The sequence below is a fragment of the Ursus arctos genome, unplaced genomic scaffold (assembly GCF_023065955.2).
Source record: "Ursus arctos isolate Adak ecotype North America unplaced genomic scaffold, UrsArc2.0 scaffold_11, whole genome shotgun sequence".
NCBI classification, from domain to species: domain Eukaryota; kingdom Metazoa; phylum Chordata; class Mammalia; order Carnivora; family Ursidae; genus Ursus; species Ursus arctos.
The window spans coordinates 63,458,914-63,702,706 of record NW_026622775.1 but is presented as its reverse complement, the minus strand read 5'-3'; the positions used below and the strand labels follow the sequence as shown (position 1 = coordinate 63,702,706).

Here is a 243,793-nt window from a genome sequence, read left to right as displayed (position 1 = left end):
AACTAATGAATCATCGAACTTGACATCAAAAACTAGGGATGTACTGTATGGTGACTAACAAAACATAATTAAAAGAAAGAAAGGAAAGAGAAAGAAAAAGAAAGAAAGAAAGAAAAAGAAAGAAGAAAGAAGAAAGAAAGAAAGAAAGGGAAAGAAAGAAAAGGCTCTGCTAACTTTTAAGTTGCCCCCAAACCCTAAGTTGCAAGTGGAGGTGGGCGGGGGATGGGGGAGGGAATACCGAGAACCATCGTCACCTCACGTTCCTCTATTTGGGCCCAAACTGCTTTCTGCTTTGTTCCCGCCCCGCAGTAACCCGTCCACCTCCTCCCCTCCGAGTCCTGCAAACACACCAGCCTGGAGGGAACCGCCTCAACCCCTAGAGCCCCTGGGGCCCCTCCTGCCCATCCCGTGCCCTCTAGAGCCGGCTGTGGGGCTCGTCAGATTGCTGTCTGCACCGTTTGCTGCACGAGGCCCGGCACAGGACAAGGACCCAAGTGTTCACGGAGCGACAGCGAGCGAGTGACTGAACGAACTAAATGGGACGTGTCCACTGGAGCCCATTTTCGGGTCTGAGCAACTGTAACAACCCCACAGCCTCAGGCAGACAAGGAAGATCTCATGAGCTGCGAGAGAATAAGTAGCAACTTGAAAAATGAGGATTTTTCCCAGGAGCCAGATCAATTCTACATTCAGACTCCTGCCTCAGAGCAGGGCTGCTCCTGGCTGCCAAATTTCTGTCATAATTTGGCAGTACTTCTCTCTGAGAACAACTCTTTGGCACTTATGAATATAAACAAGTCCTGCAAAGATGTGCCCTGACTGGTGGCCACTTCCAATCGGCCCTCTCCATCTGCAAGGACATTTAGATCAGATGAGGACCACGTGAGTCGCGGACACGGGCTGCCAGCGAGTCAGTTCCCTGTGAACACAGCACCCTGGGCCGGCCTCGGACCTGTCTGGTGCTGGGCTGTGCTCAGGGACCTCAAGGAGGTCCCCACAGGCCATCTGAGAGGAGACCTGCTCATCTCGGGTCGGAGGGGCGGGGCCCGCCACCCCCAGTGCCGTTGTGAACCGTGCTGGGTGACGGCTGGGAGCCACGTCCTGGGGACGGGGCCAAGCAGGAACCAGCGGAGAACACGGGGTTCTGCAGCCTGCGGGGTGTGACCCAGCCCTGCCGGTGTCCACAGCCATCATCTCCTCCCCAAAATGCCTTGTCACAGAAGCACCTGTGCAGTCTCAGAACACGTGCTCGGCTCCCTGGTTGGGGGTCTGGTGTGGGGCGATCTTGCAGATCAAGGCTGTGCGGCTGTGGCCTGAGAGTTGGGATATCCCGCTCCACAGAAGCGGCCTGACCCCGCCACCCCCAACCCTCTCCGGGCCAGCTGCCTCCCAGTTAGCCCAGAAGCTCCCATTACCCTGGGTCGAAGGCCATCCGAAAGTTTCCACTGGTTCCTGGCTCCTGTGAGAGGTCTCCACTAAGGGGAGTAAGACCGGCCACAGAAGCTGTGGGGCCTCCCTGGGTCTTCAGTCCAAACACAAACAGCACAGGGCCCGCTGCTTCCCTGAACCTCCCTCTTTCGTCTCAATCTTAAAATGCCCAGGACCCAGGCCACCCCTTGCCCTGTGGGACAGTCTAGAATGAGCCCAACATCCCTGTGTCTGGGTGGGGGAGGGAAAAGCAACAAGACCAACCTCAGACAGAGGCAAGAAAATGATTTCTTTTCTGGTTTTATTTAGAGGCTGCTGGTCATATGACAGGCATATATGGTACAAAATTACAGAGGTTTAGTTCATTATATAATACAAATCATTCAGTCTTTACAGTTCATTACAGAGTCTTTGGATTTTTTTTTAAACTCCCATTTCATGTGCAGCAAATCAATATAGTCCCCAATCAAAATCACTTCTTTATACGTGAACCCATCATATTTACAGAACTCCGCACATGGAGATGTTCCGAGACCCCCCACAAAATTAGTGTCAGCAGCCCAGCTGAAGGCACGATGGACTTCTCTGAGAGAAAGAGACGTGTGGAGATCATCGAGCCAGTGTCTTGGGCATTAAAGACAGGCTGCGCTCGCCGTCCCCATGGTAAGGCACGACAGACAGGTGGCTGCCTCCTTGGGCACTCCCTGTCCAAGATGCAGGCCTCCAGGCAGACCTCAGGCAATTGGGGCTCATCTTAGCCAGGAAAATAAATACCCTTGAACTTCTGGCGGGTCTCACATACAGGGAACGTTAAGCCAAGGGGAGAAAAAGGAAGGGAAGTAATGGGGGATGGAAACACCTAAAGCCTTTCAAACTCTTCAAGGGTCCCATTCACAGCTCAACAGAAGCTCAAATCTTGGCAAACACACGAGGCCCTTCATGGCTGGCCCCGGCCACACATGCCTTCTGGTCAGGCTGGGATTCTGGACAGCTGCCCCCCACTGCAGCCCCCGCCTGGCCCCTGCTGCACCTGCGTCCAGGCAGCCCATCCCCCCACGCCAGTGCCTGGGACCTGCGGGAACCACATCCCGAATCCTAGCGCTGACACGTCACTTCACCTCAGGCCTGTTAGTAAAGTGAGAACAGAAGACGGGAGATGGAGAGCCACCCTCCGTCCCCCACCGTCACACTACCCACAAGACAGCACCTCTGGCCCAGTCAATGCTGGCTGTGGGGACTGCCTGGACTACGGCTTTAGTGACCACATCTACCTCCTGTCACTGCTTTCTCAGGAACGAGTTTCCATGAGTCTGCGCCAAGAAGCCAGAGTGAAGGCCGTGGAGCAGGGCAGGGCGGGCCTCCTTCCAACTCGCACCGCTCAGCCCCCGAAGGAGCAGGGCTGCCCCGAGCTGCCCGGGAAGACAGCAGACTGCAATGGAGGGACGCCTGCACCGCGGGTGATCCAGCGACACGTGGGCCTGGAAGGGACGCGCAGGTGGCAGGGCAAGGAGATAGGAGGCTCAGGACCAGAAACTCTGCCCCTTCGAGGATCCAGCACAGCCCTCGGGGCTGCCGGGCTGCCCGTGGGGCCACAGCTGGGGCAGGAGAGCCACACCCGCCTCTCCGGGCACTGCTGACCCCCCAGCCGCAGGGACAGCCCCCCAAGAACACCGATGGGACGGCCCTCTCCTCTCTCACACGCTATGGGTCGGGGCCCAAAGCGCGCTCCACTCACAGAAAAACCCCGGCAAGCAGTAACCATAGCACCTTCCTCCCACGAGGAATGACGACCTTCCCACCCAGGGCGACAACAGGGCTGTCCCGCCCGGCCCTCCGGGCAGGTGCTCAAGGCCCCGAGAAGGCCGGGCTCCAAGCGCACGCTGCCGCGCGGGGAGGGAGAGATGCTGGGAACGGGACGAGTGGTGGGGAATCTCGGGCAGAGGGCGCAGCCAGGCCCGGGGAGAAGGGAGGCGGCGAGCCGGGGAGAAAGAGGAGGTGGTCTCGAAACTTCTTCCCAGGCTGGGGCTGGTCTCAACTCTTCCACTTTGCCTGCAAGCTCCGCTCCCAAAACCCTGCTCGAGCCCCTAATTCCGTTACAGTCTACTCCATCTTAACCAATCCGAGTGACAGGGAGAGAACGACACCCGTCTCCCAAGTGACCTTCCCGAGACCGTTCCATGGAAGGTTGTCGACACCACGGTAAGGCAGTTAGGCTCCAGCAAGCACTTTGCCCCATAAGTAAGGATCACGAACAGCCAAACCACCTTCCCCTGGTTCTCCCCAGTGAGCCTGGTGCAAGATGTCTGCCCACAGGCAGGTCATCTGAGGCTGTGGGAGCAAGAGCTGCTCCCCTCAGGGAAGGGGGTGGTGCCGGGACCTATGTCCACGGACCACATGGGTGCTGGTGTCCATGGAGACAAATCCTAACTGAACACAGGTTGTTAGAGGACTTCCATGCTGGGAAGGACGTTAAGCAGAAAAGCAGAGCCCAGAACCGACAGCACGGGACTCAAGGACACATGCCCAGTAGGTAGACCCCAGATGCCAGCTGAAGATGGAAGGAACACGGGGCCGTGGCTGCCTCCCCTGGCGGGGGGGGTCCTTACACCTGCGGCGCCCAGCGGGAGCCCCTGGCCGGCCCTCCCGGAGGGCAGACCACCAGCCCCGGTGTGCTCGTGGCTGCTACGACCCAAGGAACAGAGACACCGATCTCCCAGGCCAATGGTGCTATGCAGGCGAGGACGGGACGCTGGGCGCTCAGAGCCCCTGCCAGGGCCACCTGGGCCACATGCCGCCGGTGCTGGGGCAGCAGATCCTCGAGAGCGCTCCGGGCTCAAGGACGGCACCCTGGCGGGTTCTCTGGGCTGTGGGGCTGCTGCTCCCTGTGCCCGGGGAAGGGGCCCCAGGCGGTGGGAAGGCAGCCACAGTGCTGTGAGGAGGAACAGCAGAGAGAGCCTGGCTGGGAGTCAGATGCTGGAGCTTCTATAAACTGGAAAGAAGCACTGAACTCTCCTTGGTTTCAGCCTGTTCCCTGTGAGAGGATCCCTTCCAGCTCTGAAACTAGGAACATCTGCTAAAGCTACGCCAGGGGTGTGCTCTTCAGCTCCAGGCCCTGTCTCAGAGTGGGGGCGGGGGCGGGGTGCAGCTCGCGGTGTAGGCCCGGGAGACCAAGGCCCGGGGAAGGCGGTGGGCCCGGCGAGGGGCGCCGTGTGGATCACCCCCTCCCAGGCGGAGGTTAAACCTTGGGCCCGCGGGCCGGGCAGGGGAGGCAGCGCTCCAGCTGCTGCACAGCTGGCTGTTAGGCAGCTGGGCCCAAGCGGCGGGCGAGCACCGCCACGTGTAATTAATAGAAGCTAATTAATCTTGGGCTCCTTCCCGGGGGATCCGGCGTGCAGCGGCTGCACACCTGGGGGTGCCCATGGGGCTCTGTTTCCCCAGCCGGCCACAGGCCCCACACAGTCCCAGCCAGGGGCAGGGAACCTGGCATCACTTCTCGGGAGGGGCTTCAATCCCCAGAGAACAAGATCTTTCAAAAAGGGCTTTCTGGACATCATTTGTAAGAGTCTAAAGATGAGAACTAAAAACGGGCCTGCAAGAGTGCTGCATACAAACCCTGACCCAGGGCTCTGTCCCAGAGCGGCCACCGTGTCCTCTAGGCTCCTGCTCACAGCTTGGGTCCACGAGGCACTCGTGATGACGCGCACGGCATGTGGCTGAGTGCTGGGCACCAGGTCACTGGGCTAGTGCTGTAGGAAGTAGCAGAAGCGCCGGCTCTGCCTCATGGGCCCTGGCGCTCTGCTGCTCACCCAGCACTTCCCCCCACCGGGCCATGCGCCACCACGGCCTGCAAGGCCCCAGCCCTCTGCCCGCGTCCACAGACCCCCTCTCAGTGAGCCCAGCAGGAAAAGGCTCCAGGGCCAGAGATTTCCCGGCAGGAGGCGGGCAATGCTCTTGGGGTCTCGTGCTGTGTGGGCCGTGTCTGTGGCGGCAAGGGCCGGTCACAGGGACAGTGGGGAGCTCTGCTAGGCCACAGCCCCCCAGGCTCAGTCAGGGAGTCAGGGTAGAGAGTTGCCAAGAAGTTAAACTAGCCTAAGGTCCTTCCAAGAAACCGAAATTGCACCAAGTAAGGTTGTGATGCCTCTGACTTCGTCACTGCAGAAGCACAATGTCTCCAAGTTGTCGCTGTCACCTTAGAGTAAGGCCACTTGTGTATCTGCGTCAATAATGACGTGCGGAGGGGTATCATCCTCTGGCCCCTCTGGGAACCTCCACCTGAGGCAGGAGGCTGGCAGCTCCTGAGTGACCTCAGAGGCGGGCGATGTGCGAGACAAGCCCCGGGCACTCGTGCCTGGGCACACGATTGTGGCTCGCGAATGATTTCGATTTTGAAAAAATAAATATAAATAAATATATTCCAAGCACTCTGTTAAGGGAATAAATGGCAAAGAGAAAACACTTTGCAGGTATAAAGACACTAACACGCCCACAAAGAAAGTCCGAAGAAACCCTGTGGAAAGGAAGAGGGAGGGCCAGGCCCCGTGCCCCTTGCTGGGGCGCCCAGGACCCTGTGCCACAAGCCCCAGGAGGCCAGCCAGAGGCACTTATGGGAGCTTGTTCCTTGGTGTAGGGACTCTGGGGGCCAGAGGGATGCAGTGAGCCTGGCAGCAAGCTGGGACCAGGGTGGGTTGGCGGGGGTGCTGGCTCTGGAGGCACAGGGAGGATGCCCCGCCTCTACAGGAAAGAAAGGCACTGGGATGGTTAAGAGGTTAATGGGGTCATCAGAACAGAAAAAAGGAACAGCAACAGCTGCAGTGCGGAGGGAACCCCAGGCATGGGGCCGGCAGGGGCCTCACTCCCACAATCCAGGACTGCTTGGGGCTCCTAGAACCGTGACTCCCTCTACCTTGCTGAGATGCCTCCCCATTCTCTGCACAGAGGAAGAAATGAAGCTTCCAGAGTCCCGGCAGGAGCAGGGAGAGGTCAGCAGCCCTGTGTTGTGCAGAAACGACGCCTCGCCATGCTCCCCACAGAAAGGGGTTTGAGGTGTCCTTGCCCACTCAGTTCCCAACTCCACCCCAGGGCTGTCGCTGGCAAGGCTCAGAAGGGGGCACTGGCCACCCCATCAGCCTTGGCCTGAGAAGCAGAGGGAGGCAGGACCGCAGCCCGGGAGGATGCGACCCAGGGGCGGGGGCGCCTCGGCGTCTGGCACTGGTTTAGCTGGCCCAGGATTTTCGGTTCTCGGGGTTCTTATGGCTCCTGTCAGCCTTCAGCGCCGTGGCGCCCTCTGCCTTGGCCAGAGCCGCCGTCAGGGAGGCCAGGTTGGTGGCGGAGCCAGAGAGGGTGCTGCTCCTGCGGGGTTCGGGGGCGCCCTGCAGCCGGAGCCCTGCGCTGCGCCGCCGGCCCGAGCCCGCTGCTCTGCGCACGCGGCCTGGCCTCACCAGCAGCCCGTAGCCGGGGTTGCACTTGAAGTACTGCTTCCCTCCGATGGAGCCGTCATTCTTACCTGAGGGGAAGAGAGAAGAACACGTGGAGGTGGCTTCCCACGGCCCCTCGCTCCGGGCAGCACATGGTGGTCCCCAAGGACAGCCCCCACCCCCAGGCAGCCTCAGGTCCTGCCATTTCCGATGCCAGGTGCAGGCCAGTCACCAAAGCAGAGCTGGTACCAATCCCACCCACCCTGGGACGCGGACCTGCTTCAACCTGGCTGGTCACCATGTAAACCTAGGATGGATGGCACTGGTAGGACGATTATTTTTCCTGAATCTATTAGATGGAAACTGGCTAATTACCAAATTGTAGCTAGTCAGATGTCATGCTTGATGTATCAAGATGGCGTGAGGAAGTTTCCTTTGTAAAAGCAACAGAAAATGAGTTAAGGTGAAGAATGAGAACCTGGAGCTCAAGTCAGTACAGGGAGAGGATGCCCTAAGAAAGGGGCCCCCATGACCCCTACGTGTCAAAGGGCCATGGGGACGGGTTGGTGGAAAACATGATCTCTGCAACAAAAACAATCATGAATTTTCTACATTTACTGTCTGCATATCCTGACCTGCTCTTCTCCCCCCACCCCTACCTCTGCTCTCCATGAACAACGGTCCCCCTCACTGCACCTCTCAAAGCACCTAAGAGACCATCTCTCTCACGGTCAGGCCACCACTATCACTCAGCTCCCAGGGCACACCACCCCCACCCCCCAGCACCAGCTCCCTGCTTCTGGGCTCCCCACCATCCTGCCTGCTCACCCCATTTCATTTTCTTCACGATACTTATTACTATCAAATTTTAATTATTTGTTTATTTGTCTACTTGGCAATTTTCTCCCTCCTAAAATCAAAGTCCAGTGAAACCAGGGACTTTGTTTTGCTCCCCAAGGTATCCTTGGGATCCAAGATGGTGACAGCAACATGGTAGGTGCTTAATACGTGTTGTTGGATGAACCAATCTATTTGTTAATCCCTCTTTAATTTCTGAGTTCAACTGCAGATATAAACTTCTCTCCCAATTCCCCTGCACACAGTAGCAGACACTCCTTTAAAAAATATTCCAGCCACATGACTCTTCTGGAACTACTTCCAACTTACAGCACTATTCACAACAGCCAAAAAGTGGAAACCACCCACATGTCCACCTACTGACAAATGGATGAACAGAAAGTGGGGCACCCACACAACGGAATAGTATTTGGCCATAAAAAGGAAAGAAGCACTGACCCAGCTTGTGACCGGATCTACCCTGGAAAATCATGCTAAGTGAAAGAAGCTGGTCACAAAAGCCCACGTACTACCTGATCCCCTTATGTGGAAGTCCAGATTGAGGCATTTCATATACAGTTAGAGAGACAAAAGACAGATTACTGGTTCCCTAGGGCTTAGGGAGGAGACTGCCTTACCAATGGACATGTGGCTTTTGGGGGGGGCGGTGATGAACCTATTCTAAAATTAGACTGTGGTAACAGTTGCACAACTCTGTAGATATACTCAGAACCATTAAACTGTACACTTTTCACAGGTACACATTACAGTATGTGAATTGGTATCACAATAAAGCTGTTTAAAAAAAACCATCTGGGGACGCCTGGTGCCTCAGTTGACTTGAGAGTCTGCCTTCTGCTCAAGTCATGATCTCAGGGTCCCAGGATCGAGCTCCCTGTCGGGCTCCCTGCTCAGTGGGGAGTCTGCTTCTCCCTCCGCCTGCCACTCCCCCTGCTCGTGCTCTGTCTCCTGAATAAATAAATAAAAACATCTGAAGGACCAAGTCATTCCTTAAGTTGTGGCCCTGGTTTTTCGGAAAATGGTGATCCAATCGCTTTTAAGATGTGCTGTTCTGTAATGAGACTTAAGAGACTGGTGAGCCCCGAATGCACCTCAGATCACCCCACCTTCTGTTCTCCAGCCCAGGCATCCGAACACCCCCACAGGCATCAGCGTTTGCAACCAGAGCAGACACAGCACACACACAGCTACTGTCAGACTGTTACAGTTCGAGAGCAGATGCCTCTGACTTTAAAAAAAAAAAAAAATGCACTTAAATTCATTACCAAATTGATAGTAGCTTTCAATTAATGTCTTCGGTTTCTGAAAATGTCTGGAGGTTAAACAAAGACAAGGCTTAGGAAACTCTTATTCCTGATTTTGAAAAGCAGTGACCTGGAGGCTCGGGGAGGTCAAATGATATGCCCAGGGGCACACAGCAGGTTCCTGGCAGTGCTGGGCACGGGCCAGCACTACTCCGCCAGCCGCCCTTAGCTAAGTCACCTGCGGGCCGGGAACCAGGCCCCAGGCAGCAGCACTCACCTGAAGGCAAGTCCAGCTCCACTCCGATCCACGTCCCCTCCTGAAAGTCAGTGGGCCCGATGTATCTCACGATGCCCATTTTGTTGGTGCCAACGGTGACATATTCTCCCTCTTTGAGCCACTCTGGGACTTCGCTGGCTTCTTCAGAGTCGGAGGAAACTTCCAGCTTTCCCAGGGCCGGTGTCCCTGCCCCGCCGTCACCCAGCGCCCCCGAGGCCAGCAGGTCCTCGTCGGCTGCCGAGGGGCAGCTTGGGTCTCCGCCCAGCATGCGAGTGAATGACTTCAGCTCAGAGGTCCGCACCTTCTGGATTCTGAACGGAGACGCCGGAGCAGGGGATGGACACAGGAGGTCAGGAGGCGCCTGTGGTTTGGAGACCTCCAGCTCTGAGCCGGCGGCCGGCTTCGCGTGCTCCTCGGGCCTTCGGAGCCGCTTGGTGGCTGGGGAAACCTCGCCCCCACTCTGCCGGCTGCATGACTCCTTCTGGGGGGCGCAAGTGAGGAGAGGAGTTGGGGGTGCGCTCGTATCTTCCTTCTCCGAGGAAACTGCCCTCTTGGCCTCACATGTACCGTTGCCGTCGCCCCACGCATTCTGCTCTGCTGGGACCGGCAGCGACAGAAGGCTGCTCTGGCCATCCATGTGGGCGGAAAGGCCCCCGTCTGCCGCGGGAGCCGTCGCTGGAACTGGGAGCTCCGTCTCTGGGCTGGCCTGGCAGAGGGCAGGAGGGGGCGAGCCGGGCGTCTGCCCACCCGCAGCAGCTGCGCCATCGAGGCCAGGGATGAACGCATCGGACAGCGTGGCAGAGGAAACGCTGTGGGAAAAGTAGCCACTGGAGGCCTCGCTCAGGGGGCTGGGCGGCCCTTCCTGCACCTCCGGGGCCTGGGTGCTGGCGGCGGCGGCCTGCGGGGCAGGCACTTTAGTCGCTCTGTCATACGGCTTCATGGGGGCCGGGTGCACAGTCACCAAGGGGGCCGCACTAATGCCCACGCTCTCTCGGTGAGCCTGGAGCAGGAAAGGGTGCAAGGGTACCTGGTTAACATTCCAAGTTTGCTGCTCACTTCCGAAAGAACTGCAACAGATTTTGTCAGCTGAAACCTGACGGCTTGGAGGGTGGAAAGACGCTGCTGTGCAAGGGGTGGACCCGGGGTCAGCACCTGTGCCACCACTCCATCCGTGTGACCCCAGCTTTCCACGCACCAAATGCCGAGGAGCCACTATGGCCCAGGTGGGCACTGCACCCTGCACCGTGCCCAGAGCAGAGCCAGTGGCCACGGGCTGCCCCTGCTGCCTCCTCGCCTTCTGCATACACTTAGGAGTCTAACCGCTGCCTGTGACAGCGTAACTTAGCCTAAGAAATATATATATTCGGCCTTCATCCTGTTTCTGGCACAGAGCTCCCGAAACCCTTGGAGTTTCCTAAGTGTTAAGAGCAATAAAGGTGTCGATATTCCTAACAAGCCCCCTGCGACCACACTTGAGTTAATGCGGTGACTCTGGGACTGTACCTAAGGATGGGGGCTGGCTGCCAGGGGAACCAACCTTGTGATTACAGCTTTAGCCCCACAGTCTCCACGGCGGAGAGAGGGGCTGCAGGGGACTCAATCACTAAGTGCCAATGATTTAATCAATCGTGCCTATGTCATAAGGCCTCCATAACAACCCAGGACAGGCTTTTGGGAGCTGCCGGGCTGGTGAACACGCGGAGGTGTGGGGACAGCATGGCACCCAGGGAGGCACTGAATGTCCAGGTCTTTTCCCCACACCTTGCCCCATGCCTCTCTTCCCTCTGGCTATTCCCAAGTTGTATCCGTTGGAATAAACTGGTGATCTGTTGAGTAAAATGGTTCTCTTGAGTTCTGTGAAGCATTCTAACAAATTAATCCAACCCAAGTGGGGATCACTGGAACCTCTTATCTATAGCCTGTTGGTCAGAAGCACAGGTCAACCTGGGCTTGCGACTGGTATCCAAAAGTGGGGGCAGTCTTGTGGGCCTGAGGCTTTAGCCCGTGGGTGCTGACACGGTCTCCCAGAATTGAGTTGTGTCGCAGAACACTCAGCTGGTGTGGGACAACGCTTGCTTGATGTGGTTAAGAATGCAAACTGAGGGCTTCAGAGGGGAGGGGGGTGGGGGAACGGGATAGACTGGTGATGGGTAGTAAGGAGGGCACGTATTGCAAGGTGCATTGGGTGTTATACGCAACTAATGAATCATCGAACTTTACATCAGAAACCAGGGATGTACTGTATGGACTAACATAATAAAAAAATATTAAAAAAAAAAAAAAGAATGCATATGCGATGGCCGCATAGGGTCCGTGAGGCCGGACAAGGCAGGAAAAGGCCCTCACCACAGGGCACGGCACCCAGTAGGCGCACACTAAATCGCCAGTCCCTCCTGACCCGCCAAGCACCCCTGGCCTCGCTGCACTCAGGCTCAAAACCCTGTTCCCCTGGAAACAGATCCCCTGCCCACCATGGACTTCACGGGGAACTGAGAGAATCATTAGAGGCCAGAAGAGCACTTTCTCCTGCAAAGTTGGAACGAGGATCTCTTTGGGGGATGCTCAAGGGACTTAGCCTAGCTTCACCAGCACAGCCAGGAATGACGCTCGGGCCTGGTGGCTGACTCGCAGCTCCTGGCAGGGAGTCAGGTGGAAGAAGAGACAGGCTGCCTGTAGGCCGGTCCCGTGTCATGGGTCAGGGGCCCTCTGATCAGGGAGACGCAGGCCGAGCAGCCACCTGCCCCGCCGTGAAGAGGGGCTGAGTGCGGACGGAGCCGCAGAGGCTGGCCTCCCCCTCTGGGATCACTTGTCTGAGTCACACTGGCGGAGACACACACGGCCCCGTCTCCTGGGGGATGACGACAGCCACTGCTCGTCCACATTCTACTGTTTCTGAGGTGCTGCTAGCTAAGGTGGTCGTTCGCTGATAACTGAAGCCATTTGAAGAAGGGAGATTATCTTTCTAGTCCCGATTCACAATGACAGGGGCAAAAGAGAAGGTAGGAATGGGGAATGGAGTTGGTGCACTGGAGGAGGGTGCTGTTCAGAAAAAGAAATATGTTTTCCAATATTTACGGAAAGATTATTTATATTACAGGAATGGCCATTTTCCATTTGAAACACAGGATTTATTTGAACTGGGAAACAGCTGAGATCTATAAGTCTCTTACAGTTACTTGGCTTAACTCAGCAGTTTGATAAATCATGCATTTTCACGTGAACTGTCATTTATATTCCTGTCTCCAGAGGCCCTCCTTTCCCCACAAGGCACACTTTCAGGGTACGAAATTAACGGCACCTCTTGAGATTAACAGCCCATTTTTGTGATGGATCTCTAGGCTGCAAAACTGACTAAACCCAAGAGATCAATAACTGTCACCAGCATAAATACTCTAAAAGATTAGGCAATCTGTCAATCATTTTTCTTTTGCAACTTGTACATGTTTTATTTATTCTTTTCTATTTTATTTTTAATATCACTGACCAGGCAGGGAAGAATATACAAACAAAATTGCAAGAGCCTAGACTCTGAACGGGAACTTCGGTTCTGGAATCGTGCGTGCTCCCTATTCCCCCGGTGGGTGACACCCCATTACTGCCACACGGACAGCTGTCTGCTAAGGGCCAGCTACACCCGGTCCTGAGGCGGTGACAGTCCAGCGACAGTGCCTTAGATTTCCCTGGTTGTTACGCATTCGCTTCCACGTGAGTCCCTTGATGTAGGCCAGAAAGTACTACCATATGCATCCTACAACATGGCCCAGTGAGGTCAGAGGATTTATCCAAAGCCTCCAGTAAGTGACAACCAGGGACCAGAGGTCGGATCCATGGTGACAACAGAGACAAAGGTGGCAGAAGGCGAGCTCTGATTGCACAGTTCTTCCCTGCTGAGCCGAGCGCAGCCTCCGATTCCTTCCGTGCGAGCACGGCGGGAAGCCGCTCCCACTTGACTGGAGTTGATATGTGAGTGGAAACCGATTCCCCGGACCTGGCTTATTCGCTCACCACGGACGCTTCCAGAGGCTGCTGTGAAAGCCTCGCCTTGCACAACCACCACGACCCACAGCAGAGCTGCGTGAGCTGCAGAGGCTGCGGCAGACCCGGCGCCCTCACCAGTAAGACACTCGGTGTCCGTCTGTCCCATCGGCCTCGGGGCCCCAGACCTGCCTCAGCAAGACAATGTACACTCACGGGGGCGTGCGGGGGCCACGTGAACACCAAGGAGGTTCTGCATTGGAAAGGGCCTTTCAGAAAGGACCGGATCCGTGGAGGGCTGAATTCCCTTTCAAATTATTTGCCCTTTTTCTGCTGTTGTTTTAATACATAAAATTTTCCGATGGAGATACAGCATTTCCTAAGAGAATGAACGCACAGTGGGAGAAAATAGATTTGCTATTCATAAGATGAGAAGTGCTGTTCATCTGTGGGAGATCATAAGAGACTATTTTCTCCCCAGCTTAGCATTAGTCTTTTCACGCTGATATCATGAATCAGAATGAAATGTAAAACTGAGAATTAAGCAAACACTTGGAATAAGGAGATTGTTCTGTTTATAGAAATCGCCTTTGCCTAGCAGTGGGCTATTAAAGCCACAGACTACATTAGCAGTCAAGCACCTAAAAGTTTAGCAATCATATGATTAACAAGTTGAAAATAGAAAAGTGGAACAAGGAAAATATAGAGGGAGAAGACAGTGACCTATATTACAGCTAATTATCAAAACGGGAACGCTAAAATGAAAAACCCACGGGTGTGGACCAACAGTTACGGCATCGGGGCCACCCCCCACATGCGGGGCAGCTGCCAGCGAAGGCGCCACCCCCGCCCCCAGCCAGTCCGACTCACCTCCACCGCTCTGGTCGTCCCGGCGTCGGTGAGGGCAGACTGCACCATGATTCGGGGCACGGGCTGAGGAAACAAGCGAACAGGCGGGCGTGAGGGATCGAGAGGCGTGAACAGAGATAACCGGAAAAGGTTTTCATTGAACAGACTGGAGAGCCCGCGAGGAGGACCCAGTCGAAGTGAACTTTTACAACTTTTGGGAATTCTAACAAGTCTCTGCTGAGTGGGCATGCCAAGGGCTAGTGGTGCCACACCACACAGGGAAATGCGAGCAGGGAGGAGCACAGCAAGCCGCTGACCCCCAGCTGGCAACACCAGAAACGTGCTGAGAACAGTAACATACAGGGCGTGCTTACACCCTCACAGGCCCTGTCTGCACTCACAAACGGTGTGTTCGTCAAGGGCTGTTCTGCACATACAAGTGCGCGAGGCACTGCTGCTGGACTGAGAGAAAGGGCTGGAACAGTTAAGATGGGGAAAGGCTTCAGGCAGGAGGTGGAACACAAACCAAGCCCTGATGGCCAGGGAGAACTGGTGCCCGAGCAGGACCGGCGAGTGTGGTCACAGGAAGTGAGCAGTAAGGAAGCCGGTCTGGCTAGAGCCCACTTCTGGGCCCTAACACAGAGCAGGACAGATATATGGAGAGAGGCTTTGGTATCCTAATCAGGTAAGGACGAGGACCACCAGAGATGCCTGAGGGCAGGAGCTTGAGAAGATGGATCTGGAAGTAGAAGGCGGAGTGACTGGGAAAATATTTAAAGGCTAAGGTAGGCAGATCACCAATGAGACTCCAGAAGCAGAGCAGATGAGAGGGGATAAGAGCCTGAATTAACGGCTGTGTAAGCAAAAGCACAGGAAAGGACATCATTACTTATGGACATGTGGTTCGAGGGGCATTAAAAAAAAAGAGTAAAAAAATAATTAGCACCAGGATAAGGAGAAGGGAGGTCAGAAGAAGCAGCTGGTAACTGTAAAGGAGAAGAAATGAGACATTCTTTTAGCAGCTTCTGGGTTTACAATGGCATCAGGATACAGAAACAGACATGATTCTCTCGAAGAAGCCACGAATCCACCACTTCGGCCTTTATTCCATCAACCAACCTCTGGCCCCTTCTCAGGTCTCCCCGTTCCAGCGCCAGAGTCTGGCCCTCGCCTCAGAATGCCCGGCTCCCAGAGGGCTCCATCCTGGCAGCACGGCCTTGCAGGAGGAGTCAAAACTGGGTGTCACAGTTTGTTTCCACAGCAGGAGTGTCTTTTCTCTTGTTGGATCCAAAAGGAAAAGTAGCTGACCACTCATCTCCTACCTAATGTAAACTGCGGAGAGAGGTAGACTTCCTATCTTTCCATTTCCCTTCTTCTGGCCCTAAGCACTGCAGGTCCTCCCAAGCCCCATGAGGGCTTCTATGCCATCAGGATGCGCTGGACAGTCTGTAGGCACTAAGGCTGGACGGCCGAAGTCCGCTTCCTACTGAGCAGCCCAAACTCTTACCTAAAGGGACCAGAGCCCACTTGGGTGCACCCACAAGATGGTGCACTTAGAAGGTTAGCCTGAGCTCACAGCACCAAATAACTGCGTTTCGGCAAACGGTACTGTGTTTTAGCAAAGGGCACCGCTATAACCAATTACGCCTTGCGACTGCCTTTGGGAGAAAAGAGCTAGAAGCAGTGAACTGTGCTGAGTTATGGAAAGGCGGTGGGATTTGAGAAAAGGCAGAGACAACGAAGTAGGAAATGGTGGGAGATAACGGCTAAACAGATGGGAGGACCTAACGATAAACTAAAGGAATGTACATTTTACCCTGCAAACACTGGGGAGTTACTGGGGGCTTCGGGCCAGGGACAGCTAGGAGCAGGGGATGTTTAAGAAAGACAATGTGAGGGGCCAACGAAGAGAGTGAGGGAGGACACCTGGGGTGGGGGTGGGGGGCAAGGCCCCAGCACATGATGAGGGCCTGAACCACAGGCCTTCCAGCCTCTCCCTGGATCCCTGGACCAGGAAAGTCCCTCCCCTCCACTCGCAGGATGCGTCGCTCCTCCCCTCTCGCAGCATTTCCCGCTCTACTGGCAACTCGGTAGACAGTGCCAGTGGAGTTCTTTCCAAGCAAGTCTCCTTCACTGCACCTTCCAGTCCTTGAAAACAGGGGCTGCTGTCTTTCTTTTTATATTTACTTTCTCCCATGGTATCTGAAGTCCCTCACAAATGGAACGGTGTTCACAGCATATCCCTTCGTAAAGGCAGAAAAAACGTCTCTTAAGCTCAAACTCCAAAATACTTACATTCCTCAGTTAGATCAGCAGACAAGATTGGGGTGAAACATCCCCCTTAGAGCATAAACATGTAAAATCCCACCAACGGTGGAACATACCCACCCAGGAAGAAGCCTCTCCTAAAATGATAGGGCTCTTGCCCTCTTGAACAGAGCATGGAGACATAACTTGCACTTTCCTCCAGGACTCAGGGGAATTAGGAAACTCCAGTAAATGCTTACAAAAATACCTGCTGCCATGAGTGAAGGGACGAGCCTGTGACACGGTGCTATCAGCGAACCCACGGGCTTCCTGGTACCCAGGGCCCCACGTCATGGCTCCGGGCCATCACACTGAGACCTCGCGTCTCCCCTCACGGGTTTCCTGCCACCGTCAGTCACTCCCAATGACCACTTCTTCCCCAAGCAGCATACCTGTGTCATAAACAGGCCCACCCCAAGCCCACCATTCAGAGGAAGGGAGAAGCAGGACACTGGATGATGACACGCATCGGAAACGGCTAAACATAGTGTTGAAAATCAGATGGGATCGGGTCTGAGTGGGTCCCGAGTGTACTGGCAAGGACTTGGAGCACACCTACTTCTGTGGTTCACGTGCTAGTAACTTTGTGGGGCTCCCTCCGTGGGAAGCTAGGGGTGGCGACTGCCAGCAATCAACTCTGGCCAAGTGAGCACCGGGTGGATACTTCTGCAGCAGAGAACTCTGAACGGGGCCGGCTAAGAGGGCAGGGTTAGGCATCCAAGACTGGCTCCGAAGCTAGGCGACAAGCACGCAGGGACTCACTGTCGTATTCTCTCTACTTTCACGTGGTTCCAATTCTTCCATAATACTGTCCTACATGAAGAAGGTAACCGGGACTCTGATTCAATGTACAAATTCAGTTCAACAAAGACTTAGGTCTCACAGTGCACAAGGCATCGCAACAGGCACTGGGAAGAACACAAGGATCATAGGGTCACAGGCTTTGCTCTCAGCAGACCGGCAAGGACTTGTATGCAAATAACTGAAACATCAAGGAAAATGACAGATACTAGAATGAAAACTTCAAATGCAGAGAAGATTCAGAGGAGGAAGGGATGATAAATGAAACAGGCCTAGAATACCCTCCCGGGGGCGATCTCACTTTGAGACAGGCCTTCAAGACTGAGCGGCTTTTACCGGGGCAGAGAGACACTTCCAACATGAAGAATGACACGGCAAAGGCACAGTGCTCTCTACTGCCATCTCTGCCCCCAGAAAAGCTACTCAATCTGCCAGGAAGTCTTGGGGAAGAAAGAATGATCTAGAGTGACCTGCACTGGGGGGAGGGAAGCAGGTTAGGGCCGTTCGCAGGAGGCCTTGTGAGCTTATGGTTGATTTTCACTCACAGTGGGGAGCTATCAAAAGTAAATGAATGAGTGGTGATAAGAGCGATGCTTGGAGAAGATTAACCCTTAAACGGAGGAGATACAAAACCTGGAGAGATCAATGAAGAAGTTGCTTCAATGGTTTGGTGGAGAGCTAATGAGAGCCTGAACTTGGATGGCAAGAAGAAAAGAAACTGAAAAGCTAGAGATATGAAGGAGACTACCGAACACTTGGACACAACTGGCTGGGGACACAGAGTCAAAGATGATGCCCAGGAAGAATGGATGACAGGGAGGAGGGTCACAGCGGCGTTAGCAGGACCCGAGTCCGTGTGCGTGTGCCCCTGCACGTGGGCCCACGTGCAAGGGCACGGGGACCCAGCCTTGTGTGCTGGGCAACAGCCTGTGATGAATTCAGGGGCTTCATTAAGGAGACCAAAAATACCTACAAAGTGTACTGAAATCTTAAGTGTGCCATTTGTCCTTCACACCTAAGAGCTCAAATTTCCAAATGTGTATTGTTTGCATTTTAATGCTCTTTTACACATCCCCAGTGCAGGCAGTTGCCTCCTATTTCAGGAGCTCAAAACATTTCAGATCATAAGTTCATTAATCCTTACGACACATCTGGCAACTATTAATAAAAATGACTGCAAAGTCTTTTGCAGCTATAAATATTAAGGAGAAGTCCCATGAGGCAAGCGAATATAAGTCTAATTATCTACATCTCACACTACAGACACCGAGGCTCGGAGACATTCACCTAATGGTCACATGCATCCCGGCTGCCCAGTGAGCCGGTGACAGAGACGGAGAAGGACCGACTTCCAAGCAGCAGCTGAACGTGCCATCGTGCTGTCTGCCGAGCATCACTGAGGCTTAGACGATGAGTGGGTTCCAAGCAAGAGAGCTGCTCAGAAGGATTTCAGGGAAAAGATGAGGGTCACATCTCGTATCACAGCCCATCATTTTTTAGCTCTGGTTTTCACATGCCACATGAATGAAGAAAACAGGGCAGATCAGCTCAGAATTCCAACCAGGCATCCGAGTCACTGGGAGACAGACCCCTCTGCCTCAAAGCATAAAGTTTTAAGACCTTGGCAACACGGGAAGACCCTCACCTCTCTGTGGCGCTGCACCCTCTCCTCGCTTGTGATGCTAACCCCACTCTGAACTGACCGCACTGCTCTGCCGGGGCCTTCCTCAAGCTCTTCCTTTTCCCTCGGGAATCAGGTTCTACCTGGGAGCGCCGACTCACGTCTGTCTCAGCTCGAGCTTGATCTACTCTTCCCGAAACTGCCTTCAGCGCGTCAACCCCAGACATACACATATTACAGCACCCGTAACGTCACCCTAGTTAGCTCTCTGAAGGTGGGGATTATGGCTCATTCATCTCCGTATTCCCGTACAGAAAAGAGTAACTTCATATTTGCTGAATGAATCCATACGTAAATGAACAAATTAATTACATAAATCACATGACGAAGGCCAAACTGTACAGTTACAGAGAATTTGGAAAAGAACAGACATTCTGAAATTTGGGCACTAGGGTAGGTAAAGGGGACAAGAAATATTTTAAAGCAAAAAATAATCACTTCGTTTCAAAACACTGAATTTTCTGATGCATTTTTTTTCTTGTCTGAAAGTGAACCTTTCCTAATAATCACCTCGTACCCTGAATTTGATAAATTCTCAAATGTCATCTTCCAGTTGTTCCTAAGCAAGTATGATCCTCTAGATCTTTTTTTTTTTAAGATTTTATTTTTTTAAGTAATCTCTATACCCAACGTGGGGCTCGAACTTACAACCCCGAGATCAAGGGTCACACATTCTAGTGACTGAGCCAGCCAGGCGTCCCCTTTGTAAAAAAATCCTAAACAAGCATAAGAATATGAGATGTACAATTTACCTTTGCTATAAATAACCAGGAGACAGTCTTTGGTTTTTATGCGGCTGAAGTGAGAAAAATACAATAAACAAAACCAAGCAGGGGGAGTGCATATAAACAAAATACTTCCTAATCTTCGAATACGTTCTGATAAAAATAATAAACGATGGACAAAAACAGACACGTACAATTACCTAAAGATCAAGACTTAGCAATAACTTAATCATACAAACATATTTAAAGGTTGTGCTAATCAGAGGCAGGGCGGCCGGACTGCAAGAAGGGGCACTGCCAAGTCACAGGAGGAAAGCGGGAGGGGCACCCAGCGCTGCTCCAGAGACACACACTTTGCTGCCTGCAGGATCTGGTTCCCGCAGGGGGTCCCCGCTCGTGGAGCAGGCTCGGGATTCACACTCTGGCTTTCCAGGGTGATCTGGCAAAGAGTGCGTTAGCCATGATGATGCCAGCACTTCTGTCCACCTGGCAATTATATTTCTTATTTTAAATGAGTAACTCAGCATTCTACCCGACCCATCAGTCGTTACTTCGTGTAAACCAGAGCACCTCGGGGGCTGCGCATCTGGAAGGCGGTAATCCAGCTCACGTGCGTTCACTAAGCCTTGCCACCCAGAGAGGATGACAGGTGGCCACCAGCTGGTCCCTGCCAGACACACTTTTACCCTACCTGCCACATGCCCCTTTCAATCAGTGACATCAAACTATCAATGCAGGCATGGGAAGGTGACTTAATTTTTCTGCCCAATATTACAATGCCTCATGAGGTTTTTATATACCCTTGAATAGGTTCTTTCCGTTTTATCCTCTTCAAATCTACCCTCCAAATTGCAGTCACAAGAGCTTTCTGAAATACAAATTTGACCATGTCACCCTCCTGCTATAAAGCAGTCAATGATTCTCCACTGCCCACTGATAATTTTTCTTAAAAGATTTTATTTATTTACTTGAGAGAGAGAGAGAGGAGTCAAGCAGAGGGAGAGGCAGAAGAAGAGTGCAGTGCGATGGGAAGCAGACTTCCCGCCAACCATGGAGCCCAACATGAGCCAGGTCGCAGGACCCCAAGATTATGACCCAAGTTGCAGGACCCCAAGATTATGACCCAAGCTGAAGTCAGATGTTCAACTGACTGAGCCACCCAGGTACCCCCATAGATAATTTTTTTAGAAAGGAATGGGCAAGAAAAGACAATACAAATAGGTCCTACTCAGTGAATTTCCAGCTCCTCCTTCAAATACTTTGGATTCATTCATTCTACAAATATAATCACTTGCAGTATTTCTAACCAGATCCAGTGAAATCTCTTCATATCACAATTACGCATTCAACTTCGCTTTCTGAATACAAATCACAGTACGCCATTCACTAGGCTCTGTATCATTAGACGAGGTGCTTTATCTAGCTGAGTCTCATTTTTCCTCAATATCGGAGTCTAGTATCACCCCCTAACTCGGTGCTGTCCAACGTGGCAGCCCCCAGCCCCGCGTAGCTACTGAGCACTTGACATGCAGCTAGTGTGACTGTGGAAGTGATCTTCTACTTTTACTTAATTTTAATGAATAATATGTAAATTTAAAAATTAATGTGCCTTTAAGTGTGTTTGGAACACCTTGGGTACAGGGATCTATTTTTTCAACTTTATGACTCCAAATGCAGATCAAGGATTTCCGACAAAAATTTAGCATCCAAATTGAGATGGGCTAGAAATGTAAACCACACCTGATATCAAGAACTTCACAGGGAAAAAAAGAAAGAAATATTTCAGTAATTTTTTTATTGATTACAGACTGAAATGACAACATTATGACTATACTAAGTGAACTGTACTACTAAAATTAATTTGACTTATTTCTTTTTATTTTTCAAATGTGCCTACCAGAAAATTTCAAATGTCGCGTGGGGCTCGCACACTGGTCTGGTATTGGATAGCGCCGATCTGAGTCAGCACCGCTGCTGAGCTAGTGCGTGTAAATGCCCGGCGCACAGTCAGCACTCCGCACATCTGTAAAATACCATGCTCTTCCTAATCACTGGATTGCCTGGTGTCTCCCAAGATACTTCTAGCTTGGTTTACTTCAGAAGCCCAGTTTTAAACAATCAACAAGTATATCTGATGTAAAGTATAAATCAAAAGATTCTCCCTGTGTTTATCAGCCCCAAAGCTATGCAAGGATTGGATATTAATTCCATTTTCTTTCAAATAAAGAACCTTAGATATTATTAATTTACTCCTTCACAAACATGTATCAGGCACCTGCTATATTCCACAGACTGTACCAGGAACTGGGAACACAGTGTGAGCAAAACCACACATAGAGTTCCTATGCTCCTCAGAAACAGGCACTCGGGGTTTAATAACTGATATTCCTATTTAATTATAAAAAACAACTGAAAGGCCCATTTCTTCTATCAACAAGTAAACTATTTTATCAGTGGGTAAAGATGAGTAAGATCATCAAAACAGACTCATTTCACTATATTATTTATATATGTGTTAATTCAACTTATCTGAGATAGTACAAGTAGAAAATTTCAAATACTAGTTTTCTGGAGTTGTAGAAAAGATATAGTTTCTTATTTTTATAGAATATAGTTTACTTTTTAAACTTCCACGTGATAATTGTTAACACTTACTTAAATATTTATGTGAAAAAAACAATTTATGGGGTGCCTGGGTGGCTCAGTTGGTTAAGTATCTGCCTTCGGCTCAGGTCATGATCCTGGCGTCCTGGGATGGAGCCCTGCATCGGGCTCCCCACTTGGTGAGGAGTCTGCTTCTCTCTCTCCCTCCGCCCCTCCCCCCCATGCTCAGGCTCTCTCTCGCCCTTGCTTGCTCTTTCTCAAGTAGATTAATAAAATCTTTTTTTTAAAAACTTTTTTTATTTTTATGTTATTTTATTTTTAATATTTTATGTATTTATTTGAGAGAGGAGGGAGGGAGAAGCAGCCTCCCCATGGAGCAGGGAGCCTAACTTGGGGCTCAACCTCAGGACCTCGAGATCATCATCTAAGGCAAAGGCAGACGGTTAACGGACTGAGCCACCCAGGTGCCCCAAAAGACTTTTTGTTTTTTAAAGGAAGTAATTTCACTTCATTCAAAATAATGGTTATTAGTTTTTCAAGTGTCTATGGAGGACAAAGGATGTTTGTCCTTTTAAATTACGTAAAAGAATATTTGTTAATCTTAAAAATTTTAGGGGCACCTGAGCAACTTGATCCTTAGGGTCCTGAGATCAAGCCCCAAGTCAGGCTCCGTGCTGGCATGAAGTCTGCTTGGGATTCTCTCTCTCCCTCTCCCTGCCTGCCCCCCACTTCTGCACTCTCTCTTAAAAAAAAAATTTTTTTTTTAAATAGGGTCTGGGGCAGCTGGGTGGCTAAGTCAGTTGGGCGTCTGCCTTTGGCACAGGTCATGATCCTGGGGTCCTAAGATGGAGCCCTGCACTGGGCTCCCTGCTCAGCGGGTAGCTTGCTTCTCCCTCTCCCTGCCGCTCCCCCTGCTTGTGCTCTCTCTCTCTCTCTCTCTGTCAAATAGATGGATAAAATCTTTAAAAATAAATAAAATAAAATGGGGTCTAAATCTAGACTGTCACCTGTTTGGTATACCAGGTAAGCTAAGAAAGGTTTTTATATTTTCAAATTACTAAAATAAAAGAATACTTTGTGACACGAAAAAATTATATGAAATTCAAATTTTGGGGGTTATAAGCAAAATTTTCTTAAAACATATCCAGACTCATTTATTATAAGTATTGTCTATGGCTAGTTTTGGCAGGCCTGCAAAGCCTAAAATAATACTATATGGCTCTTAACAAAAAAAGTTGGCCAATCTCTGGTCTAGAGACTCATATAAAAGTGTACAATGACAATTTCTGAAAAATGACCGGCAGACTAAGGTCTCTTCAACTGTTGTACTGCCTCAGAAACTCTCATTTTCACTATTTTTCAGATCAACTACCATACCTGATTGCGAAGACAACCTTATCAACTCAGTATCTGTCAATACGGTATGTCTATACATTTCTGGAGCAAAGACAGATGGCAAAACATTATGATTTTGGAAAACTAACAGTATTAAAAGTGTCTAACAATTCATTCCTAAAGCAACTGAATGGAAATCATTTGCCTTGAATTAAAAAAAAAAAAAAAAAAAAAAAAAGGCTGTACTCCAGAAAGCCTGTGCAGACTTGCCTTTGTTAACTCAGGAACAAGTGAATGTAGCATAACCTGTCCAAATATATTTATTATGTGTGCTACTTATTAAATTACAGGGAAAAATGCTCATACACATCATTCTTTAAAGAACCCAAACAGCTAAGGAACACTGAAGGCTGGAAGACCAGATGTAAACCCTTTTTTCTTATTTTGGTTAGTTATGGTGACGAACCCTTGGTGATGATGACACAAGGGTAAGCATTTATATGGTTCATTTTATCAAGGGAGTCCAAGCCCAAGCAGCCCTATAACAGCATCTTTGCACACAAGGGAAGAACTAGTAGTTGGTTTGTTTTTTCCCATTTTATATACGAAAGGGTCACTGACACGAAAGATGGAATCACTGAATACACAGGCATCTTTTCAATCAGCATCCGAGACGTGCAGGGTGCTGCTCTCTCCCTCAAGCCTTTGTCCATGCTCCACGGTGGAAGCAGGGTTGAAAATGGAGAAAAATATCCCTGGGGTTGACCAGACAGTCCCAAGCAAAGTGTGGGACACTGAGAAGGGACAGGCCGTACAACAAAGATAGGCCAGAAATGTGACTGTGCTTTTGACGGTGGAAATTAAATCTGAGTATTAACTCTTTAATTCTCCAGATGAACCAGTGACTGTGCTTTTGACGGTGGAAATTAAATCTGAGTATTAACTCTTTAATTCTCCAGATGAACCAAAGACGCCATTTGGAGTCCCAAAGTTTGAAGTACATAAATAGCTTCATCTGAACACAAACTTCTAGATACATGAAAAAAGCTATAATGCCAAATTAATTCAATCTAACTAATTAGAGAGCAGGAAGTTCTTTCAATTATTTTATGTGCTGTCTGAGAAACACACTTGAATATGAGTACAGATTTCATTAATTGCAGTTCATTATTTTCCAGATTAGTTACTAAACTTGCATCAGAAGGTCAAAGACAGCAATTTTGTCAGCTGCCACCTCTTTTAGTGCAATATCTTTGCATTTCTGGAACTCAGAAACTGATTACAAAAAAACCCCCAAATCTCCATAAAAATGAGAAACATAAATCTTTAAGAATATGTTCAAACCAAAACACTTTGTAAAATATAAGAACCTTGTTTTTAAATCTTCAGAATAAACTGCTAACTTCTACCTTACAAGGAAAGATCCATAGAGATCTTTTCAAATATTGAAACAGAATGCCAAAAAATAACAGCAGCTTGATCTGCAAACCTGCTGACTCCAAAGAACAAGTTAATAAACATTAATCTTTTCGTTAGAGTTTCACCATGGTTATGTTTGTATCTCTACATGAGGGAGGGTATCGAACACTCTTGTTTGAAAATGTCAAGGACACACTGATTAAAAGTACTTTTTTGAGAATAATCCTTCCTTCATTACACAACTTCTGCCTCTCTTCCACCTAACCATGAAAACATAGCAATGACTGGTAGGAACAGGACCTATCCCATTCCTCAGTTCTTACCTAGACTATTTTTATATTCTCAAAATCTTATTTTTTTTAAACAGAAGTGAAAGAAATTCCACGGTGTTCTTTTTTTTTTTTTTTTTTTTTTTAAGAGAGCACCCGGCTATCTCTAAATCATCCTACTTACTCACAGCTGCTACCGTTCTCTTTGTTAATTTCACCTCTGTCATTCTACGCGCCGTCCACCCCCTGCCGTAGCGAGCCGCCCTTACACCGCCTTGGTGCTGCCATCCCTTGAATGCTTATACGGTCAGCTCTCTTAGTCATTGTTTGGTCAAGCTATAAATAACTCCTCTAATCCTTCCTCATAAATCATTTCTGACGTTATCCCCTGAAATAAATCCAATTGGTCAATGGATTTCCCGTAGTAACATATCCAGAACCAAGTGCAGGAATCTAAGTGTGGTCTAATAACGCCAAGGGTGGCGTTCAGGTGAGCCCGTGGGGGTTTCTTCATTACTGTGACTATTTCAGAGAAGGACTTTAAGCCTCCAAACTAAACTGGGACTGAAATATAAAAAAGGAAGAAGTTTTAATATCTCTCGGTGGGAAATGGAGAGAAATAGCTTTACAAATGATAAAAAGATTAAGTTGGGGGCGGAGTAGACAGAAAAGAATGTGCTACCACACATGGTCTCTTTGGTTACCACGTACTGTTTCGGTTGATCCTCAAACCTTCTGGGGTTTTTGTTTTTTTGTGCTGTTACACATTATATGTCTTCAGCAAGGTTACTATCTATTTATTATCTCTAAGTCTTACGTAATATTAATATCATATTTATTCTTTCCCATACTGTAGAATTGATCCAGATTCCTTTTAGGCATACGCACTGATTTCTATTTTTTCTGCGTTCTTTGATGTTATTCTATAACACACAGTTTTTTAGTCTGGTATTGATTATTTAATGACCATTTATACAGGCCACTGAAAATGAGTGCACTAACAAAGCACTAGCAGCAAATAAAACACAGAATCAAAACAGAGAGCAAGCTTCACAGTACTTGTGTATTTTTTATGCTACTGGTTAAGTCAGACGATTAGATACCTCACACTGAGCTATGGCAAAGCCGGGCAGTGAACAGGGTGGTCTAGAAATGCTGGTCAGCATGTATGTTTTAGGCTTACAAGACTGGTGACACAAAGAAAGGCCACGGACGGGGTGTCCCTTTATTTCCATAATGTAGCTAACGAAGTCTCCCACGAGCTCTTTGGTAGGAAGAGGAAGAAATGTGGCTGGAGGTGGTGGTTGCTGCGCGCGCAGAGCTGAAACGCTGATCTGCCACCCCGGGACCTGAGCAGTGCTCTTGAGCTGCCTACAACAGGCTCCCCTCTAAGGCCCTCTCATGTGCACTATTTTGTTGGACTCAAGTGCAGACAAACTATGCCCTTAAAAAGTCTGCAGATAGGGGCGCCTGGGTGGCTCAGTCGTTAAGCATCTGCCTTTGGCTCAGGGCCTGATCCCAGGGTTCTGGGATCGAGCCCTGCATCAGGCTCCTCTGCTGGTAGCCTGCTTCTTCCTTTCCCACTCCCCCTGCTTGTGTTCCCTCCTTCGCTGGCTGTCTCTCTCTCTCTCTGTCAAATAAATAAAATCTTAAAAAAAAAAAAGTTTGCAGATAATAGCTAAAGCACATGTATTTTTAAAAATAATTCCTCAAGAAATATCTTGACATTCTAGGAGCATTAAAAGAAAACAAAGATGAAAAATTTTAGAAATCAATCTAAAGTTTCCTATTTCAGTATTTTTATAGACAACGTAATAATAAAAGAGAAGAACTGCATTGCCAAAAGTGCAAACAAATAAACAAGCAAACAAAAAAGGGAATGCTAACTGACCAGAGGCACAACGAGCTAACACTGGCCTTTAAAAAAAAGTACAATCGTATGCTACTTCGGTAGAAGTCCGTTATACGAAGATGATGAAAATACTTGGGGGCTCCCCACTTGAAGCAAGACCTGGACAACTAAAGAATAATGAAGCACTTATTCTCTGAGATACAGTGGGCTAATCTATAGTGTTAAGTCTGGAGAAAAACCTCCTCTTCCCCTCCCTCTAACTCCTGGGTAATAGCAGAGGAAACTCTGAGGCAAACACTGGTTGGAAATAAACTGATCTTTCTCCTGGAGGACTGGCAGGTTCCACAGGAGGTGTAGGGCAGATCCAAAAAAAGTAAGACCCTCAACTTTAGGTATCAAATCTGATTTCCAAGTGAATGGGATGGCATTATAGTAAAGACTATTATTTTAAAAAATTGGGGGTACTAAAAAAAAAATTAACAAATACAGCATTGTTCTTATTGCTATTATTCTGAAATCTCATTGGCATTACAGTGCTCCATTTCCAAGGATGAAACACCATTCAGATGGCAACAACTTCGTACTTAAAGTGGCCCTAGTAAGGGAACCTCTATTTGACAATGTCATTTAAAATTATCATTTATTGCTCTTAGACTAAGCTTTACCAGAGATTGTCAATAAAAATGAGATGAACATAAGCATCTCTGATCAACTAAATCCTAATGATAAGCTTAAGTTTTCCCCTCATTTGGAATAGTTCTTTAGTGAAACTTGCATCAATCCAGGAAAGAAAGTTCATAATTATGTCTTGATATCGCAAGCCCCTACTCAGATCGGATTCTCTCACCTGTAAACTGTAAACCTAGTTCTTTATACCGCCGGATGACACTGATACAGACAAACTACCTAATATTATAATCCGACTATATGTCAATGGTCAACCAATATACATTTCGTATCAACGATGCCCCTGCCTCCAAGGATTATATTCTAGAGAAGAGGTAATCAAGAAACATATAAACATAACAACATTCAATTAAAAAAGTTAAATATGGGAATAGTGTACTGATGCGGTGGAAGCTGTTGTTCAGTGTAATTGGTTGAGGCCACTCTAAATGCAAACTTACTTCCTTAGACTGGCCTATTTTGGCCATTCTAAACAGCAGACCACTCTACTAGAGACCTAGTAGCCATGCAAAGACTTTTGGAAAGAGTGTCCAAGTAGAAGGAAAGGCAAATGCAAAAATTTCTGAGACCAAAATGAACTTCATGTGTTCATGAGATAAGGAAGAAAGAGGGATGCCCAGGTGGCTCAGTCAGTGGAGCATTTGCCTTTGGCTCAGGTCGTGATCCCAAGGTCCTGGGATCGAGTCCCACATTGGGCTCCCTGCTCAGCAGGGAGCCTGCTTCTCCCTCTCCCTCTGCCCCTCCCTGTCCCCTGCTTGTGTGCTCATGTGCTCTCTCGCTCTCTCAAATAAAGAAAGAAAGAAGGAAGGAAGGAAAAGAAAAAAAGGTCAACATGGCTTAGCATGGTGAGCAAAGAGGATATAAAAGGCACAAAGATTAAAGGTCAGGGGACCAGCTCATATAGGACACTATAAGGCACAGTAAGGAATTTAGATTTTATTCAGTAAGAGCAGTGAAAGATTTCAAGCCACGACATAAAGCAAGATTTTGGAAGGTCACTTTGGCTACTTTGTGAATAAAAGACTTTATGAGGCAAAAAGTGTCAGACAGACCTGTATGTAGGCTGCTGCAGTCATCTGGGCAAGAGACCAGGGTGGCACAAATGACTGATGAGAAATGGAGATGACCGGGAGTCACCGGATTGGAAGTGGTACCTATGAAATCTTACTGGTGGACTCTCTGAAGTAAGAGCAACTGGGTGGATATTTGTGCTACACATTGAGATGGGCATGTATTTTTTTTTAAGATTTTATTTATTTATTTGAGAGAGAGAGAGTGAGCAACTGAGACAGCAGAAGCAGGGGGAGGGGCAGAGAGAGAGGCAGAAGCAGATTCCCCACTGAGCAAGGAGCCCGATGTGGGACCAGATCCCAGGACTCTGAGATCATGATCTAAGCTGAAGGCAGACGCCTAACTGACTGAGCCACCCAGGCACCCAAGGGGCATGTATTTTTAAGTATTTTGTGTGTTGGGGGTACATAGACTTATGACCTGAAACCAACAGTAATATTCTGGACTGATAAAATGTGAATGCCTAATTGATTTACAAGTAGAAAAGCTTAATGGGCATATAGTTCCATGAGGCCAGAGCTCAGGGCCAAAGTTTGGACTGGAGATAGAAATATGAACATTGTCAATGCAGAAATAGTTGAAGCTATGGAACTGAATGAAATGACCCATGGAGAGAGGGCCCAGGATGGAGCACTGGGGCACCTGAATGTTAGCAGCCTGATGGAACAAACGGTCCCAGGAAAGGCAACTGAGAAAGACTGAGCGGTCAGTAGGAGAGAAACCAGGCAAATGTTGCCACGCTGAAGCCTAGAGATGAACGTGTTTCACCTGTGATGTCAAGTCAGAGGAGGACACTGGAATGGTGCAGGCAAGATGCAGCTCCCTGGTGACCTTCAGAGAAGGCCCTTCAGTGGAGTGGGGGTTTCACAAACCGGACCATTTAGCTCCACCACTGGGTGTCTTCATTAAGACCAGTTTTGTATTTATATTTTCATTTATTTATGAAATATGAAATATCTGGGGCCCTTTTCTCCAATATCTTTGCTCATATATGCTCAAAAAAAGTAAACTGAATGGGCAAATATTGCACAAGAGATCTTCAAAATACCTCAAGATCGCCTTTCTTTTTTTTTTTTTTAAAGATTTTATTTATTTATTTGACAGAGATAGAGACAGCCAGAGAGAGAGGGAACACAAGCAGGGGGAGTGGGAGAGGAAGAAGCAGGCTCATAGCGGAGGAGCGTGATGTGGGGCTCGATCCCATAATGCTGGGATCACGCCCTGAGCCGAAGGCAGACGCTTAACCGCTGTGCCACCCAGGCGCCCCAAGATCGCCTTTCTTAAACTGGACATTACAAAATGCAGTTATCTGACATCACTACATTTCTTTCTAACATGATTGCTCCTCTTATATCCACAAGAACCAATCATTTACTGGCAAAACAGTAAAACTGATTTATTGTAGCAGGTGATCTGACTTGCCATATCAAAAACTCAAAGTAGTTTCTAAAAACTAACTCTAACTATAGTAATCTGTTCAATAACTTCTAATGCCATGCCAATTTCCTTTAACTTCTAGAACTCTGTCTTCACCAAACAGCGACTGAAAAAGGGTGGTTACCCAACTTTAAGTTTTGATAAAATCACTTTGGGTGCTTATAAATACAGGTTATAAAGGCACCCCCAGATGGGGTCTGGGTTATGAGGTCAGGCTGTTATTGCTGTTTTTAAAGTTACCTTCCTAAAAAGCTACCATGGAAATTCTGACAGAGAGTCCCTGCATCATACATTACAATGCAATAATGTATAAGTTTAGGACAGAATAACATACGCACGGCAAATCCTTGGAAAAATCATTTTTGCCTAACCCCCAACAAGCTATTACACTTGCTATTCCTTCTAGCTCTCGCAGTCATAGATTCTTCGGTAACTGTCAAGCACCCCTTATGAGCTTAGTTAAAATTAGTTCAAACATCCAAAATCATGATGTTTATTTTTTTCATACAATACGTGTACATGTCTGCTTAAGTACATGTTTACAGAATGCTAGATTTAAAATATTATATATCTGTACAGCAGCCTTACAAAACTACCACCACCACCCTTGAATATACATTCATAAGCTCAGAAAAGTCTTCTAAATAGTTAAGGTCTCAGACAAGGACTCACCTGCATTTCTGCAACTTGAATGTTTTAAGTGAATGTGGATAAGCTGATGTCAAAAGACCTATTTCAACAACTGAACTTGCACTGTATGTGTTTTTTAAGGAGTATAAATAAATCCTCATTTATCATTTTCTGCTGAATTCACACCTATATAAGGCTGGAAATTACATTTCCAACAGGCTTCCCATTCACCATTGCATAAGAGCAGTTTCCTGAGTATGTGGAAAACCCTTTAAGATTTTCTCTAAAACTTATTTGAAGGCTGGGTAGAGAGTTTCAAGAAAAGGGGGAAATAAGACAAGTGATTGCTTTTAATATTTTAAATGAAGGAATAGGTAAACCACAGCAGAGGAAAAGAGGTGGAGAGGGAAGGACAGAGATAATATAAAATTGTTTGAAATAAGAAATGAAATCAAGAATTAAAAATAGAATTACATTTTCTGTTTGGCAATACACAAACAACACTAAGTGCTCTTCATAAATTTTACTATTGTTGCTCTAAGTAATATTACCATAAATCACATTAGCAGTGTATTTGGCATTTTTTTAAAAGCAAAAAGGGCTGCGACTGTCAATAAGTTTCAACAGCTCTGTTACCTCTGAAGAGAGCAGAGGAGAAATGATCACAAGCTTTTACTAGTCCTAAAAGCCCAGTTCTAAGGCCCCCATCCCTGTCCCTCTCCCTCCAGCATCAGTGCAACACAGAGCATCATTCCACCAGGAATTAGAAAATGCTCACTGTTGCTTTCCTGATGCTTTTACCTGATGCGCAAGGGGAGAAGGCTGTTTGCCCCTTTTCTCATCGCGGACAGGGAAGAGAGACTTCAAGAGCTTTGGCATCTGTGGCACAAAGGATTTTACTGGATTCAAGTAGGAGGCCGCTAGGCTACCAAGTCCTGTCAACAATATTGAAAGGAAAAGAGATCAAATGTAAACAACAATGTAGACATTTTCTCTCCTATAAATTTGCCAAATTTATTCATTCATTAGTGAATCTAGTAATATACATTCTTAAAAAGTGTCCTTAAAAATATTAGAAAAACATAGTATCATAGCTACTCTCAAACATAATGTTATTTCCTTTTTCCAATTAAATAACAGCAATTAGGGTATTTCTAAAACATTCTAATATCCAATGTCCTATTAGTATCCAAAGGGTAATCCAACCTTGTCGCTAACTGGTTCACATACTAACTTCTGCCCTAGAATAAGATGGGGTTTTTCATTTTTAAATCACACAGCTAATGACACACATGTATAGCTCTCTAACTAGACTTCAAACTCTTTGACGTCAGGGACTGTGTCTTCTACAGCTTTAGTTTTTCATATCTACTTACTGACTAAAGATGATGAATGGACCTTTTAGAAAGCAGGTGGTGTTTGGGTTGTTTTCACAAGAAAGGAATTGATGCTCTGAACCAACCTGCTCTTAATTACCAAAGGCTGGGATGAGACATGCAGTCAATGCCTAGGATATAAGATTTCTTTCTTCTTAGCAAATAAAACTAAATTTCTAGGAAAATGTAATCTAACTCATAAATGATAAAACACTGCATCCACATAACACTTTAAAAAGAACAAGCAAGTCAACCTGAGGAATTTGTGTGTGATACGATCTGAACAGAAACATACAACCACCCGCATACCTCTACCCCACATTGACCCCTAAAATGACTCCAAGTTCATTGGTAACACAGTTGGTACATGGACCCATACCATTCCAAGATTTGCACATTTTACATAAAGTAGTATAATATTAACTCTAAGTAGACTGTGAAAAGGTAAGGGTATTTTATAATCATGAGAGCAATCACTAAAAATATAAAATAGCTATAAATGCCAAGAGGTATGTTAAAACTGAGTTAAAAAAAGTCAATTAAATTATAAGAAGGCAAAAACAGGAAAGATAAAAACAAAACAAAGAAAACAAACAGAAAATAAGTTTGAGATGAATAAAAGCCAGAAGAATATAATTATCTAAATGCAAAAAAAAGGGACAATCTAGAGCTCTACAGACAATAAATTAACATTCTACAATTAAATAAAGATCTAGCCAACAATGTATCAAAGGCTGCATATATCACAAAGAGAGACAATCAGACATGATGTGTCTCCTGAGGTAAATCCACAACACTACCCTTTCATTTAGTCTAACTCCCCCCTCCTCAAACTAGCCTGAATCTGTTCAACACCATAGAGCTAAACACCAGTTCACAGGAAATACGGTAGACGAAGAACCATCTTTTAAAACCCTCATGCGGATGTAACCAGCAAAAGTAAGAACATACAGAGTCTACTGTGCGAAGACAGTCTCTTCAACACACACAATGCATGGGGGGAAAAGAGAGGAACATATACATTAAACTTTAACTCAAGACACAGATCAACTCATCCCAATATATGAACTTTACACTTGGATTTTCATTCAAAATAACTAAAAAATATTTTTGCTCCAACTGGAGAACACTGACTAGATGTTTGATGATATCTAGGACTTACTTTTAAATTTTCTTAAGAGTGAAATGTTGTTGGGGTATTGCTTTAGAGATACATGTACAAACATCTGGGATTTGCTTCAAATTAATTGTGAGAGGGTGCAGAGAAGTGGCAGGAGTAGAGATATATCAGACTGGTGATGAACTGATCATTCTGAAGAGAGGGGGTACTTAAGGGCACATGTTACTCGTTCTACTCTTATATGTTTACCATAAATGCCATAGTAAAAGGATTCTTCAAACTGAGAGCAAAATAAAAACTTAAAATATAAAAGAAAGAGTCTGTCACTGACAAACAACTGCTAAATGCACTGATGATAGATATAATTCACAAAAAAGAAACTAAACTCAGAACAAAGTGTGACGGAAGAAGCAATGATGAGCAAAGCAAAGTGGGAAATATGTAAGTCAGGTAAGCATTAATTACAAATTTTTAAATTATTATTATTATTATTACTGTTATTATTATTTTAAGTAGGCTCCATGCCCAGTGTGGAGCTCAACACGGGACCTGAACTCACAACCCTGAGATCAAGCCCTGAGCTAAGATCAAGAGTCAGATGCTTAACTGATCTTAACTAAAAAAAACTGTTGTTTTTTTTAAAACAACAAATTTGGGGCACCTGGGTGGCTTAGTTGGTTAAGCCTCCAACTCATGATCTTGGCTCAAGTCATGATCTCAGGGTTGTGAGATGGAGCCCCATGTTGGGCTCCACGCCCAGCTTAAGACTCTCTCCCCCTCTGCCCCTTCCCCCCCACTGGCATGCACACGTGTGCTCTCTCTCTCAAAACAAAAACAAAAACAAAAACCTCACAGAACTTTAAAATAAGGTGGTATTCTATGACCCAGTAATTTCACTCCTAGGTATTAACTCAAGAGAAATCTTCACAAAATGACTTGTACAAGAACAAACTTTATTCACAGTAGACAAAAACTAGAAACAAACCAAATGTCCACAAACAAAAGAACTAATTAAAAATTATGATAAATTCAACTGTAAAACTGAAGTTTTTCTCAACAATAAAAAATAAATTACTGAAGGATGCAGTGGTATGGAGATGTAAACAGAAATGATGAATAAAAGAAGCCAAACAAAAAAGAGTATATACTGTATGATTCCATATGTATGAAATTGTAGAGCAGACAAAACTAATCTGAAAGGATAGAAATCAGAACATTGGCTGATTGCAGAGAGTTACTGGAGTCATATAAATCTTGTATATCTTGACTGGGGTATAAGTTACACAGGTAAGTACAATGGTCGAAACTCACTGAATATGACCCATAGTCAAGAAAAAAAGCAGTCAAGAGAAACAGACCATGAGATGGCCCAGATGCTGGATTTAGAAGGTAAAGACTTTAAAGCAGCTTTTATACACAGGACCAAGGAAGTAAAGAAGAATCTGATCTTAACAAATGTACAGGTAGAGAATATCAGCAGAGAAATTAAAACTTTAAAAAAAGAAACAAGTAGAAATTCTAGAACTGAAAACAATAATAACTGAAATAAAATATTCTCTGGATGTGCTGAACAGAAGGTTGGAAATGGCAGGAGAAATTTATGCAACCAGAAGAAACAATAAGATAAAATGACGGAAAATGAAAATTAAAAAAATTAGAGCTTCTGTGACCTGTAGGATAATATTAAGCAATCTAACGTGTGTGATTTGATTCTCAGAAGAGGAGAAAGAGAGAAATGGTCAGGGGGAATAATTTAATGAAATAATAGCTGAACATTTCCTAAATTTGTTGAAACCTTCAATTTACAGATCCAAGAACACTGATGAAATGGAAGCAAGATAAGGTCAAAGAAAACTATACGTAAGTATATATCATAGTCCAACAAAAATAGAGAAAACTATGAAAGCAAACAAACCAACAGAGTAAACAGAGACATATTACAGGTAGGGAAAAGAGACACAAATGATTACTGATTCTCAGCAGAAAAGAATCTAAAAGATAACGTAAGATCTTTGAAGTGCTGCTAGTGGAAAAATCCTTCCAAAAAAAGTGAAATAAAGATAATCCCCAAAGGGGAGGGCATTCTTTTCCAGGACAACTGCACATAAGAAATACTACAGGATATTCTTTAGGCTAAAGAGAAATGATATCAGATAAATATAAGACTTTAGGAAGGACTGGCTAGTGCCAGAAATAATAAATATGAAGAAAAATATAAAAGATTATCTATAGTCTCTTAATTTCCTTAAAAGACAGTGGCTGTTTTAAAGCAAAGAGAGTAACATTGTAAAATGGGTTCATAACGTCTGTAACAGACAGAAAAACAATAATACTAAATAAGGGGGGTTTGGGAACAGGCAAATGGAATTATGCCCTTACAACGTTCTAATATTTGTGCAGTGGGAAGTACACTATAAGAATCCATACTACAGTCCTTGAGCAAAGACTTTAATAAACAGATAGAGAAATACCAAAAAGTCAGAAATGGAAATAAAATTAAATACTAAAAAATATTTTTCAATTAACCCAAAAGAAAGCAAAAAAGAAGTTACATTGGGGGAAAAGAATAGAAAGGCCAAAGAGAAACCAACAGCGTGAGGCAGACATAACAATAATAATATTAGATGTAAAAGAACTAAACATGCCAATTAAAAGACAGAAATTGTCAGCCTAGATAAAAAGAAAAAAGTTAGACCTAACTATATGGTGTCTACGAGACAATCACTTTTAAAGAACAAATACAGGCCAAAATTTAAAAGACTGAGAACAAGATACACCATTCACACAATAAGCAAAAGAGAGTTGATGTGGCTATATTAATATCAGGTAAGACAGATTTCAAAGTAAGAGAATTCCACAGATACAAAGGGACAGTCACAATGATAGAAATATCACTTTATCGGGAAAAAATAACAATCCTAAATATGTATATACCTAACAGTTCCTAAAAGAATGATGTAAAAACAGATATGATAAAGGGGAAAATAGGTAATTTTCATGATCAATTTTGGAGATTTAATGTCCTCTGTCTCAGTGACTGATAGAACAAACAGAAAAAAAAATCAGAACAGAATATTTAAAGAACAGATTTGAACAAGGTTATCAACCACCTTGACCTAATTGATATATACAGAACACTGTGCCCCCAAACAGAATAGTTTCTTTTCAAGCATGCATAGAATGTTTACCAAGATAGAACACAGTCTCAAAAACACTCCAAAAGACTGAAATATTAAAGAGTCTTTCAGACCGTGATGAAATTAAATAACCAATCAATTAATAAAAAGAAGTTCCCTCCCCTGGACATATGAAAATGAGTTAACATGCCACTCCAATAACCCATGGGTCAAAGAATAAATCAGAGGGAAATTAGAAAATATTTTGAATAGAATGAAAATGAAAGCATCACATTCCAAAATTTGTGATATGCAAAAAGAAACAGAAATCAACGAAACAGAAAAAAACAATAAAGAAAGTAAGACCAGATTTGGTTCTGGGAGAAGACTGAGAAAACTAAAACATATCTCAAAAGTAGTCTAGAAAACCAGAAAGAAAACAAAAATTATCAAAAGTAAAAAGAAGGGGTGCCTGGGTGGATCAGTGGGCTAAGCGTCTGCCTTCAGCTCAGGTCATGATCCCAGGGTCCTGGGATTGAGCCCCACGTCAGGCTTCCTGCTCAGCAGGGAGTCTGCTTCTCCCTCTTCCTCTTCCTCTCTCCCTGGCTTGTGTTCTCTCTCTCTCTCAAATAAATAAATAAAATCTTTAAAATATTTTTTCTTAAAAAAATTAAAAAGCAAAAAGAAGGAACATCACAACAGATTCTACGAATGTTAAAAGGGCAATAGGGAACATCATAACATTTATTGAAATAAACGTTAAAATTTAGATGAAACAGAAAATTCCCTGAAAAACATAACTTATGAAAACTGACTCATAAGGAAACATAAAATGTTAAATAACCCTGTATTAAAGAAATTACAGTCATAACTTAAAAGTTTCCCAAAGAGAAAATTCCAGGCCCAGATAGTGTCACTGGTGAATCCTGTCGAACATTTAAGGAAGAAGCAATACTGAATATATAAAATTTTACAGAAAAAAAGATGATAAGGAAATATTTCCCAAGTCATTTCATGAAACCAACATAATCATGATACCAAAACCTAACAAATGCATTATTACGACAAGAGAATAATTATTATTATGAAAAGAGAAGTAGATATTCATCATAGAACATATACACAAAAGTCCTTTATGAAATATTAGCAAATAGAATCAAGCACATATAAAGGATAACGCATCACGATCAGGTGGTATTTCTCAGAGAGAGGCAATATAAATTCAACATTCAAAAATCAATGTAACTCAACATGTTAAGACAAAAGAGGGAAAAAAATCAGATGACATTAACTAGTAGGTCAGTGGTTACGTGGTGGGAAATCCTGATTTAAACTATTTCTGAAAGATGCTCAAATTTCAAGACAGTGATTTACAAATGAAAACAGTACTTACCTGGGTCAGGAGAATGGTTATTTGGGGGACAGTCAGGGAGGGATGGGGCGACTGGAGCTATGCCTCTGGAAACTGCAGTTTGCGATACATCCTGCTGACTCTCCCACCGGCCCTGTTAAGGACAAAAGCAGCAGTTTTTAATCAAATGCATCAGTGAACAGAAAAACCTACAGATATTTAAGAAGAACCTGTCAAACATCACTAAAGCCTTGTTCCCTTTACAAGACATGACAGATTTGACTGTTGAAGTACCTTTCTTCTTATACTTTTCATCTTCTTAGTGTTGATGTCCCAAATACTAATAATACCTCACATTTGGATATTCCCTCCAGTTCACAATTTACAGTCTCCTCAGCTCTGTCCTAACATTCTTTTCTATACATCATGTTGCTTTCCACAAAATACGGATATATGAAGACCTTCCTTTAGAAATCCTTCCTTACGTTCTGCCTCATAGGCTGTTTCTGCTCTTCTGCCTCAAGATACTCTCGCTTCAGATTCTCAACTGAAACTGAGGAACAACCCTAACACTGTGGGCTGTCTCTTCTCCCTTCTCCACCGTGTATCTTTCTAGCCATTCAAACACCATTCATGAAAGTAAAAATTTCTAGAACAGTATATTACCAAGGCTCTTATTTTCCACAGATATGAAAGAGAAGCTCCAGTTAAGCACAAATCAAGTAATCACAAGTTCCCCATAATGGAAGTCTCTGGATTAACAAGTTTTATTGTACTCCCAACTTTGTAAATTCCCATTTAAGAAACTTCACTGCATTACACAAGAACAATGCCAGTTGGGTGATGGCTTAATTAACCAATTCAGAATGGGTGGTGAGCCACAAAAATGGTGATATCATCAAAGCACTCTTAACACCAGTCCCATCTGGTAAAGAAATAAACCCCAACCAAATGTGACAAGTACAAAACCCAGTAATGGAGATGAGATGCAAATCTTCTGAAAGCTTTTGAGTTCCCCTTTGATCCTTTGATAATCACTCTGACTTCTTTTTCATCTTTGTTAAATAGTAGTATTTTATATTAGTTTAAGCTGGTATTCCACAGAGGAGTGACCCTAACGACGTTTGAGTTTTCCTTAGTAATCGCCTGCAAAGCAAGTTCTTCACTGCTCCTGAAGATGGAGGGAGGTGGAAAGCCTCTACGGTTTCAGATATGTATGGAAACCTACCTGCTTTTAGCAGCAACCTAAGTACTGATCATAAAATCAATAAACCTTAAGTGATCTGGATCCTGTTTACCTCCGAGAACGCCACTTTTCCCTAGGAACGCTCTCAGCACTCGATATTAAAAAAAAAAAAAAAAAAAAATGGTGTGATGTCTTAGCATTAGAAGCCAGGAAACAAAACAGACATGACGAGATGATTAGGGAAACCGTGAACTCTGAAATACTTCACTGTAGAAGCATTTGTGTTCCTATGAATCACACACTGATTTACATACTTTAATGTTTCGTTAATGTCTTTTGCATTTAAATTTAATTGTCTGGGAAACCGCAGCTTTGTGTACCCTGGGACATCACAATCAGGGAGCTCAACACTAAGGTCTATACTCTTTGGAGCTTCTCAGAGGAAGAAAAGCCTCCTGCTTTGTTTACAGTGTTAAGCTCATGCAAGGTTGTTTTGAAGACAACTTACTTTGAGAATACATTTATTTTTGTATTTTCGATTTTTCTTTCTTGTTTGGCAGCTGACGCCAGTGGCGCTCTGTTCCTTAGGGAAACTAAGTAGCTGATCTGGAGTCAGCACCACAGCCATTCGGTGTACATGGTCCAGTGACAAATAATGTAGGTGTCATCTCTTCCCCAAGGCACACTCAGGGCTCCACTAGCTTCCCAGGTAATACTTTCCAGCTGGCACTCCCACACACAATGTTACTAACAAACCAGAATGGAAGCAATAACTTTTACTGTCTCATAGATTCAAATCGCTCAAGCAAGAACATTTGAAAGGCCGTACACAGTACACACATCCCGCCTTAGCCCGACCACTAGCCCTGGCAGATGATGAAAAATGGAAACACATTTCACTCCATCCACACTACCTTAACCGTCATCTTAACCTTGAGGAATTTCTCATGCTAACTGTTCCCATGTCTCGCCAACCAAAGACAGGGACACAGAGTGTCTCAAACTGATCTGGGAAAGAACAGACTCTGCTTCAGAGGGAACAACAAATCTGGATGATAAACTGGGTACAACGCTCCCTCCTCTTCCTTCTGACACCCACAGATCTCTGGGGAAACATTTCACTGAAATCATTCACTTATTCTTTTTCTCCTGTAGTGCCTGTCCATTCTCTTGCCAGAAATGAAACCTGTGGTTCAGTGTCTAACTACATACACTGCCCCTCGGGGACAAGGCAATTAGTGTCCTTCCAATAAATTTTACATCCTTGGCTGTTCCAGAGTTATTTTCCCTTTATTGAAATGTTGGAGGGGGGAAAAAAGAAAGCAGCCCAGTTAAGGGTACTTTAGAGGGAGATGAACTCCGGACAATGAATAAAAAGAACCTGGCCAAACACTGGACCTTTCTGCTCTCTTATGAGCACAGTTCTCAAAGTGAAAAGAGTATGCTATAAATACATATATGCGTGGAATCTGAAAAGACAGATCTGTGATTTGTTTCTAACATTCTGCATGTCTACCAAACTTCAGAATCAGCCAAGATGAGGAGACACAAGAGAGGAAACTCTGGCTTTGTTTTAGAGCCTTAAACTAGCTCCATACTTATTAGGGGTTATTTGTGCTAACAGGCTGAATTCCAAGAAATAGAACCCTATTCGAGATGGCAATTATTTGTAGCTGGCATCATACGTAAAGACAAAATGGAACAGGGAAAAGTGGGGAGGCTCTCAGGTGACTTGAGAACATGCTTTGGTCTTCCTTGGGCACCTATATTTCTCCTGTTACTGTTCTTCCCAGACACAAATTCTTTGGGTTTTCCAAATTAAAAAAAAAAAAAAGGAAAAAGAAAGTTAAAACAACAACAACGACAAAAAACAAAACAAAACAAAACAAACCAGGTCTGCTTTTGACCAGGAAAGTGACAAAGAGGTAAAGAAAGAGAAGTGCCAGCAACACGCCAGGTCCAAAGGTGGCTTCTAACGCAACCAAAGAAGAAGTGACTGTATCTGGCTTCAGCCTTTACCTGTGCCACACTAAATAACTGCAGTTTCCACAAAGGTGATGCAGCCAAAACACACAAAAATCAGATATTCATTTAAGCTTTTGGATACTTTTAACTGCATCAAAAACCCCAATCAGGAGATCATAAACACAATATCTTACTAACTTATTAAAAAGCATAATTCCTTCTAAAATGGCTTTAGAAATAACAATATTTTTAAGTTGACAGTGTTCTTTGCATTGCAAAAGGTCTCAATGCACCCCGATTTTTAGATGGATAAGCAAACAATCTGCTGAAATTAGTTCTGTTGCTAAGTCCATCTTGGTAGACTGGTCATAAAATGCTTGCTAAGTTTTCATTATATCTATTAAAAACTTGCCTTATAATAATGATGAAATATCCACTAACAGTAAACAGCAACATCACTGCAATTATGTGTGTGTGTGTGTGTGTGTGTGTGTGTGTGTGTGTATTCTTTGTTTCATTACTCAGGGCTCATCAAGATAAGTATACTCTTAATCCTCTTCATCTATTTCACCCATGTCCCACCCACCTCCCCTTTGGCAACCACCAGTTTATTCTCTGTATTTAAGAGTCTGGGGTTTTTTATCTCTTTTTCTTTGCTTCTTAAATTCCACATATGAGTAAAATCATATGGTATCTGTCTTTCTCTGACTTAGTTCACTTAGCTTTATAACCTCTAGGTCCATCCATGTTGTTGCAATGGCAAGATTTCATTATTTTTTATAGCTGAGTAATATTCCATCATATGCACATGATTGTGTGTATGTGTGTGTTATACACACATCCCACCTCTTCTTTATCCATTCATCTATTGATGCCACTTGGGTTGCTTCCATATCTGACTATTGTAAATAATGCAATAAACACAGGGGTGCATATATATTTTTGAATTAATGTTTTTGTTTTCTTTGGGTAAATACCCAGTAGTGAAATTATTGGATCATTTGGTAATTTTGTTTTTAACTTTCTGAGGAATCTCCATATTGTTTTCCACAGTGGCTACACCAATTTCCATTCCCACAACACTGCATGAGGGTTCCCTTTTCTTCACATCCTCAACAACACTTGTTATTTCTTGTCGTTTTGATTTTAGCCATTCTGACAGGTATAGAGTGATATCTCATTGTGGTTTTAATTTGCATTCCCCTGATGATTAGTGATGTTGAGCATCTTTTCATCTGTCTATCTTCCTTGGGAAAATGTCCATTCAGGTTCTCTCCCTGTTTTTAATCAGATTTTTTTTTTTTTCTTGGTGTTGAGTTGTATAAGTTCTTTATATATTTTGGGTATTCACCCCTTAATGGATATTTGATTTGCAAATATCTTCTCCCACTTGGGGGCACCTGGGTGGTTCAGTTGGTTAAGCATCCAACTCTTGGTTTCAGCTCAGGTCATGATCTCAGGGTCATGAGATCGAGCCCATTCTCAGACTCCGTGCTCAGTGTGGAGTCTGCTTAAGATTCTCTCTCTCCTTTCCCTCTGGCCCTTCCCTTGCGTTCTCTATCTTGGCATTCTCTATCTCTAAAATAAATAAATAAAATCTTAAAAAGAATATCTTCACCCATTTGGTAGGCTTTTTGTTTTTTTTGATGGTTTGCTTCACTGTGCAAACACCTTTTATTTTGGTGTAGTCCCAACAACTTATTAGGGATATATTTTTAATTGAAAAGACTATCAAGAATGACTTTTTTAAATACTGATTTGAAGGGATACATGTACCCCAATGTTTATAGCAGCATTATCAACAATAGCCAAATTATGGAAAGAGCCCAAATGTCCACTGACTGATGAATGGATAAAGAAGATACGCACGTGCGCGCGCGCACACACACACACACACACACACACACACACACACACACAGAGGAATATTACTCGGCCATCAAAAAGAATGAAATCTTGCCAGGTGCAACAACACAGATGGAGCTAGGGAGTATTATGCTAAGCGAAATAAGTCAGAGGAAGACAAGTACCATATGATTTCACTCATATGTGGAATTTAAGAGACAAAACAGATGAACACGGGGGAAAAAAAGAGAGAGGCAAACCGTAAAACAACTATAACTATAGAAAACAAACTGAGGGTTGCTAGAGGGGAGGTGGCAGGGGGATGGGCTAAAAGGGTGATGGGGATTGAGGAGGGCACTGGTTGTGATGAGCACTGGGTGTTGTATGTAAGTGATGAATTACTGTACGGCACACCTGAAACTAATATTACATTGTATGTTAACTAATTTAAATAAAAACTTGAGGGGAAAAAAAGAATGATTTCTTTTAGGCCCTAAGGTGAATTTAAAAGTTGGGAGTAGTTCATCAAATTCAATTTATCTTTTTAAGATTAATTGGTCCATCAATTCAAGCTTGGTGGAGCTCAGTAAAGCAATTCCAATTCTAATATGTAGTGAGCATCAGTAATAAGGGTGTGTAAAGTGTGGCTGGGCAAATTCCAAGTGTCATAAGCCAAACAAGGAGACTGTTTTCAGTAGTTCACCACCTCCTCAAAAGCCCTAATCTTATCAAACTCTCCATCCCTGCCTCCCTCCCACAGCTTTTAGTGTCCCTGTGTCCTAAATGACTAATCTTTGCCATGATATCAATTGAAAATTAGGAGAGAAAGGGAGACGTGAACCTCTTCTGTGGCCTCTCCTGGCTTCTGAACATTGTTTCAACGAACCTGAATGTTCCAATCTTACACAGGGGAAGACAGCACATCATATTCTGTGGGCTATAATTCCGCTTTCATAATCAAGACCAGAGGGATACACACATACATTAATGGACACAGAACCTAGAAATAGACCCACACAAGTTTGCAAGGTAGATGTAACTAATACTCAATAATTTTCAAACACATTTTTCTAGCATTTTAAGCATCATCAACTCCAGGTTAAAATTATATTTCTGACTCTCTTGTGCATTAAATATTTCAGGCAAAGAAACCAAGATGGTGCTGCTGAGAAAAGCTCTGTGATGTTAAAGGAATGCCCAAGGCACTTCTGCCATTTTACTCTTCTTTCTCTGTCCCAAGCTTGAAAAAAGGACATCTTACAAGTTCCCAAATATTTATTTGTATTATCTACTTAATATGAATTAACTCCAACTCCTTACATTCTAGAGCCTTCTAAATTCACTAAGATGCCTTAGTTCCTGGGCTCCTTTGACAGATATTTTTATAGTCTTAGAAAAAGAATCATGTGAAAGGAATCCTATATATTGACCACCAAAGTTATTTTTACAAAAGAGCAAGAGCCAAAAAATTAGTACAGTGCCAAATTTAGTCATCTTATAAAAACTACATTTAAAAATTCATTCTTATTCTCAAGGTAAAAACAAGCATGATACAAGTTTTAGGTAGTAGGATAGTACTTATATCCCACTCATTAGGAAAACCTAATGGATTAATTACCTGTCCCTGGAGCTCTGAAAACTGAAGAATGCAGGAAGTCCCCCAAAGAAAAAGGAAAAAAAAAAAAGAGACTTTGAGATTTTTCAAAACAATTTCCTTTAGGATTTTGTGCACAAATTATTACAGATAGAGCAACTGGAGACCTTCTCAAACAACTCACACAAGGAAACAAAAACTTCTAGCTACTTAAAAGAGTAGGGAATAAAATTTTTCAATCCTAATATATTTTTTTGAAAAGGTGTTGAATTTTGACAAATGATTTTTCCTGCTGCTATTGAGATCTTCATAGATCTATATGTTTTCAATTCTAATTTTTAAAAAATGGGTAATTTGTTCATATGATCCAAAAACCAAATAATATAAGAAGGCAAAGTAAGAAATCCACCTCTACTCCTACCTGTTTAGTTCCCCACATATTTCCACCCTCTGCCCAAGCAGATAAGTAACTGTATTAGCTTCTTATATATCCTTCTAGGGTTTCTTATGTATATGTACGCCACTCCATAAACAGTCGCACACACACGTCTCTCCTGTGCCCCTCCTTTTGTAATATAAATGGCAGCATACTATTCTGTATTTCATTTTTTAAAATTTATTTATTTATTTATTTATTTATTTATTTTTTAAGTAGGCTCCATGCCCAGTGTGGAGCCCAACACAGGGCTTGAACCCATGACCCTGATCAAGACCTGAGCTGAGAACAAGAGTCAGATACTTATTTTTTTTAATAGTTTTTTTCTTTTTTTAAAGATTTTATTTTATTTATTTACTTGACAGAGAGAGAGACAGCCAGCGAGAGAGGGAACACAAGCAGGGGGAGTGGGAGAGGGAGAAGCAGGCTCTCAGCAGAGGAGCCTGATGTTGGGCTCGATCCCAGGACTCTGGGATCACGCCCTGAGCCAAAGGCAGATGCTTAATGCCTGAGCCACCCAGGCACCCCGAGAGTCAGATACTTAATTGACTGAACCCACCCGTGTGCCCCTCTGCACTTCATTTTTTTTTTTTTAAGATTTATTTATTTTTTTTAGAGAGGGGCAGAGGGAGAGAATATTCAAAGAGACTCCCTGCTGAGTGGGGAGCCCAACTCAGGGCTCAGTCCCGTGACCCATGAGATCATGACCTAAGCCAAAACCAAGTGTCAGAAGCTCAACTGACCGAGCCACTTTGCACTTCATTTTTAATCATTAAGTATATCCTAGTAATTTCCCCATATTGGTATCTGGAAGGGTTCCTAATCATTTTTACAGCTGTATAGTATCCCATTTATTTATTTGTGTGTATGGAGGGGGGGAGGGTATGGCATGTCCCCAGATTAAGTATATTTAACCAGACCAAACCAATGGACATTTAGTTTGTTTCCAATCTTCTGCCATTACAATGTTTCAGGGGACACTCTTGTATATATGTCATTTCACATGTATACAGGCAGCACTGCTGTGCAGAGGGGTTTAATAGGATTTTGATAATTTGTAGGTCAATTAGTTTAAACACTACCCAGTCTTGGGGAATTCTTGGTATATAATATTCCTTGGTATATAATGTTAGAACGTCGACAGGCCCCTTTTCTCTGGGGTCTACCCCACAGACCCCTCTCCTTTAGTCACACTGCATGCAGTGTCATCAACAGAGTAAGCTTGTTCATCCCTCCATGCTTTTGCTCACACTGTTACTTTCACTCCTTCCCTGCCTGGGGTGACCTCATCATCTTTCAGCTTTGGGGGGTTAACACCTCTCTGCAGCCTCTCCTGATCTGTGAGTAATGCCTTTAAAAGTGCCCACTCCCTCCTTTGGTCTCTCACTCTATCATACTTCTAGCATAGCATCTATGTTCTTTTGTTCCACTTACTTGGTGTAGACAAAGCACAGTAATTTTCTTTCAAGTGATACTATTATTTTCTCTATTTAAACATAAGGAGATTGGGGGTAGATAGAAACTTTTGGCCACTTCTTTCAAGGAATTTATAATATAATTGAGAATTAGGATTAGATGTAATTCCAAACAAACACAAAAAGTCCTGTTTTTTCCTTATATATTTTCCTTAAAATATTTCATTTATTTACATTTAAAAATAATGACACAATTGGGGCGCCTGGGTGGCACAGCGGTTAAGCGTCTGCCTTCGGCTCAGGGCGTGATCCCGGCGTTATGGGATCGAGCCCCACATCAGGCTCCTCCGCTATGAGCCTGCTTCTTCCTCTCCCACTCCCCCTGCTGTGTTCCCTCTCTCACTGGCTGTTTCTATCTCTGTTAAATAAATAAATAAAATCTTTAAAAAAAAAAAATAATGACACAATCAATTTCCCAAAAACTCAGCTTTGTTCTGGTAATCGCAACCTGTGCTATGTTCATCAAGAACTTTATATTGGAAACCAGGGATGTACTGTATGGTGACTAACATAATATAATAAAAAAATCATTAAAAAAAAAAACTGGTCAAACCTATCCCTGGATCCGTATAAAGGAGTGCTTAGCACACTTTCAGAGACGAGGTAGGTGATCAGTAAATTAATGAGCTGGAGAGCAATTTATGTCTATAGACATTGATATATATACATATGGCTCATTTTTTAAGATCTAGGTTACTAGGAGTTTGCCTGAAATAATGGAATATATATATATATATATATACACACATACATTTTTATGTTATTTCAGGTAAACTCCTAGTAACCTAGATCTTATGAATAAATCTAATTATTCATCAACTAATTACTCTTTTTCCTTAAGTTTTTATAAGGAAAATTTCAAACAAACAAAAACGGAGTGTAGAATAACTAACAATAGTAGAGAGGGTAGTATAACAAATCCCATGCGGCTGTAACCATTACTGCTAAATAGCCAATCTTCTTTTATCTATACTCCCATCCTCCCCTGTGATTATTTTGAAACAAATCCCTGATATCAGGCAATTTTATAAGACACGTTCACTTTTACCCTCCTCAAGAGTTAAGATATCAATACAGAGCATGTTGCCTACAGTTAGCAGTACCAATATCTAACCAGGTCCCTCAAAAAACATCAGGCACAAAACTGTGATATAGGGTATCCAGTTACAACAATTTTGAGTATGATCCTTTCAAGTAAATGATAAAGAATTCTCTGGGCTTAAACCTCTGCTAAATTGGGGAACGCTACATTAACAATAAATCCCAACTAACAAAAGTTCTGTTCCCTTATTTTAATTTCTTCTAGCAAATAATATTTTCAGATAAAATCTTCCTATTCCTCACACATTTGCAATCATTATATCAATATTTTACTACTAAAAATCTGATTTAAATTTCCTTTTTTGACACAAACAGGAAGAATATTTTACATAGAAATTTGAACTCAAGCAACAGAATTGGTTTTTAACCCTTAAAAAGTAGAGTAATAAGGTCTAATAAATCTTAACGGGCAGGTAAAAAAGAAATGAACTGTAAACACTTTGCAATAAAGTTCACATAGCATAGAAGAGTCGGAGAAATTTTGGCATGCAAAACGAGCATGTGATATTTGAGAAGAGGAAAGCTGAATGGGAAATTGGTCTAAGACTGACAGAAAAATAGTTATGAACACTTACCTTATTGCTGCCTAGACTGTAGGATGGGATAAGATCTTGTCGGCTGCCAGACAACTGAAGAAGAAATAAAGAGGGGATTAGTGCTTTTGTGTGAAAGTACAGAAATCTACGGTCTTAGAAATACAAGAATTTGAAAACCAAATCAACAAAATGTTAAAGTCAGATGGTAGCAGAGACGTTGTTGTCAAGACATTTGTAAATTAGGCTAGTGTATACTTTGAGACATTATTAGGCACAATTTTTTTAAACAAGTTCTTTATTTTGAGAGAGAGAGAGAGAGAGAGAGACAGTGGGCCAGTTGGAGGGGCAGAGGGAGAGAAAGAGAATCCTCAAGCAAACCTCCCACTGAGCGCAGAGCACATGCGGGGCTTGATCCCAGGACCCTGAGTTCGTGACCTGAGCCGAAGTCAAGAGTTGGCCACTTAAACAACTGAGCCACCCAGATGTGCCTCACAATTTTTTTTTTAAACTGAACTGAACTTTAAGGTGAGAGGTTTATACAAGATCAGATACCCAGTTTACACTGAGGCAACAACTGGGTTGCGTAAGGGATACTTCACCTGTTTGTACCCTTCTGTTTAAAGAATACCAGGTTACTAATTATTTTACCATGTCCTGATGTTACAACTTCCTTCTCTGGGTATTCGTAGCAGATGTACAGACACAAACTATCTTAAACAACAGGATTCTTTCTTTTTTTAAAAAAAAATATTTTATTTATTTATTTTTGAGAGTGCGAGAGAGCATGCACATGCACGAGCACAAGCAGGGGGAGCAGCAGGTAGAGGGAGAGGGAGAAGCAGGCTCCCCGCTGAGCAAGGAGCCTGATGTGGGACTCGATCCCAGGACCCTGCGATCATGACCTGAGCCGAAGGAAGATGCTTAACCAGCTGAGCCACCTAGCGTTCCTAAACCATAGGATTCTAAATACCAAATCTCTGCAAATACCGCTTCATTTGAATGTATTGTTTTCTGAAGAAATGAGATTTTAAGTTGAAATGACGTGATTTTTCTTGGGACACCTGGGTGGCTCAGTTGGTTAAGCATCTGCCTTCAGCTCAGGGCTCAGGTCATGACCCCAGGGTCCAGAGACTGAGCCCCACATCAGGCTCCCTACTCAAGGACAGCCTGCTTCTCCCTCTCCCTTTGCCACTCCCCCTGCTTGTGCTCTCTCTCTGACAAATAAATAAATAAAATCTTAAAAAAAAAAAAAGAAAGAAAGTGATATTTCTTAATGTCTGAGAATGTTTCCAATCTTTCAGTCTGAGATCATTAGTGATATCATCAGTCACTCAGGGGCCACGTGTGTCCTCCCGTTTGATACTCTCCCTACCTCTCACTATCGTCTCTCAAACACTAAGGCTAAGGGTCAGCTGCTCTTCATTACAATGGTTGTACTGTGGTTTTCTTGGTGTAAAGTTAGACAAAGGCAATATTTCTCATATCCACATCTTTGTCAAAAGTAAGGAAAGGAGAGATAAATCACAGGGCCACAGTCATATTTCTTTGTGAAGAATTATTTGTATGCTTAATATGCACATAAATTATACCTACGTTTTCAAAAACAACAACAAACTTAAGACACTGTTATGAAACACACCTAACTTATTTTACTCATTTATACTATCCTGGATGGCCTTTAAGCAATTGAGTTTGTAAACCGAGTCCAGGCTTCTCAATTTAAAAGTAATTAAGTTAGGCCCAGAAAATTCAAATGGTTTGCCCAAGGCACTCAGTTAGTTTTGCTTTAGTTCAACAAACACTCACTGAACACCCAGTCACTGTGCTAGGCACTGCTCAGACAAAAAATAGCGAGAAACACTAGAGACAAACTTAAATGGACACTTTCCTATCCTACTGGTGAGGACAGGGACAAAGGGGTGCACAGATGCTACAGGGTAGAGAACAGGGGCACCTAACCAGTTTGGAGAAGGAAATGATATCGAGATGAGAGTTAAAGGACAGAGAAGAGTTATCCAAGGAGAGAGAACGCAGGCAGAGCACAGAACGGGGAGTCCGTGTACTCACTCTGTTCACGTTGGGAGAGCTAATGCTCCTCCTACTCAACTTCCCCTTTCCCGTCAACTGTTCCTTCACTGTAACTTCCTGTCAGTCAGAAAACGTACAGAGGAAAAATACAGATAAGAGGCCCACTTCCAGAGCAATTCCATGTATAGCAGTCTTTGAGCTATCATCTGTACATACACATTCCTGGTTCTTTAAATCATGGCTGTTTCTTCACACTGTGGAATGACCTAATTCCAATCACTGTGGAATATTCAAAGCTAATTGTATAGCGAATAGGTTACCTAGATCATTCTTTTCTTTTTCTACTGATGGCCACCTTGAAGCTGGCCAGAAGTTAGTCCCAGGAGAAAGATCGTCAAAATTAGATCATTCGCTTTTATTTTTCATAAGGATCTTTGGTTAAAACAAAAAAATGTCTCAATATTGCTATGTAAAATGAGGTTTAGGGTTCCGCTAAGGATTAGGTTTACTGCTGGCATCTCTATTAGCCCTTCTAGAGATCTACTCTAAGGCTATGGCAGGCATGTCCAGCTAAGCGAAAAAGGGCCCATTCTGCCACATTCCTACTTATTTCTTCAGCAACATTATTGTCCATTATCAAATAATTTTTAAAGTAATTCTTTAGCCAGCAAGAGTTAAATATTTTCTCCAGCTACCTCAAGGCAACTAGATACCATTTAGCATCTTGGTAAAAGTAACTTCCCAAGTGGAGCTTTTATATGTTCACAGACTTAACTGACAAGTTTTATCTAAATTAATACACTCCACTTAAACGGATGCTTCAAAAGTTTAGATGTAACAACACTGCGAATTGCAGAGAGGCGAAGAGAATGAGGCTGGGTCAGCACCACTGCTACCAGCTCTGTTGGCTAACCTGGCGGAGACGATCTAAAGTGAGAAGGTTCTCCACAGCCAGCACACTTCTGAGGTATTTTTCAATATAAGCCTCTGAATCAGCAGAAGCCGTGTTTTCAACATTAGCTGCCATTCTTGCTAATGTTTCTCGTTCCTCTACTCCCTGCGCATCCTGGAGAACAGAAAGTTGTGTATTAAAATTAAGTACTCTGTAGAAGGAAACATAAAAGCTTCTTGATCTATACAAATACACACACGCAGAGTACTGAACTAACAAATGGGGTGTATTCCAAAATTCCATTTGAACGCCAGCTTTTGGAACTCAAAATGCATTTTCCCACAGAAATCATGGTATAAATGGCGGTTAGATCAACTTGCAAGGTTAAACACAGTGCCACTGAAACACAGCACATTCTCAGTAAAACCGTCCCCTGCTGTATTCCTACTGCAAACCAAAATGTTATGGGTTAGAAAGGACTTGGTGGAAATAGCTGGAAAAACAACTGCCACCACAATACTTCAGAAATACATCACCAAGGGGCAAGAGACAGGAATGAGAAGCTGGGGTCCAAACAACACCGGTAGGACGCAGACACAGGAGGGTAGGAAAGAGAGTAGGGCGGCTTTCAACCCTTTCACTCGGCAGCCAACCACGAACTATACATTCGACATGTGGCAGCTTCTAAAATTGCTCTCAATCCTCAATTCCGGAGTGACAGAGGCCAGAGGTGGTGTAGCACCCACCAAGAAGAAAAGTATCTAGGTAAATTCTCGCTCACTGTGCTTTCCCACAGAGCCCATCCCTGCTCCTCTGGTGGGAGGCCCATGCATATAAATGGGATACTCACAAGTCAAGGAGGGCCGTTGTTAGTGCATTTAATCATGTCAAGCTAGCTTGGCTCATGACAAATTACTCTTCTCAGAGAAAATCTGATACTTTATTTACTTGTGAATTTGTTATAATAATGTCAAAAACTACAAAATATATAGCCATATGCCACTGCATCTTAAGATGCCATCAACTTTAAGAAAAAAAAAAACCAACACATTATTTTATATACCACTAAGGAGAAAAAAAAAAACTCTGCCAATTAATTTTAAGATATCGATTATAAGACACAACCTAACATCAAAAGTATTTTTAAAAATTTAAATGAGCTTTAGAACAGATAAAATATGGAAGAATTTGGGAGGTGGCTTAAGTTCACAAAACTTCTACCTCCTACAGTGATTCATTTGGGCTTTTAATAACCCTGAAAAGAAGCAATTATCCTCATTTTATAGATGAGAAAAGAGGAAGGCCACATAATTGGCAAAAAAGGCAAGATTTGAACTTGGAAGGAATACTCTACCAGGAGTCAAGAGACCTAAATTCTAATCTTGCCTTTTTTGCCAATTATGTGGCTTTCCTCTTTCCGCAGCTATAAAATGAGGATGATTGTTTCTTCCTTCTACCTCTCAACACAGAACACTTTTTGGTGTCTGAAAGGAATAGATATTATCCTGATTTTGTAAGAAAGGGAAACTTGAGTTTTATAGAAATGTATACATTTATGTTACCCACACCCCTATCAAAATACAAAAACGTTTCCATTACCTCAGAAAGTTCACTTACAGCCTTCATAGTCAATCCCTACCCTTTCCCAAGCCAGGGTCAGCTCTTTCACCACAGATTAGTTTCACCTGTGTTAGAATTTCACGTAAATGGAATCATACTCTTTCGTGTCTAGCTTCTTTCACACAGCATAATGATTCTGAGATTCATTCAAGAACTTCATTTCTTGGTATAGCTAAGTGATATTCCACACTATGGATATACCACAACTTCCTTATCTATCCACCCACTGATGGATGTTTGGGTTGTTTGCAGTTTTAATTTACTCTGGATTAAGCTTCTATGAGTGTTTGTGTACACATCTCCATGGACACACACAGTCACTTCTCTTGGGTAAGCACCCAGAGGTGGAATGACTGGGTCCTGGGGTAGAAAAAGGGGAAACCATCTCCTGCTCTCTGGCCTATCATCAGTTCTTTCCGACACCAAGCTCTCAGAGCTACTGTAACAGCGAAGACAAAGAACTTTTTAAGGATTTTTCATGATAAACCTCGCTCCTCAAGGAATCTTTTCATTTTGTTTTTAAATAAAAAATAAACTAAGTGCAGTCCTTTCATTGTTGAGTTTTAAGTCTTCAGGGCTTGATAATATGAAAAAAGCCACTTGCCAACTTAGATGTCTAGCTAATTATTAACAGGTAGCCCAATCATGGGAGGCTATATGCTTATCTCTCAGCTGATCCCCTCCCCACATTTCCTCCCTTTGAAAATCATATCACCCAGAGAATAAAAGCACTTTTAAAGAGGAGAAAGAATCTACAATCAGGAAGGGATGAGACAGGAGGGGAAGGAAGATGAGAGAAATGGAAAAATGGGAGTTCACTACAGAGGTCACTGTTTCTCAACTGCATTCAAACCATTTATAGAGTTAAGATATGAAACAGCCAGAAAGGCACATAAAACATTCAGACGCAGAGAATAAATAGTAAGTCTCTAGCTGAGCATCTAAGTAGACAAAGAGTAATCTACTACAGACCCAAGATTTTGCAGCTAGTCTGCAACAGACCTGGTTTTTAAATGTTCAACGGGCTCCAAATTAAATAGTTAAACAGCTAATATTTACTGTGGAAGTCTAACACTTTGAAGATCCAGTACAAGGTTTCTTGCAGTACAAGAAATCTAAAACAAAGCTGAAGTACTGTGTAATCTTTTCAGTCTTCCAAATCTCTGTACTAAAATATATTTTGTCCACCTACTGCTCAAACACTCAACAGAATCAACAACGTCCAGCCCTCAAAAATGAAGAGAATGATGCAGATATGGACGGCGTGGTTAGCAGGGAGTGTTCGCTCCCAGCGCACGTCCCCACTTCTCCGCTCGCAAGGGAAGTACAATCTGCATCTCCTCACTCACTCCTCGATCTGAGAGAGTGAGTGTCACAGAAGGAACTGCTCTTCTCTCTTCTCCAGGGTCTTTTTCTTAGAACCCCTTTCCCCTAGCCGTGTAAGGAAGGCCTCCATTACCAGCTGTGCCGCGGTGCAGGAGAATACAGCTGGGAGTAAATATCAGGAAGCATATACATAACCACAGCATGCAGCAAGCTTCCATTGGGGGTGTATTTTAAACTCCATGTGTTTATGACGGTCTCAGTTCAGAAAGAGAAATAAGGAGAAGAAAATAATAATAGGAACTATAATAATGGCAATCACAACCGACTGCTTAGCGTGTGCACAACGACTTGTATACAGCATCTCATTTAATCCCTAAAAACAACCCTGTACAGAAGCTATCACTAACCCAATTTAATAAATGAAAACATTTAGGCTCCAAGTAACTTACCAACTTCACCTCACAAAGAGGTGACAAAATATCCGTGTGATTCCAAAATGAAAGCCTGAATCTCTATTTTGTGCTCTGTTGCCTCCCTTTGAGGGTGACAATATTGCTACCTTATGGCTACTAGGAGTAAAAAGGAGGGTTGTCTTCTAGGAGTGTTGATTTGCTAAAAGGAACTTCTTCTTTAACAAAATACTAAAACCAGAACCTTTAAAGCCACAAATACATTTTACTATGAGTAACAATAAGATTAGGAAATTTCCTCTACAAATCTATAGCATTTGCCCAAATACACAATTTCATTGACTCTGCATTTCTTAGGTAGGTGACTTTCAGGGAGTTAGCTCTTTTTACATGTTTATTTTTAGTAAACTCAAACTTCATACGATCCTTCACCTCTGGAATATTGGAGACAATTTCAAAAGTCACTCCACAGCCAGGAATAGAACTTCGATGTGACATCTTTTTAAGGAGACTCTGGGCAAAACCCTGGAGAAAAACAAAACAGAAAGATACAGTTTCCTACCTCAAAAACTGAGTTTTCATTAACAAAGAGACAGCACAAAGGGTACTGCATTCATTCTAACCAAAAAGAAACAGCATCTTTCCAGTATGAGCAAGCTGAAATCCACATCACTAAATACAGGCTCTTCAACTTCGCCGCAGCACACAAAACCGATTTATTAGGTTCCTGCGACGTGACAGGTCCTATACTCAACATATGAAGAATATACACCCCAAACTCTGGAAACCTGACACCAGTCATCTGGTTCAGCTCTACCTAAAGGCAACAGAAAGAAGACTGTTGACTTCGACACAATAAAGTGACCTTCTAAGATGTGAGCGAGGACTGGTGACCCTTACACTTTTTTTTCCCTCCAGTACAATGGACATCTTGCAGCATGAATATTGACAAGTTCAGGCATTAAATTCTTGACCAAAGCAGGATCGTTATGAAGAATGATTTCAGAGTGCATGGTCATTGTTTATGCTGACTGTGCTCTTTGCACAGTTAAGAATGGAACTGTTGAATTAATGCATAGATGACTCATTTGAAGATGCTAAGACTGAACACCCTGTAGAGGCTGAAGAGAGCAGGGATGAGCGCAGAATACAATTGGGGAACAAAGATACGAGAGAATTGTAAACCAACATCCAGCCTTTTCCCTCATGCAAAAGGGAAGTAGGAAATCTGTGAAAACCTCCAAAGAAAATAGAAAAATCAAGCCATTTGGTCTCAGAAGTACCTATTTTCACAAACCCACTTAATAATAATTTCTTTCCTATTCAGTGATCTTTACTTTTTTAAAAGACTGTAGCTCTTAGAATGTAAAGAGACCACTGACTGCAGCCCTTCACTCTCTTGTCTTGAGCCTTGCCATGGTGCTGAGCCACTGCCCATTCCACTGGTCTGGGAACAGCTACACCTTTTTTTTAACGGGAGGAGTGGGGAGGTGCGGGTGCTGTTGTTACCTTACCTTTTGTTTTCTTTCTGTATGGAACTATTGAAGCTGATGTGCATATATTAGCATCATAAGGAAGTCCCTGTTCTTGCCATAAAGAAGCAATTTTTAGGACTGAAGTCTCTGAAATTGGGAGGGAAACTGGCATGTCCTAAAATACTATTATATCATTATCAATTTGATAGTATCACGTCATTTCAACCAGGGAAAAAGAGGTGGCAACTTCTTGTTGCTATAATAAAAAATTAAAAAGAAATGGAAACCAAGCCCCTCCCAAAAAACAACAACAAAAAAAACCCATCAGAAGAAGCCTGGTGACTGCACGACGTACCCTTTCTGTTAAGGATTCTGTGGGGCTGGTGGCTGTAACAGGTCAGTCTCAGTGCCTGGCAAGCAGAATCTCTAGCTCAGGAATGGCAAAGAACTCTTCAAAATGCTCCTCAAGAGCAACACGTCTTTTTCAATCCCTTAAAGACTTCCGAGAAAAGAGAGCCAGAGAAAAGAGTGAACGGGAGACACACCACATACGTCTACAGCTAACCTGATGACCTGGATTTTACTGATGCTGGATTGCCAAGCTAAAGAGCTGCAATTTTAACAGCATTACCACCAGTCTTCATTTCAAAGATTGATATCAGTGTGACATTTAGAACTAAAGATTAATTTTTAGGGGTGGAGATTACATCTAGGACTCTGTCAGCCGTGACTGTGCTCTTTTAAATGAAAAGATTTCTTTTCATCTGTCCTGGTTTTAGTCAGTGTATCAAGAAGGCCTCAAAAAAAAGTAAGCATCCCTAGAATGAGCCTCCCAAATCCTATATTTGCCAAGCCAATGACAGAAATAGTTTATGTTCTTCCCTAGAAGTTTCCTACTAAACCCAGTCATACGGCACAAGGTCCCTCATAATCCAGCTGCAACTGTGTGGACAGCCAGGGCCCCGGCCTCTGCGGCACACACTGCCTGTCACACTCTGCCACTCGAGGTCCGAGCCTGCCCTGCCCTGTCCTTCCTCACTACCTCTGCACGGAACATACCATTTCTTCCTCCGTCGCCTGCCAGACTCCCCGTCTGTGAAGGAGCGGCTGGTGTACTTACCCCCTCCCCACTCTGAAACCTTCTCGGACTTGCTCGGTGTGAGTTCTCATTGCTTCGCCTGCAGTCTTCCCACACCTGGGGAGCACCTGCTTTCCAGCACTATCCCAACAGAGGCATCACCAGTTTATTCAGCTACACATGGCCAATGGACACAAGCCGTTTGAAGATGCAGACTAATTCTCACTCATCTTGCTACACAAAAGCTCGACAGAGTACACTCTCCAAATATATGAGCCCACGAATTAGCAGAGATGACGGAGAGGAAAGAAAGAAGTGCAAAGCAGAGGATGGGTCCAAACAACAGCTAATCTGCAAAGAACAGTCACATCTTGTGAGACCCAAATGGTCTTTCCAAATGGAAAGTCAAAAACAAACACTGAGAACTTCGCTTTGACGGGGCTCTGGGGCATCCAAAAGAATGGCTTTCATTTGCGACTACGTAACAAGAAAGACTCATTGCAATAACTGAATACTGTCTAGGAGAAGTCAGGCCGGCAGGTGCCGGGAATGAAGCAGGCACGGTTACACGACAGCAGCAGTCGAGCTGAAGAGAAAAACTCAATGCTTCACAGGGGCTGTGTGAACGGGAGGCCAGAGCAATCATTCGCGGCCCTAAAGTCAGTTCTTCAACTGGGATTAATGACTCACCTGCCGGCCGTGAACATGGACACAAATTCGTTTCCGAAGCACCAACTGCATGTCAGCCGGATGGCTGAGCTGGACAGTCACCCGCACGATCAGATACACGCGCTCATCCGCTGGGGTGCCTTTACTGAGCTGGGGACAGCTGTGCACGGCAGAGTCCCAAGAGGCTTCTGCTCTCACCTGCCGAGACAGAAAGAACATACTTTTCCCTCTCCTCCTGAACACAAAAAAGCTTCACAAGGAAACAGCTTGGCTTGGCTGAGGTTGGACGTCCTGGTCAGCATGGAAGATCTACTAGAACTGGCCTCAGAGACTCCGGGATGGGAGGATGTGGCCTCCATCACTCTAGTCTGGGCAGTAAGAGGATAATGTTCCCGGCTGGCTGGTTTTTAAAATGTTTTAATTTTGAAAAATGCTCAAACATAAAGGAGAGATGTGAATTCAGGACAATCAATTCCTGTGTTATCTTCCATCTAGAATCATTAGCTGTTAATATTTTGCCACTTTTCCATTGTCTTTCTCATAACTCATACAAACGCAGAATTGTTTGCTGAACCACTTTAGAGTAAGTTACAGACCTGTAACTCTACCTGCCTAAATACACTAGCAAGTACCTTCTAAGAGCAAGAACATCCTCTGACTTAACCATAGGACAAGTATATTCAGGAAATTTAACACTGATGTGATACTATTCCATAATACATAGTCCATATTCAAATCTTTCAACTGTTCTGATCCAGGACCACTAACTGCATTTAGGTGCCATGCCCCTTTAGTCTACTTTAATCTGGAATGGTTCTCCAGCCCTTCTTTGTTACTTAAGATACTGACAGGCCCACTGTTGTACAGAATGCATCACAGTTGGGTGTGCTGGCTTTTCCCCTACTAGTGAAGTTTTGTATCTTAGGAATACCACTAAGGGATGATGTGCCCTTCAAAGCATCCCATCAGCTCTCCTTGCTTAAACTACTTTTTCATTTTTCCAATATACTCAAAACTAGGAAGCCCCACTGTACACCCATCACCCAGATTCAAACATTATCAAGATTTTGCCATACTGCCTTCATCTATTCTTTTTTTCTCTTCTTAAAAAGTCTTTACTAAAGAATTTCAAAGCAAACCCCAAACACTGCGTCATTTTCCCTGTATGTACTTCAGTAGCATCTCCCCAGAGAGGGGACCACTGCTGGGCTGAACTATGAATACGAACAGAGATCCTTTACCAGCAGGGGAAGTAAAATGGTCAGTGGACATAATCTGACCATCCACTCCTTCTGGAAGGGGTTCTGCTCTTTCTGGAAGTCATAATGAAAGGCTTTCATTTATATTTCTTGAGGAATGTAAGCATCAAAATGATTACACTGCCGACTGTTTCAAAAGACACATGAAAAGGTTAAAGAAACTACTTTTCATCCGATTTTCCCTAGTTTACCTCTCCATCGTGCTGTTTTACAATCTGTAGTTCAAAGAACTCATCCTCTTCTTCACCGGTGAGGGTAGCATCCCATCCACCAGCTTCTGGGTCATCAAGATTATCCTGGGAGCTGAAATCATCAGCTAAAAGCAAAGAAGTTCCATTAAATCAGAGATCGTTTTAAAGGATAACCCCTACCCGCTAAATTTCAATATGCTTAGTATTAAAATTCTACTGCCTCAAATTTCATTTGCTTTTGGCTCTAAAATCTTACATGACATGGAAGAGGACCATTAAACAGTTCACAGTTCTTAGAGATGGATAGACTCTCAAGAAATTATCTTATCCAATCTCCTACCTTTATGCCTTATTTTACATGGAAGGCAAATGAAGCCAAGATACCCAAGAGGTTACTCAAGGTCAGCCCATAAATGTTAATGATAGGATTATAACCCAAATTCCGCATCTTTTAGTGCATTGAAGAAATGAGAAGCGAGAGTGATTCCAATTATCTGACAGTTAAGTTCAACAAAAGAATCAATTGGCTACATGAGCCAGAAACTTGGAGGGTTGCCCCTTGGCCCTTTAGTTATTTAGTTCTAAGTCTGGCCCTCCCAACCCCCTATCCATCTTAAGCTTGTGAGTAGCCATCAAAAGTATCTTTCTAGTATGTGGGCTTGTGTGGATCAAGAATGGGCATCGGGCTGCACAAGTTCCTGATCGTTTCTTGGGATGTCCGTACAAACGGGTCTTCTATAAGCTTATTCTCTTCCACTCTTACCCTCCTCCACACGTGCACATGCACACACGAGCACCTCACCTGTCTAGGAACCTAACATAAGGATAGGCCTGAGTAAGCCTCAGCCTCCAAGACACCAGAGAACAATAAGATAGGATAGAGAGCTGTGGCAAAACACCGAAACCCTCTCAGGTGGACAGACAGTAAAGTATTATTTGCTAACTCTGTGTCCATATAATAATTTTCCGTATGTCTAAATAAGCTAAGCAGTATAAGATGCTAAATACCTCAGTTATTATAACTCCCTTTCAGCTAGGTGGAAGAAAACCACTGAGGACATCCAAGCTTGCCTATTTAGGACAGTTAAATTGTAATACACCAGTTTTTTTGCAGATGTTTTAGGAATTTAACTGCTGACTTTTACCTTATTTTTAGCTCTTTAATCTACTTTTTCATTTTTATTTTCCCTCCTTGGACAGAGTAAATGTAAAATGTAGCCACATCCAAACTATTTTACATGAAGGAGAAAAAAGTCAGAAAAAAAGGGCAGTTTCTCATAAATAAGCAACGTAGGAAAGAAGGGCCTAAGAACTTACAGAAAAAGTGAGAAATTTATTAGATAGTGCTAAGAAAACACAGATAAAAGAAAGCATGCTACATAAGCGTCACTAGTTATTAGTCCTTTCCAGAGAGAAGTCTCTTCCTAAGAATTAAAGAAGACAATACTCCCAGTGCAGGAAAACACCTGCTACTTCATCCTAACACGATGAGGAGAACAAAGCACGCACACACATACCAGTCACGGACACGCCAGGAGGAAACGTACCTGCTACGCAGCAAACTATTATTCTTACAGAAAATTCATTCCTTGTCAAGTGTCTGCGTCCCTCAGCACACATAAAATAGACCCTAACCTTAGGCTTACAGAATTGCTTCACTGCAAACTTTGTTAGAATCTAAGTGTGACTCGGACACTAATTTGTCAGAGGTTAAGCCTTCAGAAAGCACCTCCTAACTTACCATTTAAATCAAGGAATATAACAGGAATGTGTGTTTCCATCCCAGGAACTGGGGTCCTAAAACATAATGAAAAATAGCATCTCAAATAAAGCAGACTTTCTCAGCAGAATGTACTTTGAGACACAGTGTTAACCCACAGTGAGAAGTATTACAGGTCAAGCCAATAATAACTGTGGGTGTTGTGTTTTTGTCATAATTTCACATCAGAGATGCCCCAAAGACTTACCTGTAACTGCCACTTCTTTTAATTGGTGCTCTCGTTTATAAGTATCATATGTTCTGATACTAGAATTCAGTCTTATAAAATACATCTACCTGTTTATAATTGAAGCTCTGTTTAAAGTTACTTTTTTCTTAAAAAATTATATACTTAAGGGCCCCATATGGCTTAATTTACTATTTTTAATTTCTATAAAGTGGCACAGAACATTTGCTGACAGTACAGTTTAAGCCAGCACCAAAACCAAAAACTCCTGGAGCTGCAATTTTATTATGACCGAATGGTCTTTTAAGGGAATGACCCAAGTAATTAACATATTAACTTTTTTTCTTAATGCTAAGTGCAGTGGTATTAAATATTGATTTAGATTCTCAGAAATCTTAATTATTTGGGCCAATAACAATATTATTTAATAAAACACAGTTTTAGGCCACAGTTATTCCGACTCATGAAAATAATTTAACACTTCCTCTAATTCAAACTTTTTTCCACTATGCTGTGATGAGTCTTCCATTAATTGGAACAGAGGCAGAATTCATACAGAGAGCAGGCGGCTCAGTGAGCATCTGGAACATCCGAAGACACGTGGCAGCATTCATACCATTCTGCCGGGGCCCCTGGAATGCCGCTGCCAGCGGAGGGGACCATGACTGCATTCCGCTCCTCGGTCAGAGTCAGCCTCATCTCTAGAAGTTGAGCTTCACGGTCGGCATCATCCTCTGTTTTATCTAGAATAGCAGGAATGAGGATCAAATACAAATTTCTCGCTTGATTTACACTTTTGTCCTGCAAATCAATAGGATTTGCCTGTATTTCAGGTACTGGTTGGTAAGGGTTCACCGAAAACTTACTACTTCCTTACTTAGTGATAAAAAAAAAATCACAGTAAAAAATGAACTGTAAGCTAAAGATGTTGGTGTACTCTTACAGAAAGGCCATCTTTGGTTCATGGAAGGCCAACATGGACCAGCACATGAACAATTTCTCCCAGAGTTAGAGGATTCAAGTGCTTTCAGAGAAGAAATCAAGAACGTTAGCACCCTCCTTAATTTATTTTTGAAGGGCAGTGTTTACATACTGTATTTTCTCTCTTCGTTGGGGATGGGGGAGACCTATAGAAAGATATCATTATAGTTAAATAAATGTTACTATGAAAGGATATGACACAAATAAGTAACATTCCTATGCTCTTGCCATCCCCATTACTGATGTATTCATCTACTTCTAATCTATATGGCTGCAAATGGAAATGAACTACACACAGATTGGGGGGAAAGGAAATATTCAACTAGCTTTTCCTACCATGTTTACTGACAAGCTTCTGCAGTTGTTGATCTAAGTACTCCTGACGTTTTGTTAATGCATTTAGCCATTTTCTACGCAGTCTCTCTAAATCCCGATCCTGGAAGAAAACAAGGGAAATTATGGCAAATAAAACGTCATGACATTTGAAAACCAATGCTCCATCTACCTTACTCTAAGGCTTCAAAAATATAAAGTATTATACTCAATCTCTTTATTACCACTACTAGTTGACTCCAATCATTATTCAGAACAGAAAGTTCCAGAAATCAAAGCACTGCTGTTCTGGAACAAGACAGCTTCTGAAAGGGCATTCTCTAATATCTAGAACCAGTTTTATTTCTATTGGTTCAAGGGGCAGAACTCCAAGTAACTAATATCTACGATGTCCCTCTGCTAGATAAAAATCATAAATACTTGAGCACCTGACCGGCTGTCAGAAGAGCATGTGACTCCTGCTCCTGGGGTCATGAGTTCGAGCCCCACACTGAATGTACATATTACCAAAACAATAATAATAATAATAATAATAATAATAATAAGTAAACTTTAAAAAATCACAAATACTACTCAATAATCTTCAATTCTATGTCCCTGGGAACTATCATAAGAATTCCTCAAATTTCTTAACTTGTTTCAGCCTTCAACATGTTTCACTAGTCTCCACAAACAACATGTAAATGCTTCTCTCCCTTGTTTCCTATGGAGGGATTTTTGGAGAGGAGAGGGGGCGTTATCAACAGACTAAGAACTCTACCAGTCAACACCTGACTGTATACCAATCTTGCCTCATTTCCTTTCATAATAAAGTTAACAAGACTGGGTAGATGAGTGGAATGCTGAGGATACAGTGTGTATCTGGATTTCACTAAGGCACTTAACCAAATAGCTCATGACATTCTTGTAGACAAGATGGAGAAATGTGTAATGAATCTACTTGAATGAAATCATAAATGACTGAAATATCACATCCAAAGAACAGTGATTAATGGAATAATGTCAGCTTAAAAGAAGTCTCTATTGTTGTGCCATAGGACTCTGTATTTAACCCTATCTGATCCAATATTTTTATCAGGCACTTATAGGAAGGCAGACATTTTTATCAAATTAGAATGATGCAAAACCAGGAGAGTGACTACACTGGATGACATAATCAGGATCCAAAGAGCTCTGACAGTCCTAAACAATGACTAGCAAGACTAACAAGATAGAACTTGACAGACATAAACAAAATCTTGCAGGAGATTAGGAAGAGGGGAGGCAGGCAAAGCCAAACCTGTGTAACTCGTGGAAGTGGGGAAGGGAGACCTGGTTCAGAAGATAGAAAATACCTAAGCAGCGTGGCTTGACTGAGGCTCAGTATGAGACAGCTCTTACAGGGAAAAGGGTGGGTGACCTCTCAAGGAGAGAAAGAGGGCAAGGAAAAGGATCTGGAGAAATGGATCTGTACAGATAACAGTCACAAATGATTTCCTACACCGAAGTCTACGAAACTCTGTTTTAATTTGAGAAAAAGCAGTATTTGATTCAGAATTAATTGTGTAGTTATTAAATAACAGTATGACAAGACTCAGGAATGTGTGATTCACCACTGGAATCAAGCTCATCTGATGAGGCCAACAGGTGCTTCCTTACCTGGTAGCTGTCCATGTCCTCCTCCTCCTCCTAAAAGAAAAGATATATTACTCATACCTAAAACAATTATTTTTCCAAGAATCAGGCTATGCTCAACAACCAGACTCTTTTCCCATACTTTATACTTTCTAATTTAATTGAATATACTATTTCATCTCCCACCTACGCTCACTCTCAGTTTTACAGTTTTCAGGAAGTTGGAGTTAAACCTTAAGCTTCTCATAGGAAAGTGAAGAACACTCATTTGACCTTTTCAGGAACCAGTACAATACTTTCCCTGCTGGGTTTATAGTCCCACTCCCCAGGAGAAATCAAACACCTGCTGGCAAATAGTCTTTACAAGCCAGTAGGGGGTTTCTGCCGAGGGTGTGGGTGATGGAGGAAGTTAATCACTAGTAGGCGACTGAGGAATTTCTAGAGACTGCCACGCCTTAACCCTCAGTTTGCCATGTATCAGGGCAAAACCAACAGTCTGATGCAGGTGCAGTGATTCCTCACTGAAATGCAATACAGTAAAAAAGAAAAAAGAAAAAAGAAGACATCAAAGGAAAAACTGAAAGAATTGTTCATGGAAGGCAGTTTTCTGGCAGGTTCCAAAAGACTCTCTTATCTTGTTGGGTCTTTCAACAAGAACATAACTGGCACAGAAACTTACATGAAAGGTCTCATGAGTCTTGGGGGATCTGAGCGTTCTAACTTTTACACATCCAATGCCAACAGACAATATACATTCTTCCATCAGTGGTAAAGTCCCAGATTCCTGCACAGACTTCACCTCCACTTGGACTCGCCGGGACTGTCCCTGCAGCACAAACAATTTTTCTTAAAATCAGTTTAATTTCTAAAAATTTGGTTCAGAGAGACCCCTACAGGCTGATGTTGAGAAAGCGTTTAACTTTGGAGACAATTGTCTCACCGTATCTTAAAAGTTAAGTAGTAAACTACAAATTGAAAAACTAATCAGGAAAAATAATTTATCTTTTCAGCAAGTAGAAAGACACAGAATATATGTGGCTTGCATATTTCTTCAATAAAAAGAAACATTAAGAGAAAACATTCTAACAAAGGAAATGCAAAAAAGCAAGGGATAATATAAACTGTTCAACTCACTTATAATCAAATAAATACAAATTAAAATAAGCACAATACACCCTTTATTTTCACTTACTAAACTAGCGATTATCTTTTAAGAAGGCAATTTCTGACCGCCGAGAGTTTGTCAGGCAATTACATACATCGTTGGTGAGAATATAAACTGTTGCAAAGCGTCCTGCAAGGCAATCTGCCTTAAAAATGTAAGTATCCCTTGACCCAGCAATTCAACTTTCTAGGAATCTGTTCTCCGTAAATAATCATATATTTTATAAGGAATCTTAAAATAATGTTAAGAATAACAAAAAACTAGACACAAATATATATGTAATATTAACAACTGTTCAAACTGTAGTGTATATAATAAAATATTAGTCATTAAAACATACATGATATATTAAGTTACCACGAATATGGTTGGGGCACCTGGTGGCTCAGTCCGTTAAGCATCCAACTCTCGATCTCATGATCTCTGGGTCATGAGATCGAGTCCTTCATGGGGATCCATACTGCGTGTGGAGTCTGCTTAAGATTCTCACATTCCCTCTCCCTCTGGCCCTCCCCCATTCTCTCTTTCTCAGTCTCTCAAAAAAAAAAAAAAAGTATGGTAAATAATGTTAACCAGACTTTAAAAAAAAAAAAAGATGATCAAACCCAATATATATATATATATATACACACACATACAGGATGATCTACTTTTAAAAATAAGCAGAGTCAGAAATAAGAATGATGACCACTATCCTGGATTCACTGTTCTAATCCCAAATAATTTAAAACCATGCGGCAAAATGAAGAATTGCGCACGTACATTTTCATAATAAATACAATGTGACCCGGTACGTTTACAATGAAGTAGGATTTTAAAAGAAGATTCCCCATATTCCCAAATCACTGACTTCAAAGTCAGTTTGTAAGTTTCAAGGATGTAAAACAGAATTTGAACAATGGAATCTGAACGTACAATTTCAAGTCAGTTACTCTTCCCCTCTTCCATCAGATTTTAATTCCCAAGAGCTCCCTGTTATCAGGGAAATCAATTTAGGCAATGATTAATCAGAAGGCTAGATTTGAAGAGATGGGTTACAGACGTCTTTTGATTTAATATTTTCCAAGGACTATGCATCAGATATCTTGTGGAAAGAGTACCTCAGAAAACATTTTAATTGTCTAAAATAGTTTAGTCCATTTCAGTTAGCTACATTTTGCTTGTTTACTTTGCCTGAAACAGAAAGTGCGCTCACACTGGGAGGGTGAGGCAGAGGCACTGTGGGGGGAGGGTTCAAGGTCGGCACAGGGAAGAAAAGGAGGGAAAGATCCAGAACAGCCTGTTGCCCCACTGAAAAGCTTTAAGCTGTATCCTTGGACTCACAGACTGAACTTCCTGTAACTGCTAATATTTGAGCATTTTTTAACTACAAAACCAACACTTTTATATGGTGAACCTAATCAGTCCTCCTCTGCTGTTTTTCCGTTGAAGAACAGCAGTTCTTGTCTTGAAAGATTTTAATTCAAATGAGCCTACCATCCAAGTCCCTCTATGAACGAGCCACGCACGCTCCTATCAGCTCCTCTATTACTGCTTTCCTGGTCTTCCTACATGTTACGTTCTCCCCAGACTTACCTAATCCCAACCACTGCATCTTTATTCTTGCTGCTTACGTATGAAAAAAAGCCTTTACACTATCGGTTCAGCCTCGAGGTCAAGACCCACACCCTTCAAAAAAAACCTTTCCTGATGAACTCAACTCATCTTTGAACACTTTTAGTAAAGGCTGTCAGAAATAAGACAAATACTTATATATTCTATTTATACTAAGCCACAGAAAATTAACTGGTCTTGCCTTCCAGGCAACGAATTCAGAGGCTTCCAAAGAAGATATATATATAGCTTTAACAGATGTTCAGAAAAAGATGTTTTTCACACCCTTAAGAATCCTATTTTATGTATATATCTGATGCTATAGTTTAATTTCTTTTTCCTTTTAGTTCTTTGCCCATACATGAATGAATTTGCTAAAATTCATTTGCTGGGGTCAGAGAACAAGTGCTTATCACCTTCCCCCTTCTAAAACATTCAGAAACTTAAATATATAAGCAAACTTTCTTTTTCCTTTAACTTTTTCTCATATTCTGCTGTGAATGATTTCAACATTCATTTTCAAAAGCTATTCTAATATTTTACCATTGTTCTAAAGTACAGAAACTATCACGGGATACGATTTTCTACTAAATGTTGAATTAATGTAAAGTATAGCAAAAAAAAAGGGGGGGTATTTCCAAATGTTCTATGTAAATTCTGTTAAGGTATTTTCTCTTTAGCTGGCAGCATAGACACTTTATAGTGACAATCCGCCCAGGGTTAAGTGACAATTCCCACCTATTTCTCTGCTGTATTGATTTCTGGCAGGCGTTCGTATCTACTCAGTTGCATTTATTTAACACCTCCTGCAGTATCATACAAAGATATTTGGTCTTTGTCCTCAGGTCCTGGCAGAGAGCTCCTAAAACTCTCAGAACTTCCTGAGTCATAATGATTATAGGTGCATCTTCTAATGACGCAACTTTAAATCTGGCGATTGTTGGTAGGTCCCCAGATAGCTTGAAGAAGGGGGCTGGTAGCCAGAAAGACCCCCCAAAAAAACAAAAAAAAACAAGCCTTGATTAAAAGTTGGAACTGTCAGCCCTACCCTAAGATCTCTGTACAGAGCAGAGAAGGGATGGAGATGGAGTTAATCACCCACGGCCAAAGCTTTCATCAGTTATCCTACGTAATGAACATCCATTAAGAGCCTACAAACAGTGAGGTGCAGTGAGCTTCCTGGTTGGGGACAAATCAAGGTGGTGGGAAAGTGGCACACCCAGAGAGGACACAGACACTCCTTAGCCCTCCTCCCATACTTGGTCCCATGCATCTCCTCCACTGGGCTATTTCTGAGTCATATTCTTTATTTAAAAAGACTGGAAACAGTAAGTAGAGGGGAGGAGAGCTGGGCAAACCCCTGAATTTGTAGCTAAGTTGGATAGAACTGAGGACCCAATACTCGAAACTGGCATCTGAAATGAAGGCCATCTTGTGCTTAAGTTTGAGCCCTTAAACCTCTGGCGTCTGATACTAACTTCGGGTGGTTAGGGTCAAAACCGAATTGCGTTGTGGGACACCCAGTTGGTGCCTGCAGAGAATCAAGGAATTGGCTGGTGCCAGTAGGAAAAGAACCCTTTCACCTCCCAAGTACCAAGCACTGTGCTTCATATACAGTATCTCTAAACCTCACACCAGCCCTACAAAGTGGGTGTAATCATCACACCTCCACTTTATACCTAAGGAAAAGTTCTGCGAGGTTACTAAACTTGCTCACAGATTTAGGGCTAGGCCATGGGAGACCAGAACTGAACCCTAGCTTGCTTTAGACTGTGAAGTGCTTGTTCTTTCTGCCATGTCACACTGCTTCTCCTTGTCTTTAGAAATATTCAAATGCTGCGTGATATGTTTCTATTGTTTCCTGCAATTCAATTCTAAGTCATTATTTAAAGCTTATCTTTTTGGTTACTTAAACCTAAGAGAAGCTGGTTTTAAAATATTATAATTAACAATATTTTTTTTAAATGAACGAAAACAGACATGAAATAGGAGACAATTTTAATACAAAAAATGGACTTGGCCAGTCTAGATTTCATTATCACTGATCTGACATTTCTGCTAATAGGAATCCAATACTAAGCTTTATGGTGCCAAAGAATTTAATGTTAACATCCAGAATGATAACTTTCACAATTTTGTTACCTGCCGGAGTTGAAAGATTCCTCCTGTTGGCACATCCTTTGCAGAAATTACTTCTACAGGGCAGTATTCGCCATTCTCATTCTGTTCCAAGATTTGGACCCAGAATTCCACTTTTCTGGTAACTTCACTCCATCTAGAAAATAGTTGAAGTTCTTGGAAAATCATACATTTTCTATTTCAATACAGGCAGCTTAGGATCCTTCACATGAAAACTAACAATGATAATGACCTCCAAACAGAATAACTCAGTAGAATGACCTGCAGTTCAGTGAGTAATATACAAATATATACTAGCAAATATAATTAAACCAAAATTAAACAAATTTAACATCAGAACTAGAAATGGTTTCTTCATTTCATTCAAAAAGGTATAATTATGGGGCGCCTGGGTGGCACAGCGGTTAAGCGTCTGCCTTCGGCTCAGGGCGTGATCCCGGCGTTATGGGATCAAGCCCCACATCAGGCTCCTCCGCTATGAGCCTGCTTCTTCCTCTCCCACTCCCCCTGCTTGTGTTCCTTCTCTCGCTGGCTGTCTCTATCTCTGTTGAATAAATAAATAAAATCTTTAAAAAAAAAAAAACAAAAACAAAAACAAAAAAACAACAAAAAAAAACCAAAAAGGTATAATTACAAATCTACTTCAAAATGGTTATTCAAAAATATAAATATGGTAATCAGAGGTCCAGAAGCAAGTACAGTGATTATCTTGACCTAGATAAAGGTAATGATACATATGCTTGATTAAGTAACTTGACAAGACTCTTCGCTCAGATTAATAACAGAATCAAGAAAAAAACTTAATTCTAATTAAGGATTTGCTAAAACATTCTAAAAGTAAAACAAGAAAAAAGAAAATCTGGTTCTCTTCTATAATAAGATGGAAAGCATGAATACATGCTCTTTCAGTCATTCCCTTTTAACTCTTCTTTTTAAAATCCTGGTACAAATAAGCCTGCCTCCTTCCATGACTGATGGCATTTCAAAAGAACTTTGCACTAGAGAAAAAATAAGTAAAACCTGAATTCTAGAGTATATCTTGATCCACTCTCCCTACAGTTGCTTAATTAGAAGTAATTCAGAACGATAAGCAACTATTCTCCAAAAATTCATTCACTCTTTATTCTTAACTAACTACACATTTAACGTCTCTTCCATCACTCTTCAAAGTTCACTCCTGTAAGGAAGTTTAAGTGTGCTATAAATACACTGAAAACAATAGCATCTATCCCTAGAATACTGGTAATGCTCAGGAAAGGGCTACCTTTATAAATGGCAGTATTAATCTCTTGCAATTCTTTAAAATTAAAAATGGAATCAGAAGGATATCTAAAATTCACCTGTCCCGAAGACTACGTGTTTTTGCTTGGATAATCCCCAGATCCCACAGGGCTGGGTTTTTCCGAGGATCGTTCATTTTATGGCCATATACTTCAATTGCCAATGCCCCTTCTGAAAGATGCTCAATGAAGTCTTCGGTAATGTTAACAGAAAACTCCTGAGAGAAAAAAATTACAGAAGAGGAAGTACTTCCTGGTAACCTTATGATTACTTATACCCACCAGTATATACCTACTTCATGGATAAGAGAAATGAAAAAAATATGTTTTAGTTATTGAACAGAACTGTCATCTAACACGCGTAATGAATGCTCAGATGGTCTAAGGTTCTTGACTTTAAACCTAACTATAAATCTCATTTTTTAAAAAATACTTCTCACCTTGAAAATCAATTGTGAAAGACCAGCATTGTATTCTATTTTGTTAACAGTATTTGGGACGCTATTTTTAAAGTATTAATAATTATATTAAGAATTCCAACGATGATCTACAATGTCTTGATATAAAAGTTATTAGATGCAGTAAGGTAGCAGTGTGTTAGAATAACAATTTTTCCTAGCTTTTAGGAAGCTAATTATCTCTAATAACAGGAGAGTAAGGAAATAAATAATGATCATCAGTGCAAAAAAATCACCTAATTTTTAAAAATTCTCCCAATCTGTCCATCTTTACAAATATATATGACAGCATTTTACAGTAATTATTAAACTCTAGAACAGTTTATTGTAAAAAGTCACAGAATCCACACTATCTCTCCATCTTTAAAACACTAAAGGTATTTCTATGTTTTAAAAGAGACCCCTCCCTTGAAAAAAATGAGATGGATTAACTGTGGTACAGTAAAAAAAAAAAAAGAAAGAAAGAAAGAAAGGAAAAAAGAAAGAAACTAGAGTCTGACTATCCTGGCTCTTCTAATTACTAGCCATAGGTAAACTGACCTCTGAAGTGGCTGCTTCTGCTGAAACAAAAAAATACTATCATCAAATACAACTGTGATAACGATCACATGAAAGAATAATATAAAGTGCTTAGCAGAGCACTGGTGTTCAATAAAGTTCATTCTTGTCTCTTTTCTATCTTCACTTTCTCTAAAACACCAGTTTCTTAAACTTTTTAGATGACAATTTCTCCAGTACGTAATATAAAACATGGGTTCCTTTAAGAAGGGTATATATAGTTGACCCTTGAACAATGCAGGGATAACAGGCACCAAACCCCCATGCAGTCAAAAATCCACATATTACTTTTGACTCCCCAAAAACTTAACTACTAATAGCCTACTGTTGACTAGAAAGCCTTCCTGGTAACATAAATAGTTGATTAACACATATTTTGTATGTTACGTATATTATATACTGTATTCTTACAATAAAGTAAGCTAAGGAAAAGAAAATGTTATTAAGAAAACCAAAAGGCGGGGCACCTGGGTGGCTCGGTCGTTAAGCATCTGCCACATCGGGCTCCCTGCTCTGCTGGGAGCCTGCTTCTTCCTCTCCCACTCCCCCTGCTTGAGCTCCCTCTCTCGCTGGCTGTCTCTCTGTCAAATAAATAAATAAAATCTTGGGGTGCCTGGGTGGCACAGCAGTTAAGCGTCTGCCTTTGGCTCAGGGCGTGATCGTGGCGTTATGGGATCGAGCCCCACATCAGGCTCTTCCGCTATGAGCCTGCTTCTTCCTCTCCCACTCCCCCTGCTTGTGTTCCCTCTCTCGCTGGCTGTCTCTATCTCTGTCGAATAAATAAGTAAAATCTTTAAATAAATAAATAAATAAATAAATAAATAAATAAATAAAATCTTAAAAAACAAAACAAAACAAAAACAAAAGGCGGGGGGGGGTGCCTAGGTGGCTCAGTAGATTAAGCATCCAACCCTTGATTTTGGCTCAGGTCATGATCTCAGGGTCATGAGACTGAGCCCACATCAGGCTTCACACTCTGCAAGAAGCCTGCTTGATTCTCTCTCCCTCTCCCTCTGCCCTTCCCCCTCAAAATTAATGAATTAAAAAGTAAGTAAAATATTAAAAGAAAAAAAAGAAGAAAACCAAAAGGAAGAGAAAATACATTTACAACCTGTGTTGTGCAAAGGTCAGCTGTACATATATTCACACAAAAGGAAATTTTGATTGTGGAGGAGGAGTTAAAGGCACTGACACTTCAGAGTCTCCCCCCAGCTTTACTGAGATACAACTGACACATAGCACTGTGCTCATTTTAGGTGTACGGTGTATTGATGACATTTCGGTTTCTGACTCCAACCACACTTGAAGAAACTCTGATTCGAGATATATATTGATACCAAATCATTCAACAAAATAATGCTCATTCTGCAGTTTTGTTTTTACCTAAGTAATCAGATGTTGACCAAGTCTGGAAAACAAACTTACATTGCAGTGATCAAAGACAACCATGCACTGAGGCTCCTTGCTGACCGGAGAAGAGGAGGAGGTATCCACTTCAGGTGCAACAATTACCGGCTCCTGTTGGTCCCAGAAGTTGTATTTGCAGAACACAAAGTGGGACAGATGCTGTGGCAACCCAGTGGCTTGGAGTATTTTAACCTGAAGGAAAAGGAAGGCTCTGATTTTAACTCAGAAAAGGTGCAACAAGTATCTTGAGTCAGATATGGGTCTGAGTCTTGCCTGTGTCACTACTGGGTTTTGTTGACCAAATCCCCTTCACTCTGGGATTTATTTCTTCATCTGTGAAATGGTGACAACAACTGCCATATTTAGTGAGAGGTTGACATGGGGTAACAACGACCTTGACTATAAACTTGGATGTTTTCAAACATTTACGGGCCAATTCTAGCTTCTTATAACATCTTCATCATATCATCATATTATAATAATAATTTAACCAACTCAGAAAAGGAAAAGTTCTCAACCATCAACACCATTCAATGATAATGAATTTGGCTAACTGTGGATATGTCAAGAACGTAAGATTATTAAGAATGATGAATGAAGAATGAAATCAGCATATGTGTCAATAAGGAATATTCAGTAGAGCTAAAAATGTTTATTTGATATTTTGAAGGATAAAAAAGAACAAGGTTCTTTTTTTTTTTTTTAAAGATTTTATTTATTTATTTGACAGAGATAGAGACAGCCAGCGAGAGAGGGAACACAAGCAGGGGGAGTGGGAGAGGAAGAAAGCAGGCTCATAGCGGAGGAGCCTGATGTGGGGCTCGATCCCATAACACCGGGATCACGCCCTGAGCCGAAGGCAGACGCTTAACCGCTGTGCCACCCAGGCGCCCCCAAAAAAGAACAAGGTTCTTGAGTAGAAAGTTATATGCTGCTAGATGATTTTTTGGAAAATCTTAAAGGCATCAGGAATGTATACTTTGAAGATCTGAAGGGATTAAGGGAGGAGATTAAAGACGGTGAATGTCACCCATCTCTGTACCAATTCTTTTTTTTTTTTTTAATTTTTTTTTAAGATTATTTATTTATTTGACAGAGAGAGAGACAGCCAGTGAGAGAGGGAACACAAGCAGGGGGAGTGGGAGAGGAAGAAGCAGGCTCCCAGTGGAGGAGCCTGATGTGGGACTCGATCCCAGAACGCCGGGACCACGCCCTGAGCTGAAGGCAGATGCTTAACGACTGCGCCACCCAGGCGCCCTGTACCAATTCTTACTGAGTGACTTCTCCATGCAGATTCAGGGGAGATGAATCAAAGGAAACGTGCCCTGGACTGCAGGAGTGTAAGGTGTTGTGATAACAACATGCAATTGGAAATATATATCTAATCAGACTCAAATGTGCCAGGAATAAATGCCCATAATGGATTTTAAAGCAGTCAAAAATTCTAAATATTTCTTTTGGCAGGCAGTGTTAGGTTGATTTTTAAGCTGCAATTTTTGTGATAAGTTGTGACATTCCAAAATTCCTCCAACTATGAAAGAAACTAAATTCTAAAATTAATTAAGCAAAACTAAATTCTGATTTTATAATTGAATCCGGGCTGACTTTCATATGACTGAGCATTGATCATTTATTATGTTCTTCACCTGGTCACTTCCTACACATTGCAAGATGGCACTGTGCCTCCAGTAAATTAAATTTCACGAAAAACAAACTTGAATATGTGACCAAAGTTGATATAGTTCAGCAACCACAAATAAATCGTCTTAACATTTCAGGAAGCATTAATAATAACACAGAATATCAGGCAAAGCAGATGACTATTTTCTTCTATACCAGGTACATAATGGGTGAGCAACGGTTGAGAAACCTGTTTTTATTCATTTTCCCCAACAATGGCAACAAGAGTTTGAAACATTTAGACAGCAATTCCCCAAAAGGCTACAAAAAGACAGACTGACTAATGCATTTTATTTGTCCAAACCCAACAGAGCCATCAGTGTTCGGCAATTAATTTTTTGTTCATTTTAAAAACCATCACTTTTTCATTAAGTGTTTAAAATTTGTTATTATACTCTTTTAGGTGAGACAATGTGAAATTTGAGAAGATTACAAGATTTTTGTAGAACACAGATCTAAATAAAACTCTCTGCCACATATTAGCTTCTGTTTTTGAGCAGATTAAATTTGTAGTCTTCTTAGGCTGAGATTTCTCCTATGTGAAACAGGATAGCTACCCAATGATACTGGCATGAGGACTGACCATACCAATGGAATGAAATGAATGAAAACACATCCAAGCATTGAGTGGACAGATGTTGGAAACATCCTTCTTTGTGATTCAATTCCATCGGAAAGCCAATATTTTTTCTTAGAAATCAATCTAAATTTTAAGGTTGAAATAAATTTTAAGATTTCATATGCTGACCTATATCCTCCAGGCAACTTATCAGGAATAAGACTGCCAGGAATAAAGAATATCAGGAATGAGTAATATCCTGATATCCAGAACATAATTTTTGTTTTTGTTATTTTAAGTTTCTGCATACAGAAATCAAAATCACCACAAGGTGTCAGAATACCATAGGCTTTGACTTGCCACTGCTCAATATAAAGCCCGGGAATGTCAGAAGACATGCTGTTTGGGGTTTTAAAATATACTAATTTAATTTAATGTCATTGAAAATATCAATAATGTTAATACATGCATACTTATTTTCATCATAGGAAAATAAAATCAGACTGCTTTTTTATAAGCTGGTGATACTTATCACCTATTATTGTTAACTGTCCCAGACTGATTTCATTTTCTCCACCAATATTTTGTTCAGTGTCATATAGTCTGTCTTCCTTCTTTTACACAAAAGATTATCACACGCTTAGAATATGGTCTCTAAAAACCACTTCCCACTGAAAGGAACCGGGTTCCTTGGAAAAATGGCTGATTCCAGGTCTGCGATAGGAAATGTCCAGGATGGGACTAGAATATTCCTCATACCAGAAAGCGAGAAAGCTAGCATAGTCTATGACAGTTAGGGTTATGTCAAAAGGACTCCAGAGAGGAGCCCATAGGCCAGATATGGGATCATGTGAGCTTCACTACAGGTAATAAATACATGGATCGAAACACATCAAATATGTTTACATCAAAGAGTTCATAATGATATTTGGACTAAAAACAAAATAAAACCTCACTGGTCACTTTTGTATATTAGTAGGAAAACCAATTAATTATTTTGAAAATGAGGGGTTTTTTTTAAAGGAGAAAAGAATGGAGCATTTACCCTGCCTTTCCTATACAAAACTGATCTCCAAGGAGCAAAATACTTGATGTAATAGGACAGTTCTTTCTAGAAAAGAATTATAGCTAATAAATGAGGGGTGATAGGATTGTAGTATCATTATTTTCTCACTCCTCATGAAATATCTAGGTATAATCATCAATAATTGCTAACATCCCCAAAAGAACACTAGACATCATGTGCCTTCCGATGGAAGAACACACCTATAAAATGTCCTTGCTACCCCCTTTCCCTTATATCACCTTCATGTCTAACCACCAATTTACAGCAAATAAATCTTAACACATTAACTCATACCAATCAGCAAAATCCAGATTATGAGAAAATACAAGACAACAACCCAGCTTCTACAACAAATAAACTGTAGGGTAAGAGAGAAAGAATGAGACAGAGGAAGCAAGCAAGCACAAGAACCCACACTTGAAGTTTAGGATAGATTTAGGGGCACATCAAGCAAGACAATAAAGGAAACTGACTGGGTATCTCATATTAAGGAAGTATTCATTTCTGTTTATGATATAACGGGTTTTTAAAATGCTCTTCTTTTACAGTTGCATACTAAACTATTATAGATGAAATACGATGTCTGGAATAGCTTCAAAATCACCCACGGGAAGGGGACAGCACAGAGAGGCTTAGGCAGATGAATGAAATGAGAGCATGAGTTGATATTGAGGGAGGGTGGGTGGGGATCAGTAACACTTTTTTCACCACTTTTGTATATGTTTGTTATCTTCCACTAAAAAAATCTCACGATATTTTAACTTCGTTTTTTCTTAAAAAAAAGAAAAAAAAAAAGCCTATGTTACCCAGGATATACTACTTTTATTCAGTGATGACTTTCCCAAGTGAGAAAGTATCCTTGTACTGATGTAAACTTTCACACAGCTGCATTTACTAGTCCAGCACCTTTGAAATGGGCCATCATGGAGTCGTCAAGCATATGTCTCAACCCTCGGTAATTATATAACCTCAGAAAAAATGTTCTAGAATCAAGAATAACACAATCAAAGATTAATGTTTTAGTGAATTAAAAATTTTCCCCTGCCTCCTGAAGCATCTGACTTAAACATCTGAGGTCTTCTTAATACATGCAAACACTCAGAAAGGAGCCCATCTCTAACAGCTATGGCTTCCCCACAGCTTGCAGTGAATGCCTCACTTACTCCTTTTGGTATGAACTCCAATTCTAGAAATATTTACTGAGATACAGGACTGGACCAAGGATGGACTATGAAATTAGAGTTAAGTTTAGGCTTCTTTCACTGCACCTTTGAATGGCTTTCTTCTTACTCGTATACTGTTCCTATGACCCTTGCGGATTTCTCTTCCTCAAAAACCTTTTAACTGGTTCCTATAGTGATTCTCAACCAATGGCACACTGGCCCAGGTAGGGTGTGTTTGGAAATGTATGAGGGGATTCTTTTCATGGTCATAGTGAGTGACAGAAGCAGCACTATCTACACCAACTGGGTAGGAGTTCAGGAATATAATGACCTACTTGAAATCTACCTACCAATTATTCATGAAAAAAAAACACAATGCCCTCTGGAGAAAGAGTTTCACGTAACAGGCTCTCCTTCAAGTTCATGTTGAGTCTTGTTTCCAGAAATTTTCCTCAGACTTTACTCTCTGAATTAATTACCTCTCCTCTATGTCCCCAAACATCTCTCTACCTCTCTCAGAGCACTTGGGTCACACGATATCAGAGTCTTCTGTTGACTTGCATGTCCCTCTACACATACACACAAACTACACAGGTTGTCCTTAAGAAAAGAAATCCTATCTTTTTCATCTTTATATTCCCAGTATGATGTCTGACACATAACACTCAACAGTGTTCATGAACAGCATACCTGGGAAGAACAGAAAGAGCAGGGTTTGAGATTGGCACATGCTGGAACAGCATACGCAAGGCACACGGGTGAAGAGGAACAAAAAACATGTGGAAAAACAGTGTAAAGAATGAGTTATAGTACGAGCTTAGGAACAGAACCAGGGCTAGGATAAATCTCGAGCATCAGGAGAAGTTAAGAGGTCCAACAGGAGGAGGAAATTTATGAGAAAAAACTGTGCTTCTCTACAGAGAAGTTCAGATAAACATAAATCCATATAACTTTGGAGCAGAACGGTCCAGAAGAAAGAGGTGACTTATTGAAGGCTTCACAGAGGAAGGCAGTGGAAGTACCTAGCTAACTGGTAAATCAGTATATATGAGGAAATACGGTCTCTAGAATACCAATACTAAAGATTTATTTAGAGACAGATATTTTCAAAATTCGAAAAAGAACATAATATTTATTGTCTAAATAGTCACAATCCTTAAAATCAGCTACACTTCACTACTTCTAAATGAAACTGGGACTTACCATGCACACAAGTCTGTTCTCCTGGGTTTCCTTATCACAGGAGAGATCTGTGGTGTCATCACCTCCAGCAATTCTTTCCCCAACGTCACCACTGATTCGCATGACCTCGACATGCAGCCGACCTGCCACCTAGAACAATAGAGGAGAAGCAGGTACTCTTTCCAGATTTTGTTCTTTCTTCTCTTTTAGAGTCAAATGGTTGAGTTAACGGTAAATGAGAATTTTGAAGCCTAGGTTCTAACAGTTACCGTCCCTCAAAGTACTTGGAATAATCACCATCAAGCAGATGGAAACACAGGTATTAATAATACACAAAAGTACTACTTGTCATTATTAATGAAAAAGAGTCACAACAATACACCGTCACCACCCTACTGTTTCTTAAACTTTTCTCTGAAGGGTACAAGGTATGAAGAGAAAACTAACCTCTCCTTTCTGGTTGACAATTGGAACAGCATACTGTAACTTCACATCATAGAAGAGGGACTCGAGGAAAACATTCGCCACCCCAATGAGACTGTGATTTTCCTGCTCATCATAGAATGGATCAGCACGCTTGAAGTAAGACCGTATGAGCTTTAAAGAGATTGGAACATCGCAGCTTCAGAAATCACTTAAATTAATTCAACCCATGACCGCTTTGTGATGGGCTCTCATGAAGTCACTAAACCTAGCTTAAGCACAGCACCGGACAACACACTCTTATCTGCCTCACTCCCATTAAAATGCTGGTCAGCATCCTTCACCCATGACAGCCATCTCAATAATATGTCACTATGTTTATCACTTCTCCTTTATATGGAAATCTTGCCATGAAAATAGAGAAAACCAGTTGACAAGAAAAAGAAATCGAGTGCACAGAAGTACTCTTTAGTTTTCGTTCCTATTTTATTCCATTTGTTCCTGCCCAATCATAAGATGCAGTGCCACTAACGAGAGCTGACCCCCTTACACAAGAGTGGTTTGCTTTTTTATAATTTGCTAATGTTGTTTTATTTCTGCACTGAAATACAAGAGGAGTACAGTAGAAAGAAGGGAAAAAAATTTAAGAAAAAATGTCATCTAACTATAAAAAGTCCATTTTATTGATGAGAATCTGGAAAAAATAAATATTTTTTTAAAAAACAACAGGCTAAAAACAAAACAAAACAAAAAATAAGAGGCTAAGGAAGTAAACAACTCTATGTGGAAACAAGACCAGCAGTGTTGAAAACTGTAAAAATATACATAATACGTATTTCTGTTTTAAAATTTGCACAAGTACATGGCTGACCTAAATGGGAAACCTGCAACTTGAAGAGAAAGTTCCAGAGTACAGCTCTATGGCACCCACTTTAGGATCAAAACTCCTTCTAAATCTGCTCATAGTAGTATAAATATTAAGATACCACTGATGTTCTATTCAAAAAAAGAGATACTGTAGGTTTCTATTTGCAAGGTTAAATGTGTGGAGAAATGGGGGGATAATAAGGCATGGTCTCTGTCCTAAGTAAATTCTCAGTCTAGTACAGAAGCAGACATATGTGAGACCAACAGATGTCAGAACGGAATGTAGGAGATTCTACTAGAAATCTAGAGAACACAAAATGAGAAGAAAGAAGATGCCAGAAAAATAGGTTATTAAGATTCTTGATTAGCCAAACAATTTAGAGGATTAAAATAAATATTCTAGAAACAGGATTACTATTTTAGCAGAATGAACAATTCTTCCCTAAAATGGGTAGGCTCCTTTCCTGCTTGGTTTCTTCTATGATTACCAGTTCAGTAATTTTTCTCAGATAACTTACCGGGGTATCTTCTTCACACTCCTTCCACTCCTGATAAAGGTCTCTCATATCCAGCAACCTGTTATCCAGTTTTTCTAAAGACCAAATCTGTTTTCCTTTTCCTTTTCTTCTCACCTGGATTGCAGGTTCACTAAGAAGAGAGCCTCGCTGTAAAAAAGTAAGAGTGATCATGTGAAACACAAAGACATCCACCATGGAACCCAACCCTGAACATTCTATACCCACCAGTCAAATGTCATCAACCAAAACGGAATTGCTATCCTTCTCTATTCAGTTCACTGCAAAACTTCTCAGGAACCTTTTAAGCTTAATATAATGTCATTATAATCAACTGTGATCAAAATTTAAATTTAAGTATATAAATTAGATGTAATTTAAAAAGTAAATTTATATAGTAAATTATTCATATAGTAGGTTATTCATATAGTAAATGGGATATAAATTCAAATTTAAAACCCAAAAGACTAAATCATGTTTAATGGGAAATCAAAAAGGTTTTATTCAGGCCATCATCTGACCAGAGAATCTGTGGATAGAAAATGAGTCATAAGCATTGAATAGCAAAGGAAAGTCTACTGGGATGGATAGCTAAGAAATGATCTTTTACCTTTCAAAAGTTTGAATTTAAATTTTTTTTTGAATGGTTAGTATCTTAATATGGTACAAAACACAAAATGTTTAAAAGAGCAAACTGTGAAAAGAATCCCATTTACCCCTTTGGAGGCAACAAATGGTATCAATCTGTAAACATACATAGTTTAAATTTAAAATTAAAAAAACAGTATGAACTAGATAGAGATACTGGTCACACAACACTGTGAGTGGACAATGTGCCACTTAACTATTCACTTTATCTTTTTTAAAAAAAAAGAGAGATGGGGGAGGGGCAGAGGGAGAGAGAGAATCTTAGGCAAGCTCCATGCCCAGCGCCCAGCACAGAGCCCCCAACAAGGGACTGAGATCATGACCCGAACCAAAATCAAGAGTCGGACTCAACCAACTGAGCCACTCAGGCGTCCCTGAACTATTCACTTTAAAATGGTTAATTTTATGTTATATGAATTTCACCAGAAAAAAGCCTAGAATTGAATGAAATTTTTCCAGCTTGTAAGAGCAATGTGGGTTTTGCTTTTTTTTTTTTTTTAAGATTTTATTTATTTATTTTAGAGACAGAGAGAGACAGCATGAGCGGGAGGGGCAGAGGAAGAAGGAGAGAGAGAATCTCAACAAGACTCCACACTGAGCTCAGGGCCTGACATGAAGCTCCATCCCAGGACCCTGAGATCATGACCTGAGCTGAAACCAAGAGTTGGACGCCCGACTGTCCCATCCAGGCACCCCAAAGCAAAGTGTTTTTAATATAGAAACAGTTTTTAAACTTTTTAAAACCACAAGTGGAAAATAAAAATACCCCTGTGTATCTCCCCCAGAGAGACATATCTATCAGTTATCTAATCAATTTAGATTTACTGGATAATGTATCAACTGTTTGGATAGGTCTACTCAGAACTTCAGGGAATTGTGAAATACACCAACGTTGCTTTAACATTTTGCCTATAATCATTTTCAAAGAAATGGAATTTACATAATGAAACAAAGATTCTGAATTCTGAAGCTCAAAAACTGCCATTCTCTCATACTCTAAAGGCCCTTCTACCTCTGCTCAGCCAGCTAGGGAATAAATACAAAAAGCTCATCAGGGATCCACACTGGAGTGGTACTGCAGGCAGAGAATGCTTGAATGGGGAGGAAACGGCAGCCAGCAAAATCCTGCAGCCTCATGATTTGGCCCTCCAGAAACTACAAGAAGAACTGGAAAAAAGAAAAAAAAGAAATTTCTGCCTCTTACCACAATCACGAGAGAGGGGCGAGTATAAGGCCAGGAGTAAGACCAGAACAAACAACACTGCTCACAGTAGGGGCAAGTGAAATGAAGCTTTCAAGTACCAAAAACAAAAGGTCTTGTTGGATAAAAGAGGAAAGACCCAGCCTGAGTTAAAAAAGACTCTCTCCTTAAGAAATACTTCCTTGTCCAGCTCCTCTCTCTAGATGAAATCTGAAAATACTAATCTAGTAAATCAATAATAGTAGCATAGATTAGTAGCCATTAACGTGTTAACAATGGCTGCCTTGACTCCAGCGATGTGCATCATCTCTACCAGCCGTGCAAACAGCCCCACAAACACATTATCAGGTGTCTAGGAGACAGAGAGGCCCAAAATGACTTGCGTCATTTCTAGGTACTGACTTGGCTGCCCGGAGACAAGGTTGCTCCTTCCAACAAAGCCTGAGCCAGGATACACAGAAAAGAGCTACAGACAGTCATGCTTCATGGGGAAAAAATGGTTATGTTTCTGTTTTTCCAACTCGAACACTACGGAATGGAAGAAGACCTTGCTCTGCCCAGTCTTCTAGAAGAATCTAAGCCCTATACCTTCTGCCCATGATTGGCTTTCCTCTACTGCTTTTTGTCTGAATCCCACTGCACCTGTGGTTTGCCCTACAAATACCAACAAACAAAATAAAGTTCTAAGTTCAAATCACACACAGAATATGTATCAAAAGACAAATCTCCATAGCAATGAATGCATTACGTTCACAAAACCTGTATTACTTGAAACATTAAGCATCCTATTTGCCAAATATCTACCCTGTGAAAACACTGACCTTGAGGCTGTAATGCCACAAGAAAAAGAAAGATGTGGTCCTTGCTACCAAATCAGAATAGAATACCCAAATGTTCATTAAAGCTTTGCTGTGTCAAATACTGTGGGAGAAACAAAAGCACATGGACCCTCAAAATATTTATCTGAATACAAAATTCTACATACTATCAAAAATTATCTATGAATATGACTGAGAGCTAGAAAAGGGCCTAAATAACAAAGAAAAGAAAACAACTGGATAGCAAGGATAGAAAATTTTGACGGGGCTTTCCCCCTACATTTTATTAAGGTTATTACATTATACAAAAAAAAAAAGTGATCATGAATACATACATGAAACAACTAATAAACAGTTTTGCAGAGCAACCTATTAGCAAGTGAAAATAACACGGTACACGTAAAGTAAACACGGAACTTAACGGAGGGGGGTTGTATGGTGGTAACAGAATGAAGGGGAAAAACCACTTTGCAAGATTCATCAGGAAAGACGTCCCAGAAATCATAGAAACAGACTGAAGAAAGGGAGCTGAGTAAAATAAATTGGTGGCATGTGGTGGGAAGAGGTGGAGAGGATATGCTAGTGGACAAAGGACACATAGGCACAAAGGCAAAAAATTAAAAGCAAATAAATTCTACTCGAGAAAGAGAACAAGTACAAAAGGATGCAGACTGCAGAAGGTGTAGGTGGGGAGGAGGGCAAACCCGCTGGTGTTTAAATAACACTGGTGAAACAGCAGTTTCTTCCAGTGGTATCTTTGTCTCTTCCATTAATGGCAACCTCACCTTCCTGTTGGCATCCAGGCTGGAGGCTGGGATCTGCAGGGTTACTTTATACTCTGTTCTTTTATCCAGTTCCTCTGCAATGTAACTAGCTTCTCTCACCAACAGATTGGCTTTCACAATTTGTTCCCTCAGCCTCATCAGGCTGTTATTCAGTGTTGCTTCTCTTTAAAAAGAAGGGGGGGAGGGGGGGAATAACCGTCAAGCAGCACATCAGAATATTATGTAGTACATAGTATGTTAATGCCAAACTGCGAACCAAGCTTTACAACTGCCTTGTGCACGCGGGGAATATATTACTGACACCGACCCATGCACGCGCTTGTATCTGGGCTATGTTGGAAGTACTGGCACACGCTCGTGTAACAAGCTGGCCATTGATTAGGACAGTGCTTCGAAAACTTGACTGTGTATACAAATCACCCGGGGATCTTGATACACTAAAGCTTTTGATTCTGTAGGTCTGGGGTGGGGTCTGATACGCTACACTTCTATCAATCTCCACCTGACAGAAATGCTGCCTGTCTGTAGACCAAACTCTGAACAGCAAGAGGTTAGTTAAGTACAGTTTGTAACCTGGATGAGCCATTTTAGTGCAACGCTAATTAGCGCATATAGAGTTCAAACTTGCAATCTGCATCTCATTAGCACCATGCTTTACCTACCTGAGCTAATCAGTCCAGATAACCACCTTTCTTTTTTTTTTCCTTTTTTTAAAAAGCATCTACCCAAGCTTCAGAACCTAAAGTATAATACAATGATAAGTATAACTTCTAAGTACAAATACTTGTTTATTCAAATCCAAAAGCCATACAAACTAAAATGGGGCAGGACCTGACATGGACAACTTTAAATAAATGAATATAAATTGGTAATTGCCATTTTTCTCAAAAAATAAAAACAAAAATAAGATCATGCCAAATGGTTCTTAAGCTGTAACATTCTCTCTTAATATAATTCTTTTTCAAGTAATGTCTAGATTTCTCCATACTGCATCTTACCCAGGTGAGGTAAAGTGCTGAGCATATGCTATGCACATGTAATAAAGGCCCTATGCCCCTACCTCTCTTCGGCCCACTGTCTCAGTCGCTGTTGAGCGCTGGGCGAGTGGAAAGAAAACCTGTCCCCACTACGACAGTTCTGTTTCTCAGGAGACAGCCTTCTTCGTAGCTGCTCCAATTCATGCTCATACATAAGCCGCTGGCGCTCCAGCGCAGACCGTTTCTCTTCTTCATGCTGCTGTTCCAGGCTGTTCAATATGGACTGCATTGGATCTAAACAAGGTTTTTTTAAAAGGTAAATAATGAACAAAAGGTCACGGTACAACACAGTGGATTTCAAATGTGGTTCTACATTGCTATGCTGTTCGTCATCCTAACTAGTAAATGAAGATTCTTGAAGACAGTTTGGAATAAACTCCCCACTACTCATCATATCATCTCTCTGTCAGATACATACTGAACTGTTTTTATAAATGTAGTAAGTTAAAAGAATACAGAGAATAACATAAAGATTTCCTTGTTTTGTTAACATTTAAAAGGTCTCAGTCATAAACATTTTTAACTTTCCATCAACTTTAAAAGATTTCTAAAATGCACAAGAGATCTGCTCACCATTATTACCCAGAGCCTTCATGGTAACCTCCATCTGCGCATATTCATAATTAAAGTTGATTTCACTGGACACCTCACTGGAGGAGTCCCCGTCTACATCCAGCTGCTCAGAGCTGGTATCATTCTTCATGGAGGTGTCGTGTTCCTCATCCTCTCGATCTGCTTTCTTTTTCTTTTTAGGTAAATTCAGTCTTGGGGGGAAGAAAGAATATTATTTTTAAAATAAAGATATGCACTTATTCCATTCATTAAATACTGGCGTTTGCTAGATGCCAAAGGGGGTACCATGTAAGTATAAGGCAATTACTATACTCTGGAATTTTATCCTCTAGTAGTAGAAATAAACACACACACAGGCACAAATAGTTACAACAGACCATGTGACTCAGGGCCACATGACCGACAAGCTAGGTGTTGAAGAAAAGCTGAGGACCCCTGGAATAACAACAGAAAAGAAGACAGAGTAGGAAGTCATTTGAACCAAGCTTTAAAAGTGGGAACAGCATGAGAAGAGACGTGGAAATGGAAACTCTCATAGTCTCTGAAGAAATTATGAATAAAACAACATAGGGGCACACAAAACTTGTATAGCAGAAATTATGGGAGGTAATGCTGGAAAGATCACTGTATCTCAAACTATGAAGGCTTTGAAAACCAAGTCAAGCAGTTTATACCCAATGCAGTTTGAGAAGGATAAAAATGAAAAATATTTTCCGCACACTTTGTGCCCCTCTACTCTTTATTCAGTAATCAAAATATCAACTGGCCTACAAGAAAGGATCTCCATTAGCTGTAAGAAAAGTCAGTCTGATATCCCAAGCATGGTGACCAGTGACAGGAAGAGAAACAGACCAGGACTGTAGTTCTGTACAATCTCCAGCCCACCCTTCCCTGGAAACACAACACCAGTTTTCTATGGAAAACAATGTGTGCAGTCCCAGAACAGGCACTTTCTTAGCCTCCCTTGTAGTTAAGAGGCAAATTCTAGCAAATGAGACAAAAATGGAAGGTTGCTGGGGGCTCTGGGAAGACTTCTGCTTTTTCTGATCAAGCAGACAGAGCTAGTATCACCACCCTTCTCCCTCATTTTCTTCATATGTGCCTGGATACTGCTTTGATACCTGGAGTGGCATGGCCATCTTTAGACCACAGGGAAATACCAAGACAATGAGACAGTGAAAAGCCTTCTGCCGTGACAGTTTTGAGAGGCTTAGCCAATGCCAACAACCATCCACCTTTGGATTTCTTATTTGGTCAGTAAAACGAATTGTTTAAGCCATCATAGTCAAGTTTGCCATTACTTGCAGCTGAAAACATTCCTAAATGAAATACGAACTTTATTTTATGAGTAAGGAAACTAAAACTACTCTTTTCCAATAAAAACTATACAAATAAAAAGATAAGCAGGTCTGAAAAAAAAAAAAAGTAAAGAATTCTTACACCTGATGGCAAAACAATCATCTTGCACCAGGAAATAAAAAGGAAAAAAGTAAGTAAGTAAACTTATTTTTCCTGAGAGTATTGTTCACATGTCTCTCAGGCTCAAAGCATATAGTGAACAATCCATATACAGTCAGTAAATATATATGCACAAAGCAATGTATACTTTTTACGGAGTTAAGTTTACCTTCTAATATACCTTCTTCTGTTTCAGAGTATTCTCTTTAATAATCTCTCTTTAAGAGCCATGAATAATGTCATACCTGAAAAAGTGGTTGTTTCCCCATAATATCCTGTCCCCATGGTGGAGTTGTATAGGACTAGATACGGAAGAGCCATTTACAAACGTTCTGAGGGAAGAAGAGGTCAAACATGCAAACAATGATTATCATGTTTTCTCCTTTAATTATCCAATACTATGGAGATCTAATTACTAGGAAAAACGGAATAATCAATTCCCCAAAATAATCAATTCCCCTGCCTCAGTGAATTTTATTACTTGTATTTACTTCTCTGCTGAGAAATGCTTACAGTACTAAATATAATAAATTACTATCCTCTACTTTTCAAAGTTCCAAATTTTTTTAGCATATTAAGGAGTAAATATGGAGCCATTACAGGCAACAGTAAAAAGCTGGTAGCGGTATACATTACAACTTAAATGAGTATGTCCAATCTACATGATTAATAAGAGCCAATCAACCAACTAGATTCTAGAAATAGAAGAAATGAGACCTATGCTAAATTGTTCTTTAACTTCCTAGAGCACAGAAAAGCGTTCATATCCTATCAATATATAAAAGATTTATAAGGTCCACTTGACTGCTTATCTTGACAATGGAGTTCAACAGAAGGGTGGATAGGACATAAAGGGAAGAATTTGCAGGGGCAGGAAATAAAAATTATGCATAGCACTATAAGACTGATATTTCTGGAATACCAGTTTCATCAAGCCTCTCTACTGCTGAAGGATTCATTTGCTTAGACATAGGATAAAGGTCAAGTTCTTTATCTTACCCTCCAGGCCCTATAAAAGGAAGCCCCGTTTCTCTCTTTCGTTCTTTCCCCCTTCTAGTGAATTCTCAAATCCAGCCAAAAAAAGAAGAAAAAAAAAAAGGCTTATGTTCTGTCCACTAAACACAACTGACTGACTCTTTTTTCAAAGCCAGGCTTATACCAGTTCTACAACCTGGAATAGAGTTCCTGTTCCTCCCTATCCTCCCACCAAGTCCTATTCAGCTTTCAAAGCCCAGTTGGTTTCTGCTGCTTCTGTAAAAGCTGCTCATCACTTCAGCCTATAGTGTCTTAGTTTTCTTTACTGTCCTAAAGCACTTACCTGGCTTTATATTGCTAGTTACTTTTTATGTACATGCATATACACAAAATCCTACTCTCTATATGTGGATTTCACTTACCATGTGGGTTTGTAAACACTAAAAGTAATTCGTCCTCCTATAGTCTGATTATTCAAAGTATGAGCTCAAAAATTATAACAAGAGGGAACCTACTAAAATTAGCAGATTTTAGCTTTTATGACATAAATTCCTTAAGTACAATGAGGAGTTCAATTAAAGGCAAATATATAGAAAGGCTAACTTTTAAAACCTATAGCAGTTAAGCCATAATTAGTAAATAAAAGCATGATTATAATAACAGTTTCCAAAGTGTGGTCTCTGTGGCGTCCCCAAGATCAAAGCTATTTTTATAATAATGCTAACTTGCCCTTTGCACCGTGTTGACATTTATAACCAACAATGAGTAAACTGCTAGTGTTTTAGCACGAACCAAGACAGTGGCACATCAAACGTTACTAGTAGTCACTGTACCACTCATGGCCACGCACTCACAATTTTTAAAAAACCTTTCCTTTGAGGATGTCCTTGATGAAGCAGTAAAAATTATTACTTTTTAAAATCCTGACCCTGAGTACACAACTTTTTAAACATGCTGGGTGACAAAATGAGAAGTACATAAGAAGCACTGTGTTCATTCACACCAGAGTGTGATGACTGTTCTGAGCAAAAGACATATACCAAGTGGTATCCGGGGCAGCCATTTTCTTGAAAATGGACAAAGCGAGGAAATGCCAGCTATAAATTTCAAGTGAGAATTGGGAGTTTGGAAACTTGTGTCAATGCCCTCCATCCAAAGACAACTAGGAGCATTCCTGTAGCTGAACAAGCTGGGCTGATTACTCATACACAGGGAGGGGACACAGTCGCAGGAAGTATGGAGCACCTCAGTGACAGTGTGCTCAGAAGGACTGTTGCAAGATTTGGGCTTTAGCCGGATGACTTGGCAAAAGCTCTGAGAGAGGGGGTTGGATGCTGTCAGAAAGCAGGAGTACTTTTATGATTGGGCATTTATCTATAGAGGGGAGACTAGAACGAAGATAAAGTTGTGACTGGTAAAGAAGTAACCGCTCACCTCAGCCAGGGGAAGGTGTCTGGTATTTGGTGTGTGGCAGAGTGACCTTGGTTTTTGTCTGTGCTGAAACAAGATTATTACATGGCCTTCTTTGTCATGTTTTATAACGGCTTCAGAGTAACCTTGCCTGATGTTGGTATTCCGTAAGACTGTTTAATAGGAGCATAGCATGCCCAGGCTGGAAGTGCCGGGACCAGCTCTGCTGTTCTTTCCCCTTCCTCATTTGCATCCTTCACTGTGAGCTGGACAGCTTCCCAATATTTAAAGATTTTTTGGATAAAATCAGTAATGATATTTTTTAAAGACTGATTGATTTATTTAAAGATTTTATTTATTTGAGAGAGAGAGAAAGAGAGTGCACAGGAGGGAGAGGAAGAGAGAATCTGAAGTAGACTCCGTGCAAAGTGTGACACGGGGCTTGATCCCACAACTGTGAGCTCGTGACCTGAGCCGAAACCAACAGCTAGACACTTAACTGACTGAGCCACCCAGGTGCCCCATGATTTATTTATTTTTAGAGAGAGGAGAGAGAGAGAGCACGTGGAAGAGTAGGGGGAAGGGCAGAGGGAGAGGAAGAGAGAGAATCCCAAGCAGACTCCCCACTGAGTGTGGAACCCAACTCGGGGCTCAATCTCACAACCCTGGGATCATGACCTGAGCCGAAACCAAGAGTCAGACAGTCAACCAACTCTGCCACCCAGGCACTCCAAAATTAGCAATGACATTAATGATTATTCAGTATCATATAATGAAATGGATCAACATTTGAAGAATCAATATAAGTCAATTAACAGTTATAGACCATTATATAACAGGGCAATAACAGCTGCACAGCTCAAGGAAGCAACCTGAGAAACATTTAATTTGTAAAATATTGTATCTCTTCATTCATTCATTACTTACTGAGCACTTATATACTAGTCCTCTATTAAAGAAGAGAACCAAAAAAGAAAGGCCCTTATCCTCAATGAGCTCACAGTCTACTGGGGTAATAAAGATTAACAGCCCACAAGAACACAATATGATGAGGTGCCTTGGTGGCTTACTCGGTTAAGTGACTGACCTTTGATCTCAGCTCAGGTCTTGATCTCAGGGTCGTGAAGTTAAGCCCTGCTTTAGGCTCCACACTGGGCATGGAGACTACTTAAAAAACAAAGTTTTTTTAAAAAACAATACAATATGAAGTCTTAACATAACAGGAAATATAAGGTGTACTGGAATATATACTAGGGACCCTTCATGTAAACCAAACAGGGAATTCCCCGAAAGTAGATAATGATAGAGCTTAGCCTTGAAGGTCTAACAGGAGTCAGCTGCCCAAAAGAATGACAGACACAGAGGAACAAGAGACAAACAGGAGGGATATAAGGGATTTTGCATCAAAAATAGCAGAAAGCTTGGGGCACCTGGGTGGCTCAGTTAGTTAAGTGTCTCCCTTCGGCTCGGGTCATGATCCCAGGGTCATGGGATCGAGCCCTGCATTGGGCTCCCTGCTCAGTGGGGAAGCCTACTTCTCCCTCCCTCTCCCTCTGCTGCTCCCCCTGCTTGTCCCTTCTCTCTCTTTCTCTGTCAAATAAATAAATAAAATCTTTGGAAGAAAAAATAGCAGAAAGCCAGCTGGCTGTATGTAAGTGACCCAGGAAAAAGATTAGAGTGTTGGCATAGTTCCAATCAAGATTTGATGAGGGCCTTATTTAAATAAGGCCATGGTAGTGAATACAGAGAGGAGAGATGGGTTTAAGAGATATTAAAAAGTTCAACGTAAAGGACTTGGTAACTAACTGGATAGCTTCATTAAGTGAACAAGCGAAGGCCAAACATGCTGTATAACACCCACAACTAGTGTACTTTCTTCCTCTTAAAAATTATGGTGACATTAATACTAATGAAAGTACATTACCTGGTGTTCTTCTGAGGAGTCAGCATAACCTGGCCTTCTGCCGTGATGTCTATAATACAATGTTCAGGAAGAATTCCCATTCCACATAGCTGGATATCTTGGGAATTTGCTGAACCTATCAATGTATGTTCCTACAAAAGAATCGAAGTCACTGATTAATATTGTATTCTTACATATATAAAAACTACAATCATCTCCTCTGAGCCCTCCTATATTGATCCATTACCTTAGCTAGAAGGTTTTTGAAGCAAACGGAATGGGGTAAGGGGGAATTTCTGGCTTTCTCTAAAATATATTCTACAAGGTATAATTCCTTATAAGGAATAATGCACTGAGTTGAGTTTTACCTTTTAAACCTAAAGCTGTAGTTTTATATCAAGGTCTATACTACATTATTTTCCATTGCAATCTTGATTCAAAATATTTTATACTACTCTCAGAGCATGAGACACGTGTCAATAATGCACCGAAACTACTCGTCTGAAAACTACAGCTACCTAGTTGTACATCACTTACCTGGTCTCAATCAAGATGGTCAACTACAAAGACAAAAAGCTATTCAAATCTAACAAGTCTGAAAAGATTAAAATTACTTTATGAATCCCGTGGTCTCCCTAATCCTCACAGAAGATATGATGGATGTGTTCTTACTGTAGTCACAACTGTTCAATTCTTGAAGCCCCAATCACCAGCCTTGCTGGGCAGCTGAGAAAGCAGATATAAAAATCATGCTCCCTCGTATGCACTTCAACACTTGACTACCGGTACATAACTAAACATTGATAACAGCTGGATGTGTCCCTAAGCCACCTCCTCCCTCCATACACCTAGATCTGCGGTCAGATAAAAACTATGTTAGGCTCTGCAAGCCACATGCAACCACCCAACTCTGCCTAGTAGTGTGAAAACAGACCACACACAAATGAACAAGTGTGGCTACTTTCCAATAAAACTTTATTTATGAGCACTGAAATTTGAACTGCATATAATTTTCACGTGTCTGAAATATTGTGGTTCTTCTAATTTTTTTTCAACCATTTAAAAAATATAGAAACCATTCTTAGCTCCCAGGCCATAGAGAAGCAGGCAGAGAAGGAGATTTGGCCGGTGGAAGTAGTTGCTGACCCCTGATCATGATGACTTCACCCAGTTACTTCATCCAGTTGCATGGGTTTTAAATACTGTTGAAACAGGGAAACTAAAGGGACCCCATGAAAAACTGCTGTTTTTGCTCCTTTTCCTGCTTCTATTCTTGCAAAGGCCTATACCCACCCAGACACACACCTTATAGAACAAATAATGTATGTTTTCCTTGTAAAGGTCAAGGAGTTAATGATTTCTTTGGAGTCTTCCAGCACAATAAATACCATCTAAGGAGTGACCAAGTCCACTGACTCACCAAGCCCTCTGGCTCCAGGGCATAAGTGGCTTATGGAGGATACCTAAACACTCCTCTCTGTTCCGGGATGCCTGAGAAGACACAATTCTCAATAAAAATCCCAGGCCCCAAGCAAAGAAGAGACTCACTCTCCTTTGCTTTCCATGTCTCCCAGATGCTCTGTCTGTATCTGCACTCTATGTCTTCAGTAAACTCTGCTCTCTCTTCCTCTAGGCCCGCATTTGATTTCTATCCTGCAAGAAGGCAAGGAAGGACCTTCTTGGCTGATCCTGCAGGACCCCCTCGAGGGGGTCCTCAGACCCCACCTGAGGGCAACACTGTCTTTATATAAATTAAATCACCAACCAGAAACTACAGGCTTCAGTTCCATTATTTTCCTGCCTCCACTACCACTATTCTAGTCTCATTAACCATTATTTCTTGCCTACTTGGATGCTTAAAGACATTTCTTTTTTTTAAAGATTATTTATTTATTTATGTGTGTGTGTGTGTGTGTGTGTGTGTGTGTGTGTGTGCTTATTTATTTATTTCAGTGAGAGAGCGCACTCCTGAGTTGGAGGAGGGTGGGGGGAGGGATGGGGAATTTCAGGCAGTCTCCGCCCTGAGCGCAGAGCCATCAGGCTCGATCTCAAGACCCTGAGGTCATGACCTGAGCCAAAACCAAGAGCCGGCTGCTCAAACGACTGAGCCACCCAGGTACCCTCCTTAAAGCCATTTCAAAGTGTCTAAATGTCATTATAAATGGCATCTGAGTGTCTAAAGACATTTCAAAGTGAAAAGACCAAAGCAGAACTTTTGCTCACCCAACCCCAACCCAATGAATCTATTCTCTTCGCCATTAATAGTGGTTATTGCCACCACCCAGTTAGTCTGCTAAAAAGCTTAGATGCTACTGAGTCCTCTCTTTCCTTCACCAGCCAACCCCTGGGCCCATGTCAATCAGAACATCCCGATAGGCTGTCCTTCCACAACATATCCAGAATCAGCTTATTTTCCCCTCTACTATCTACCTCTACTATCACACCTTGCTCTGTTCCTGGGGTGAATACATGAACCTCCTGCTACTTCCTCCACTTCTAATCCTAATCCCCCAACCCCATCCACTACCAGCACAAGAGCTGATCATGTGATCTCCCTATTTAAAATCCTCTAGTGGCTTCCCTTTGAACTTCTAATGAAGTCCAAATTCTTATCCAGGCTTACAAAAAACACTGTGATGTGACCCCGCCTACCTCTCCATCCTAGCTCCTGCCACTCCCCCTTCTCCTGGAAAGATAAGGCCACAGTGGCCTTTTATCTGTCCCTTGAGCGCTGGCGGTTTCCCTGGTCTGAAACATTCCCCCCGCCCCTTGATATTGGTAGTTTCTTATCATTTCTATCTCACCCTTAAAGGGCACATTTTCAGAGAGATATATCCCGAACTGATAATCAGAAATAACCACCCCATCACTCACCTATTTCAATTCTTTACATAGCACTGACTGTCGGTGGGCTCAGTATCTATCTCCACAGCTAGCATGGAAAAAAGCAGAGAACAGCTTGACCCACTCTCCACTCTAATCCAAGCACTTAACACAGGCCTGGCCCAGTTAAGCATTAAATAAATATAAAAGAAAAACAAATGAACAATCATTTCCCTTCAGACTCAAAAGAAGACGATTCTCTCCTCTTCTTTGCTGCTAACTGTTCTAATTATGTTGTGGGTCCCAGTGCTTCTCACCTCTTCTGGGACCTCAACCTCATAAAAAGGGCCCTTCCCCACTAGTATTTTCATTTCCCCTTTTCTGGGGGTTTCTTCACTCAACTATATTGCAGTGGTGTTTCTAAGGAAACAAAGAGCTGGGATCCAGAGCTGTCCCATGGTATCCTATTCAATCCCCAAGGAGTGTAAATAATACAGAGGACATTCCACATAAACCTTTACTCTTCACTACTGGCTGAGGTTTCCTGGCCAATCCCCATACTTTTCTAATCTGCAGAACAAGACTTAACTGTGTAGATACCGCAAGTAATACTTTATGATGTTCAGTAGCAGGCCTAAAGAATCTATTCCATGCCTGTCTCCATTCCCCACTTTGGTTCTTCCCACCCTGTCTTTAAAACACTAACTCCATGCTGGAGAGAGATTCCAAAAGGAGGGAAAAAATGTCTAAAGAGAGGAATGCCTGGCTGGTTCAGTTGGGAGGATCATGTGACTCTCTATCTCAGGGTTGTGAGTTCAAGCCCCACATCAGGTGTAGAGATTACTTAAAAATAATAAAATCTTAAAAAAAAAAAAAAAAAGTCTACAGAGAAAAAGGGCCCAAGGCCACCTAAAAAAGAAAAAATCCCCAAAGCATTGGCTTAGGCCATTTCCATGTATAATCCCATTTCTCTACCTGTAAGAAATTCTAGAAGAAGTCCTAATAGTGACTTTGGTGGAGGTGGAGGTAAGCCCTGAGTTATATATTCCAGGTTGGAGTCTGAGTGCAGAACCATTTCCTACTACCATCTCCAACCGCACATAGGATCAGGCCCACATCTGTGCACTTGCTCTTGTTCTCTTTGCCTGAAACACTTCCTCTTCCCTTCATCTAAATGAGAATGTCTTTCAATACCTAGGTCTAGTTTCATCTTCTACTTGAAAGTTTCACCATTAGGCGACACTGACTTCTCCCTTATCTGAACCCTGATTACATTCTGAGTGGGTATCACATTTTACTACCTGTTGCACAAATGGTTTTTTTCCCTTTATTTAGACAGCAACCTTTATAGGACTCCTGCATCTTCTCCAACAATGAGCACAGTACATGATACATGGTGGATGCTAAGTATCTGGTCACAGACTGAATTAAAAATTACTGGAGACGAGATATTCACACAAACACGCTAAGGTCTAATTCAAATTCTAGAAGGAAAACTTCATTTTTTCAACAAATATTATACTGAACACCTACTATGAGCTCGGCATCGAGTCACTAGAGATAAAAGAGAGACAAAGTCCCAATTATGGTGCTTACGATCTCAGCAACAACTTAAATCTCTCATTTGAGGTTATAATCTATTCTGATTTGGATGATGATTCGCCAGAATCTCAACCACTGAGCTCTAAAAGCTCAATCTGCCAAAGCCTGACTGTTTGATGTTTTTTTTTTTAAAGATTTTATTTATTTATTCGACAGAGACAGAGACAGCCAGCGAGAGAGGGAACACAAGCAATGGGAGTGGGAGAGGAAGAAGCAGGCTCCCAGCGGAGGAGCCTGATGTGGGGCTCAATCCCATAACGCTGGGATCACGCCCTGAGCCGAAGGCAGACGCTTAACCACTGTGCCACCCAGGCGCCCCTGACTGTTTGATGTTTAAACAAGCTGGACAATAAGCTTTTCGACAAATTTCTCCTATTGTGCTCCAAGCACTGCAGTAAAAATACTGATGAGGAAAAAAATAAACTTATAGGTTGGCATAGAGGTTTATCTAACAAGTAAGTGCTATGAAAGTACAAGGTAATCAAAATAAGATAAAGTTAATCAGGGGTGGCTTTTCAGTCTCTATGTGGTATATGGATATAATGATTCTTCTTTTAAAAGATTTGTTTAGAGAGATTCTTCTTTTAAAAGATTTGTTTTAGAGGCGCAGGTGTGCACCAGGGGGAGAGGGGCAGAGGGAGAGAGAGAGTCTCAAGCGGACTCTACAGCGAGCATAGGGACCAACACGGGCCACGGGGTTTGATCCCACAACGCCTAGATCACAGCCTGAGCTGAAACCAAGAGTTGGAAGCCCAACCAACTGCGCCCCCCAGGTGCCCCTAGATATAATGATTCTTAAAGCATACTAGTTTTCAGGAAAGCTTTAACAAATATGAAATACTAGATTTAAAAATCTCGGAAATAATCAAAGGCTAGAAATGGCTTTTTAACCTTTCTTCATCCATTTAAATTTAATTTCACTGGAGATGATTAGTTAACTATTCTATGAATTTATTGTACCTTGCTTCCTTTATAAACCAACTATTCATGTGGCTCTTTTAAGAACCTCCCTTTGATCAACTAAGTCCTAAAAGAAAGAGAGAAAGACACAGAGAGGGGCAGGGGGAGGTGAAAGGAGGGAGGATAGGACTTGTCCACTAGTGACATATTTCACAGGGCAAGCCTTTCTGAGCCTGCAAAAAGGAAAAGTGGCATATCAGTAAAGCCTGTGAGGTTCCTCAGCCAGCCTTCTCAGATAATTTCTGAAGGAAAAGGTAAGCGAGTACCAGAGGCACTAAGCAGAAAAGTACTTGTTACTCCTCACATATCTAAATAATCAAAATTCTTTAATAAAGAAGTCATGCTGGCTTAACAGAACCAAGACTCTGAAGACAGCTGTTTTGGAATGGAGGTGAAAAAGGCAGGAACGTATCTGTCCATCTTTTGCGATTTTAAGTACTACACCACAGGAGTCCAACTGCTGCTGACCCAAGAACTCCTAATGTGCCCTAACAGTGTCTTATTCATCTTGGGGTCCTTGAAGCCTAACCCACAGCTCCACAAACAGACTGGCTGCTGCCTCTGCCATGCTGGGCCCCTTAGTCAGTGACTGAATACTGGCCAAGAGGACAACAGGTGGTTTACTTTCGATGGGAGCTATGCTATAGGATTAACATGTGTTTTAGAGCTGCTGCTGAATCACTTATCAAGGTATGAATCCTTACTGAGTGTGTATATGTAGAATCTGCCCCAAATCCTTCAGAATCAGCCTTGTTTCCCGGGCTATCCACAGCTGACTTGTGAAAAGAGTAGATCCAGAACTGCATAAGCAAAAAGCCCACCTGAAAGATTTGGTGGGTAATTCAAAGGCGTGCTTACAATCAATCACACTATGATCCCATTTCTGTAATGTAAAAATATATATCACTCTAAGTCTATAGACATACATATAGGAATAGATCCAGAGGATACAGATAAAACTATTACATATTAAGTGCAGTCATCTCTGCATGTTGGAATCTGGGCACAAATCCCCCCTCTTTTTCTAATATGTGTTTATAAAACTCTTCAGAAAACAACGTGTATTACTAGCATCGTGTTTTTAAGGTGGGGGAAGCAGTTCTTCCCTCTAGAAGCTTGGCCGGCACTGGGTAGAAGTCTCCAAGACTACCGCAGAATCACAGGCAGGCCTTGCTTTGCACGAGAACACAGAACTGTAAAAATAACTTTGCAAAGAGATCTTAATAATCAACGGGGAAAACTGCAATTATTCCATGACTTTTTTAAATGTCTGTAAAAACATTAAGAATTCTCTGTTACAATGTATAAGGAAAAAATAGTAAAACTATTTAGTATACTGTAGTTCAGAATATTAGGCACATTGAAACTTAAACATTTTCTTTGCAAAAAACTTATCAAGAGTAGTTTGAACACTACTTGTCTCTTTCTTCTCTCTATATATAACTTACAATACGGAGTGAGCCTATTTTCTGTGCCTTGGCGAACTGTGATACTCCTTCCTAAGCATCTGCCATTTTAACCTCTGTGCTCCAGATGCTGCAAAGTATCTCCAAGAGCTCCTTCAACGGGAAGTGTTCTCTGGTGTCACTCACTCCCTTTGGGACATCTTCATCCTTCTCGTCACACTTTCATGACTTACATCAATAAGTTCACCCTCACTACGTTTCTCTGGCTGCATATGTACCACCTCACGAACACCAGTGGCATCAACATTATTTACTAAATTGTGGTAACTGGAATTTGTGTGTGTTGGAACCATGCAACTCAAGGACTGCCCGTGCATGCAAATTAGATACAAAATCGTCTTGGGAGTTATGTTCCATCTACGGTTTGGCCACCATACCCTGCCTCTGCCAGTTCCAGACTAAACAAATAAATGGAGGATTCTGTTCTGGAAGAGACTCACACCACTTGGAACTAGAAAAAACATTAGAGATCATTTAATCCAGTGCCCTCCTTTTATAGATGGGGTGCTGAAAACTACCCAGAGATGTGAAGTCATCTGCCCAGCATCTAAATTGATTTCAGAATTCGAAGGCAAGAAAAAAAACAAAAACGAAACAAAACAAAAAAACGCTCAGCCTCCAAATTCCTGCTTCCCACATCATGGTATCACTTTACTGAAGCAAAAAACTGTTCTTGGACTGAGATCATCCTTCTGAATGTGCTTGGTCATGAATATGCTTTTGTCGTGGGGTTAGCTTGGGCAGTGAAGAAATCAACACTGCCTCAAACTCTGCCAAAACAGGGTTGACCACACAGTCTGAAACAGAATCTGGACACCTCCACACAAGATGACCAGAAATATTTTGACTACTCTCCAAAAGTCTTTAAATAGTTTCTTTGTTTAATTTTTTAGTTAAGGAACAGATATGAATCAGGTTTTTTCTTGTTGGGCGTATGTGTTTGTGTGTTCCAATTTGAACTTCATCACATCAGAAAGAAAAAGAATTCAGAGTTCTGAGACATAAAAAGGGCAGAAGATTTGAGTCTTATTCTATACTGCATCACTCCTAAACCATATGAATATCCACAGCTGACACCCTAACACAAAATGCTGCCACCATCATTAAGAAACGCAGTACGTTGGGGCGCCTGGGTGGCACAGCGGTTAAGCGTCTGTCTTCGGCTCAGGGCGTGATCCTGGCATTGTGGGATCGAGCCCCACATCAGGCTCCTCCGCTATGAGTCTGCTTCTTCCTCTCCCACTCCCCCTGCTTGTGTTCCCTCTCTCGCTGGCTGTCTCTATCTCTGTCAAAAAAATAAATAAAATCTTTAAAAAAAAAAAAAAAAAGGAAACGCAGTACGTGATGTGATCATTTACACTTTTTTTTTCAATAAATAAGACTAATATACGTAAGGTACCACACAAAGTATCAAATAAGAAATGTGGAATATTTCATATTTGTATAGTGCTTTTGTTTACAAAGTGCTTGTATATATCAAATCTCATTTAGTCCTCACAGGAACACTGTGAGGTAGCCAGACAAAGCATCCATTTATAGAAGAGGAATCTGTAGACTGCAGGGGGCAATGGACTCGAGATCACACATCCGTTAAGCAGTGCACCAGACAAAAGCAGGGGTCATCTCCCTGCTACTCTCAGGTTGCTCCCACTCAAGCACCACATCTGAGAGCACACACATGCTGTATGTATCAAAAACACGATTTAATTCATAGCATAATAAAACGTGGTATCAGATACTCATTAATAAAGGGGCTTTATCAAAATAACACAAATCAATTATGCCAGGATATCTCTGATAAAAACTGGGAAACTAGCCAATGCGTCGTGAGAAATGTCTTTAGTCTCCTTAGAAATGAAGCCACATGTTTTTTTTAACTTTAAAGCAGTTTCCCACTTTACCAGCTCATTAACTTTAACTTCCTAGTCACCTTAGTTAAATCTACATATATAGCGCCTATATTGTAAGGGGGGAAAATTTTCCTACTAGTATTTATTAACCACATGTCAGAATCATATAGTCCACTACCTAATTCACTTACGCTCAGGGCATGACAAGGCGATTGTGAGCTCCTCATAATTTCTGTAGTGGCTCAGGATTCCCGCTCATTCTAAAGTTGTCTCGTCTCCCGGATATGTGCCACAATTTACAGATTTCAAGGTACATCACTATTTGGGTTTTTTTCTGTTCTGTACTCGGACCCTCTGTCTCTAAGTGACCTATTCTTTTTTTTATAAGTTGATGATACAATTTGTAAAATTTTCCTAAATTACTGGAAACACAAAATTCATAGTAAGTGGTTGCACTTTCTTTAAACATTTCGTCTTGTAATCTAACCACTCACAAAAAGGTGTGCTTCATATAAACCACAAAATCTTTAGTCTACTAATAAATCATTTAGTTTTTAAAGTCTTTCTTTAAGCTTTAAAGTTATCTACTTAACTCCCGGGTATAAATCACAGTCAATAATAGTAGCTAAAGTTACTTAATTTCTTGGAAATAACAACAGAGTGTTATTTTTTTCTATTACCAGGTTGAATTACATCACTCGAAGACTAAAAAGGGAAACTAATCCTGGGGGTGCCTGGGTGGCTCAGCTGGTTGAGGTGAGACTCTTGGTTTCGGCTCAGGTCATGATCTCAGGGTCGTGGGATGGAGCCCCATGTCAGCCTCTGTGTCAGCAGGGAGTCTGCTGGAGATTCTCTCTCTCCCTCTCTCTCTGCCCCCTTCCCCAGTCCCACTCTCTCTCTCTCTCTCTAAAATAATAAATAAATAAATCTTAAAAATAAATAAAGTAAAAAGGGAAACTAATCCCAGAAACTCAAGATTTTCTACACTTCAGCTTATTCAAATAAAAATAATATGCTAATTCTCATTATTTTGGAATAAGGATGGTTCTCCAAGTTAAAAAAAAAATACCATGAAATACTGTTCTATATTGTGGCAGGAAGTAGTAGCAAAGCCTGTTACCTCACCTTTAAATAGTAAACCAGAAGTTCATTCAGAGCCGGATCAGCATTCAGATTAACAAGGAAGCATTTATCATCCCCAACTTTAATCCCAGAAGATTGAAGAGATATTCCAAGACTCTCAAGCTGTTTCTGTCGCTCCTGTAAATGCATTAGAGAAGTATTAATTCCATAACTATTGACACAGCAAGATATAAAAGGTCGTACATTGGAATAATTATTAAATAACTTTAGGATTCAAATATGTTATCTTAGGACATGGTATTATAGACTATTGCCTTTTTTCTCTCTCCAAATTATATAATGTTATTTTATCTTATTAATTAAAACTTTATTTTGAGAAGTAAAACCATTACCAATAGCAACCAAGTATACTACTGAGTTCTCAATTTTCATTCTTGAAAATACCTAACGTCTTCAATTTGTCTTTCTCATTTAATTCTGTATATATGAGCAAAGGTGTTCTACTAACTATGATCTTTCCAAAAGGCCAAATTTTAAATACACTCTCCCGCTTGATAGCCTCAGTGACTCCCCAGCCAGGATAAAGGCCAAACTCCCTCAACAAAGTCCACAAGGCCCTTCGATCTGGCCTGTTTCCTCTCCATCTTCACGTCTTATCATTCCTATTCTCAAAGCCTGTGCTGTAGTTATATGGAACTCTTCCAGGTCCCTGAAAGGGTCAAGAATGCTCTCCTTAGCTTAAGAGATTTTACACCTGTTTCTTCTGTCTGAAGCATACTTGTTCTCATACCTGGTAACTCATACTTGTTTACTTGACCATTTCTCTATGAGGGCATGGATATCTATCTGCTGTGAATTCCTAGCACCGAGCACAGTACATAACACACAGTGAGCACTCAAAACGTCAGTCTTGGTGAATGTCAAAATAAAACTTGCATATGCATTCAAGTACCATTTTCACAAGTATATGAACCTTTCTTTTTTGTGCCTACCTGTCTCTGAATCCACATGATATACAAGTGTATGTATATGAGGGGATACACCTGACTTCTGCAACCAATACTCTAGGATTAAGGTATATGAATTGGGGCAGAGCAGGGTGTCTTTGACTATATATAAATAGCAAGTGGTAATGAGTCACGGCCACCAAAAGCCTTTATTCTGAGGAAAGACAAGACAAGCTAAGTCATTTAACTAGGACCACATAGCAAGTTTGCAATACAATTAAATTAAAGCCTGAGGATTTTGCTACTTTTAGGGATCCCATCCCAAAATTATCTGACCGTGGACCATTTTTCTTTACAGAAGACTTATTAACAATTGGTGGCTATATTGCCAGAACTACATTTTGGGAAATGCTAGCCTCTTTTGAAAGAAAGGCCAATGACCAACAGACCAGGTCTTTTTCCATGAGAGAGGAAAAGCAAGCTCAGCAGCACGGAAGCCTGGGAGCTCGCAAAGATAAGGTGTTAAAAGAGGTGTTGGATAAAATCAGGCACAGTCCTCCAAAGGGACATCTGACAGAGGAAGAGAACAGTTAGGTAAGGAAAGATGCTAACGATAAGATTCACCAGCATTAGCATCGCAATTTCACTTAGACCCACCCTGCCTTGTATCAGCAAAGCAACTCAAATACAATAGCACTTCAAAATCAATGTTTACTTTTCGAGTAGCTCAAAAAGGCTCACACATATTAGTTCTAAACTGGATAATTATTAGAATGACTTATAATTTATGAAAAACAAAAAGTGAAATATGTAATGAGAAATAAAGTTCACACACTGGAATATTCTCTTCTCTGTAGTTTGAAAGAAATGCATTAAAACAACCTAGTGTAGGGATACATATAAAACAAGATTGGTCATATGCTGATCTTCAATGAAACTGGATGAGGCCACATGTGGATCCATTATACTCTTCTCTTGTTTTTATCTATTTTTGAAAATGATTATAATAAAAAATATTTAAAAATTAGTCTGCACTAATATAACATCCCCTTTATGCTACATAATAGTAGTACCATCCTACAACATCTGATATGTAGATTGATTCTGGACAGCACATTTAAAGATGGAACCTGCTGGGTGACAAAAGTAGCAAGTTCTATATATTTACTAATAGGAGGAACAGTTGAAAACACTAGAGATTTTTAACTTTACAAAAGGAGGGGAAGAAGGCAGAGGTTGCCTTAAATATCTGGGTAATGACTATCCCTGTCTTATAGGGCTACTGGGGGGGATTATATAAAATACTGTATTTAAAAGCACTTAGCATAGGGCCCAACACAGTGTATGCAATAAATATTTGCTATTATTATTACTCTCAGTTATTGTACCCATTCTCTTAGCTTTGGAAGAACAAACTAAGGACCATGAGCAGAAATAAAAGAATAAAAGATTTCGATTAAATAGCTACTATTAGAGTCGTCAGACCTGTCCAATCATAAAAAGACTGCTCGACGGGGTACTGGCCTCCACATCTTTAGAAATACCACGTGTATTTCTAAAACAGAGGCTGAATACCCATCTAACAAGAATGCCATGGAGTCAGTCTTTTACTAAGTAGACGACTGGACATTTAGGATTCTTTCCAAATCCTAATGTTCCCACCCTAAAAATTTTACAATTCTATCTGTATTAAGTATTCTAAACATAAGAGATAGTCAGCTCAGATTTAGGTATTTTATCTTATTGAGTTGTGATAATGAAGCCAGAGGCTTATAGCCTAATATCTACCACTAATAATTTTGTAGTTTGGGTAAGTTCCTTAGGACTGCAAAGCATTTAATAGAATTGGGGGTTCAGAGTCAGAGGCTACATAGCAGTTACTTCATTTAAAAAATGTTTATGACCCTAAAAATATTTCTTACATAATGAACTATTAACTATAATTATGTCTTCTTTATCCTTCAAATTAACTTTTAAAATATAGACTCTTGGGGGGGCGCCTGGGTGGCACAGCGGTTGGGCGTCTGCCTTCGGCTCAGGGAGTGATCCTGGCGTTATGGGATCGAGCCCCATATCGGGCTCCTCAGCTATGAGCCTGCTTCTTCCTCTCCCGCTCCCCCTGCTTGTGTTCCCTCTCTCGCTGGCTGTCTCTATCTCTGTCAAATAAATAAATAAAATCTTTAAAAATATATATATATAGACTCGTGGATCTAGGTTCTTATTAGTGGGGCTAGATTTGCCATCTTCAAAGCTAAAAATCAAAAAAGGAACTAGAAATAAACATTGAGTTGCATTGCACAAACTGCCACGAACTTTCTCTCGCTTTAATCAGGAAGCACGAACCTGTGCAATCTCCTCGGTTTTCCTTAGTTTCTCCTCCCAGGTCACAGTCATTTCCTGGATTAGCTTCTCTGATTCTTCTAGCCGGTCTTTCAGTTCTGGAGATTTCATTGCCTACAAGAAAATGTTTATTTCATGAAATGTCTGCGCCATGCCCTGAAGAGAGCATGAACTAAATCCAGAGGATAAAAGTAACAATCTGCCTTCTCTCAGCTCTACAATCCGCCGAGGTCTCTGATCTACCGAAGACAGAACGATGAATGCCACTGACACATAGCCTCTAGTCTGTATGCACGCGACAAGCTCATTCAGTTACCCATGGTGGGCTTGAAAGGAAGACTTCACTGCTTTCCTCCAACTGTCACTGCAAAGATCTAATTACATTTAGGAAGACAGAAAGTTCAAGCTCTCAAGGGCTTATTTTGAAATCCCAATAGGTCATACATCTAGACTCATATGCTGGCTTCATTCTAGTCTCTACTGATGACTTCGGGTATTGATTCAAGTACATACAAACGAAAGCTGTACATGTTGCAAACTGAATGGTGTTATTAATACCAGAAGATGGAAACAAAATTTCAAAGAATCTTGATGAACTATAAAATTATCCTTGTAAAAACAGGATAAATTTCAACGGCAAAAATAAAAAAAAAAGATAATTGTTTTGACCATGTATTTTACTAACTTACTACCAGAAAACAGGTTATAAGAAAGAAAAGGGCTATGGTCCCAACCCCAGGAAAGAGTCCCACAGTGCTGGGAAGTCATGGGAACAGAATGCTAATTAAACTAGAGATCGTGAATCTGGTATTTTATTTCACCTTTGAAAAGAGGATGAGCATTTGGTTGTAGGTTAGAACTGTATAGGTTTCAAGTTCAGTAATGGAACATAAACACCATACAGAATCTACAAAGGGTAGTGGAAATAGAGCACCTCTAAATAGATGGGTATTCCTTTTTTTTTTTTAAGATTGCTTTATTTATTTGAAAGAGAGAGCGAGAGAGCATGAGTGGGAAGGGCAGAGGGAGAGAAAATCTGAAGCCAATTCCCCACTGAACGCTGAGCCCGACATGGAGCTCGATCCCACGACCCTGAACTGAAACCAAGAGTCAGACACTTTACCAAAGACTGCATCACCCAAGAGCCCCTAAATAGATGGGTATTTTTGCTATAAAATATTTCTTCTACAAACAGAATTAAGCCATGACATGGAAAAACTAGATCATTAAGATGTGGAAGAACTCCTTCAGATTTCCATTCTGCCTTCAACCAGTGAACAGATGATACTACAAAAACCTGCCTGAGTCCTCTCCCAGTCAGTCTATGCCCACTCTCCATCATTTTCCCCACTAATTGCATACACTGTTTCAAACACCTCTCTCCCTCTCTCCTTTATTCTTAGTTATACCTACACCGTGGAAAGAAACATTTTCTCAATTCCCTTTACTCTGTCCTCCTGTTCAATCCTTTCACACCTGTAAAAACTCTCTAAATTTCAACTATGACCATCTGTCTGTCTTTACTTATCACTCACCTCAAATTTCTCTTCCTATAGGAAACTCAAAAATTCTAAGTGGAGTACTTATCTGTATCCTACAGCTACGGGGAAGAAAATTCAAATTCTAGCTTTTCCTAGACCCATAAAGTGTGGCTTGGCTGTGCTTTATACCTCTGCTTTGGTTAGCTGTTCTCGGAGCTTTTCTACTTCTTCCCGGAGATCCCGGATAATTCGTGCATTAGGATCCTCATTCACCACAGCATGGTTCACGATGTTCTTGGCGCGATCTGCATACCGCAGAGTTGAGAGGGTTTCGTCATAGTTATCGGCTGCTGGACTGACGGTGGCCACCATGGCTGTCTTGCTGTTACCCCCAAGACTGTCCTAGATGAAGAAAGAAAGTGAGTTGGATTTTTAAGTTGGAAGAAAACATGATATGAGGAAGTTGAAGTCAGATAGGGTGAAAGAACGTTCCAAGGTCAAACATGTACTTAAGGACAAAGCTAGTACTAAAATACAGATATACTGACTCATGTCCCATGCTCTTTCTTCTCTGCCAAACTACTTTTCCGCAGAAAGGAGATCTGGTTTGTAAGAAAAGACAGAGAAATACAAGGAAGCCTACATTTATTCCAGTTTAATAACAACTGGTTCTAAGCAGGCTACTCAAAAAACAATGATTTCTTAAATGCCTAAAAATCTTCCTTAGAGAAACTGAACAATCATGGTATTATTTGTTATCTGATCAAAGAGTGAGTACCTACAATCTACTCCATAATGCCATGTACTTCCTGAGAGAAACTGAACAATCATGATATTATTTGTTATCTGATCAAAGAGTGATTACTAACAATCTACTCCATAATGCCATGTACTTGGAAACTCTAGAAGCCTAAATAATGGCTCAGAAAGTGTTGCTGTTACAGGCGACCAAGCACCTTGCAAACTTTTTCAAACATAAGGTATAATTACAGTCTTATAAAACAAAAGATATGTTGAAGGTACCTGATTTTATTCCCTCATTGATAGCATTTCAAAAACTACGAAAACAGCTTATCTTCTACGTAACCACTTCTACAGTTCAGACAAGGGTGCTAAAGAAAAGACACTCATCTTCGCGATGCTAAAACTGATCGGTCTGGTGAAATGAGCTTTAGAATGGGCTCCATCAAATTAAAAAACTACTTCCACTGGAGAACATTAAAAAGTAACTAGATATAACTCAGAATTACAAAACCAGAAATCAAGTCCACCCCCACTCCGCTTCACCATCCAAAGGCCGTCTGTACTCCACCTGTGGCAGGCAGCCTCTCAGCCCCCAGTGATCCCCACCTCCTGGTATTCATACCTCAGTACCCATCCCCTTTCCTTGAGTGTAGGCAGGACATCTGATTTACCTCTAAGAAACAGAATACAGCAGAAGTCATGGCATGTCACTTCTGAGATGAGATTATAAAAAGACCATGGCTTCTATTATAGGTGTTTTCTCTCACTCTTGGGAAACCACTGTCATGCGGTGAGGTGGCCTTATGAAGAGACCTCAGTAGTGAACTTGGAAACAGATCTTCTGCAGCCTGCCGACAACCACTTAGGTGAGCAGATCCAACCCCAGTCAAACTTTGCACTGACAACCCCGGGTAACGCTTTGATTGCAGCCACGTGAGAGACCCCAGCCAGAACCACTTGGTTAGACCACACCCAGAATCCTGACCCATGGAAACTATGAGATAATAAAAGATTGTTGTTTCTAGCTGTTAAGTTTTAGGGGTAATCTGTTACATAGCAATAGATAACTAATAATACACTAACATACTGTCCCAAGATGAAAAGAATTACCCAAAAAAAGAGACTCAATACCCTCTTTCAGCAATAGAATATCGCTGAATTATAGATTCTCGAGATAGAGAGAAGACTCAAACAGGCCAATATGGGGAGTCGCAGGTCATAAGAAAGCCAACTTTACTCTGGGCAGCATTAACAGATATAAAATTCTTTCTTTTGGAGATATAAAGTTTTTCCAATATCAACATATCAAAAATTTGTGCAATCTGTGATTTACACAATCTTTGGACAGACTTTACTTAGTCCTCTTAGCCTTTTGTGAATTGGATTATTTTGCGGATGAAAAAAACCCCCAGAGGTTTGTTCTAACAAAGAAGGTCAAATTCTCTGCCTAAAGATCCAGAACTAGGAAACTGAACAGTACTCTAATCCAGTGGTATTCCACCTTCAAGTCCAATATGACTTCTACTCCCCCACAGCTACCCACAATTACATAGTAACAAAGTAACACTTAGCAATATAGACAGAGTTCAGACCTGAGGAACAAGTAAGGTGGCTAGACAGCTTTCCAAGTTATTCTGTCCTACTGCCAGAGACAAAATAATTCCCTAGGTAATGCTAACAGAGCAATACAATCCCAGACAACATGTGTGGGTGATTGACAATGTGACAATCCACTACAGAAAATCTGGTTTTCCACAGAAAACATAGTAATTCTACCACTGCAGGAAATATGCTCCAACACATGAAAAGGAAGGAGACATAAGTAATCTGGGCTCTAGCAGGCAGAAGCGACTTCCGCCAAGTCTGTATGATTGCTTGCTTTCCTCTTTGCTTCTAGAAACTGATCTCACACTGTTGGTGCCCAGCTTTGGCAACTTCCAGAAGAATGTCAAGATGCACATTAATGAAATTCCAATGTTATATATAAAGATCACAGGAATAATATCTCAGATTACAGTTCGGACTCGAGCAGCACCAGGGTGGAGTGCTGCCCTTCGAGAACTACTGGCATTCTGTCAGCCCACGCGAACAGCAAATGCTATTGGGCAAAAGGGGATTTGTGACAATAACGACCAACGGGACAAGGCATAGATACTGTGCTTCAACTTGTGCTGAGGAAAGGAAACCTGGCAAATGACAAATACTTGATATTTTAAAAGCCCTTGTGCACGAGGAACAATATGCTTATATTCAGAAATGGTCCCGTGCCATTAGCAAGAAGGAAACAGCAACAAAAGAACTGGCACTCATTCAAGGAGAAAGTATAAAGCTTCTTGTTACACTTTAATTGTTTAACTAGGCAAATCAGATGAGCTTTGTTTCAAATGTAGCAACTGCAAATTAAATGGACATAGGAAAGAAATTGAATTTTGGAAGGCAGGATTTTTTAAAGCTGAAAGAGCTCCTTGAAGTCCTCTAACGAAATTATTTCATTTTACAGATGAGAAATTGAGACCCAGGAAGACTGACAGACTTAACCAAAGGTCATAACGCTAGTTCAGAGCAGAGCTGAAAGTACTCATTCACTCAGCTCTTCACAGAGTTTACCATCTAAAGGGTGAAACTGGTGAGCAAATAGTCTATGGTAAGAACTAGAGTAGGAATAAACACAGCATGGTCATAGAAAACAGAACGAGCAGAAAGCCCTGTCTTGAAAGGTTAGGGATGACTTTCAGAGAAAGTGACATCTGAGACCTGAAGATGAATAAGCATCATCCAGATAAAGGCTCGTGGGGAGGGAAGTAGGAGAGACTGAAGAGAGGAAGAAGAATGTTCCAAACAGAATAAGAGTAAAGTCCTAGAAGTAAGAACACTCACCACTTAGATAGAACTGATCATAGTAAGAGCAAGATGAACAATAAAAAACAGAGAGGGGTCAGATTACTGAAGGCCTAGTAAGTCACAAGTCATTAAAGAATTTGGATTTTATCATAAGAAGAGTATCAATTTTAAGAATTACAACTTCCTATAAAGAATGGAATGGAAAGCTGGAGGGAGATGTTTCAATCATCCAGGCAAAAGATGAAAGTCACTTTCATTAGATAAGTGGTAGTAACAATGGAATAAGGTGGATTAAGTCAAAAGATACTCATTATTTTGAGCATTTATTACCAGAAATTATTTGATGTTAAGAGGCTCATATTTAGAAGGTTACACAGGGAAGCAAAAAACCTCTTAATAAGAAACAGTTCTCCACTGACCACTTACCAAATGAGTAACCACTCCACACACCAAGAGAAGAGCGAGAAGAGCGAGAAGAGCACTCATGAATCTATCCCCCACCAAACCACCAAGGACAGTCATTTTCTCTGACTCCCAGTTGTAAATATCAAGAGCCTAACACGTGTAATCATAATGCAAACACAATGTAAAAACACTTTTAAAAGAAACTGCAAACCTTATGAGCAATTTTATGAGTTCAATGATAGTTATGTTGGAGGATACTAGAATTATATAAAATCGAACAAGGATTGGGGAGAGTTAGACTAATTTAGAATTAAAGAAGGAGAGAGCAAAAGAAACATAAAAGCCACTTCAGAGAATGATTTGTGTATCAACGGATTCTGAGAGGTCTTTGGAAAAACTGTTTAAACATTGGAATAAGTTTTGTAAAACTGCCCCACTTGTGGAAGGTCGTATGTTTTTTAAGTAAAAAGTATGACAAAAATCAAGAAAACTTCATTTTTTTTTTTTTTAGCCTAAGAATTAACACACAGAGGTTACAATTACAACCTAATTTTACTGAACAGAAGATAAAGTGAGTTTTTAAAATGTTAGGTCTGTTCCTCAGTTCAAGTATTTTCACAAGTTTCTATTAACATTTGGTAATACTAAAGTGCTTCTCCTAAAGAAAAGTGACCTCTGGCAAGATGTACAATAAGTAGCCTAAGGACAAGAAGATGGACACCGAGGTCAGCCCTGATTCCAATCGTGTTTTTGCGAACACTGTCACATCTATAAAATGGGAACACTATCATTTGCCTTCAGAGAAGTAAATGAGATTACCTACATGAGGCACTTTGCATGGTACTTGATTCTTCTGGCCTCCAGCCTATGGAATGGATACTCAATAACTAGTTGGGCCATTTTAAGTCTGTGAATTAATTTGATAAAAGATATCTCCTAGTGTTTGCTTAAATGGACTGAGGTAATAACAGAACATAACAGGACTAACTGAAACAACAGAACAGTGTGTATTATGCCTTTTAAATCAGGCACATCTAGGGAATATGATGAATGATCAGGAAACGTTTCTGTGGGAAGTCTGAGGAAGAAATAAGTATCTTATCGAAATTCCTTCTGGAAATTAAACAAATGAGATTTCAAGGTTAATTACTGACACATGAAGACCAGCACAATTATTTCCTGGTAATGAAATGTTTTGTAATACCCCTTAAATTCAAGAGTTATCCACAAGTGGTTTTTAATTATCAAATTTTGTTTGTTTACCCTTTTGTTTTAAATTTCTAATTTTTTTGCATTTGGCCAAAGGAAGTACTCCACCTGATTTTCTACTGTGGCCATTTCACTTAATAAAGCATGCTCAAATGGTATGTAGAGTTTTAGAAAGTAAAGTTGAATACCAGTAACCCTTTGAGAGAGTAGAAACTAGGAGAAAACCCAATCCTTTACAAACATGTCATGGATTAAGTCAAAGTTGTGTCACCTTGGAAGAACAAATATTGTTAAAATGTCTATACTACCTAAAGAAATGTACACATTTAATGCAATCCCTGCCAAAATACCAACAACATTTTTCACAGAACAAACAATCCAAAAATTTGTATGGAACCAAAAAAGACCCCAAATAGCCAAAGCAATTCTGAAAAACAAAAGATGGAGGCATCACAATTCTGGATTTCAAGTTATATTACAAAGCTGTAGTGATCAAAACAGAATGGTACTGGTACAAAAACAGACACATAGATCAACAGAATAGAAAAGAGAACCCAGAAATAAACCCCAATTATATGGTCAATTAATCTCTGACAAAGCAGGAAAGAACATGCGACAGGAAAAAAAAAGTTCCTTCAACAAATGGTGTTGGGAAAACTGGAGAGCTACACGCAGAAGAATGAAACTGGACCACCTTCTTACACCATCCACAAAAACAAACTCAAAATGGATTAAAGACCTAAATGTGAGACCTGAAACCACAAAAAATCCTAGAAGAGAACAGGCAAAAATGTCTGTGACATCAGCCATAGCAGCATCCTTCTAGATATGTCTCCTGAGCCAAGGGAAATATAAGCAAAAACAAACTATGAGAACTACATCAAAATAAAAAGCTTCTGCACAGTGAAGGAAACAATCAACAAAGCTGAAAGGCAACCTACTGAATGGGAGAAGATGTTTGCAAATGACTTCTCTGATAAAGGGTTAGTATCCAAAATATATAAAGAACTTATATAAATCCACACCAAAAAACCCAAAATAATCCAATTAAAAATTGGGCAGACAACATGAACAGACATTTCTCCAAAGGCATAAGGATGGCCAACAGACACGTGGACAGATGCTCAACATCACTCGTCATCAGGGAAATACAAATCAAAACTACAATGAGATATCAGCTCACACCTGTTAAAATGGCTAAAATCAAAACCACAAGAAACAAGTGTTGGTGAGGATATGAAGAAAAAGGATTTCTCTTGCACTGTTGGTGGGAATGCAAACTGGTGCACTCTGGAAAACAGTATGGAGGTTCCTCAAAAAGCTACAAATAGAACTACCCTACAATCCAGTAATCCCACTGCTGGTATTTACCACAAAATAGAAAAACACTAATTCAAAGGGTTATATGCACTCCTATGTTTATAACAGCATTACTTAGAATAGTCAAATTACAAAAGCAGCCTAAGTGTCCATCAACAGATGTAAAGAGGTATATATACACAATGGAATATTACTCATAATAAAAAGGAATGAAATCTTGCATTTGCAAAGATGTGGATGGAGCTAGAGAGTATAATGCTAAGCAAAATTAGAGAAAGACAAACACCATATGATCTCACTCATATGTGGAATTTAAGAAATAAAACAAACAAGCAAAGGGGACAAAAAAAAAGAAAAGGGAGAGAGGGAGACAAATCAAGAAGCCAACTCTTAACTATAGAGATCAAACTGATGGTTACCAAAAGGGAGGTAAGTGGGGGGATGGGTGAAAAAGTGATGGGGATTAAGGAACACACTTGTGATGAGCACCAGGTGATGTATGGAAGTGCTGAATCACTATATTGTACACCTGAAATTAATCTAACACTGTGGTATGTTAACTATACTGGAATTAAAATAAAATTTAAAAATAGCTCCCCTCCAAAAAGTTGTGTCTTCTCCTAAGCGAACCTGTGCTTAACTCATCTTTACATTCTCAACCCCTACCACAGTGAGTAACAGGTGTTCAGTAAATTTTTGATCGATGAGAGAACAACTCATCACAAAACTACACAGGGCTCATAAAATTATTTCTTCATTTTAAAAAAATAGAAAAGAAAAAGGAGTATTAAGTAAAATATTTTGTTCCAGGTTGGCAACTCTATACAGAGTTAAACTATCACTGGATTTCCTATCCTCTAGCTCCCAGTCCAATATCCAATTCACCACACCGCCTCTATAGACTAAAGGGAACCCTGAAGACTGGAAGAGACTTGGAAATAGGCTCTCTCTTCACCAAACTCCCATTACAGTCCTTACTATCTCTCTCATGCAATCACTGACTCTTGTTATAATATTTTGTGTACACATCTTATCTCCCTTACCAGACCCTGAGCAATTAGAGGGCAAGGAGGGACCCACATTTTTTACGTTCTCCTCATAGCACTTCATAGCTTTTGTTCTTTCTCATTTCCATTTCTCACATACATACTGAATCATTAACAAATGAATAACTGTGTGCTCTATTCTATACCCTTAAACAACATTAAGAAGCTAAAAGTAAACCAATGTGATCATGAGTAGTGTCTTGACGTTAATCAGAAAAACAAGGTCCAAAATGTCAGCCAAACAAAAGGAATCTGTGAGAAAGACAGAGTAGTCCAGCTGAGTCTATAAAACAGTGAAAATCCTTTCCTATGACTCAATCAGCTATCAGATTAGCACGAGGTTCTTCTTCTACACCCCAAAATCTCAAAGGCAACTGTGTGGTTCGGTGTGCCCCAAATCCCATTGCTTCCAGGTTCTGGTGAATCGGGTGCTTAATTCATTAAATCTATGATTATCATGTGAGAGACTAATGATTTTAAATTTGAACACTGGTAAAAGAAATGGTACTCAAGAGGATTAACAGTCTACTTTTCTATTCCTTTCTACCAACCACCAAGAATATGCCAGAAAGGGTGGGGGTGGGGAGCTTACTTTGAGCAGCCAAGTGAGAACTGAGTCACGATATGGAACAAATTTATTCTTGTTTTTGCCAGCACTCTGATCTGCTAGGGCTGAGATAACCAGACCGAGGGTTGTGAGGGACCTGCATGGTGCAAGAAACCGGAATAATCATAAAAAACTGAGAATATCAAATGTCACATTTTAGCACAAAAACTGAACATCAAGATGCCTTGTACCTGCATGAGAACAGCACTGTGGTCAGCATTTTCCTGCTCAGTTTAACAACATATAAACTCTGAAAGCTGATATCCTTCTAACACCACTGTAAGCAATAAAATTGCTTAGCTCAATTACTTTTTTTCATTTTTGTAAATAGCAATATGAGCTGTAAACCTTTAGGTTAAGATAAAGACACAAACACTACATACCTTTAAGAAAGGAAGCCGCAAACACAATTCATTAAAATTTAGTATAAGGCAAAAACATTCGCGTATATGTATGTGTGTATATGAGGTATCTCTATATATAATATGTACCTACACACATATCATACATAGTATCATTTATATATATATGTATATCATCATTCAATAATATAATGATAGCACAGCATCTGGATAATGATCTTCTATGATCTCTAGTTGGTTACTCTAGTTATGCGTCCTTCTGGATTTCTGCCCATAAGGAGCCAATCTTTAGCTTCAGGTAGAAAATATAACCATATGAAGGAGTTTATACGCAAAAGATTACTTTATAAAACTCTAGCTTCTTGGTATAAATGAGCACCACCACAATAGTCATACAAGGGAAAGCCCAGTGTGGCTAGTACACAAGTTGATGTTGGTTCAGACAGTGACACGCAGGTTGAGATCAACAGCTGGACTCTGAGAGACCATTACCTTGGTCCTTTTTCATAGCTCAGACCAGTGGTTCTCAACTGGAGGACTACTGTGCCCCCACAGGGAGAATTCGGCAAGGTCCACAGACATATTTGGGTTGTCACAACTGGGGGTGGGAGAAGAGAGGTGGCAGGTACTACCGCCATCTAGTGGGTACGGCCAGGGATTCCCCTAAACATCCTACAATACACAAGAACAGTCCCTGGAACGAAGAATTACCCAGCCCCAGATCTCGAGACAGGCGCTCTTGAGACACCTCTGACTTGACTGTGCTCCTCAGCCCCATCAGACATTTCAACAAAACATAAAACAGGCTCGGGCCCATAAAATAAATAAATTATATATATATACACACACACACACACACACACACACACACACACACATATATACATACACACACACATAAAATTTTATATTATTATATTATATGTAATATAATAATATAAACTATATAAATAATATTATAATATAATACATAAAATTATATCTTATATATTATATATTATATATATAATTTACAAATATAAATATATATGAAAAAAATTCTCCATTATTTATTCATTATAACTTCAATCATTCCAGCATCTTATTCTTTTAATAACCACAGAAGTTCTCCCATTTGGCTCTTAAATCAGTAAAGCAATAAAAGTAAGCTTCTGGAAAACTTACTTGTTGATGTTGCTCCCCTCCTTCAACCTGTCCCCAGCAGCTCCGGTTTTCGTTGCTCGCTCACTGCCAGCTAAATCAACCAAGCTCAGTTTGCCCACTTTCTCTCCAGATGTCTAGAAGGTCAATCAACAAATACTAGTAAACAGTTAAAGAATGCAGAAAGTCTTACGTCTCTACCACATGAGTTTATTATCTAAACCCTTTATTAAAACATAATTTCAAAATTAGCTTGTGTTGCTATAAAACAGTGTAAGAGGGGGCGCCTGGGTGGCTCGTTGGTTAGGTGTCCAACTCTTGGTTTTGGCTCAGGTCTTGATCTCGGGGTCCTGGAATCAAGCCCTGAGTAAGGCTCTGCACTCAGCCGGGAGTCTGCTTGATTACCTTTCTCTCTCTGCCCCTCCCCCTGCTCGCACGCACACAGGGATGCACTCTCTCTCTCTAAAACAAATAAATCTTAAAAAAAAAAAAAAAACAGTATAAGAGAACTGTATAGTCTAGTAGTAGATATATATAAAATTTTACCCAACTCTACTAATCCAGACACAAGTGAAAGTTATCTCAGAAAAACAGCACCCCCCAAAATGGGACATTTTGAAGGGAACCCAATAAAATTTTCTTTTTTTTAAGATTTATTTATTTGATAGAGAAAGAGAAAGAGGAGGAACACAGAGGGAGAAGCAGACTTCCTGTTGAGCAGAGAGCCATGGGGCTCGATCCCAAGACCCCAGGATCACGACCTGAACCGAAGGCAGACGCTTAACCAACTGAGCCACCCAGGCACCCCCCAATAAAATTTTCATAGAGAATTATATAAAAGCACTTATTAAATGTGAATTTTAATATGACATGCTTAAAATCTGCTTAAAATCTCAAAATATTTACCAATATCCCTGAAAGAAAAATATTTGCAATTCTTACTGGTCTTAAAAAATTAATATTTTACATAATAGGATCTCTCAGAAACTCAACACTTTCTTATATTTTTCATATTTACATATAGTAATTCCCTTATTTCATAGTTTCCAGTATTAAATTTACCTATTTCTCTAGTTATTATATATATACACACATATATACTGACATTTTCCTTTATCAAAAATATTCCATAATGTAATCACACACATAACAGATATTTTATACTTCAATACAAGAAATACAGCAATACAAGAAATGTGGGAAAGCAATGCCCAAATCTACAGACTGGATCATTTCTTAAAACTTTTCTTTAATATATACATTTATATTTATTTCCATAAATAAACATATTGCTAACAAAAGGATATTCAGCTTCCCAAATCAAAAGTACTTTTGGTTAAAAAAAAAAAAAAGGTCATCAATATGTTTTTTGTTTTGTGCTGAAAAGGAAATAGAAAACAAAGAACTTTTTGTTGTTACACTAATCTTGCTGTGATGGTAAAAAAAAGAAAAATATGCTTTCAGCAAATGAAAATCTTGCCAAAATATAGCATTCTGCCAGCATGGTTATTTTAGCTTCTGGTATTTGAAACTGATTTGCTAGGGGGTAGGCACCAAAATAAAATACGCAAATATTCACATAAAAAGTAAGAGGAAAAACGAGACGTTTTCAGCGAGGTAGAAGCATATACATCTCTGGCTCTGTTTACTCTTCATGAGCTTCAAAACCAAATACTCAAAAAATCATTCTACAAATCTACTGATTTTATAGTACAATTTCCCCACTAATGTTTATTCCTTCTAATACTTAGCTGTTTAGCAGAAGTTAACATTTCAAAACAATCTCTCCTAAATCAGCTAGAGTTAACATGAGCTTACACAGCTAGTCATCCAAGTTTAAAGCTCAAAAAATGCTGTGGTAGAGGCTGTGAACCATCAGCATGTTGAACTTCTGTCCCACCTTCCTTTAGATGGACAGGGTGGAAGTGAAAACTGCATTTCTCAGACTCGCTGGCAGCCAGGGTTCGGAATGTGACTTAGGTTCTGCCAAGCAGATATACTTGCTTCAGATTTGGAAAGCAAAAGCAAAGTAGAGGTCATCCCCCTGGCCTGTTTCGGCTTTGTTCTGCTGGCAAGCAGGATCATGGAAGCATGAGGTTTTCTACAAGTGTCTCAGTTTACATTCTCCAGCTTCCAGGTCACTATGAGGCAGCTTCACTAAGTGCTGTGTCGCAGACCACAGCTGTCAGGAGGCCTGGAGCTCACAGCTCTAGTGGTGGCCTCAGAGGTAGTACCATCCTTGGTGGATGAAATCTACATTGTTATTCCTAGAGATTCAGTCTAGAATCCACTCTTCCTCAAGTGTTCTAACAACTTTGTAATCACTCAATCCCACCATTAAATCCCTTTCTGTTTACCTACAGTGGCTTCTGTGTCTTGCTGAGTCCTAACTAATACCCATGTCTCACTAGGACTTTAAGTCATCTAACACCTGAAGGGAATGGAACATGATAAATCATGATATACTTTAGAAATATTTAAAAAAAAAAAAAAAGGTCAAGCATGTGAATACCTACCCCAGACTTCACATCATACAAAGTATGTGTAAGGGTGATTTTGAAGACTGCATGGGATCGACTGCTCTCCTCATTCATGTTGGTGGCAGCAACTGTACGAGACTTGTTACCCTCAGACATCAAAGACTCAATATCCTAAGTAGAAACAAGTCATAGACACATATTTCATTATCTGTCAAATAAACATCAAAATTCTGCTATCCTGTGAAATGCATTACAAGTTTCACTACTCAGTCAACCACATTTGGAGTTTACACATTTACACTTTGTTTTTCAATGAATATTAAGCTCCACAGAATATAATAGCCAATACTGTCTCTGAAAACTCAAACAAAACACATTTACTTTCTGTAGGTGCCAAATAAAGCAACAGCTTTGACTGAGAATTAGAAAAGTTTAGAAGCCACATGTGGAGACCCATAAGATGGACAGATACATCATGTCAAACCTAATCTAATCTAGAAATTTAAAAAAAAATTAGTTTCTTTAATGACAGAAACAATAGAAGACAACTGTTAAATCAGATTATATGAATAAGCAACAAACAAAAATAATTTTAAGCCCCTCATCCAGGCACAACACTGTGTCACCATATTAGTGTGTATTATACCAGACCTGTTTTTGAAAACAGAATATCAAGAAACTAAATTTCTGCACAGATTTACTACTTCATTGCCATTATTGCTAAAAAGGAGATAGCATGATGCACTTGAAAGATCATGGGATGGGATCTTCATTTTTTTTAAATGTTATAAGCTCTAAAAATAGTCACTTAACCAAACTGAACTTTAGTTTCATAAGTAACAATACAGAGCTATAATATAATCTACCTTATAAGGCTTTTAATAAGGAACAAGAAAGATGGTATGTATGAAAGAGTGGACTAGTTGTCTCCTCTTACCCTGTCTCATTTTTGTTCTAGGAAAGGAACCCAGAGCTGAGCACCTTGCAGTGGAACTGAGACTACATTTCCCAGATGCCCTTGCAGCTCAGTCTGGCCATAGGATTAAGTTTTAGCAAACGAGACCAAAGTCATCTGGGAATTCTCCTTAAAGGGAGTAGGCATGCTCTCACATCTTGGTTCTAAGAGCTAAGATCTTGAACTGTGAACATAAGGGCACTACCACAGAGCTGGCTCTATGTGGAGAGCTGGAAGGAATCTAGGTCCCCAACAGCATCCCTGGAGCCACTGTAACAGCCCTCTGACCATTCACTCTTTCATTCACTCATTTGTTCACTTAAATATATATGGAAGTCACCTATTAAAATGACAGGTACATTTTGAATTCTGAGAATAAATAAAGAACAAAATAGATAGCAATTCATGTTCCAAAGAACTTAAATCCTATTATATCTTCCTGTTATTTGCAGCCAATGCCATCTTAATTGACACACATATATGAAAAACTTTGAAAATAATTAATTTTCTATTTTGCTGTATCAATAAAAAAGAATAATGTTTATGAAAAAATTCAATATGAAAGTAGAAACATTAACTATAAAGAGAATTTTAAGTAGGCACCAAAATGGAAAAACCAACACAAAAAGTAAAATTCACAGTTTTTAGATCCATTCCAAATCCATTTTAGATCTATTAAATCTGACAATCCTGAGACTTAATGTAAAAGCTTCACCCTGTTTAGCCCACACTTATTTATTGGTCCCCAATCTGTTGTCTCATGCATAATAACTCTGTATTGAGCCTTTTAATTTTTTAAACAAGCAGAAGGTCTCTCTACACTTTCCAGTCTCCTCTGAGCCTTCAAAAAATCTGATCTCTCTCCAGTGTTGCATAAATAAGTTCTCAAATTATTGTTATTAAGATAACAATACCTACTAACATTTATATCAAACCCTAGCATTGTCGAAGACTTTTCACATTATCTCATTTGTTCTCTTCCAGGAAGTCTTCTTAGACACCACCCTTCCCAGACACCTACATATCCATTTAAGGTAGGTACCCCCCCTCCTCCAAACTACCATGAATCTAAACACGCATTTCTCACTGCTCTTAAAATCATGTTGTTTTAGAACACCTTTATAATAACATCTATAAGCATCTTGAGGACATGGACCATCTCACTCACTTTTTATATCCTCACCACCTAGCACAAAGTCTGGCTCATGACAGGTGTTCAATAAATGTTTACCAAATGAAGTACCTAACGTTTACTAAATGGAGCATCACTGACCAAATGAGAGAAACATCAATGAACAAAAAAACAAATGGACCTACCTCATAAGATAATCAAAACAATAAAACTAATTTCCATTTTAAAAATGGGGACAAAGAGGATTAGTGAGTACGTGATCCAGAGTCATACAAGAGTCACACAAGAGGATTAAGTGTCACCAGATCAACATTCTCTGACTCTTACTTCAATGTACATTACATCACAGCATCTCACTCCACCCCCATTTCCCCAAAGCGCAAAGCCTGATGGATCCACACAAAGCAGAACTGTAAGTTTGAAAATGAAGAGAATAAAAGGCCAATGAGTGATCCTCTCAAATTAGAAACAGACTTTGAATTCCAACTACCCAATTCATATGTTTTATTTCATTAAATCAATGAAAGCATAGGCAACTTCATTATCTTATGCACTACTAGGGAAGAAAAATGCTGCTATTTATAATTTTAAGATGCAATTGTAAGGAACATCACAATTTTAGTGCTCATAAAATATGAAAAAAAGGTGTATTTCACAACAGATGAATAGGTATGCTTTGCAAATGTGTACATACACCTTCTCTTAAAATTATATTGTCCTAATAGCCATATATAGCTTTTTAAGAAAGATCTTTGTAAAAAGTAGCTTATTAGGTAATGCTACTGTAATCTTTTTTAATTTCAAGAAAAATAATCATCACAAATTAAACAAGAAATAATTTGCTACAGTGAATGTCAGCAGTTTACAGAAAGGAGGTTATTACCTTGTAGCTTGTGACAGCCAGTTTGGAAAGTCCATCGACATAGGGTCCCAACACATTGTGCTCTCTGACTTTTAACGTTTGACGACTTCTGCTCATTAAGAAAAGTAAGAATTTTAAAACAATAACCTGTTTTTAAAAGGACTCAATCATGCTCCATAAAAATATACACTGAATTCAACAAAATCCTAAGTAAAAATAACCAACTAACTTGATCTAAGAAGAATATAAACCAAATTTTAAGATCTCGACTGGTAAGAAAAACTTCATAATGTGGTAAAATATCACATCACTCAAAAGGGTACACTGTGGGATGTCTATTTACTACCACAAAGAATGCAGAGTCAAATAAATACAAACAATCTACTTGTCATTTCACAGAATGTGGTACAAAGAACAGAAACTCAATAAATGTTAACTGTGCAAGAAAGAAAACTCAAGACCAATCTCAATCATGAAAAAAGACAAACAACAGACTGAATTTAATAATGACTTAAAAATATAATATTAGGCTGATCGCAGGGCTACTGGGTTGTTTTAACATGGGAGAAAGATTCATGTCCTTTACCACACTACACCAACAGATTGACTAAATGGGGGAAAAACCACGTTATCATTTCAATAAATGGAGTGAAAAGAATTCGATAAAATTAATACTTATTCATGATTAAAAAACAAATAAATACCGCTTACAAACAAAGAACTAACAAACTCAGTAAGGGGCACTGGCCAAAAACTGAAAGCATATAGCATACTTAATTATAATAACCAAAAACCAGTAAGAATATTCCTTGATGACTGCATGGTAAATGAATTCTATCTCAAAAAAGCTCTGTAAAAAATATAAACATTAGAATAAAAAAAAGGACTATTTGTCGATAGTGAGATTGCAAGTGATTCTTATTTTATGAACTTATTTTCTAATGACTTGAAATCCTCCACTACTCTAGGACCAGCCACCAAAAACTTCACTTACTACTATAAAACTGTACCTGAAATTAATATAGAACAAATATCTGACTTAAGTCTGATCTCACGACATACTATTTCATAACTTTTTCCTTTCATTTTTCCTATTCTCTTAAAAAGATAACTGAATTCATAAAATCAGTACTTGATTTAAAAAACTAAGTTCTCTGGTGCCTGCATGGCTCAGTCGGTTAAGCATCTGACTCTTGATTTCGGCTCAGGTCATGATCTCAGGGTTGTGAGATTGAGCCCCACGCTGGGCTCCATGCTTAGCTGAAATAAATAAATACATAAGTCTTTAAAAAACAAAACAAAACTAAGTTTTCTCAAAAGTCTTTCACTAAAAAGGGATCGCCATTAGAGTTTTTAATCCATTCACTTCGACTCCTCAGAAACAATGCAAAAATCCTCAAGACACTTTCATGGAGGAGACAGCAGTAGCAGTTAGCCCTTACTGGACACTTACTAAGAAAATGTTCTAAAACCTCAGGTATATCATCCCACACAATCTCCACAACAGCCCTTTGTGATATTGTGCTATAATGTTATCATCCCTTCGGTACAAATGAGGCATAAGCATAAGGAACTTCCTCGATAGGTAACGATTAGAGGACCTGGATGCAGAGCTATGTGAACCCCAAGCCCATGCTGTTAACTACTAACGACACACAAGACAAACATAATAAGAAATTACTAAAGACTCCGAGCAAATTGTAGATAAAGTTCAAGCTATTCCACACAAGCACTGTGGAATACAAAACACAGGAATGAAGTCAGCTAAGAATTTCTGGCAAGAGTAGGCCTGGGATCTCAAAGAAAGGGATGCTCTTCACAGAGGTGAAGGTGCAGGGACGAGTAGTCAGGGCAGAGTCGGGAAAACTACAAGGACACAACATTCAGCAAGATGTGGGTTATAACCTAGGCTATAACCTCCCTACCTCTGGCCTCCTTTTGTTTCCTGTTTTGACTTTCACGCTTGGTGTCCTCCAGCCACACTGGTCAGCGGGGTCACTCTCCAAGCAAGTGATTTCTTACACCTCCATTCTCTAGCACAGGCTGTCCCCCATGCCTGAATGGTTCTCATCTAACTTCCTTGTGGACAAACTCCTACTCAGCACAAAACTCATCAAGTACCTTCCGTGGAATCATATCTTCTTCTCATTCCCTCTTTGCTCTCACCTATTTTGTATAAGCCTCTTTCACAATTTAAAAGCATTATTGCACTGTATTATAATTATTTGTTCCCAAAACTCTCATTCCGTCCATATCATGAGATCTTCCTTTCCACCTTGCATAGTGCCCAGCATGTAATAATGATCATTCAACAAATGTTAAGTATTACATTGAAACGCTTAAGTGCCAACTGAATGTCATTGGGAAAGGCCCAAAGATCATCTTCTTTGTCAAAGAAAAGAGATGCCAGTGAGGGGCTGACACGTTTTCCTGACTGAGCATCACTACAATGCACTGCTTCTAAGACCACCTTTCTTCGATCATCTTCTTCACCCAAACATAACTAAGCGTCCCCTGGTAACTCCGCACTCTCTGTAAAACCTCAGCCCACTTGGCTCTCTGACCTTAAGAACACTGTTCTTACAGTATCTGTAAGCCACAGGCTGTGGTTATTATTGGTTTCTTTCTCATTGTGGTTGCACTTCCTTAAAATCTGATGCAGAAAACTCTGTGCAATGGACAGATTTCCTCAGACGTGTCTTATCTTCCTCATTAGGTTCAGTTATGACTGCAGAGTGAGAACAGCATTTTCTAAGGCTTTCTAATACTTTCGAACCACTTCTCTTTCAAAGTCTATGCTGTAAAAGGGGACACTCTTTTTCTCTGGGAATTTTTTAAATTAACTATCCTGAAGTCCAGGTTTTAAATCTCTGATTATGCTTCTCCCTTACTTCATAGCCTGCAAAGAAAATAAAGCTAAATTTCCACCTGAAATTTCTTGGTCTTTTTTTTTTTTAAAGAAAGAAAGGAAAAAACCCTACATGATTAAGGATACCAGTCTGATACTAAGTAACTTAATTTTCAATGCATATTTTTTGTTTGTGGTTTTGGATATATCTGAGAAAGGCAGTATGAGGCAAATACATGCGTTCAACAATACTTCCCTGCCCCAACTCAGTCCTAAATGCAAAAGCCAGAACTGAATGCAGGAAGCTGCTCAATGTGACTAAAAACAAAGTCACAAGGACAATAACTAGATAAACAGATAAAAGCACAAAGACAATAACTAGATAAATAACTCTCTACCAGAGTTCAGTATAAAAAATTTCACTTGAGCCAATTTATAAGTCTGTTTTAGTCCACAACACTATAACATTAGAGTTTCCAAAGTCCTTTACCCTTTGGGATCAAGAAGGTCTCTAACTTTTTCATTATAAATTTCCATATAGGACACTTCTACTTTAAAACTCTGTTCTTCATTTTCCTCTTTCTGAGTTCGTTCAAAGAGTCCACTACAAAGTCTTGGAATTAATCCAGGTTGGTCAGCTGTGCCCATCATGGTATAAGACTTTCCAGATCCTAAAAAGTGGAAATCATAGTTATTACTGTCTTTGAGAAGTTTAAATACATAACTCTCTTTCCATTACTCATAATAAATTACTAGCACGTGGCAAAATGCCCAAAAGAAAATAAGAAATATACCCAAATAAAAAGACAAGACTAATAAATACAGAAGCTTTCCTATTACATATGTAAAATCTAAAGGAAATATCTTTTAGGAAGAAAATAAAAACATTCTTTAACCATCTTCATACTTTAAAAAAAAGTACCTCAAACAACCAAAAAACTGAGGTCTGAGCTTTCTAAAATTAACTGGGAAGATCCATATGATGAATACTATTGTGACTGTTCCCAACCACTAATCATAGCACAAAAAATACACATTATCCCTATAGGCCCCAGAGCAAATTAACTTACTACCCTTTGGCAACAATGTAGAAACCAAAGAGTAATCTTCTTTTTTGTACTATAAAATTATTTTCTCCATTGTACCAAAAATACATATTCATTAAAGAAAATTCAGAGAACACAGAAAAATAGAAAGGAAAACATTAAATCGTGCATAGTCCTAACTCTTAAGTACAACTCTTTTTCCTTCTTTAGTAGCAATGCTTTTATAAATGTATTTTTAATCATACAAATTGCTGCTTTTATCACTTGACGCTGTATCAATGTCATAGTAACAAAAACCAAAACACCACTTCGTAAGGACCAGGCCTTTTCTATAAGTATTCGATGTTAACTCATTGTGACAATCCTATAGGGAAGGCCTATACTCACCAACATTTTACAAATAAGGAAACTGAAGTGTAAGTTTCATAGCAGCTGAGCTGGGGATGAGCTACCCTGGCTCAGAATCCATGCTCTTTTAACCACATCACATACTGCCTCTTAAAAAGTATTGGAAGCATTCTTCCATAAAGACTAGTTTTCAACTGGAGAAGCTATATGATATACCCTTATAAAAGTGACTCCTTCACTTTAAATAGATTTTCTTTCCTGGTAACCACAGAGGTACAGAAGTCAAAATGTTCCTCATCAATTGTAACTGATAAAATGCTAACAATATGTATTCTCTTTGTTACTTTCTCTGTTATGATCTTTAAAGCTTATATATATATATATACATATATATATATATGTATGTATATATTATTTAACATTACCGGTCTGTCCATAGGCAAAGATACATGCATTGTAACCATCGAAAGCATTCTGAAGGATATTCTCCCCAAGGCACTTGAAAACATCATCTTGACCTGAAAGAGCGAGAGCGAGCGAGAGAGAGAGAGAATAAGAAAGGATATTTTAAGCCAAAACTACATACGAACAATTTTTTGAAAACTAAAAACAACTCTCTTAGAAATGTACTTTTTCAAATTGTCTATCTCCAAATAAGATTTTTAGACCTGGGGGCACCTGGGTGGCTCAGCCGTTAAGTGTCTGCCTTCAGCTCAGGTCATGATCCCAGGGTCCTGGGATCGAGCCCCGCATCGGGCTCCCTGATCGGCAGCGGGAAGCCTGCTTCTCCCTCTCACACTCCCCTTGCTTGTGTTCCCTCTCTCGCTGCCACTGTCAAATAAATAAATAAAATCTTAAAAAAAAAAAAAAAAGATTTTTAGACCTGATGAATGCTTCCAAAAGCTTATGGCCTTCAAGTATTTCTAGTTAGCACATGATAGAAAATGAGTAAAAAGTTTCTGATATATGAACTTGAATAAATAAACACTGGACAAAAATCCTCTGCAATGCAAGAAGCAATGAACTGCTAATTTTATAAACAATTGTTATAAATATCCAAAATTTATACTAGGGACCTCCATGGACCTGAATTCAACTATATACCACCAGCTAATGCTTTATTCAGTGGGTACTAGAATTCAAAACAATAATACATGTCAATCTCCTCTCCTTTTCCTCAATGATAGTTTTTAATTATAGGGCCTACAATACATATCAGCTAGAGGAGAGAAGAATATCTTGAAAATGTCTTCTAGCTTTCAATCATGAACAAAAATAATAGGTTCAAATTCTCCCCCACAGGCTAAATTAAATACGTTAATAATCAAAACAAAGTCATTCAACCTCTCTTTGAGGCTTGAATATAATATGAAAGGACTGGATGTTGTTATGTTTGTTATACTTTGAACGCTATAAATAACATTCCATTATGCCCCACTTCCTAGTTAATTTCCCAGATTAGTATAGCATCATCTTACTTCCGATACAGAAGCAATCCGTAAGCAATCCTTCGGGCCAGCTAGAGCAAATTAACCTTAACTTTTCGAACCAGCTGTAGTACTACTCTGTCTCATAACAAAAGCCAATACAATATGACTCTCAATATTTAAAAGATACTGCTTAGAAACAGGTGTCATAAGCAGTTAGGAATAAAGCAAATTAAAAGGCTGTCCCTCTAGTCCTAAATTTGTGGTGTAAAGGAGCTTGAGACAGTCTTGGTGAGGAGGGTAAGAGAATAACAGAATTCTGAGCAGGCAGGAGCAGAGCCTAGACTAAACTACAGGTTTCCTTTTCCCTGTGCTCAACTTTCCTATACCAAGCTGCCTCTCTAGACCACATCACAGACATCTAAGGGAGTCTAAGTGGCTGCTGTGTGCTCCACGTCCCATGTAAGGTCTGGGAATGTGTTTGATAACCTCAACTGTACACCCTATTAATTTACCTTTACTGTCTTATAACAACAATAGCACACTGTCAATCTCCTATTTCCCCATCAATGTAAAAACAGCAAAGACAGGAGGAAATTCTCAATACAGTTCTTAAAGTTACACAAAATAATGCTGTAATACCTCTTGGAAAAAAAATTAAAACAGCTTTTCTATAGTAGTTAATAGGATGCTGTACTCACCTGCATACTTTTCTCTGACTGATTCATCCATAGACCAGAAACAGTGATCATATGCAAACACCTATTGAAAAATAAAAATATGGTATATACTAAGAACAAAACCTTAACATACTTATAATGTTATAACAGTGTTATAACACTGATAATGCTGTTCATAGTAGTGAAATAAAAATATCTTACTATCTTAACAATGGAGGTTAAATTATTTATGGTACAGTTTTACAATGAACAACTAAGCATCCTATAAGTGATACTGAAATTTAGTTCACATGGAAACCCTTCACAATGTTAAGTGAAAAAAGGGGAGGTTACAAAACAGTATTTATAATATAATGGCTATCATGTACACATATACATGCAAACACACACACAGTTACACATAGAAAGTTTATCTCTGCATGATAAGATTAGTAATCTTTGTCTTCTTTATGCTTTCATGTATTCTCTACATTTTCACTTTTCTCAGAGAAAATAAAGATATGCTTAAAAGAATAAAATGTAAAGATGATTACTATGGCATGTTGAAAGTAGTTATAAAATAGCAGATTCAAAAACTCATAACACACCCACATGCAATATTGCATAGCTCCAAGACTGTTGAACACTGGTAAGAAAATGTTCCTGTATTAATGTAAAAGTTATGATCCCATGTTTGTACCAAAATCTATACAGATAAAAAGTAGTAAGGACACACATTGGAATATGGTTAGTGGTTAATACCACCTGTGGGACATCACAGACGATCTCTGTTTGGTTCTTTTTCATTTACTACTTTCCAAAATACGCATGCTTTTTTTTTTTCCTATCTTGTAAGTTTTTTTCATTGAATTTTCTTTTTTTGGATTTCATATTTATAATTAAGTCTCTAAGGATTTTAAGTATAATCATTTTTAAAGCTTTTTTTTTATTTGAGAGACAGTGTGTGCGCATGTGTGGGGGGCAGGGAAAGAGGAAGAGGGAGGGGAACAAGTATACCCCCTGCTGACTGCAAAGCCCAAGGCAGTGCTCGATCCCAGGACCCTGAGATCATGACCTGAGCCGAAGGCAGACGCCTAACCGACTGGGCCACCCAGGCGCCCCAAGTGTAATTGCTTTTAAAATCATTTCAGCTTGTAGTTCAGACTTTTCAATTTTTGGAGTCTGTTGCCTCTCTTTCTGCCGACAGTTTTCCTCTTGGGCCTTTACATGTTAGTTTGCAAGTGCATCTGAATTGGGAGTTTGTGTTTTATGGTTTACGTGGTTGCTTGTGTTTTTTCCTCTCCCTCTGGCCACCTTTACGTGACTAGCCACGCCACCACTCCCAGCTACCGAAGCCCAGATTTTGATCTTCCCAAAGCTGAACGTCTCCACGCCCTCCAATTTACACAGACAGCTCAATGTTGGTGGCCAGAACCCTTTCCTTAAGCCTTCATTCGTGTTGGAGTCTCACTCAAATCAGTCTTCAGTGGCAAGTTCTCCAGTCCTCACCCATACATCAGGCCCCCTCTAATCTCCAAGAGGCAAACTTCTAATCACCTCCGAGAACCTGCCTCGGATCCCAAGACCCAGTAAATACACGGCTTCAGCACCAGTTTGCTGCTAGTCCCTGAAGTTACATTACGCTGTTTTTGAATATGATGACATGATTTTAATATTTTAAAAATATTTTCTCTGTCCCTGCTATAAGTTTGGAGCTGGCAAGAGATTGCATCTGTCTGAATTCACAAGGCTACCTAGACCAAAGGTCTAAAAGTTAATATTTTAAAGAAAGAAAATTAGATGAAAGTGGTAAATTAAGTATGTACGCCTACATCCCTCTCCCACCTGAAATTAACTCAAAATGATGGAGAGAGAAAGGGAAGAATAAAGGGGGGGGGGGTAAAGAGAAGGCGGAATGAACCATGAGAGACTGTGGACTCTGGGAAACAAACAGAGGGCTTCAGAGGGGAGGGGGGTAGGGGATTGGGATAGGCCGGTGATGGGTATTAAGGAGGGCACATGTTGCACGGTGCACTGGGTGTTATATGCAAATAATGAATCATGGAACATTTCATCAAAAACTGGGGATGTACTGTATGGTGACTAATATAACAAAATAAAAATTATAAAAAAAAAAAAGAAAAGAAAAAGAAAGGGAAAGGGCCAAAAGGAGGTAGAACAGGGGCAAGGAGAATTAAGTTTTTGAAAGCTAGACTGCTTGCTTGTACCTAGATGAGAAGTTGAGACTACCTGAAAAATAGTTGCAATGAGACCCATGGGGGATAGAATGGGGTGGAGCAGGGGCCACAAGGAGACCACAGGCCAAAAAAGTGCAGAAGAAAATGGCTGCAAAGGGAAGACCAGTACTGGAAGGGCACCAGGAGAACAACCAAATGAGCAACGAGACGACCCTGGGGGCAACTACCAGGACGACTGGTTAAAAAGACCTTTAAAGCAGGAAATGATCAGAACACTACTATCTTTGTGCAAAACAGCAGGCAAGGGAGGCATTTGTTCCCTGAAAGGGGGCAGTGATGGGAAGCTAGGTGAAGCCTAATGGCTGACAAGACCTAGGAAGAGGCAAGAGCCCTGGAGCCCAGAAGCTATCCACCAGCTGAAGAAGCGCTGTTTTGTACATTACTAATCCTCCACATTTCCAAAGCTAAACATGGACCTGTCAAGAGTGGTGGTTCACTGTGTTAGCAACACTCCAACAGGGAGAGGAGGAAAAGAAGAAGGAAGATGGAAGGTGGTCCCAAAGGACCGTGTATCACAATTTCGGGTAGGGGGCTGCTTTTCAAGCTACATTTGTCAGCCGTAGTGAGAAATCATTACAGCACGGTGAGAATAAATAAAGTGTGAAGTTCAAATTAAGTTTCTTCGGTTCTAGCTTTCAACTCTCGTCTCTTATAATTTTATTTAATTCTGTTCTTAACAAGGTTAATTAGAAACTATTCTGCTCTTTTTTGTAAGCTTAGCTCTCCCTTCAAAGGTGCCCGTCACCATATGCACGTACTTATCAGAGAGCAGGCTCTATAAGGCACTCCTCTCTCAATTATTATGGGTTTTTCTTTCTTTTCTTTTTTTTTTTTTAATTTAGGGATTTCCTTAACAACTGCATTTCTAATTCTCAATTCCAGTAGAGAAGCTACCATTAAAGGAATCATTACAGTAGCCGATCCAGGTACTAGGCCCTGTTCATGGGACTCTGATGTACAAAGAAGTGTCGAACCAGATGACTGGCAGGTGGGGAAGCTGGGACTGGAAACCAGCCTTTCCTCCAGGGGGCTGTTTATCACTAGGCTCTCCATCACTAGGCTGGATTGGCTCCATTCCCCAAATTATACGAAAGCACCACAGCCTGGTACAAAGTTAGGAACTAATGAACACTTAGTTCCTACTTGCTCACAATACTGAATGGTCCTCCTCAAGTTCTAGCAATTTTGCAATTATAGGAATCTTTAAATTGTTATAGGAATTGTCAGCCAAGAATTTCCTAAAGCAGACAAGCCCTTTTCTTTCTAATATTATTCCTTTAAAATTTTTTTTAAAAAAACTTTTTAAAGTAACAGTAAAGAAACACACATTCATTGCACGAAGTCAAATAATACAAAAACATAAAGTAAAAAATAAAAGTCTCCCATTCACCAAGCATACCTCTCCCTAGACATAACCACTATGTTAGTAATGTGGTGTTGGTCCTTCCATACTTTTTATGTCAAGTCAACATTTTCTCTAAACATTAAGACACAACTGAATTACATAAAACATGAATAGTTTTTAAATGGCCGCGTAATGTTTCCTCACATCTTTATTGCAATCTCCAGTCTCTAGCTCCATCAAAAATATGAGAAACAGAAATAATCCAATACCTTTTCACAGAAGAGAAAAAACTAAGTTGATTTTACATATATCAAGAAATCCAGTGCCATATTAAACTGTTTAAAAAATTACTCAATCCCAAAGAGCCGTGTCTGTACATACTTTAGCAACAATAGAGAATGGAATTACAATTCAACCGCAGACTCAAAAACAAAATCCCAAGAATGTAGATAAAAATCTGAATTTCCCGACAAGTTCCAAGTAATGGCAGCAAATGGTCAATTCAAAAATATAGTCCTTGTGCCCACTTTGGCACGCCTATAAATTCCTTGAGAGATACAAGAACTGATGCACTCCATTGAAGTTTCTTTAGAATCTGGGCTCAAATCTAAAATGAAAGCACATTTGCCTGATGAAGCTGTGGGCCAGGGCGGCTTTCTGTTGGCCTGAGAATGTGTCCCCAGCTGTCTGGGGAACAACATAGATGAGTCTGCCTAGCACGGTTCTGACCACAGTCTGGAACGACCAGTTTCAAGCCAATCCATGGTGAACAGCAGAGCATAAAAGGAATCTGTGTTGTAGTTGCCAGGAAACTGGCCTGAATTGGTCAAAGTACAAATACAGCTTTTCCATAAGCCTCCAGTCCCTCCTATGCGAATAAATGATTTTGGATTTATGAACAGGCTGACAGCCTGCATTACTTTTACAAAAGTGACAGAAAGTATTTTTGAGAAGAAAATTACCAGTATTTCAAAAATATGCACCTAAGATCTTTACAAGCATTGCATAATAAAGCAAATTTCTTACCTTTGGCTGGCTTCTGCGTTTCCAAAAGAGATGTCATTGTGGACATAAAAGTAAAGGGAGAGAGTTAAAAAAAAATTTTATTTTTTTGGTTAGGAGACAATTTAAGGGTAAAATGATAATAAATACCATGTAAATTTTTAGTAAGAATACAAAATATTAACTTTGAAATCAAACAGCAATTTAAAATAAAGTTATAAATTAATATCTACGAACTAGTAGGGTAGAGTCCTTAATTATAGAAAACTAACTTGTATCTCTCAGGAAGAAGAAACACTATTTTTCCTCTGGATAATTTTTAAATTCCTCATATTTCTGCCTTATGCATTCTGCTTATCCTTGTATCAGTCTTGTAAATATAGAAACAGTCTTTACTTTTTATCATCTGATTTCACTTCCAAGTAGTTTTCTCTGCTTTGATACAGCAGCAGCTCACTATATAGGCCCTTCTATAAAAAAATGAATTCTGTTCTGGCTAAGGAAAAGAGGTTAAATTAAAGGAACAACTAATTTTTTGCCAGGGAATTACCACTTACTGAATTATTCACTTATTACCTACTGATCTATGCTTACCCAGGTGCTTCTAGGCTCCCTCACCCCAAAACTGTGACTCATACTTCCTCGGGGTACAGAGATAGAACTAAACCAGTATACTTTGGAGATAGTTTTAAACTTAGAGAAAAGTTGCAAGAAAAGCACAAAGAACTCCCTTCACCCAAATTCACCAAGTGTTAACATCACCACTGCTACTATATCACTCTCCCCTCCTCCATATACAGATAGAGATACACATATATGTATTAGTTTTCTCCTAATCATCTCACACTAAGCTGCAGACATGCCCCTTAATGCTAAACACTTCAGTGTCTAATTCCTCAAAACAATGACGTTCACTTTTGTAACCACAGTACAACGTCAAAAATCAGAAAATTTAAAAATAAAGGAAAGGACTTTGGAAACTGGAGACAAAAACAGTAACTGGAGCTTTAGGAATAACTGGTCTGTCTCCAAGGATCAAAATGCCACCTCAAACCTCAAACCTGAAAGGAAATTGAACACAGAAGTGCTTCCTTCTAACTGTCTCTACAACTTCTTGTCCCTCTGTCTCATAAAAAATTTTCTTCAAAAAAAATTTAACACTTATTTGCATCAAATGATTTCAGGTAAGAACGCTGAAACACCAAGGAAAGTCTACCAAAGAGCGACACTTGTCTAATAGATTCTGGGGTGACGGCCAATGTGGCTGACATAGAAAAGAAAGTAGTTTCTCTGGACTCAGAAAAACTTCCTGACAAAAAACCCTGTGAGATACTGGTAGAGGTCACTGACAAATGCTGTCATCTTTGTGCTTTTCTTTTTTGTTTTTCGGGGTTTTGTTGTTGTTGTTGTTGAGTATACGCAACGTTAATCAATGTAACACAATGTTACTACATTAATTTCAGGTGTTCAACTAGTGACTGCCCACGTTTATATACACTATGCTGTGCTCCCCACAAGTACGGCTACCATCGGTCACCATACAGGCTATTACAGTAGCACTGACTGTATCCCCTATGCTGTGCCTTTTGTCCCCCTGACTTACTCATTTCCTAACAAGAAGCCTGTATCTCCCACACCCCTTCACCCATTTTGCCCATCCATGCCCCTTTTCCCTCTGGCACCCATCGATTTGTTCTCTATATTTACAGCCCTGATTCTGCTTTTTGTTTATTTATTCATTTAATTTGTTTTTCTAGATTCCACATATAAGTGAATCATATGGTATCTGTCTTTCTCAGTCTGACTTCCAATTTTACAGATGAGAAACTTAACGGCTCAGAAAAGTTAAGTGAACCTGTCCAAGACACAATAATAAGCAGTGATGGGCTGTCAAACTAGGTCTTCTGATTCCCAAGTCCACGTTCTTCCCCTCTTCCACACTGATCAAAACAGCCTCGTCAAGTTTCTTCTAGACTTAATCTATGAGTCATACATTAACAACTGTTCTTGCTAACAGAAACCTTTCCCAATGTATTAATTTCCTCCATTCTAATTATTACCAATAAAAGGTTACCACCTGGTACTTATGCCAGTGGAAGTTTACTTATTCATCATATTTATAAAACTCCAGACTGTCTTTTCTGAGGGAAAAATAAGATATTTAGTATGATATTTCAAGTTTAAATTGAATATTTTATACAAAAATCAGCTCTTCCTAAGAGACAATCAACAAGCTTTAATAAAATTCAATAATATAGGCCACATCGCAGAAAAATCCATGAGACTAACATGAATTCAGAACCTAATAATAAAAACAGAAACAAACCAGTAAATTAATTACAGAGCTAAGTTTCCAGCTAGGGATTCTGGTGACTACCGCAGTCAAGCTCAAATAACCTACAGAGCCAATGGAAACCCAAAGATGTAATTACAGCTCCGTACAAAAATAAATAAGTGAATTAACTAATGAAACAAAACCTTTCAAAGTATAGTTGCAATCCAATATGGTAATGGCTAACTTCTCCCCCAATCCCTTTTAGAAACCTCAGCTATCCAGCTCACAGCGGAGATTTAGGAAGCAAAGAAAACCAGCCCCTGACCAGTCAAGAGAGCTGTCACAAAGTAAAAACATGAAAGTCTTAGTTACTCTCAGCTGAGCTGAATTACTTTTTGTTGTTGTTGCTTAACTTCATTTTAAATACCTTCAGGCTCCCAACATTCCAAAAATAGTACAAAGAATTCCTGTGTACCCTTCACCCAGCTTCCCCAAATGTGGATGTCTTATATAACCATAGTCATTATGATCAAAACCAGGAAATTAACCATCAACAGAAAACTTATTAAATAATCTAGAGCCAACCTCATTTAAACGTTTTGCCAACTGTATCCCACTGATGTCGCTTTTCTGGTCCGGGATCACACCCTGCCTGCGGTAGTCTGTTTCCTTCCATCTGGGACAGTCTGTTTCTCATGACCTTGACACTTGAAGAGTGCTGGCCAATTATTTTTAGACTGTCCTTCAATGTGGGTTTCTCTAATGCTTCCTCATAACTAAATTCAGGTTATGTGTTTTGGCAAGCACAACACCACAGGTAATGTTGTGCCCTTCTCAGGACCTCATACCAGAAAGCACATGATGATGGCCATCTGTGTCTCATAACTGATGATGGTAACTCTGTGATCACTTCTTATGGCTGCATTTACTAGGTTTCTCCATGTAACATTATTAGTTTTCCCTTTGTACATTTTTCTTGTTGGGGGAGACTTTGAGACTATATAAATACGTCTCTCATCATACTTTCACCCACGAATTTGAGCATCCATTGATGAATCTTGCCTGCAACAATTACTGTTTCCCAAATGGTGATTGCCTAGTTACTGGAGAAGTTAACAGCCCAGGTGGATCGGCATGGACAGATGTGCTTTTCAGAAAGAAGTAAACTTGGGAAGCAAATGATTTAGTTGCATAGTTTGGGTAGAACAGTTATCTATGAAGAAGCAACTCATCGCCTTTTTACTGACATGGTTTAGGGGTACAGCTCACTTCTCATTTAAATAGTACAGTATACCATAAAATTAAGTCCAATTATACTTCTAATTTTTTAAATGCCACAATACAAAGAAGAAATTTGATGACGATTTTATATAAATTAGTGATCTTTGGAAATTTTTATTGTCACTTTTGACCATAATAAAAATAAAATCAAGGGACACCTGGGTGGCTCAGTCGATTAAGCATCTGCCTTCAGCTCGGGTCATGATCCCAGGGTCCTGGGATGGAGTCCTGCATGGGACTCCCTGCTCAGCAGGAGTCTGCTTCTCCCTCTGCCTGCTCTGCCTGCTGCTCCCCCTGCTTGTGTGCTCTCTCTCTCTATGACAAATAAATAAATAAAATCTTAAAAAAATAAAATAAAATCGATATTGGGTCCAAAGTAAACCACATAATATCCTGTATGTGTAAAACACAAAGCAGTATCGGTAGAAGGACAAGTTACGAATCAATTACTGCTGTCCAACTACCAAAATTGAACATCATGTCCAAATATCAATACCTCTTTTAATTTTAAAGATTTGTTTAAGTTTCTGAAAACTTCACAATTAGAAATATTTGGAATCTCTGTTTTAACAGGATCTCTCTCCACCCCACTCCATAACGGATGTATACATCACAAAGAGCTTATTCTGATATAGCTATACTACGTAATGATATTGTTGCTTTTTTGGACTTAGCTGGCAGTACCAGCAACCAAACAACATTCTGTGTGATGATCATTATTTTTTCTTGGTCACCCCTCCCCCGATGTGCTTTCTGCATAAGGAATAAAGCTTGATCTGACTAAAATTTTCAACACAGACTAGACTCACAAAAGAGTCAATCTTTACTCATCTCGCCAGTTTTAATAAGTACAAACAATACCAAAAGCCCTGTTTAGCGTTTCATTGACATTTGGAGTACTCCCTTCATTTTTGAAGAATAAATTTTAAAAGCATCACTGATAGAGTATTCTGGAGAACAGCACTGAGGATATAGAAGTGTCTGAAAACACTACTGCTGAAAGAACAGATCAAAGAACTGGAAATGACCTATCCGGGCGGAGGGAAGACTCAAGGAAGACACGATGCCATCTTCAGATTCAAGGGGGCTTACACATTTGGGGGTAGGAGAAGCAGACTTGTTCTACGTCAGCTTAGAGGCTGAATTTGGTAGGACCCACTGGAGAAAGCTGAAAGAAGAGGGATATCTCTCCAATACAAGAATAATTAGCACTGTGTTAAACAGCCAGCTCCCCATGAGTAGAACTATATAATAAGAGACAACTAGCTGATGAGGGTGTTGCAGAAGGAATGAGAAGGTATACACTGGATCACTTGTAGAGCTCTTTTTATCTAGAATAAGAACACGAACACCAGGCATTCAACAAGTTCTATTTCTGGTTACTTCTAGCACTGATACTTGCAGACCCCTGGTACATCAGAGGTAAAACAAGTTACTGGTCGAGCATCATCTCCCACATCACAGTCCTGGAAGATTCCTCCTCTCCAGCAAGATAGTATATGTCCTGCATGCCACAGACCTACATTCATAATGCCACTCCCACTGACAACTCTGTTTATTCAAGCCCTACCCCATAAGAAAAACCCAGATCAAACTCTAGCTCCCTTAAGAAAACTTCCACAAGAACCCCAGCCAAAAGTGAGTTTTCTTCCCCCAATTCCTTCAAGTCAAAACTATCTCTAGTGCTCACATATTACCTATCATTTGGTCGCATAATATAAACTTTTTAATATATGGGTCATCTCCTCAGCTAGACTATAAGCTCTAAAGACAGAGTATGCCTCTCAGCATTTATCAGTATCCAACACAAACCTCTGTTATTCAGCAAGTTCTGTTTTAAGCTCTCCCTATGGCCTGGCCCCCCGCTTCTGTCTTACCCGCAATCCAGCAATGTCTGCCTTTCGCCCATACTGGCCACCACCTCTGACTGGCCCAGGGTACCCAGTTTTCTAGCCTCAGGACTTTCATTCGTGATTTTCTTCCTGCCTTGAAATCTTGAGGCTAATTCCTATCCATACGTCATTTCTCAGCTTAATGAGTATTTTCCTACCTCTAGCTTTCTTAAGCATCCAATCTAAATTAGGTCCCTTATGTTACTCTCAATCGCATTTATTCCTCATAGAATAAAACCATTTCCACCACCATTTCTGCTCTCTAAAATCATCCCCCAACAATAAAGCAAACAAAGAACAAATACAAACCTCACCTTCAATGAAACTAGGAGATAATTATAATGAAACACATTACACGAAGACAGAAAATGCATCCAGGGAATGCAAGAAAAGATCAGAAATGGGCAGTGCTGAGTATCCCAGAAGTTGAGGGGGGAGGGGGCCTCAAAAAACAGAAAAACATTTGGTTCACTATCTCTGATATGCAGTTCTTGATTTAAATCAAGAGAAAAGACAGTTTGATAATCCTCTTCTACTGGAATCTTCCACACACACAAACTACAACTGGTTGAGAACAGAGGAACATCCAAATAATACGGCCACTGAACCACAACTAGCATATTTTACAATCACAAAACTTCAGAAATATGAAAACCCTTGTTTGTAAATTCCACAATTTCTTTTTTTTTTTAAAGATTTTATTTTATTTATTTGACAGAGAGAGAGACAGCCAGTGAGAGAGGGAACACAGGCAGGGGGAGTGGGAGAGGAAGAAGCAGGCTCCCAGCAGAGGAGCCTGATGTGGGGCTCGATCCCAGGACTCTGGGATCACACCCTGAGCTGAAGGCAGACGCTTAATGACTGAACTACCCAGGCGCCCCTACAATTTCAATTACCAATACTGGGATAGCGTAATTCAAAGAATACACTATTAACTCAGTCATTTGCAAATCACCTGCTTCTTCCCATCTTCCCATCTTTCAAACACACAAACAGAGTAAGTTTTAATCCACCGTCCACTTGAGCTCTAAGAAAATTTAAATCTAGCGAAAGATTAAATCAATATTGGTGTACTGGGGGGGGTGTTTGTGAAATATATTCATATCTATGTTAACAGAATAATACATATTCACTCTAATAATTACATGTTAAAATAACTTCAAGGTATGTAAGAGATTAGGATAGATTATTGAAAGACTAATCTCAGACTCCAAGAAAGAAAACTCTTATAACTACTTCTCTCAGTATTTGTGGTTATCTTTGATTTCTAATTTTATGAACCCATATTTCTCCAGTTTTATTGTGTTGGATTTCTCCTTGATTGAACTGGATTTAGCAGAAGAAAGTTTTTACTGAGTATGAAATTAACCCTCCTGTCTCCTTACTCTTTCTATCCAGATCCAGACTTGTCTCCAAACCAGAAGTCACATACTCGAGGTCCACTGGCCCAAATACAGCCCACAGCTGTCTTTAGTTTAGTCCTCACAGTACTGACCAAAAGTCAAAAGATTCCACATCAAAAATTCTCTTAAAAATTCTGAGGATCTGGAAACACGAGGCCTAAATTCCCACACATCAACATTGGCTAGACTTGAACTACTACTGTCTTCCGCATGGATCTATCTGCCAGGAGGCAGCTGAGTTTTAAATTCCTGCTATTAAGAAAGAAAGTAGAACAGGGTTTTAGTAGTACTCAAAACGGAGGCCTGCAAATTCACAAAAATAAAGAGAATGTTTCTAAATCCAATCCCGAGAACCTAGGTACAGTGTCTTCACAATCCTATCCACGACTACACTACAGATTCTGTGCACCCAATTAAATGAAACAATCCCCTTTGAAACCTCCACACGCAATCCTGGCTATCAAATCCTAAACATGGAATCCCAAACTCAAATGTCACAGGCAGCAATAATGTCATTAGAATTAGTAGCTATAAAACAGAACTAAAGCTAAAGCTTATCTTCCCTATAAGCAGTAAAAGGCCTAGAATTCAGACTTGAAGTGGAAAGGCTGTGGGCTTCAAGGAAAAAAACAGCATATATATCACGCCTGGTGCACATATGCTCGTGCATGCTCCATTCTGATTCATGAAGCGATGTTAACTTGGGGTTTATGTCAGCGAGCAGGTTGAGAAAAACTGTAATTTCTATCTCATTACTATAATTACTGCCCAAATCCATTGCTTAGCGAAGATCTCCTTAGCTTCCTTAAGTGGAAACTCAATTTACAAGCATTCCCCAACTAAATACTTTACTACTTACAAGGGTAAGAACTGCTTAGCTAACTAACTGAAGATTGCTATGTTTATCCTTCTCCTGAGACATGACTTTCATCTTTGAAACGTCTCTCAAACCCATCCCCTCTCCCATTCTCACATTCGCTCTTTCCTTCAGCAATATTTACTGTCTATGATAAGCCAGGTCCTAAGCTCAGTACTGGCAAAACTGCACTGAACAAATCAGACAAAAATCCCAGCTCTCTAAGAGCTTAAATTCTACTACAATTGGATGAATGAATGAATACGTAACATCATAGTGCTATGGGAAAAAAAATAAAGCAGGGAAGAGGAGTACGGAGTGAAGCTGGGGTTGACATTTTAAACAGGGTGGTCAGGAGAGGCTTTGTGGAGTGGCATTTGCACAGAGGTCTATGGGAAATAAGAAAGCACATGGAGAGGCAGGAGACACAGCGACGCCCTATTTCTTCATCTGCCTCTAGGTCTACCTACCACATAGCTTCCTAACTGCTCACGCTGCCTCCTATCTCTTCTCTACAACTCTTCACTCATCCACTATGTATCTAAACCACATGTCTCAGCAGGTCATAACTCTGCCTAAAACCCTTCATTGGCTCCCTATCCCCTAGAAGATACAATCCACTCCTCGAGCAGGAAAGGCTCTGATGCACATTCGCGCACGCTCCATAAGTGTTAGACATCATCATTATTGTGATTTGAGTCATGATGCAATGTTAGCTTGGGGTTTAACCTCTTCCCACATCCCAAGCCTCAGTCTCCTACTGCTCCTCCCCCCAGTGCCTTGTGCTTTACACATATTTGGACATGTCACATCCTTCAGGCTTGGTTACTTTTGTATTTTCGGTGACCTGTGTACTTCCTTCCACTTTTCAGCCTGGTGATGGTCTTTTTGTCCAGAAAAACCAAAAAGGTACCTTCTCCATCCATTTTTAGGAACTTTAAGTCCCCTAGGTCTTTCCTAAGAAAGTGTTGTAGCTGTTAATTCCTCCCCTTGATTATGAGCTCCTTGAGAACACAGGGCATGTTTCATTCTTCTTTGTTTTCCCAGTGCCTGACATATGGTAGTCACTCAATAATGCTTGTTGGAATTTGCCATGAGATGATGAGCTTGTCTAAATTATTCAGTTGTTAAATTAACTCCTGATTTACACTATCCCCAGGGTCTCTATAATTCTTCTAGTGTCCTGATACTCATCCAAAAAATATTTGCTATGAGAAATATACAGTAATATACCTTTTTAGCCAGATTAGAATACCATTTACCAACTATTCAGAATATATTTGAATCAAAAGCAAAAAATATTACCAGAAACAGAAAAAAAAACAGACACCATGCTTTTCTCTACAGAAAAGAACAGGACTGGGGCACCTGGGTGGCTCAGTTGGTTAAGCGTCCAACTCTTGATATCAGCTTAGGTCATGATCTCAGGGTCATGAGTTCAAGCCCTGCATTGGGCTCCATGCTGGGCGTGGAGCTTACTTAAAAAAAAAATTAAATAAGGAACAAGTACTTGCCATCAAGAAGCTCTTCATGTTCATCATGGAAAAGACTCTAAGCCATTATTATCTTCCATTGATATTCCCCCCATCAGGGAAATAAGATGTGTTTCAGAAAGCTTTATATAAAAAAATGTTGAAATGACAAAAAGTTCATCTTTTTTGCTATTGAATGAGCTTATTCCTCAGTATCACAGAATGTTGACTCATCTAGCATATCACCTCCTGTGATACTGCATAAAAATGGTGTTTAAACACATTTGCATATATACTTGTTAATAGTGACTCCTACAATATACAAAGAATGTAATAGTCAAAAATTCACATAAACAAAATATTGAATTATAGTAACACCATAAGGAAATTGTTAAATATGCATTAAAATATGTGAGATCTTTGGTCCATGGATGGGCCTCAGTGGGTCTGTGAATTCCTGAATTTTGGCGGGGGCGGGGGGAGGCAGAGGAGTTTTAACTTTCAGATTCTCTAAAGAGTCTATAACCCAAAAAAGGTTAAGCAAGAATGCTGTAGAGACATTTTCCTAAGAGCTATGGAGCTTCATGTCCTAACCCATGTTTGGCTTAAAAGACTGAATACACAAATGGACAATGCCCAGACCATATGTGACACTAAAACCCAAAACTTCTGTGTCAATTGATCCAGAACAGTCAGGAATTGGTCAGTGACTGTCAGCTTTCCTATTTTTTGCCCCTGCTTGCAACTCAGGACCAACTAGAAAAAAAGCCCAATATACTCCCAAACCAACCACAAATGACATCTGCTTCTAGTTAACCAGACGCCAGCTTCCTCATGCCAACAACCTCCTTCAGAAGCACACCTGAAGTCCTCCTTTTCCTCTTCTCTTTTTTTTTTTTTTACTATAAAGCTTTTGTGCTCCCCTGCCTGCCTTTGAGTCTCTGCCAAACCCAAGTGACAGTAGCTGACTCCCTTGCTATAGTAAACATTGAACAAATAGCCTCTATTTGTTCTCATTTGCATGGTCTTAGTTTAATATTCACAGACTGATTAGCTAACATTTTAGATAAGGAATAAGAAAGGCACTGAGGACCAAATATAAATGAAAGGCATCAGGACAATAAGAAAATAACACTACCTTGCAAATTTATATTTCCGTAATAAGGTACTTAGAAAAGAAAGCAAAAAGGAATGACCAAAGAAGGAGGAAAACCAGGTGAGAACAGCATCACAGGAAAAAGAGAGTTTCAAGAAGGAAGGAACATAAACAGTATCGATCACTATTGAGAGAGCAAGCAAATTAACGGGGGCAGGGTGGGAGTAGAAGGCTCCTTTTGGTCTGTCTCCAATTTTGATGGGGACTCAGCCACACCTCATTTACCCTCTGTGGCTTGCAGTGGACCAATCTGCCCAAGCTTCAGAAATTCAAGAAAAAAGCTCCTTCCACCTTGTGGTGCATCCCAGATTGGTATTAGTCAAATGTCACAAAGACCATTGGAAGGGGAAATTAACACAGTGGGACTGGGACTCTCAAAGTCCAATTTAAAGACCAATTCAAAGAGCTGCTTTAATTACACTCCTAGAGCTCATTTCCCCTGTGATTCTGTGAGACAACTCCTCACTCAGACTCTCCTCCCTAGGCAAGATATAACTTGCAAGATACCTTATGTTGCTTCTGTTCTCTTCCAGCTAATCACTGGGATGTGGCACAAGCTTTGGGCAGGCACCTAGATGGCGAGCCTCCTGTTCACTCTAGCTGCTAGGGCTGTAAAAAATCTAGGGTTAGCTCTTAAAGGATCACTGATCTGCCCTGACAGCCACGAAGCTGTGCAATCGTTAGTCAAGACTACAGTGGATCACGGAATGAACGAGAAGTGTAATTAGAACAGAGGGTATTGTATCATTTGAACGTTTGCTAGATCTTGAAAGTCCTCAACACAAGAAAAAAAGATTGCAACCATGTATGGTGATGGATGTTAACTAGACTTATTGTGATCATACAGCAATACATACAAATATGAAATCATGTTGTACACATAAAACTAATATTGTATGTCAATAATGTCTCAAAAAAGAAAAGACAGAGGGTAATGGGCTCGAGGGGATAGAATCTAAAAATAAAAGTTCATAGAAGTATTATTTCCTGGTACCTTTCCAGAGCACAAAGCCAGTCTGATAAGCCATCACCTCTTACGCATTTAACGTGTAGTTAAATGTTTCTTGTAGGGAACACCAGCAAAGGAGTTAGTTCTGATCCTTTCTAGGTGAAGTCACACCCAAACACACCCAATACCATTTCCAGCCTCGCTGCCCAAAATACTGACCCTCAGGAAACACCACAATCCCCCCAAATTTATAGGACTGCGTTGTGTTTAGTTGACAGAAACAAAATGTGCGTGGCAGATAACATTTGTTTCAAACTAATGAGAACCCAAAGGAAATATCTGATCTTAAGATATTTACTAAAATGAGTTCCTGAGACATTTTCCTACCATGTTCATTCAAAATAAGGTGAAGCATCTCTTTCTTGTCCTTTTCCTTTAACTTCTTACCAAGTTTATTTGACCCCTCTTCTGAACAGGGGATATAGAAAAAAGAAGTTTCCGGCAAGTCTTCGTCAACATATGAGGTACGACTGGAGTACAAATGTTCCAGAATAACAGTATTAATTTTCATTTGCTCCAGCAATTTACATACTACGTGCAGCTGGAGGAAGAGCTCTACCACATTAATCTAGTCTACTGGCCATATACACAGTTGTAAGTCTGTGTACTTCACAAAGGCACCTGGCCCAGAGGTTCAGCGGGAGCTAAAGCACAGCCCCCGCTACAAGGACCAAGCGGTAAACGGCTCACAACAAAGCAAGGGGCTCAAAGACAAAGACACCATTTGCTTTTCCCAAGGCTGGGACAGCTCAGGAGGGAGGCCTGTTTCGAACTGGCCTGGCAAGAGGGGCCACCTTTTCTTCATTTGCACAAAAGCACCGTTTGCTATGAAAGCTCTATAGAGTACTCTGACTTCCAACAATTGTTTGCCATAGGAACTACAAGAAACGTCTCCCCTCGATATTCAACAAGGTAGCTAATGTTAAGTCTGAAACTCTAGCCAAGACAGAAAACTGGTTCTAGCTCTCCTAACAAAAATAGGAAAACTGCACAAAAGATATGAAGCAAATGTTTTCATAAAATGGGTACCAGGCAGTGAGGGATAATGATCTTGGGGAGAAGCAAATGAGTGAGGGGTCCCTACAACTGCCCAGGCTTTCTACCTAGAGACATTCTGTACAGGAAGAGGGAACCAAGCCAGAACAGGTTGGCCTGGGCTGAGATGGTAAGATTGGACATCTGAGGCAGCTGGAATTTGCTGGCCAGAGGGAAGGGAACAGTCCAGAGGAAGAACTCCAGGAAGGTGCAGGGGCCCCCCACTGTCTCTGACTGAATACTAAATCATATATGCAGAAGGGGAGACACCCACAGGCCATAAAACTATCTGGGGAAGAACTACTGCTGGAAAGTAGGCACATGCTGAACAATTTGCAGAGCTCACACAGGGCTCGGAGACATGAGTTAAAACCAGCCCCAGTGGACAGATCTCCTTGAACAGTAGGGGGCATCCGGTAAAGAGCCTAAAAAGCCCATAATTTAGGTGTACAGCTAAACTTGCCCAAGAATAAAGGCTACTCTGTCCCCAACCTAACAAAGCTCAAAAACAGGCCACGATCCAGCTGGTCCACAAGTAAATTCCCCATGCTTTGAGAACATTCCCGTCACTCCAAAAAGTTCCCTCATGACTGACTGCAGTCAATCCCAGGACCTACTCCCAGCCCACAACCGCTCATCTGCTTTCTGTCCTTCTTCTTTTCTAGACATTTCATATAAATGGAAGCCTACAATGTGTGGTCTTATGCATCCAGTGTCTTTCACTTGGCACATTTTTGAGGTTCGTCCGTGTTGTAGCATGTTATCGATTCCCACTTCCTTTTTATTGCTGCTGAATAATATTTTATCTGTTTAAGCATTTGGATTGTTTCTGGCTTGGGGCGATTATGAATAGCGCTGCTGTGAACATTCAAGAACAAGTCTTTGTGTAGACACTTATTTTTATTTCTCTTGAAGAGATGCCTAAGAGAAGAAATGTCGGGTGATAGGGTAGTGTAGATTTACCTTTCCAGAGACAATCAAGCTGTTTTCCAAAGCACATGCACAGCTTTCCACTCCCACCAACCACAGTTGCTCTCCATCTGCACCATCACTAAGTATTGTCTGTCTTGTACATAGCCATGCAAGTGGGTGTGGAGTGGCCTCTCACTAAGATTTTAATTTACATTTCCATAATGACCAATGAGGTTGAGTCTTTTAAGAAGTGTTTATGTTTCACTGTAGAGAACAGAAAATTCTCTATAATCAAGTTTCTGTTCTTACTTTTAGAGACTCTAAGGATCGACAAACTCCTGGTCAAATCCACACTTTTTCTTTATTCTCCTTCATAGTTATTCCTCTGTGCCATTTCCTACTATTATTTCATTCATTTCTGCTACCTCTTTAACCACTTCTGAGCCACTTCACAGCCTTTGTGTAGACATCCATTTTTATTTCTCTTGGATAGCTAAGAGTAAAACCCGCTAGGTCACATGTTTAGCATTTATTTCACTTCATATTTAATGGATTTTATGGTCCATATGTGCAAAACTGCCCACTTGAAATTTAGACCAACCTTTTTTGGAGCAAGCTCAACATGTAAAAATTTAATTTTAGTAAACTGTATTTAATTACTTATGTCCACACTGGATGACTCAACACATACACCTGAATCATTAGGCTAAAACAGTCTTTATTACTTTGTCTCCAGTATCTAACTATTTAAGCATCTATAATCAGATGGCACCATGCACTTTAACTAAAGTCCTCAAGCAGCTTGCAAGACAGGGGATAAAATAACAAATCATTAGACATCAAAGACACTGTCTTCATGGCATGTTGCCAGAGGAAAAGTAGTCTACACCAGCAGTTAGATAGAAACCCTTCTTCATTTGGGTTTTGCCTTTCAGTAGCTTTGTGATCCTAGTGGTCACTTAACCTCATCAAACCTCTCGGCTACTTCAATAATCCGGTGGAACTACTACTCCCTACATAACCTACTTCACACTACTGTGCAATGTCCTGTGATGGCAGAAAGAATATCGCCTGGGAACTAAGCAGACTTGGGCTCAAATCTAGGTCCAATAAAGGTCTGTGATCTGCCTGGGTCCAAGCATTATCATAAGTTCATTCCATGTATTATTTTCTTTAATCCTCACCACAACCCTAAAGGATAGATCCTATTACTGCCCTCATTTTATAAGTGAGGAAACTAAGGCTCAGAAAGATTGAGTAACTTGCTCAAAGTCAACAATTAAATACTAGACTGGGGATTCAAATCAAGACAGAAGCAGTACTCAGCTAGAGGGACAAAATCAAAACCATACAGGTCTTTTGAGATCATCAACATTGCATTTTCCTTCCACGACCAGGTTGCGAAAGCAAATTTTGTGTGGTGGCTCTTCATTCCCTGCATTAGTTTCTCATGGTTTTGTTTTGGTCCTCCTTCCCTCCATCGTGAAGTCTGGTTTCCTGAATAGGGAAACAAACCCTGAGGAACTGGGTTCCAGTCCCCAAGCAGACTAAGTGGTATGTGGGGAACGGGGGAAGGGGGTTTGTCAAGCCTACCTAACAAAAAGCAAAATACATCTATTTTTGTGCAACACAGCAGTGGGAGCTGGGGGGAGGTGGGGTGGGACAACAAGGGAAATGTCCTAGAAAAGAAAAAAAACACCTACATCCTTTGTTTATTTCACGTCCCAAGATATAACCAACAAACTCTTAAACAGTTATGCCTTCAGAATTTATAGCATTCTTCAACTGAGCTAAAATGTTTTGAAGAAAGCAGCAGCAATCTTTGAATGCATTAGCTTGAAGGACAAAGACAAAAGCACTGGAGGCTTCTGAATGCAAATTTAGACTCCTAGAAATAAAAAATAAATGAGGCTATGAATTCTTAAATTTAAAGATCGATTTGCATACAACATAGAGATAACCAGTACTACACAGAGGAGGCTTACTGGCAAATTAGTTTTGTGCAGGGGTGCCTGGGTGGCTCAGCCATTAAGCGTCTGCCTTTGGCTCAGGTCATGATCCCAGGGTCCTGGGATCAAGCCCCGCATCGGGCTCCCTGCTCGGCGGGAAGCCTGCTTCTCCCTCTCACACTCCCCTTGCTTGTGTTCCCTCTCTCGCTGTCTCTGTCAAATAAATAAATAAAATCTTTAAAAAAAAAAATAGTTTTGTGTACTCACCTTCAGACACAAGTGTGCCTACAGATAACCAGATAAAATACCCAAATATTAATCAGTATTCATACCTGTTTCCCAGCAGTGTTGATAGGAGATCTGCCTAAGAAACTTGGTTGTGTCAAACAGGTGAAATCATTTTTTAGGCATTCAACAAGTTTGTCTGTATTTTTCATATCTTTATTAACACTAGAAGCTACCTTTTGTTACTGTGTGGCAAACACCTGGCATACTTTAGCTCCAATCCCCACACCAACCCTACATGGTAGGTCTTGCACTCTCTCTTTTATAGGGTAATAAGGAAAGAACAGCACAGAGAGATTAAATAATTTGTTCAGTGGCAAAATTGAGATTCAAACCTAAGTTTCTTGTTCTAAAACTGTGCTCTTTCTACTTAAGCATTTGCCTCTCTCTATGGCACATGATGTGGGAGAACAAGTTAAAAACAACTTTACTTGTTTCAGGAAACTTAGGGAAGGATGTTTGTTTAAAATGACCTGATTTGGAGTTTTTTAGTTTTTGTTGTTTGTTTATTCTCTTGCCTTCAAATAGAAGTGGGCAGCATAACAAAGTGGGCTATAAACTGGGGAAAGATATACGGTTAAGTATGTACAGTGGCACAAAACTGAAGCTATATGAGCTTCGGGTGCTTAGTTTAAATCTTGTTTGGGGGGGAAGGCTGCCTTTCTCCAGCTCTTACCCACCTATGCTAACTCATGCTAACTCCCCAAAGAAGATTTGGCCTTTAACGAACCAAGAGTGCTAAGAAGATATTTAATTCCTCACTCCTCGTGTTTCCATGTGGAAGAATTCAAAGTAACACTCCTGATGCCTCTAAGCCCCCTCACTCTGTCCTCCTGAGGAAAGGAAGGGTGAATTATCGAATCAGTGGTGTTCAAGAGAAGGAACAGCATACACGAGATCTGTTCCTCCACGCCACAAGAGAGGCCTATGGGTGTCAAGTTTGCCTGTGCCTGGGAAAGTCTGTAACCCAGGGGTAAGGCATCGGGAAACCCACTTGGCCAACAGTCCAAAAGCCATTATCTCCATCAGCTCTATCAGTAACTGAAGTGAAATGAGATGCAGAAAAATAGTGCTAAAGAGATCAGGCTCTGGAATCAAATTGCCTGATTTTGAATCCCAGCTCCACTGCTTACTATGTGACCTTGGTCAGCTAACCTAAACTTTCCATGATCCAGTTTCCCTTATCTGCAAAATGCAGATAGTAAGAGAACCTATTTCATAGGATTGCTATGAAGATTAGAACAGTGCCTGGCACATAACAAGCACCACGTGTAGTGTTTTTATTTTTGGTTTGTCTATTTCCTCTATCTTACTAATCCCCATGACTACAATCCCAACAGAGAGAAAGAATCTCTTTCAAAAGTAAGACAGGATGGGCGCCTGGCTGGCTAAGTCGGTAGAGCACGCGACTCTTGATCTCAGGGTTGTAAGTTCGAGCCCCACATTGGGCATGGAGCCTACTTAAAAAAAAAGTAAGGGGGAGGAATGCCTTTTAGCTACAATGACAAAATGATGCAAATGTCTTATTTTACTCTCTGGTGCACTAGTTTGGAGGAAACTCCAGAATAAGAGCTGGTCCAGAGGACGCAAGGCACTAAACTGCCTAGTTTAAAATCTCCCCAGCCATACTCCACCGCCTGGAAATGAATTTGCAATAGTATAGCTTTTTTTTCCAGGGCAGAGGGCTGTCAGGTCACACCGCTCAAGATGGTTCATTATACTTTGCTGTACTAAATGGATCATTCATTAATAATAAATGCTAAACGTAGGTGGCTTTTCCTAGGACCACCTCCCCCTTCCCCCTCTTTTATGGGTATCACTGGACTCCCCCCGAGCTTCTTAAACCTGTTTTTTTTTAAGATTTTTTTTTTTTTTTTTAAGAAAGAGAGTGCACGCACGCAGAGGGCAAGGGCAGAGGGCAAGGAAAAGAGAATCCCAAGCAAACCCTGTGTGAAGTGATCTTACAACCCCAAGATCACGACCTGAGCTAAAACCAAGAGTCTGACACCTAACCGTCTTCACCACCCAGGCACCCCTTAAACCTGTTTTCTTATCTGAAACACCCATTGTATCTTAGGATATTATAGGCATAATTACATCATGCTTATTGGATGAGATAAAAGAATTACAACAGTAAAGGATTAAAATACTATAAAGTTCCCAGAATTCCTTGAATATGTTTCCTTATAACACAGATGACTTTTTATCAACTGCTTACAGGTGGTTCTGCTCCAACAGCAGCTCCTTCATCTAGATATCTCAGCACCTAAATTTAGCCCAGTCCCTGCCAAATTGTAGGCATCAGTGAATGTTTATTGAAATGAGAGACTAAGAGTTAGGTTAACCATGACTACACCCTGTCTAAAAAAATCTTTCCTTATGAGCCTCTCCTGAAATCTTCAGCCACCACTTTTCCTATGTATATTCTTTGTCAACATCTTGTCCTTCCTGAATTGTTACATATTAGACTCCAAACTACCAGTTCCCTTAAGAAACCGTGATCTAAAAATTAAAAAGAGACACAGAATGTTAATTATTCCTCATTGAATTCCAGATAAGGAATTATACAGGGCAGGTCTAGAGAGCAACCAAGGACAGAAGGCTCTGAGGCAGTAATCTTCAAAGGGAGGAAATTAGTAGAATAGTATAGCTAAGAATTTGGAAGGAAAAATCTAAGAATATACTAAAGACAATAAAAAATTTTAAAAACAGCAGGAAAAATAAAAAGCTACTCTAGTAAGTCATGGTCCAAATACAAAGCAAACAAAAATGTGGTACAATCTAATACAACTGATAAAATTTAAGAAGAGAGAATTTATTTACACTTTATGCTAGAATAATCTCAACTAACCTATGGGTTGTGATACTGAATCCAGAGAAAGACAAGCAATCCTAACACACTATTAGGTCTAGCATTAAGAGACAAATAGACCGATGGATGGATGGATGGATGGATGGATGGATAGATAGATAGATAGTTGGATGGATGGACAGATGGACAGGCAGGCAGGCAAGCTGGCAGGTGAGTAGCTAGATGGATGGATACATAAACATATATAAAATTATGTCAACTTACAAATAAAGCAAGTAGGCTGTGAAAAGGGATAGAGATAGGAGGTGGGCAGGGTCCTTAGCTTGGTAAAGAAGTAGTGAAGAGATAGGGATGCCTGGGTGGCGCAATCAGTTGAGCTTCGGACTCTCGGTTTCGGCTCAGGTCGTGATCTCAGGGTCATGGGATCGAGCCCAGCATCAGGCTCCGTGCTCGGCGTGGAGTCTGTTTAAGTTTCTCTCTCCCTCTCCCTCTGTCCCTACCCCCTGCGCTCTTTCTCTAAAATAAAAAAATAAATACATCTTTAAAATGAAGTAGTTAAGAGATAATGTTTAAAGCTGATCTAATAAGAAATACGGGTTTCAATGTTATGTAAAAACATCACAGAAATGACCAACGATGAAATAAAAATAATATAAAAATCAAACAGTGGGAAAAGCTTGTAAGTATAAAAAGCTTATACATATAAATTAAATCTTATTCAGTAAATCAATGAATATATGTCTAAGATTAATAAATCAAAGCACATGCACATTACTTATAGTAATCCTCAAGCTTTTTCACTAATGTACCCCCAAATACCTTGTAACTTCTTATATATTTTTAAGTTGACATATAAAATTTTTCAAAAATGAGTTTAAATAGTTACAGAAGATGCAATTTCTGAAATACTATATTTTAAAATACCTTTAAACACCTCCATGAGTAAACATGTACCATAAATTTTTATAAATTGAGATATTTTATGATTTCTTATTATTGATACTATCAACTATTTTTTAAATGAAAAGACTCTTCTTTAATACTAATTGTATACCTTTACTTTTCCCCCATGAACTCATGCTTCCATTCCACTTTCCACAAAGGATCTTATCCTAAAATCTTTTGTTAACCACTGTACCATTCTTTTCTGCAAAAAATCTACATAAATTAAAATTTTTAAATTCTCTGGTTACATGATAATCATAGATTTAATAGATTAAGCACCTGATTCACCAGAACCTGGAAGCAATGGGATTTGGGGCACACCAAACCACACAGTTGCCTTTGAGATTTTGGGGTGTAGAAGAACCTTGTGCTAATCTGATAGCTGATTGAGTCATAGGAAAGGATTTCCACTGTCTTATAGACTCAGCTGGACTACTCTGTCTTTCTCACAGATTCCTTTCATTTGGCTGACATTTGGACCTTGTTTTTCTGATTAACTTCAAGACTACTCACGATCACTTTAATTTACTTTTAGCTTCTTAATGTTGTTTAAGGAATAAATAAATAAAGAATAGAGCACACAACCATTTGTTAATTGATTCAGTATGTATGAGAGAAATGGAAATGAGAAAGAACAAAAGCTATGAAGTGCTATGAGGAGAACGTAAAAAATGTGGGTCCCTCCTTGCCCTCTAATTGCTCAGGGTCTGGTAAGGGAGATAAGATGTGTACACAAAATATTATAACAAGAGTCAGTGATTGCATGACAGAGGTAGTAAGGACTGTAATGGGAGTTTGGTGAAGAGAGAGCCTATTTCCAAGTCTCTTCCAGTCTTCAGGGTTCCCTTTAGTCTATAGAGGCGGTGTGGTGAATTGGATATTGGACTGGGAGCTAGAGGATAGGAAATCCAGTGACAGTTTAACTCTGTATAGAGTTGCCAACCTGGAACAAAATATTTTACTTAATACTCCTTTTTCTTTTCTATTTTTTTAAAATGAAGAAATAATTTTATGAGCCCTGTGTAGTTTTGTGATGAGTTGTTCTCTCATCGATCAAAAATTTACTGAACACCTGTTACTCACTGTGGTAGGCGTTGAGAATATAAAGATGAATTAAGCACAGATTTGCTTAGTAGAAGACACAACTTTTTTTGGCTATTTTTAAATTTTATTCTAATTCCAGTATAGTTAACATACCACAGTGTTAGATTAATTTCAGGTGTACAATATGGTGATTCGGCACTTCCGTACATCACCTGGGCTCATCACAAGTGTGCTCCTTAATCCCCATCACTTTTTTCACCCATCCCCCCACCCACCTCCCTTTTGGTAACCATCAGTTTGATCTCTATAGTTAAGAGTTGGCTTCTTGATTTGTCTCCCTCTCTCCCTTTTTTTTTTGTCCCCTTTGCTTGTTTGTTTTATTTCTTAAATTCCACATATGAGTGAGATCATATGGTGTTTGTCTTTCTCTAATTTTGCTTAGCATTATACTCTCTAGATCCACCCACATCTTTGCAAGTGGCAAGATTCATTCCTTTTTATGACTGAATAATATTCCATTGTATATATATACCACCTCTTCTTTATCCATTCATCAGTCAGTGGACACTTGGGCTCTTTCCATAATTTAGCTATTGTTCATAATGCTGCTATAAACGTCAGGGTGCCTGTATCCCTTCAAATTAGTATTTTTGTATTGTTTGAGTAAATACGTAGTATAGCAATTGCTGAGTTGCAAGCCAGTTTTATTTTTAACTTTTTGAGGAACCTCCATACTGTCTTCCATAGTGGCTAAGTTTGCATTTCCACCAACAGGGCAAGAGAGTTCCCCTTTCTCCGCATCCTTGCCGACACCTGTTGTTTCTTGCATTGTTGATGTGAGCCACTCTGACAGGTGTGTGGTGGTATCTCATTGTGGTTTTGATTTGCATTTCCCTGATGATGAGTGCTGTCGAGCATCTTTTCATGTCTGTTGGCCATCTGTATGTCTTTTTTGGAAAAATGTGTATTCGTGCCTTCTGCTCATTTGTTAACTGGATTGTTTATTTATTTATTAAAGATTTTATTTATTTCACAGAGATAGAGACAGCTAGCGAGAGAGAGAACACAAGCAGGGGGAGTGGGAGAGGAAGAAGCAGGCTTCCAGTGGAGAAGCCTGATGTGGGGCTCAATCCCAGAAGACCGGGATCACGCCCTGAGCCAAAGGCAGACACTTAACGACTGAGCCACCCAGGCGCCCCCTGGATTATTTACTTTTGGGGTGTTGAGTTTTATAAGTTCTTTATATATTTTGCATACTAACACTTTATAAGATATGTCATTTGGAAATATCTTCTCCCATTCCAATGGTTGTCTTTTAGTTGTGTTGACTGTTTCCTTCGCTGTGCAGAAGCTTTTTATTTTGATGAAGTCCCAATAATTTATTTTTGCTTTTACTTCCCTCGCTTCAAAAGATGTATCTAGAAAGAAATTGCTACAGCTGATGTCAAAGAGGTTACTACCTGTGTTCTCTAGGATTTTTATGTTTTCAGGTCTCACATTTAGTTCTTTAGTCCACCTTGAATTTATTTTTGTATATGGTGTAAGAAAGTGGTCCAGTTTTCACAACACCATTTATTCAAGAGACTGTCTTTTTCCCATTTGGGTATTCTTTCTTGCTTCATCCAAGACTAACTGACCATATAGTTGTGGGTCCATTTCTGGGTTTTCTATTCTGTCCCATTGATCTACATGTCTGTTGTGCCAGTACCATAGTGATTTTATCACTACAGCTTTGTAATATAACTTGAAGTCCGAAATTATGATGGCTCCAGCCTTCCTTTTCTTTGTCAAGGTTGCTTTGGCTATTTGGGGTCTTATGTGGTTCCATACACATTTTCAGATTGTTTGTCCTAGCTCTGTGGAAAATGCTGGTGGTATATTGATAGGGATTGCATTAAATGTGTAGATTGCTTTGGGTAGTATAGACATTTTAACAGTATTTTTCTTCCAATCCATGAGCGTGGAATGTCTTTCCATTTCTTTGTATCATCTTCAATTTCTTTCATCAGTGTTTTATAGTTTTCGGAGTATAGGTCTTTTACCTGTTTGGTTAGGTTTATTCCTAGGTATCTTACTGTTTTTGGTGTAACTGTAAATGAGATCAATTCCTCAATTTCCCTTTCTGCTGCTCCACTATTGGTGTGTAGAAATGCAATAGATTTCTGTACGTTGATATTGTATCCTGCAACTTTACTGAATTTGTGTATCAGTTCTAGCAATTTTTTGGTGGAGTCTTTAAGGTTTTCTATATAGGGGATCATGTCATCTGCAAAGAGTGAAAGTTTTACTTCTTTCTTGCCAATTGGATCCCTTTATTTCTTTTTGTTGTCTCACTGCTATGGCTAAGACTTCCAGTATTATGTTAAATAACAGTGATGAGAGTGGACATCCCTGCCTTGTTCTTGAATGTAAAGGAAAAGTTCTCAGTTTTTCCCTATTGAGGATGATATAAGCTGTGGGTTTTTCATATATGGCCTTTATTATGTTGAGGTATGTTCCCTCTAAACCTACTTTGTTGAGGGTTTTTATCATGCACGGATATTGTACTTTGTCAAATGCTTTTTCTGCATCTATTGAAATGATCATATGGTTCTTATCCTTTCTTTTATTAACGTGGTCTATCATGTTGATTGATTTGAAAATACTGAAACATCCTTACAACCCAGGAATAAATTCCACCTGATTGTGGTGAATGATTTTTTTTAATGTTTTGCTGGATTTGGTTTGTTCATATTTTATTAAGAATTTCTGCATCCATGTTCATCAGGGATATTGGCCTGTAGTTCTCTTTTCTAGTGGAATCTTTATTTGGTTTTGGTATCAGGGTAATGCTGTCCTCATAGAATGAGTTTGGAAGTTTTCCTTCCTTTTCTATTTTTTGGAATAGTTTGAGAAGAATAGGTATTAACTCTTCTTTAAATGTTTGGTAGAATTCGCCTGCGAAGCCAACTGGCCCTGAACATTTTTGTTTGTTGGGAATTTTTGATTACTGATTCAGTTTCTTTGCTCACTCAGCATTAATTCTATTCCTGTTTTCTTTTGTACTGAAGCAAAGCACTGAAAACCTTGCTCAAATATATAAGGGTATGAGACTAGAAGTTTTGTTATAGCAACATTACTCAAATCCTTGCACACCTTCCACGGTACATGTCAAAAAAAAATCACACAGTGATCTAACATCAAATATTATTTTCAATGATCTATAAGCTAATGAATCAGTTAGGTTCCTGAAAGAATTGGAAACTATCTGACTTCCAAGAGGAGTTGTACCCAGGTCAGAGAGAACTCATTTTCTCAATTTCTTGGATATATGCCAAAGACTTCATCATAACAAGTTAATCACACTTGCTATAGTTTTACTTAGTGGAACTTTGCTTAACCTCTGAAACTCAGAAAGAAAAAAAATCAAACTTTAACTTCATTACACCTTTGACAAAATACTACTACTTGACAAGATGTCATCTTATGATATGCTTTAAATATATTTTCCTCAAAACGTTGTAGCTGCATTTTTAGCTAATTCAATTTATGGGAAAGTTTGTCCTATAATCTGCCTGGAATGTGTCTTTATTATCAAATCTTTATCTTACATATCTTATCAAATCTTGATTATCTTATTATCAAACTAACCAGATAAATAAAACATGTTTTCTGTACAAAATAACCTGGCCTCTTTTTTAAATTCAAATACAAGTTTTAACACTCATTTCAAGAACTATATTATGGAATACATTTTGTAAGACAGATTACTAAAAATAATCAGGTAAGGATCTAAATTATATACATCTAGTAATTTAAAATGGATAAAAGACAAGATAGATCAATATGTTGTTTCTCATTAACTGATTTATAATAATTAAATTTAATGTATAACTAAAATTAGGAGCTATTTACAGAACAAGGAGTATGATAAAGATATGGTATTCCTTGCGTTAACGTATATCAAACTCTAGTAATTGAGTTCTTAAAAATAATAAGAAAGAAGTCCGTTAACTTTTTTAAACATCGACATTAGACCTTTCCTACATAATTAATGGAAGAGTATATAGAACTATAAACCACTCTAGCAGTTGGCATAAAATGTTTTTTATTAACAGGTGGCAGAAAATATTAAATATTTTATAGCTTGAAATGAGATGAGGATTTACTATAATTGAAATAAATACTTCATGATGTGATTTAATAAAAGTACATTTCAACAACCTTATTGAATCCTTATTAAGTAAGGTACATCAAAAACCTGAAAGTAAAGGCATAAAAATTTTATCTGGACATTTAGCCAATGCATCCTAAGGGAATAATTCCAGTTTTCCTGCTTTAGCTTAAAATACTTCGCCTTAAAATTAACAGCTTGTCCCAGGCATGAATATTAGAACAGAAAAGATTTGCTTCCATTTTCCAGCCTGGAAATGTACAATTTGGTAACTATAATTAACAACTAGATCTAAAAAGAAGCGATTTATTAAGAAACCATGACTTGTAACAGACCATTAGTTGGTCAACACGAAGTGAAAAATAAAAATATGGAAGTAAAAATGGGAATGCAGCAGAGAACATATCTGGGTGATTATGAAGGTAAAAATTTTAGCATTTAGTCTTGACTGACCTGAAAATCCTCACTGCTTTATGGTGGATTAAAAACAAAACCACCATACTTTTGCACAGAGATATCAGGGAGTCTGGGTTAAAGAAGGAGCTAGAAAGGCTGTATAGATGAGCGTGCTGGAGAAGGACATCTGCAGGTCCTCCTGCCCACCCACCACAGGCTTCTAAGAAATGTCCATCCAGTCAGTGAGGCCTGGAACTGAATCTGGATGCAGCCAACAGAAAACTTTGTGACCAGGAACCAATTTGCTTAATTCCTACAAATGCAGAATGTGAATTAGATATGTTCTATGAACTCCCAGTTAGTGCCAATCATCTATAACGTGGAGAACTATGGACCCTGGTTATTTATCTGCCAGGCAGTCGTGCAAGTTCACATTTTTGAGCCCTCTTGAATTTGTCTAGTAGAGAACTCACTACACCACTGAGAACTTTGCCTGGGCCTAGGAAATTAGGACTTACTGAGGTGTCTGCTGCATTTTACAAGTATGATCAATCCTGCTCCTGATCCAGAATGTACTGTTAATCTGCTCTTGATCTAAAACTTTCCCTCCTACTGCTCTGGAGTCTTCTCAAAATGATTGCTAGCAAGTGAGCCAGATTTTGAATGTCCCCTTTGCTGTGACAAGGCCTACGTATGTGTATTTTACAACTGTGAGCTTAGTCATCATACAATGTAACACTTGGAAAGCTTTCCACCGGTATTCTTATCTAGACAAACGGCTAAGGGGATGCTTCGTGTAAACATTAACTGGTGATTACAATAAAATTCTGCCCACCATGATCATTCTTCAGTCAGTAAGAGATACTTATAACACAGGAATTGATCCAGCCAAGTATGTATTTAAAAATGGGCTGGTAAAAATCTCTACTCAGAACCCTGGACTGTCACTTCCTTTTTTGCAGATGTTGTCTAACTTGAAAACATAAACGTGTCGATTTCCAAGCTGGAAAATTCTTTTCACCTATTCTCCCTGCTCAGTGCTCAGGCCACATTTATCATCTCTTGCCACTATCACCTTAACATTGTCTGACCTGATTTTCCTATCTCCAGTTGCTTTCCTGCCTACCCGATCCTCTACACTGTCATCAGTGTGATCTCGTATTGAGTTGTTTTGAGTCCACTGGAGCCAGATAGGCCTAGTTTTTGTCTCTGGACAAGATACTTAATCTCGGGGCGCCTGGGTGGCTCAGTCGTTAAGCGTCTGCCCTCGGCTCAGGGTGTGATCCTGGCGTTCTGGGATCGAGCCCCACGTCAGGCTCTTCCGCTGGGAACCTGCTTCTTCCTCTCCCACTCTCCCTGCTTGTGTTCCCTTTCTCTCTCTGTCGAATGAATAAAGAAAATCTTAAAAAAAAAAAGATACTTAATCTCTCCATGCCTGTTTCTCCATCCACAACATGCAAATGATAATAAGATTTTTTTTAACGATTTTATTTATTTATTTGACAGGGAGAGAGGCAGTCATCGAGAGAGGGAACACAGGCAGGGGGAGTGGGAGAGGAAGAAGCAGGCTCATAGCAGAGGAGCCTGATGCGGGGCTCGATCCCAGAACGCCAGGATCACACCCTGAGCCGAAGGCAGACACTTAACCGCTGTGCCACCCAGGCGCACCAATAATAAGATTGTTGTGAGGATTAAATAACTTAACACATGTAAAGTGCTTATAACCATGCCTGGATAATTAATTATGTCACTCACATGCGAAAGAACCTTCTGTGCCCTCCCCTCCTTCATGTATGACTCCATTCTGCCTTGCCAGCTTCTACCCCCACCGTCATTCTGTTCTCTGTACCTAAAATATCTTTACTTTTGAACCAGACAGAACAAAGCCTGTTAATCATATATTTTCTTATGATGTCTTTTTCAACCTCAAAGAAAGAACTGTAGTAATTACAACTTTCATTCTTTCTCACTTTTCTTCCAACACCTACAGAATACATCACTATATTCATGCTTATCTAGATCATCTTATCATATAACGTCTATTTGAGAGAAGATCCTCTTGCCTGGTTTTTAAAATACTCAGCATAATCCCATAGCACTTCATAGCTCTCTCCTATGGAACTCCTTAGTCTGTATTATTTTACAATGTCATCATCCCTACCTAAATTACACCCCAAAAAAGGGAAAATAGTGATAAATGCAAGTGTTAGTTTTAATCCACATGTAGGGATAACTGATTAACACTGGATATCCAAATCATGACTATACACTCCAGCGTTAATGAGGTAGCATATGAGAGATTCTAATCAAGAATGAACTGGATAGAATGAATGAGCATCTATGAACATGGATGAGCTTCTAACTGAAGTTTAGCGATTACCCTCAATTAGTAATGCAGGCAATAAATTATAGAATTAGCAGTGACTTTTGTCACCAATAAAAGTCACACCTATTTTCATGTCACATTTCTTTTTAAAAAAAAAAAGTATTTCTATTTAAATAATCTCTATACCCAACGTGGGGCTCCAACTCACAACCCCAAGATCAAGAGTCACATGCTCCCCTGATTGAACCAACCAGGCACCCCTCAAGTGACATTTCAACTGTTGCAAATATCTTGCATTTGCATTTGTCACAACTGTGTAATTAAAGCAGCAATTATTTCCAACACTAGATCTTGTTAGTTAATACAGCAATAAATGAGCACATATTACTGTATGTCACATGTCTTTAAAAATATTTTCTAATAACTACGTTGCATCATATTTGCTTTCCTTTGTAATCCTTTGCATTTTATGCTTTGGAAAAATAGTATTCTGAGAAGGGCCCACAGACTTTATCAGACTGCCAATGGAGTTCATGGCAAAAACGGGTTAAGAATTTCTGCTCTAGAGGCAGGTTTAACATGCCTTCAGCTACCTTTTTTGTGATTAACAACTAGAGGGTTTGTTAATCAATACAAGGAGTGTCAGAAATAATTTTTCACTGATAAAATGCATTCTGTTAAAACTATGTAGACTGACTAGAAATATTACATAGATAGCTCCATTCTTAGGAGAACAAAGTATAGGACTCTCAAAACCTAGCATCCCGTGCCAGGGAGAACAGTGTTCTTGGCCTAGGGCTCTAGCCTAACTTGAATTCAGATTCGGTCACATAATTCTAACTAGGGGCTACAAAATCCTGCTATATTTGTCTCAAGGGAAACTTTCTAGCAAGATGCTTATCTGAAAGCTATGACGTCACTAAGCTTATAGGAACAGGTTGTCTGACTAATGTTGTGCCTACCTTTTAATAAATATGTAGCAGAATTCAGTCAGAATTTCATGGTAACATTCCCCCTGGTACTGTGGTTATTGGGGGGGGGGGTGCCTATAAGCAATCACCTAGCTCTAAACCTAGGTGATTATATCTAATCTACATCTAATCTGATTATAAGTAACCAAAATGTCAATTCATAATACCCCTGCTAGACTAAAAAGCTCCATGAACCTGGAACCAAATTTCCTTTTGTTCATCATTGTTTTCTTAGGGTGAGTACCATCTTGACACACACAAAGGTCACTCAACAAATAGTTGCTGAATGAAGTAATGAATGTGATATACTTAGCTATGAATGGGTTTCCCTAACTCCAAAATGTAAGTTCCTTTAAAAAATAAAAAAAGCATGTCAGAGAAAGACATGATTTTACTTATATGTGGAATCTAAAAAACAAATGAACAAACAAACAAAAAGCTAACAGACCCATAAATATGGAGAACACACTAATGGTTGCCATGTGAGAGCAGGTGGGGGAATGAGCAAAATGGGTGAAGGGGAGTGGGACATACAGGCTTCCAGTTATGGAAAGAATACGTCATAGGGATGAAAGGCACAGCATGGGGAACATGGTCAATGGTACTGTAATAGTGTTGTATGGTGACAGATGGTAGCTACACTTGTGGTGAGCACAGCATAACGTATAAACTTGTCAAATCACGATGTTGTACACCTGAAACTAAAGTAGTATTGTGTGTCTACTACATTTCAAAAATATAATAAAATAAAATATTAAAGAAATAAAAATGAAAGGGCTATTTAGACTACAAAGGAATAACTAAATAAAATAAAACACTAGGAATATTCAGTCTGAAAAGAGAAAACTAAAGCCAGATATAGAGTAAAACATTTTTCAACAAATCCCAGATTATTTAAGGTTTGAAATTAAAAGTTCTGGAAAGAAAGAATGAAAGAGAGAGGGTGGGGGAAGAAAGAAAGAAAGAAAGAAAGAAAGAAAGAAAGAAAGAAAGAAAGAAAGAAAGAAAAGGAAGAAAGGAAAGGAAAGGAAAGGAAAGGAAAGGAAAGGAAAGGGGGAGGGAGGGAGGGAGGGAGGGAGGGAGGGAGGGAGGGAGGGAGGGAGGAAGGAAGGAAGGAAAGAAAAGAAAAGAAAAGAAAAGAAAAAAGAAAAGAAAAGAAAAGAAAAGAAAAGTGTATGTATGTATGTTCTGGTATATCTTGGACAAGTCTTTCTTTTGTACCTTGCTATTCCAATCCTTAGTCCCCAAATGAATTCATCCCTCGAAAATGTAAATTTCATGAGGCCAGGGTAATTTATTTTATTCACTGCTGCATCTCTGGCACTGAAAACAATGCTTGGCACATAGTAGGCATTCAATAAATACTTGATGAATAAATGAAAAAATAAACAAAGGAAACTGGGTGAGGGGTACACAGAGGAACACTCTGTAGTAGCTTGGCAATTTTTCTTTTAGTCTAAAACTATTCCAAAATTAAAAGCTTATTTAAAAAAAATTTTTTTTTTTTTAAAAAGAGCATGTCAGGGCACCTGGGTGGCTCAGTTGATTAAGCATCCGACTCTTGATTTCAGCTCAGGTCTTGACCTCAGGGTCATGAGTTCAAACACCACATTGGGCTCCATGCTAGGTGTGGAGCCTACTTAAAGAAAAATTAATTAATTAGTTAATTTAATTAACAGAGCATGTCATATTTACCTTTCCTTTATCAGGTACCTTGTTAGGATTGCATATATTAGACATCAATCAATAATTGTTGAATGCCTACAGTTTTGCTCTAATCTGAATTAACCAATTATAATTTTTTCAAATGTTTACAAATCAAGAAGAAACTCTTCTGTAAAATCTTAGAGGGCAATGAGAAGCAGTGAGCTCCTCTAGCTTTGGAAGACTGAGCTCAGGCAGACCTCAGTTCAAATACCAGCTCTGCCACTTACTAATTGTGTGATCTTGGAAAGTCTTACTACCTCATTCCCCTCCTGAAAATTATGAGAAAAGATGGTGCCTGTATCTTTTGTTGTAGGTACCTTTGCTGTACTTACATGTAAAAACCTTGCAAAGGACCTAACACAGTATAAGCAATACGATTGCCTATAAATAAGTGCTGGTTATCATCACTCAGAAGATCCAAAAACTAAATTCTATTCACTCCTTGTATTTCCAAGAACTTTGTACTAGCTGTCTCTGTATTTTTCACACCTTCTAAGTGTTCAAAGACCTTGACCACTGAGTTCCTTTTACTATAACAATAATAGCTCTCTGCCCAGAACAAGGAAACCAACTCTGAGAAATAGGATGCAAATTAATTACACTTCAGAGGAAACCCACAATCCCTGAAATAAACATCTTGTAGTTGCTATCAGGAGGGTTAAGAAACTAAAAACAACAGCTTAAATCACCTAAGATTACTGCCAATTAAAAGCAAAAGGGCATTATTTGTTATTAGAAACATGATATGATAGTTTACTACATGTCTAACCCAGCCAATAAATATTAACTGAGTATCTAGCATATGCTAGTGTTGTTTGAAAAAAATACTACTTAACATATGACATATATCAATAAATAAAATTTTTATAAAGTTGATCAAAATAAATAAATTCAGGAATAACAACACAGCTACCAACTACTACCTACTATGTGCCAGGCATTTTATTTTTAAAGATTTTATTTACTTATCTGAGAGAGACTGAGAGAGCACAGGTGGAGGGGAGGGGCAGAGGGAGAAGCAGTCTTCCCACTGAGCAAGGAACCCAATGCAGGGCTCGATCCCAGGACCCGAGGATCATGACCTAAGCCGAAGGCAGACACTTAATTGACGGAGCCAAACAGGTCTCCATGTGCCAGGCTTTTTATATAAATAACTCATTTATGCCCATAAGAATCTTAAAAGATCCATGTTATGGTGTTACTACCTCCATTTTACAGAAAAGGAAACTGAAGCTCAGGGAGGTGCAGGAAACTTTCAAAGTCACGCAGCTGGTAAATGGTAGACCCAGAACTCAAAGCGTAGTCTGAGTCATACTTCTCAGATGCTCTTCAACCAAGTCTTGCCTTTTCCTGTCCTTATAAGCAACGATGATGGTTAAACTCTACTGGCAGCACCTCAATCATAGATCATCGCTAATTCTTACTGAGGTTGATAAATTTAAAAATCAATCCACTCTATGAAGAACAAACTTACCCGCTTCCTAACTTTTACGTTCAGGCCTTTATTATTAGTGCCAGATCAGGCCAAAATAATCAGACCGACAGTCACTTTAATATATATATTAATCAAGAGAACCCATTAGTACATAGAACAAGGGCATACAAAATAGATGTGCTTGGTGTGGATTCCTCAGAAAGCAAAACCTAAGGCTTATCATAGAGCACAGTCCCAGGGAAGAGGAGGAGAGGAAGGAGGCATGAGGTGTCAGATTTTGTCCACATGAAGTTGGTCAGGGTCCAGTTTGAGTTGGCAACAGCCAGGGTTATGACAAGATCAAAGGCTCTGGGGAGAGTGAGGCCAGGAAGATCTGAGGCGGCACATCAGAGGTGCCTGATACAGGAGACGAAGGCGAAAGTGGAGTCAGAAAACCTCTGAAGCTTATGGAAATGACAAAGTCTTAGTTCAATGCCAAGGTATGACTTAATCTTGAACCAGCCTCTGTCCCAGAATGCCACTTTTAGGCATCCTTCCTGATGCAAGTGGATAAAGACCAGCATATAGGTTCAGTCGTAATAAATCAAACTTTTGGGGAAAGGATTTTCACACAATAGGGTTTTCCTGTACTACTTACATAACTTAATTAGAATGACTAATGTGAAATAGTACCAAATGAGTAGACGGTGTCTGGTTCCTTCCATTATATTGCAGTTTCCAATCCCCCAAAGAGGAGAGCAGACTGCAAGGGTAGCCATGACTGGCTGAGTGACTAAGTGAGAGTAATTACTGAACAGGCAAAGATTTTGCTTACGCATGGGGTTTCTGTTGTGGTAACATTTGATGAGACTAAAGTTGACCAAGGAAGTCTGTGACATATGACCAAAACATCAAGTCACCCAATTTTCTACACTGAAGAATATGTAAGTAAAACAAAATAATAATGAAGTATAATTATAACAACAGTAGCTACTCTGCAGATTCTTATGATGGTTTTCATTTCATAGGGTAAAACTTATTTTTTAAAACATTTGATAATTTTTTTAAAGTCTGTAACATCTGGGGTGCCTGGGTGGCTCAGCTGGTTAAGCAACTGCCTTCATCTCAGGTCGTGATCCTGGAGTCCTGGGATCAAGCCCCACATTAGGCTCCCTGCTCAGCAGGGAGTCTGCTTCTCCCTCTGACCCTCCCCTCTCTCGGGCTCTCTCCTGCTCTCTCTCCTGCTCTCTCAAATAAATAAATAAAATCTTTAAAAAAAATAAAATTTACAACATCTAAAAAACAAAGAGGAAAAGGTTTGCCTTAATGGAGATTTAGGTATACAGGTATTATTGCATAAAGTTGCTATAAAAGTCCCAGGCTGCAAAACAAAGAACTCCAATACAAAGAGCTTATACGTTACAAATTCAGCTTCCAAAAATCTGCAAGGTTCTAGCTACATAAGCCTGGGCGGCACAGCAGGTTAAGTATCCAACTCTTGGTCTCAGCTCAGGTCATGAACTCAGGGTTGTGAGATTGAGCCCAGCATCGGACTCCACACTGGGCATGGAGCCTGATTAAGATTCTCTCTCCTTCTCCTTCTGCCCCACCAACCCCTCGCTCTCCCTCTCTAAAAACAAAACAAAACAAAAAAACCAAAAAACCACCCAGTATCATATCCTGAAACTTTACTATATTTCTAACTAAAAATAAAAATCTTTTTACCCTCACAGGGACTATATTCTGCTGACATCTGAAATCTTTACAGTTATCAATCTTTCTATTTAGGAATATTTTTATATTTTTTTTGTTAATTTTTAAACACACAAATTTATAACCAAATAAATCCATCTTGTTGACAGTAAGAATTTTGATTTGTCAAAGGTTTCCTGCTTTCTTCAGATCACTTTTAATATATACTCCTTTCTTGCCTTCTCTGTCCTCTTTTAACATCCCGGTAGACACAGAACTTCACATAACCTACTATGAAGAACAGACCTATCCTGAGAATCTCACACCCAGAGGAGCTCCTTTTTGGAGGGTACAGCACAGACCCAGAGAGCCAGCAGAACTAGCCCTCCTTAGGCATTGGGAACTGCAGGCCCAAGTCCCTCCTTAATCAGCACTACAGTTAAAATACTTCTAAACTTGTCTTCTCCACATATACTCTTATAAGACTTTTAGAGCCTGTTGCAATCCCACCCCATGAAGGAGACTGTATGAGATTAGGCTGAGGACTTTCCACTTTCCTCTTAGGGTAAGAGGACAACATACATCATTTTTTTTCAATCTAAAAGTACTGCTTGGGCATCTGTGTGCCCAGCCCTATGCTAGATACTAACACATACAGATAACTCTATACCGATAAATCCTTTGAACTGTAAAGTAATTGGATAAGATTCAATCCCTAACCCAAAGGGATCTAAAAAATAGTTGGAGGACTAAGATACCACCTTACGCCAGTTAGAATGGCAAAAACTGACAAGGCAAGAAAGAACAATTGTTGGAGAGGATGTGGAGAAAGGGGATCCCTCCTACATTGTTGGTGGGAATGCAAGTTGGTACAGCCACTCTGGAAAACAGTGTGGAGGTCCCTTAAAAAGCTAAAAATTGAGTTACCCTATGATCCAGCAATTGCACTACTGGGTATTTACCCCAAAGATACAGACGTAGTGAAGAGAAGGGCCATATGCACCCCAATGTTCATAGCAGCATTGTCCACAATAGCTAAATCATGGAAGGAACCGAGATGCCCTTCAACAGATGACTGGATTAAGAAGTTGTGGTCCATATATACAATGGAATATTATTCAGCTATCAAAAAGAACGATTTCTCAACATTTGCTGCAACATGGACAGCACTGGAGGAGATAACGCTAAGTGAAATAAGTCAAGCAGAGAAAGACAACTATCATATGATTTCTCTCATCTATGGAACATAAGAACTAGGAAGATCGGTAGGACAAGAAAGGGATAAAGAAAGGGGGGGGTAATCAGAAGGGGGAATGAAGCATGAAAGACTATGGACTCTGAGAAACAAACTGAGGGCTTCAGAGGGGAGGGGGTGGGAGAATGGGATAGGCTGGTGATGGGTAGTAAGGAGGGCACGTATTGCATGGTGCACTGGGTGTTATACGCAACTAATGAATCATCGAACTTTACATCAAAAACCAGGGATGTACTATATGGTGACTAACATAATATAATAAAAAAATATTTTAAAAAATAGTTGGAGGGACAAGAAAGATAGGTGTTTGCAACTAGAGAATAAAAACATGCGTGTATCAGGAGTACACGTACTGTCCTACTTGGACAGCTGCCCAACGGAACTGGTCTGGGAATTCCCCTGCCCTCTAACAGCTGCTGGGAATGTTTCTCTGTACGGCCTACCTTCCTGTCTATCTCACCACAGCAAAAGCAAAGGAATTCCTCTTTTCCACCCCTATTTTGCTTTCACTGTTTAATACTCCAATAATATAAGGTGAGGACTCTATAATGATGGAAGAGAGTACACCAAAGTGAAGAGAGGAAGGAAAAAAGACTTCCTCCTTGATCCTCTGCTGTGGACAAGTAATGGGTGACTGACAGATGGAAAGAAGAGGGAGAAGGAAAAACTTCAGGAAGCTTCTTTTCTAGGCTGTCCACTCCTCAAAGGGAAGGAGGTAGGATTATTTCAAATTCCTCCAGTCTTTAAGAAACCCCAGTTTTCTTCTCCACAATTGCCCATTCTCTTACCCCTCTAGCATCTGAATCTCATTTGAAAGCCCTCCAAAAAAATCCCAAATCACAAAAAAAATTACATCTCAGTTTTTCAAATCCTCTTTCTGCTGTTTACCCATAAACTCTTATCAAGAGCAAGAGAACAATCAGAAGGGCTTAGAACAAGGTAATCCCTGACCCCTTAACCCAGAAAAGAGGGTTAGATGTCTTGGCATTGCTGACCTGGAACTCTGAATCAAAGAATTATTTGCTTAAAATGTCTTAGTGCTATACATTTCAGAAATACCAAGGGTTAAATAGGCTTTTGCAGGGACCTAGAGATGGTTTACCCATTTATATGATCTTGCTTAGAAGGGGAAAAAGTATTATGTTCTAAAATTTTGGTGAGTACCTCAGACAATTTTAATTTACCTGACAAATAAATTAATTTATCTGACAACTTGGTGAGTACCAGACAATTTTAATTTACATTATCCTTTAGGATCAGAAATTCCCAAACTTTTTGGTATCAGCACTCCTTTACACTCTTAAATATTACTGAGGACCCTAAAGAGCATTTTATTATATGGATTACACCCCATGGAAAATTTTTTCAATGACAAATCAAAGCTGAGAAACTTTTAAAATATTTTATTAATTCATTTAAAAGCAGCAAGATTACATGTTAACATAATTAATATTGTTAAGAAAAATAACACTGTTCTCCAAAACAAAAACACACAAATGTAACTATATGTTTAGTGAAGAGCGGTACTGTTTCATATTTTTACAAATTAATGTAATGTATTAAGTTGAACATTTAATAATTTATAAAGTCATGTCAACAATTAGTTAATAAACTAAAGAAAAATTGAGAACATGACATATTCAGAATGCAGAAACCGATAGTCTCCAAAAGTAATGTGAGCCCCAAAACCCTGGGCGAAGGTCAGGAAAGAACGTGTTTTGTGGGTGAAGCCAATAAGAATCTACACCAAGGGTTGTAAACTGAAAGGTCCACAGGGGCCAGGTAAATAACATAAATGAAGGAGCTGACCAGCTGGGGACCTGAGAGCTTATGACCTTGTCAAAGGAGGCAATAAGCCCAGTGTTGTTGGATTTTCAGGCTGTTAAAGAAAAACTGCAAATCTGAATTTTTATATGAAACTTCCTGATTTTTTAAATACTGAAACTGCAAGCCAAATGTACCCCACGGCATCCCAGTTTGCAAAACTTATTAGAAACAGAATTATTTAATCTTTAGGAAATTCTTCCCAAAGGAAATTTACCCTACAGTATGATTCTAATATTAGATCACTAGGAAACAATACACAAATATAATGAAACAGCATTGAAACAAAAGCTTGCTGTCAAAATGACAAAAATAAAACAAAAGCCACGGTGCTGTGGCAGCAAACAAGCGACAGCATCTAGTGGGCAAGGATGCTAGAAAACCGCCCTCCATATGGCAGAGCGGATGGAGATGGCTCATCAGGCTCCACCATTGTCTTGAGAAATACTCTTCATAAAATCTAACTCCCAGCCTTACAAATCACCCTTCCAGCTACTAACTGGGGGTAAGATCAGTGCTTGAGAACAAGCACTAATACAACAGCTATAATCGATCACAAGCCATTCACTGAGCACCTTCTGTGTGGAAAGCACTGTAAGTGACACAAAGAAACGAAGTGGTCTCGGCTTTCATGTAGCCAGTCTAAAAGGGGCAGGGGCCTCAAAACACACAAGAATATGCTGAACAATACAAGCACTGGAAAACAGGGCAGGACAAACATAAAAGATGTCACCTAGGCAGTGGCAGCGCTTAAGTACTAGAAATAATAAATGCTCTCAATTCAAAAGATTCTAGATTATAGGATGGAGAAGCAGTCTTGAAGGAAGATCAGTCTGGTATTAGTGGGTTCCAGAAATCAGTTAAAAGCTATGTTGTAATCTAAACATACGGCAATTACGGTCCTTAACCAGGGTAATGTCAGAGAGAGGAAAGGAATGTTGGGATAAAAATACTCACCAGAAAAATCAGCATGTTTTGGCATCTGACTAAGAATAACACACCCTGGTAATAAATTCACCTACTAATCTACCTACAGAACAAGTGACTGAATTTCTTCAACAACTGAGGGAGCAATAAATCAAAAGATAAATAATACAATCACAATGTATAGGTCATATTTATATGCTATTCTAAACAAACTACAGGGAAAAAACATTATCAGATAATTTGACGTGTAAATACTGAAAATCTGACGCTATTACATAAATATTGTTAATTTTCTAGGTGTACTAATAGTGTTAAGGTTATGTTAAAAATAATAAAAGATACATTAAAATATTTGTGGTTAAAATGGGATTTACTTCAAAATAATATAGGAGAGAGGAAAGAATTGAAGATGTGGTTAGGACCGTATTAGCCATAGGTTAATGGCTTTGGAGGCTGAGTGACAGGCACATAGGAGTTCTTTGTACTATCCTGTCTACTTTGGTGTATGTTTGAAAATCTCTATAACAGGGACGCCCACGTGGCTCAGTCAGTTAAGCGTCTGCCTTCGGCTCAGGTCATGATCCCAGGGTCCTGGGATGGAGCCCTGCATCAGGCTCCTTGCTTGGTGGGGAACCTGCTTCTCCCTCTGCCTGCCACTCTCCCTGCTGTGCTGCCTCTCTCTCTCTGACAAAAAAATAAATAAAATCTTTTTAAAAAAATAAAAAATACAATCTCCATAACAAAAAGTTTTTTTAAAAGATTTTATTTATTTTATTTATTTGAGAGAAAGAGAGAGAGTGCGAGCGCAAGCCAGGGCGGGGGTAGGCAGAGGGAGAAGCAGACTCCCCATTAAGCAGGGAGCCCAATACACGGCACAATCCCAGGACCCTGAGATCATAACCTGAGCCAAAGGCAGATGCCTAACCAACTGAGCCACCCAGGCACCCCAATAACACGAAGTTTTTTAAAAAATTAAATGGCAAATACAACTTTTACCTACTCAATGATCTTTATGTAAATTCTATTTGTTTTCCTAAAAGTAGAACAAAAGATTATTGACTTGTTTCATATATGGGCCAAAACAGGAAGATAAAAACTCATTATTGCTCTTAATTAGGACCCATTCTATAGAAGTTTTTATTTAATTATGATTTGATGGAAGTTTTGATGGAAGTAAAGCAAAAGTAAAATTCACCATCATACAAGACACTTCTTAAACAAACTTAGGAAGAAGGAAAAAGGGCTTCAGAACCCTAAACTATTAATTTTCAAAAGAAATCATTTTTCATGTTAGCTAAATATCACTCTCATAAAAAAATGCACAATGCTCAAAATTAAACAATAGAATTATTTCAAATCTGAGTCTGCAAAAATCTAACCTTACAAAGTCCACAAGAGACTAATTCAACTTCTCTACTCTTCAGTTTTCTGTTTTACTTTGTTTTTTGTTCTACTAGTATGTTTACAGACATTCTGTGCTAAAAATAATTTGACCACAATTTAATGGAACTAAGGATTAATAAAGATTATCCTAACTCTTAGCCTGATACTTGGCAAAGAGCTGATGTTCAACTGTTGAAAGGATCATAAAGATCCCTAAGGTACTGTGATACAGCAAATTTTTGGGTTAGATTGGTTTCTCATGTGACACTTCCTCAGGGAGCACTGCCACCTCCATCTTTAAAAAACAAGTCCAGATTCTTACACAATCTCTAGTTTATATTAGCAACAACTTCTACACTAGAGATTGAGACAAAGAACCCTTAAAAAAAAAAAAAAAAAGCATTACCAAACAAAAAGAAAGACAATTTTCAATACCTCAATAGTGGGACTTGATAGTTTTACCTAAACTTTATTTGAAATTAGATATCTAATATACCATATATTATCTCATAATTTAATTCTGAATCCAGAATTCTGGGTAAATTCAAAACATATAATTCCTATTAACCATAACTTCTTTAAAAAAGATTTTATTATTTATTTCTGAGAGAGAGGTGAAAGGGTGAGAGGGTGAGAGAGAGAGAGGGAGAAAGGGAGAGAGAGGGAGAGCATGAGCACGAGGGGAGGGCATGAAGAGGGAGAGGGAGAAGCAGACTGAGCAGGGAGCCCAACACAGGGATCAATCCCAGGACCCTGGGATCATGACCTGAGCAGAAGGCAGACACTTAACCAACCGAGCTACCCAGGCACCCCTCCTATTAACCATAACTTAATCTAATAACTAATCATATGCAATAACTCTGAGTCTTCATTATATCAAATGTTAGTAAACGAGTAGTATTTCAGGCTCAGTGACAGACACTCTCTATTCTTGTATTTTAAAAAAGTTTATTTCTTCATATTGCCGTACCAATAAAAGAATGAGATAATATTTATATAGCCAATGACAATGCTAAAATATTACCAATTCTACTAGGATAATCTAATTTTCGTTCAGACAGGTTTACTAACAAACTATCATACAGTTCATTTTGGCAATCTACTAGCCTTTGCTGGAAAACTTGGAAAAACCTACATTTATTGTTATTTGGTTATTTACTACTATAAACTGTGCAAAGATATGAATACAATCTTTCATTATCTTTTTAGCTTTTAAGACTCTCCGTGATTCCTCTTCACAACTATATTCAAAAGTAGTAGATGATTTATACAGTCAATAATCACAGTATTTTTTTAAAAAGGGGGAAAAATCATCTAAAATTTCTGAGTACACCGAACAATGCTCTCCCCAATTTACTCTGACATAATCAGGGTGGACAGGCTCCCCAAGGAAGAGCCTCTTTATGAAATTAAAACATACCACATACTGTTCTCCAGAGGAGTAAATTCTATTTGGGCAGAATTATTAGCCTCACTCAAGTCATTTCACAGCAGAGAGAACAAACAGGTCTATTGTACATACCATAATTACATTTTGCATGACTTCCTTCAATTAAAATCTTTACTTAAATTAGTATCCATATAGCATTAGAGAAATTTTAAAAGTCATTATCTAATATGACCTAATGATGCCTTTCACTAACAAGGAATTACTCTGAAAATGACTTCTGATATTTCAAAGCAATTATCTGCATTAGGCCCTCCCCTAGGCAGCATTACTCGGTACATTTGCAAGAGAAATGTATGTGCATGTGTCAGCCTCACTAAACTCTGCATATATTTGAATATATATGCATATATTCATTCTTCTACCAGGATCAGAGTCCTACAAACCTCCAAAGAAGGACTGAGTGTGCTTTGCTCATGTTAAGTAATAACGACTTGACTAAACTGATGTCTAGTATAAAATAATAAGGAATAAAAAGAATTCTAATGACCTTACTGACCAGTACTGGTTGACAGCAACATCTCAGATATTATTCTCACTAGACTGGCAATTATCATCTTCACACGTATCAATTAAACTTTAGGTTAAACAGGACCAAATGGGAAAAACAGGGAAGCACCACTGCTTTACTATAAAACAGAAAAACTCTGCATATCTGTGCCATTTATGGCTAATTCCATCCATGTTGAAGAGAATTTCCTACATGTACTAAAGAAGAGGCCATCTCACAAAATACCAAAGAAATCCGTGTTCAGATTCATTAAGGTCTTGAAGTCTAACTCTCAAATGTTTTCTACTTCAGACAATTCTCACCTTCAAATCTTACAGTTGGTGGGGCAGGGTAAAAAAGAATGGTAAGAGAAACTCCCCAGTTAATGTATTAACTCTTATACTGTTACACACATACACGCAGGACTAAAGAGGAAAGTGGATTAGCGGATCTAGGGACTGAACAATGCAATTTTTCCTGAGAATTTCCTTCCCTTTTAGGTTTCAGTTCGGTATTTAAAGCAGCACCTCTGAATGCACACAGCTCACTGATCCGTACACTCCTCAGAGAGTTGGAGGTACACCAAAATAATTTCACTGCTACTCTTGCTTGGAAGTCACTACAAACAACAGATGAGGAGGGACAAGCTTTTGCCTTGGTTTGGTTTTTTCAGAAGAAAAAAAGGAGGAATAGGGTATTTGATAAAATACCAACATTTAGCTTTCCTCCCCAAGATGAACTTAGGATTTTTTTTTAGCTCCTATTAACATTTTTTTCTTTTGCTTTTAAAAATCAGGCATTAGGCAGCTTTTCCTGTCCATGGGTCCTGTCCCCATGCTTTAAATAAATAAATAAAAATAAATAAATAAATAAAGTATCAGGCATTATACTACATAAGTAGTCAATGTTTGAGTCACGAATCTGACCTTTTACTAGAAAAAGTTATTTGCATACACATAATGGTGTGCAAACAATTTACAAATATATAAATATAAATATATATGTACATATATGTATAGAAAATATAAAGAAATACAAGGAAAAGATAAAAAACCAACTTCAGGAAAGTTGTTAACTGTGGTGGAGAGGGAAGGGATTAAAGCTGGAAGTTCACAGAAGGCTTAAATTTTATCGGTAAAGGTTTGTTAACCTGATCAGTTAACATAAAAGTGTTTAGGTTAATACATAAAAGTGTGTTATTCTTTAAACCTCCTTGCATACTGTTACTTTTTAAAATCTGCTCAATTTTTAAAAACCTGTCAAGAAGTATGGCTCAATAGAAAAGTATACTAGAATCTGGGGTTCCAAATCAGCAGCCAAGGGCTGAATCTGGCCAAGACCTGTTTTGTTTGGACAGCACAATGTTTTGTTTTGCTTTTTAACTATAATTTGAATGCCTTCGGGCAGGGTATGCACTCTCCAATTAGCCAGAGTCACCACCATTTTCCTTTTCAGTAAATGAGAGTTCTTTCAAAGCTTAAGAAATTGGAATCCTCACACACCGCTGGTGGGAATGTAAAATGATGCAGACTCTTTGGGAAAGTCTGGCAGCTCCTCAAAATGTTAGGCATGGAGTTACTATATGACCCAGCAATTCCACTTCGAGATATCTACCTAAGAGAAATGAAAACATATGTCCACACAAAAACTTGTACACAAATGTTTACAGCGGCATTACTCATAATAGCCAAAAAGTGGGAAAAAACTAAATATCCATCAACTGATGAATGGATAAACTGAACAGAATATAACAAAGTATTATTCCACCATAAAAGGAGTGAAGTACTGATAAATGCTACTTGGATAAAGCTCAAACACATTATGCTAAGTAAAAGAAGCCAATCACAGAAGACCATGTATTGTATTATTTCATTTATATGAAATGTCCAAAATTGGCAAATCTCAAATCTATAGAGACAGAAAGCTGAGTAATAGAATGGTTAAAATGTCATAAAATTGGATCATGATGCTGGTTGTACAATTCTAAATACAATAAAAACCACTGAATTGTTCACTCTAAAGGGGTGAATTATATAGCATATTTATTACATTTCAATAAAGTAGTTTAAAAATAAATAAACCAAAGACATCCATCCAGTTCTTACAGCTTGTGAATTAATGCCTAAATTTGATTCTTAAATTGTCGTGTGGTAAGACGACACGGTTCCTGAGGTAAGAACTATTTTCAGAACAATACCAATATTTGCCTTTTTCACTATGCTGATACTAGCCCTCATGGTGCAAAAACAATGGCGGGTAAAAGAACTGGCACTTTTGGCACAGTGACACTAAAGTCTACTTGTTACTGGTAGTCATTACATTCTTCATTGCCACACACCCAGAGCCAAAAAAAAAAAAAAGTCTTTTCTTACTTCAGGATGTCCTCAATAAGGAGGAAAAATTATGTATTTTATTCAATCTCAACTCTTGAGTACATATCTTTTTAAAATTACATGTGACAGGAGCACCTAGGTGGCTCAGTCAGTTAAGCATCCGACTCTTGGTTTCAGCTCAGGCCATGGCCTCAGGGTCCTGAGATTGAGCCCCGGAACCAATGGGCTCCCAGCTCAGCATGGAGTCTGCTTGCGATTCTCTCCCTTTCCCTCTGCCCCCCACCCCCCCCCCCCCGCTCGCTGGCTCCCTCTCTCGCTCTCACTTTGCTCTCGCTAAAAAAAAATAAATCTGTTATAAATTAATTAATTAAATAAAATCACATATGACAAAATGGGAAGTAGCAATGAAGCACGACTGGGGCATACCAAAATATAAAATGTGTAACTCTATGAGTCGTGGGCCAAACTAGTCATTTTTTTAATAGAACACCATTTTTACTAGAAATAACTGTCAGTTCCTATGGGAAAATGCAATCCCATTCCAAATTCACCTATATATAACTTTTATAACACAACTGTTTCATAAAGTGGCAGCTGCCACTCTCCATGGGAAATCACACCTTACTCCCTCTTAAAACAATATTAGTACTTCCAAAAAAACCCACCAATGTTAGTATTTCAATTAACTTGAGACAGAGTTAGCAGGAAAGGCCTGTTTGGTGGGCAGAGGAGGGAGGGAAGAAGGCAAAAGGCAGAAGATAAACTTTAGTCTAAGAAACTATTTTGCCTTATCATGGTGACAGGCTAACTAGCATTAACATTTATTACAGGATAAAATTTTAACAAGTTTTAAGAGTTTAAGTTTTAAGTTTCATTTTAATTCAAACAAAATAAGGCTTAAAGATTGATTTAGCTATTTAAAAAGGGACTGTCCTAGGGGTGCCCGGCTGGATCAGTCGGAAGAGTATATGACTCCTGATCTTGGGGTTGTGAGTTCAACCTCCACGATGGGTGTAGAGATTACTTACATAAATAAACTTTAAAAAGTAAAAGGGGACTGCTCTACACCATGGTATTATTTAGAACTAGTTACAGAAGGGACTTAAAGTGCTCCTAAATGCAAAGATTCAAATGTTGAGAATTATACTTGTAAAAATCTACTAAAAATATATAATGAACTGGTCACTTCTTAGCCCTAAAAGATGATTTGTAAACATGTTGTAAACATGTTGCTGATGAAGATCTGAAAAATCCCAAGGACCAATCTGGAAAACTACACTGATGCGGGGCAAAAAAGTAATTCCAAAAAGACATGTAATTGTGCTAGTAGTCTAAGCGGTGTGGTGCCGCAGGAGAAAATACATAGAGCAAATCTAGGAGTGTGTATCCGGTACTCCACACGTAAGAAAAAGACAGATCTGGTGGATGCGAGCGTATCAGTCTCTAGTCTCTAGCGTTTGACTAGAGTGTTTTAAAATAGAAAGACTTCGCCCTTAATCTTTTCCATATTTGATAAAATATCCCTTCGTTCTTACCCTATGCTAAACCAATGTTTTGACCTGGTTTCCCAAGTTAGTTGATATTTTATTCACTGTAAACATCAAATTAGGGGTCACAGCTCTCTAACATATGGCATGTTACTCCCTAAGAGCCCCCATCAACTTGGGGAAAAAGGGATAAAATTAAGTTTCTGACATTGCAAAGCCAAAATTTTTACAGAACTAATTTCTTTTTTTTTTTAATTTAAAGAAAAAAAACTTTTTTTGAGAGAATGCATGTGTCAGTGGGGGCATGCTGAAGGGGAGGGGCAGAGGGAGAGGGAGAGAATCTTAAGCAGGCTCTGTACTCAGCGCAGAGCCAAACACAGGGCTCGATCTCACGACCTGAGACCATCACCACAGCCGAAGAAATCAAGAGTTAGACACCCAACCGATTGAGCCACCCAGGCACCCCTAGAACTAGATAATTTCTTAATAAGCATGTATACTCTAGTATTGAACTGAATACATTTTGGTTTAAAAAATTTTACTTCCTTTATGAAGTTATATTATAGCTCAACAAACGTATCATAAATGTAGCCCATAATAACAGTAACAGTAATATTTAAAATAATAGCTAACACTTACATAAATTTTATTGTATTTTAACTTGTTTTAATTGTCATAACAACCTACAGAAAGGTACTATTATAATCTCCACTTTACCAATGAATAAACTGAGGCAGAGGACAATTAACTAACCTGCTCCATAGCACACATGGTAAGTGGTGAAGGTGATATTCAATCCAGGATTTCTGGCTCCAAAGTCAGCCTTCTTAATCTCTTAGCCTCATGCTATCAACTTTCTGAATTTTAAGCATCTTATTTTTCAGAAAAGTTTTGAAACTCCAAATATAGCACAGCAAGAAATGTTTCCCAAATTCCCATGGTTAAGCTGTTAAACTAGAAATTGTTTACCCATTCATTTAACCATGCTTTCTATTAGTTTTAATAAGCACAAACATCAAATTGTGAAACTGTCAGAAATACAAAATTAATCAGAAAAATATACAAATCATCATTTTAAAATGTATATATGTTCACTTTCAAAGTATATTAACTTGAGTTGGTAAGTATACATATAAAATTAGTCATGGTTTTAGATTAACAGAATTGGATACTATTCTAAAAGCAAGGATTTAAAAGAAAGGCTTTAAAAGAAAAAACATTAATTTGAACCTTTCTGACTACTTATTTAAACTGACTCAAATCACTTACATGTTAACTTCAAATTCCTAACTCTCTAGTTACAAATATAGCTCCTATAAAACCATAACTTATTTTATGGATTAGTCATTCTACAAACTAGACTGTAATTAACCTCATATCACATAAAACAGCTTTTAATTTACATTTTCTTCCAATTTTTCATTTATTTTTTTTAATTTTAATGTTTTTTTATTATATCATGTTAGTCACTGTACAGTACATCCCTGGTTTCTGATGTAGAGTCAACATGCACTGCTAGACTGCTACATTACAAAATTTCTATTTTCTCTTTTCACCTTGATAGAATAATAAAAGAAAAAGCATTCTCAAAAGGCAATCTTTTATTACACCAACAATGTTCTTTTTTTTTTTATTTATATATTTTAGTAACCTCTACACCCAACATGGGCTTGAACTCACGACCAGGAGATCAAGAGTCACACGCTCTTCCGAATGAGCCAGCCAGGTGCCCCAGCAATGTTCTCAGTTTTTACCTGGTGCCACTTACAGGAGTTACATTCAACTTATGAAAATTCATCAAGCTACATACACTTCACTCTATAAAAGCTGTTTTTTAAAAATCTATGCTTAACTTTACTTCATTAAAAACCATGACATACCAACCTTATTGGAAGTTGTCATTTTTAAAAGTTTTTTATCAAACAATCCTCTATAGCACTGAGTGATACTCAATTTGTATCTGCAGCTTATGGAAAAAAGAGCCGTCTAAGACATTCTATGGAACTAAGAAGAGCTATGTAATTCTTTCACAAACCCCTGAGATTTAAAGACCTCAAAAGGAAAGAAAACATATTTTTTCAGCTTTTATGTTGTCGTTTTATTCTCACAACAACTTTATCAGGTAGATACTATTACACACTTGTGGCAGATTGTGTTTTCCAAAGGCAGCTGCAATAATACACATCCCATCCCAAAGGCTTTTCTTATGTGACACTGATGTTCCTCCATTAAAAGATGAGTCTATATTTTCTCTTCTGGAAATTGTTTAGAGCTTTAGATCAGCCTTGAGTAAGAAAATGTGACAGAAGATACTGTGTGACTCCCAAGGTTAGGACATAAGAGGCAATGCTACTTCCACCCGGCTTTCTCACTCTCTCAGGACACTTGCCCTGGGAATCTGCCACCAGATTGTAAGCAGGTATTCTGCCTCTGCCCCAGCTACATCTCCAGCCAGCAGGCAGTATCAACCACCAGATCTGGGTGACTGAGCCTTCTCCAGCTGATTCCAATCCCCAGACTTCAAGTCTTCCAGCTATGACCCAGAGAGCATGGGGCAGAGACATGCCATCATCCCTGCTGTGCCCTGTCTGAATTCCTGACCCACAGAAATCATGAGATAATAAATGATTACTGTTGCCTTAAGCCTCTAAGCTTTTAAAGATAATAGGTTATGCAGCAATAGAATATTAAAACACTTTATAAATAAGGAACACAGGTGGGCAACCAGGCTACCAAGTGGCAAAGCCAGAATTTGAATCCAAGTCAGCCTACAGATAAAGCCTACACTCTTTCTACCATAGGATATTGCCCCCAAGTTTGTTCAAAGGTAACCACATTTCCAAATAAAGCAACAATCTCCAGAATGAAAATTCTAAGAGCAATAAACAGCCTCCGTTATTAATGATTTCAGTTAATACTCAGAACAGATCAATTAGCAAGCTCAAAATCCTAGCATCATTTTTGACACATCTATACCCTTTACACCCTAATAAAATCATATCTAATAGTACCCATATCCTAGTAATACATCAAAGACAATAAGCCTGAACAATTACAGAACACTTTACAAAAGCACTTTAACAATCACTAATTTGATCTTCAGAAAACACTTCTATGAGATTGGTAAGGAATACACCATACAGATAAGACTCAAAAAAAGTTAAAAATAACAGCTACTAGTTTAGAAGCAACTAGTTAAAAACAACATAGTTAAGTAGGGGTTTAAGATTTTCTGACTCCAAGTCCAATGCCCTTTCAACTCAATGACTCAACCTGAAAGAATATTTATGGAGTGCCTTCTGTATGTATTTCCATACACAACATTGTCTCTACAAGTTTAAGTATCTACTTCATGCAAAGCACCATGGAAGACAGTCTCTCTAATTTGTGCTATTCACTTCCAGGGTCAGTAGAAAAACATCTCCGAAATCAAGCTGATCTCTATGAAAAGTCAGTCTTCCCCACTTGCAACCATTCTCTATGCGGCCAACTGACAACTTTTCCTAACCCACCCCCTTAACCACAATATTAAAAAACTGTCAAAGATGACATCTTACCCATAAAAATATAGGTCAAATTTCCTTATTGGCTTTCAAGGTCTTCTGTAATCTGACCCTAGCTTATTTGATTAAATTAACTTCCCTGCACTTGCTGAGAAAACCAAATGAATCTCTTGCTTCTTCCCCAAATTTGCTTTCTTTACACTTTCTGGCCCTCCCTTTTGTTCATACTATAATCCAAATCCAGAAGTGATTCATCTTCAACCGCTGAGAGTCTCTTCCCTCCAAGACCTTAAAATCCACCATAGAGCTACAGGTAGCAATCCAAAACAATGTATAATAATTCGGTTAGATAATACAGATTACGGCTTACAGGGATTTAGAGGAAGGGAATCACTGAAGGATGTGGGAATGCCTTGAAGAAGAAGTAGCACCCGAAATGGGCTCTAAGTGACAGGATTCAAAGTGGCAGAAGTAAAAGCAACCAAAGCTGAGGAACAACCTGAAGGTCTTCTCTTCTACCCCACTTCTTCCCATTTACATCTTACTACTCCTCTAGCCGGTACCATCTCCTTCAAGAAGCCTTCCTCAGTTACTCCACCTTCTGACCTAAAGCTCTCTTCTCTGAGCTTCTGATATAATTGGTATCTACAACACTTGTTCTGGCATTTAGTCATTCCATATTATAGACCTTCCCTCTGACTCGACAGCTCTGTGTCTCTACACAGTAATGAAGCATTTGTTATTTGCTAAGCTGAACTCAGCTCAGCAGCCATTGTTGCTTTCAGTCATTTAAAAATCCATTGAATATAACAGTTTCTTAACTTACCGGGCATCTCCTTTGGAAAGATTAGTATTTACAGGACTAAGTATAACCTTGTTTGCATCTACATCCACCACACATTTGGTATGCAAGTCAATTTCTGTGGATAAAAAAGAGAGAAAGAAAAGAAAAAAACAGAGAAAATGGTCATTTTTAAAGTAATTGATTTCAGAAAAATTATTTGATAAAAGTATAACACTCTTTCATGATAAAAACACTCGACAAACTAGGAATAGAAGGGAACTTTGCAATCTAATAAAGGACATCTACAAAAACCTGCAGCTAACGTCATGCTTAAGGCTTACCCTCAAACATCAGGAATAAGACAAGGAAGTTCTATGACTACAATTTCTATTCAACATTGTTCTAGAAGTTCTGGTCAGGGCAGTTAGGCAAGATAAACAAATAAAAGGGATCCAGATTGAAAAGAAAGAAGTAAAACTACCTCTATTTGCAATGATATCATCTTGTACATAGAAAATCCTAAGGAATCCATTTAAAAACCATTAGAATAAACAAGTCTTGCAAATTTGTAGATACAAGATCAACATAGATCAACATATACAAATCAGCTGTGCTTCTATATACCAGCAATAAAAAACCCAGAAAGGAGTTAAGGAAACAATTTATAATAGCATCAAAAAGACTTAACTACTTAGGAATAAATTTAAAAGAACTAAGACTTGTACAATGAAAATTCCAAAACACGGCTGAAAGAAATTCAAGACTTAAACAAATGGAAAGTTATTTTATGCTCACGAATTGAAAGACTTAATACTATTAAGATGCCAATAAACCCCACATTGGTCTACAAGATTTAAGGTAATCCCTATCAAAATCCCAGGATAGCTTTTTTTTTTTAAACCAAGCTGATCTTAAATCTACATAGAAACGCATGAGACCCAGAATAGCCAAATATTCTTGAAAAAGAACAAAGTAGGAAGACCATATTCGCCAATGTCAAACTTAACTACAAAGCTACATAATCAAGACGGTGCTATACTACTATAAGGACAGAAGGACAGACATATAGATCAATGGAACAGACAGTCCTGAAATATGCTGTCACATTTATGGCCAACGATTTTGACAAGACAATCCAGTGGGAAAATTACAGTCTTTTCAGAAAATGGTGGTGGGACAACTGGATATCCACATGCAAAGAGAATGAACACCATACACAAAAATTAATTCCAAAAGATCACAGACATAAATGTGTAAGAGCTAAAACTATAAAACTCTTAGAAGAAAACATAAGGGTAAACTCACATGATGTCGGGTTAGGTAATGATTTCTTAGACACTAAAAGCATAACAACAACAAAATAGATAAATTGGACAGCATCAAAAAGGAAAAACTTTTGTACTTCAAAGGACGCTGTCAAGAGAGTAAAAAGACAACCCATAGAATCGAACAAACTTGTAAATTTGTAAATTATATATCTAATAGGGGACTTACATCAAAAACATAAAGAACTCTTACAACTTAATAATAAAAAGACAATCCAATTTTTAAATGGGCAATGGATCCGAATAGACATCTCTCCAAAAAAAAGATACAAAAATGGCCAATAAGCAGAAGAAAAGATGCTCAAAATAATTACACATCGGAAAATGTAAACCAGAAATACATTGAGATACCACTTCATACCCACTAGCATAACTATAGTCAAAAAGACAGATAATAACAAGTGTAGGGGAGGATATGGAGAACTTGGAATCCTCATACACTACTGATGGGAATGTAAAATGGTGCAGTTACTTTGGAAAACAGTCTGGCAGTTCCTCAAAAGGTTAAACAGCTGCCATATGACCTGTCAATTCCACTCCTACATATATATTATCTAAGAGATACTATATTATATTACATTACATTATATTATATTATATTACATTATATTACATTATATTATATTACATTATATTATACTATATTATTAGAAATGAAAACCTAGGTCCATACAAAAGCTTATGCATAAATGTTCATAATGCTAGTAGTTGGCTATTCATAACAGCCAAAAAGTGGAACAATCCAAATGTCCACCAACTAAAGAATGGATAAATTTAGTATATCCATAAAATGGAACAGTATTCGGCAATTAAAAGGATTAAAGTATTGATACATACTACAACATCAACGAAGCGTGTATGAAGAAAAAGAAGCCAGTTACAAAATACCAAATTACATGATTCTACTCATTTGAAATGCCCAGAAAAGGCAAAAAGATACAGAAAATAGACTAGTTACTGCCTACGGCTGGGGAGTGACTGCAAATGGGTATAGTGTTTTGTTTATTTTTAATTGAGGTATAACTGACATGTAACATTATGAGTTTTGGGTGTACAACATGATTCCCTATTTGTATATATTGCAAAATGCTCACCACATAAGGCTAATTAACATCTGCTACCATATATAATGACAAAAAATTTTTTCCATTATGAGAACTTTCAACATCTACTCTCTTAGCAACCTTCAAATATGCAATACAGTATCACTAACTATGGTCACCATGCGGTTACATGGGTATAATTTTCTTTCGGGGTATGAAGATGTACTAAAATTGATTATGCTGATAACTGCACAATTATGTGAGCATGATAAAAATCATTTCTGAAATGGCTGAATTGTATGATATCTGAATTATATCTCAATAAAGCTATTTTTTCTTTTTTCTTTTTTTTTCAATAAAGCTATTTTTTTAAAGTATAGGCCATGGCATGTTCATGTTCTCATATTTTTATATTCTTTTTTTTTAAAGATTTATGTATCAGAAAGAGAGTGTGTATGAGCAGGGGGAAGGGTAGAGGGAGAGGGAAAGAGAATCTCAAGTAGCCTCCACTATGAGTGCAGAGCCCCACGTAAGGCTTGATCTCATGACCCTGAGATCATGACCTGAGCCAAAACCAAGAGTAGGATGCTCAACTGATTAAGCCACCCAGGCACCCCTCATATTTTTATATTCTTACATTTTTCTGACCCAAAGTATGTAACTGTTTGCCTTATCTCCATTACCAAAAGATAAGCTCTAAGGAAAGGAGTTGCACTACATTGCAGCTATTTTGTATTTCCAAAGAACCTTGGCCAAATGTCAATGTCATATTCATTATAACTTATGAGTATTTCCACTGCCAGGAAAGGTCATTTCTTTTTTTCATTTTAACTTACATAAGTGAGACAAATACAAAAAAAAGCAAAAACAAAAATTGCCCTCCCTGTACCTGCCACAACTTTTTTTATATTGGTTTTTCTACAGTTGGTCTCAAAGATACATTCTAGAAGTACAAAAACCTTAGCAGTCTTTTAGCCAACACATTTTTCAGGCAAAGAAAACTGAAAGGAAAACTATTGAGCTATGTTTTACCTAGGTGTACAAGACTAATTCCCAAGCAACAAATGTTCCACTGTGGGTCAACTAGCACTAAAGTCTATAGGCCCAGAGCTCAAGAAAGTTTGTGATCGTCATACTTTGTTAATACTACTCCTTAATGGTTTCTGACCATATTGTATTGACGAGCCCCTTACAGTCAAATCTGTATTACACACAAATGTATTATCAACACTCCGGAAATTGTACCGTGTGACTCAGAATCTACTATCTCACCACCCACCACAAAATTAGTTATTAGTGTCTTACAAGAATGATGGTCTAAGCAAAGGAGCTGCATGTATAGTTCTGTATGCAGAAGTACACATTAGAATGCATGCCTGAAAAACTGTAGATCAAATATTTTCTAAGTGCTCTGCCTTCATTTCAAATGATCTTGAACTGAGAAGGGATCCAAACATTTTCCTTCAGTATTTGTATGCTTTTTCTCTATCCTCTTCACAGTTCCTCCTTTTTCTGTCTCATGACTTCATTAGATAGAAATAATAATTTGGAAGCATTAAATGGCATGATAAAGGAACCAATCCTGGGAAAATCCTATACCATACACAGAATCACCTAATAACTAATATATTCAACCTAAATTCATTTTGTCCTAAAGGCCGCAACACTTAGAAATATCCCCACATCTAACACCCATGAAAGCTGGCCTTTAAAATATGAACACAATCTTCACTTCAGTAGCTCCATTTTTATCAAACAAAATTCCCACTCTGATTCTGTTGACTGATGGACAGATATTAAGACAAGGCTGTTTAGAATATGGGTGGTATATCTAGGACACACACACCCAAGCAAATAAAAGCAGTGAGATTTGAAGAGAGTTTAAGGGTCAGATATATGAAAAACATTTAATATAAATGCTACAGCTAGAGAACCATCAAATGTTTCTAGTTTGTTGAATTCAATTATATTGTAAAAGGGACGCCTGGCTGGCTCAGTCAGTAAAGCATGCAACTCTTCATCTCGGGATTGTGAGTTCAAGCCTCATGCTGGGTGCAGAGATTACTTAAAAATAAAATCTTTAAAAAAAAAAATTACATTGCAACAAGATTCTAAATATGACACTTTCTCCATTTAAAACTTCTTGCTCTATACTGCTTAGAAAGCAAGCAGTAATTAAATAACAGTAACAAATTTAGGCCTTAAATTTAATCTGAATTTTAAAAACTAAAAAAAAATTTTTTTTTTGAAGATTGTTATTTATTTGACAGAGAGAGAACACAAGCAGGGGGAGCGGCAGGCAGAGAGAGGTAGCAGCAGGCTTCCCACCAAACAAGGAGCCCACGTCAGGAGTTGATCCCAGGACCCCAGGACCCTGACTTGAGTCGAAGGCAGATGCTTAACCAACTGAGCCATCCAGACATCCCAAAAACTAAAAAAAAATTTTTAAAAACACCTACCAAAAATCCAAAAGAAAAACCGCTTCTTCCTCTTAGTACGGAACATACTTAGATTAAAAAGATAAGGACCTAGCTGCTATGAGCTGCCTTTGCAAAATCAGCATTAAAGTATACCCATGTTCACAGCAGTATTCACAATAGCCAAAAGGTGGAAACAATCCAAGTACCCACCGATGAATGAATGGAAGAACAAAATTTGGTATAATTCAATGGAATATTCTTCAATCTTAAAAAGGAATGAAATTCTGCCAAAACATGGATGAGCCTTGACATTATGCCAAGTAAGACAGCTGGACAAATACTATATAATTCCACTTATATGAGATACCTAGAGTAGTCAAATTCACAGAGATAGAAAATAAGATGGTAGATGCCAGGGGCTGGGCTTAAGAAGCAATGGGGGAGTTTCATGGATACAGAGTTTCAGTTTTACAGGATAAAAACGTTCTAGACGTAGAGAGTGGTGATGGTTCCACAACAACTAAATTCCACTAAACTGTACACTTAAAAATGGTTTAAGATGGTAAATTTTATGTTCTATATACCTTACCACAATAAAAAAAATAGCACTAAATGCTCACCATTATTATAATAAGTAACACATGGAGAACAGTTTATTCCTAGGGAAGCCTATAATAATGAGACTGGGATTTAATTAGTACTATGTCTGAAAACCAATAAAAAACCAGAGTGATCTTAAAGTTAAGTAATACTGTAAGTTTATATCATGACTAATGAAGCTCTATCGTACTTCGAACCATGAACGCTTTGATGTATCCATGAGTCCTTAGAAAAAAGAAAGAAATTTAATCCACTAACATTAAAAATCCCACAGTATTTCCCAAACACGATCCTTTTCTAGGTCAAGTTCCTCAAGATGAATATTAAAATATTAACAGCTGACAGTTCAGCTTACTCAGCCAGCAAATTAGTCACCCTGTAAAAGTGAACAATAATTTGAAACAAGTCTTCCTTCAATGCATAAATCAGCTGTGCTCGTTCCTCAATGACATCATAGTGAAAGATGGGCAGGGTCTGGGACACTCCCTTTACATAACTCATATTCCATCTGAGGAAATGCATCATTCTCAGTGTGAAGAAAGTAAGTCTGAGTTGCCCATTTAGTAACCTGTTTTCTAATTCTCCAGAAAATTACTAATAATTTTCAAACCAAATATACTACTCAGAACTAAAAATGTACCTCCCTTTACCTACTAGTCACATTCCTAAAAAGCTCACTGTAACTTACTCTTAAATTCAACAGTCAATTGATTTTCAACAAGAGTGCCAAGACAATCCAAAGGGGAAAGTATAATCATTTCAACAAATAGTGCTGGGACAATTGGATATCCACAAGCAACAGAAAGAAATTTAACCTCTACCTCACATCACATTCAAAAATTAACTCCAAATGGATCAAAGATCTAAATATAAAGTCTAAAACTATAAAACTCTTAGAAGAAAATACAGGCATAAATCCACATAACCTTGAGTTAGGTTATGATTCCTTATATCTGATATCAAAAACACAAGCAACAAAAGATAAATTGGACCATATCAAAATGAAAAACTTCTGTGCTGCAGGGGTGTCTGGCTGGCTCAGCTGGTGGAGCATGCAACTCCTGATCTTAGGGTTGTGAGTTTGAACCCCACATTGGGTGTACAGATTACTTAAAAATAAAATCTTTAAAACAAAAACATAACTTTTGTGCTTTAAAAGATACCAGTAACAGAATGAAAAGGCAACGCACAAAAATCAAGAAAATATTTGCAAATCATTTCTCTGATAAGGGACTAGTATTCAAAATATATAAATAATTCTACCAGTTCAATAATAGAAAGACAACCCAAATTTTAAAATGATAGTTTGAGGGGTGCCTGGGTGGCTAAGTCAGTTGAGCGTCCAACTTTAATCCCAGCTCAGGTCTTTTTTTTTTTTTTTAAGATTTATTTATTTATTTATTTATTTGAGAGCCAGAGAGCATGGGGAGGGGCATAGGGAGAGGAAAGAGAAAGAGAATCCTCAAGCAGACTCCCTGCTGAGCTGAGCACTGAGCCCAGTGTGGGGCTGGATCCCAGGACCCTGAGATCATGACCTGAGCTGAACACCAAGAATTGGCCACTTAACCAACTGAGCCACCCAGGCGCCCTTCAGCTCAGATCTTGATCTCAGGGTCATGAGTTCAAGCCTCACACTGGGCTCCACACTGAGCCTGGAGCCAACTGAAAAAAATTAAAATAAAAATAAAAAAACAAAAAATAAAATAAAATGATAGTTAATAGAAATCTCTCCAAAGATCTACAAACAGCCAATAAACACATGAAAAGATGTTCAACATCATTAGACACTGGAGAAATAAATGAAAATCAAAACCACTATGAGATACTACTTCACACATGCTGGGATGGCAATAATCAAAAAGACAGACAAAGCAAGTGTTGGCAAGGACACAGAGAAACTGGAACTTTCACACATTGTTGATGAGAACATAAAATGGTGCAGTCACTTTGGAAAACAATTTAGCAGTTCCTCAAAAGTTAGGGTTACTATATGACCCAGAAATTCCACTTCTATGTGTATATACACCCAGAAGAAATAAAAATACACATCCACACAAAAAGTTATACACAAATGTTCACAGCATTATTATTTATAACAGCCAAAAAGTGGAAACAAGCCAAATGCCCATCAACTAATGAATGAGTAAACAAATGCAGCATATCCATATCACATATTATTCAATATTCAATATTATATATTGATATATAATATATTCAATATTAGTCCCTTAAAAAGGGATGAATACTGACTCATGCTACAACATGACTAAACCCTGAATACATTATACCAAGTGAAAAAAGTTAGATACAGAAGTCCACATATCGCATGATTCCATTTATATGAAATGCCTAGATAGGGAAATCCATAGAGACAAGAAGTTGAGCAGTGGTTGCCAGGGGCAGGGAAGAGGGATAGGTGTGTGCTGGGGGAGGAGGGTGGACAGTGGCTGCTGGTGGGGACAGAGTCTCTCTTTGGGATGTTGAAAATGTCCTTCAACTGGATAATGGTGATGGTTGCACAACTCGGTAAATACACTAAAATCACTGAATTGTACACTTTTGATGAATTATATCTCAAAAAAATTAGAATTATCTCACTACCCTCAATAGATATAAAATATGGTTAGAGTTCTTCAATTACGTTTCTAAACAATCACTACTCTGAAGATCCCAGGCAAACCAACTCTTCTCACTCTCAAATAACCACCTCAAAATCACCTCATCAAGAATATTACACACTCCAGGCCTTTGCCATTACATAATTATCTTATTCCCATATTTCAAGAATTTCCCTCTCTATTGGCTCTTTCTGTCTATAAAGAGGCTCAAACATCTCATAAAAAAGGTCTGTTCCTAGGTATGACCCCAAACACCACTCTTTACCTTTCCCTTCTAAATGGATTTTCTTGAAAGAAACTTGTATATTCACTGCCACCATACTGGCAGCCCCCTTATTTCTCAGCCCACTATTAACATACCAACACTCGTTCATTCATTCAGTCAAAATTATTCTGAAAATTACTATTGACTGCCATGATGCCAAATCCACTGAACATAATTATTACGTGCCATTCCTGTGATATCTGACTACCAACTATTCATCCTTCGACACAGTTTCTCTATGGGCTTCCATATTACTTTTTTTTTCTTAAGACTTATTTATTTATCTGAGAGAGAGAGTACAAGCAGGAGGGGTGGAGGGAGAAAGAGAGAATTTCAAGCAGACTCTGCACGGAGCGCAGAGCCCAACATGGGGCTCCATGTGAAACTTGATCTCACAACCCTGAGATCACAACCTGAGCCGAAACCAAGAGTCAGCTTCTTAACCAACTGTGCCACGCAGGCATCCCCTGGGCTTCCATATTACTTTTATCTGCTTCTCCCTATGTCTTCCTGGCCTCTGTGACTTCCTCCTTCACACACACCTTAATTTGGTATTCTATCTTCTACCCACAGTAATGACTCCCAAATGTGTGACTCTACGCACATCTCCAGTCGCTTAGGTTCAGACTCATATACAACAGCATTCTGGATCCACCCACTTGACTACACTTCAGACACCTAAAACTCTACAAGTCTGTTGAGTTTCTTCCAGGTATACACGATATCTTATTCATAGTTGTAGGTGCAGTATACAGCACATAATAAGGACTGACTAAATACTGCCGAATGTCTAAGAATAAAACTCATCATTTCCTACACCTCCGGCCTAAAACCTGCTTCTCCCATATTTCCAATGTCAGTTAATAACCCCAACCTTCATTCACTTAGTCATCTAAATCATCTACACCAGAAGCTTTGCAGTCTTCCTGTACTTCCTAAATTTCGTTGCTTCCATGCCGCTTTGACACTTCCTTGCTGGGTATACCTAGAATGCTAGGCCACGGATGCTCTTTACCCAGCCCCTCTCTCAGGACTGTGTTTGCAGCCAGCAACCTTGAGGGACAAGGTCTTCCTCTGGGACAAAGAGCAGGCTTGCAAACCACATAAAACAATGGATTCCCCAAGCCCAGTGTTCCTCAGATGCAACACAAACCTACTGCTTGCGCTGCACAGCAGCTATCTGGACTCTCTACACCCTTGTGGGACTGGCAAGCAATGGGAGCTGCTCACACTGCTTGCCATGCCATGAGTAAGTCCTCTGACCCAGAAGTCCCATGTCTTCTACCAGCATCCATGAACCTATAACTACCTAACTTATTAGCTTATGAGCAGGGTAAAAACACACAGATTAATTCCAACGACTTGTGTTTTATATCCCACCTGCCATCTCTCCCTCCCTGCCCATTGTCTCTAGCACAGTCCTTACCATTCTCAAGTCTCACTCCCATTTCTTTAATTCATAATGCACTGGCATCACTGTGTACATATATTCTTGTAATTGACTCACCTGTGCATCTTTTATTACCAAGAAGACACTGAGCTCCTTTGATCAAAGATCATGACTTATGCTTCTCATGTATCCTGTACATCTTTGAACATTATGTAAATTCAAGAATGTAAGGTCCCTTTAAAGATCATCGTGTCCAATACAGCACTAAAAGCACAGGCTTTACTGGCACAGTAGGTGAAATTCAGGCTCTAAAATACTGGTGTTGTAATTCTGGGAAAGTTTACTTACCCCTCTCTGAGATTCTGTTAAATGATAATTCCACAAACTACCTTCCAAATTTCATTTGAATAAAGTAACATATAAAAAATACTCAACTCTGTAGCTCATAAACAGAAAGCTCTCAAAAAGAAGTAGCTACTCTTCTTTTCTTCAATCAACACATATCGAATGGGCTAATACCATCTTTTAAAAATATCTATGGCACCTGAAAGCTCAAGCCCAGGACAAATTAAGTCATGGATTTGTGTCCCAGAGATTAGTTAGTGTCACACACTTCCCCATAAATTACACTGCTTATCTTTGCCAAGTTTTTTTTTTAAAAAACGTGCTCTGTTGAACACAAGGGGAACCTGATCAGCAAGCCAAGAGATCAATAATAATCCATTTCCACTCAATAAACATCTCCATTCATCAGCTTAATGAATAGTTTTGTCAGTGGTTTCCTCTATCTTCAGACCTTAAGGACTGGAAAAGTTAGGCATTAGTCATTGCTTTATGGAGGTGAGGGGGTAAAAGTAAAAGCCAACTCAAACAAATTTTTATTTTATTTTATCATATAAATGTGTACTTTCTTCTCCAAAAGCATCTGGCGCTGTACGGATAAATCCCAATTCCAGTCATTGAGTGGACAGCAGAAACAAAACAATGTTGTAATAGATTTGTGTCTCATTCTCTACTAGCATATCAAGCAGATGCTAGAAAACAAGGGTCTTCTGTTTTAGAAAGTATGTCAGAAATTTCCATCCACAGCCATCCTTGACTCTGAGTCCAAGATCAGTTATCTCTCTGAGACCCCCAATGACCTAAGGGTCAAAACCACCTTCCTGTTTCAGAATCTCCTTGCTACCTAGTCCCTTCATTTCCTAAGGATTGCCTGTGTCTTCACAGACTTCAGGGGTATTCTCTCAGCTTCCCACTTCCTCAGTTTTATGTTGTCTTCTAAGTCCCCACTGCTTACCTAAGTTTGACCAGCCTCCTGATTCTTCCTATTCACATGGCGTCATTTCCATCACCTGCTTTTAAGTGATACCCACCTATGCCCTGAATCAGGCGTCTACCCAGGATTTTGATACTGCTCTAAGATCTGGCAATCTTCCTCCTTCATGCTTGTGTCTGAGATACATACGAAGTTCTACAGAGCTAAACAAAGCATCGGACCAGCCACCCTAACGCAGACTTTTAGGCCTAACCAGCACTCAGGGCTCCCTGCAATTCCACCCTAACTTTCTAATCTCATCCTTCTCTAGGCAGACTCACAGAACCCTGCTTCCTGGCAGGCTTATCCCATCTCTGCCGCCTGAACTTGCCTGGCTCATTCCTGTCTCTGTGCCTTTGCTCTCAGGCCATACATACTTCCTCCCCCAAAGACCCAATGCTCTCCCCTTACCTGCTACCATGCACCCATTCTGATCATAAGCTTCCTCCCTCCACATCTAACCAAGGTTCTCCCTCCCCAGAGAAGGCTTCCCTGATCACCAGGCTTCAAGGGATCTTTCGCTCTGAATTCCTATATTTCCCGATCACTCACCTGGCAATCTGCGATAGGTGTTTGTTTACCTTTTAATCTTATCTTTTCACAGGAGAGCCATTTCCTCATGAGCATGAACCATTAAGCACACTTTAAAAAGCTGAACACTACAATAGAGTCAACACTAAGAGAGAATTTTCAGGACATAAGAGACTCCCAAAAGGAACACGCAATCTCATTTTTCCATGTTTCTTTCTAGCCCTTGCCCACTCCTATTGACATTTTTATACAGTAAGAATCAACTGCACAGTTACATATACTGCTTTCCATTCTGCTTTTTCTGCTAACTTCTATAGAAAACTGTCTTTCTTGGTAAATGATGCTGATTTTCATCATTGTTAATATCTACATAACAATCATTCCCCCGAGATTCTAGACCATGATTTACTTAAGCACTGACTTCTGTCAGATGGTACATTCTTCTTTCTGTCTTTGCGCTTTTCACTGCGTCAAGTACTGTAAAATGCAAAGTAATCCCCTGAGAAATACATGTTGAAATGTATTTATTATCCATGTTCCCTAACAAATGAAATAACCCATTTCACTATTTTTCTCTCCAGCTAAATATCTAATGTAATTCTTGGTTTCAATACCTTAGGCTAGGTAGATAGGAAAGGTATTTTCCAAACACTTTTGATGTTAATGTATTTATTTTGGTATTTGATCTTATAAATATTTAAACATGGGAAGTCCCCTGAAGAAAGGCAATAAGATCCTGTAATACCTAATACAAGCTAGACACCTGGCAGGCACTCAGTAAATATTAAATATTTTTTAAACCATCTGAAGTTATAAAACATCAAATTCCTAAATAGGAGAGTGTCACTGATCTAGCTAGTACCATCGATTATGCTTGTAAACCTTTCAGTTCATTTAATAATCAAACTGGTTAATAATGTATGAATGGATGTTCCTTACAGTATATAGAAAAACACAACTGGACTTACCTGGTGAGTTGTCCAAGTCTGAAAAACAACATGAAACATCAAACAATATCTGCAACAAGAACTTCAAGATCGCATAACAAAACAAGTTTACAGCTTTCCTTCAGCTTGTTTAAGTACATATTTCAGATGAAGAAAAGCAAAAACGAAAGTTGTAATATTTAAAGTAAGTAAAATAACATATGCATGTGAACACAAACTAGAATGGAAATAGGAAAATGAAAGCACAGATTGTTAAAATGGAAGGATGTTATAGACGTTTTCCCTTTCATGTTTTGTTTTGTTAGTGCAATGTTAAAATATGTAACAAGAAAAATATTACTGACAAAATTCTTGCTATTATTGAACTAGGACATAATGCTTAATGTTGAAATAACTATGTTTCCCAAACCCACATATACTTTTAGCAAAAAAGACTGAAACTCTTACTTCCATGATAAATGTTAAATAATAAACCAACTACCTTAACACCTTAGCACAGATACTGAATCACATGAAGAACTTAATGGTACACTAGAAGCGTCTTGCAAATTTCAGTTTTCCTCAAAAAGTCGCCAATATAATTCCAAACATCAGAATCTATACAGCAAAACTTCATCATGCTGGTAACCCATTCTCTTCTCGTTCTTATTTGTGAAGAGCGATTTCTGAGGTTGCATCCTGAACTGATATGCCAAAAGAAAAATATATGACTAAACATTTACTATTTGCCATAATTATACACTACTACTTACTTAATACACTAATTTCCCCAGAAGTAATGATTAGTCAAAGTAATATGATTCTTTTCAAAATTACTGGAAAGAAAATATATTTCTGTTTTAGTCTTTTTAAACAAATTCCAGATAGCAGTTTCAAAATCACTGGCTTTAGGGAAGCCTGGCTGGCTCAGTCAGCTGAGCATGCAACTCTTGATCTCGGAGTTATAAGTTCAAACTCCATGCGTGGTGTGCAAATTACTTAAAAATGAAATCTTAAAAAAAAAAAAAAAAGAAAAGAAATCACTAGCTTTAGAATTCCACTACAATGTATTCCATTACTTCTAGATTTATGTAAATGACAACCTCATGACAAAATAGATATAGAACCAACAACCTTAATTATCATGGTAATCACTGCAAAAAGAAGTCCATATGCATTCAGGAAATACAAGGCTAGGTAAGAGATGGCACTAAATGAGGGGGAAGCAGTTGACCACAATAAGGCACTTCTACTAATAGAGTAATAGATCCATGTATAAACCTTAATTTTGAAATGAGTTCAACCAAAGGAACAGCTAACATCCATTCCACAGCTAAAATTATTATTATTCTATGTGTCCCTGTAAACTCTGATCCTGCCAATTATTACAATCTAACTAATGACAATTTATAACAATAAATTCATCGGGGGAGGGGGAGAGGGAAGGATTCTAATTATCTGAGAGAGGTTTTTTCTGATGGTTGGTTAGCTGCATCTTTTTAGCATTGACATTTCCAAGTTTTTTGTGAAAAGGCAATTTTAAGAATGTGCTGAAATCATCCTTTCAGAATCAAATCCCAGATAAGTTGTTTTATGTCGCTTGTTTTTTTCTGTTTTTTTACCATTGTGATGGTAATAAACTTGAATAAAGATGCCTGAGCACTTAAGAACAGAAGTTTCTGAATTCATCTAAGATCCTTTAACTTTGTCAAAGAAAAGACTAAAGACCCAAAGCGCCCACTAGTTTAAGTTGGGGGGGAGAAGGCTTCTGTGTCACGTGACAACCTTAAACTGACCTAGCAGGGACAGGAGGAATCACCAGCTCCAATTGAAGAGATGACTCGAAGAGAAGAAATAAACCAACTTCCAAAAGAAGGACAACCCAACAAAACATACTGCCAACTGGTTAATCTGTGTATCTCAATCTACACAAAAGACAGCAAAGAAAAGGAAAAGCGGAAAACAGCTCATAATTTCTACATAGACTTAACACTGGTTATGAACAAATAAGTTGCAAGAACCTCTTAGAAGTAATTCCGATACAAGATTTTGATTACTTAAGAGTATTATCAATTGAAAAGTCATCTGCTGGGATTATAACAGTGATCACAATAACATAGCCTTGTACAGAAAGTGTTTTCAAATGTATTATCTCATTTAAAGTTACTTGCCCAGTCACGCTGCTACATAGCATTAAAGCCAAGACCCAGCCCACCTTCTCTTGGTACTTCGAGTTGGGGGTTCTCTTCACTCCATTTGACTGACTAAAGATTATTTAAAATGTACTCGGTTTATCTGCTTTCTCTACCCTCCCTGCAGAATTGAGAGAATGTCTGAAAGATACAATTTCACAAGAATCTTGGCACTTAAACTATTTATTGTTGAGAGATGACGAATATGACTGCAAGCAAAAACAAAACTATCTCAACAGTCAAAAAAAAAAAAAAAGCGGGGGGTGGAAGGGCACTTGTTTTACCCAACTTCAATCAAAGTCTTTACAATTCTTTACGACCGTCCAGGCTAAACATACATAAAGTGAAAAACGCAGACGAGGAATTTTTGCACTTGAGTGCTTTCTCAGGAGTAAACCAAATTCCCTCCCATTTTTTCCTGCCACTGCACAAAAGTGCAGGGTTGGGGTGACTGGGCCAGAGACGTGGGGCCTCGGGGTCCCTGGCTGTCCCGGCCGGGCTGGAGGGGTGAGGACCCGAGAGGAGGGGGCCACTCTGACAGCTGGCAAGGAGAAAGCGGGGGACGCGGCGGGGCACGAGCAAGGGGCAGGGGTGGGGGTAAGGAGGAAGCGAGCTCGGGGCAAGGGACCAGAGCGCCCTCCCGCAAGGGCAGGAGAGGCGAGAGGGCGAAAGGGCGCCGGGGCGGGGCGGAGCGGGCGCGCCGGCGGAAGGGGCAGCGGACCGGGACATGGGGCCCGTGGCGCCCGGGACGCAGTGCGGGCGAGGGGAGGGGCGTCCCCGCGCAGGACGGGCGGACGCGGGGGACGAGGTTTAGGGGCGCACCGGCCGCTCTCTCGCCTAGACGCGGACTGCAGGGGCGGGGCCGGCCGGACCCCACACGGCGGCCGCGGCTGAAGGAAGGGCGCGCCAGGCACCTGCCGCCTCCACCGTGGCGGCCCCGGGCAGGCTCGGCTCTCACCTCTCCGGTTCATGGGCCGGATCCGCACGGCCACTTTCACTTTGGAGTCTCCCATCCTGCTGCCGCCGAGGCTCTCCCTCGGCTTCCGTCTGCCGCGGCCACCGGGCAACTCTTCGGGGCTGGCCGGGCGGGAGGGGGCTGCGGGCGGGAGGGGAGGGGCGGGGCGGGGGTGGAGCCGGGGCGGGGCGGGGCAGGTCGCCGGGCTCCCGGCGCGTCCTCGTTGCATGACGGGACTTGTAGTCCCTGAAGGTGGTCGAGGGCAGGATAGAGGCGGAGGGACTCCGGCGGGAGCAGTCAGGCGTGCTTCGCTGCCTGGAACGTGTAAATGCCACTCTTCTTCTACACCATTCTGCTCTCACAGCTAGTAATGAAAAATAAGCCGTGAATAAGCTGATATTGCACTTGAAAACAGAGAGTTGACTAGATGGCATGGTAGACCCTGAGAGCGACCTCTTCAGACTCATTTCCTGCCAACCTTAAAGTATGATACCTGGCTCAACTTCCTTGGCCTGGATTGAGCTCCTGGCCTTGTTTGCCGAAATCATCCTTAAAGACAAGGCAAAGGTTAACCTCTTCTGGAAGTCTTCATAGATCCACAGGTTAACCCTATACGACCCCGCCCTTTGAACCCCTTCCAGTCAAGACCTTGGGCTCCTGAGCCAATCTGAATCCAAATCCAGCGGTGTGACCATGGACCAGTGATTTGACCGCTTAAGGCTTGTCTTTTCATAATCAAAATGGAAACACTTTATGCCTTTTTCGTAGGATTGTTTCAAGGCTTAAATGAGTTAATACGTTAATACGTGTAAAGTTCTTAAAAACTCTCTGGCACTTAGGAAGTGTTCAATAACTCTAAATCATAATTATCTTCCCTTTGTTATAGCATTTCTGCCATTATTTGCTCTCCTATCATGTGTTTTTTAAACCATATCTTGTATGTGTAGCCTAGTCTGTAGTAGAGACCCAGTAAACATTTATTGTGTGAATGAATGCATGCATGCTTGCATGAAGCCGCACTAAAATTAGCTCTTTATTAGCCCAAGCAGAGACTGTGAACGGGTGGCCTGTGGGCCAGATCTGGCTTGCAAATATGTTCCATTTGGCACAACAGTACTGGCCAATGCATGAGAATTAGGAGACTTGTCTGTTCAATTCTTGGTCTATATTACCTATTAGGAATAATGGGTTGGAACTGGGTTACAGTGGCCACCTTCATGGGAGGCAAGGTTCTCCGTTTGGCCATTGCCCCCCTCCACCCTGCTTTACCACTGGTGTGCCTGGATCCCATAGGTTTGTGATGCCTACTTGGATATGTTTAAATGAGAGTATAAAACTCGAAACTATTTTACAGATGAGTCCATACAGAAAGCCAGCAAGACTTGCCCTTTTACCAACCATCCAACTGGTTGAAAGAGCTTTGAAACAGGTAGAATTGTCAAAAAGGTTAAAAACACCTTTAAGAGCAATATAATTCTCATACCACACATAGATGAACTTTGAAGACGGTGTGCTCATTGAAATAAGCCAGACACCACGCAAAAAAACACTATGAGATACCTAGAATAATGAAATTGACACAAAGTAGAATGGTGGTTGCCAGGGATGAGAGGAGGGGAAATGGGGAGTTCGTGTTTAATGGGTACAGAATTTCTGTTTGGGAAGATAAAAAAGTTCTGGAGATGGGTAGTGGTGATGGTTGCACAACAATGTGAATGTACTTAATGCCACTGTACACTTAAAAGTAGTTTAAATGATAAATTTATGTTATATATATGTATCACTACAGTTTTTTTTTTTTAAGGTTAAAAATAGGGGCTCCAGGGTGGCTCAGTCATTAAGCGTCTGCCTTCGACTCAGGGTGTGATCCCAGACTCCTGGGATTGAGCCCCACATCGGGCTCCCTGCTCTGCTGGGAGCCTGCTTCTTCCTCTCTCACTCCCCCTGCTTGTGTTCCCTCTCTCGCTGGCTGTGTCTCTCTCTGTCAAATAAATAAATAAAATCTTAAAAAAAAAAAAAGTTAAAAATAGAAAAAGGTATGCCAGAATGCCCTCTTTAAAAGAAGGGAATTGGGGCACCTGGGTGGCTCAGTCAGTTAAGCGAATGACCCTGATTTCATTCATGTCATGATCTCAGGGTCGTGAGATGGAGCCCGGAGTTGGGCTCCTTGCTTAGCATGGAGTCTGCTTCAGATTCTCTCTCTTTCCCCTTCTCCTTCTCCCCCCCCACCCATGCTCTCTCTCTCTCTCAAATAAATAAAATCTTTTTTTAAAAAAAGAAATTAAATAAATGAAAGAAGGGAATTTATTTCATAGGGGCACTTTCTCTGAGGTTTCAGAGGGCTTTCTCAGCTGCAGAAGCAGTAGATATTAATACAGTAAGTCTTGATTTTCACAGCCCAATAAAGTAAACAAATAAAATAAAGAGAACCAACTTAGGATTGCCAGCTTTTTAATTTTACTAGGTAAATTTCTTAAAAACTAATGCACAAAATTGCTATCTACAGTCCCTATCATTCTTTTAAGAAAAGAAAAAGGTTACAAAGGATATATTTTTATATTGAAATGTTTTCTTGATGAAGAACCCCACTACTGTCCTTTTGCTTTTATTTAGCATTGAAAAAATTTTTGTCATGTCCCCTTTACCAGAGCTGGGTACTCTGGTCTTAAACACTTCCTAATAACCATCTTACCACTTTCAGATTATAACTAGTAAGGGTTTGCGATGTGTCAAAGTTCCTGGGCAGACATTCTTCCTTTTATATCTCTTTTATAACCTGGCAAATGTTGGTTTTAAAAGGCATGTTGTGATGATAGCTTGAATCTAGCTTTTTCAACAGAGGTCAGACAGGCAGAAAAAGAGAAGGCTGCACAGTTTCTGTGGGAACATTGTGTTTAAATTTAAGCTCAAATTTCAGAGAGAAAAAAGCCCCTAAGGAGTTGAAGTGGGGGTGGGGGGAGAGAGTAATAGGGAAGAGGTGAGGACTTTCTCTAAAGTTCCAAAATCATACAAATTGTCCTGGAAACATTTGATTGGAAGAAAATGATAGTAGCTTCCCAAGAGATTGTAGAGAAAACCCCTCATGAGCCATTCTCCGTTCTGACTTCGATTCACACTACCTCCTCTCTTCTGACTTCTGCAATAGAGACGGGGAAGGAGGATTCTTAGAGCAGAGAGCCTGAGAAATGTCTTTATCTTCCCGTGGAAAGTGTTCCTGAGATAGGCCTGAGAGAAAGGACCGAGAAGCAAGTTACAACCTGCAGCCCGGGGGCTTGGGGGCCCTCACACCAGGTGAAACTGGAGCCCTGCTTCATCACCACGTCACCACGTCACCTCGCAGGGAGCGTGGCTCAAGCTCCAACAAGAGACAAGGCAAGTCACTGTCTCGCTCTTCAACTCTTCAGAGGAAGGAGAGAAAAAGAATTTAGTAAAGAAAGCACTTACTTGGACCTTCGTTTTGTAAAGCAAGGACTTAAGAAATTAACCAATATTGACGGTGCAGATACTAAATTTCAAGGCATTGTGATAGGTCTGTTTAATGTTGAATTTTAACTGTGTCATTAAGTTTCTGATTTTTTTTCCCTGACATGTTGCAAATCTACTCATTCTAAACCTGATTTCTAGTTGACATCTTGTTGTTTTGATCCAGTCATTCAACAGTTTCTGGTGGTCCATACCTAGGCTGAGGAGTACATTTTGCCTTGTCTTTGTAAGATCATCACTTACAAAATAATAATAGCTAACATACTTCGAATACTCACTATGTGCCAGACACTGTCCTAAGCATTTTACACAAATTAATTCACTTAACACTCACACTAACTCTATGAAGTACTTACTGTTATTATCCCTACATTACAGATGGGGAGATTGAGGACCCAAGCAAATTACTGAAGGAGCCACTGGGCTGCGACTGTGTTCTGACCTCTCACTCCCACTCCACAGTCTTTCACGACGGGAAACATCTATATGCAGATTGCTCAGCCCACGGGAATTCGAAAACATCCAATTTTCACCATTCCACTTTCCAAAAGAGTTTCTAAAACTCCACTAATGTAAAAAAAAAAGTGGGAACTGTGTACCAAGTTCTATTTTTGCCTTTAAAAAGGAGGGAATGAGCTAATGGCTACATCGAGGCAGGAGATTTCTTTCCAGCATAAATCAGAATTGACCTAGACTCAGGTCTCAGACTTATTGTCTCAGACATAGCTTTGCCAGAACTTAGTTTTCCCAATTAGATTCACCCAAGCTATGCTGTGAGCACAAGGAGAGCATCTTTGGCAAGTTCCTTTGTCTCCAACACCTAGGACAATGCCTGGAACGTAGTAGACAGGCATCTAATACATTTTGGGGAATGAAGATATTAGCAACACAGCGTCATGATTAACCTCAGATTAGATGACTTGCGTCAAGTCACATAGCTAGTAAGTGGCAGGGTTGGAATGCAAGCACAAATCTGTTTGATTCAAAAACTCTAGGCTGTTGTCACAAAGAAGCCATCCCCATGTGTCCTTTCATGTATTTTTCATGTTAGTGCTACCTTTTCTACCATGTGAATCCTTAGTGGGAGCCTCGGTCTCAATGACAGCAGTCATCATGTCATACCTGTTATTAATGGAGTGCTTTTTATGTGCCAGGCATTGTGCTCAGCGCTCCCCCCATGTGATCTCGTTTACCTTTCACAGCACTCCTGTGAAGTCGGTACTGTGATGCTAGCCTTTGGCAAATGGGCAACCGAGACTTAGTAAGGCAAATTAACTTGCACAGTGGCCTGAGTAAGAAGTTCCTGAATGTGAATCCTGGGTGTCCCCAACCACTGTGTGCCATTGCCTAGACTGCCAAACCAGGACCACTCCCCCGCCCTGTCTCTTCGTGTGGTATCTGGTGTTCCGCTGGGTCTGTCAGTGTTTATTGACACTCCCCATCAACCACCCACTAACAAGACCACACCTGGATCTTGCCATGATCTAAGACGGCACCACCTATGAAATTCAATACCTCCCATCCGTAACCTCAACCTCATCCAGCCTGACTCACTCTCCTACTCCCAAGGACCAAGGACACTGTTCTTAGGCCTCCCGTTCCTCAACTTACCCCTTTTTTCATACTCAAACTCCTTCGGGGTTCATTTTCTTACAACCCTAGCCTAAACCTCCCTCTTGACTGTATCATCAACACCACTCATGACCTGCGAATCCCTAAACTTATGTAATCAATTTCCCCTATCTCATCTGCCTAGGAACCCAGCTGAGAAGTCATGCATCCATGCACAGCCGTGCCCTCACAAATCTGTGGTCTTTGATCTCTGTGGCCCTTAGTAACACTTGACACTCTTTCTCCTGCTCAGCCCCCTCTCCTTTTCCTCCAGAGGACTTTACCATCTTCATCATTCTCTTGAAGCCCCCAACCCAATATGGCCACTCCCCAGCAGGGCCATTCCCAAATCATGCCACTCCTACATTGCTGTAAAAAATCAAGGCTCTCAGGTGAAAATTCCCTAAATTTCCTATGCCCACAACTTCATCTATGACTGTATTAGCACCAACTTTCCCCCTCCAGTTGCAGAGGTAGGTATGTGCCTCAAGGCTAAGGCCTCTGTCCCATGATCTTGCATCCTATCTCCATGGCAAATTTGTTCTGTTAGTCATTCCCTGTCTAACCAGATCAACCTTTCCTTCTCCATTAGCCCCTTCCCCATAGCTGAGAATCTTTCATGTGAAAATCAAAACAAAGAAGTTAAGGGGAAAAAACAAAGACAACTTCCTATCAATTCTTAGTCTACCTGTAGTAGACCTGTAGTCACCAGTCTCCCTGCCTCATAGCCAAGCTCCCCCCAAATAATAATCCACCCTCACTGTTTTCCCTTCCTCACCGGTCATTAGTCAACCAACTATTAATTTAATCATGCTTTCACCCACCCTCACCCTTCTAATAAAACTGTCATGGCAAAGTGTACTATTAACTTTCCGATTGCAAATCTAGTAGGCTATCTTTCGGTCCTCATTTTACTTGATTTCCCTGTGATATTTCATGTTATTCACCATCCCTCTTCTTGATTCCCTCACTTTCTATTACATCACTGTGTTTTCCTCGTTTTAGTTATTTATTATCCTAGTCAACAAACTTCCCACGATGTGCTTGGCACTACTGTGTTAGGTGCCTGACATACAAAGATAAGAAAGACATGGTAGCTGTTCTTAAAAACTAAAAGTTTTGCTTAGATTTCTGGAAAATTTGTAACTTCTTCAAGTTCTTTTATTGCCTCGTTGCTTGTTTCTCAGTGCCATGTGGGAATCCCCTTTAAAGACAATGTCCTCAAAAGGGGGCAGGTTCAGTATGCTACATGCTGGGCCTGGGAGACCACAGAGAAGGCAAAGCTAAGGGTGCTCCAGCCAGTTCTGGGGGTTGGGGGAGGGGGGGTGGCAGGAAGAGCCAAGAGATGGAACAGGAAGCTCAGAGGTAGAAAAAAGAGGCACAGAAGAAAGAAGATAAAGGAAAGAAACGTGGGTCTGCATCGAAGAGTATCGCAAGGACGTAACTTGCAAGAAGTTTATGTGGCTTCCTTAACATCAAAAGCCATGTTTCTGGCCCCTGTTTGTTCTTTCCCTATTACCGCCCTCCTATTCTAGGCCTTGGACAGTTCTTACTTTCAAAGCCTCTGTACGACCCCTCCCCAAAACATACAGAACGTATCCCTCCATCTTGTGTTTGGGGGTCTCTTTGGGTCACAGAATTGGATTTCTCCAAAGAGGGTAAAGCCACAACCTTGGGACTTAGGAGGCTGAATGGAACTGGCTTAGATTTTGAGAGATTTAGATGATTAGAAGAGTCCTCTTGAGTGTTGAAGGTTAAAGATGTCCTCTGAGGGACGCCTGGGTGGCTCAGTCGGTTAAGCGTCTGCCTTCGGCTCAGCTCATGATCCCAGAGTCCTGGGATCCAGTCCCACGTCGGGCTCCCTGCTCAGTGGGGAGTCTGCTTCTCCCTCTGCCTGCTGCTCCCCCTGCTTTGTGCTCTCTCTCTCTCTGACAAATAAATAAATAAAATATTTTTTTAAAAAGTGCCCTCTGAAATGTGCTAGGTAGGGTGGCCCCAGGCAAGGCCCTCTTTCCCTGGGATCTCATTTGGAATGAGATAGGGTTTAGGAACCCAGAGAACAAGGTACCTTGTAAACTCAATTATTTGTGTATTGGTTTCCTTTCTATTCTCTCTTTGCATTTAGTAAACGTTCTTAGACTTATGTTTATTTGACCTATGCTAAGGGGAAGCAAAAGAAGGGGCTTTTTGACAGATCTTTAAAAGGGAAGAAGTCTACCTCTGAGGCCAATGTGGTAAGAGCAATGGGGATTGGGAAAAGACCACAAGAGTCAAATCAGGAGTACACAGATTTGAGATCACTGGGGTCTGCTCCAGGAGAGTCCTCTCTTCATGCCAGCCTCACAGCCCTGGGTTTTACTTTTCTGTGGAAGGTGGCATTCCTCATCCCCTCTCCCCACTTACTGCTCTCTCCCCAGTTGGTACCGTCTGTATTATCCATCCTGCTTGCTTTGGTCACTCTCACTCAAGGATGCTCTCCCTCTGCCAGGTGAAACCTAACCGTTCAAGTCCCATTTTCTCTGTAAAGTCATCCTTCACTAAATCCTAACATGCATTACTATTTCCCTTCTGGAAACTTTTCTAGCACTTTACTATATTAGCATCAGGTTACAAGCCGATGTCAGTGATGGATATAGGTCTTGCCTTCTCCAACTAGAGCAGGAATGATGTCTTCTCATCCTGGTGTTGCTCAAAGCAAGGACCACACAGCCAATGTGACATACACTAGGGGACTGAATTGTTCCAATTAAAAGGCACAGAGGTGGAAAAACCACAAGACAAGAGAAAGGCTGTTAAGTGAATTATTTTGACTGATACTCTAGAGGGACAAGAAATTCCAGGAATAAATAAACCTGGGGGCAGAAGATCTTTAGAACAGCCCTTGGCCCTTTATATTGAGGAAATTTCAATTCCTCCCAATCTCTGAAGATCCAGAAGTAAACGCCCTTCCAAATCACACAGATTTCACACTAACCTCCCCCCAAGTGTTTGCTCTGTGTATAAACATAAACTCCCTTCCCCCTTTGTTGAAAGCATCTCTTAATGACATCAATAATGAATCTCCGACAGGCTTAGTTCATCTCCATAAATCATTTAGGGACAGAGGTCAGGAGAGGGTATTCTTTTGATATTATTCAAGGCAGATTGTACAGATCAGGCCCCGTAAGTAAGCACAAAAGGACATCTATAAAATATTCATAGGCTGCAGTACAAACGCACAGACTGCTTGGGGGACCCACTGTACCACCTAAGGGATTAGATGAGTCAGATCTACGGTTGCAGTGGTCTGCTCCCTTAAACGCAGAGGTTTCCACAGCTCATCAACAAATCCCATTTAGAATTTAAAGGGGTTTTTTGAAACCACAGAAGAAAGCTTAGGGCAAGCTGGAGGTAAACTATTTGGCCCAGGGCTCTTCTGGTAAGGGAAGCAACTGACTTTTTTTCACAAACAGGGCTACCTGGAGAAGGAACAAAAACCTCCTCTGGGAAATCCTGGATAGAGCTGGAAAAAAATTCATCTCTTAGGAACATACCTTAGGATGAACCTTATTATTGCTATTTTTTCATCAAATATAATTCAATCTCACCCGTATTTGATTGTATGTATAATCAAGTACTTGCCTGATAAGGAAGCAAAAAATGAGTATGACAGGCTCTACATTTCCAGAAGGTTATAATTTATTTGGAGATAAATACGCTGTTACAATGGAAGGAATTATCCATAGGTTTCCACCTCTGATACCGGGCGAGGCAATTAAGATCCTGTTTTCCCAGGGAGGTTGTCACATAGTGCAGCTGCACGTGGGTGGGGTGGAGACCTAAGTGTCGCTGGGGAGAGAGGACCATTCTGAGTCACCCCAGATTCAGATCTCGGAGGTGTCGCCCCGGCAGGAAGCACGAGGGTGGAGCACCCAAATCCTGATACTGGAGGGAAGACAAGAGCAGGGGAAACGTCCCAGGCTGGGATGGAGGCCACGTGTGGTTTTCATCTTCCAGGCACAGGGCACGAAGCGGTTAAAGAGAAACTGAAGACAGCTGTAGCCTGGGGGCTCTGTAATAGGAAGTATCATGGAGTTAATTTTTCTATGTCACCCAGGGAGACTTTTTTCAGCTGGGACACAATCTAGAAGCTGTTCTACCCACTAGAAAGCCAGGAGCTATAAAACCTGCCCAATGCCACAGTCTGACTCAGGGGCAGTTGAACAAACCCCAGAACGGAGCGGGGACAGCTGCAGTATTCTCTCGCTGACACATCCTCAATGGGAGGAAAGCAAAACCTTCAAAATGTAGAATGATGTAGCCGTCAGTCACCAATATAAATTCCAGACACATCAAACACTTACGTGTAAAAACACGAAAAAGTAGAGAAAACTGAAAGTGAGTAGTTAGCTGATCTCAAGCAAAGAAAGAAGTCCTCAGGAATAGTACAAGCAACGAGAAACTTGTTCCAGGTCTTTCTAGGTGCAGGCAGGACTCAAACGTGGGTCTGTGCCAGGCCAGAGCCCTAACCCTTCACCCTCAACAGACATGCTTCTTTAAAGAAAAAATAAAAACCGGTAGTTCAAGAAAGGAAGATTTCTGAAGAATGCCCCCAAACGTCACCAAAAAATGGAAAGACCAAGCCACAAATTGGGAAGTGTGGCAATTCTGGTAGAAGTAGAATTATAGTTCTAAAGAAGTTTTATAAATCAAAAAGAGAAAAGACAGAAAGAGACCAATAGACACGTTTTTTAATTGAGGTCCAATAGAAATTTTGACAAAAGTGAGAAACAGGGCAGTTCCCAAAGGAAAAAATGTAAATAATGAACTTGTGAAAACTGTTCAGTCTCCTTCATATTAAAGAAACGCACATTTGACAAAGACATGACATTTTTCTTTCTAACAAATTGGCAAGCTTCTAACAAAAAGTTAATGCCTAGTTTTTGGTGACATAAAGCTGATAAAGTGACCATCTTTTTAGAAGGCCAACACAGGACACAATCATACCAGAAAAAAATTAATAATAGTAGAATATATAATAAATAACACGACATATGTGTTGTTATTTTAACATAAAAATATGAAAAATAGGTGTTAATCTAAACTATATATCATTCTGTATTGTTTACTTATCTGTTACATAAGTGCTATTTAAATAAAACCGCCATGGGACTAGTGAGCAAGGGCAACTTGTATAATTAATAACAAGACTAAATAAAAAATGGTGTGCAAAAAAAATATGATTTTTTAAAGATTTTTTAAAGGTTATTTATTTTAGAGAGAGAGAGCGTGTATCGTGTGCGTGAGTGGGGGGAGGGGCACAAGGAGAGAGAAAGAGAAGGAGAGAAGCAGACTCCCTGCTGAGCGTGAGGCAGGACCCAAGGACCCTAAGATCACCAGAGTGAAATCAAGAGTCAGGCGCTCAAACGACTGAGCCACCCAGGCTCCCCTAAAGGTTTTTTATTTTTGAGTAAGCTCTACACCCAACGTGGGGCTTGAACCCACAACCCTGTTACCAAGAGTCGCATGCTCCAATGACTGAGCCAGACGAAGGCCCCCCAAAATATGGTATTTGTATCATGTTTCTTTTGATTCTCTGATACAGCAACTTACTTTAGCTTTTTCTAACTCTTTATTGGCTATTTACATTTCGTAGGCTATATTATTGTGTATGCTTAAGATACACAAACGTAATACTTTTCAAAAGGGGAGTGTAAATACAATAGGACTAATTAAACAAATCTTTTTTTTTTTAAGATTTTATTTGTTTATTCGACAGAGATAGAGACAGCCAGTGAGAGAGGGAACACAAGCAGGGGGAGTGGGAGAGGAAGAAGCAGGCTCATAGCAGAGGAGCCTGATGTGGGGCTCGATCCCAGAATGCCGGGATCACGCCCTGAGCCGAAGGCAGACGCTTAACCACTGCGCCACCCAGGCGCCCCTAATTAAACAAATCTTAACCCATATTTAATAAAAAAAGAACAAAGATGTTTCTTTCTCTCCCATAATACCATTGGATATTTTTACCCTTTCTGTTTCCTTTTACAATAACTTAGAGGCTCCTTTACTTTTATGCAGTGATAGAATGAATACACTCAAAATAAAACCAGTTTGAGTTACAGAGCTGCTATTATCAAGCCCACATTACACTAATTCCTGGTGTCAGCCCAATGTGATGGAGAAAAGCTACTACCCTCTCAACAAAGCATTTTAGCATGGAATACTTAGGATTTTACTTACTAGTAATAGCAGAATTTTAGACATGTAGGAATTTGTATTCAGCTCTCCAAAAATGTTCATCCACTTTGCATCCACAGGCTTGTTTTGGCAGAACAGCTGTTTTTCAATAATGTAATTCGCAGCTATACATTCATCTTATTTACCGTTCATGTCTAAAATGCTCATCATTCCTGGGGCGCCTGGATGGCTCAGTTGGTTAAGTGTCTGCCTTCGGCTCAGGTCATGATCCCGGGGTCCTGGGATCGAGCCCCAGTTTGGCTCCCTGGTCAGCGGGGAGCCTGCCTCTCTCTCTCTCCCTCTTCTCTGCTTGTGCTCTCTTTCGGGCTCTCTCACTCTCTCAAATAAATAAATAAAACCTTAGAAAAAAAATAATAAAATGCTCATCATTTGTGAACACTCCAAAGCAAGCCATCCTACAGGCCCATGTCTCAGAAGGCTAACTCCTTCCCTTTTTATAAAGTCAAATATCTCATTAAGTTATTCTGCAGTTTTCAGGAGACTGAAAAATGACCTAAGCTTTTCTAATGAAAATCTCAGTTTCTTAGGTGAGCAAATCACATTCCTCTTTAGCAATGTGGTGCAGCCAGTATGCAAAACATTTAGCAGGAAATATCTTTTCTCATTGTCTGGTAAGAAATGTATAGACTGAATGGAATTTGCCCAAATTTACATTTTGGACTGTCTGACAAATATGCAGATAGACAAACATGATCCAGTTTGTGGTTGGATAATACATTAATAGTCTTTTGTTTTATGTTTTCTATAGTTTCATTAAAGTCTTCACAAAAATCGATAAGATGACTTGGAATTCCATTTTTTCTTATCAACATACTTAAGAAGTAGAACATTTTTTGTTCAGGGAGGAAAAAGTTTTCCTATATCCTCTTAGTTCAGCAGCTAGGGCCTATGAATTAAACTGACAAGACCAATTAACAGGATAAAAGGTACAATTTTTATTTAATATTTATGTGCACAGGGGTTCACAGAAAAGAAGTGAGACTCAAAGAAGCAGTTAGACTTGGGGGCTTATATACCATTTTAACAAAGGAAAGGAGGATTAGGTTTCAAGGGATGATAAATCACAGGGAAGTGGCTAGGAAATATATGGGGAAACTAATGGAAGATAATGGCTATTTTAGTAAGGTCTGTTTATGCAAACCCATCTCAGTGTCAACTCCCTATTTTTGATTGTACAAGTGCTCTTCTCTTCCTTGGGCAAGGGGGGAGCTGGGGGGGGGGCACCTTTCTCCAGCGAAAATTTATACAGTGCTTTGAGGCAGATGGGAAGGCAGAGAGCATTTTTTCCCTCCACTGTTTCTCAAATGACTTCAGCTCAAAATGATATGCCAAGATAACATATGTTGGGGGGCATATCCTGATCCCCTTTATTATCACTGTTGTTGCCGTGATTTAACTCATCACTTGATATACTATAGAAAACATAATGGTTGGTCAGCTCTGCCAGGATCAGCTCTACATTGCAAGAGCCCAATACATCTGTTATCAAAATTTCCTCTTTCATTCTCCTGTTCTCCCACAGGACACTTTATTTTTTAAATTAAATAACTAATTAATTTAATTTAATTTAAGGTAAGCTCTACACCCAACGTGGGGCTCGAACTCACAACCAACCCCAAGATCAAGAGTCACATGCTCCCCCGACTGAGCCAGCCAGGTGCCTCAGGACACTTTAGTTTTATTTTAACCCCCGAATTAGGGACTGTGACTTCCCTGAGACACAGACACAATCAAAGGAACGATATGAAAATGTGTGCTCCTTAGTGTGGTATGTTCACACGAATTCAATGGCCACTCCTTTCCACTAAGCAATGGTGCCTTTTGGAGAAACAAACAAGCAAACGAGCAAACTTTTGATTGATTTACAAGAACGTGCCCGTCTTATCCCAGGCTTTTGAGATTCATACTTTTACATTGTCTCCCCCATGCCTGACCCCAAATTGTTTTCTGCCCCGGCATAGTGTGCTCTGTTCTGGTTACTTACCTCCCCAATCACGTCCCCGTGTCCTTTTGTCTGTCAGTAAAATGACACAGTTGTTTAGCCTTCATTTTCAGTGACGTCTGGGTCATGCTGGTGTTGGTATTACCATCTGAATTCTTAGAAAACATGATCACAATATTCACGATGTTAAACATTAAACTAGCACTCCATACAAATTCTCAATGCAAACAAAGCACAGCAGTGAATCCACAGAGACAAAGACAGACTGTTAAGCCTCCTGGTTACAAGGCGCTCTGAGTTACACACTTAAATTGAATCATGCTGGTGATCACAAGGAACTGGAAGTCATGGCAGCCAACATCCGCAGTTGGTGACCCTGGAGGATGGCTCATCTATGCCATAGCCATTTGATACTAAAAGCAGTGTTTTCAGCCCCTATGTGTTAGCAACTGTATGCATTTTGTAACCTGCCCCCAGGCTTCCACACCCATCTGAAAACCTGCACCTCTAGAGGGGTTTCCTGGAATGTGGAACTTTCAGTGCTAAATTTCAGTGCTAAAACCACGAGACTGGGGTGAGGGGGCACGAAAGGTCCTGTGAAAACAGCGCTTTCAGATATTTCTGGTGGGAACTATACCTTGGTGCAAGTTTTCTGGAGAGCAACTTGGAGTGAATTTTAAGAGTCTTAAGCATGTTTATACCTCCTAGTTCTAGGAAGTTAATCTTAAGGAAGTAATTAGAGGAGGTCATAAATAGACATTTATGATTACGGATAATCAGTTGAGTTTTATTCATAATATTGAAAACTGATAATAGTTTAAACTTTCAACAATAGAGAAATAGATAAACTGTGATATGTTTTTTACAATGGGATGCAGTCATTACATGTAATCATTAAAATTCATGTTTTTGGAGAATACTGAATGGCATGGAAAGATATATTCTAACAATAATTTTTAAAAGCAGTTTACAGTCTGATCCCATTTTTACCTAAAATATGCATTTATACCCACATACATACCCTATACATTAAAAGGAAAAGAAAAACAAGAAATACTCCAGAATGTTAGTTTTTAGTTCTCAAGAGGATTATGGCTAATTTTAATTATTTATTATGCTTTTCATATTTTTCCAATTTTCTGTAATCAATAATTTTTTTCTGACTTTTTTGCTTTTGTAACATTTAAGTATTTCATATTTTTGAATTACATATTTTAATGACCAAAAAGTGCTATAAAAATAAGAAAACAGGGGCGTCTGTGTGCTCAGTCAGTTAAGCGTCCAACTCTTGAATTCAGGTCAGGTCGTGATCTCAGGGTTGTGAGATCAAGCCCGTGTTGGACTCCACGCTGGGCATGGAGCCTGCTTAGGATTCTCTCTCCCTCTCCCTCTGCCCCTCCCCCCATTCATGCTCTCTTTCTATCTCTAAAAGAAAAAAATAAGAAGGCAAACTTCACTGTACTATAACGAAATTGGAACCGTTTTAAGGTATGACCAGATTTCTTGATTAGCCACTGTCAAGATGAGAAGGTTAAAACAGAATTTTGATAGATGTCATCCAAGGTGCAAGCGAACGATACCAATGGATCCTGCCCATCAGGTCACTTCATGCAGCTGCTTGGGATACATTTTGCATAAAATTCAAGTTGGTCTTCATTCACATGCTCCTGTCCTCAGACTTGGAGCCATTGTTTCTTTCACAGAAGAGGCAAACAATTGATGCAATTATCCTTCAGACCCTCTCTTGTAGATTTGCCTGATGATGTAAAAAAATAATCAGATAAAATGTTTTAATACTGTCTGAAGGCTGAGCAATTGCCAACCATGAATGTGGGTTTTCTGGAATAATGGAAGGAAACGACATTTTTCATTACAGGCTAGCATGGGATGCCGATAATGAAGTAAACCATAGAAAAATAAGAGACTGCGAAGAAATTTGTCTGAGCTTTAACCAAAATGTAGAGAAGGAATTAATATCAAAACATTACTCCATATTCTTTATAGTTATAATTTAAATAGTTATATTTCAGCTAGCTATAGGGTAAATCATACACAGTTCTCATTCCCAGGGTGGATTCCCTTATTCTTACTAAATCTTTCAGTTGCCTGTCGAGTTTTAAGTTAAAGAACCCCTTGTGATGTCATCCCCAATAGGTTTGTGAGCTAGGTTGCCCTAAGCTGACAACTCCAGAAGGAATGTGGGTGCCAGAATTGGCAGATGTGAGATGCAGCACCCCTTCTCCTAAAATGGGATTTGTGGCTTGGGCCTGCATGACCCAAGGCAAGGGGGGAGGAGATGACAATCTCGAGTCTACTGCAGGTGCTTTAAATAAGGAGCTGTGCCCTTCTATGTTAACGATACACACACTCCATGAAGTACCTGTATAAATGTTGAATCCTGGTCACCTGTCACTTTCTCTACCACTCTGCAGTGGGTCGACTGGATTCTGAAATCTCATTTTGCTCTCCACTGTAAAAGAAATTTGGAGTTCCTACTTAGCCCCCATGTGTTTTGTGTGCTAAAAGGGAGGAAAGCGAAACTGGAGGAGGGGATATATAAGGAGTGGAAAGCATGCTGCTTAGATGGAAAGGATTATGACTTTTGTTTGTTGTTTTGTTTTTTCAAAGATTTTATTTATTTATTTGAGGAAGTGAGAGAGAGAGCGAGAGAGAGAGAGAGAGAGCACAAGCCAGGGGCAGAGGGAGAAGCAGACTCCCCACTGAGAAGGGAGCCCAATGCAGGGCTTGATCCCAGGACCCTGGGATCATGACCTGAGCCAAAGGCAGACACTTAACAGACTGAGCCACGCAGGTGCCCCAAGGATTGTGATTTTTGCACAGTCCCCTGGAATATCCTATGTGTTACCCTCAGGTTCCTAACACACAGAGAAATGTAAATTGTGCTGGGCCACCCCCAAAACTACTCCCCTCCCTTTCTCGGGATTAACTTATTCCTCTCCCTTCCTGGTTGTTCAAAGTTCAGCTCACCACCCAGTTCTCTATCAGGAAAGCAAGTGGAATCTGGTCACCCCAAATGCACCGATGGCTGGGACTGGGGGCTGGGCTGGGTTTAGAACTGCAACATGGGAGCTAAAGATTATAAAAGCTCAGAAGGCGAGGGGCTATCAAGGTGAAAATCAGGAGACCAAGTCCTACGAGCCAAAGAAGTAATCAAGTCCTGCTAGTTTGAGACCAGGGAGGAGCCCAGAGAACATGAGATTCCAGCCCCAGCCGAGTAGGGGGGGTAGGTCACTGCAGGTCAGAAACTGGCTCTCCGGCCAGGATGTTATCAGGAAAGGGCAAACTGGATCAAGCGTCCAGGAAGTTATGAGGGTGAGTCAAGATGTGTTTGTGGCCTGATTTGAAGACAAGGCTTGTTTGCCTCAGACGGTACATCTTTATGAGTCCTTCAGGGCAGGAACTGGTGAGCCTGGGACCTATACCAGGCAAACCGGGAACAGGAAGAGCAGGCTGAAAAGCAAGAACCACAGAACCGTGTGGTTGCAGGTGAGTTGGCACGAAGGTTCTCCCAGGTATGACAAAGCACACGTGACAAGGGTGCCACTCAACACTGGCCACATATTAGACTCAGTTGGGAGCTTGAAAGAAAATCCCAGTGTCCAGCCACACCCCAGACCAATTAGACTGGAATTTCTGGGGGTTGGATATGCTTTGGTATGCTTTAAAAACCTCCCCAGGCAATTTTAATATGCACCCGGGGGTGGGAATCACTGAGTTACAGGTAGGTTCTCAGAATGCTGCCCTGAAAGTTTAATTCTGATGGGGTGATTTTCTTGTGATCAACTCCTAATTATGAAACAAGCTTTGTAAAAACAGTGCTTAAAAAAAACATTTAAACAGGGGTGCCTGGGTGGCTCAGTTGGTTAAGTGTCTGCCTTCAGTTCAGGTCATAATCCCGGGGTCTTGGGATCGAGCCCCGTGTAAGGCTTCCTGCCCAGCGGGTAGTCTGCTTCTCCCTCTGCCTCCCCCCTCTCCACTCCTGCCCTCTCTCTCTCTCTCTCTCTCTCTTAAATAAATAAACTCTTTTTAAAAAATTTTAAAACAATAATAAACATGTTTATTTAAACCATAAATCAATATGTCCTGAAGCTAAGGAGTTGGGGCTTCATCCAAATTGAGCAAGCCCCTGGAGGATTTTGATCAGGGGAGCGATATGACAAAAGTGACAAGGTCGAGAGGGTAACTGGACACTGATGTACAGGATAGAGCCAGTTTAGTTCGGCAGGAATTTATTAATGTTGGTAGCTAGCATTTATTCCTCAATCCTGCCAACAGCCCCACGAGGTGGGGACTTTGGTTGCCTTGTTTTACAGATGGAGAATTGAAGGATTAAAAAGGTGAGGTGACTTGCCTAAAGTCACAGATGAATAAAAAGCAGAGTCGGGATTTGAATCCAGTCAGTCAGACTCCGAAACTCCCTTCATAACCACCTTGCCGCACAACTTCCAGTTTCATGAATGACTGTGCCCGTGTATTCTTTAGGGACACAAAGATGGATGTCACCGGTCTTGCCTTCAAGAGAGGGGCAGATGTGTCATAAATAACCACAGTGCTGGGTGATAAGTGCCTAAAGGTGTTTTGGGAACAGAAATGAGGCACAATTAAGTCTGCCTAGGGGAATGATGCTGGAAGAAAGCAACAGTGGACACGTCTTTGATCTTAAAGAAGAGAAAGAGTGGAAATGGGAAAGTCTTTACAATAATCAGGTCAGGAGCCGGGATTGTGGCTTTGGGGTTGGAAAGGAGGGGTCAACAGGGTGGGACTAAGGTGAGTGTCCTAGGGCTTTCAGGCTGCTATAATAAAAATACCATAGACTGGGTGATATTTAAACAACAAAAATTTATTTCTCATAGTTCTGGAGGCTGGAAGTCCAAGATCAAGGTGCCGGCAGATGGGGTGTCTGGTGAGAGACCACTTCCTGATTCATAGCTGGCCATCTTCTGGTTTTATCCTCACATGGCGGATGGGGAGAGGGAGCTCTCCGGGGTCTCTTTCTAAGGGAACCAATCCCATTCACAAGGGCTCCACCCTCATGACCTAGGTCCTAAAGCACAAGGATTGGTTAGAGGAAGTCCAGCTTTTCCAGGGTTGACCTGACCGTCATTCTCTGAATCTTTTCTATATTTGGCTGAGGGGAGAGCCAGCACTCTCCAGGTATATTTGGGCTAAATTAGGGGTTGGGGTGAAGGTCGGTCCATGGCAGTGATGGACTGGGCAGGGGGTGGGAGGACGCCAGCTCACCACCATACCTTCTGAGTCTGTGAGTCAGCCACTCTCTGGGCCAGTGCAGAAGAGAATGTAAGCCATGACTTGGACCAATAACAGGGTCTGTAACACGCCCATGGATCTGTAGCATTCATTGGTGGGTTTGCCCCCATTCTCACATCACATATAACCACTTAAATTATGTAGTTTTCATTTGGTCCTTAATTACTAGTCAATGATTATATTTCCTGTGATATGTCTTTATTTGTTTATTTATTTATTTATTTATTTATTTATTTATTTATTATTTTTTAGAGACAGAGAGCACTGGGGTGGGGGGTGGGCAGGGGCAGAGGGAGAATGAGAGAAAATCTCAAGCAGGCTCTGCTGTCAGCACAGAGCTCAACGTGGGGCTTGACCTCATGACCTTGAGATCATGACCTGAGCTGAAACCAGGAGTCAGACGCTTAACCTATTGAGCCACTCAGATGCCTTCTTATGATTTTTAAAGACTAATATACCTACCATTTACTACTCTTTCTTTAATGAAATTAGCCATTCTGATATTTTCCGATCATTCTTCAAGATTCCTTTTGGAAAGTGGCCTCTTCCTGATTTCTGAAAATTTTATTTCTACCAAGGCAGGAATTTTAGAAGAATGCCCTATGTCTGTTTTCTTTTGTTTTATTGTGACCAAAATAGAATGCTGAGTTATAAAATAGTTCCTCTTTCATCATTTCTATCCACCTTCCGTGGCAATTTTGTGGCTGTTTTAGGCTATACCAGCCAGTGGCTATTGTTAAAATCAAATAGGATGATATATATGAAAGCTCTTTGAAAAGCATGAAGACACCACTCAGAGTGACTCTTGTTGGTGCTGTTGTGCCAAATGGACTTAAAAAAGTTGTGTCTTTTTATTTTCAGGACCACATATATTATTGCTTGAAACTATACATAACCTAACAGAAAGCAACTACCAGAAACAACCATCAGTTTTACTGTCTTTCCAATGATGATTCTTACATTTGTCATGGGATAATTTTTCTTTCTTTCATTCTTTTTTTTTTTTTTGCTGTTTTTTAATGATTTTTTTTTTTTTTTTTTTTTTTGTAGAGCACTTTTAGGTTTACCACAAAATTGAGAGGAAGGGACAGAGATTTCCCATATACTCTCTGCCCCTACATGTGCACAGCTTCCCCCACTATCAACATCCCCCACCAGAATGGTACATTTTCCACTAAGGATAAACCTACACGAACACACTGTAATCACCCAGAGTCCATAATTTACCTTAGGGTTCACTTCTGATGTTGTGCGTCCTATGGGTTTGGACAACAGTAGAATGACATGTATCCATCATCATAATACCATACAGAGTATATTTCACCGACCTGAAAATCCTCTGGGCTCTGTAGACTCATTCTTTCCTCTCCCTAACCCTGGCAACCATTGACTTCTTTACTGTCTCCATGGTTTGCCTTTTCCAGAATGTGCTATAGCTGGAATTGTATAGTACGTAGTCTTTCAGATTAGCTTCTTTCACGCAGTAATATGCATTAAAGTTTCCTCCATGTCTTTTTGGCCTTGATAGCTCTTTTCTTTTTACAACTGAATAGTATTCCATCGTATTGCAGTTGATTTATCCATTCACCTCTGAAGGACATCTTGGTAGCTTCCAAGTTTTGGCAATGATGAATAAAGCTATAAACATCTCTGTGCAGGTTTTTGAATGGACATAAGCTTTAAACTCATTAGGATAAACACCAAGGAATAGGATTGCTGCATCTTATGGTATGCTTAGTTTTGTAAGAAACTGCCAAACTGTTTTCCAAACTGATGTAACTGTTTTCCATTCCCACCAGCAATGAATGAGCATTTCTGTTTCTCCATATCTTTGTCAGCATTTGGTGTTGTCAGTGTTTGGATTTTGGCCATTCTAAGAGGGGTGTAATAGTATCTCATTATAGTTTTCATTTATATTCCCCTGATGATGTGATGCAGAGTATTTTGACTTAAAAAAACAGCCCATTCCCCTTTAAAACACACAACTGTAACATATATCAATCTAGTGTGGGATTGTGAGCAACAAGATTGCATTTCTTTGTCCATTGACTGATAATGGATAAAGAAAACATGGAGATATATATATATAATGGAATATTACTCAGCCACCAAAAAGAATGAAATCTTGTCATTTGCAACGATACAGGTAGAGCCAGAGAGTATTATGCTAAATGAAATAAGTCAGTCAGAGAAAGACAAATACCATGTGATTTCACTCAAAGGTGGAATTTAAAAAACAAGAACATATGGGAGGGGGGAAAAGAGAGAGAGGGAAACAAACCATAAGAGACTCTTAACAACAGAGAACAAACTAAGGGTTGCTGGAGGGAAGGGGATGGGAGATGGGCTAGATGGGGGATGGGGATTAAGGCGGGCACCTGTTAGGATGAGCACTGGGTGTTGTATGTAATTGTTGAACCACCAAATTCTCCTCCTGAAACCAATATTGCACTGTATGTTAACTAACAAGAAATTAAATAAAATCTGGAAGAAGAAAAAAAAAAGATTACATTCGTTTTCTTCCTGACACTCTTTTTCTAAAATGGGCCTTGATCTCTTATGAATGGGTGCTTAGTTGGTTGCACGTATGCGTCCATGCCTCAGACTCCTTGTAATTTTAATGTTTTCTTCATACTCCATAAATGAGGGTACGTCATTTAGGGGTCTTAATTTTAAGAAGTAGACACTTTCAATTCAGAGAAAATGAATTTATTGCAAACATGTTGAACAGCTTCATGGGGAGTGGTGCTGGAGGACCCAGCTGGGCTCAGCTTCCAGAAGCAATGTCAAACTGCACTACAGAACTGGGGCCAACATGACCCAGTCGGCACCACTGCCATTTCTGGGCCCCAAACACTATATCGTATCGACTGCCTTTTCAACATCCTTGCTGCCCCCCACCCTCAAGACAAAGCAAGTTCCCTTCCCTCCCTTCTTGGTTCAGTACCCTCTGAGCCCCTGTCTGGGAGAGGGACATCTGATGGGCAGAGCTGGTCACATGTCTGTGCCCTAGTAGCAAGGGACAATGGGAAAGGGAGGCATTTCACAACATGAGAAACTCCCAGGATATCGGAAAGGTGTTAAAAAGATGTTGGGTGGCCACGAATGTGAAAACATCTGGTACGATGGGGATGTTCATCACATTTACATATGTGCTGTCCTTGCGGAACTTCTCGATGTATCTGGCATCCCATTTCTCATTTGTCATTTGCATAGTCTAAACCTGTTTCTTGAAAAAGAGTTTTTGTCCCCCCCATTCCTCTCGCTGTTACAAGAGTTCGTGGACCTCCTAAAACAAAGTCAAAGTCTTTTGAGGGGGCAGAGACACTTAAAGAACTGAACAAAAGCTATGGATCTTCTCTTCAGAGAAATGCACATGCAAAGTAGTTTGGGGAGGTTCACGGGTCCCCAGAAGACACTGCTGTTCTCAAAGAGGTCGATGGCTCAGAATGAGGCTGAGAACGAGAAACGCAAGGAGTTTCGCAATTTGCTTTCCATCTGCCAGAGGTGGACTGTTCCTTGGGAATTAGTCAGTGCTGGGTCTTACTTGCTCCACTGGCCAGCTGCACAGCCCTGGGCAAGTTACACAAGCTGAACATTAGTTTCCTCATCTGCCGAGAGGAAATAATAATACCTAACTATGAGGTTGGTACTAGGGTTAAATAAGATGTATCTGCATAACACCTTGGAAGGTGTCTGGCCCACAATAAAGGTTCAAGAAAAAAACCCTGTTCTCCACCCCTTTCCTTGTCATCACTTACCTGTACTTCTTATCCCACCTCCCTTCTTGAAGATTCTTAGCTGGAAAGCACCTCCAAGGTCATCTACTGAGGCTTATCTACTCTCCTTGGTCTCTCTTTTTCTCTTTAAATGAACAAGTAATGCGTCTGTCCTTCTGCCCTGTCCTTGCTGTAAGCACAGATGCCTCAAGCTGTCCCCCGACTCTTTGCAGAGCTCGGAGGAATGAGCCTCCTGGGTGTTGTTCCCTGGCTCTTCCTTACATTTTCAGCTGTGATGTTGACTTCCAAAGCACCCTTCGTTCCCTCCGATCAAAGCTTCGCATTAGCCTCTCCCTTAGCCTCAGTCTACACATCCCCACCAGTTGCAGAAACACTTCCTTATGGAGCGCCTTTGTTAGCAGTCACTTGACTGCCGGTTCCAGATGAACTGGCTCATTTTTACCCTCTAAAAGTCACTCATCCACAACTCCCTTTCTACTCTGAAATATTAAGTTGGAATTGTCTTCAACGCTCCTCAAAGGAAGCAAGCTACTTTCTCTCCAGAACCTCTTATCTCTTCCGGCCTTTTAGAGCTGGAGAGGCAGATGGTCTCATTTTGTAGGGGATGAGAATGAGGGAAAACCTAGATCCATAATCGTAGCACTTGTGGTAATCGGAATTTTGTAAATAGGAATTTGGGGAGAAAAAGCAGGATGTCATTTGACAGTGCTAGAGAGGGTATGGGTCTCCTTTAAAATTGTGATTTTTCTCTTTGAGGGAGAATTCTGCAAGGACTTGACCAGAGCCACTGTCCATTCACCTCTTGTTTAGGCCCAGAATGTGCCTCACTTGGACTCACGGTGGACTTTGTCAGACAAAGCCTCCAGCGGCCTTCCGTGGCTTACACAAATGTGATATGGGCTACTCATTTCAAGCCAAGACCTTATAGCTGGAAAATAAGGAAGTCAGTCTCATCCACTCATCCAAATAGCCATCATCTATTGAATGTGCCTACCATGTGCCAGGCTCTATCTAAATGCTGGGAATATGGCAGCATGGTCTCTTCTGGAGCTGATCTTATGGACAAGAACTTATGGCCATGGACAAGTCAATTTACAATGTAATGTCTGTGTGAAGATAAATAAAGCAAGGTACAAGGTACCTGGCAACCACCATTCTACTTTCCATCCCTATGAATCTGACTACCCTAGATACCTCGTGTAAGAGGAATCATACAGGATTTGTCCTTCTGGGACTGGCTTATTTCACTTAGCATCACGTCTTCATGGTTTACCCATGTCCTAGCTCTCCTGGGTTTTGGGAGTGGCAACTTGGAGATACTTTCAACTCGGCTGGTGGTGAGCGCCCCCTCGAGGGCAGAGACTGATACCTCATCCCAATATTTCTGAGCGCCCAGTATGTAGTAGGTGCTCCATAAAACGATTGAATGAAGGGTAGTCAGTCGTTCATTAGATTTTAAGCTTTTATAGTTGAGTGGACAAACATGATCCTGCATGTGTGGCTCTAAAGAGTAGGAATAAAAATAGAATTATGAACTTTTGACAAGAATAGAGACGAGAGATAAGGATAGAAAGTTACGAAGCATCAAAAAAAAAAAAAAGTCACGAAGAATCACGAAAAACGAGCACAGTATCTTTCGTACATCCACCTGCAGCGGCCATTTCAAAAATATAGACCCAGAGAGGTACTTCAAGCAAAGGCCTGGGAACTTGAACTGTACATTTTCTATAGGATTTTCTTCTAGAAGCGTCTCCATTCCAGCTGCAAGGGAACGTGCATGTCGGCAAAGCTACTCCGTGAAAAGATGGGACGCCCTGATGAAGGCCTTCTTGAAATATCTGCTGCTTCTTGCAGGGAGATTCAAAGGAGAGAAAAGTCAAAGCATGGTGACTATTTTCTTCCAAAACCATCAGCAATGCAGATGTGATTAAAATACTTTGTTCTCTCATTTACAGTCAGGAGAGAGTGAGAACCATGACAAGTGGCCCATTTCAGCACATTAAACAAGTAGTTTCTCTTTTCTCATCCTGAGTCGTGGATGAAAGATGCGATATTTCTGATATTGCTGTGAGGTCGAATGTGCTAATGAGAAAGTTGAAACCACTGGCGATCTTAATCTTTGCCATTTCAGCTCCAACTACAGGTGCTGACATTTTTAATTGCTCAAAGGATGTTTTGGAACAAATTGGATTAAAAAAAAGCTTAGTGGATTCATACAAAAAGTATTTGTAGGGTTGGACCCCTCTGCCCTTTTCTGCCATTAATTTTTGTGGTTTTTGATGGCAATTTTCTTTCCTCTTTTGGGTTTAAAACAAAACAAAACAAAAACAGAGTGTAGAGTATAATTTCTATACAGGTATAAAAAATAATACAAGTACATAAACTGGCACACATAAATGCTATTTTCTAGAAAGGTGTGCCAGAAGGAGGTTGGCAAAGAAAAAACTTTTGCTTTTATTTCATACTTTTTTTGTAGGTTTTTTTTTAAAGATTATATTTATTTATTTGACTCAGAGAGAGAGTACAAGCCGGGGGAGCAGCAGGGATGGGGAGAAGCAGGCTCCCACTAAGCAGAGAGCCCGATGTGGGGCTCAATCCCAGGACCCTGGGATCATGACCTCAGCCAAAGGCAGACACTTAACCGACTGAACCACCCAGGTACCCTGTAGGGTTGTTTTTTTTTTTTTAAGGATTGTATTTATTTATTTGAGAGAGAGTGAGCATGGGGGCGGGGAGAGGGAGAGGGAGAGAATCTTAAGCAGACTTGCCCTGAGGCTGGGCTCAATCTCACAACCCTGAGATCATGACCTCAGCCAAAATCAAGAGTCAGACACTAAACTGAGTCACCCAGGTGCCCTTGTAGGATTTTTTTCCTCTTAATAACATACATATATTTTATTTTATTTTTGGTTAATATTTTGGGTGATTGTGAGCCTTTTTATATGCTTTTCTGTGTTCAAAAGTTTATTTACACCCTCCCCCACCCCTTCTGTTGCGACAGGTTCAGGGCTTCCCTGTGCTCTCTCTCCTTTGCTTCCTTCTCATTTGTTCCTCCTCTTGCCGGAAGTGATCTCGAAAGTCTTTGACTCCACACCCACCTGGCTCAGAGGTGCCCAGCACACACACTCTGGGACTGTCTTTCTCTCACTGTACTAACCATTCAGATGAGTGTTTCATTTGTCACCCCTCTTTTTTCACTATAGGTCCTGCCCCTTCCTCTGTAGCCACACCAATTCTGCCTGCTGATGGGAAGAGCACTCTTAATGTTTCCCCTTATCCTAGAGCTCAGGAATGGATGTTATAAAATACTCTGATGTTTTGGTTTTGGTTTGGGGATTTTTGGGGCAGGGATAGGGAAGGTCTGTTAATGAGCACATGATCTCTCTCTATGTCCCTCCTCACAGAGGTCACACTGGGGCTTCTCTGATACATGCAGCAGTCCTTCCAGCGGCCTCCGGAGCTGAGACTTATTTCCCTGTTGACCTCTCACCTTCTCCTGCTGGTCCCTTGGGCTGTATTGACTAGTTTTTTTGGTGGTTGTCCCTACCAGGGGCAGCACTAAGTGAAAATTGTTAGAAATGGCTCCGTGAATGGTCTGCTTTCTGTGATTCATTTTTTTACATATTCTCACCGGTCCACACCCCACACAGGCCAGAAAGAGTCGTAATGAGAAGTCGTAGGGGGGTTCTCGGATGAAGCCACTAGCCCCGGCCTTGCAGGCTCTCCCAGTCCTTTGAGAATGACAGCCAAGTTCCTTCGTAAAATGGAACACAGAATTACCCCACGATCCGGCAATTCCACTTCTGGGCATGTAACCCAAAGGAAGTGAAAGCAAGGTCTCAAACAGATACTTGTACACCTATGTTCATAGCAGCATAATTCACAATAGCCAGAAGGAAGAACCAGCCTGTGTCCATGGATAGATGAATGAATGGATAAACAAAATCCTGTACATGTTCAATGGAATATTATTTAGCCTTAGGAAGGACGTTCTGTCACCGGCTATAACATGGATGAACGTCGAGGGCCGTCATGCTACAGGGACCAAGCCAGTCTCAAAAGGGCAAACACTGAATGATTCTACTTACAGTAGTCAGGTTCGCAGAGACAGAAAGTAGAATGGTGGTTGCCGGGGACCAGGGTGAGGGAACAGGGGAATGCGGAATTGTTGTTTAATGGGTACCGAGTTTTCGGTACCTCAGTTAGTAGAGCATGTGATTTTTTTTTTTTTAAGATTTATTTATTTGAGAGAGAGAGTGTGTGAGCAGGGGAGGGGCAGAGGGAGAAGGAGAGACAGAGAGAGAAGTAGACTGTTTGTTGAACACGGAGCCCTACCTGGGGCTCGACCCCACAACCCCGAGATCATGACCTGAGCCAAAATCAAGAGTTGGATGCATGGGGTGCCTGGGTGGCTCAGTCAGTTAAGCGTCTGCCTTCGGCTTGGGTCATGATCTCAGGGTCCTGGGATCAAGTCCTGCATCGGGCTCCCTGCTTCTCCCTCTCCCTCTGCCTGCTGCTCCCCTTGCTTGTGCTCTCTCTGTCTCTGACAAATAAATACATAACCTTGAAAAACAAATAAATGAAAGAGTTGGACACTTAACTGACTAAGCCACCCAGGCACCCCAAGCATGTGACTCTTGATCTCAGGGCTGTGAGTTCGAGCCCCAGGTTGGGTGTAGAGTCTCCTTAAAAAAAAAAATGGGTAGACAGTTTCCATTTGGGAAGGTGAAAAATTTCTGTAGTGCTGATGGTGGCACAGCAAGGTGCTTATGCTTAATGCCACTGAACCGTATGCTTAAAAATGGCTAAAAGAGTAAATCTTGTGTTATTATCTCTTACCACAGTTTTAAAAAGTGTGAGAGGGAGAGAGGCAAGTTACAAACAACATCAATGTGTTCCTGTGGAACAGGCACGTGATCCAGGCCCTCTGTGGTGGTGGTGGGGGGGAGTGGGGGAGTGGGGGCGGTGGGGGAGTGGGGGCGGTGGGGGAGTGGGGGCGGTGGGGGAGTGGGGAGGGGAGAAGGCACTTAATTCTGCCCAAGGCTGCCAGGAAAGGCTTTTCAAAAGAGAGCCCATTCTTCGTGAGGTGGTGAATTCTTTCCTCAATCTACCTTCTTCTCATCTATTCCGTGTCACAGGGCTGTGCACTGCTTAAAATTCCTCATCTGTGCGTCCTTGCCCCCTTCCGACCGCCTCTTCTGTGGATGATCAGCTGCGCCCCGGGATCTCTGGGGAACTTCGAGAGGCGCCGATGTCCGAGTCTCATCCCAGAGATTCCGATTTAATTGGCTCGGGCTGTGCTCCGGGCATTAAGGGAGTGCTGAAATCCCTCCGGTGACTACAACACGCGGCCCGAGCTGAGGACCGTTGTAGGAGGCACGAGACCGGCAGCGTGGGAAGCCCCCGGGAGCTCGCTTGAAAGGCTGAAGCTCGGCCCTCCTCGGCCCTGCATTTTAACGCAGCCCCAGGGGATTTGTTTGCAAATTAAAGTTTGAGGAGCTCCATTCTTAGAGGAGGCTCTTCTCAAACAGGGTGAAATCCATACTCTGGTGCTTGGGTCTCAAGTCCCCCTGAGGGCGTCTGTTGGCTTCCCACTTTGGGTCCTGCCATTTCCCCACACGTACCCACTGTTAGCGTGCCCACCTGCTCCTGAGTTCCCTCTGGTTTAAATTAGCTTTGCTTTCCTGTTGACCTGGGAACTCAGTGAAATGTCCCCTCCTCTGGGAAGCCTTCCCTGACAGCTGTGGGCAGAATTAAGTGCTTTCTCCTTCCTTTGCCTTTGAAGGGCCTTGTTCCAGTGTCTGTCACTCACCAACACATTGTTCTCCTTGTTTATAAGTCCCTTTCTCTCCTGCAGGGCTGGCAGACCCTGCATGGCCGCAGCCCATGGCTTCATCTGTGAGTCCCCCTACGGCTAGCGAGAGCCTCGCACACAGTGGGCACTCAAGATATGCACTGTCTCATTTATGGAAGTGAACAATCTTCATTAAAGCCACATCAAAGCCTAGGCCCACTGGTTTATAGGATAGAGCAGTTTTGATTCGTTCAGAGAAAACCAAAGAGACCAGATTTTTTAAATAAAGATTTTATTTATTTATTTGAGAGAGAGAGACCACGATTGGGGTGAGGGGCAGAGAGAGAAGCAGACTCCCCGCTGAGCGGGGCTCCATCCTGGTGCTCCGAGATCATGACCTGAGTGGAAGGTAGACGCTTAACCAATTGAGCCACCCAGGCACCCCCCAGAGAGACCAAATTAAAAAAAAAAAATGTTTGGCTGATTTAAAGCTTTCTAGGACTTCCGTTTTTTGCTTGGGAATTTGATTAGTGTGACTCATCTAATTACAATAATAACAAACAATGCAGATTCCCCCCCAAACAAAAGCAGAAACACAGTTTTTACAACGTGCAAAGTGCAACATAAGGTGCCTTACCTGTATTTAATTCCCTTAGTTTTCATAGCAACTCTATGATGGGCACTCTTAATCTTCCTTTTTTTTTTTTTTTTTAAGATTTGTTTGTTTTTTTGAGAGAGAGAGAGAGTGCGCGAGAGCAGGAGCAGAGGGAGAGAGAAACTCAAGTGGACTCCACGCTGAGCTCAGAGCCAGATGCAGGACTCGATCCGACAACCCTGAGATTGTGACCTGAACCAAAACCAAGAGTCTCCAGGACTCTAATTCTCCCTAATGTACAGATGAGGACACTGAGGCACAGGGAGGTTAAGGGATTGTTCCAGTATGTATGGCTGAGTGACAGAGCTGAGCCTCCGACCAGGCAGCCCGGGCCAGAGGGGTTTCTCTAACTGCTTCAGCGCCACAGTAACTCAGAGTAAAACATCCCAGCAGGAGTCCATGACCGTGGAGACCCTTCACTGATCCTCATAAAGAGCCCCCTTCCAGGGACGGGCCCTTCCGCCCCACCTCCTTCCCCGAAATGTGTGCGAGAGGCGCACGGGCAAAGCAGAAAAACTGTTCTGAGACGAAGGTGGATTCAAATTCCAGAGCCTTCATGGGCTGTGCGCCTTCAGCCAAGATCGTTAACCTCAGTTTTCCCTCCATAAAATGGGGCTAATCAGAGCTTCATCCAGGGCTGTTGTGAGAATTAAAGAAAGGATGAATGAATTCGGTGTGTTTGGAGGGCAGTGGGCAGGTGGGGGCATTCAGCTAAATTGGGGCCATTCATTTATTTGTTTCTAGATTTGAGACTTTACATAGATTGCAGATTCAACTTCACCTAATTGGATCTGGCTAATTGTTACTGCCTATGTTGGTTGTTCTGAATCGTGATCAAAAGTATTTGGAGGCGCCTGGGGTGCTCAGTGGGTTAAGTGTCTGCCTTCGGCTCCTGATTCCAGACCGGGCGTTGGGCTCCCTGCTCAGTGGGGAGCCTGCTTCTCCTTCTCCCTCTGCCCTGCCTCCTGCTCATGCTCACTCTCTCTCAAATAAATAAATAAATAAACAAACAAATAAAATCTTTAAAAAAAAAAATACTTGATAACTTTCCCTCCTTGGTGTTATTGAAAACAGGATCAGGGTCAGGTGAAAGATAGACCTTTTAACTCACCTCTGGAAACCTCCCTCCGCCCCCTGTACACATATTCAACCCTCATTTCTCCCTTCCACAAGGAATAAGATGTTGGCCATGTCTTCCTGAATGACCCCCTAGAATAGAGACACAGAGAGAATGGAGCCCAGGCCTAGTATACCTGGCCTTCCAGCTGAATAATCCTGTCAGAAATAGGAAATGAGCTTCTATAAAATTTGTTTCCCTCTTTTCTCCTCTGATAAAACCAAGCCGAGTCTCAGACAGACTTAAAGGTGAAAAGTCTGGTTGTGATTTTATCATTCTGCCCATCGTTTCCCCCCACCTTCCCAGATTCAGTAATTAAAACTAATGTGGGGGTCATTTAGCCTGATCCATTGAGACACTGAGGGTCCCAGCTAAAGCAAGGACGGAAACAAAGGTTGACGCTAAGGCAACAGCGTCACCTAGTGACCAACATATTTACTGCAGCCAACGTGCCCCAGCCGCGGACCTTCATTCGCACATGAGGACTATACACTCTTCCTTTTCAAATCCTCTGAGTTTTGTCAACGTTGAAGTTCCTAACTTGAGCATTAAACATGATCATACATCTAAGCCATGGGTGTACAGTATATTACCCATTTCCACACGTACCTTGAGAGTCGTAGACCCTGGAAGGATTGATGCTTTTTATTCATTAGGTGGCTTATTAGCACTTCTTGGTATTTAATTCATTTTCATCGACCCATTCATACTGTATGCCAAGCTCTGTAGTGACAGTGGAGAAAACACGACATATAGCATAGAGTCTCTGACTTCAAGCAGATTACAACCTGGTCAAGGTGATTAAATTCATCTTGGTCAAACTGGCCAGTATAGTGTATAGCTATACCACTGCGAGCTTGTGGCACCAAAATTTCTGGATAGACACTGAAATTCAGCTGATGTCAAATAGCACCACTCAACTCCAAAACATTTGTCATTGGCCAAGAACATGTGATTAGGAGCTTGCCTGAGCTAGAAGCGTTCCTCAACGCATATTTAATTCTTCCCTAACACAAGGAAGTTCTAAGGACACGTGCCTGTCCTACCTTGAAAAGGAAAATATATAACTATCCTACCTTGAGGCGAGAGTTGGACTTCTCTACCTAACACTGGTGTTTCCCAAAACTAAGGCCTCTGGATCCCAAGGGAATTGGGAAGTCTTATGAGTCTCAGATTTCCTCTCTCCCTTTTTCCCTCCCTCTCCTCCTTCCTCCCTCTTTCTTACTTTCTTTTTTTTAATTTTAAGCATTGCAAAACTCCACTGGATATTGACATTTCCCGCTTGAGAAAGCTAACTAAAAAATATATTTTGGAGGTAGTGGAATTTTATAACACCAGTTATCTCAGAGTGATCTGAAATGTATGATTGCTATTATTTGCATCTTTGATAAATAAAAATTCAAAACACAAGTCGATTATTTCTTTACAAACTCTGTTTAGCAGACAAAATATCTCAAGGCAGTTAGTCTTCAGAGGAGTAGGGTAGAAATTCTGCTTTAGAGAGGGATAAATGCTGACCTCTAGTGGACCTATGTAACATTACAGCCTATGAAGGAGGCTTGGGGCGGGGAGACGTTACTTGTCAGTGGCTATTGAATGCATTTTGCAAAGAGTGCTGTTTTCTTCTTTTGAGGATTCCCTGGGACCCTGAAAAATTCTTCTTTATCTTCTGAACCATCTTCCACATCCCAGGAGCCAAAAAATATCTGCAATTCTCCGGCCGATAAGCTACCTAATCATCTAACTCTTATGACTAGTAACTTTCTTCTTGCCTGTGTGTGTGCCTGTTCACCATTTCTTATTCATAAAGCATTGCGATAACCCATTATTGGGGGCTCCTCCAAATTCCATTCAGTGTCCATTTCTTTTTTTTTAATTCTTTATTTAAATTCAGTTTAGTTAGCACATACTGTATTATCAGTTACCCGGGTAGAATTTAGTGATTCATCAGTTGCATATAACACCCAGTGCTCATTCCATCAAATGTCCTCCTTAATGCCCATCACTAAATCTCCCATTCCCACACCTGCCTCCCTTCCAGCAACCCTGTTTGTTTCCTAGAGTTCAGCGTCTCTTATGGTTTGCCTCCTTCTCTATTTTCATCTTATTTTATTTTTCCCTCCCTTCCCCTATGTTCCTGTTTTGTTTCTTAAATTCCACATGAGTGAAATCGTATGGCATTTGTCTTTCTCTGACTGACTTATTTCACTTAGCGTAATAACACCCTCTAGTTCCATCCACGTCGTTGCAAATGGCAAGATTTCATTCTTTTTGGTGGCTGAGTAATATTCCATTGTATAGCTATACCACAACTTCTTTATCCATTCATCTGTTGATGGACATCTGGGCTCTTTCCATAGTTCGGCTATTGTGGACATTGCTGCTATAAACATTGGGGTGCAGGTGCCCTTCAAATCACTATGCTTGTATCCATTGGATAAATACCTCATGGTGCAATTGCTGGGTCACGGGGTAGCTCTATTTCCAAATTTTTGAGGAACCCCCATACTATTTTCCAGAGTGGCTGCACCAGCTTGCATTCCAACCAACAGTGTGAGAGGGGTTCCCTTTCTCTGTATCCTCGCTAACATCTGTTGTTTCCTGACTTGTTAATTTTAGTCATTCTGACCAGTGTGAAGTGATATCTCATTGTGGTTTGATTTGTATTTCCCTGATGATGACTGATTTTGAGCATTTTTTCATGTGTCTGTTGGCTATTTTTATGTCTTCTTTGGAGAAATGTCTGTTCATGTCTTCTGTCCATTTCTTGACTGGATTTTTTGTTTATTGGGTTTTGAGTTTGATAAGTTCTTTATAGATTTTGGATACTAGCCTTTTATCTGATATGTCATTTGCAAATACTTTCTCTCATTCTGTAGGTTGCCTTTTAGTTTTGCTGTTTCCTTTGCTGTGCAAAAGCTTTTTATCTCGATCAAGTCCTAATAGTTCATTTTTGCTGTTGTTTCTCTTGGCTTTAGAGATGTGTCTAGCAAGAAGTCGCTGTGGCTGAGGTCAAAGAGGTTGCTGCCTGTGTTCTCCTCAAGGTTTTTGATGGATTCCTGTCTCACATTTAGGTCTTTCATCCATTTTGAGTCTATTTTTGTGTATGGTGTAAGAAAGTGGTCCAGTTTCATTCTTCTGCATGTGGCTCTCCAGTTTTCCCAGCACTATTTGTTGAAGAGTCAGTGTCTACTCCTTGCTGCTGGGGCAAAAGGTGGAAAACAAAGGGACTAGGGGACATCAAGCAATTTCTCTTCATCGAGACCATCCAATTGTTGTTGGTCTTCTACTCTTGCAGCAGGTATCCATTACTTCATAATAGATACAGGAGATTTGTACAAAACACATTAGTGAGCAAAATCCAAAAAGGCATTTTTCCTACCTTAAATAGCAAGCGAAGTGAGGATGAAGCAGTGTAGACTTTTGGATGGGGGAATGAACTAGGTTCTAGCCCCAGCCCTACCTAAATGGCCATGGGGCACTGGGAAAGTCCCAGTCCCTCAGTTTCCTCAACTGTAAATGAGAGCATTGAATTCAGTGAGCTTTAAGAAGGAGTTCAGTTCTACTTTTGTAGTTTCAGTTGTACTTTTGTCTGGACTCCTCCTGAAATTTCTCTTCAAAGGTACTTCCTCTGAGGATTTAATTATCTGTTAGTGTATGAACAAGCCCAGGAAGACAGTGTGGTCTCAGATCGACCTGTCAAGTATCAGACTGCCTCATATTAGCAGTACGTATTTGTTGTCTACTGTGTAACACGTTACTCCAAGGCTTAGTGGCTCCAAACAACAGTACTTATTATCTCACAGTTTTCATGAGTCAGGATTGTGGCCACAACGTAGCTGGGCTTTCTGGCTCAGGGTCTCTCATGACGCTGCAATCAAGGTGACAGCTGGGGCTGCAGTCTCATCTGAGGGTGTCACTGGGGAGAGGACCTCCTCCCATGCTCATGTTCGTGTTTGTTGGCAGACCTCAGTTCCTCCTGGGCTGTTTCTCCTGTGGGCCTCTGTTTCTCTACATGGACCTCTCCATAGGATAGCTCATGACATGGTAGCTTGCTTCATCAGAATGAAAAGTGAGAAGAGCCAGAGGGAAATACAGACGGTGAGATGAAATTTAGTCTTTTAGAATCTAATCTCAGAAGGGACATCCCGCCACTTTTGCTTTATTCTGTTGATTAAAGTGAGTCACTGTTTTTAGCCTGCTTTCAAGGGGAGGGGATAATACATAGTATGGTGGGGATACCAGGAAGCAGGGATCTTTGGGAGCCATTTTAGAAGTTTCCTATCATACAGCGTGACTTCAGGAAAGTGAATGTCTTTCTACCTCAGTTTCTTCAGTTGTAAAAATGGGGATAATAATGCCTGTCTCATAATTTTGAGGCAAGAAATAAATGGAGAGTACTGGGCACCTAGTAATTAAGAACTCAATGACCATTAGTTCCTATGTATTCTTGTAGAAGACCTTCCATATAAATAGCTGTAGAATTGAATTACTCAGGGAGCGCCTGGCTGGCTCAGTTGGAAGAGCATCCAACTCTTGATCTTGGGGTCATGAGTTTGAGCTCCCTGTTGGGTATAGAGATGACTGAAATAAATAAAACTAAAAAAAAAAAAAAGAATTGAATCACCCAGGCTGTTTCATGTTTTCTCCCCAAATAGGCTTTGAGCTCTCTGAGGAATAGTAGCAAATGGAAAATAATGGAAACACAATGATTTATTTTACCTTAAAATTATCAGTCAAAATAATAAGATAATCTTTAAGCTGCCAGTTATATCCAGGAAACAAATTAAGTAGTCATTAGAAGGCTGGTTTCTGTATTTCTCAGGATTGTATTCCTAGCACCACAACATCTGATTCATGGCAGACAATTAATAAATATCCCTTGAATTATATGCTCTTTTGTTTTAGAAACTGTTTCCCAAGGAAACTGACATAACATGTTGCTTTGACTTCAAGGGACAAGCTTCTTTTTTTCTTTTTTTAAAAGCTTTTTTTTAAAATTTATTTGAGAGAGAGAGAGAGAGAGAGAGAGAGAGAGAATGAGTGGGGGGAGGGAGCAGAGGAAGAGGGAGAAGCAGACTCCACGCTGAGCCTACATCCCAATGCAGGGCTCCATCCCAGGACCCTGAGATCATGACCTGAGCCAAAGGCAGATGCTTACCCAACTGAGCCACCCAGGCGCCCCCTAGGGACAAGCCTCTTAATATCACAGGAGTGTTATTAAAAAGAAAGAACCCTGACATTACTGTCTTATCTTTGTTTAAAACCAGACATTTCTCCACATGGAACATTGAAATTTCTGGTACTATAAGAAGAGAAGTTCCTAGGGAAGATATTCTGAACAATGATCATAATCTGAAACTCAAAAAGCCATATTTTTAGGGTAAGGGTGACCTGGCCCTCAAAGGGATTTGTCCTTCATGTTAGTACCATCTGGATGGTTTAGGAAACTTTGGACAGTGTTGGGACTGGTAGTGTCTCTACACCAGGGAAGAGCAAATGCAAATCTTCTCTGGGAAAAGAAGCTTCGTTTCTGGCCTCAAATACTTCTTCTTCTTCTTCTTCTTTTTTTTTTTTTTTTAAGATTTTATTTATTTCTGTGACAGAGAGACAGCCAGCGAGAGAGGGAACACAGCAGGGGGAGTGGGAGAGGAAGAAGCAGGCTCCCAGCAGAGGAGCCCGATGTGGGACTCGATCCTGGAATGCCCGGATCACGCCCTGAGCCAAAGGCAGCTGCTTAACGACTGTGCCACCCAGGCACCCCTCAAATACTTCTTATAAGTAACTCTTTCTAGTACAGTAGCAGCACACATAGATAATAAATGCAATAGGAGAACAAAACTGTGAGTGAGAACCAGAAGAAACAATAGGACAAAGCTCACAAAGGCACAAGCTATTGCACTTGTCAAGCACAATTAAACAACTGTGCTTACTATATTTAAATAGATAAAAGATATAGGGAAATGGAAATAAACAGCAACAACAAAGTTATTTTAATAGAAAAAGAACAGAATAGAACATGTAGAAGTAAAACATACAATGACTGAAATTAAAAGCTCAGGGATGGGTTTACCACCAGATTAGACATAGCTGTCTTGAGAATAAATGTCTCTGAAGAACAAGTAATAAATAAATAAGAAATAAATGAGAAATAAATCACCTTGAAGAAAGGTCTGAAAGTTTTTCCAGAAGGTAGCACAGAGAAGAAAAAAGCTAAAAAACACAGAAAAAAAGCTAAAAGAGTGAAAAGGTCTAACATATACTTAATCAAAATTCCATAAGAAGAGAAGAGAAGGAGGGAAATAGCAATATTTGATGATAGAAAGTCTAAGAATTTTCTAGAAATTTCTAGAAATGACTAGAGACACCAACCCAGAGATGTAAAAACTTAAGAATCACAAGCTGGTTCAATTTTTTTTTTTAAAGTCCATGTTTAGGGGCCCCTAGGTGGCTCAGGTGGTTAAATGGCTGACTTCTGGTTTTGGCTCAGGTCTTGGTCTCAGGGCAGTGGGACTGAGCCTCACATTGGGCTCTGTACATGGTAGGGAGTCTGCTTGGGATTCTCTTTCTTCTTCCTCTCCCTCTAACCCTTCCCACACTCGCACACATGCACACACACACTCAGAGAAAGAGAAAATAAATAAATAAATAAATCTTTTAAAAAGTCTATATTGAGATTAGAAGACCAAAAACTAAGAAAGGTCTGAAAAGCAACCAGAGAAAAAAGATCTTCAAAGGCCTGACAGCAAGACTATCCACTGACTTCTCAATAGCAACAATGGAATCCAGAAGACAATGGAATGATACTGCTAATTCATTAAAATAAATTAGCTGCCACTTTATATACAGTAAAGATATATTTAAAGAATGAGGGTGAAATAGAGATTTTTCATAGAAAGAAGCACAAAGAGAATTTGATGTATCAGAGGCTCAATAAAGCAACTTCCAAAGGATACATTTCCAACAGAATTAATGTAATACCAGATTAAGAAATATATAAAGAGGGGCGCCTGGGTGGCACAGCGGTTAAGCGTCTGCCTTCGGCTCAGGGCGTGATCCTGGCGATCTGGGATCGAGCCCCACATCAGGCTCTTCTGATATGAGCCTGCTTCTTCCTCTCCCACTCCCCCTGCTTGTGTTCCCTCTCTCGCTGGCTGTCTCTATCTCTGTCGAATGAATAAATAAAATCTTTAAAAAAAAAAAAAAAAAGAAATACATAAAGAGAAAAAGTGGTAAATATCTAGGTAAAACCTTAATTAACATAAACTAGATAAAACAATAATAATGTCTTGTGAAATTTGAAATAAAATTAAAATACATGACAATAATAGCAAATATGTTGGACAGGGATAAATGGAGTTAAAGTGTTCTAAAGATTTTTGATTGTCCAGAGAAAGAATACATATTGACTAATTTTAGCATTTGGTAAGTTAATTATGTATGTTTTAATTTTTAGGTATCCATTAAAATAATAGAATCAGAATATATAACATATAAATCCGCAGGGGGAAAAACAAAATGATAAAACATAAGTGAAAAGAGGCAAGGAAAGGGAACAGAAAATAGATGGGGGGAAAAAAGAAAGAAAGAAAGAAAGAAAGAGAGAATAGGGGCGCCTGGGTGGCACAGCGGTTAATCGTCTGCCTTCGGCTCAGGGCGTGATCCCGGCGTTACGGGATCGAGTCCCACATCAGGCTCTTCCGTTATGAGCCTGCTTCTTCCTCTCCCACTCCCCCTGCTTGTGTTCCCTCTCTCGCTGGCTGTCTCTATCTCTGTCGAATAAATAAATAAAATCTTTAAAAAAAAAAAAGAAAGAGAGAATAGGTGGTATAATTAGCATAATATAAATTATTAGATTTAAACTCAAACACATATAAGGAATTACATTAAGTGGACTCTATGCTCCAGTTACAAAATAAAGATTGTCAAACTAAGAAAAATAAGAGCAAAAGCAAATCATATGCTGTTTACAAAAGACTTTCAAAGCATAAAATAATAAAAGTATGAGTAAAGGGATAGTGTATTACTTTTCTATATCTGCTGCAACACATTACCACAAACTTACTGGTTTAAATAATACAATGAGGTCTCACTCTGCTGAAATCAAGGTGTTCGAACTCTGTTCCTTCTGGAGGCTCTAGGTGAGAATCCATTTATTTGCCTTTTCCAGTTTCTAAAGTCTGCCTGTGTTCCTTGGCTCATGGCCCTCTTTCTCTGTTTTCAAAGCCAGCAATACTGGGCTGAGTCCTCCTTCCACTGCACCACTCCGACTTACTCTCCTCCTCTGCCTCTCTCTGCTACTTTTTTTTTAAAAAAAGATTTTATTTATTTATATGCCACAGAGAAAGAAAGAGAGAGAGAGAGCACAAGCAGGGGGAGCAGCAGGCAGATGGAGAAGCAGGCTCCCTGCTTCTGCAGGCTCTCTGCAGGGAGCCTGATGCAGGACTCGATCCCAGGATCCTGGGATCATGACCTGAGCTGAAGGCAGATGCTTAGCCAACTGAGCCACCCAGGCACCCCTCTCTCTGTACTTTTAACAACCCTCCTGATTACATCAGGCCCATCCAGATAATCCAGGATAATTTCTCTATTTTAAGGTCAGCTGATTCGCCTGGTCAGTCTTACTTCCATTTACAACTTTAATTCCCTTTGCCATGTAACCTAGCAGATGCACAGGGTATGGGGATTAGGATGTGAACATCTCTGAGGGGCTGCAGTTAGGAAAAGACACACCGTGCAAATACCAACCAAAAGGAAAGCTGGTGTAGCTATATTACTCTCAGGCAAAATAAACTTTAAGAAAGATATCAAAGAAAATCTAAATAAATGGAGATATATGTTCTGTTCATCATTTGGAGGAGTTAAATTCATTAAGATGCCAATTTCCCCCAGTTTGATTTGTACATTCAATGCAATCCCAATCAAAATCCTAGCTGGAGTTTTTGTAGATAGACGAGTTAAATCTAAAATTTACATAGAAAAGCGTGGGAAACAGAATAGTCAAAACAATTCTGAAAAAGAAGAAAAAGTTAAAGGATTTACATTACCTGACTTCAAAAATTACTATAAAGCTGTAGAAATGAAGACAATATGGTATAAGTGAAAGAGTAGACTATATATCTATACATGTGTGAAACAGACTCACACAAATACAGTCAATTGATTTTTAACAAAGTATAAGGCAGTTCAAGGGAGAAAGGCTAGTCTTTTCAACAAATGATACTGGAACAATTGAACAGTTATATAGAATCCCTGGCCCCAAACAAACAAACCTCCCGAAACCCTTGACCCATACCTTTGATACAATATAAAAATTGACTCAACATATATTATAGACTTAAACGTAAGATGTAAAAAATCTTCTCAAAGAAAACATATGAGAAAAAAATTTTTGGCCTTGAGTTTGAGAAAGTTTTTGGACATGGCACCAAAAGCATGATCTATAAAAGAAAAAAGAGAGAGAGAGAGAGAGAGAGAGAGACGTCAATAAAATTAAAAACTATTGATCTGTGAAAGACATTGCTAAGGAAATGAAAAGATAAGCCACAAACTGAAAGAAGATATTCACAAATAACCTTATATGACAAAGGTCTTGTACATGAAACTCTCAAACCCTAACAACAAAAACCAACCAAAATTTTTAAATGAGCAAAAGTTTGAACAGACACTTTCACTAATGACATAGTCGATGCACATCAAAGCTGTTCAGCATCATTAATCATTAGAGAAATGTGAATTAAAAGCCCAATGAGATACTACTACGTATCTAATAAAATCGCTAAAACAAAACAAAACAAAAAAAAACAAAGGCCTGATAATACCAAGAGCTGGCAACAATACAGAGCAATCAGAACTCTCATCCATCGCTGGTGGGAATGCAAAATGGTGCAGGCACTTTGAAAATAGTTGGACAGTTTCTAACGAAGTTCGATGTGTATGTACCGTATCACCTAGCAAGGCCACCCCCTAGAGGAAGCAAAAGGTTTGTTGTCCTGAAAACCTGCATGTGAACGTTTATAGCTGCTTTGTTTCTAACCACCAAAATAAATGTAACGAACCCAGGTGTTTATGAACGTGTGAATGGATAAGCAAACTTCACTACAATCATACAATGGAATACCACTTAGCAACAAAATGAACAAAGGATTGATATATATAGCAATAATATGGATGAATCCTGAATGCATTATGCTATTTGAAAGAAGCCATACTCAAAAGGCTGTTCACAGTTCTCTTTATGTGATGGTTTGGAAAAGGCAAAACTATAGTGATAGAAAACAGAGCAGGCTACCAGGGATCGGTGCTGGGGGGTGTGTACAAAGGAGCACAAAATCATTTTGGGGATTGAAGGAATTGTTCCATACCTTGATTGTGGTGGTGGTTACACAGCTCCATGCATTTGTCAAAACTCATAGAACTGCACCAAGAAACACTTAATTTCAGTATCTGCAAAGTAAAAATAAGTTATAAAAGGACTTTAAGGCAAAAAGCAATATTAGACATAAAGAGGGTCACATCAAAATGAGAAAGGTTGATTAATCTCTAAATTTGTATTTACCTAATAACCATTCACAAAACATAATAAAAGATCATTTGACAGAATCATAGGAGAAATAGCCAATCTACAATTATCTTGAAAGATAAAAAAAAAGAACCCTGTCTCTCAAAAATGTGTAGAGGGAGTAGCAAAAGAATCACTGATAATGAAGAAGATTAGAACATCATGATTAGCCAAAAATGTCAATAGCGAAAGTAGCGAAAAGTGTAAATATTTGGAACACTGTTTCTGATAACTTCAGAATAAAAAAATTTTTAAAGATTTTATTTATTTATTTGACAGAGAGAGAGGGAACACAAGCAGGGGGACTGGGAGAGGGAGAAGCAGGCTTCCCGCTGAGCAGGGAGCCGGATGTGGGGCTTGATCCCAGGACCCTGGAATCACAACCTGAGCAGAAGGCAGATGCTTAATAACTGAGCCACCCAGGAGCCCCTAAAAAATTTTTTTTGAGTGCACATATTATGTTTTTAAAAGTTGACAATGGTCTGGGCCACAAGTGAAAAAAATTTTGAAGTATTGACTCATGCAATGCTTATTCTTTGAATAAAATATGAGTAGGCTAGAAATCAGTAATAAAAATATAACAAAATAATCTCCATAAACTTGGAAATTAAGAAATGTACCATTAAATTACCATGAATCCCAAAAGGAATAATAACAGAAAATTTGAAATCTTGAATTGAACAATAATAAAAATACTACATTTCAAAACTCATCATTACAGCTAACATAGTTCTTGGTGGGACATTTACAATTCTTTTTTTTTTTTAAGATTTTATTTTTAAGTAATCTCTACACCCAAGATAGGGCTTGAACTCCTAACCCCGAGATCAAGAGTCACATGCTCCACCAACTGAGCCAGCCAGGCGCCCCTACCACACTTAATAGTTACACTACAAAAGAAAAAAGACTGAAAATAAATGAGCTAAGCATCCATCTCCACTATTAGAAAAGAATAATGAAATGAACTTTAGAAAGTAAAAAAGAGGATTAGTTATGATGAAAGCAAAGATTAGTTGAATGAACAATGAATCCACAGCAGAGAGGTTTGATGAGGTCAGAAATTGTTCCTCCCAAAAAGTTGACTAAATTCGACAAAACTTTGGTGAGACTGATTGAGGAATAAAAGTGGTACAAAAATAGAAAAGTATAAAGGAGACATAACTTAGATAGTATAAAAATTAACAATGTAATAATAAGGTATTACGAACAACTTTGTGCCAAAACACTTGGGTGAAATGGACAAATTCTTAGGAAAAAAACACCTTACCAAAATTGAGTCTGGGTTCTAAAAGGATTATGGTCATAGTTGCACAACTCCACAAATGTACTGAAGTATTAAACTGTACACTGTAGATGCTTGAATTTGATGCTACAGAAACTATTCCTGAATAATGCTTAAGAGGAAAACTGACTCTGGAAAAGAAAGCAAACCTGAAAATTTTATAAATGATTGGAACAATTGAATTAGTGGTTAAAAATTTTCCTATGAGCAAAATCCCAGGCCCGGATGGCTTCACTGGAAAGTTCAATCCAAGATTCAAAGAAGAAATGATTGAAGTCTTACACAAACTTTTTAGAAAACAGAAAAACAGTTCCCTTCTAATTCATTTCTGAGGCTGTCATAATATCTATATCAAAATCTGATAAGTATGCAAAAAGAAAATTATAGGCCAATCTCAGGTAAAAAAAATTCTCAAAATATTAACAAATAGAATCTCACAGTGTATAAAGAGGATAATATATTAGCACCAAGTTGGTTTATCCTGAGAAACTAGGGTTGGATAAATATTGGAGAAACAATTAATGTAAATTACCACAGTAACAGATTAAAGGAGAAACATTTGTGATCATTTCAAAAGATGGAGAAAAGGCATTTTATTAAATTTAACATCCATTCACGTAAAATTCTTAGCCAAATAGAAATAGAAAGGTATATTTTTTAAACTTTATAAAAGCTATCTACAAAACACAGTAGAACAAAACAAACAAGAAAAAACAAATCCTCAGCAAACTACACACTTACCGAAACTTCACTTTCTCTCTGAGATGGGGAGCAAGAGGAAGATCTGCTATCGCTGCTCTATTCAACATTATACTAGAAGTCTTAGCACAGTAGTGCAAGAAAAACAAAATAAATAAGAAGAAACAAAATTTCCATCATTCACACGACCTGCTTGTGTACATAACAATTCTGTAGGAATTTACAGCTTAAAGATTAACACCCATGAATGTTTAGTCAATTGACTGGATACAAAAATCAGCTATGTTTTTATACTACTAGTCACACAGAAAATGAAAAATATTTCAGTATAATTTTATAATATCAAAAATATGAAGTACATAAAAATATCTACACAATGCTTTTACCAAAATAAAAATCTTTAGCATGAGATATTAAAGCATACCTAAATAAGTGGAGAAATAGACCATGCTCGTAGTTTGGAGGACTCAATATTATAAAATGTCATTTCTACTCAAGTTTACCAGTAAATTCAAGGCAATCCAAACAAATCTGTGGTGGAAGCCAATTCCACAATGTGTATGGAGCCAAGAAGAGTCAAGGTGCTTAGGAAGAGAAATATGGTTGAAGCAGTTATTTTAAAAGTTATCGAGAATAATTGTAAGCTGTAATAATTAAAACAGTGTAGCATTGGAATAAAAATAGGCAGGTAGATCATTGGAACTGGATAGATACAAGAAACATCCAGGGATACTTTCTGTGTTCTAGAGTTGGCTCTGCAGGGTAGTGGAGAAAGAATAGTATTTTCAGGAAACAGTGTTAGGATGAGTAGATACCCATTTGGGGAAAAAAATGAAGGTGGATTTCTATCTAATATCATTACAATAAAATATTCAAGGTGGAAAAAAAATTTTTAAATGAAAGGAAAAAAGTTAAGAGATACTATAGGGGAATGTTATAATAATCTGGGAGTAGAGAAGGATTTTTTCCATAAGACATACAAATTTCCTGACCTTATGATAAGGAAAAGACCATATATTTGACTAGATAAACATTAAGCATTTGTATTTATCAAGACTTTGTAAAGAGTCTTTTAACAAAGACACAGAGAGGCACCTGGGTGGCTCAGTTGGCTAAGTGTCTGCCTTAGGCTCAGGTCATGATCCCAGGGTTCTGGGATTGGGTCCTGCATCGGGCTCCTTGTTCAGCAGAGAGCCTGCTTCTCCCTCTCCCTCTGCTGTTCCCCCTGCTTGTGCTCTCACTCTCTGTCAAATAAATAAATAAAATATTTTTAAAAAAGACACAGAAAAGAAGATATTTATTGCAGCACATACAATTTACAAAGACTAGGTATCTAGGACATAAAAAGAACCTTTGTAAATCATTAAGAAAAAAGACAAACAGCCTTCCCCCAATGGTCAAAACACTTGAATAAAAGGAAATTCAAAAGCCCAATGAATATATAAAAAAGTATTAAACTTTTGGTAGTCAAAGAAATGGAAATTTAAACAACTGTGAGATATCAATATACATTCACCAATTGGGAGAAATAAAAAAAACCCGACAACTAACAACCATTTAAAGAAATATTAATACCAACTCTTCACAAACTCTTTAAAAGTTTGTACTTGTGGATTTTTCGCAGTACAGAACTATAAAGGTATTTTCTTTATGATTTTCCTAACAATGTTTTATTATTTTACTTGATTATAAGACTACAGTATATAATGCATGTACGAATACGTGTTAATTGACTGTTTATGTTATTGGTAAGGATTCCATGGACTGCATGTGGGGTCAGGGCCCTCACATTATTCAAGGGTCAACTGTAGACACAAAAATCCTCAACCAAAAATTAGGAAATTGTGGGGTGCCTGGGTGGCACAGTTCATTGAGTGACCGACTCTTGGTGTGGGCTCAGGTTGGGATGTTGGGTTCATGAGATCTAGCCCCGTGTTGGGCTCTGTGCTTGGTGTGGAGTCTGCTTGAGATTCCCTCTCCCTCTGCCCCTTCTGCTTGTGCTCTCTCTAAAATAAATAAATCTTTTAAAAAATTAGGAAATTGAATCCAACAATATATGAAAAGATTTTACATTGTGACCAAGTGGGATTTATCCTAGGAATGCGAGATTGGCTTAACTTTCAAAAATCAGTGCAACATTCAAAAAATCAGTGCAATACACAGCATCAATAGAATATAGGACAATAACCATGCCATCATGTGAATACATGCGGAAGAAGCATTTGACAAAATCCAGCACTCCATCATGATAAAAACATTCAGCAAACCAGGAACAGAAGGGAACTTCCTCAGTACAATAAAGGCCATCTATAAAAAGCCCACAGCTAACATCATACTTAATGTGCAACTTTTCCTCTAAGATCAGGAACAAAACAAGCATGTCTGCTCTCACCACTTTGCTCAACATTGTATGGGAGGTTCTGACCTAATCCCAGGTGGATTAGGTAAGAAAATGAAGTAAAAGCCATCCAGATTGGAAAAGAAGAAGTGGGGTGCCTGGGTGGCTCAGTAGATTTGGAGTCTGCTGTTGGCTCAGGTCATGATCCTGGAATCCCAGGATTAAGCCCTGCATCAGGCTCCCTGCTCATTGGAAAATATGCTTCTCCCTCTGACCTTCCCCCTCTCATGCTCTCTCTCTCTCAAATAAATATATAAAATCTAAAAAAAAAAAAAAAAAGGGAAGAAGTAAAACTATCGCTATGTGCAGATGACACAATATTATATATAGAAAATTCCAGGGAATCTACTAATCCACTAATAAACGAGTTCTACAATGTTTCAGGATACAGGATCAATGTACAATGGTTATTTATATTTCTATATAGTAGCAATAAACCAAAAATGAAATTAAGAAAATTCTATTCGTAAAAGCACCAAAAAGTATAAATACTTAAGACTAAATTAACAAATGCAGTGCAAGACATATAAACTAAAAATTACAGAACATTGTTGAAAGAAAGTAAAGACCCAAATAAATGAGAAGAATTTCTATGTTCATGATTGGGAAGACTTAATATTGTTAAGATGGCAATACTCCCCAAATTGATACACGTAGTCAATGTAATCACTATCAAAACCCCAGTTGCCTTTGCAGAGATTGGCAAGCTGATCTTAAAATGCATATGAAAATGCAAGGGATCCATGATAGCCAAAGCAATTAAGAAAAAGAAGGGCAAAGTTGGGGGACTCATATGTCCTAGTTCAAAATTTACTACAAAGCTGCAGTTATTAAGACAGTGTGATATTGATATAAGGATAGACATACAGATTAATGGAATAAATTGAGAGCAGTCTACAAATAAGCTTTCATATTTTTAGTTAATTGATTTTTTAAAAAGATTTTATTTATTTATTTGACAGAGAGAGCACAAGTAGGCAGATTGGCAGGAGAGGGAGAAGCAGGCTCCCTGCTGAGCAGGGATCCCGACGTGGGGCTCGATCCCCAGGACCCTGGGATCATGACCTGAGCCGAAGGCAGACGCTTACCTGACTGAGACACCGAGGTGTCCCTCAGTTACTTGATTTTTGACAAAAGTATCAAGACAATTCAATGGGAAAAGAATTGTCATTTCAACCAGTGATATTAGGACAACTGGATATCTACATGCAAATAGATATTCACATGGAATAAAATTGGACTCATACCTCGCACCATATATAAAAATTAATTCAAAATAGATTTAAAAATCTAAATGTAAGAACTGAACTAATAAGCATTTTAGAAGAAAATAAAGATGTAAATCTGCATGGCCTTGGATTAGGCACAGAAGTTTCTTAAACACAACACAAAAAAACATAAGCAATAAAAGAAACTATAGGTAAACTTGACGTTAAATTTAAAACAGTTGTAGGCACCTGGGTGGCTCAGTTAATTAAGCGTCTGCCTGCAGCTCAGGGTTGTGATCCCAGGGTTCTGGGATCAAGTCCCATATCGGGCTCTCTACTTAGTGGGGAGTCTGCTTCTCCCTCTATCCCTACCCCCTGCTCGTGTTCTCTCTCTCTGACAAATAAATAAAACCTTTAAAGAAAAAAAAAAGTGGAAAGACAATCATAGTACGGGAGAAAATTTTTGCAAATCATGTATCTGGTAAGGGAGATGTATCTATCGTACAATTTAGTAATAAAAAGACAAATAGCCCCATTAAAAAATGGCCAATGGATCTGAAAAAACACTTCTGTAAAGAAGATACACGAATGACCAATAAGCACATGAAAGCTCAACATCATCAGCCATTAGGGAAATGCAAATCAGAACTATAAGGAGATCCCAAATCACATCCACTGGAATGGTTATTATTAAAAAAAGACCAAGGGATGCCTGGGTGGCTCAGTTGTTAAGCGTCTACCTTGGGCTCAGGTCATGATCCCAGCATCCTGAGATGGAGCCCCATGTCTGGCTCCCTGCTCAGTGGGGAGACTGCTTCTCTCTCTCCATCTGTCTCTTTCCCTGCACATGCTCTCTCTCACTCTGTCTCTCTTTCTCTCAAATAAAGAAATAAAATCTTAAAAAAAAAAAAGACTGATAATAACAAGTGTTAGAGAGGATGTGGAGAAACTGGAACCACCATGCATTGCTGTAAGATTGTAAAATGGTGTAGCCTCTTTGGAAAACAAATGGGCAGTTCCTCAAATGGTTAAACATAGAGTTACCATGTGATCAGGATCTCCACTTGTAGGTATATAATTAAGGAAGATGAAAACACATGACCACACAAAATCTTGCACATCAAAGTTCCATTGTAGCATGTTCATAATAGCCCCAAAAAAGAAAGAACTCTAATGTTCATCAACCAATTAATGGTTAAATAACATATGGTATATGCATACAAGGAGATACTATTTGGAATAAAAATGAGATACAAATACATGCTACAGTATGGATGAACTTTGAGAAATTAGGCCAAGTGCCACAAAAGTCCACGTATCATATGATTCCACTTAATGAAATGTCTGGAACAGGTGAATCTACAGAGACTGAAAGTGGACTAATGGCCTGGGGCTGGAAGATTGAGCAATGATGTCTAAAGGGTGCAGGGTTTTTATTTTGGTGGTAATTAAAAAGTCCTAAAAAACTTAAAAATATTGATTCTTCATTTTTCAGCTTTATTGAGGTGTAATTGACAAATAAAAGTGTAAGATATTTGAAGTGTACATTTTATTTATTTATTTATTTATTTTATAATGATTTTTTATTATATTATGTTAGTCACCATACAGTACATCCCTGGTTTTCGATGTAAGGCTCGATGATTCATTAGTTGTGTATAACACCCAGTGCACCATGCAATATGTGCCGTCCTTACTACCCATCACTGGCCTATCCCATTACCCACCCCCCTCCCCTCTGTAGTCCTCAGTTTGTTTCTCATAGTCCATAGTCTCTCATGTTTCATTCCCCCTTCTGATTACCCCCCCTTTCTTTATCCCTTTCTTCCCCTACCGATCATTCTAGTTCTTATGTTCCATAGATGAGAGAAATCATATGATAGTTGTCTTTCTCTGCTTGACTTATTTCACTTAGCATTATCTCCTCCAGTGCCGTCCATGTTGTAGCAAATGTTGAGAACTCGTTCTTTCTGATTGCTGAGTAATATTCCATTGTATATATGGACCACAACTTCTTAATCCAGTCATCTGTTGAAGGGCATCTTGGCTCCTTCCACGATTTAGCTATTGTGGACAATGCTGCTATGAACATTGGGGTGCATATGGCCCTTCTCTTCACTACGTCTGTATCTTTGGGGTAAACACCCAGTAGTGCAATGGCTGGATCATAGGGTAGCTCAATTTTTAACTTTTTAAGGGACCTCCACACTGTTTTCCAGAGTGGCTGTACCAACTTGCATTCCCACCAACAATGTGGGAGGGATCCCCTTTCTCCACATCCTCTCCAACAATTGTTGTTTCTTGCCTTGTCTATTTTTGCCATTCTAACTGGCGTAAGGTGGTATCTCAGTGTGGTTTTGATTTGAATTTCCTTGATGGCTAATGATTTTGAACATTTTTTCATGTGTCTGTTAGCCATTTGTATGTCTTCATTGGAAAAGTGTCTGTTCATTTCTTCTGCCCATTTTTTGATTTGTTTATTTGTTTCTTGTGTATTGAGTTTGAGAAGTTCTTTGTAGATCTTGGATACCAGTCCTTTATC

The 243,793-nt window shown here is 40.2% G+C and overlaps 1 protein-coding gene across 2 annotated transcripts; it reads right to left on the bottom strand.

The window, feature by feature from the left end:
- Positions 1–1,715: 1,715 nt before the first annotated feature.
- KIF13B (kinesin family member 13B) lies at positions 1,716–195,397 on the bottom strand. Of its 2 annotated transcripts, XM_026518909.4 has the most exons (41): positions 195,239–195,397; positions 179,698–179,791; positions 131,262–131,274; positions 126,675–126,735; positions 124,972–125,064; positions 123,643–123,823; positions 120,326–120,413; positions 117,392–117,526; positions 114,900–115,012; positions 113,359–113,470; positions 105,391–105,603; positions 103,724–103,834; positions 100,476–100,610; positions 90,671–90,801; positions 86,607–86,693; positions 84,904–85,094; positions 84,354–84,564; positions 83,294–83,456; positions 79,845–79,991; positions 78,484–78,633; positions 78,058–78,186; positions 72,405–72,578; positions 70,024–70,181; positions 68,687–68,819; positions 64,466–64,612; positions 63,811–63,840; positions 62,176–62,275; positions 61,475–61,601; positions 60,654–60,709; positions 58,913–59,037; positions 57,484–57,660; positions 54,673–54,765; positions 50,906–51,058; positions 50,032–50,109; positions 48,004–48,057; positions 44,441–44,461; positions 37,869–37,980; positions 31,665–31,798; positions 14,067–14,129; positions 9,222–10,221; positions 1,716–6,931 (listed from the first exon to the last, which is right to left on the bottom strand). In XM_026518909.4, the coding sequence occupies exons 1-41, from the start codon at positions 195,291–195,293 to the stop codon at positions 6,642–6,644; spliced, it is 5,838 nt and encodes a 1,945-aa protein (XP_026374694.1). In that variant the 5' UTR covers positions 195,294–195,397; the 3' UTR covers positions 1,716–6,641. The 2 variants fall into 2 exon arrangements, with proteins under 2 accessions (XP_026374694.1, XP_026374695.1); XM_026518910.4 differs by lacking the exon at positions 44,441–44,461 and having other exon boundaries at positions 195,239–195,375.
- Between the last annotated feature and the right edge of the window lie 48,396 nt (positions 195,398–243,793).

What these genes read in the sequence shown, in the direction of transcription:
- KIF13B (XM_026518909.4), bottom strand. Translation starts at nt 195,293, where the DNA reads ATGGGAGACTCCAAAGTGAAAGTGGCCGTGCGGATCCGGCCCATGAAC. An exon ending in TGTATGATGTGAAGTCTGGG is followed by an intron (nt 115,013 to 117,391) that starts GTAGGTATTCAC and finishes TTGACCTTCTAG; the next exon opens with ACATCTGGAGAGAAAGTGGG. An exon ending in TTTCAGAGCTCCAGGGACAG is followed by an intron (nt 37,981 to 44,440) that starts GTAATTAATCCA and finishes TGTCCTTAACAG; the next exon opens with GGCCGGTGGGAGAGTCAGCA.